The sequence below is a fragment of the Chlamydotis macqueenii genome, chromosome 5, assembly GCF_036417535.1.
Source record: "Chlamydotis macqueenii isolate bChlMac1 chromosome 5, bChlMac1.mat, whole genome shotgun sequence".
Lineage (NCBI taxonomy): Eukaryota > Metazoa > Chordata > Aves > Otidiformes > Otididae > Chlamydotis > Chlamydotis macqueenii.
In genome coordinates, this window is record NC_141560.1 from 8,583,569 (window position 1) to 8,871,926 (window position 288,358).

At 43.3% G+C, this 288,358-nt stretch overlaps 2 protein-coding genes and 1 long non-coding RNA gene across 6 annotated transcripts; 2 read left to right on the top strand and 1 right to left on the bottom strand.

The window, feature by feature from the left end:
* The first annotated feature begins 1,060 nt into the window (after window positions 1-1,060).
* LOC147600481 (uncharacterized) lies at window positions 1,061-1,924 on the top strand. The gene is made up of 2 exons (XR_015258758.1): window positions 1,061-1,411; window positions 1,727-1,924. It is a non-coding gene; the product is annotated as an uncharacterized LOC147600481 (long non-coding RNA).
* A 41,281-nt stretch (window positions 1,925-43,205) lies between these two features.
* On the top strand, window positions 43,206-220,091 carry BRF1 (BRF1 general transcription factor IIIB subunit). Of its 2 annotated transcripts, XM_086749972.1 has the most exons (19): window positions 43,487-43,537; window positions 58,749-58,829; window positions 60,618-60,727; window positions 88,109-88,282; window positions 113,762-113,793; window positions 122,728-122,800; window positions 131,201-131,350; window positions 132,983-133,076; window positions 143,020-143,146; window positions 144,693-144,732; window positions 144,822-144,914; window positions 145,604-145,882; window positions 170,087-170,148; window positions 172,348-172,429; window positions 172,527-172,582; window positions 174,422-174,678; window positions 211,041-211,092; window positions 214,141-214,309; window positions 216,510-220,091. In XM_086749972.1, exons 4-19 carry the CDS (start codon window positions 88,189-88,191, stop codon window positions 216,545-216,547), a joined length of 1,698 nt encoding a protein of 565 aa, XP_086606098.1. In that variant the 5' UTR covers window positions 43,487-43,537; window positions 58,749-58,829; window positions 60,618-60,727; window positions 88,109-88,188; the 3' UTR covers window positions 216,548-220,091. The 2 variants fall into 2 exon arrangements, with proteins under 2 accessions (XP_086606097.1, XP_086606098.1); XM_086749971.1 differs by lacking the exon at window positions 60,618-60,727 and having other exon boundaries at window positions 43,206-43,537.
* Window positions 124,738-128,117, bottom strand: BTBD6 (BTB domain containing 6). 3 transcript variants are annotated; one of them, XM_086749975.1, is made up of 5 exons: window positions 127,589-128,116; window positions 127,036-127,330; window positions 126,745-126,835; window positions 126,357-126,475; window positions 124,738-126,127 (listed from the first exon to the last, which is right to left on the bottom strand). In XM_086749975.1, exons 2-5 carry the CDS (start codon window positions 127,239-127,241, stop codon window positions 125,095-125,097), a joined length of 1,449 nt encoding a protein of 482 aa, XP_086606101.1. In that variant the 5' UTR covers window positions 127,242-127,330; window positions 127,589-128,116; the 3' UTR covers window positions 124,738-125,094. The 3 variants fall into 3 exon arrangements, with proteins under 3 accessions (XP_086606101.1, XP_086606100.1, XP_086606099.1); XM_086749974.1 differs by having other exon boundaries at window positions 127,538-128,116; XM_086749973.1 differs by having other exon boundaries at window positions 127,036-128,117.
* Window positions 220,092-288,358: the final 68,267 nt, after the last annotated feature.

Sequence of the window (288,358 nt, forward strand, 5' to 3'; positions counted from 1 at the left end):
TGAAAGCAGCATTTCTTTTTGCCAGGCTGTATCTAAAAACGTAAACATATTTCTTTCAAAACCACGTTTATTTTTCATTTGGCAGACTCCTTATTTTCCTGCTGCAGACCTGATTCACAACATGTTTGCAGACGTACTGACACAGCCTGCTTCAAGACAACTGATGCCAGGGAGTCCTCAGTCATACCCCCAGGTGGAAGATAACTAAAAATTCTAATAAGCTAAAAAGTCTCTGTGATAAATCGAAAACTAAAAATAAAGTTCTCTGCAATAATTACCTTCAAAGCTCACAGAATTGAATACAGATTGTCTTGTCTATAGTATATCTATATTAAAATTTCACCTTTTTTTTTTTCCTAATTCTATAGCAGGGGGATGGTTATTATATCCTACAGAAGAACTAGAAACTAGGCTATGACATTTTTATTAAGCTTCATAGATTTCTGAGCACCTCAGAATACAGAATCAAAATTTTCAAAATACCTATTGAGCATGAGGGTACATTTAAATACATCTTCCCTTCTGTCAGAGGCATGTTAATAACAAAAGGTTGATTGTTAGGAGCACGAGGCAAATGCCTAGCTCTATGAAAATAGCTGACAACTGCTAATGTTCAATAATCTCATCTGATAAAACCACACAGAGGGAGTCATTGCATGAGGATTTCAGTAAAAGAATGTGCAGCTGGTTTTTCTGGCTTCCCAAATGCAGTGTGGGTTCCCGTAAGCAGTGCTAGGCAATCATTGCCTCCTGATTTCCCTTAGACCTTCGGTCTGGACTCTACCTATCAAACACTTTTAGCCAGTTTGCCTCTGTGGATGTGGTCGCCACTGAACAGGCAGGTAGCAGGGCTACAAGGTTCTGAATCTGGGGCAAGGCTGGTGCTGGTGTCCCAGGAAGATGAAGACATGAGGTGGACATGGTATCTCTCCAGAAGTTACAGTGCAGCTATCTAATTACCCTTTGCTTTGGATGATCCAAGGAATGGGACTGAAATGCAGCAGTGTTGATGTGTGAAAACAGTGCAAATGCTGAAAACAAAGAATTAGGAGCTTCAATTTAGCACAAATGTGAAGTGAAAAACCACACCAGTGCTCACAGTCTTATGCCTAAGGACATAATTTATTCCATTAATATAGCATGATCCTGTTTTTAATGAGCAGGCAGAAGTACTTGGCAGGTAAATGGCGTAGTCATGGACTAAGTATCAGCTACTGTTAAATTGAATTCTGTACTTGTGTGTCTAATACAAACAGTGGTGCGCACAGAGTCTAATATTCCCTGAGGAACCAGGGCTGACATTTAACTGCCCCTGGGAAGAGAGGAGGAAATTAATCCGGTGGATATGGAAGAGAGAGACTTGACACAGCAAGAAGGAACAAGAGGCAGAAAAGAGGTGAATGACTGGATGGTGAGTCAGTGATATTTTTGTTGAGTTTATGCATATGTTTATTTTTTGGGTGTGATATCCAAATTAAATGTTAGATATACCTGAAGCATGAATACATATACGTGCTATTGAGTGTTCCCAGCTACTGGGACGCACATGGACACACAAGCACCACAAGAAACAACATTAGAAGAAGCCTATTAAGGCTGCAAGGTCAGTTTTTTTTCAGAATTATGACCATCAGAGCAAGCCTATTTCTTCTTTCTTTATGCTTATACATCATAACTCAGTTCTTAATTACACAGTAACAGGATTTTTTTTTTTTTTCTTCTGTAGGGCTCCTGCCTCAGTCAGTGCACACAATGGGCAGCATATACTCTTAAGAAGCACAATTTCCCAGTTCAATATATACTTTATTTACTGTGTGCTGTCTAGCCCTAACTCTGGAGAAGAATTATCCCTTAGGATGTTGCCTGTGGATCTCATCACCAGCACATCTTGAGTGCTTCACAAAATTAAACATTACTGAAAACCCCCAAGTTGTGTATAATTCCCACAGAGAGAAGGGGATAAAACAAAACTCCAAAAGCCAAACACCATTTGTCTGTTATGGGATCTTCTACTGGAAATGCCAAGAAACTGTTTTTCTCAGACTGATTAGTATTACACACTTCTTGGACTGTTCAAAGTAGAGTTCCTGTTGGCTTTAGTCACAGGTTTGGGTACCTAGTCCTGCATTTCAGACTTCCATGAAGTCAGGCCGTTCGCTCAGAAAGAAAAGAGCATGCAAATAGTGGTCATAAGGGTTAAATGCGGGCTGCAGTAATTTGCCTTGCATACTGTGACTGAAGCCCATGTGGAAATCACTTTCCCACATAGCCTTCTACTGCTTCAACCATTACACCTTAATTTAACTTCTTGCAATCTTCTGGCTTACTCATTTTATAGCTTCCAACTCTTGCAATAGCTGAAGCAGGGATCCATCAGGCGCTAACCTCCTTTGCTACATAATACCAGCTTCTTTTTTTTTTTTCAGACTGATGTCCATGTGGGCCATCAGTATAGGTGGGATGTTTGGTGCTCACCTCTGTACCCTTAGTTCATGGAATATTTGGTCTGAACTGATCTCCTCCAGCAACCTCTTGGTTAAGGGTGGTACAGTGCTGCATCTGTGTATCCCAAGTCTCCTGCCCTGGTAACTCAGTCAGTCTCGTGGTTCTTTCTAACACTGTTGTCTGTCCTGGCCCCTGTGCTGGGCCAGAGCCAATTCTGTCCCACTCTCCACAAATCCCTTCTAGAATTTTCTTAATTTTCCTCTAGTTCACTTGTCTGCTGCATGGATTCCCAGGCCTTCCCCACCTGCCTAGTCAGCTCTTTCTTCACCTCTCAGTCCCAGTCTTTACATCCACAGTGTTCTGGTTTTGTTTAGCGAGGCGGGGGGGCCTAAGGTGGTAGGAAACTGCTAGAAGTTGCTCCCATTTGTAATTAGTCCCATTAGTGGACTTGGACGGGCCTACGGTGGACCCGCTGCTGGCCAAGGCTGAGCCAATTGGTAGCAGAATGTCCCGTGATAACGTCTCTCTGATAACGTATTTAAGAACGGGAAAACAGAAAAAAAAAGAGAGAAGATGTGAAGCAGCTGAGTGGGGGCAGAGAGGGGGAGGCGCGAGCCTTGTGGGCCTTGCAGGCCTCACCCTCTGGCCTCTCGCCAGGCAGCCGACTGGGCCCAACTCGGCCTGGCCCGGCTGCAAGAAGTGGAGAGGAGATGAGATGTGAATGAGATGTGAAAAGGATCCCGAGAAGCATCTGCCAGCCTGTTGTGACAAACGGCTGCAGACGCCAAGGTCAGTGAAGAAGGAGGGGGAGGAGTGATGCGGCTCCTGGCCAAGATTCCCCTGCAGCCTGTGGTGACAACCATGGTGGAGCGGGTTGTCCCCCTGCAGCCCATGGAGGCCCACGGAGGAGCAGAGATCCACCTGCAGCCCGTGGAGGACCCCACGCCAGAGCAGGTGGAGGCCTGAAGGAGGCTGTGGCCTGTGGAGAGCTCGCACTGGGGCAGCCATTCCAGAGGGACTGCACCCTGTGGAAGAGATGACCCACGCTGGAGCAGTTTCACAAAGGACTGCAGCCCATGGGAGGGACCCCACGCTGGAGCGGGGGAGGAATGCGAGGAGTTCTTCCCCCGACAACGAAGTAGCGGCGTAAAACAACGTGTGATGAACTGACTGTGACCCCCATTCCCTCTTCCCCCCTGTGCCGCTCGGGGGGGGGGAAGGTGGTAGAGAGAATATTAAGCCCGGGAAGAGGGAGGGGTTGGGGGAGATTATCTTGTTCCCTGTCTCATTCTCCTGATAGTTTTAGAAATAATGAATAGTTTTCCCCAAGTCGAGTCTGTTTTGCCCATGATGGTAACTTTAAGGATTTCTCCCTGTCCTTATCTCAAACCTTGAGCCGTTTTTCTTATATCATCTCCCCCTATTCTCTTGGAGGGTGGGGGGAGTGAGAAAGAGACTGCGTAGTCTGGTCCCGATCCAGGCTGAACTATGACACACAGTTATTCTCCCTGTTAGTAGTTCTCACTCTAAGTTTCTTCCCATCTTTCATCTGGGCTTTTTGTGCCAATTTGCTCCCAACTCTAGTACAGCCAAAGGCTTCTCTCCCCTGCCTATCTGCAACATGTCCTTTACTTTTCCGAGTTCTTTTGGCATGACTTTTACTGGAGCCAAGATGGGCTGATGGTCTCCTGAGACTGATGACAGCCCTTCTCTATAAAAACAAGTCGATGAGCCATCAGTTCCATACCTCCCACTTTCCCCTGATGGGGAGCCTATTTCTGTACTGCTGCCCGGCTGCTGTGGGTGAGATCTGAGGTCGTTCCCAAATCTGCTTCTCTCATCCTCTTAAATATGTAACTTGGCTGCCAAGTCATGGGTATGTGCTTGGCAGCCTGCAATAGCAACTGGAAACACAACGTACACAATATGATTGTCAAAAAAAAAAAAAAAAAAAAGATGACTGTAGAGAACAAAGCCAGAGCTGAATTTTCAGGGTGATTTGAGATTCTTGCTTAGCTATCCATGGACTGATTGTGTTTGCATGGATAAACCTTTAAAGACTACCTACAGTAGAAAAGATGCATTGTCTGAACAGCTATGGAAATGGGGAGAAAATAGGGACAGGTTGTTTTATGGAAATGTTCCTTCCCCACATTGCATTGTCCATCTGTTCTTCCATGTGGTCATGAACATCTCAGTGTGCTTTCAGGAGTATTTTCCCTAGTTAGAAACTGTTGCAAAAATGAGTGAGGCCATCTTTAAGAGCTGAAAGTATAGGAAATGTTCCTTCTGTCTTACTGAACTGACCTGTCTGGAAGTCTTAGATCAGGCATTTTCATCTCTTCAAAGTACATACTGACCTAATGCAGCTGTGCTAGCAAAATTACGCTAGATTGTGTCTGGTTTTCATATTGTAACTGACCTGATCTATTGAGAGGTCTGGTCCTCCTCCTGTCCCCTTATCTTTATCTGTATCTCTGCTGGCCTTTCTCTGACTCCACAATGAACTGATGTAAAATGCTAACTCAACAGAAAGCTTCTCATTTATTTTTGCTGGATTTTTTTTTTTTTTTGACAGTTTAGGGAGCTGCCTTCACGTGGGGAACCAAGAAGATATAGAATCAACACAAAGGTAAATGATGTGAACATTTTGATGGGAGCAAGAATGCCTCTTCCATCAACAAGTAGCTATTAGGCTGGATTAGCTGTGATGTGAAACCTCACCCTTTACGGGGACTTGATTTCTGCTGGCAAAAAGTGCTTTTGTCAGTATAACTTGTACAAATTTTGGGTGTGATCTAAGCAGTACCAGTTATACGTGACACTGATCCACTCTGAATGACTAGTATGAGAGATTTTCTGCTTGCAAAAACAATGCTTCACAATATCTCAAAGCTCAAAATCCATCACTCAAAATCATGCCCTTGAGTGACCGGCCTTAACGTATGGGAATTATTTCCAGGGGCAAATAATTGAGCTGACTACTCCTATAGGGACCTAGGTCATGTCACAGGAGACTTGTGACCTGGTAAATACACTTTCAAATCCTGTAAAGTCCCAAGCTAAAGTGTGTTTAACATTCAGAGTGCTGTACAGACATCAGTGCCTGTAACAGAGGAATGGGGTGCAGCTGCCTTCACTGCTGCCAGCTCTGGGCCTGTAACCAGGAAAACCTCTGCAGCTCCCGACCATCAAAGAACGCCGTAAGCCCAAATGAGTGGCAACGGAGATGTTATTGCATGGAAGGCACTTAATTTCCCCATTTGGACTAAAATGTTACCCAGGGAAGCTGCTGAGCAGAGCTGGGAAGGAGCAGAGCACACAGACCATGTGTCTCAGTGCACAGCACAGGCCGCAGGGGAGTTTGTCCGCTGGGCCCTGCAGTTCCTAGGGGACAGCGGGCTGTCACCAGGATACTGCCACAAATAGTGCCTGCCTTAGCTCCATGTCCCTGCCATGTCCCGGGCAAGCACCATGCTGTCTGTGAGTCTCCCTACCTTTCCCAGCTCCATCTTGTTGCTGCAGCAGATCCCAGGACCACGGGAGGCCCTATGGGATGAGCAGGGCAGGGCCATGTCCCACCGTCCCAGCCAGGGACCAGGGTGGCTGGGAACAGTCTCAGCCATTTATATCAGTGACAAGTAGCTGAAATATATTTTGAAGACACAGGAGTGGTATTTTCTCCTTCCTGGGTTGCATTGCTAGGCCTTGCTCTGCCATACTACCACCTTTCCTGTTTTTCTGTCATGGTTCATAATCCCCTGTGTGTAACATAAAGGCATAGCATTTGCATGGCTTTTTTTCTTTTGAGAGTTGTAAACCAGTATTAGAAAGCTGGAACCAAAGAGCAGAACAGACAAGTTGAAATAACCACTTTTTGTCAAAGGATTAGAGCCAGGGTTTCCTAACACTCATCTCTGTGGTCTAACCATCGCATGCGCTGCTGACGTGAAATTATTCCGGTGTCCCGTATCCAGCCCTCTACTAACAAATTAGCTTGAGCAAGAATTTGTGAGAGCCTTGTGGCTGGCTGGCTGAATGGTACCTGGCAAAAAGTCATGGAAAGCCTTGATGTTTCACTTGGTTTAAATTTGTAGGCAGAAGGATTTCAGCAATAAGAGTCATTTTGCTTTAAAGGTGACCTGCAAATAATAGTTAATGGTTTGCAAGTCTCTCTTATTAATTAAGGAAGGACTAATAGATCTTATTTATTTCCAGGACATTTTTTTGTATGGATTTAAAAAAATACATAGGTATTGTTAAAATGCTGTTACTTGTAGTTTTGTCCAGTGTCCCCTGAAGGGTCTATCTGGTGTTTATTTAAAGTTCTCAGAATATCAGGAAAGTGCATAACATATTCCATGTTTAAAGAAAAGCTTCCTTTCTCCTGATACTTAGTGTCTATAATTACATAAATATTATTTAAAAACCCAAATAAAAGCAATGTGTGGCTTCATGGCTCCATGGAGCAATGGAGCAATGCATGGCTCCATTTAATTTCTCAGTCTATTGATTTACTGGCAATCAAAGAACTGATATTCCTTAGCAAACTTTCAATTATTTATTCACAACCCGAAAGACATGAAAAAAACACACATACACATTTTGATTTCTTATGCTGGCAACCTTTAATCTCAGAGAACTTCTGTTCAAATAAATGCACACTTAAACAACATTTGGATGAAAAGCAGACTGAAGAAAAATAGAAAGTAGGCCATATGCACAGTGCTTGCATTGTAAATACTTCGTTGGGCTGAGAACTTGAGCATAGATTTATGACATGTACTCTATGTGCTGTTTTCTTGCAGACGTTAAAACTAACTCTGGGCACATGGTACTGGAAAGATGACACTAATATACTCGAATTTGCAAGGTAAAATAATGATATTTAGTTTCAAATTATGCTGGTTTAGGCCTTGATACAACAGTTCCAAGTCAGGTAAAGTCAGAGTTTAAAATTGTTTTGCCTGAACATCAACTGAACATAATATTTTTTAAATTACTTTTTATTTTTTTAATTGAAACTAGAGCTCCTTAACTGTTGCTCTGCAGCTTTTATCCCACCATGTTAATGGAGAGAATCAGAAATATGCATGTATTCCATACTGCTCTCAAGCTGAACCCACTACAGAGGGATGGCTGAAAGTGGATTAAGACTTCATCATTTAAACTATTGGGGCAAAAAATCCAACACCCCAAACTGTATCCCCCCCTTCTCTCTTCCCAAGTGCAGGGCACGGAGCATGGTGGAGCGTGGCGGCAGTGGGTCAGTCACACGCTGCCCGCTGCTGCCTGCTGCCCTGCTGGGCATTTTCCAAGCCTTTGTCTCACCTCACCTCTCCACTGGTCACACAGCTACTGCAGGTGCCTTTCATGGTCAGTGTCTCAGCAGCTCTGGCCAGCTTCTCCATTGGGCTTGGGAACGCTGCTGACTTGGCCTGGTAGCTTTCCAGGGAGAGGTGTGAGCTCCCTGGTGACCTCTGCCTGTCTGCCCTCAGCAATCTCAAAGAAAAGCTCTGGAACGGAGCAGTTTACATGTAAAAATCTTCCTAAAGCCACTTAAGACACCGATTGCTTGAAGGATTTACATGGTGCAGTGCATGGTGGCAGGAGACGGAGTAGGAGGACCTAGGGAAGCCCCTTTACTCTTTGCTTCTGTGTTCTTGAAAGCAATGTCTCATGCAGACCTCGCCACAACCCAGATATTTTCTTAGTGTCAGTCAGAGGCCAAAATAGATATGCCTTTGTATCATGGGATGTTGATCCCTTTGTACTGCTGCTAGTAATTTAAATTCATACTACTGCATGTTCAGCCTCTATATTTCAGCTCCATTCCAGCAGCTGAGGAAAACCTTAAGGAAGGAAAAAAATACTCACTTTCAGGAAATGCGTGTCAAGACATTAAGGAGGTATTTCAATTTGACTAGGGCCTAACTCAAAAATAAACAAGATAATCTGGGTGGTAGTATTTTCATGAATTGTTTGAGGATCATGTCTGAACAAAACATGTGGAACAGGAAGCCAGCTGTCATTTCAATAGGGCGGATGAGTGGTCTGAACACGAAAACAGTCAGACATGCCTGGTTTTGAATGCTAGCTCAGGCACTAGTCTGGTATGACTTTGGTAAAGTCATTCAGCATCTTTGTTGCTGTTTCCAGATCGCTCAAAAAGAGGTAATAATTCTCATCTACCCTAAAGAGTATTGTGAGATAATTAATTCATCTATGTAAGGCACTTCAAAGATTAAAGTATTATTATTGTTATTATTAATTTTATAAATTCACAACATGGTGTAGCTGACTTGCATCCATTACTTAAAAACCTCTTTGATCTAAATAATATACTTGCAATTTATTATATTAGCAACCAAAAGAGCAACTTCAGACGCAACCTTAGAGGTGAAATGTCCTATTTCTCTCAACATCCCCAGCCTGTTTTGTGGTTATTATAGTTGAAAGATAGTTCAGGATACCTGCCAAACACATTTCACTGCCTGTCCCTTTGAACTGAGTGCAATGAAGACAGGACATACCAGATAGGTAATCTGAATATTCTCAGACTGGAATTAATAGTGTGTCCTTAAATGTTATGTATTGGTCAGCCACTAGCATCTTCCAAGATGATTGCAGTGCAATGCTCCCTGAAAGAAGGCTAGCTGACAAAGAAGGAAAATTACATAGGCTATCAAAGTGGGTAGAACATGAATATGTGACGTTGGATGATGTCAAATGTGAGTAATTGTTGGTATTTCGTACTAGCAAGGCATTGCTCATACAAGTTAGAAAGCTATTTCTACTAACACTAGCAATTTTTTTTAGGAAATACTGTTTTTCTCGTCTGTATGTTTTCAGATGCTACTCTGCTTTTGAAAGAAGCAAATGAGTCACATCACATACTATCATTTGCAGCAAGTATGAGGTATGTCATTTAGAGTTTGTTTCAAGAGTTATGTGTGTGTAGCTGGTAGTGGAGGGACCAGGGTGTATGGGAAGTAGAATATGAGGTATCAGAGGTTTAGAAGCTCTCATCTGTGAGGTTCAGTGGAAAGCAATACCAAATGTGTGTTGTCCTTGACATGTGCAGAGAAATAATTCTATCACATGTTTGAAAGCCTTCCACTCTTTTAGCTAAAGGAAGCCAAGAACTTGAGCCTAAATATCCAAAGGCTGTTGTCCATCTTACCCTAAGTTAAATTCCACAGTAGCCAGTGCAGATGCAACACTGCATGCACCAGGCGTGCTAACATGCTGGGAAACTGGGCTGCCTTCCTGTGCTGCTGCTGGTCCTGTCAGAGCTACAGGACTCATTATTTGCTGCTGTCACTTATCAGTATTACTTCTCTGTAGGCTAAAAGCGAGGAGGCAGCAAGCAGAGCATTATATCTCAAAGGCATAATCCCCTGAGATCACCAGGGCCGTACAGTGGCTGCATTGCCTTTGACATAGGAATGTGTCTGTAGACCTTGTTGAGCCTTAGCCATACTGTCCTTTCTGAAGGGGAGAGGTGCCCAAATTGTCCCCCTTTTCCTTTGAATATGAATGCCCCTCTTCCAGCATGTTCAGTACAGAAAGCATGCTTCTTGGAAGTAGGTCTGGTAATATCCAATTCAATCCACTCTTCAGCGTATTTACTGGACTCCACTAGTGATTCTCTAAAAGCCTTCAAAGTCTCAGTGTGGAGTGGAGTGCTTGCTATGAATACGTCTCAAACATCTAGCTAACATTTGGTATAATGCAGGCCCTGAAGCAGAGACTTTGTTCTTTTTCGTAATGGTCTGGTGGTGTCTATATCTGCACATCTGCAGACTTCACAGTGACCTTTCTATCTTCCATGTAGGAATGAGAAACTAGGTGAGTTCCTCATGGCCCTGCTCTTCTACCTATCTTTTTACCTGGAAAAAAATTGCCCTGGAAAAGAAATGCAGATCCTTGATTTCGTGAGTACAAGAGTTTAGGGGTGTAAGTAGACAAAGCTTCCCCCAGCAAATCTGGAATCACAAGGCAGTCTTTCATGTCAGAATAAGTGGGATTCTGTCTATGAGCAAGGACTGCTTGCTATATTGGCCTGATGTATATATGGAATATTAAGGAGAAAAACCTCTTGGTCTCACCATTTATGTCTCCCGTCCCCTTGTCCTCTGTGCTCTCCGGGACATGGGCTGCTCTGACTATGTAGGAGAGGCAGATTTGCTGGGAGGGTTTGAACCCTGATTCGCCCCAGCCTTGCCCTGAGAGGCATGCACTGCTGCTCATGTGGTGTGGAATAACCGTAGGCTCCCTTTCAAGATGGTGGCTGGATCCAGTCCTGCTGCAATGGGGTCACCAAATAATTTGGGTCCTCAACATAATCCTGCATTTTGAATAAATCATTACTACTGCCACCAACATTAAATTTATATGAGTGCCCTGGATCGAATTGCCGTCCCTTAATGCCATTTCCCAGTAATAACATTAGCATCCAGTAATTTCTGCTTTCAATACAGAGCAGCAAATAGTCGCAACTGAGTCTGCTGGGTGTTAATTTGTGCTGTGGGTCACATCACTTTGAGACTCCATTTCTAAATACTTTGCAAAGCAGGTTCAGATGACTCTTAGGTGCTAGAAGCATGTTACAACATGAGGAATATATGCCAGGAAAGCAGTTCCCAAGTAAGGGTGTGTGACCACACTTGCCACTTTGCAGAGTGAAAGTGGAGGTGCCAGGGAAATAGTTTAGGAACTGCTGTGTTAGAGGGTTGTATACCTTGGGAGAAAGCATTGCAGAGTTACAAACCATGATTGTAAGAAACTTCAGTGATTTTCTGGAGACTATAATTGTCTTTGAGCATTGACTGATCACATTCTTAAAAACACCTAATGATCACTTACTTCACAATTCCTGAAGCCTTGATATAAAGAAGGGTTGATTTCTCTAGATTGAAGAAAAGACTGTTGGAGGACTGCTGGCCTTAAGGAACTGATTTGACCTACATCCACAGACTGCCAGATGTTCCTCTCATTGTGCAAGGAAAAATTCATAGATAAAGAAAACCACCAGTGTAGTTTCATACACAAAGGTCATAGATTCAGTTGAGGTGCTCTGGGCTGCAGTTTACAAAGTGGTCCCCTCACTCTTTGCTGGTAAAGGAGAAGGAGGCCATTCCGTGGGCCATGACATCTCAGAATGGGTCATATCATCTACTGGTGTGGCAAATAAAGAAACAGACTGAAACACAGAGGAGTTTGGACCTATTGTAATATAGAGTTATGTTTCGTGGATCAATGGCGCTCTGATTAGTAGGTGTCAGCTATAAGCACGGGATAAAATTTTCAGTGTGTTCTGGCATGCAGTGCTCCCAAAGTGACTCCTGCCTTTGGGTGGGAAACGTATACCGACTCTCCACTTCTACGATACTGTTTTATTTAGATTAATTACCTCTCCTGAAGGGAAGTGGCTTGCTTGTCAGGATTACCTGCATGCAGTGTAACATCAGAGAAGCTTAAGGAAGAGACACTTACCATGCAGAAGCAGGAATTCAGAATATTGATCTGCTGAAGTATAAGTACAAGGAAGGAAAATAAAATTGCAAAAGGCAATTTTAGATCCTATTTAATGTTGAAATTAATCCTTAATTGTTTTACCATCTTAGCTAACTTGGAGGAGCAGGGAGATATTAATCGCAGTGTGTGAAGAGCTTTTTGATATTGCATCTTCCTTCCCTGTTCAAGACCTCCTATTTCCTCTGTTATGCACTTGATCTAATTCCAAACTTGCTATGTGCTATATTTCAAATCAAATGTAGCAAGGACTGTCTTTTTCCTCCAGTGGAGTAAAGTTCTGGAATGGTCTTCCACTAGGAAGTAGTAGGGGCAGGCAAGAAAGATACTTTTTTTCTGAAGATGAAGCTCCATGAGCTTGTGAAAGAGATTTTGTAACGACATAATAGAATCATAATGACATAAAATTACACTTGTGATAAGAATGCTTGGGTTTGTGATATGCTGCTGTATGTGAGAGAATGTGAAAGGAGATTGCATAGCCATTTGTTTTCCTATATCTACCCCACATAAATCGCATGCTCAGGGCTGTTGCTAGTGGCCTGCTCAGGAAGAAAACTTCCTTCCCCTTCCTCCAAGATATAATTTAGTTTCAGAGGCTTTTTTCCTTTCCTGTGTAGTACTGGCTATGTGCCATAAGTAGAGACAGATTGGAGTCAAGACATGCCAGTACCATTTCATGTTTCTCATTAGTGACACCTGTAATTTACTCCCAGTTAAACTGACAGACAGGTTACTTGGAGACAGGGCTTGGTGACCCACCTAGTCCTGTATCATCCTGACGTTCCTATATGACAGACACATCCAATAGCTGTGCAGTCCTCGAGTTGCTCTTCTTGTAGACCTTGTGCGATAACCTAGTAACAGAGAAAACAACACTGGTTATTCCTGCTCCTAGTTGGTGTGGTTTGGGGTTCCTACCATTTGGGCTGCCTGTGAGAGATGTCTAACTCATCTGTTGGGACTACTCTTGTCCACAGGGAGCCAAGCCTGATGGTCTGAATAGCTCCTCAACTGTCTTGAACCTAGACCATGTAGAAGTATCAGTGCCCATAGTGCCTCAAGAGAACGTCTAAGACCGTCTTGGCTTCAGAAGCCATTCCTTCTGTGCATTAAGCTTTTTTTTTGAGAAAAGAGTATTGGAAAGGCTTGCTATCAGAGAAAGTCAAGATGAATTTGGACATCTTTGACTTGTTGTGACTTTATCTTTTGTTGATGCTGTGCTGATTCTTTGTAAATCCAAGCCTGAGGCTTTTCTGGTTTCTTCTAGGTTCAGGAAGATCTTGTAACTAACTTCAAAAACAATCAACCAGTTTTCCAAAGCAGCGGACATGAGGCATTCCCCCACCAGAGACAGCTTGGGAGTATTCACCTCTGAAATATGTGACTCTAAGAACAAAAACTCCGCAGTGGTGGATGAGACATGAATGGAACAAGGGCTATTATTTCTGTCCTGCATTTTCTTTCGCCTTTATTTTCTGTCTGTTTCTGTTTCCAACCCTTTCATGTCTTTTGAGGAAAATCTGCTGAATTTTATTAGCAATTATCCTTAAGAAGCCCAGAGTAATTGTCCTAATTTATTAAAGTTGGTTGTGTAGGAAGCTTTAGAGCTGGAGGCCATCAGGGATAGGACAGATAAAAAAAACCCAACTCTCCTGAGTGCAAAAAGAGGCTGGTAACTTTTAGGCCGGCAGCGCTCCCAGGCACTGGCAGACAGTCGGGTGGATTACAGGGGAAGCAGAGGAAATAGAAAGCTCTTTGGTTTGGCATTTCCTTAGTGTTTGATGTGAATTGGTTTAAAATACAGGCTTGCGGTGTCAGCCGTTCCTGTTTAGAGGCGGTCCCAAGAAGCGCTTTGTGTGCCTTTTTGAAGAGAAGTAAGTGTTGTCTCTGAACGAGCCAGACCCACTGCTCCAGGCCACCCGGTGACAGAGATATCTAAATGCACCTCCAGGACTTCTATGCAGGCTGTAAAAAGGGTTCATAAGCTGTGCAGGATCAAAGAGGGCAACCTGACGGGCTGTGGGCGTGCAGCTCATAGGTTGTGTGTGGCAAGAGAGACTGTCTGGGCCCAAGCCCCAGCCCCTGTGGCCCCACCGGCATTGCCAAGCTGCGCTGGAAGCGCCTGAGCCCAGCCTTGCTGCAGAGGGGTCCCCCGAGAGTGGTGTCATGCAGCGTGTTGGTTTATGGGCCTGAAAACCATGCTTAATTCTCAGGAATAGTCACTCGTTCTAGCATGCCTTCTGTCCAGAGCACCTTCCCTGAAAACTTTTTTCCCTTTTTGTTTTAAACAGGACTATGATATTTTTAGAGAAGAAAGAAATGGATGATGTGTTGATGGCCAGGATTCACCTTGCCAAGGCGTATTGCAACCTTATCCTCGTACGAGGCATGGCAGAGCAACGCCGCATGTCTAGAGGAAAGTAAGCCAAGGAAAGCTTTCTCTTCTGGGGACCCTCACTATGTCAAGGACCACAGCAGCCCAGGGCCAAGGCCCTTGTTGAGTGACATAAGTGAATGCGCAGGGTAACAAACGTCTCATGAGCCAAGGAGTCAACAGAGGGCCAAGGGACCATGAAACAGGAGTGTCTTGATCTCCCTGCAGCTCTGTCAGCTAACTCAAAAAGGCTTCTGGTGAGCTGTGGCCAACTGATCTGGCCACAATGAGTTGCAGTACAGCTCTGGACACCAGACTAGAAAGCTCTAGCCCTGGTATGCAGAAGCCTCGCTAGATAAAGAGAACAGGAAACTCTGATGGGTTCAACCTGAAGGTCAGCAGGGCAAAAAGCAATGCCAGCCCTGGATCTTACCCCTGCTGCTTCCACTTACTAAATCTTAAAAGCAAATGGTTATGTACCTTCTGGTTGTCACTGATCCCTGCATAAATTTCCTCTTATGCCAAGTCTGAGATAGTGTAAGACTAGTCTAGCAAGTGAAGGAGACCATGTTCCTGAAGGGCAGCAAGTGAAGGGAGTAGAGACAAGGAGAGGTTGCGCTTGGGGATTGGAAGTGTAGGATTCCTACCTCTGAGTGGGGAAGACAGTGCATGGCTTTTTCAGAGTGGTGGAGATCAACTCCTCTTTAAATGCAATGGTCCCAGCGATGAACTGCAAGGGGAGAGAAATCCGTAGTGAGAATTAAAAAGAAATTGAAGAAGGCAGGAGAGGATGGGGGCGGGGGTGTGTGTGTTTGAAAAGACACAGAAACAAAGGGAATGATGAGGATGAGAAAAGGGGAGTTTTAACTGGAGATGAAGTTGTTGTGGCTTAACCCTGGCTGGCAACTAAGCACCACAAAAAATGGTTAGTGGAAAGAGATCATAATGACAGAGAGATCATACACCGTGCTGGTGTTAGGGACTCATTCCTCAGCCACGCATGTTCCTGCACAATGTTTCCTTTCCCTGGCAGTAGAAAGGAGCTGGCAGTCCCCACCCAGCATCCCAGTCACATGGGATCTTCTGAGAGCAGTTTTAGGCAAATTTTTTCAGTCAGTTGATGTGAAACTGCTGCCAGTCCCCCAGAGGAGTCACAAACATTCACCTGCCTTCCTGCAACACAGCTCCGGGCAACCTTGCTCCTGGCTGGGGTGGGGGAACCTGGGTTTCCTTCTAATCAAGAAGGTAACCTGTGAAATGATGGAGTCGAAGGGCAGCTGAAATTGCTGCTCCAACAGGGCTTTCATTTTAGCGTGCCCCATCCTACAAAGGTGCTGGACCCTGAGAATTAAGAATGGGTTCCCTCTGCACCCTGGCACATCGGCATTTCACCCGGCACTTGTGGGAGCAGCCTCCTCTGCCAAATCCCTGTTCCCAGAGTCCTGCTGAGCAGAGGCATCCTCTTAACCTTCTTGCTGGTTGGACAGGGAGGGTCATGACAGCATTTCATTATTTCTTTGGGTGTCCCTAATGTCTGCACTTGGGAAGCTCAGTTGGAGGAACTTATTGCAGAAAGTAACTTGAATCCAAGACCTGGATGCATCTGGATATCACCCTGTCATATACCCAGCAAGTTAGCTCTGCTGCCTCTTCCCTCACTGGTATCGTCTGGTGGCTGGAAATGTGCAGGATTGGGCCAAGCAAGAGGTCTAATGGCAAAAAACCACCAGCATGGGTGGTTCCACAGAGAGGTGGAACAAGAAACTGTGTTCTTTAATATTTCCATCACAGCGGGGATTAGAGGCTGGCAGTGGGTTGGGATGTTGGTGTCCAGGCTGTGAAAACACAAGGGCTGGAAAAGAGCTGCGTCTTAAAGCCTTAATGATGCAAGGTGCTGTATGAAGAGAGACCTCACTGGGTTACTCATAGCAAGGTGATGGTAGCTGACTACAGCTGACTTCAGAATTAGGCTAATGCTGAGCATGTTATAATACATGGCACTTCCCATACATTACTGCAATTATATAAATATAATCTTTTCCAGGCTGACTCAGTTTAGCCTTAAATGTTATCTGGATCCTCCCAGACCATTATATGAAATGCCAAAACCAAGAGCTAAGGAACAGAACTGATTAACACTCTTAATTGTAAAAGATGGTTAGGAATTTTTTGAGCACACCTGTTTTTGGATGGGAGAGGTCCTTTGTTAAAATAGAAACTGTGGGGAGAGTTACCTCTTATGAGTTTTTTTAACTTGAAAAATGTTTAGATTAAAAAGCTGAGAAACTATTGATAACTATTGATATTGTACCACCCTCAGTTTTACTATATTTTCTTATAACACAGCTATGGGTTCATGATGGTGTTGAAGCTTTTGCTTTTCACTCTAATTCACCATAGCAACTTCTGAATGAAATCTTGTACTCTGTGGGGAAACTGCCTTCCCTTCCAGATCTGCCAAATATCTCTGTGTTCATATGAAATTATTGATTCTTCATGTGAAGGTTTCCTCTGAAAGTTTAAAAAGGGTGTCTTCGGTGGAAAACATCTTAATCTTAACAATTTACATGATTTGTAAAATGCAGCATTAAAAATCCAATCTTGATACTATCCCGGACTGGAATTTGAGAGCGCTCCTCCAGACCTGTTATTTGTGTGTGTTAGCATTAGTCCTTTTGTGCCTCCAACGCTGAGGAAGGAATAGGTGTGTCTGGCTTTCTCCTTTTAAGTTGATGGGGATTGTGCAACCTTTTCGCAGTCGTTGTTTCCTTATGGGCATTTGTCATAATGGGAAAAATACAGCCTGTTCCCAAAGCTGCCTGCATCAATGGTGCAAACACAGTAGAGCCAGCCTTTACTGATCCTTGAAGCTGGCCTGATCCGTGGGGCTGTCAGAGTCACGGCTGTGGTGGAGGGAGCTGCTAAGTGGCACAGGAAGCATTTCTTCCCCGTGTGCCCCCGTGCACAACGGTAGTTCTAGATGTCTGAAGCCGCTCTCACCTTGCATCCGAACCCCACGCTTACTGCACTGTCTGCCCTTGGCTGTGCTGTCCTCCTCTTTTATGCATGAACTCACCCCATCCCCCTCACAGCTCTGAGAATGCAATATTACTGTGTTACTAGAGGGCATGATGCTTTTTGCTCACTCTTTCACGTTTCTTACAAGTCCTGTCCTGAAACTTGTTGCAAGTTTGATGTTTTCCTGACCTTTTCTATATTTTCCTATAATTAGCAACTGTGCTCTAGACATGGGAGGTGCCTCCTAGTTCAACACTTATTTTAGGAAACTTTGTGTCGACAGGTTTGTTAGCTTAATACCTCACCTATGGGAAGAAAGCACTGGGAGAAAGAAGGGTGGAGACCCCTGGCCTTCTTTGACTCTAATTATTAGTGTTATTTTCTGTTGCTGGCCTCTACATAGGTTTCTCTGCTAAACTAGGGACTAGGTCTAAGACACTGCATGAGCTGTATAATGTTAAAAGGTGAAGCTGGGTTTCACGTTTAAATTTAAGAAGTCAGGGTCACTTTAGGTTTCTCTGCTGTGGTACTCTGAAGACAGAATACTGAGCTTTACCAGAATTCATATAGAATCAAAAGCATCATTTCCTTTGGCAAATGGCCATGCCATGCTTGCAGAGTCAAGCTTCTTTTCCCTTGCGCAATATGTACAGTGTCAGCGGGATTATGGCTGGTGGGAGCCAGGTAGGGAGATACATGGTCTTCCTGATCAAAAAATCAATAAATAAAAGTCAGAAGACGGTAAATAGAGCTAAAGGACAGAAAGATATTATCTTCGTGGTCTGCTCTGCATTGATTTCTGGGGTGGTGACAGCTGGGGACACCCTAGATGTGTAGAACACTTGATGTTATCAGGAAGATAAGGAACATGTCAGGAGTTGGTGGGTTGACATAGAGAGAGACTTTCCTGTGCAATTGGCCAGATCTTTGGGGATCTGTAGGCTAGCAGGGAAAAATTGTTTTCATTTCTATGAGGGTGAGTTGTGCTGTCTCTGGGAGAACTGAGTGGCTGCTGGGATGTGTGCATCACCCTCTGCTTTAATGGCTGTTTCCATGATGGACAGTCATTTGGATTTGTGTGAGAATCCTCAGGCTCGAGTGGGTGGTGAGAGCATCTCTCAGGCTTCCACTGGGCAAATTGCAGCTTCTTTAACAAATGCCCTTTGTCATTCTTGGGCATGTTTTACAGTTCTTCTTGGAAATACGTCAGGAGTCTTTTGCCTGGTTTTTGAGTTTATTGTCTCAGCATTGGCCTGGCTTTGTGTCTTCAGTAACTGTGCTTGTTGCTCTTCCAGTGATGTCAGGAAGAGGTTTTTTTATTGACTTCAGTGGGAACTGGGTTAGATCAGCACTGACCGTTTTTGAGAGGCCCATGAAGAGAGCTCAGTCTAGATAGCATAGCAGGGGAGCCTTGCCTGCTCATCATATCCAGCTTTGTTCTCTGTCATATTTAATTAACAGAGCCATACAATATTTTGTGAGGCAAGGCAGAAGTCCTGCCTTTCTCTTGGATAGTGCGTCTCCGCATGCTAGTAATGAGGATCTACCAGCAACAACTTTATTGCCCTGGTGAAATGCCAGCTTGGCATAGCCCCATGAGTCATATTCAATGCTCTGTTCAGAGAACTGAAAGGATGACTGCTGCTATTAATTTTGTGTTCTTGTTCACTGCCTTAGGAGAAAAACATCATTGCAGAAAGACTGGAGCTTCTGTGAGGTAAGAAAGACACAAAGATAAACGGAGAGTGTGACTGAGTGTCCACCCCAGAGCACGTCCCTCCCTTGCACATCCAAATGCTCCTTTCCTTCTTCGTTACCCTAGTAGTTTGCTTGTAGGGCAGAACACCTAGAATCAAATTTTACCTTTAGGGCCTAGATGTCCCTTAAAATACCATCTCTTTGCCCTTCAGCCCAAGCTTTTTCCCCTTGGAGCCCTCAGCTGGGGAGTTTCAGTCCCTCTGTGGCTCTCACACCCCAGGCAGTTCCCAGCACAGCCTGAGGTCTCTCTGGGAAGTCTGGTCTATAGGTTTCTTCTCATCATTGGCCTTATAGTTTCATCTCTGTAGGTAAGGAATTTTACAGCCTTCTTTTATTTCCATTTTCCTTGCTGACATTTCTAGATACCAATAAGCTCTTCTGGCCTGCAACATACAGCTCTATCAGCCATTTATGAGATTCACTATAGAGAAGGGCTTCAGCAAATTAATATGAAACAGCTGGGCCCAAATTATCCTTTGCATTTCATAAACTGGGAAGACTTTCCTTGAAAGAGGGGAACTGTGAATTCAATTCCCAGGATACGCAACAGTCCTTCTGATGCCATCTTTTCAAGCATTGACTTTGTAGAGATTCAATTTATTGGGATTTGAATCAGCTTCTGCCAGGGATTACAAATGTTAAATAGGAATGAAAAGCTAGATTTTGTGTTTTTTAATCAGCAGGCAGACATGGGGAGGTGAGATGCGATGAGTTCATATTTGGTAGCAATATTTTCTGTGATCATAATGCTGTCATTCAGGGTGGGGATGATCTTATCTACCTGCAGCTGCCCAGACAATAGCTGTCCAGTCAGACCATGCCCTGCGGCGGCTTTGACAGCCATTGTGGAAAAGAGAAGCTCAGCCAGAGGGTGAATTGTTGCCTCTTGAGACAGATGTGTGCGATAGGAACCCCCACAGAATGATTCATCCCATCAGTCACTTTCCATTGATTATTGAGGGAAACTGGGTGGTGATCTCAGGTTATCTCCTTAGTTTCTAGCAGCAAGACTAAGCCAAACTGGTCAGAGTTGAGCAAGATGAAATCCATCTGAGCTAACTCTGTTTCTAGCCTCATCTGTCTGCATACCTTTAAAAATCCAGTCCTTTCAAATCTTCACTGATGGTAAAGGTTTTTTTGCCAAATGGTTGCTGGCATTTTATTGGAGTCAGGCCAACCTGGACTCTGGGATGCAGTGAGACTCTGGACCTTTTCCCAGTGAAAACGGGATCTGTGTTTTCAATTTAGAGCTTCTACAACCTTTGCAGCTATGTGGCTTGGCTTGTGTTCAGACGGAAGCACTTCCAAGTGATTCGGGAAGAAATCGCTAGGCTGCTTTGCTCCGATGTGTTCAATCCCACCTGAAGAGACAGGAGCAATGCTGACTTGCAGAAAGCAGGAGACCGGACTGCTGCTGCAAATGCAGCGCGATTGCCGTGTCTGAGGTACACACAGGGAACCTGCCCTGTCCAAATACACTGAGGTAACACCTGCATTTGTTTTCTTTCAAGAAAAGTCCATGCCAATCACCCTTCCATAAACAGCATGGTTCACCAGCGCTTGCCAGTGCTCAGCACGCTGCTGCCCTTCCCGAAGGACTGTGCTCAATACCTCTCCCAGAACCACTGCTGTCGGGACAGAGACCCTCAATCTTGCACATGTGACAGCTTGCAGGACTTCTCCTAATTGTTCACTACCAAGTAAGGGGCCATTTCTCTGCATAAATAGATTTGGTAGTGCTATAAGGAAGGATGTGGGACAGCTAGCTCTTCCTCACCGGGAGAGGGGCCATTGGACTGAGGATTTGGTCTACACAGGAGTTAGAGAGGAACAGGAGTGTAGGTCCTGGGAGACCTGAGAGAGCCTGAAATGTGCCGAGGTAGTAATCTTAGTTTACTGATGGCAAAGCAGCTAGTGTCCATCGTAGTGCTTTGTTAAAACTCTTTTTTTTTTTTCTGGGGAAAGGAAATAGGGTTTAACATAAATTTAAACAGAAATTAATCAAAACCTCTCAAAAGCAAAATGGGATGTTTATTTTTTTCCATTTCATGATTCATTCTAATTTCTTATTTCTTCTTGACTTTTAGTTTTTAATAGTGTCCTGATCAGACATTACTGACATACTTTATTTAAAAATGTAATTATGTAACTACATTGTACTTTAAAAATGTAATTTTGATTGTAATAGAAATAGAACCTTTTCTTCTGATTCATCATAAAACCAAAACCTTTCAAGCCTGGGTATGTCATACAAGAGGAATTCCATTTCCCATCCAGCCATGGTTAACAGCAGTATCACTACAATACTTTTTCATGTAATAACTCCTGTAAACAGGACCACTCTAAATCAGTTTTGCTCTGTTGAAGTGTATGGAAGGCTCTCTGTAAGACTCCCTCGTAAGTCATCATCTTCTGCCTGGAAATTAGAATTTGAGAATTGCCTTCATTTGTCTGAATCTTCCAGAGTCCTTGCAATCTAATGAATGCTACAGCACTCTACCTGCAAAATCTTGGGACATACCTACAACACACACTCAACGAGTCCAGTATTTGCTGAGAATGTAACATTTGCTACAAATGCACATGAATTGCTTTTTTGCATGCTTGGGAAGCTGAGTGCATCGTGAGCATCTTGTCTTTATAGCTTATGCACAGTGTAATTCATATGTAAGAGGGCCAGCCTTTCCAGGGAGCGCTTCACTTGGACGTTTGCAATTCATGTTGTGACTCCAGACAGAAACCTGACTTGGTATGCAAGGTGCTGAGGTTTTATGCATGGTTATTTGTTTTTTTAACACCTTGTTTTCTAACAGGGTGGGCATCATTGGAGCTCATTGTAGTGAGTTAAAATCTTTTATAAGCATGCCTGATGGGATGATGGATGAGGAGGAGGAAGAGGAAGAACAAGAAGAAGGAAGAATAAGGAGTGGTTTCTCCATCCTGACAAATGACCTCAGTTTGCCACCTCAGAGAAGCCTCCAAAACAGCTTTAGCAATCAGAGCACTGTGCTCTCAAGAGTAATGGCAAAAGGTGACTGTAATCAGAGCAACTAGCAGAAGTGATATCTATGTTGACTGGCATGGTTTTACATTGCAAAGTAAATAACTTTGAAATTGCAGCTTAAGAAGCCTAACTTATTTGTCAAAGGTGGCGTGGTTTAGCACACAAGGACCTCGACTGCGTGACTGGCGACCTGGATTGTAATTCCTGCTTCTGTCGCTATTTTTCCTGTATCTTAATGCCTTCATTGCACCATTTCTGAGACGAATATTTTACTAAGTTACTTTTGTAAGTAAGTGCTTTGACACCTGCAAATGAGTATGATTACTGATTTTATTGTCAACCCTCTTTTTCTAAAAAAGCAATCAGGAGACATGACTTACTACAGTCTAAAGTTGTTGAAATTTTGCTTTTGAAGAAAATTATTCTGGACTTTTTAATATAATGCATTTAATTCTTTTGGTCTCAGATATAGCTAGCCTAATTTATGACTCATTGTGAAGTAAGTATAGCAAAAAAAAAAGCTGTTATTTAGAATATCTACCAAGTCTTCATTTCATTTTATCTTTTTAATGAGGTATATATATTTATTTTTATCATTGATTTTACATGATTGTTAAGAGGAGTTTGACATGTTAGTGCTGGTTTGGAAGTTTTTCGGCAAAATATATCTATGCTGGATAAAAACAATACAATTTTCCCTTGCAATGTGTGGTTCAGTTTTTAAAAGGATGTAAATTTTAATCACAATTATGATGATAAATTTACTTCTTCTGGAGTAACCCATAGTCCAGGGACTAGATCACTTATGTGGGATGGCCCTGCACCGCCTTAGTGAGACAGACACTTGACCTGCAGATTCACAGCTATTATTTAGTCTCTCCACTTGGACTGGCACAAGTTATATTAATGCCTAAGTAGCATTGTGGCCTCGGCTTGTTTTCCATGTGTCAGGTGAGTCCTTTTACCATTGGATGAGGCTGTTGTGGCCTGCAGTTCCTCTCTCAAGTTTTTCATTAGCCATCTGTTCTGGTACAGAGCAAAAATATTCAAAAATAACCTCTTAGAAATTTTATGGAATGGAAAACACATATTCTCTCCCAAAGGAGAAGAAATAAAAAAGATAGATATTTAGAACTGTGTGTGAGACTGCTATGTCTTCCTCATATACACGATAGGGAGTGGTACACTCTTTATTCACAATTAACTTTTCTGTGTTATACAATTAACACTTCTGCATTCATACATTTGTGTTCATTTGGGGTGGGCAGGTTAGTGCTCATATGGTCTGAAAAATAGTGACAAGACCTTGAGGCGGTGCTTTAGTTGCAGGTTTCCTGAGAGCCTGGCTGGGCCAAAGTACATGCAGCTGCCCTTCCCGGCTGTGTGGGCAACTCCTGGATGGTGCATATCTGGCCGAACACGCAAGAGGCAGTTGTGGTATCATTGCCCGGCAGCAGCATGGTTTCCCTACCAAATGATGCAGCAAGATCCCTGGAGCTGAGGGAGGCTACAGCACAGCTTCTTTTTCGTGGTCTTGGGAGAAACTTTTCAGTTCCTGCATTAGGAGATGTCTGTATCCTAAAGGATGGGATTTATCTCTCTAGCTGTCGCACTCTGATCTGTGGATTGACATCCTAGTACACTAGTCTTTGCAAAAGCACCTTGCTTTGTCACGTCCAGGCAAGCAAGCGTTGTACGGGGCCTTCGAAAGAGTGTGAGGGAAAGGTGTCCTTTGCCATCAGTCCCGCAGGGCAACAAAGTCTGTGGTATGTGCTAATAACTGGGATTTGTGAACAGTCCCAGCAGTGCCTGGGGCAGAGACTTCACAGAGTTGCACGCTTCACCTGTGGTGGGCCTGAGACAACAGAAGAAGACTGAAAGGTGGAGCACAGGCTCACGTAGGCAGCAGAGCTCCTGGATGCAAACGAGTTTTTTGTGCACCATCACTTGCCTGCAAGGTCTGTGTCACTGCAGAGAGGAGCAAGCACTGAGCAGCTACCGGTGTTGCTCAAAAGCGGCTGATGAGTCTGAATGACTGAGAGATGGTGTTCAACATGCTATGTTTGCCCCTCTCCAGATTCAAGGCAGGTTCCTCACAGTCTCCTTAAGTGGAGCAGCCCCACGGGGGTACTTTCTCACCATAAAATACTGAGCAACAAGTGACTGCTTTGGGCGTGCCATTTTCCTTGGACAAAAGGCAGCTCTGGACCAGGCATGGCCTCGGTTACTTCTGTCTGCACCTAGAACATGTTGTCTGGCTCACTCTGCAGGAATTGCCTGGGTAAAATCTGATGGTCCTAGTGAGACCTGGTTTTAAAACACTGTGATCATCAGCCAAGACCTCAGCCATGGCTTTGGGACTAAGTTTTCTGTGGTAATCTAACAACAACCTTGAACTTTCCAGAAGGGATTGAGAAATACCTTGAAGTTCAGATCCTTTAGTCAGCAGAGTCTTTTCCAGGGCTGCCTTCTCAGCGTTCACTGTCTGCTTCTTCTCAGGTAATGTATGTCTAACACAGACAACCCATGCTTGTTTAAGCATGTAAGCAAGACCTGGCAGCCTTTCACACATGATGGTGAGTCATCTTTCCAGCAGGAGAGAGTGAGTCAGAAAGGGCAGTTGACAAGCTTTATTTATCAGTCTCCTGTTATTTGGCCCAGGAGCATTCTACCCTGAAAAACCCACCCTTGTTAATGACAGGCAGAGCTCAGACTTGTATCATACGACTACTGGCTTTTTCCCCATAGGCTTTGCATGCAGTTTCGTATCAGGAAATCATGGCAGGTTGGCCATTTCCATGAATTGTTATTTTTAAAGGGGTTCTGAACGTGCCAGCTATATTGGAATAACTTGCTTGAGCTAAGGTTACCATAAAGACTACAAACTCAAATGCCTCCCAGTGATGAAAATGGCCTGAAGGTTATATGCAACAGCATGTCCAGAGTTGCCATTTACTCTCTTCTCTTAGGCCTGCTTTGCTCAAAGCCTTAACTGAATGCTGCTAGCATGGCCTAGTGTCTTGACTGGCTTTTGATTAGGTTCTGCCACTCATAGGCTCCATGTAGAGTGTGTCAGGCTTTTCAATGTAAGTGTCTATTTTCAGAAGTTATATTGCTCTGTTGTAGAAATCTGTGCCAAGCAAGAAATTTGGCAGGAAACATCGCAACTCAGAAATGGAAAAAGAGACAGAGAAAAAAAAAAAATAATCGGCCTGATGACTAATTAGGGAAACTCTGCCCTTGGGGGTTTCAGGCGTTGCAACGGGGAAAGATGGCGGTGTAGCAAGGGGAGCCATCTGGATGTGGGGTGACCATAATGCGTGCTGGGGTGTCTTGAGGTATGGGAAGAAGCAAAATAAGCTCAAGCCCATTCTACTCATGTTGCAGGTGGGTTTGGAACAGTAACCTATGAAGGTAGCAGCCATGTAGTAGCAGGGCTACAGGGCTCGGCAAGTTCTCTGTGAGCTGGCATGGCAAGACCTGGAGGTCTTGCAGGTTCCTTGTCTCTGGTCCCTCCAGTTCAGTCCTGTTCTTCTTGTCCTTTTAGGGGCCAGTGTCTGATGTACAGGGAAAAGCAAGGCAGTCTGAGCCTACTCATTTTTTATGAGCAAGAGAGACAGGCCAAAAGGAGCATTTAATTAGCAAATAGCTTTTTTTTTTCCCATTTTGGCTTGGACTCATACAGACATTTTAGAGTGTTAAACCCCAGTGAGATGAGGGGACTAACATTCCTATATGCATTCAGGAATGTAGCTCTTTGTTCCTACTAGCCAAGTGGGGACTCACTGGGAGCTGCAGTGGTGAGAGATGCCGTCATGTTTCCTGATCCTGCAAGTGTCCTCTCTCTGCCTGGGGCAGGGAGGAATATTTCCTAGTCCATCTTCTTTCCCCTCTCAGATAGACAAAACACTCCATGAATCCTTGACAGAACTCTGAAGATGCTTCTTATGGCTCCTGTTTGTTCTGCAGCTTGTCTCCCTTTCCCTCTCAAAGCCAAAGCTGCACTTACCAACCAACCATCCTTCCAGCCAAGGAGGACCAGTAGCAGCTCCTTTGTGCAGACAGCTGGCACTATCACCTCACTTGCTCCTCGCCTTGGGACAGCGTGTTGCTTGTGATGCCTTTTTACCCGCAAGCATGCTGGGGGAAAGAGAGCAGCAGTCAAACTGGAAATTGGATCAGGCAGTGATTTGCAGTAGGAAGAGAGGTTGTCAGTCTGGATTTCCTCAAGCAAGGCTTCCAAGTGTTGGTGGTATGTGTTCCTGCTCTGGCTTGGACTAAGGCCTTCATCTTGTAAACAAACTCCACTGGAAGCACCATGGACCAGTTACAGCTCCTGTAGCTCAGACTAAATTCTAAGTGTTTGCAGTGAGATTTTTAGAGCTTGCAGCAAAGAAACTAAACTGTAATTCACAGAATGCGAGGATATTCATACCCCAGTTCTTCCTGCATGTGAGAGAGAGCACTGAAAGGTTCGAAGAACAGGCTGTGAGTATACTGTCACCTGCTACAGCCTTTCTGTTTGGAAGAGGCACTGATATTATAAATGTAGTGTGTTACTGTGTGTGATGGTGTTTATTTACAGAAGAATAAATGGAGCATTTTTTCCTTTCCTTGAATAAAGTAGAAACAAACACAAACAAGTGCTTTCTGGACAGACATTGCCAAGTCTGCTGGTCCTAACAAGATCTGACCTCAAAAGGGTCCTCCTCTATGTGGCTCCCTGTTTTTCTCTCTCCTGTATCAAGCCAACACAAGGATATCAACCATGATCATGTCTGGGTAAGCAGGGAAATCTCTGACTTTGTGAAGTCCTACCATGGAAAATAGATACCTGGGAGAGGACTTCCATTGTTCATCTGCCTTTACTACATTAGAAAAGGATAGTTATTCTTTCTACTCAACCTGGAAGAGTACATATGATATGTTCTGACTATAATGGGATGTGTGGGGATTGTGGATTAAAGACTTGCCCCAAGGCTGTTATTAGCATTTTCCAGTGTAATAATCAAGAGACGAAGGTGCATCCTCTAATTTAGGTGTTCATTGCAAGTCATCTCAAGACAGTGCCCAGATCTCTGTATTGATTGGATTGGGAGACACAGACCTGGATAGACTGACTCACCCATTGCTCCTTTGTACTTAGAAGCTATAAAGCTCCAACAGCTGAAGTGCTGTGGTGGATGGATACTTGCTTTTTAGACAGAGGAAGGTGAGGTGTGCGAGAGGGTTATGCTCTGCACAGAGAGAGCAGCTCAGGGGCATGGAGTTCTGCTACGGACTGTGTGATGGGCTGGTCAGGAGCTTATGGGCCAGGAGCAGAGGGAAGGTCAACACAGGTAACATCGTGGTAGGCATGTGCTATAGATCGCCTGGTCAAGAAGACAAAAGAGATGAAGCCTTCTCTAGACGAGTGGAAGAAGCGTCACTGTTTCAACCGCTGGCTTTTATGGGATATAACAATTGACCTGAAATCTGCTAGGCAGGAAACACAGTAGGGCACAAGCAATCCAGATTTCTGGAGTAGGCCAGGGACAATTTCTTGGCACAGGTGCTGGACAGGGTGAGTAGGGAGATCTGATTGATTTGCTACTCACAAACAAGGAAGAAGTGGTTGGGGTTGTGATGGTTAATGGCAGCTTTGGAGAGACCATGAGGTGGTAGAATTTAAGAAGATGAGAAAACACAGAAAGCTGAGTAGCAGAACAATACCCTGGGTTCAGGAAAGCGAATTTTGGCTCAATCTGGGAACTAGCAAGCACCTTCCCTTGGGATATTGCTGTGAAGAGTAAAGGGACATGGAGGGTTAGGTAATCTTCAAGGACCACCTCAAAGCCCAAGAACGGTCCATACTGTTACGCAGGAGGCTAAGCAGGCAGTGCCTGAGGCCAGCTTGGTTGTACACAGAACTACTGCCTCGACTCAAAAAGAAAACGTGATGGGGGAAGCAGGGATGGGCAATCAAGGAGCAGTGTGGAACTACACAGGCATGCAGAGATGGGATTAAGAAGGCCAAAGTTTAGCTTGATCTGATACTGGTAATTATATGAAGAGCAACAGGATGGGCTTCTACAGGTACATTAGTAGCGAAAGGAATACCAAGAAAAATGCGAGTCTGCTGCTGAATAGGACAGGCGATCTAATGATGAAGGACACACAAAGTCTGAGGTTCTCAGCATTTTCTTTGCCTCAGTCTTTACTGGCAAAATCTGCTCCCAGGCTTCCATGTCTAATGGCAGAGCTTGGTAGAGAGATCACTTAAGTAAACTGGACATACACAAATCCATGAGACCAGGAAGGAAATTCTTCACAGTGAGGCTTGTAAGGCACTAGAGCAGAAAGTGTGTGCCATTTCTGTTCTTGGAGAGGCACTCAAAACCCAGCTAGATGAGGCCTTGAGAAACCTTCTGTTTCATTAAGCAGAAGATTGCATGAGAGTCCTGCAAAAGTCCTTTCCAACCTATTTTTTTTTCTATGATTCTTAGTAGGCATCTGAATATAAACTGAAGATCCCCTGGAAATGTTCTTTAAATTGTGCGACATTGAATGTAGCATGGCCTAAATGCCACACAGCCCCCGAATGGGCCATGAGACGTGGAAATCTAGAGGAGAGGGTAAGTGGTGGTACAGGGACTGCAGCTGCCAACCTCTGGCCATGAGGATTAGTAGGGTTTAAACAGCATGATCTGCTGCTCCACTCTAATCTGTCACCCTTTAGGTATGCTGTCAGTACTCCAGGACTTCCTGTCCTGAACCTCCTAGTGCTCAAGGTGTTGGTGTCACACTCTCCAAAGACTTCATGAGTCCCTAACAGATCTTTCTCCAAGAGCCCTGGGTAGGCTGAGACCTCTCTGTGATTACGTTAATACGAATGTGAACAACGGTGGCAGCTGGGAGCAAATCTGTTCTTGTTTTACCAAGCTGGCAGAGATTACCTTAGCAGTAGAGTGCAGTGAAGGTCTTGCCAGGGTTTAGTCACCAGCAGACAAGCCCTCTGAGATCCCTAGGCACAGATTCAGGCTGCTAGGGTGGGATGGCACCTATGCTACTGTATCTTCACAGGTCTTGGTACCTATGCTAGGAGCTTGTACCATGCATGCCTCAGGTGCACTGTGCAAGTATACCCCAAGAAGACCTTGGTTTTCTTGTTACGCTTTTGCCTTGTCCCTGAATGGCTGCTGCTTCAGATGTTGCACAGCTGCTGGTTCAGCAGGTTCGCACCCACAGAAAGGCTACCGTAAGCACTTCAGGTTTAATTTAGGTTTAATCAGTGTTCTGGACAAGTTAACATTCTTTATTTCAACACTGTTTCAGAAGGGCTGCCTTGGAGGCTACTTAATCCTCTGGAGACTTCTGGTTGGAAGCATAAGCAGATTTTTCCAGGCCTGTAGCAGCAGACTGTGTATCTCCACAAGTGAGACACTCTGTCCCCTGCTGACTGACTATATGGAGCCATGCACGTCCTGGAGTAAAACTCAGAGAGTTTCTGAAGCCTTTCTATGGATGATGAAATCTTGGGGAGCAAAACCCTAAAAGAAGTGAGCTTAACTTTGCAGTAAGGATGCAACTTTAAACAGGACAAAATTGCATGTGCCTATTCACAATTAAATAGACATTTATATAATCTTTGCACAGTCCTTCTTCTTGATGTTGAGTCTGAACTACTGGCTAGTGAAAGTCCAAATGTCAGCCCCATGTATGATCTTTCAGCAGAAGCTGTGTGACTATAGAAGTGTGAGAAACACGGCTGAGAGCATATCTGCATTAAAATAAAAGGTTTCTGTGCAATTCTCAGTGTTTATTTCCAAATAGGGCTTGATTCCTGTGTCATTGTCCACTTGGCATGAGTAGGACTGTATTCTTTTGTAGTTTTAGACCTTCTCTCCACAGTCAGGAACACCTGACTGTTGTGACTAGAGGAGGACATTCTCTTCAAAGAAGGGAAAACTGATGTAGAACACTGAGCAGAAGGTTGCTAGCAAAGCAGGGAAGTCAGGTAAAAATCCAGGAATCTAGCTTTAATATCAAGAGTAATTTACTGCCTAGATGGGCTTACATGTGATACAATAAGCACCACAGGATGAGAATTGTCTCTGAATTTTTTATTATTTTTTTTTTTTTTTAAGCAAAGATTACTGAAAGATTCCTTTCAAAACAAACATCACTGTACCCAGGAGAGCAAAAGAGTTATTGAGTGAGAGCAAACAGACAAATTGGCTCTAAGTTTGGATTTCTCCGTAATGTTCTAATTTAAAACAGAAGAAACAAAGAAAAAAGGAAGCATGGAATAGTAACTTAGTAGCGTAAAAGAACAGAATCCAGCTGCTAAGAGAACATGTACAAACACTGTTATTAATGCGAAAACGTTGTTTTACCTTTCCAGTGAAGATCAGAAACTTGTCTGTGTGTTGTATTTTGGCAGAATACTTTTCTGTGGTTTCACGTTCTCATTTGAGGTATCATCCAAGCCAAGCTTTTCCCTGGTGAATGAATATCAATGGAGTCACATGCCAGGAGTCTGGCCCTTTCAGGACACATCAGTCTAGGATCAAACTGGTATTTAATTGGTTCAGTCTGCAGAACTGACTCCAGGCTCTCACTCAAGCCACCCACTGCAACAAAATGTGGGCATTTTTGACCTGTCACATCCTTCTCTCCTCCCTCTCCCAAGCACCGTGGACTTTCTCACCCAAATTGGTGAGATACATTCAGGCAAAATACGCCACTTTGTATACCCCAAAGCTTTCTGCCATGCGGCTGCTTCTCAACGAGCGCACCCATTGGTATGTTTAGCTCATTTGCACCATCTGTAAACCTCCTCTGGGGGTACAGAGCACAGCATTTGGCATGGCTGAAACTCCCCAAAGGGGACCTGTGAGCTGCTCAAGAGACCCCATGGTGGCAGTGAAGGGCTAGAGAGAGAGAAGAGTCTGTACGGGTGCTCATATTTTGCCTGGGATCTTCATAGTTGGCAGATTTTGGAGACCGAGCACTGTTACTCACCGTGTACTTACAAGGAGGTCCCAGGTTCTCAGAGTCACTGTCTTGGAGGGACAGAGAGGAGCCCCATGACTTTTGAAGTCCCACATACTTTTTGCCTGTCAGGGGAAGACAAGGACCCTGTCAGGTAACAGCAGGTACCCGGCAGCCAGCGGAAGGTACTTGCAGTGCACAGCACGAAGTTATTTTGGTCTCACAAAATTCAGTACCTTTGCTATTATCCTTTTACTAGCACTGTGTTTATTTATACTCACACGACTATAGTGCCCTCCATAACAATGTCAATGATTCTCAGTGCAATGGGATTTGTAGTGGTGAGCAAAACGCAGGAGCCAGCCCCCGTCAGTGGCAGGCTGTCCAGTGCCGACGGCAGTGTATCACAGAGAACTCGGTAATTCTTGGCTTGCTCTCACCTGGAAAAGGAATGGAAATAGGAAGATGGAGCTCAAAAAGGCAAGTTGGAGAGGCATCCCCATCAAGGCTCAGTTGTTTTGCCACAACAATTAAAAATGTTTTTCAAGGAATCCAGTAGGTTCGTAGGAAACGTGGAGATCTATGAGTGTCAAGAGCTTCTCATCCTTACAAGGCAAAGCTGTTAGCTTATAGTTACTTCCTGAGGTATTCCATGCTTAGCAGACTCCTCAGCTCACTCGATTCATGCTCCAGTAATGGTATTCTAGTTTGGCAAAAGGGAAATTAATTGTGTCCAACAACATGCCATTCTACTCTCTTCAGGAAAGAGGTGTTATAGGGAGAGAGCAGATTCAACATACTCCTTAGTTAATGTTTACATCAAAGAAATGAGCTGGTCTTTTTGGCTGACCTCTGAGAAAGGAAGCTTAATTTGTTTGAGCAGGGCATTTAAAGTGTTTTTAAAAAATCCTATTTGATAATATTATGCAATAGCCAAGGCACACACACCATCTGGACCCGCATGCTCTGTTGGTAACTGTGCCTGTCTGTTCAGAGAGACACAAATTTCCTGGCACCGACAAGAGCGATACCTCAGGGTTTATTGAGTATTAAGCCTTGGTTCCCTGTGCTGACATTCTCCGAAAAGGTCAGTTACCCTTTCCTGTGTCCCCTGTCAAACTCACTGACACTGAGCCTCTTTCCTTTGCTAAAGATGATTCAAGCCTTGGAATATGCCCCTGACTAATGAGCTATTTTGGTTTCTGAGCCAGCTGTTTCTCTCGTGCAAATTGGCGTAGCTCTGATTTGAAGTAAAAGGAGACAACTTTGGTTTTGACAACCTTAGCTGCTTTGCCAGTATATCTGTTTTGGCAAACCCTCCGAGCAGAAACACAGCTTATACCCACAAGAGACTGGAGGTCTGCTTCCAGCTCTCCGCATGAAGGGATGTAGAGCAGCAGAGGCTGCTTGGCTGATGTAGCAGTATCAATACGTGGCTTTAGCTCTCATTGCTATGAGCATGATTCTTTTGCAGTCATGATGGCTAGGCTGACAAATCTTTTGAGTGTGGGCCAGGCCTGAGGACCTAGCTGTATATTTAGATGCCTCCTACTGTCATTTTCAGACTCTTTGCTGAAAGATCTGTGGGCCTCTTCATTCATCAGTATCTCCTTGATGTGAGGTCTCTTAAAAATTTCCCCGTTCTCTCCTTGTCCTCTGTGCCTTCCCAGCGTGGCAGGTGCCGTGCCACTGCTAAATCCTGGTGCCTTCCTCCCAGGCAGGTCTTTCCTCCCCACAGTGCTGAGGCTCCTGACAGCTCAACAGTGATCCCTGTCCCACCAGCTTGCCACCATGCCATCTGCATGGATGAAGCCTCTCCTTTGGCCGCCAAGCTTGCCAAACCTGTGCTTTGCTTGTTTCTTGGATCAGATCACATTAATCTTTGAGTGGATTCTTCCACCTCATCCTTCCCTTCCTTCATGGTCCAAGAAATCTCTCTCTTGGTCTATGTCTCTATGTAACAATCTAGGAGAGGCAAACAAACAAAGAATAAGGGGTTTTAAGTATCCTTATCTCCATTTTATAGCTAGATAACTTGGGCCCAGCAATATCTGGTGGATAACCCAAGGTCAAAAAGAAAGTCTGTGTCAGACTCTGCAATTATATCCAGTTTTCCCAAATCCTAGACCCTTGTCTTAGTCATTAGAGCACTCATAACAGCTCTCTTCTACACTTCTCCTTGCATGTACTAATGAATGTTTTTCCTTCCGTATTTAATGATTTATGTCACAAACTCTTTACAGTGTACTCAGATGCAGTCTGACACAACCATGCTTTCCCTGTACTAAAGTGATGGAAGCATATACTTCTGATGAGATTCGGCTTCTTCAGCTAATGGATCAGCAAGGTTTTTCTGTTGCTGAATTTTCCCTAATTCTTGAAATCAGTGCTGAGACAAGCCCATTCGCATGACATTTATCTACTGATAATCAGGATAACGAATATGAAATCCAGACTTTTTATTTCAGGCCAAACATACCAGACATTCTCTAGGTCAGTATTTGGAAAAAGCTATCATGGGGAGCTTATGGGGCAACAGAGGATTTTATACATATGACTTATACTCCAGTTTTAGCATAGGAATATCTGAAGCATGTATCGGTGAGTCATTTGTTGAAATATTGAATCTTTAAACAAGGAAATAATCTTGCTTATTGTGTTTCTGTGCTTTCTAGTATGTGTCATGGAAAAAATTGGCTGTCATGCCAGACTTTGCCTCTGAGGAAGGTCATATTCCTTTAGCACCTGTTGATTAACACAATACCTGAAGCTCCCTTCCCTAACTCTTAATTATTAAGCATGATTGAAACATCTGTGGGTATTTCTAATAGTTGCTGGAATGCTGAGATAGTAGATATTTGCCTGTTACGGCCTGCTGGGCTGGAAGAACCCAGGAGTAGTCATTTGTTTACATTAAGATTCCCACTCTGATGGAGTTTGCCCCAGAAGACTCCACAGCTGGAGGGTGCTATATCTGCTAACATCCTGATGACTGCTACACTGCTTTTCCAGATCTCCTTCAGAACTGGCTAGTTTTGTCACTTTGGTCTCCCAGGCACCTTTTCTAGTACAGAGATAATGCAAAGCCTCTTACCCGCTGGAGGAAATTTCAGCTAGGTGGGATTATGTCACAGTGAAGGGCCAAAGCAGCAGTGCTGTGGATGGTGGGAGACTCTGGTGGGTCATGGGCCTGTGGCAAATAACAGGCTGAAAACAAAGTAGGAGCTACTCAGCGGAACTGCTTGGAGTTAGATGACACCTCCCTAGCCTGGCTTTCTCTCTGAGACCCTGAAGGGCAGAGGCAGCCATCCCGTGGATCACGGTGCAGGAGGGAAGTCATGCAGAGGGAAAGAGGCCGTAGTGCAGTACCACGGGTATGTGCGGTATGAGCTCGTCTGCAGAGGAGTTTGGCTGAGAATGTCTCACCTTCAAGTCACAGGATTTGATGGACTGGATTGGGTTGATGAAGAGATGCAAGGGTCCCTCACCTGCATGTCAGCATCCCCCCATGTCAGTATAGGAAAGCAAGAGCTCTGTTGACGTGGACAATATATATCTGAAGCCAGTTACATCAGCTCTGTCCCAGCTGCCAGGCATGTTGTAGCAGAAACACAGGATTTCAGCAATGCTGTTCAAGGTTCATAGGCTTTTCAAGAGAATTGTCAACCCAGGCTGCTGCTCATTGCATTACAACTGAGTGAAAAATCTTGTGGAGAGAACCTAAATCGGCGGGTTAGGATTTTATTTCTGGACTGGAGAAAGAACATTTGCCTTGTGATTTCCCAGCTCAAAATCTCTATGTGGACATAGCTGATTTTTTTTTTTTAATTATTCCTATAATTTAATAGTGAGATTTATTCTTTGGGAAAAAAACCAAACAAACAAACCAACCCAGACAAAAACAAACACCACAACCTTTCAGTTCTCTCATGCAAAAGAAAATTTGTTAGCAGGATACATGCATTTATTAAATTAGAATACTTATTAATTGCTCATTTATTCTTTAAACTATGACAGGAAGTTTTCTCTTTCTCATTTTTCTCCGCCTGGTTCTGTCTGGGAAAGCTGATAAAATCTCACTTTTTAACTGCAATTTCTCATCCTGTTTTTAGCAGACATGATGGTTGCAAATGAAAGGTGACCACAGAGGGAGTGGCTAAAATGTCATTGTTGTACGTTGTTGTATGGGCTGATGATTATTGCTCACAGTGAATATTGGGAAAGGCTCTTCATAATTTCACATGCCACAGAAATTGTTTGTTTTTGCTCTGAGCCCGCTAAATTGCTGTTTCAGCTGGATATTTGTTGCAGCATGTTTGATTACAAAATCTTTGGTCATCTGGATCGTATTTCTGCAGCATGGGTGAGAAGTCACAGTATTAACTCCAAAGCTTTAATAGGAAAAAAGTTCTACTTTCACTGTTTAGCATGGGAGAGACTACAAAGGGAAGATAGGATATTTGTTAGAAATGCCAAAGCTATAATTTTATTCTTTTTTTGGGCATCCTTTCTACTCATATCTTATACAAAGCCCCTTTCAGTAGGGGCTCTACGTATGTAAAATACCATAGACAAAAAATGTATAGGAACATCTCTAGCTTTCCCTTCCAAAGGAAATCATATAGTTGCAAAGCTTAACATTTTCTGAAATGCTGCGTGCATATGGGTGTGGAACTGAACATGCTTAGAGCTCTCCGGAATGCTTCTTATGCTGTTATTGATAGATACACTTACTAACAACGTGCGTTATTGACAACATTTTTGTCTACTGTACTAATTTAAAAAATAATGGTTTTGTGTCATTCTCAGCAATATGATACAAACATAATTCATGTAATGAAAACTGGTTCAAAAAGGGACTGAAGACCTCTTTGTTCAGTGGAATACATAATCTGCTGACTGCTCTGTTCAATTTGGGCTTCAGACTGTAAACTCCTGGGTCAGGTTTTTTATAATCTTGGTGTGAGCTGATTGATTGAAGCGCAGACAATGGGAGGGCAAGCCAAAGGCTCCAGATCTTACTGGCATATTGTTATATCAGATTCCCAATGTTAATTTACTGGAAAAAAAAAAAAAAGTGTTTATCCCATGGGATGGGGAAGAAGAACTAAAAAATGGCGACAGGTGGTAGTCTGAATCTGCAGCACCTTGAAACAGAGAGGTAAGAGATGTGAACCAGCTGTCCCTCCCAGGGTAGTGCCATGGATCCCTCAGTTGGACCCTCAGGTCCCTGCTCCCATCTAAGAGGGTGGACTGTAAAATGCAGAAGACAGAGATGATCCCAGCCCTTTCTGGGTAAAGCAGAGATCATCATGGCCATAGTTACAGCACTCCCACTTTGCACTACTGCTGTGGCCTTTTTTTTTTTTGTGAGGAAATGGCAAGATTTACTGCTTTGGGGAAGGATCCTGTGTTGCTTACAGACATGTAAAAGAGATTTCCTATCTTTGGGTGAGAGTGAGGATGCAAAAGTGTGGCTTGCGGAGCACTAGAATTTTTCTCTTAACCTATTTTTAATGAAAAAAGATACTGATACACTGAGACCTAAACTGATTATAAATGTCTCATTTTGAAAATTGTGGCAGATTTTACCCTTTTGATAATTTCACATTTAAAGAAAATACTTAAATTATTTAAGTGATTCTCTTTTTTTTTTTTTTTTGTACTTTAGGCTAACTCAAATTATTGGTATGAAATAGTTTGATTTACTCTAATCATTTTTTATGGCTGCCCTCTGAAAAATGTTAGTCATCTAATTTATTCAACTAATTCACACTAGGAAATTTGCTAAATTCTTGAAAATTCTCCAGTGACAGGAAATGATTATACTGTGGCTTCTCTAAAATCTAGTGATGGTTTTATTTAGCCTGCTCATACCTTTAGATAACAGACAACAACTTGTAGTGTTGACTGATGGTTTCTTTAGCACTGGGTTAACTTTGGCATATTTGAGGTACCTGGACTTTCCGCAGAGAAGCAGGCAAAGACACACAGCTCATTGAAAGGATGATTCTTTGATGTCTTTTACGACCCAAACAGGAGAGAACTGGCCTCACCCACAGGCCAACCTGTACCTTTTCCTGGTGCTAACGGGCTGTGTGAAGGAGGACACTGTGTTCCTTACCCTGCTTCCAGCCTTTTTTTTTCCAGGCTGGCAAGGGCAGAGGCTGGTGTGTGGCTGCAGCAATGTTCTCTCTCATCTGCAGGTTTCAGTCTGAAGGGGGTCCCTGATGGCCAAAGGAGTCATGACATTATCATACATAAATACACACTTTTGACTCAATGTTGACACATAGACATTTCATGGTCTGAAATAAAACGTGGCTGGCATCTTCTTCTTTGATGCTAGCACAGTCATTCTGATTATGGCAGATTTCTGCCTATGAAATGCCAATAAAGGAAGTTTAATACCCCCTGGTGACAGCAAGATTTTAAAAATCCTGCTCTAATGTACCTAGTGAACTCCTGTTTAAAAGGCTATCTTTTCTCCTAATCCTATTTATGACTTGTTAGGTATAATTTGTAAATGGCTAACACCATCTTAAGCACTTTACAGACATAGTTTATAGCATTATTTTTTGACTGCATTGAATTTACATTGATGCTAAGCAGATAATCCACTATTGTGCAACTACTTTTCCAAATTTATTCTTCAATACTAAAGGAGATTCGCATTTGATTTACTTTTTGATGTGCTTCTACAGCTTCATACTTGCTGGTCTGAACTTCTGGCTAGTAGTTCCAAATTTGGGGAAAAAAAAAGGAAACTATCAGTAAGATGTGCAGTCTGCTTCTGCATCTGACTGTGCAGATCCATCCAGTGTAATGTCCCTGAGGATTTTTTGCCTTGCACATGAATATTAACATTTAGCGAAAGCCTCGTTTTCAGTATATACAGAAAATGTATTTGCGCCGAAGTATCTACTCAAAGTGTGCACACAAAAATGGCACTTAAAGTCCGGCATTTCCTTGTGTCAGTTCAATTTCTAGGTACACAGACTGTCGCTTAAGTAGGTAACTAGCTGACTGAAATGGTTCTCTGATGGTGAGTGATGAATTCATTAATGTTTGAAGGAACAATTCTCAGAATACAAGAGCTGCAGATAAGCAGAGGTGTGTTTTCACAGGAATATTTGCCTGTGCTTACATCCCCAGATGACAGAGGCCTTCAGTTATTCAGTGCGGAATATAACCAATGCTTCATTAAAAAGGGTTTCCTCTTAAATGACTGCCCTGAGCTGATTATTTTGTGTTCACAGTGTGGCTGATTAGCGTTGCACTACTTATCTGGAGGAAGGGTTGCTCTTGTGAAGTGATTCTGATTGAGGGAAGCTGTAAAACAGGTGTAAAAAAATCCCAACTGACATGAAAGAGGTGCGATGGGAGCAACTATTCACCATTCATTATAGCACAAGAATTTAGGATTAGCAACTGAAATGTTTAGGCCATCTTAAAATGTTTTCACTTGCTACCCAACTAAATTGTGATACACCCCAAACTACCGGATGCTGTGGATCTTGAAAGCATGGTCAAAACCTGATGAAACAAACCGATAAAAAGCCTGCTAGTGCGTATGAGCCTTCAGCTGATGAAATCCTTAAGTTGCAGATTGCTAGAAACTAGGAGGGCATATCTATTTTTACCTTGCTTACATCCTTCCTGAAAGTACGTGCTGATCAGCCGTGTATCTTCAAATAGTGTGCTGGCAGGGGGAGATGTTCAGAGCAGAATAGCTGGGCAGCAGTATCGCTCACAGCTCCCAGCGATTTGCTGATGAGAGACTTCCTCAGCTGGCGGTGGCTTCTGGATCTTTGTACTCAATTCCCTTGGACTTTCCCCCTGCCAACTTCTTGGTGGATTTTCTAAGTCGTGGTATTTGTGTGCTTTCTGCTGTCCTCACATACTGAAAATCGTACCAGGTGCAGATCCTGGGAAGGTAACTGGGAAAGCCATGGGGTTTCTGCCACTTACTCAGGGATCAAGGCTGAGCTGCGAAGTGCTGTCTCTGACCAGAAGGGATGTGACTGCACAGAGATAAGCTCAAGTGTTTGCTAAGCTGGTTTACTACATGATTTAATAGACGCCAACAACCTCTCTTCTCAGAATGTTTTCCCCAAAGATTTTTTAATTACCATTTATTGATGAACGTCATGGAAACAATGTCAGGAAATAATTAGAAAAGACGCAGACTGAAAAAAAAAAACAACAACAACAAAAAAACCCCAAATAAAAAACCAAACCAAAACAAAAAGGAAAACAGATGAGATGGAAAATCAGCCTCACTTGCGGGAGCGTTGCAGCTCCTCCAGGATTTCCTTTTCCTTGGGTGCCCCCTCGTGTTCACCGCTGGTGTAGCCAAATGCATTTGGACTGGAACAGGCGGAAAAAAGTAGCCACTTGCCATCACCTTATAAGGTGAATCCATTTCGAAGCCCTTTGTTCCCCCCTCTATCTACTATCCCTATGACTTCATCTCCAGAGACTCTGTGTGCAAATTTGCAGGTTGAATGCACAGTTCATGCCTTATCTTGGACAGTCCAAAACCAAAGAAGGCTTCCTCTGCTTGCGTTGTGTCCCAAGTGACGTACATATTCAGACTTCTTGAGAGACTTAGCAACACTCGTAGGCCTGATTTTAAGAGAAGCAGATTCCAGCCAAAATGCCAGAGAGTGGAGGATGCTCACAGCAGCTGATCAAATCAAGGCATTAAACTTTGTGCCTCTAACTGAAAATATTTCCCCTACAGGCTGGTACGTTGGGATGCTCAGTATCTAGATGGCTGAGCTACAACCAAAACACCAGAGTCTATGGGGTTTTTTTTTTGTCATAGGAGACTTAAGCATCTGCTTCAATGATTATATTTATAGAAGAGGATCCATCTCCTGTGGAAGTATGGTAGCGTGTCATCAGCTTGCTCTAGTACGTTCCCTGCTGTGCCATTCAGCATCTGCAGGAGCAGAGTGGGATTCCCTCGCACTCCAGTCTGAATTTGTACAGCCGATTTGCATTCTCCCTACTGTTGTATGAGCAGCAGAAAAAGAAATTCTAATTTTCAAGCAAATGAAAGCAGTTCCTCTCTTTGAAACCTCAACAAACGAATGTCAAACACGCGCGCGCACGGGTGGGTTATATTTGGGGTTCCTGGAGACACAGCAGGAAGGAAATCGGTCGGTCTGGGCCAACAGACATCCTGATCGCCACTTTGTCACAGTTAGGAGTGAAAATAGGAGGTAAGAAATATGAGTGCATGTGAACTGGAAAACAAATCCTTGCCTCCTCTTAACTAAAAGGGCAAAATATTGCAGGGAATAGGGTTTTGTCAGTACAATTTTTTAATTGATTAATTCTTACTGTGATTCAGGCTTCAGACAATTTACTGAAAGATTATTTTGTTAGCCTAAGTAACCTGAGTTATGGGTTATTGATTCAGCAGGCTGAATGTTATTGGCGAAAAAAAATTTAGTTAACCCTCTTGGAAACAGAAAGGACAAAGATCTTACAGAAGTTAAAAATTACTTACATTTTGGCTGGTAGAAAATGATCCTCCAGAAATGTTTGAAATATTTAAGGAGTATTGTATAAGAAAGCTTTCATGAGTGGGAGGCAAAGGATTTCGGTCTTCAGGACTGAGGACACATTTTCTTTTTTCAGCACTAACCTCACCTTATAAGAAGATAAAAATTAAACCACGCTTCCTTATTCAGTATAACATTAAATGTGATTTTTTATTTTTTTTTTTGCGCAGCAGCTGTATATTATATTCTCACTAGGGCCCTCTGCTGCTCATAAAGTGACAAACTCCAAAGTTGTTCAGGACTCCAAGAAAAGGCTTATAACGCTTAAAACAATCAAAGCACCAATGATTTTGGAACGGATGTAAGACATAAGCGTTCACGGGTCAGGACTACATTAGTCTTTACCTAAGTGAGTTAAGAAGAAACTTTTTAAATGGAAAGGTATTTCAAAACTCCTTGCTGCAGGAGCAGCGTTCATGCTGGCCGCTGTCAGAGGCACAGTATACGACAAATGAACTGATCTGGTTTGACAGTTGTTAATTAAAGTATTCTGATACTCAAATGACTTTGCTGAGAGAGGAAAATTATTTATTTCATGGGTTTTTCTCTTCCTATTATTGCTAAAAATATTTATCTATCAGGGATATAATTTTCCCCTGGCATTATCTACACGGTGCATAATTTTGTGAGGTCACACTTGGCTGTTGTGGCACTCATTACCTCACAATGAGCAGGAGGAACTTCAGGAAGGAAATAACCTCCAGAAGCAGAAGGAATCTGAAGAAACCAAAAGTTCTTATTTTCACAAATACATCTCTCAGAACAGAATAAAAAGGACAGTAAGAAAGAAGTCAAGCTGTGTATATGATGCACAATCTCCATTACGATATTGCTATTTGCTCCCTGCAAAAGCCCAGAACCTGCAAATTTTTAGGTGTATGATGTCATTTCATGTCTACGAGATGCTCAGCTTTTTGGATGGAACAATACAGCTTTAGTATGTGCCCCAACGTGCCTCTAATTGTGCTACAGCCAGTAATTTTGTACCATCTATCCGGTCAATTCATACAGACCTGTATTTGATACTTGGCTGCATCCGAGTCAGCTGGTGGAAGACAGAGACGGAGAGCTGTGAGTTCGTAAGAAGGTGAAAGTCTCTGCTTCTGCATTAACTATCACCTGTATTTTGAAAACTGAAAGTCTATACAAACACCCAGCTACAGTACCTATTCTGCACAGTTTCCTTCCATCTGTTTCATGCCGCAGTAATTTACTGCGTGCTAAAGTAATAACTTTATTGGACAAAAACTGAGTTCTTTAATTCAGGAACTAATAACTTAAAGAGTTACAAAGCACTAGATTTTAATGTCATGGCACCTTTGTTAGGCAGAACTTAAAGTCCTCTACTGAAGCTGACTCATTATGTCTCACAAAACTTTTACCTATGTATTGCAAAATGATTTAGATTTAATTGAAGAATTAATCAATTTTTAAAGCATAACAAATATTATACTTTTGAAATGCAAATATGAATGGTAGCTCAAATTTTATTCTCGGCAAACACAGGAATTGGCATATAGAAGATGAGAACCCAAGACCCACATTTTTCACTGTATGTCATGTGTTTTTACACAACTTTTAATTAGCATATGCTTTACAAGGTGTCAAAAATAACGTACCACTCAGCTGCAGTGCAAATTTCATTTGTTAGCAATACTTTTTTTCCCCCACAAATCAAAATACCCGAATTGGATGGAAGGACAAAGATTGGCAGAAAGGAAGTGTTAGCATCCTTGTTCTATCATACAGAAACCATGAATTTATTAACTTACATAAGGCTAGGTAAGAAGTCTATGGTGAAATGAATGAATCCTGGGGAAAATTTTAGGGAATCCTCATGTTGTGCCTTAAGCACAAGACACATCGCTTAATCTGAAACACTGCGGGAGCAGTTTTGCAGAGCTGTGAACACCCAAATGCGTTGCCTGGTGCTGGCAGACGCTGATCAGTGGCAGCACAGCACTTTTAAATGGGAGGAACGGAAACATAACGTCCCATTTTGAGAGCGCGGCCCACCGCAGCTCCTTCCAGAGCCAGCCCGGGTTTCCCCGAGATCTGACCCGCGAAGGGTGCCCGCTCCCTCCGCCTCAGCGGGGCCTCGGGAGCCCAGCGCCGTCCCGACAGACGGGCCGCGGTTCGGGCACGGCCATCCTCGCCGGGCCGGAGCTCCCCGTGTGGCCTTCGGTCGCTCCAAGCCGTTGGGCCCCGCTCCGGCGCCGGGTCTGGCCCTGTTAACTGGACTCCCCGCTCCGTCACAGTCACACTCGCAGCGCTGGAGGCCTGGCGTGGCTGGCAGCCGCTTCTCTGGGGATGGCGACGGGAACTCCCGAACCGCAGCGGGGCGCTGGGGTCTCCCGGGCCCCGGCGGAGGAGAACGGGAGAGTGGCCACAGCTCCGTAACAGAGCCAGCAGCCAGGGCGGGCAGACCAAGCCCCGCCGCCGGCGCCGAAGGCGGGGCCGTACCGGAGCGGCAGACGAAGTCTCGCGATAGCGGGCGGGGGCGGCCGCCGCCGCGCTCTTCCCCCTGCCGGTCCCGGCGAGCGAGGCCTGCGCCGAGGCCAGCCTGTGCCGCGCCGGGCGGGTGACGGTAGAGGTAGCGGCGGGGAGGCGGCGGCGGCGGCGGCGGGGCCGGCCGGGGCCCGGCCCGGGAAGAGGTGGGCAAGATGCCGGGCGGCCGGGTGTGCGCTGCCTGCGGCTGCTCGGAGATCGAGGTGGACGCGGCGCGCGGGGACGCGGTGTGCACGGGCTGCGGGTCGGTGCTGGAGGACAACATCATCGTCTCCGAGGTGCAGTTCGTGGAGAACAGCGGCGGCGGCTCCTCCGCCGTGGGGCAGTTCGTGTCGCTGGACGGTGAGCGCCGGCGGGGCGGGGCGCACGTGTACCGGGCCGGGCCGAGCCGGGCTGGGGGAGAGGGGAGGGGGGCGAGGGTGCTGAGGGGACAGTGAAGAGGAGGGGGGAGGGGGAGGGAGTGATGGAGGGACAGGGGACAGTGCGTGGGGAGGGGGTCCTGGGGGAGAGGGAACAGTGCGTGGGGAGGGGGTCCTGGGGGAGAGGGAACAGTGCGTGGGGAGGGGGTCCTGGGGGAGAGGGGATCAGTGCGTGGGGAGGGGGTCCTGGGGGAGAGGGGATCAGTGCGTGGGGAGGGGGTCCTGGGGGAGAGGGGATCAGTGCGTGGGGAGGGGGTCCTGGGGGAGAGGGGATGAGTAGGTGGGGAGGGGGTCCTGGGGGAGAGGGATGAGTAGGTGGGGAAGGGGTCCTGGGGGAGAGGGAACAGTGCGTGGGGAGGGGGTCCTGGGGGAGAGGGAACAGTGCGTGGGGAGGGGGTCCTGGGGGAGAGGGAACAGTGCGTGGGGAGGGGGTCCTGGGGGAGAGGGGATCAGTGCGTGGGGAGGGGGTCCTGGGGGAGAGGGGATGAGTAGGTGGGGAGGGGGTCCTGGGGGAGAGGGATGAGTACGTGGGGAGGGGGTCCTGGGGGAGAGGGATCGGTGCGTGGGGAGGGGGTCCTGGGGGAGAGGGGACAGTGAGTGGAGAGAGGGGACAGTGCATGGGGAGTGGGTGCTGTGGGGAGAGGGGACTGTGTGGGGAGGGGGTCCTGGGGAGACAGTGTGTGGAGTGGCAGTGCTGGAGGGCGAGGGGACAGCGAGTGCGGAGAGGATGCAGGGGGGACAGGACAATGTATGGGGAGGGGCTGCTGGGGGGGAGAGGGCACAGTGTGTGGGGAGGGGGAACAGGGGACGGTGAGTAGGGGGAGCGTGTGGGGAGGCAGGGCAGTGTATGGGGAGGGGGTCCTAAGGGGAGAGGGGACGGTGAGTGGGGGAACAGGGGACTGTGTGTGGAGGGGGTGTAAGGGGAATAAGGAGCAATGTATGGAGAGAGGATGTTTGGGGTACAGGGGAGAGAGCAGTGGGGAAGAAGGGACAGTGTGTGAGGGAGAGGGTGCTGTAGGGGGTATGGAGGAGGTGGGCAGGGCATGGGGGTGAGGGTGCTGTGCTGGGGGGTGAGGTTACGGGGATGGTGCATGGGGGAGTGGGTACTGGGGGGTGAGGACAGTGTATAGGGAACAGGGAGCTGCGCAAAGAGGGTACGGGGTCGGTGTGTGGGGGACAGGGTGCTGTGCAAAGGGATATGGGGGACAGAGTGAGTGGAAAAGTGTTGTGCAAAGGAGGGACGGGGATGGTGCGTGTGGGAGCTAGTGCCGCACAAAGCGGAGGTGGGAGACTGCACAGGGCTGCAGGACAGCGTGCTGTGTGAGGTGAGACAGAGATGCGGTGGGGGGAGGCTGGGGTGAACGGGAAAAAGAGCTGTGCAAAACGGGAGAGATGCTCAGGATGTGACGGGAGGGACTGGAGCTCTGCTTGGTGTGGAGTGGGTGCGTGAGAGAAGGTTTGGGGCTCCATGTGGAAGGACTGGGTGCATGGGGAATGGGGAGGTACAGGACAATATTTGGGGTAGAGGACAGGAGAGTTGGATGTTTGATGGGTAGAGGGAGTACGTGGAGGCACAGAGGCGCAGTATGATGGAGGAGAACGAGGCTGGAAGTGAAGGGTCGAGAGTCTCCTCCTGTAAATAGGTGAGTTGGGGCGTTTGTGTGAATGCCCCAGAGGATAAAGCTGGTCTGCCTGGAAAAGGGCCACGTGAAGAGGACATGGTGCTTGGAAGGGGAGAGAAGGAAAATAGATGCGAGGAACCTGTATAATGAGAAAAAACATAAGCAAGAAGCATGGGAAGGAGCTTAGCAGTGAAACAAGGTGGGCTGATGAGTTGTATGGCTGTGGAGAAGAAAGGAGTTGTGGAGAGGGCAGCACTGCATATTGGAGTCTGGGAGTTTACTGTAGACTAAGATTTGTCTGATGCCATTCCTGTCTTCCAACTCAGGGAGCTGGCATTACTTTTTTTTTATAGCTTATGAGCAGCTCTTGTATCCTGCACATTTTCCTGTAGTGATGTGGAGACTACATTTTTTTAAGGGCTTGTACTGCTTTTTCCCTCCCACCCAAAATTGTGCAGGACAGATGGCATGCAAGCTGGAGCGCGTTTTGAGATGCCTTTATCCTTAAAAAAATATCAAAAGAAAAAGAGAACTGGACCATACTGAGGCTTTTTCTTCTTCTGTATGAACTGCACCATACTTTCCTAAGTTTCTTTAAGGGACCCTTTCCCTTTTATGCAAGTCCTGAGGTGCTGCTGTTGGATAATCTTTTTTTTTTTTTTTTTTTTTTTGATGAATAGTGCATTAATTCCTTGATCTTGTATAGCTAGTTAGTTACCTGTTGTATGTTGCTCTGAAAAAATAATTCTAGCACCCATGAAGACAGATGAGCACCATGAGGATAGGTGGGTGTGTAAAACTGAAAATACAGTGGGAGCACATTCTAGCCTGCTCATGGTGGCTTTATCTGGCCGGCACAGGGTGTGGTGGCAGGGGCTTCACTGTGTGCTCATACTGTGATCTTCTAGCAAGTCCCTGTCTGTAGTATTGTATATATTTTGGTGAAATGTTTGTGGAAACAATAGAACAGGACTTTCAAAACAATGCTATTTGTACATTTGCTAAGCTGCTGGAAGGATGAGTAGGGGCCCTATTTCACGCAACAAGTATTTTAAGGAAATCTGGGTAGGGGTCGTTTATGCTGGTATAATTCTTTATGTTCCAAAACAGATGCTTCTGTTGTGAATAGCCTTTTTTTTTTTTTCTCTTGATGTAAACTGAGTGATACAAGCTAATCTGACAAGATGTATTTGTGCTTCAGTAACAGTGCCTTCATGATATATGCTTGTCTATTATGCTTGTATGACACTGATTTAAGTCCTTGGGAATGGGGAGAAAAATCCTTTCCTGTGTAAGCAAGACAAAATTTGTATCTAAGTGTTGTGCTGGCTGGAGTGTTTCCAATGCAGTATATATTTCTTTTAAGTCAGAAAACATGTACTTGCTGAAAGCAACGTTTTCTGGTAAGCTATAGCTCTTCCAGTTACGTAAGCTGATTTCCATGGAAGTTACCCATTTTTAACACCTTTTCCTGTCATCTTTGTAGCCTCTTTAGGTCTGTGGTTCTTAAGGATTCCCTGTGTGTGAAATGCCTTGGGCTGAGGCTCCTGGGACTGCAGTTTGGTGTTCACAGGCATCCCTAATGTGTGGAGTGCTTGCAGTGTCAGAGGTGCCTGGGCTACTGTTTTTGCGGCCCTCACTCTTGATCAGTAGAGCTGGGTGACTCGGAGACTGTTGTCTGGGTTTTGCAAGGTGTGAGGGCTGTCAGGTTCTCTGTTGCAGAGCTGGGAGTTGTATGGGGCTCTTGATGTCTACAGAGTTCAGAGCTCGTGATTGTGCAACAAGATTCCCCAAACCCTTCCGGGATCTGTGAGGGCTTCTATGTGTGTGCCAATATATGTCAAACAGTTACAGATGCCTTTATTAACAATTTATTTTTCAACTTCATTATGAAGAAGCCAAAGGGAATAGAAAACACTAAGATACTGACGTACCTTTGGTACATCTAGCAAAACCTTTTATTTTGCCATGCTGCATGTTAAGGATTCAGAATCTTGCCTTTGTTTGCTGAAGGGTGTCCTGCACTTGTCTATGTTACTACAAAGTGGCCTGTCTAGATCATGTCAGGTCCTTGCTAGTGAGCCCAGCAACCTCCCTATAAAACACGGGAAATTCCCTCTTTTGTTCTCTTGGGGTTGGAACATGTGAGGTCACGGTTGAGCTTTCCCAGGCACTATTTATATTCAGCTGTCAGTGTGCCTCGTGTAAGAACCCACAGCTGCAGCACTGGTGCCTTTCACAGTGAAGTTTGGTATGGCCAATGGTTTCCATTGCAGGTGTCTGAGTCTGTTTGTTTCCATTGTTTTTTTTTGACAGTTTTAACAACTGAGCATGAGTCTGCTGAGAAAGTGTGGGCTTGTGCTTGAATATGGCTGAAAGATCTCCCTTTGCTACTGTAGCGAGGTTTGGGAAATGAGGCTGGTAAGCCTGTTTGGCAGAAGGGTGAAATAGATGGACGGGCAGGTAAGCACAGGGGAAGAATGCTTGTTGGCAAAGTGAAGGCATGCCTTGGAGGTCTTCTGGAGGTTTCTGAAGAAGTCAGAAAGCGGACAAAGCAGCTTGTTGGATTTGCAAAAGGAGGTCGGGGAGATCCCTCACCAGAAGCTCTTAAAGAATCTGAGGTGTCATGGATAAGGGAAAGTCCTTGCAGAGCAGAGTAACTGCTCAAATGACAAGAACCATAGACTAGAAATAAATAATAAATCTGCCGAAAGATGTGGCAGTTAAGTTGCACGGACATCTGGGCTGATGATCTGGAAAACAGGTGAATGGTGAGTTAGTGAGATTTACTGGCAACACTGAATTATTTGGCATAGTGAAGACTGTAGAAGGACCTGTTGCTCTTAGTAGCTGGGTAGTAGGATAGCAGCTGGGATCCGGAGTTGCAGTGAGAAGTAGGATTGTTCCTTTCTTCCACACGTGGGATGGTAGAATCTGAACTGGCTAGTATAACTTGGGAAGGAGCCCCCTCTTAATGGGTAGCTCTGTAAAAACATTTAGCTCAATGTTCATTCACAGTATTAAAAAAAAAAAATGAGGTGGGGAGGGGAACGTTAGAAATTATCAGGAAAAGCACATGATAGCACGTGTCACTGTTACGTATCCACAGCACTGTCTGCAGCTTAAATACTGTGTGCAGTTCTAGTCTGTTCCTTTATTTTCTTCCCTCTCCTCAAGAAAACCTCTAATAGATCTAGAAAAGATACAGAGAGGAAGATGAGGTGATCAAGAGGAGGGCTTCTTGAAGAGCTTCTCAGTGAGAAGTGGCTGAATAGACTCAACTTCTTCAGACTGGAGAGAAGATGATTGAATGTGGATGTAGTAGAGGTCTGTGAATACAGTGGAATAAAGTGGCAAGGATGAGCCATTGTTCAGTGTCACATAATGCTAAAACTAGGGACTGCTAAAAGAGCTAACATCTAGCTTATTTTACAGGTAGCAAGTAGGAGGTGCAGAAGTATCAGGAGGGTTTGTTTTGTTTTGGTTTTTTTTCAGAAAATAAATTAATTATGGATCTAAACCTGTGGATATTAAAAGTTTACATGGGTTCAAAAATGATTGGACAACCGGAATAAAAACATGTCACAGCAATTAAAGCAAAGATATGACTTCTGGCTCAGGAAGTCTTTGAGCCACAGATCTCTACTTTCTGGGAGATTATGAGAGAAGTATCCTGACAAGCTTTGGTCCTATGTTTTGTGCGCCCTTGTAGGCAAGTACATTAATGGACCTCACAGTCCAGAGGCAGGATACTGTACTAGAAGTCCTTCGGTCTGGCTTGGCATAGCTGTTCTTTCGAGCCTCCAGAGGAAGATCATGTTCTTTTAGGTCTACAAAGATGCTTTTGAGGGTTTTGGCCATTCTTTTAAAACTGGTCCAAGAATCAAGGGGCTATGGTCTTGAAGCATAAAGTGTAGGTGTCCCTAGGTATTAATAATGTTTTTTTTTTTTTTTGTCAATTTGTGTTTTGGGAGTTGGTAAGCACAAAACTCCTCTGACTTTGACACTTATATAGGTGTGTTATCTCTTGAAAATGCTCAGCTCATTCTTAGAATCATAGAATGGTTTGGGTTGGAAGGGACTTTCAAAGGTCATCTAGTCCAACCCCCCTGCAAGGAGCAGGGACATCTCCAACCAGATCAGGTTGCTCAGAGCCTCATCCAACCTGGCCTTGAATGTTTCCAGGGATGGGGCATCCACCACCTCTCTGAGCAACCTGTTCCAGTGTTCTACCACCCTTATTGTAAAAAATTTTTTCCTAATATTTAATCTAAATCTGCCTCCCTCTATTTTGAAACCATTACCATTACCTGTCACAACAGGCCCTACTGAAGACTCTCTCCCCGTCTTTCCTGTAGGCCTCCTTGAGGTACTGGAAGACCACTATGAGGTCTCCCCCGAGCCTCCTCCAGGTGGAACAGCCCCAGCTCTCTCAGCCTGTCCTCATAGGAGAGGTGCTCCAGCCCTCTGATCATCTTTGTGGCCTCCTCTGGACCCTCTCCAACTGATCCATGTCCTTCATATTTTGGGGGCTCCAGAGCTGGATGCAATACTGCAGATAGGGTTTGACTAGAGTGGAGTACAGGGGCAGAATCACCTCCCTCGACCTGCTGGCCACACTCCTCTTGATGCAGCCCAGGATGCGGATGGCCTTCTGGACTGCAAGAGCACATTGCTGGCTCATGTTGAGCTTCTCATCCACCAGTACTCTCAAGTCCTTCTCTTCAGGGCTGCTCTCCATCCATTCTCTGCCCAGCCTGTATTTGTGCCTGGGATTGCCCCAGCCCATGTGCAGGACCTTGCACTTGGCCTGCTTGTACTTTGCACAGGCCCACCTCTCCGGGCTGTCAGGGTCCCTCTGGATGGCATCCCTTCCCTCCAGCATGTCGACGACACCACACAGCTTGGTGTCATTGGCGAATTTGCTGAGGGTGCACTCTATCCCACTGGCCGTTTTGCCGACAAAGATGTTGAACAGGACTGGGCCCAACATGGACTCCCAAGGAACGCCACTCATCACTGGTCTCCACCTGGACACTGAGCCGTTGCCCACCGCTCTCTGAGTGTGGCCATCCAGCCAATTCCTTATGCACCGAGTGGTCCATCCATCAAATGCATGTCTCTCCAGTTTAGAGAGAAGAATGTTGTGTGGAACAGTGTCAAATGCCTTGCATAAGTCCAGGTAGATGACATCAGTTGCTTGTCCCTTGTCCACCGATGCTGTAACCCCATCATAGAAGGCCACCAAATTGGTCAGGCACAATCTGCCCTTCACGAAGCCGTATTGGCTGTCACCAGTCACCTCCTTGCTCTCCATGTGCCTTAGCATGGTTTCCAGGAGAATCTGCTCCATGACCTTGCCAGGCACAGAAGTGAGGCTGACTAAGAATTGTACTAGTTATATTAGTTGTAATTCTTAATTCTGATGCAAGTGGTCACAGTCAGGTGAGAGTCCAGCCTCAACACTTAACCCTGGCCATGTTATTCTTTTGAAGCTTGTGAAGCCCATGTGTTGAGTTTCTGAGCTTGACTGATTTGACTTTGGATATGCCAGATACTGGTGGAGAAGGGTTGTCATGCACATTTTAGCTCTGATGAACTCTGTTAACTACACAGAAAGTGTTTGAGGCATGTGCTTTTCCTAGCTGAGTCTAGTTTTGAAAAATAATTATCCACCTTGTAACTGATAGCCAGTTCAGACTGTCTCAATGTAGACAAAAGAGGTTATTGTCTGTGGCTTCTTGTCAAATTTGGGGAGCAGTTGAATTAAAATTCCTTGTTCTGCTAATTGGAATGAGCACATCTTGCTTTTTTTTTTTTTTTTTTTTTCCTTCATACCTAAGTTCTTAACAGACTCCTATCGATCATAACATTTGAATGCATCCCAGCCTGAACTACAGCAATACAGGTTCTAAGAGTGAGCTACGTTTCTCCGTCTCGGTTATACTGTAATTGCATCCTGGAAGACGGAGCTCCACCGAGCCCTTTGTCACTCTGCATTGGTTTTATGGCAGCTGCTTTTGCAGACAGGCAAGTTGCGAGTCGTGTGCTGTGTTTGAAGGTGGCAAATTCTCTGATCACTCTTTCACTGTGTCTGGGTGGGAGACCCTCATCTTGTGGTAGCTGTTGGGAGAAACTCTTTTCACAAGTGTTTTCCCTGAGGCTGACAGGAGAAAAACTAAGTACAAAGCTGAAGAGAGTGAGGGGAAGAAAGCTCAACACAGAGCAAACATCGATAGTCCAGATGTCTGTTCAGTTTTTTGTTTAAAGAACCGGAGAAAGTGGAACTCGAGGGCTTCTAACGCTAATCGAAGGGGAAGAAAGCAGTCCCACCTGAGAAAGCTGATGTGCAGGCAGAGCAGCAGCAGCAAGCTGTAAGATATAACAGAGAAAATTCAGCACGAAAAAAAGGCACTGCGAGGCGTACTGCGCTTGTGATCCTGACACATATTGTGTCTGGGGAAGCTCTGCTCCTTTTATTACAGAAATTGCCTTTAAATGCTTGGTAGTAAGTTGAGAAAAATAGCATGTGATAAGCTTTCTGGGCACAGACAGGAAGCCTGCCCTTTGGAAATGCTGGGGATCTCTCTGTGTGAGTGGTGCCGGGACAGCTGCCCGCTTTCCCAGGCACTGCTAGCCCTTGCTGTCCCAGACCAGCTTCTTGGGTCTCCCCTCACCGTCTGTGGCCCTGGACCCCATGTTAGACCCCAGGGACATCAGCCCCTGTCCCAGCGATGCCACAGCAGGGCTGATCTCCAGCTCCCCACAGCCCTGCTCAGCCATGGACTCTGCCAAGCTGGGCCCGCGTCCTGCCTGGCCTCAGTCTGTCCCTGGGGTCCTGCCTGGCCATCCCGGGGCTGTGTCTGACCCTGGTTCCCTTTGCTGGGCCTGATCCTGACTCCCATGTACGGGCTGACATCCCGCCTGCCCTCAGCCCATCCCTGGATCAACACAGTTGCCCGACGTCCCATGCTGGGGCTGCCCTTGGCCTGCTACAGAGTTTGGGGTCACATCTCTAGTGAAAATTCGAATCAGAATTATTTTTCTTTTTTAGCTAGCTCTTAGCACGTCTTCCCCAACCAGCTGCCTATTTTTACAAAACTGACAGAAACCGTGTAGTTTTTAGACCTCTCTCCCCCTGTCAGGTTTGTCTGAAAGTGGACAGAGGAAGGAGAGGGGTGGGCAGCGCTGGCGTGTGCGCTGTTTTCCTTGGGGAATACAGGTTAAAACTGAAGATTAGCACAATGAAATGCAGCCTCTGTAGTCTAAAGCAACAGAACTGTGGGATGGAGAAGACAAGTTGGTGGAGCTAGGGGCATTTATCAACTCCAGATAAACCTACAGGATAACTCATCCTCAAGCGCGCGTTGTGGAAAGCCTTGGTAGGAGGGTTATGGAGTGAGTGTAGGCTGGTCACCAGAGTGGCTGACTTCAGACTTCAGCACCGAGTCACAATCATGTAGAGCTCGTGGCTCTTGTACAGCATGCATACAGTAAGACTCTCCATCTACCAATGTACATGAATTTGCAAGATACTAAATTCAGGCTGATGGGAATAACGTTACTTGTGGAAAGTGACCTGCTTGCTTTTGCTTGCAGGGAGAAATGAAAGTTGTGAACTGGTAGCCCTTGACACACCACCAAGAGTTTGTTAAACCACCTGCTGTAGGAGGCTCCACAACACTTGTAAGCAGGCCGTTTCAAATGTTAGAATATCCAGGAAAAGTTTCTTCCTGCTAATACAAATTTTTTGATGCAAGTAAATTATGAGCAACTTACTGCAGTGACCCGTTTCCACTGCCATAAACTCTGCATGTGTACCCTTACTCTGCGGTATCCCCTGACAAATTTAATTTAGCTTAGCCTTCAGTAAAGTTGTGATATGCTCAGTTTTTCAGGTGTGCTGATGGAAGCTGACTGAAAGGTTTTGTATGTACTATTTCATCCTTAAAAACTTTGTGGTGGTTTTCCATCTAGGAGTGTCAGCTACATTGACCTCAAGTGTAGAACTTAACCGGTGTTTGCATTGATCCATGTGTTTCAGTCTTCTGGGATTTGTGGAAATTGAAAGGTACGGTTAGCAAACTGGAAAGAAGAGAGACTAGATATAGGGAGGAAAAGCTTTCTTAAAATTTAAGCTAAGCTTACTAGCCATTCATCTTCTATGCCTTTTTTTTTGTCCTCTGGAACTTTGTAAGATGGACAACTACTGTCACAGTAAGTGCTAGTGAGACAGTTGGTACAGAGGATGAACTCTGTGTTTATATCAGGTTCTGTGTTTTTGTCTGGTCAGTTGCTAAGTACAATACAAGATTCTTCTGTATTTTTCAATATTACAAAAGGGGAAGGAGTAGGGGTTTTGTTTTTAATTGGTAGTTGTTAATTGGTTTCCGTGTAGGATATATTGATAGATCAAATCCTGACATAAAATATTTCTTACAGTGTAGCCTTGAACAGTCCTGAGTGGGTTCTGCCGGTAATACATACACTAAACTTGGAATGAAAACACTGGATACTGAAAAGTGAAAACAATGTTAATATCAGCAAATTCTTTCTTACTTGTGGTTCAGATTTCTAGAAGTGACACTAATTCACAGTTAATTTTAAAGTAGGTAGAGTTGTCATAATGTAATTTGCAACACAGAAGAAAGTATGGATATGCTGGATTTTCAGACCTTTTGGGGAAATCCTGAAGAGTATTTGCCTGTTGTACTTATAGAATCAGAATGGTTTGGGTTGGAAGGGACCTTCAAAGGTCATCTGGTCCAACCCCCCTACAAGGAGCAGGAACATCTCCAACCAGATCAGGTTGCTCAGAGCCTCATCCAACCTGGCGTTGAATGTTTCCAGGGATGGGGCATCCACCACCTCTGTGGGCAACCTGTGCCAGTGTTCTACCACCCTCAGTGTAAAAAAAAATTTCCTAATATCTAATCTAAATCTACCTCCCTCCGTTTTGAAACCATTACCCCTAGTCCTGCTCTAGGTTTTCTCATTGCAAAACTAATTCATAATCATGTTGTGTTGGGAAGGAAGAGGGGAAACTTGCATCTACTTCATGCAAAAAATAATTATCTGCTGCTCATTTTAGAGAGATTAAGAGAGTCAATTTTTGCTTCTCTTCTGAAATCCTCCAGGTGGCAATCTTTCATCAGAGTTAAGGGTATAGTGTTTTTTTCCTGGCCTTGAGTCTCCTATACACTGTCCTTGTGATGGCAACAACTGCTAGCTTGAAGTGCTGCAGAGTATACTGTTGTCAGTTGTGAAAATGCTGAATCTTGCACGTAGCTCGGGCGCAAACTGGTTTCATAGACTTGTGCAGCCCTAAACTCAAGTGTGGTGGACACAATATTTATCTCCTCAGTTGGTAGTTATGAGAGTAAGCCTATAGATAGCTAACTGTGATGGAGTAGATTAAAAGTTTGTCCATGTAAGTTTATTCAGCAGTAGCATTTCAGCAGGCTGAAATGTGGATCTGTTAACTTCCCTGTAAAAATGGTTGAGAAAAGAATCATTTTGGTTACAGATTTTTAGTAGTTTTGTGTGTTCAGAAAACTTTAATTACATCGTTTTGCTGTTGTAGGCCTGAACTGTAATGGAACATTTACTTACTCTCCTTTTGACTTTTATGTCTAACTTAAGTAGGAAGCTCATCAATTTTTTATATTGGATTATCTAGACTGGCCTGATTGTGAAACTGCTGGTGTGATGCTTCTTGCACTCTATACCAGACCCAGATTTTATGCTGAGTCTGTAAATATGTGGGTTTTAAACTGGAGGTTTTTCTCCTACCTTGTGCAGGAGAAAGGGCTGGTGTTTTTCGGTTTTAATTTCACAGGGAAGGATTTTGGTAGGACTGGTCCTATCAAATAGCAGATACACTGCAGTTCAAGTTGCAAGCAGCTTCATTCCCTGTCTTCACTTGCTCATTTATGTAGAGGAAACAAAATCCGTAACACTGGCACTGAATTTGTTTATTCTCCAGGTGCTGAATCTGAAACCCAGCATGTCGCTAGCTCTCAGGAAAGTGCCCTTTCCGCTGCTGATGCCCAAGTGGCTGCTTTTTGTCTCCTCTGTATGGAAAGATGCGTTAAGTGCTGTTCCTGCTATTTGTCTTCATTTTGTTGCTGTTCAGGTTACCACAGACTTCAAGCATTGGTTGCTCCTTTTACTGCTTGAGGAACGTTTTTGTAGAGAAGGCGAGTGATGTGACTTCCTTCGTTAGGGAGTCGGTGGAGCAAAAAGGAAACAGTCGAGGTGCCTGGGTCTGACCCTGCATACAGCAGCTGTGCCGGAGACTGCTGCAAGGAGCAGATATGAGGACGGCTGCTCTTGGCTGCTTGAGGGACAGTCACTGTACTTCAGCCCTCGAGTAATGGGGGGTTATGGGCTGGGTCTGGACCTGTGTAAGCTTTGATCAAGTATCATCAAGCTTTTGAGCTGCCTAACACATCCCTCCACACCTTCTGTTGCCCAAAATTTCATATAAGGGTCCAAAACTATCTTGAAGAGGAGAGGAGGTTTCAGTTACGCAAAGCTGAGAATCTGAGTTAGTTTCTAAAAACGATTAGGAGATGACAACGTACCCTGGGAAGGTGCCGCCTCACGAAAGGGGGTGTTTGAGTTGGCTTAGGGAAACGTTAGTGTTAATGTTGAAGGTTTGGCAGGCTGTACTTGCAGACACCAAATACTTCTCGGATGTATTTTTGTATATCATGAAAGCTGAATGTGAAAACGCAAAAAGCCTGTTTAATTCACTTTTGGAGTTGTGAGAGGGAAAAACGGAAAAGGTCAAGAAATGTGAAAATTTCAGCTAAGCTAGGATGTTAATTTGGTTGTGCCTAGTGATTGCTCTTCCTCTTCTTTGTACTTTTTAAACGACTAGCTTTGTAGAGATTTTTGTCTTTAAATGAATTTGATTTCACAGATTTCTTTTTTTAAAAGTTTATCTTTTCATTACCCAGCTGAACAGTTATGTTAATGAGTTTGGTTTGCATTCTGCTTGTAAAGATTAAAGCTGATGGTGAGACTTGGTAGTCGATGGCGACATTAGTTTGCGGTTCTGAGAATGTGAGTGCTCCACAGCCTAGTTCAGAGCCAAATGCTAATTGGAGATGTGCAGTCTTTCCAGTTAACTCGCTGAGAAATGAACACATCAGTTCTGATGGCAGAATTTGTCTTTCAGATAGCTCTGCTAGTGTCTGCTGCAGACTCTATCACCGAGAAAGAAATGAGTTTTATGTATAATGTTATATCTGGATGCCTAATGAAAAAGGATCTTGAAGAACAAATTTGCTGAAATCTCGGCTTAATTTTATTTTGTTTGTGTTATTTCTGGATTTTAGCTTCTGAGTAAGTTAAATGATTTTGTTAATGGTATTATTTATCGCCACTCTAAGATTGTTTTCTGCGTAAGCGTTTTAGCAGCAACAGGGAAACCTGCGAAAGAGTAATGTAGCTGTTTTGAAAATGATACTCCAATGGAGTTCAGTATTTTTGTGTATTCTAAGACGGAGAGGGCTGAAGTGTTCCGGAGCCATTGTGCACAGGAGGAGGCAATGGCTTGATGGTGCCTTTGGCACAGTGCTGGATGATGCTGCTGCCTCCAGCCTGCCCCGCTGTGCGCCCGCTCCTGCCCTGCGGCTTACGGCCTCCTCCGCTGCACTGGGGCTTGAGGTGTGCTCTCCTGCTGTAAATGGGATAAGTGAGGTAGCCCCTGGTAAAGCAAACCTTAAAACAACAACAAAAAAAAAGGAGGGTAGGAGGCAGAATTTCTGAAGTCAGATCAGTTGCTGAACAGAATGTGCACAAAGCTATTGCCACTGTTAGCCAAGTAAACCATTCTTATTAAATGTACCCCAGAAATGTTACTTGTGCTAGGGAAGTTTGATAACTTCTCTGTTTTGCACCATCAATTTGTTTTGGAGCGTTTGAGGAAATACGAGACTGTTCCTGTAAGGACAGCAAGGAAATGCTGCTGTCTGTAGTGGTCTGGAGCAAACATGGAGTTGGGAGGGTTGCCTTTATGCCCAGCGAGGAGGTCACTATGAAATGTTTTTCATTTCCGATTAGGATGTTGAACTGAAGTACTTAAGCTGTGGGGCATTTACCTGAGAGCCTCTGGGTGGTGTTTGTTGAAAGGATCTGTTATTGAAGGGAAGGCGAAGTCAATTTCTGTTGTGGATAGCACTGGAAACCTGATTTAAAGATTGTATAGAAAATTAAGCTTTGAAAGCTTATAGATAATAATTCTACAGGATTCTAGCTTTTTTTTTTTTTCTCCCACTCCCCCCTCCACCTCGACATAGACATATATTAAATGCAGCTGGGAGGAGACTAGGTCAGAAAGTCTAGTTAGAGTGAACAATTCGGGTCACAGTTTCTCATCACTTCTACCTGCTGTGCAAGTGTCTTTCTCAGGTGTGTAGGAGAAATGTCCTGAACTGCTTTCAAGGGACACTTCCCTCCTCTGTATGCTTCTATCCCAAAGCCATTCTAGTTTGTTCTAGAGAACTGGTGTAAGATGAGAAAACATAGCTACAAGGAGTTGAGGAAAAACTGTAGGCCTCATAGGCAACAAGAGGACTTTTTTTCCCTGTTCTGAAGAGCAGACTACTTGAGTTAAGTGGAAGTCCCATTACTAACAAATTACTTGTTTTCAATCCTGTGCAATTTAGCTTTTTGGTTTCACTTGCTGTTAAGCTGATAGATTTGAATATCCTGCTTAAGGTAGCCTGATTGCTTTTTTTAAAAAAACCTCCTGCTTTAGTGTGAGACTATTTCTGTCCATGGTAGTTTAATTCCCTGTTCTGCAAGATTGCTTTGCATGAGCAGTGCCACTGACTGCCAGCGGACTCTGCGTTCGGGCTCCTCGGCCTCGGCACGGGTGCGCCAGCCACCCTCCAGTCGATGTGAATTTACAGCTCAGGCTTATTTCAGTCTCCAACATTTCAGTTGTAAATGCAGCGGTTCCAGACTTGCAGTTTTTGGAGCCCAAGTGTCACTGTGTGCGCCTAACGTTGAAGTTATTTTACAGCGTGTGCTGTGTCTGTAGTAGCCGACACAGTCATTATTGAATGCTAAACATGTTTTATGTTCTGTAGCGCCAGTAATTACCTATTAAAATTCTGTATTGAATATTCTTCAGACAAAAAATATTAACTAAGCAATTGTTTCTTCATTGACTTTGGGAAATATTTTACGATATTGATTTTCATGTTCTACCTAAAGTACGGGTTGCAGCATTTTTGTATTTTCTTTGGAGCTGAGATTGGGAGGGCTTATAGAACCATGTAATTCTTACCATATCCCAAGGAAGAAATAAATTACACAGGATTTGTACTCAATATCTTAAGCCATTCAAGCACTTCTGTTGCCCTTCTTAATATAATTTGGCATGTTATAAATTATACAGATACTGAATATAGTGGCACAATAAGTTTTATTTTAATATTGTAATGCAGTTATTGCATTTGACGTGTCTGTCTGTTTTTTGTTTTTTTTCTCTAATAGGCGCAGGCAAGACACCAACTTTAGGAGGAGGATTCCATGCCAATCTGGGAAAGGAGTCACGAGCACAAACTCTACAGAATGGTACTTGCAAGCTTTAGTCTGGTTGATATGACTTTTTTTTTAAATTTTTTTATAATACGGTTGATTACAATTAATTTTTAGTTTTGAATGTGGCCTTAGAACTTTGGCAGGCCACTCATTAGTCAGTAGACAAGTCTGCCTAGTGCTGATTTTACACTGTGCTCTCATTTGGTTGTTATACCTGATTTATGAGGTCAGGTAGCTGGCTGGCAAAGGGTAATGGCACCCTGGCACATAATACTATTGTCGCTTAAAAGGACTTTTTCAAGGTTGACATGCCCGTTGCACCTTTTTATTATCTGCTAACCTCAGTTGGCTTTTTATTTTATCAGCTTTCAGGGTTCTTGAAATGATTTATGCATGTTTATTTTGAAGTATAATTTTTCATATGCTGTTGTTTTTATGCAGTGTAAGTGTGAGATAATGCATATATTTATACACACTTCATAGTAATCGTGTGCTTAATATATGACTTGAACAGAGAGGAGAAAAATGGAAAAAAAGATTTTACTGTCCAGAGAATATTGTAATAAATATTCACATTACATGCTTTGTATTTTAATTGAGATCTGCATAACCTACACTCTTTAGAGAGTGGATAAAACCAGCTTTTATTCTAGAAGCAGAATGGTCTTCCGGTTTCATTTGCTGTTACTCATATCAATGGATAGGAGTTGTCATTTTTTAGCTAATTAATACTCTTGTCTCATGACTTTTGGAGACGACAGCTGATGGGCTGTCATATCAAAGGCTCAGAAGCTGACATGTAATTAACCAAGGGACGTGAAGGGGTTTTACTGATATGGTGCTCATTTAGGGGGGATATTTTAGATAAAGATAACGTCCTAAAGTAAGGTCTTATACTTGCAACTCAAACAGAGAAAATCTTGGCTGATATTATGCCTGCGTAGATATACAAAGGGTAAAATTGATCTCATATTATATCTGCATAGGTATAGAAGGATTAAGATTGATCTGTGTAACTGAGATACAGCCAGATTGCTTTACTCAGCGTTATTCAGCTGATTTATATACAGAATGTTTTATTCAGCTCTTTGTAGTGAACAGTGTGGAGCCCTGCTTGTTTGGCAAGGTAAAGCTGGTACTTTATGTGAGCTTGTTTCGGTGTCAAGTTCAAAGGTACTGTCTTCTGAGTTTTAAAAATTCCTGTATAAAGTGTAACCTGTGTAAGCAGTGGAATAAAACCACTATAATACCTTTTACAGTTAGTGAAGTTTGTCTTTGGATGAAGACACTTTAATCAAAACTGTAATTTTGCACAGACATTTTAAAAATAAATTGACTTGTTGTGCATAAGGACTGCCCGGTTCCTTGTCTTTAATTGTAGGAAAGTAAAATGCTGAGGGGAGAAAATGCTGTCCTGTTGCTTCTTGGAGTGTTTGAATCCTTCAAAAGCCCTTTTGGTTATGTTGAAAGATGATTGCAATTAAAGACGGTGTAGGCGTTTTTCTGGAATCTAAACATGGCTTCTTCTTTGGATGAGTGTTTGCTGGGGAATATGCCTGAGCATCTTCCTTCCCCACAGCTTTTGTGCGTGGGGCCCCGTCTGATCACACACAACGATTCTGACTTGGCTAAAGTATGTCAGTATCGTATAAAAGAAATTATAGTTGCTTGAAATAAAATTATCTCCCAAACAGTTTTGAAACAGGAAAATAATTTGACTTCTTACCTATAACTGCCTGAGACTCTTTATGGGTTTTCTTCTCCTTTTTTGTGGCTATCCTTTATATAGTAAAAAACTGTTTGGTCTTTTGGTTTCTGTAGCCAACCTGCATTTGTCATGCTGCCAGTCTGTCTCTGGGAAAGTTCTTTTCAATGAGCTAAGTGATGTTCTTGCTCAGTCCCAGGCCTGACAACAGCAGCTGATATTTCAGGTAGAGCAATTGGTGTTTGAAAGGCTTTTCTTTCTGCTGCTGTATAATAAGCTAGTTGTCTGCTGCATTTAATCACACTTTTTGCTTTACATGGCTTTTAATTGCAAATTGAGCTATGGCAGTGAACTTACAAAATCTTGCCCTGTCGCTGTGTGCCCATGATCATGGCTTTTTTTTTTTCCTGTGGTGAAATTATGTTAATATCCAGTATGTTTAGACTTGAAAGTGTAGCAAGGTAAACGAACTTACTGTATATATTTTAAAGAAAAAGTATAGGGTTGTTCTTTGAGTACAGGTGAAGCACACTGATCGTTGACTATATTAAAAATGAACGGTTATCCTTGGAGCGGTATGCTGTCTGATCAGAAAAAAAAATGCTGAGCTACTTATTTATTTATTTGCTGGTAGTAGTATGTTTGCATTTCCATAGTTAACTGAGTTGCAAATGAACTGCTGAAATTAGCTCCCGTCGGGATGCTGGTGCCGCACAGCTTGTGAGCAAGCTTCAGGAGGCCTGTTCCTGCGACGTGCTGATGGCGCTTACGTCAAGGCTGCGTGCTACCTTCAGTCGCATAAGCACATGGTTTTCTCCTCTCTGTTGCTCCGTACAGGCTATTGTGGAGGGAAGAACCAGACTCTGGAAAGCAGGGATGGGCGGCGGAGCCCGGATTGCTCTGGAGATCATCTGCAGTGTGTGGGAGAGCAGCTGAGAGCGCGTGTGTGTGGTCTGAGAGTGCTGGCAGGTCTCACACTGTGCCTGCTCCGCTTGCCAGCAACCTGCCGGCTTGACATGATGTGGGGAAAAGTCCAGCAATGGAGCAAGGACTTGCTGTTTTTTAAAAACCAGCAACCTCCCCGTGCTTTCCCTTCTCTCCCCCATGCAGTTTGGGCCAAGTTCTTCCTTGCTGTAATGTCTGTCTGTTCAGGGGAGGTGAAAGGGGGGTGATCTGGGCTTGATGTCTCTTATTTAACCACCAGCAAAGTGGCTGGGGCTGGCTGAACACAAGATGCTGCTGGTTTTTGAGGCTTGTAGCTAAAGAACGTTTAGAATCAGATGAAAACCAGTTTTTCATTAGAATACCTAAGGTAATAATTTTACAATTTTTTCTTTTCCTCCATTCTAAAGTGAAGAAATGCAGAAGTTAATTCTCCCAACAACAACTGCTCAAGAGTTCTGGAGTCATCTACAAAATCATTATTTTGTGCATTGGTGTTCTATATGCTCTAAATAAAACCATGGGCAAGCCCTGAAGGTTTTATAGTTTCTAGGTCTGTGTAAGAACGTCTGATACAGAAAACTAGTTTCCCTCGTCACACATGCCTTTGCCCTATGTTTCCTCGCTGTTTGTAATGCGGTGGTGCATGGCAGTCCATAGTCTCTGCCTTTCATTGCCGAACCAGCTGATGTTTGTGGGTGTTTGTTTGGGAATTGACTGCTTATAAAAACTGGAGTCTTGTTTACGCTTTTTAAAATATTTATGCAGGGAAGACCTAATACTGTTGTATTTGTTCATAATCAGTTTGATTTTCAGTGTGCAGTACTATGCTAGTTGAGCGTGCCTAGCTCCACAAGCTCGACAAGCTCAGGTCCACAAAAAGCTTCATATCTGCTCACGTGGAACTTATTTTTGTAGTTAAAACCTGCACATCAATGAGATGATATGAAGAGGTGTTTCAACTTTATTTTAAAGGATTTGACAAAATAGCCAAGCAGTACTGTTTTTGTGAGAAAGAAAAATTATGAATAAAATATTAGCTCAGAGAGGAGCCCTTTGACAGGACTTCTCCTCTGTTGTCTGGGCCTCTTAAAATTGCTACAGTAGTGCTCGACTTTAATGGTTACTTACAAGGCTGAAATGCAGAGTTCTGTCTCTTTAAATCTGATTTTACAGCTCTGCGCTGCATTACATAATCTCTCTAAATAGCTGGTTTATTCTTGTTTCCTTGCAGGCAATCTGCTCTCACTATATCGTGTCAGAGTCGTCCTTAGGAGGGAGTTGTTCTTGACTCCTCATCAGTGGCCAAAAAGAAAAGGGAGAGGGGAAGGAAGGTCAATGGCATGATTATAATTTGAAAGCTTCAGTTGCAGAGATTCAAATTTGGTTTAAACTAAGTTTGAAGATTGCAGTTGCATCTAGCGTGATCCAATTTCTGAACTGTTCTGCTGTGTTTTTAATAGTTTCTTTAAATGAATGTGTGTTTTACCCTCGGTCCTCTTAAATACCAAAACATAGCTAGCACTATTTTAATGCTTAATGGGAAGGCATTTCTGAAGATGTTCTAACGCATTTTTGACTGCTTACATTTAAACTATTTGCTTAATTCATCAACCTTCTTTGTGATCACTAATTTCATAGCTGCTTTATTACAAGTTATTATGGAGGGCTCTGCTTCCTGACAGAACTGTACAGCATGAATTAGACCAGGACGATCTGTTATACACATGAAGAACAGGAGTATCCAAAGAAGAGGGAGAACACATCTTTATTTAACAGAATTAAAACAATAAGGGAGGAGAGGATAGTAGAATCCTAGAATAATTTAGATTGGAAGGAACCTCCAGAGGTCCACAGAGTGGTGGCTTTGAAGTTTCATTAAGTTGCTCAGGGCCTAATGCAGCTGAACTTTGGATATCCCAAAGGAAGGATATGATGCAGTCTCCTTGGACAACCTGTTCGGTAATGCTTGACCACCCTCACTGTGAAGATTTATTTTTCCTTGTATCTAGCCAGAACTTATTTTGATGAAATGTAACTCTTGCCTCTTGTCCTTTTGCTGTGCATCTCTGACAATTCTGGCTCCATCTTCTTTGTAACCTCGCCCTGAGTAGCTGAAGACACCAATGAGACCTGAACTACGACGCTCCCTTAGCGTTCTCCTCTTGAGACTGAGCAAATTCAGCTCTCAGTCTCATGCCATGTGCTCCAGTCTCCTAATCATCTTAGCGGCTCTCTGCTGGACTTGCTCCAATATGCCAATGCCTTTTCTTGTGCAGAGGAGTCCTGAACTGGACAAAGTACTTTAAATATAGTCTCACAAGTGCTGAACAGGGGATAATAACTACTTCCCTTGACCTGATGGCTACAGCTTTAATGATGCAGCTCTGGGATACAGTTAGCCTTCATCACTGCAATTGGGTGCTACTGAGTCATGTCCATCTTCTTGTCCATGAGCAATCTAGATCCTTTTTTGCAAAGCTACTCCCTAGACAAACAGTTCCCAGCCTGTATTGTTGCCCTGCAGTTCTTCAGTCCCAGGTGCAAAAAAAAAAAAAAAAAATTGCATTTGCCTTATTGAACTCTGTGAGGTTTCTGTCAGCTCATTTCTGCAGCATTTTAAGATTCCTCTGAACAGCAGCTCTTCCCATCAGGGTATTGACCACTGTCCCAATGTATGTTGTCTGCAGGTTGGCAAAGGGACCCTCCTGTCCCGTTGTCCATGTTGTTAATGAAGGCATTAAACGTTACTGACATCAGTATCAATCCCACTTGTAAGTCTGATGGTTAAAGTGCTGACCACAACCCTTTGAACCTGGCCAGTTTTTAACCCAACTTGCAAGTCACCTGTCTAGTCTGTATCACCTCAATTTGGCTGCCAGAGTACCAAGGGAGAATGATGAAATGGGATGAGGGAAGAACAGTGGGTACTGCTTACATTGACTGCAATGTGGCTTTTATTGCAGTCAGGCACAATCTGCCCTCATGAAATCCGTGCTGGCAGTTCCTGGTAACTTTCTTTACCTTTTGTGTGTCTGGAAATGATTTCCAGGTAGATCTGTTCCATAGCCTTCCAACAGGCTGAGGGGAGGCTGGCTCATTTCTAGTGTCCTACTTCCCCCTCTGGAAGAAAAGCCTTATGCTTGATGAATGCTTGATAACTTCTAATCATAGAGAACCTCCTCTGATTCCTACAATTTTTTAAAGATGCCTCTCTTTCCCAGCTCCCTGAGCATTCTCAAATGCATCCCAACCAGTCCAATTCACTGAACAGCCCCAACTCTCTCAGCCTGTTGCTTACATGTTTTTTGTGTGTGAGTGTTTTGTTGTTTTTTTGTTTTGTTATTTCAAGTGCAGCCTGCTTTGGTAAACTCAATTTTCAACATGTCTCTTCCATCTAGTCCCATGTCATGACTTGGGCTAGGGTGGGATTCAGCTGGCAAAGTTTAGATGTCTGTGTGAGCTCGTCATCTTGAACTCCTTTCAGGGTCTCTGAATAGAGGCAGACAGATTTAGAATGTGATTAATTTAATCCGAAAGGAAGTCAAATGACTCATTCTCTTTAAGTGTCTGTTTCTCTTCACTCACTGAAAGGAAGTCTAGATTGACTAAGCTCAGATGCTCATCTCTAAAGATAAGGGTGATGAATCCTAAGCTTTTGTGTCTGTGTTTGTGTATCTCCTTGTTGACACAGACTTAACATGGCCAAAACTGAACTACTGAACTGCATCCTACTGCTCTGCCCTTTTGCACGTTAACAAGTTCAAGCTTCCTCCCTTTGAGGCCACTCACAACTCTCCCTCCTCCTGTCCATCGTCTCCAGTGTCTGCTAAAACATGGATGTGTTCTAGCCATAACTCTCACGTACTCACATCTTGCACAAGTGTCTCTTGACTTTCATTGCTCTTCCTTTCTGATCAGGACTTGCTCCAGAGCCAGGAAAGCAGAAAAGTTGTGACCTAGAATGTTAAATCTGTGGTACCTTAACATCTTAATCAAAGAATTTTAAAAGGGATGTTATTTTTCCCAGCCTGTTTGCCCTTTCATGTTTGTGATTGCTGTTACTTACCACACAACAGTTCAACAGGGAACTCTTCTGGTGTTACTAGGCTGTTGTGTTTGTGTTCCAGCTGGCTGGACCTCTCTGCTTCTGAGGCTTGCTTGAGCATCAGTAGGTATGGGCTGTCCTGGTCCTCTGCTTTGACGCAGGCTCTGGTAAGTCACAGAAGCATAAGCCACAGCTCAGATGCTGGAGTCCCTAATGGCTGACCTTCAGGGTATCAACAGCTTACGCACCTTCCTCAGAACTTCACCTTTCAGGGTTTGCAGGCAACTTCACTGATCAGCAAAGACTTGAAGAGACAGACAAACCACTTACTTAAGAAAAACAAAAATACCCCCCTTTAGCCAGCATAGGTTATTCCAAGAATAGTGAATAAGCAACTGAAATCTTTCTCCCTGTCTGTTTCCTTGTTATTCTTGGAGAGCCATGGAGTTTGATTTGGAGGCATTTGAGGAAGCCAGGATCCTTCTGGTACTGTGGCTTCTCCTTCAGCGCATGGAGAATCTCATCTCAGATGGCTGATGAGGCCCTGTGCTTCATGATCTCCAGTTATCTTTGTTTAAAGACCAGTTAAGTTAATCAGCCAATTTGGGACAACCTTGAGTTCAGATTTGAAATTTTTTATTGTCTTAAGCCTTGGCCATCTTTGTGTTTTGGTAAGGAATGATGAATAAAGTCCCTGCCTTAGAGATGCTTTGCTTGTCCTTATGGTCATGATATCAAGGGGGAAGAATCCATGTCTCCTATAATGAGATCTGTTATGTTTCTAACGAAGAGGATAAGTGATCCTTTAAGTAAACAGAGGAAGATCTGCTGGAGGTGACATAATGGTAGGATTTTGCCAAGAGACTGATGGGCAACTTAAAATTTTGAGCACAGCATCCCACCTGGTTGAAACACGCAGGTCAAGCTTTGCTGGTTTTCCTTATTCTGTTCCTACGTCTGCCTAGCCAGAAAAGGGAAACATTAGTAAAAGGCACTTCTAAAATTCCTTGGAGGTGTTGGTTCACTCTGTATGTGGACTCAGGATGATATGTGTTGTTACTTTTTCTTTTAATGATGAAGATTGTCCTTGAAGTTGAAAAAAGAAACAAAGAAAAAAGAATTGAAGTCTTAATCAAATAAGTTAACAGATGACTTCTGTTTTCTTAATAATAACAAAAAAATACTTGTGTGTTCAGCTGCTTTCAATTGGTCTGTTTGTGACTCTGGAGTTAAAGGCATCTTTCAGGATTCCTTTGCTCTGTCTCCTCTCCTGTCTCTACTCTGTCTCTTAGTTTATTAGCTGGCTGTGGGCAAGAAAACCGTTGTGCCAGGGAAGCACAAATCTCTGCTTCGTTCTGACAAAGAAAAGAGGAAGTGCCTTCTAAAATTCTGCAAGCTTGTGAAACTTCTTACTTGTATATTAAAGTTTTGGGCTCTCATATCTTAAAATTTCTCCCTGATAACTTTGACAATTTATATGTGACATAGAGTAGGACAATAGATTTCATGTTTGTGGAATTCTCTGATGGAGATTTATCTCCCTACAGCCTTGTGTAGGTAATTGGAACCTGTCATTTCTCTTGAGAGCAATCCTTTACTTAAAGACAGTTTACCTAGCGGGCTGTTTTTTTTAAACGTTCACTTTTTATAGTACCATTCACAAGAAGATGAACTTGGATATTAATAGGTCTGTCTTCCTTCTTTTACAGTGTGACAGAAAAAAGGCAACTGCCTCTCTCTTCCTTTCTCCCTCTCTAGTAATGTCTATAAAATTCTGTGCTAGTAATCTGCCTCTTCTAACAAGCTTCTGAATTAAACTATTTTAGCTTTGGAAGGCTGTTAGACCAGCTTAAAATACACTTGGTAATACAGGTTTGGTTTAAGTTCCACATAGCTGCTGCTCTCTCTTTTGATGATGGAAAATATGTGTGCCACTTACATGGCATAGGACTGCCTTTTAAATGTTGAGACGTGAGTTTTGAAGTGTTTGTGTCATTTTACAGGCCGAATGGTTCAAAACCTGAGGGGAAAAACGTTCTTGTTGCTTTTTAATGCTGTGTTCTCTGATAGCATCTTGTTCCTTTTTCATGTATTGAAAATGCCTTCTTGTTTTGCTCTGAAATAAACTGGAGAGCTGGTGACGTGACAGTGCAGGGAAGTGTTCCCTAAGCCTGAGGGTCTGCAAGTGTGACTTGCTGGTGGAACTATTCCAGTTTTCTTGGAGGACAGCTTTTCTTAAATAATGGCCACAGCATTAAACTTCTGGACTCTCTATGGGATTAACAAATAACAGAAAAAAATCAGTGCCTGCATACACTGTTTTTCAAAGGAAGACTATGACTTATTTGCTTGCGTTCTGGCAGACCAGCTTGTACTCATTTCACCTGCGCTTTGCAGCTGGACACGAGGTAGCTGAGATCCCAAGCTGCTCTCATCTCGTCGTGGCTGATGGTCTTGGAGGAACCAGCATGAGTCTATTGGTGTGGGATAGAGGTGGCATCATCAAGTATGTCTGTGAAGGCATGAGTAGGCACAATGTATTCCTGTTGTAGGGCTGTAACAACACTGGCTCAGGCACATCTGGCACAGTATCTCACCAGCATCCAGCTGTGGTCGAGGGCAGTGGTATGAGAGCAGTGCACATGGTGATGGTGATGCTTCTCGACAACATTATTACCTCGTTCCTTGTGCGGAAGTGCAAGTATAGCTGTGATCATCCTTGTTGCCTTGCCCGTTCCCAGATGGACAAGCACTGCCATCTCATACAGTATTCAAAAGTCACTCAGGCAAAGACTTTGGCTCCTGCTCAATGCCGTTGCTTACACCAGCCTTTCTCAGGCAAGTCCAGTACACTGGTGCAAATGTAGGTATTAGAAACAAATGAATAGAAACCCTGGAGTTCAGTACCAGCTGTGAAATCTGTGTTCAGTGGGAAGGTCCTATGTCCAGTACAGCCACACGGCCACATGCATCAGCAGACTGACCTATGTCAGCCTCCTGCTTAAAAAAAGAAACCAACAAAAAATTTAGGGGAAAAAAAAAAAAACAAACCTGAACAAAACCCAGTCCCAGCCTGAATCAGAAACAACTCTGTGTGCACATGTAAGTTATTTTTAACCTGTGTGATTGGTGTGCTGGGGTTTGCTGTGCTGCCGGTAGGTAGTTGTGTCGAAGAGCTGATGTGCTGCGGTGTGCGGGTGGGAGCGCGATGTTGTGTGAGGGGTCAGGGACTCCTTCGAGGGGTATTGCATCAGAGGCCTTCATCTTCCAGAGCTGCAGTGCTGGAGTTCAGTTCCACGATAAGCATCTCTAAAGGCAAAGCCAGTTTGATTCCTGCCTTTCCCATCCCTCAGCTGCTCTTCCCCACTCCCCTCTTCCAAATGTGCTGGGCCTTAGCTTGGGCAATGCATCTATTTACTGGGGCAGCGAAAAGATCTGGGTTTCACAAGCAAAATAAAAAAAAAAAATAAAAAGAACGAACTCTGGTTTTTATTTTCATATTTCCCTTTGATCATTTCACTCCTCCACATGTCACCGCAGAGTGGAGGAGGGAATGATGCTGTGGAGATGAGCAGGAGCCTCTTAAACGAGCTTTGCAGCGGGAGAGTCTGAACGCAGGACCACGTTGTGAGCTTCTCTCACGAGTTTTATTTTTTGTTAACTTACATTTATAACCCACTGGCCTGTTACATTCAGTCCTGCGCAGTCAGAGTGAAGGAAGGTGTTTTCTGTTCTTTTGGCTTGACTTAATATGAGTGGGAAGCTTTTTAGAAATGTTCTGTTCATTGACTGCTGCTAGCAGATGGATGCTCTCTGCTTGAAGTGCCTCAGGACTTTGTCTTCTGTTTTCTCCCCCTCCCTCCTCCCAGAACACACCCTGGAGTGCGCAGGCTGTGCTAATTTAGTTGCAACTTAAAAAGGAACGATGAAGAAGAAATGCTCAACTCTAATAGAATTTTTGTCGCTCACAGTGTCTTCAGGGAGTACTTTTTCATTTCAAGATCCCTAAGGATTTTTCCAGCAATGAGTATTAGATGTTCTACGATACTTTGCTAGAACAGCGGTAAAATTCTTAATGCATTAGGACCAAAATGCTAATTCTGTTTATATATTAATCAGTTCAGAATATACAGCATACGTGACATCCAGCTTGTTTTTTTCAAGTGATTTTAATAATCGGGGCTTGGCGGTTTCTAATTCTGAGGCGGCCTTTCCGTCTATATGAACTGTAAACCAAGCCTTTGTTAACCTAGTGTGTTAAAATGTTTGAACCAATTCCTGAATTTTACTAAACTGGCTGTTGCTATGTCAAGCGGTTTTCCCACTTACTGGTGGAAGTTGGCTCCTGCTAGCTTTGAGGAGTTTGATTTGTTTTTTTAATAGAATCACAAAATGTTACTATTTACTGACAAAAATGGCATATATTTTTAACTGAAAAAGTTCTGAACTATACACAACCAGAATGAAAATCTATTCTTCTATGCTGATTACTATCCCTTAACTTAGTGGATGTCTTAAAAATATGGTACAGCTGAGATCACCAGGTGGTGCTGTTCCACACGGTGTAAAACACTTTTTGAAAATAAGTTTCAATTCTGCCATTCTCATAGTTATTCAACTGTAACTTCGTGGGAGGAGCGATGAGAAAGAGAATTTCTGTCTTAAATCGTGTCTTTAAAGTAGAGCGTTTCCTGAAAATTTTGGGTTTGCTCTTCTGCTAGCTGCTCAGAGTGGGATTTCCCACACGTAGTTTGTGATGGTCTCTGATGTAAAAATGGCATGTGGGATAACTGAGGAGGTTGGAAGATGGGTGTGTGGGACCATACCTGGGCTGTAGCCTATGTGATTCCTTCTTGGGGGACAAGTTCATGAAGGCTCTTGTTAAGTCACAAGGGAGGATAACATGCAGGTACTGCATGTTTTATCACAGGTGGAGGATTGAAGAGTGATGTCTCCTCATAAGCTGAACATAACCTGTTTCCTGAATGACATTCATTTACCCTCATGAGTTTTGAAGGTCAAGAACTCCAGCCTACTCTGCAAGGAGACTCCTTAGGAAAAAAGTCCAGGCTCCTAATACACAGCTTCTTTTTAATGTCTTCAATAAATGTAATGCTCTTTCTCTTATTTAGAAAAAACTTTAGAACATAGGTACCAAATAAAGTAATTTATTTCCCTCTGCAGTTGTACAGTAATTAGAGTTGTAGAGAAAGTTGCTGTTTTCCTAAGGCTTTGCAGAACTGGCTATTTATGGATAAACTGTGGAATAAGAAATCGTGAATTTAAAGTTGCAAACTATTCCTCCCCTCCCCGTTGTACTCAAATAATTTAATAATTTTGGACAATAAAGAGAACTAATTACTAGTCTGCTTAGACTAAACCTAAGTCCCATCAACCACGTAGGCAGAAATGAAGGAAGATTGTGGGAGGGGGGAAGAGTTATCAAATGCATGCCTCTCCTGAAGGCAGTATTGTTGATAAAATTTTGGATGTAACTTCCTATATTGAGAATGTAACACTTGAAAATTGAATTGAACTGTTTCCTACATAGTGATTTTTTAAAAAACTGTGTTTTCTAATAGAAATTATAAGTAAATGACACTGATAAAGTAGAGACAGAAGTACAGCGTGGTCTTCTGGAACCCAGGCTCCAGCGTGGGTAAGGGCTGCCAGCCGTGCGGCAAGCAGTTGGGCTCGGCGTGCTTAAACCCGGCTTTGAGCTGTGCTCTTTAGACCTATTCTGGATGTCAGCAGGTGCTGTGTTGGCTTGGCATTATTGTTTGAGATCCCACATATGTACCTGGAAGCCTGGTTTTAATTGCCTAGATTTAAAGCCTTCATGCTGTTACAACAAAGCTGTCCCAAACAAACATGGCATAAATTAAGTGAAAAGGTAATTGATTGCTAAGCTGTTTAAAGTCAGTCCAGAGGATTCCTACATTTTCACCCCAAAGAGGCTTCTCTTAAGTTTGAGTAATAGAAAAATCAAACTGGATCTTTCGTCAAAGAAAGGTCATTAGCAACAAAACAAATGGCTAATTATATTCAAATATGTGACTCTCTAAGAAATTACATTATGCTAATGAGCATATAAATAATTTTTTAAAATAAAATCAATTAGGAAAGAGATTTTTAGAGGAATGCTGTATATTCTTCCCTTATGTGCTCTAAAACCACACAGTTGATTAGTAGTACTTTTGGGTAGAATATTATGAAATACATACCATTAAGAAAGCAGTTTAGAATCCAGTTCCAGTTTCTGGAGGTGTACACAGAGCTGGGTTCATGTACAGGAATGGACACACGTTCTCCTGATTATTGTCATTCATTAGAGAGAACGTATATGAGTAGTGTTTATGTTCTACCTTAGGTGTGCTCTTTGATTGCTTTTATAAATCAATATTCAGGGAAAGCATTCCATGCATTTTTTTTTATGGTAGGAATCATGAATCATGAAGGGAGCTGTGTAAGGTTCGGTAGTTTGTACTTTGCTTTGTAGTCCATTTAGGATGAGTTTCAGAGAATGGGTTGCTCTCCAGACACTGGTTGTTAAGTCTGGTGTGAGGGGTGGGGTTTCAGTGTAGAAAGTCTGAACCCGCAGGTGGCTTCTTTCCTGTCCTTGCAAAATTGATGTATAACACACAACCATCTTCCATGTTCTTCCTTTTTAGAAAGCGTCACACCATCTTGCCTAAAAGGAAGACTTAAATACTGCAGAGTCTCCAGCCACTCTCTCCTGGGTTAGCATGGGTGCTGAAGCGTGGGTGACAAGCCTTCGTTGTCAGCCTGGTGCTTATTTTCAGGGTTTTGCAGAGCCGCTGGATGCAGAAGGGCATTTCTGGTTCCTTTGGGCATGTGTGCAGGCGCAGACAGATGCACAGAAATCCTTTTACGTGGGAAAAGGCGCTGTCTAAATTAGGTTAGGAGATTGATGTCTTTGCTCGTGGAATACATATACTGCCTGTTTTGAGGGAGTACACATCCAGCTGTAAACTACTGCTTGCAAACTCTTTGTAGCTTCTTAAACAAATCAGATGAGTTGCATGTTACTGGATGAACTGCTCTCAAGGCTTGGTGCTGTACTTCTTGCCAGTGCTTGTCTCGCTTCTCTTCCTTGCTGTGGCTGATGCTGGTAGAAAACGGACTGCTTTTTCTTTTTTTCCTTGGTTTGTGGCTCAGCACAAAATGAACAGCGCCAGGCGCTGGTGCAAGGGGTGTTGATGGGATGGATGGGTGGGGGGATGTTGGATTTCTCCTTTCAGCTGTCTCTGGAAGTTTCATCCTCTGATATTTTGCCTGATTTCTTATAAAATAAGAAAGTAGATTTCTTTTAATCACTAAAAAATTAGGACAATGGTTTTACAAAATAAAAATGATGGAAAGTACAGCCCCAGCTGCTCCAGTTGTACCTAGTTTCAGGCTGGTGTTTTTGTGTGTTCTCTCCTGTTTCTTACCCAGGGTTTGCTGCAGAGAGAAGCGAGGAAAGCGGACTTTATATGCAAAAGCCAGTAAATCAGTAATAGCTCCTAATTTATTATTCACTCCTCTCTAACTACTAGCCTCCATTTTAAATGTGAGATGAATCCTCAGTACTTGCTAATCCAAATTCATCCTCATTTCCGAAGGTGAGCACAGCTATCTTCCTATTGTCAGCAAATTGGCATCTGTAAATAAGGGCGGTTTTAGAGGGGTTGCCTTATTATTCTGAGCCCCATGCAGCTTGCCAAATCCAAGCAGGTGTTATATTTGCGTGCTTCCCTGGATGTGAAAGCTCTGTGAGCTCAGGGAAATAGCTAGAAATAAAATTATCAAATGTCAGCTGAAATCTTGTAAGGGATTTCAGAGCAGTACTAATGTGGGTGAATAGCTTTGCAAATATAGTCCTTTTCCACCTTAAAAAAATATTTCTGTATCTAAAGGCTTCTTTCTTTTGGGGGGTAGGAGCTGGGGAAATAATCTGACACTTTTAGCTGCATGAAATCTTTGGTTTTAGGCTTAAATACAAGGGAAATAACTTACAAGGTTGCTTAATAATACTGTGGGAAAATGTGTATCTTGAGACTCCTCAAAATGATTTCAAAGCAGATTTAGAAATTATGTTTCCTAACATGCACTAGAAAAAAAAATACTGCTTCTGGTGCAAGCTGAATCAGTCCTTGAGCGTGTCAAGAAAGAATACCACTTTTCAAGTGATTTTTGGAACACATCCAGGGTGCTTGTGAGGTGACGTTTGTTGTCTGAGTGGTCCGTGTTGTTCCAGCTGGCCCTATACTAAAAGTTAACTCTTGCTTGCTGCCAGCTTCTTTCTTGAGAGCAAATGGGTATCTGTAGCTTTGGTCAAAATAAAGTTGTTAGACATCCTGTGGATCATAAACATACTTCTGTCTCTTTCCATTCTCGGTCCACAGTGAGTCTACCATGCATTGATGGCAGATGGTCTCCTCAAGGGTAGTTTGTGCCCTATTTCAGATCCTGGAGAACTGGGAATAAAAGTAATGTTCCTTCTGAAGGGTTATAGCGGTGCTCACACGCTCTTTTTGCTGTTACCTAGACAGTTTTCCTACTGTATGTGTGGGCAGTTTTGTTTTCCCCCCAACTCTGCTCTTTACTTTTTGATCTGACATATACAAGAAATTTCATTCCAAGATCATTGCAGTGTTTGATAGTAGCTTTAAGAAGAAAAGGAAACTTGACGTTGATCGAGATATTTAACACAGAAAAATAAAGCTTTGAGGTTGTTTTGGATTTCTGAGAAACATTGATTTGTTGTGTCAGGAAAGTCAAGTTGTGAGATTACGGTGACACTGAATATTAAATGCCAAATATAATCCTAAGAAAACCTCAGCAGAAGATAAAGATGAACATAAGGGAGTGCAAGTGGTGACATGGAAACAAAAATCAAGTTCTTCAAAGAGTACATTTGGAGTGGTTTGTCTTGTCTACATCTCACAGCAGAAGTGAAGAACTGCTACCTGCCTCCGTGGTTCAACGTGGAGAATCGTGTGTGGTTTTTCATCTCCTCCAGACATACTTGCTCACTGTTAAGCTAAGAAGAAGGATCCTTATGTCAGATATCCATTCCTGATTTAGCCTGTGGAAAACGTAAAAGGGAGACAACATAGTAACAGCCACTTGAATAGAATGTTGTTGAAGTTTGAGTGCTGTGATTTCAAAATGGTAAGAGGCACAGTTACCAGAAGCTAAAACCACAACTGATTTGGGTCCCTCAGAAATATTTGGTTGTGCCAAGTTCAGCTTCACATCTATAGGAGCATGGCTTTCAATAGGAACTGAATACTTAAAATAATAAAAACTTGATTAAACAAAGCGTCACCCATACTTGTTGTTACATAACGTAGTAGACCATTCAGGTATGTTAACTTCAGTGTGTCCTGTTGCTGTTGTAGCTGCTGGAGCCGTGGATATGTGGACATAAAGTCATATTGTACAAAGCTAGGCGGAATTTCATCTGCCTGTCTAATTTTCTTAACACTCTAGAGTAAAATACAAAAGGTAGGAAGGACCAGATTGTAGATGTTTTGCAGAGGAAAAGCGTGGTGGTCCTTGAGGTTGATTAATGTAGCAGTAGAACTTCTGAGGTTTCGGTGAGGAGCTGTTAGTAGCATAAACAGATCTGAGGCAGGCAGTTGATGGAGGTGTGTGTTTATTGTTGTGGATCTTAAAAGCAGTCAGTAAACAGAATTTACTCTATGGACTCTACCAAAGCAGTATGTTAGTTAGGTTCAAGGTGATGCTGATGTTAAGCGATTCCTTAGGGCACCATCCTTGATTGTAGCTCCACGAGGTCGAAGGGGACAACAGTAAACACTCATTTTGCTGTTTACAGCTCCTGCCCAATTGAAACTCTGAGCCAGGTAGTGTTTTATAGCCAACTTATTTAAAATTTTTCCAAACACTGTCACTAATCAGAAAAATGTTATAAAGTTGAGACCTGTCTGTAGTCAGACAATATTAAACTGAGATAGATCATTGTCACAACTGGTGTAAGAACTATTTCTGGGGTAGGTTGCAATCAATATTCTTCCTCGTGTTGAACATCAGCGTCTGCTCTGTAGGAGCAGTGACGGTATCAGGGGAGAAGAGTCCATGTCTCCTTTAATGAGATCCGTTAGGTCGCTGCATAGCAATCGTCACATAAATCCACTGATTTCTGTTTAAGTCTTTAGTCAGTATGTTCTCTGGTAGCTATTTTTCACCGTGCCATATTACCTAGGGGAAAATGAATTAATAATGCATCTAGTCTTGGATATGTATGTTTAATGGATGATCTCACGTCCTATCTTGGAGTCACACTGCACAGAAGTCGGTTGTAATTGATCTTTGAGGTTTAACATATAAAGAACAGAAAAATGTAATGGTGCTTCCCTGAAATTTTCTTTAACTACTAAGGACTGGCACTCTGGAGGCAAGTGGATCATCTAGGAGGGCAAAGAAAGTCTGGCACAGGTTGCCCAGAGAGGTGGTGGATGCCCCATCCCTGGAAACATTCATGGCCAGGTTGGATGAGGCTCTGAGCAACCTGGTCTAGTTGGAGATGTCCCTGCTCCTTGCAGGGGTTTGGACTGGATGATCTTTAAAGGTCCCTTCCAACCCAAACCATTCTGTTATTCTGTGATTTGATTATGGACAAAATTTCTCAGACTTTGTTGCATGAACAAATGTTGAGTTTTTTTGGTGTGGGTTCTGCCCCCGCCCCTCAAAATGTTAATACAATATTTAATTTAGGAAAACTGGAATGGAGTGGTGACTATGGGGGAAAAAAATTAAGAGGCAGGCTCTGCTGTACAGGTCAGGTTGGGCTGTCGCATCGACACTGGGTCTTTGTTCTTCCGCTGCCAGACCGCGAGCAGGCTGGAAGGCTGTTGTACGGGGTCAGCAGAGATGGCTACTTGGGGAGGAAGGAGTGGGGGGATTTTTCCCCCCTTTTCTGTACGTTCAGAATACAGAATGATTCTGTCATGCAAAGCAGTCGCTCTCTTAAGCTCTACAGTTTTGCAAAGCGTAAGAACTTGCTTTAACCTAGGAAATCACCTTAGCTCATTTTCCCTTATACAAGTTCATTCTGTGTCATGCATTTTCTCTTGTGTTTTGCCCTTCCTGGATTCATAGATTCCAAGCAGTGGGGGTTTCCACCAGTTCCCTTGGGAAACTATTATGAGGTCCAATGAGTTTTGTTGCAAGTTCCCATTAACATGGTGCTTACATTTTCCTTTAATTTTACATTATTAGTCCTTAGACATGAACTCACGCTTATATCTATTCATGGCTTAAACTTATATTATCTAACAGAAATCTAGTGATCTTCTGTGCTTTTCTTAACAAATCGTGTTTGGTGATTTTGTGAAGGCTTTAAGTTCAGTCTCTGGATCTTTGAACACCCACTTCCTATCCCCCCACCGTGCTCTGCATCTCTGATTCTAGGGTGATTAGAGTTCTGGGGAAGGAGGGCAAAATCTAGTGAGAATTCCCTCCTCCTCCCAGAAAAGTTGCTGATGACATCCCGTATGTCAAGAGTAGCTTCCTGTAAATGGAAGGGATCACGGACATACAGGTAAGATATTACTCAATTATGCCAAATTCTAAGAGGACCATGTTGGCTCTGTAGAAATACATAGATGACGTCGTAATTTTAATTCCTTACTGGAACAGTCTGTACATCTGACTTGCATAAATGATCTTGTTTAAAGAAATACAAGGCTGTTCCTGAAATATGTGTGTTCTCCTTTTAAACGTAAATCTCCTTTCAACTCCAAGCCGAAGCAGATATAACAAGAGACTGGCTTGATAAATAGCATCACTGATTCACTACATTGTTTAGCTGAGATTTGTGGCAACCTTCGCTTATTTTTAGTTTTAAAAGAAAGGAAATGCAAAGTTTAGGCAGAAGTGCTGTCCATAACATCTTCCATCATCTGTGGGCAGTACACAGATAAAATGATCGGGGGCAGCTGTAGCTCTGGTCTAAATAGGCCGTTGCAGTGGTAAAGGAGAGCGGCCCCTCAGATTCGTACTCCTTCCTTGCTACCTGTAGCCGATGGACTCAGCTGCCAGGGACAAACTAAGGGCTGAATTTCATTCTTTAGCTGCAGCTTGGATAAAGATTGATGCTCTCTTACCTAACTGCCAGGTTTCTTATCCCTTCTGTATAAAAGGAAGAAGTATTTGACCGCTCTTGTTGGCTTCATATAAAAAGACCTTAAATAACTGTTAAACTAATACAATCTTTCTTGCTTTTGTAACGGTTCTATGCCTTTCCCAGCTTGATTTCAATGCTTCTCTCTTTCTGCTTCCGTTTTTAGATCATGTTTTATCTCTTATCCCTTTGATATCTTTAATAACTGCCGCCTTCTCTTCACCCCCCTCAACTACTTCTCTCTGCATCCTTTTTCCCTTGATGCCTTCTCACCGTATTTCCTTTTTTTTGAGATGACTTAAGAAATTTGCCAATTAGTTGATATTTATGAATTTTTTTTTACTTTGGGAATGACTGTGTCATATGTCTTTTTTTCGACTGTCAATTGGGTAAGGTCTGGATGGTGACAGAGTGCCTCTTGTTAGTTTTGCATGTAGAATTAGAGGGGGAAGGGAGGGAAGAAAAAAAAAAAAAAAAAAAAGAGAACTACCCAAAACCAGAACCCAAACGTAGCTTTGGGCTCACAAGCCTTTTTCAGTCCCGAAGAAGTCGAGTACAGGTTGAGAGCAGAGCGGGTATTAGTTTGTCAGTAAGGTCTTTCCTGCGTGCACAGTCAGGTGATGGAGAGTGGAAATAACTTATACCGATGGGTGTATTTTGACAGAACAACTAGCGTGCCGAGGAGCAGGGCTGAACTCTAGGGGAGGAAAATTGATGTGCGTGTGTCTAGGGACAAGTAAATTCTCAGACATGTTATAGAAGGTAAGGAGTAAAGGTGGTTAAAGAAAGCAGGGAAGGTGCACAGAGATGTGCAGGAGCCACTTGACAGCAAAAGGGAAGGGCTGGTCTGGCTTTTATAGCAGGGAAGGTGGATTAAACAGGAAGATTTTAAAATTTCTTTTTTAATTCAATCTTAGTATGCATGACCTTAGCTAATAGTAGCTGCAGTACAGCTAAGAAATGGTAATTGTTCAATTGCGATAATTCAGTTACTTCTGCTCTTCTCCCTGTCCCGTGGCCGTTCTGGCCAGGGAATACCTTCGGCTCCTGCGTTCTCCTCGGCTCCCAGCGCTTCTGCCTGCTTCCGTGGAGTCCGCAAGACTCTGAAAAATGGCTCCTGTCAGTTTTCAGTCTTCTTTGCCTTGCAAAAGCCCTGATCTGCAGGGAAGGCACTAGAGCTTGCTGTCAGCGAGCAGATAACGTTGCGCTGATTTATATGCTGTTCGCATCAGTAAAGTTTTCCATTGCAGCAATGGATCCTTTTGTGTTGAGTCTTCATTTTTGTTTTCTTTTAAAGATTCTGATAACTTTTACCAGTAGGCCACAGATTATTTTTTTTTCCTATATTGTGCTGCATTATTGAATTTTTCTAGCTGTGTAGATTGATGACAGTTGCTTGTTAGTTAAATGCTTTTTGCTTTGCAGGTATGAAACAAGTTCTGATCTCACTAATAATGCTAGAATTATGGGTTTTTAAAACTTTTAAAAAGTGATCTTTTCAAAACTGTCAGATTATGTCATGAGCAAATTTTTTCTTTTTTTTTTTTCCCTTGTAGTGATGTAGAAATTCTTTTGGATGGTTGAGGGTAGTGCTTGGATCAGCTGTAATGCTATGTGACAGCAGAAATGTTTCATTTCTTGTTGTGACAAGAGTAACAATTGGTAATTGATAACTGTGAGGAAAAAGCTTTACATGTATATAGATGTAGAAGTATCTTTAAGAATAACTGTCATTTAAAATGTAATTTAAAAAAAAAAAAAAATCACTGTCCAAACAAAACAGAGGAAGATTAAAGCAAAGCCTAATTGATGATGCTTTCAGAAGGAAATCTTGCATTCTCAAAAGCTACCAGTGCCTGAAAGTTCTTGGTATCTTAAATTTTTCTTGCTAATACCCTTGATGTCAGATAGGTAAGGACTATGCTACATTAATCATACATGTGCTTACAGTTCTTGCCAGAAGTGTAGCCTGCCAGCTGTTTCAACTTTGAAACAGCTGCAAATCTTATGTGAGTAGAAAACACAGTTTCCAAAACTTTTGGAATTAAAAAAGTGCCTATTTGCTTACTTCCAATCTTAATCTTTAATGACCCGAAGCATTCTAATATACAAACAACTGATGAACATGTTAGCCTTTGTTTAAACTGTGGTAAGTCAGACTTTTGTGTCAGCACACTCGTATCAGGAGAGCGGGGAGGGCTGGGAGCAGTAGCAGGGACGCGGGGGAAGCAGAGGGGTGGTGTGTGCTTTTCTCTTTGACCCATTTAGGCTGCAGTCTCAACATTCGCTTTAAGTTGATTCACGTGTACGCTGCTGCTGACAGCATTTCTCCTCGCCCCAGCCATGTTCTGACGGGCTTGGGAGGCTGCTTGTTGAGTTATATGAGGGAATTGGTCCAAATGAAAATTTAACTTTTTGTTGTTTGGCCTGATTTTCAGCAGAGCAAGTTCCCTCATCTGTACCAACATGCAGCCACGTAAATGTCGTGCCAAAGGTGGGAACGCTGTTTGCAGCAACAACTTGGGCTTTAGCTTGACTTAAAACTGTCATGATCCCATCCCTTCAGATGCTAGTGAATCCCATCCCTTCAGATGCTACCAAAATGTAGCATCCAAAATGTTAGTTTTTTTATTGTTTTTTTTTCTTTTTTTTTTTTTTAATGCCAGCATTGCCTATGGTTTTCCAACTCTTGACACTAGAAGTGAAGTTCAGTAAGGACTTTGTTAGCAAGAAGTTCTTTAGTTGTATTAAAAAAAATTAAGCAAGGATAAGAAGCAAGCAAGCAGCTGTCTAAGGATGGTGGGACAAGATCAGCAATAGGTTAGGTGCAGCCTGTGAATAAACAGTATGGCTTCTAGTCTGTAGTTGTTGAAGCAGGGGTAGCAGTTAGATGGATAATGGGAATGGGATGGCAGCAGTAGAAGGACCTACCACCTGCAAGGGAAGCGGAATTCCAGGAACTGAATGCAAAAACAGGAGCTGCTTACAGTGCCAAGTTTTCAGACTGGGTAAGGCAAATTAATTCAAATGGCAAGTTGCTGTATTTGCAAAGAGGCTGCCCATGTGGGAGTGGTACATATAATCGGGGAATGGAAAAAGTACTTGAGGAGAGGGGTGGGGGAAGCTATGTGGGCGCTTTGCAGGCCTGCTTTGGCGTTAATGGAATACAAGGGCCAGTTCTGAGGGAATGAATACTTAAAGAAGTACAGATAAGTGCTGGGAAGAGATGTTAACAGCAGATTTGCTAGGTGAAAGAAAAGTAGCTTAGTATCAAATATTTAAGAAGGGGTTGGAGTAGTGACCACTATCTATTTTTAAGCCATTAATCTTAAAGATGCATGCTAGTTCTCTTTAGCTGAGTGAATGAATGAACATTTGACATGCAGTGGAAGGGCTTTACCGGGAGGGATGGGGAGCTGCACCTGGTAGTTTGGGGCGCTCTCGTGGGAGGGAAAATGGACGGGTTGGATTGTTGTCTGCAGGCAGAGAAATTGAATACAGGTCTCTGTGCTGAGATAGTCTGGTCCTGGCTCTAAGGAGATAAAGTGGAGGCATCAATCCTTCGGTAAACAGGCCTGGGTTAAGTCTTTTTTTATTTCACAGGGTTATTTTTAATAAGGATCAGTTTACTGTGCATCCCCACAAACAGTTGGGCTGGCGCAGCTGGTGGAACATGGCAGGGAAAGGGCCAGGAACTGTTTTATTCTGCTGAGACAACAGGGACAGAGCCTACCCCCTTGGGCAGTCCCCAAAACAGGTCTGCCAGGTGACACAGGCACAGGGATGCATCAGTCGGAGGGGATCCGAGTGTGCACGGACCCCGGGTTGCTGAGCCCGGGGACTGACGCGTCCCGTGGAGGAACTGGGGAGTTCTCCCGTCGAAGAGCGCGCGTCAGGGGATGTGCGGTGCTCCTGCAATTAGACAGTGGTGAAGTGGGGGTTTGGGGCTAGGCTGAGGTCAGGCAGAGCGTGGGAATGAGGCCAGCGTGTTCACCGCTTTCCTCATGGGCAATTAGGTGTTACTGGGAATAACTCTTAGCTGCCCTTAATAAAATTAAAGTTATTGTTGTGCTGGGTCAGCACTGCTGTCGTGCCCTACTGTGCTGCTACTTTTACTGTTCGTTGGCCTTTTTCATTACGGGCTTGCAGAGATCAAGCTCCGTCCCGCTCACGGTACCGTGCGCGTTGCTGGAAGTGCTGCGTGTGACGGCTGCGCCCGCGGCCTCCCTTTCCTCCCTGCCTCCCCCATTGTTTGGGATTTACATGTTTTCTTGTCTTTGATCATGGGACTCTGCCCTTGATTAGACTTCTGGGACCAGCCTTCCTAAGAGTAGCCCTGCTGATGTTCCTGGACTTTCCCTGTTGTGGCTTTGTTTGTTTGTTTTACTTATTTGTAATACAAATAACATAGGAGCCTGGCACGGAGCAAAGAGCAGGAAATTCATTCAGGCTTGGAGCTGGGACTTGCTGAAACTGAAGGATATGACGAAGCACGCAGGGATGCCCGCACATGAGAACCTGCTCTTTTCCCCTTTTTGGGAGCTCATTTGGGGAGCTTTTTTTCAAATCAATAAAATAAAAGAGGTGAAAAACCAAATGCAGAATAAAATCTGCACATAAAATTCAGTCAGTAAAGTAATTCAAATTCTGGAAATGAATACCCAAGCAAAAACCATCCAAAATGTTTCTTTTAATAGACTCTAGTGTTTGTTACCATAACAATCCTTTTTGCAAAAAAAAAAAAGGATTAGTGCTGTTAACATGATTCCATTGCCCAGTTCAGGTAGTGCTGGTTTCCAGGGCCTCTCAAGTAAATTGCAGAAAGGGGGGGAAATCTGTGTGCCTGGATTTTGATGGTGCAGTTGAGTATCATAATAACAATTCATTTGAGCTCTGGCTGTGTACTGCCTGTTATTTCCCTGCAAATTTATACTTTGTACTGAAAAGCACTACTTTGAAATAGCAGCGTTAGGGTCCCTGTCAGGCTGAGGGGAGGGCTGCGGGTGAGCAGGCAGAAGCCAGAGGAGAGTAATATACCACTGCAGCTGCTCGACAGGACTGACTTTTAAGGGATCCAAAAAAGGTACAATTCCTCTTGAATACGGGAAAAGAACAAGATGTTTCTGTAGTAACAAGATCATAAAAGAAAGAAAATTGCTTGTAAAGAATGGATCTCATTTTCTCCCTTTTTCTATTTTGCTCCTATTATAACTTAAGCTGCAGTTTTGCTACCAGCTGCCTCTTGTGTAAGCATTTAATGTTACCACGGTTTTCTGCAAACCTATTTTTGTGACAGTGATTTCTAGCCTACATATTTTGTTTTGTAATAACCACTGTTTTCTCCATCAAAAGAATAGAAATTGTCTGAAATAAAAGTACAGTGGCATTCAGCAGTCCTATCTGAAGTTGTCAGTTCAGGTCTTGTGCTCCAGTTCAAAGCATTGAGGTTGGCATCGCTTGAGAAGATGATGGTGTTTCTTTCAGCGTGCTGGGAGTAGATGAGTAGAAACACTTTTTTTTTTTTAGTGGGCTTGGAACTAAAAACTGAAAAGGGCCTTTTGTTTTTAGATGCAGATTCAGGAGCGTGATAAACTTTACTACTTGGTAGCCTGGGAACTTGATTTTGTGTGTTGCTTACAGAAGCGCGAGCTTTTCTCTCTCTCTTCTCCCCCTGCTTCCCCCTCCGCCCCGACGGTGTCATGAGCCTTTGAGAAACAGATGGGAACTGCTTGGTGTGCGTCCTGTATGTCAGAAAATTTCTGTAGTTTCTAGACTTTTGTTCTTTTGCTCTTTGAAGGAGAATAATTTTACTGTTTTACTGGTGAGGGAAGGGGGAGGATTTTTGTAACCTTGCTGATGAGCTTGTCTTGCCTTTTTAAAAAGACACTGTTCCTTGTTCTTTTCCCAGAGATACTTAGACACCACTTTAATGCCATCACTGAATTGCCAGGGCAGCATGAAGCGTAAGCTTTGACCTTAAAGGCTCTATTTCTTGTGGTTTCAAAAAAGAATCCCAGGATCTGTCAAAAACCTGTAAGGCCCAAAAGAGGCACCTCGTATTGCAAGTTACAAGATGCGCCTCCTAAGGGATATGTTTTACCTCTGTATATTTTGTCTTCTATGTAATCATTAGGAAAAAAATACAATATTTATTTCTGACTCTTCCACATGATATATTCCTTTATAGTACTGAGACAGTAGTTGTAAGTTTTTAGAGTTGTGTCCCGCTCAAACTTTCAAAAAAATTGTTTTACTGGCTAAAATGGGTAATAAAGGAAGCCGTTACCTTGAGTTTTGTTTTGTAACCCAGAGCACAGCAGGGTTTAAAGGTGTGGCGATTCATTTCTTTTCTTTTCCATCCAGTGGAGCAGTTCAGCTCATTTGATGAGTTGGTAACACTGCGATGTCATCTGGTGAATACCGGGTTGAGCAGATTGCTAATAAATTGCATGGTAATGTTGGGTATTCCCACTGTTTTGGCTGAGATCATAAGGCTCATTGCATTCTTGCAGATAGCTGGACCAGCTCACCGCACACTGGGACCATATGGTCAAACCGGTGGAGAGGGCATTCCCCAGCAGTTCGGGCTGATTGAAACCACGCTGGTAGCCTAGAGCAAACCATAGAGACAGTCAGGAGATAAACAAGAAATGGAAGGCTCTAAAATACCACCCAGCTAGCGAGGAGCAGTGGGAGTGGGAGCACGTTCAAGGGCCGATAGACACAAAGCAGTGTTGTAGGTTTGCTGGAGGGAATTGCTCATCTTCCCAGCCCTGCAGCCGCTCCGCAGTTCCTCCCTGCGCTGGCCGTGTCGCTGGGGGAGCAGCCACCCCTGCGAGAAGGTACCTGAATGCTTGGCAAGGCTTGTGGCTACCGTTGCGCAGTTATCAGGACTCCTCGTGTTGAGGACTGGCGGTACGGCTGGGTATTTGGGTCTCTGTTCATGTTTGTCAACAGTAACTGGAGCATTGGATAGAGAATTTATTTCGGTCGGTTATTTTCTTATGCCCAGTTTCTGTAAGTATGAATATCTGCTCTTCAGATACCAACAGATTAAATCACCCTATTTATAGTTAAATAAAATATTATGGAGATGCATTTTTCAGCTCTGGAAATGTCATATTCGTGAGATTGGCAGAAAAGGTTGAAAATCACAGCATTTACATACTTTTGGTTGTCATCTGGCTGGGATGAGGGCACATACAGCTGTTTGGTGCTGTACTGCAGTGCAGTAGCTGTTTGGCCGATCCCTGCCTTTTCTTGGAGTTCTCTTTTGAATGGAGATGCTTCTTGAAGCTGTGAAGGAACCAGAAGAAGTACAAGATATCTTGTGTTCCCTGTGGAGAAATCTGGAAACGATTGCTAGTGCTAACTTTGCTGGCTTTTTGTGTGTGTGTGTGTGTGTGTGTGTGTGTGTGTGTGTGTGTTAGTGTTATATAAGATACCAGAAAAATAGAATTTTGTTGTCATGTTAAATTCAAGGGGCGGGGGTGGTGGGGGAGCAGCAAAGCTTTTGATCTTTCTTTAGTAAATAGGAGACTGGTTACAGAATGTAAATATTTATCTTAGATGATGCTATAAGCAGTACACTTCTTTCTCTCTCATAATAGATAAGGACAAAACCAAGTTAGTAATCAAGAGGCACATAATTTCTAAGGTACTTCTTGTCCACTGTTATATTTTTCATTTTGGGGATCGGTGACAGTGTAACAGTTGTCTTATTTTTCCACAAACTATATGACTGACATAATACTACAAAGCAGCTTGAGGGAATACTAGCACACAGAATTAAGCCTTCACTGGCCTGCTGAAGACTGCATAAAAAACATTCAAATAAATAACATTTCCTAAGTGGACAAATAGAATCATAGAATGGTTTGGGTTGGAAGGGACCTTTAAAGGCCATCTACTCCAACCCCCTGCAAGGAGCAGGGACATCTCCAACCAGATCAGGTTACTCAGAGCCCCATCCAACCCGGCCTTGAATGTTTCTAGGGATGGGGCAATAGCTTTCTATGCTCTTTGATCTTTTTTGTATTTGTAAGTAGACAATGACTGGTCACCCCTAAAGTAATCACATTTTAAAATATTGATGCTGGATGAAGAGCTCAGCTGAAAAAAACATGTATTACTCAAGCATACTCTTTACCTGGGATAGCTTACAATGAATTATATTTCAGCATTTAAAATTAAGAAAGGGTTAAATACTCAGAGAATATTAATGGTAGCTTGGGGATGGGACCAGCTCAGTGGCAAAAATAGCTTATGAAATAAATCAATTTGAAATGTCTTCCTCAGTGTTATTTTTCTCACTTCTGGTATGTTGTTTTTGAAGTGCCCTCCAAGGTGTGGAGCCCTGAATGAGAGCAGTGTTCTTGGGAGAAGAATTGCCTCATAATGGGGACGGGCCAGGGGCGTGCTGGGGCAGAAGCCTCATGGATGCTTGTCCCGTTCTTAACTCCACATCTCCAGCTCTTTTGGGCTGTTTGCTGGTGTGTGCCCAGGACCACGTCACCTGCTGCCATGCTGGTGGCGTGGGAAGCTTCCTCATCACCCCTCCTTGCTTGGTGGTCTGCACCAAGGCTTGGTGGGCCTTGCAGACCAGTTCCACCATCAGGCCAGGGAGCATTCAGGAGCACGTGTGGCTCTTCCTTGGCATAGCGGCCCCTTTCTCTTTATGTTTTTACAAAAGCTTTACTTAAAAGCAAAATTAAGACAACCCTTAAAACTGCTGAAATTGTTCCTTGTTATCAGCGGCGTTTGTGACTTTGAGACATTGAATTGGCCCGTCTTACTTAAAGGGAATGCTGCACGCTTGCTGCTGCGGTGATTCTGGTCTGGATCTCCCTGCAGCTGAAGGAGAGGTACATGGGCATGTCTTTTTTTTATTAATGGTTGCACATCTGTATCTAGTGAAATAGAATGATATAAAATAGGAAGCTTAGGTGATAGGAAGAGGCAGCTTTCCACAGCCTTGCTGATCCACGCTGACCCCTGAGGTGGGCTTGCTCGGGGACGGGAGCAATTGGGAAAGCTGCTTTGCTGCCACTGCAAAAATTTTAGTTTTAGTACTCAAGGGTAGGTAAATTCCTCCCTCTATCCCCCAAATGAGAACAAACTGATGCTTGCTTTAGAGCATTAGAAGCCTTGAGCCCAATTCAGTGTACGGATTGCGGAGTGTGAAATAAAATTCAGGGGAGGAAGAGCACTAGTTCCCAAAATTAAGACACTAGTCTAATTTTGGGAAGATGCAGTATTTGTATGTGAGAGACTGAGGCTGATGAGCACCAGTCCAGGGTCTGCTGATTGCAGTGGAAAAACTATTCACTTAATGGGCTTTGGATTACTCTTGAGTAGCTTATTGCACCCACACCTCCCGCGGGAGGTGACGTATCCCTCATCTGTTGTTACTGCTTCACCCAAGTGTGGTGCGCCTGGGTGACCAACGTGCCCTAAAGGAGATCTCATCAGCGAGTGCGCCGATTGCCGCTTGTGCAGGAAGGAGAAGTTGGCGCTTTGGGGCAGCTCCTCTTTGGCCAGAGTCCTGCTGACCCTGGCTGCCTGTCTGGAGTCACTTTTTATTAAAGCCGAATTGTAGCAATGTCTTTGGCAGAAGGTTGTTCAAAGGTTAAGCATTAAGCATTTTAACCACGTTATTAGTTTTGATGGTGTAGGGGTTTGCGTAAAATTAAGACATGCAGTCTGCGCAGATGCTGGTGGTGTTTTGGTGAGCGTTCCGTGGTCGCCATCACTTTCTGCGAGCGATAGTGGCTGAGGTGCGTGGAGGGCGTCAAGCCCCCTTTGGCAGAGCTACTTACGACATCTCTGAAGGGAACAGACGAGTGTTTCCTGTAAATACACGTACTGGAAACATCTGCCCGGCACATTGAATTAAAGGATTTTTCTTGATGTGCTGTCTGACCCCGTGTGCTGAGGAACTTCAGTGCTCTGTTTCCTCATGACTTCCCCCATCTTTTTCTTAAGCTGTCCTTTCGGTGCGCTCTTCCGCAGCTGGAGCTGTGAGGACGGACTGGACCTCGCTTCCCGCATCTGTCCCAGCAGCTGTACCACTTCCTGCCATGAATCATCCGAAACACACTTAAAAAAAAAAAATCATTTTCTTTAAGGGTGAAGGCACATTTGTTTTCCTGAAGCCACAGACTGATCTCGGCAGTCTGGCAGTCAAACCTTAAATGAAGGTTCTGGTGCGGAAGTGTTCAGAGGAAGGAAGTGCCTCTGCATCGATGGCGATCATGTGCAAACCCAGAGCACAGCCTCTTTCCTTGAGGGCTTATCTAGTTCCCAAAACTTGAGAGGTTATTGTATTTCACACAGAGATGAAATCCAAAATCTACCCGCTCAATTTTGTCTATAAAAAAAAATCCACCCAAAAAACCCCAACACAAAAGAACATTAACTACAAAATTGTTAAGCACTTTATTTTTCCTTGTTAATTCTTCTAGGGAAACGTCAGATTCACCATTTGGGAAACCAGCTTCAACTCAATCAACATTGCCTGGATACTGCCTTTAATTTTTTCAAGATGGCTGTGAGCAAGCACCTAACCCGGGGGAGAAAGATGACCCACGTAATTGCTGCATGTCTCTACCTGGTGTGCAGGACAGAAGGAACTCCTCGTATCCTTTCACATATAACAAATAAAAATAAATAAATAAGACATTCTTTCAGCAAGTCACTCGTCCCAGTTAGACCTTATTTCTGAATTTGAAAAGGTAAGTGTTCAGGAGCTAACTGTGTCACTGTTGGGCTTTTATAATAAAGTGAAGGCGACTTTTTCCTGTGGTTCAAGTAAATTTTTTCCCTTTCTAAATGTACAGTCCTTAGTATTTACAAGGAACTGTAAATGTCGCTCTGCCTCCCATCAATAACTCAGAATTTCTTCTTTCTCAGCATTTTCTTCTAGTATAAAATTGTACTTTTCCTGTGCTTTGCAAGGGCTTACTTATTTGTTGTGTGGAGTTTTTGTTGTTATTATTTTGGTTTACTTTTTAAAAACAAAGGACAATTGACCCCAAGCCTGCTGCAGTGTCAGCATTAAAGAACAGATCAGAGTTCCAGAGAGTTTTCCATCAAGATATTTGCCTTTCCATCTTTTAATGCCTGTGGGAACGACAGTATAACTCTTGTTTTAGTTTTGGGGGAAAAAGCATTTGATAAATTCTAAAATTTGCTCAAAGATCATCCAGGAAATCAGTGGCTGGAGGTGGGACTGTGCACAGACCAGAGTTGCAAGTGAGTACTCCTTGCCTCTAGACCATCCCTGCTTTTGCATCGTACAACTTAATTCAAATGTAAGCTTTAAATATTGATGGCCATCCAAATGTATTTGTTTTATATTTTTATTTCTTTTATGTTTTGTTTAAGTTGCTGGAGTCCAGTATCAAACAATTTTGTGTTACTTTAGTTCTTTTCTACTTTGAAGCAGTGTGTGCATATCACCAGTATTCTATTTGATTTGGTGCTTTTTCTAGATTGCTGTTTTCGTTATGTATTTTAGCAGCTGAATAGCTTAGCTTTCCTTTTAAGACTGAGATTTTTTTTTAGTTTCAGAAACTACATTCAGTATTCTAAAATTAGTGCTTTATGGTAGTGTTGTGGTCATTGCATTTGCATGTTTTAAAAAATGTGGTTTTGCAGGAATAATGGAATTAAAAGGAAGGCTTGCCTGTCACACTGATCTTTTCTAATGTAAAGTCTCTGTGTGAACTATTGATCTAAAAGCATTGCCAATATTTTTTTATGCCCATGTCACGTTTTTAAAATAATTTATTGACAGTTGTTATTTGATACTACTGAATTATAGCCTTGCCATAATACCAAAATCCATTTTCCCCACTAGTAGTGATAAAAAAAAGCATTCAAAGCAGTATAAACTGTAATAGGCAAGTAGGTACATTGTAAAGTAGCAGCCATCTGTGCAGCAAGTGTGGCTAACTTTTCTCTAGCAAACAAAAAAAAATCCTTTACTTGTTTGACATACCCTTCTTTAAAGTATTTCAGCATGTATCTCAGTTATGTGCAAGATGTACTGGTCTGGTTGACACTTCGTAAATACCTAAAATCATTTCCCAGTTCTTTTTGTTAAATGGAGATAATATCCTGTGTGATACTTCACATAAAATATTAGGACTAAAGTATGAGTAAGGCTACAAAGATGGGCTCTGTCTTTCTATATCAGTATCACAAAGTATTCCATCTTCATTCGCATGGTTACTGTGCCACCTGGGAATCAAGAAGTGTATGGCTCAATTTTGTTAGTGATGATTTAAAAAAAAAAAATCCATTAGATAAACTTAATTTGTAGTTAAGAATTTAACTGTGTTACTTTAGGGGCCTGAGTTCAGCTTCTGCCTGTGTTCTGCTGTTTGGGTTTTTGTTTTGTTTTATCTTTTAGTACTTAAGGTCCAGTGTAGTTTGCAAAATGAACCCCAAATAAATTATGGATTCTGAACGTTGAAATGTAAGTTCCTTTTCTGGTATCTTACCATTTCCTTAGAAAGTTGAAAACGTGAGAGCCACAGGTGCATATTGCTGACCTTTGAAATTAAAATACACCCAAGCCTCCATAAATTAATTATGATGATCCTTATCAGCATTTTATATTTGTTTCCAGCCTAGATCTGGCAACATAGAAATGTGCTACAGGAGGCAGGCATTGTTTCCAGGACCTTTGGTCCAGAGGGACCAAGAGCAGGTGTAGAGGATGGCCATGTGGCAAGGTGCTTTAGCAAGAATGAAGATGCATGTTCAGGGTAATAAACTTGCAGTTGGTGTTGGTCTTCTGGAGAAGCCAACAGAGGATGGCATGGAAAGAGGAGAAATATGCTCTACAAAGTATATACAGTACTTGTAACACTTCAAGATTTATATAACACTGCTAAGTAGATTTACTGAGTTTAAAGTGTTCATTATCATTGCGTTGCTTACAGAACTCTTATCGAGAAATTTAGAAAAGGAAGTTAAAGACTGAAGATTGGTGAATGTATTTTAGAGGAAAGAGATAAGGTGGAAGAAGTAGCGAAGGGCAGCAGCATCATCAGACCTCAGAGACCACACCTTGGTTTTAAGTGGCCCACGTGAACCAGTGGAGTGAACTGGGAGTCGCAGAGGCAAGAGAGATTAGCTGAGAACAGATTGGTCTCTGAAATAGAAGACAGCGTGTTTCTTAAAAAATATTCTGGTAGAAGGAGTGAAGTATGTTATGTGGCCTGGGGAGGTACAGCGGGATGTAGCTGGGGCTGAAGTGGCAAGAAATGTTGTGTTCTCTCCAGTGGCAGAACCAAAGGAGTGGGAAGCATTTGGAGAGAGAAAACAGAATTTAATTGTGTCTGCATTGAATTCAGTTTGAAGGAGTGGAATGTATTTATCTGACATGGATATCTGCTTATTCTTCTTTTTTCGTAATGTACATGTCGCCAGCCAGCCTCTGTGAAAACGTGAGGAGAATCGTAGCCAAGTGCACTGGTGCAGTCTGAATTATGCCTGAATAAACCTCAGCCTGAAACAGGAAAACATTAAGTTCTCCTTCATTCTTATGCATTGTTTAATTAATGCAAAAATGCAAAATACTCCAGTAACACAAATAAACTTTCATGTTCTAGAACTATTTTTTTTCAGATTAAAAAAATGTAGATAAAGTACAGCTTTTATTTATAGTTCTTTAGAAAGTTTAATACATTATTTGAGATCTGAATTGATTTTACATCAGTTTGTTTTTTATTAGCTTATTTGACACAAAACCCCACAATGCAGCAACTTTGACGTAGCTTTTCATTTGATTTGCTTATACGGCTTGTCAGCGTTAATGTTTTAAAGAAGGTGGCTTACTAGCTGTTGGCTGAATTGGGAGGTGTTTCATCCTTTTGATGAGCTACCTATAAAAACTTTAATTAATGATTCTCTTTATAAAATGCGTCTATAATATCTGTGTCAGAAGTAAAGGTATAATGTAAAAAACACATTTGAAGGAGACAGTGATTCTTAAATTCTCAAGTTTGATGGACCCAGTTGTCCCCCTCCCAGGGGCTGAGCGATGCTGAGCGTTTCCAGTGACATCTGACTTCAGCTGGCACTGCCAGCGCTCCTGGCATTTCAGACTCTGGCTCTTAATTTGTTTCTTGGAATAGTAACAGTCCTCAGTTGTTTCCCTTTAATGTTTTGAACAGCTTTTCCACCCCTACATATGTTTGAATGGAAACAAAGGGCTCTTTAGCTGCTCCTGGTTCCCGAGAGAGGGAGAACTTGGGAAGAGCCGGGCAGGGTGTTTCAGTGACTTACGGGTTTGGCTGTAACCTGTGGCTGCCCTAGGGTCACTCGGGAACAATGAGAGCCTGGCCAGGATTTTCCAGGTGCTACATCAGTTTGTTCTAATCAGTTTGTTTCTAATCTAATCATCAGTCAAGTGACTGTCCACTATTTTGTTTGTAATATTTTCCAGTGCTACCACCTGGAGTTTTTTACAGCAACATTTTATATGGTAAATGTCTTTTATCCCACACACATGCACCTTTTTATTTTATTTATTTATTCTTTTCCTTTGAAGCTCTCTGGAAAATGCACCCTTTAGTTGTAAACCAAATCCTGTCTTGTCAGAGCATAGTAAATAAAACCTTTTCCACATGAGAAGAGTCGTCGCAAAGCTCCCTCACCGGCTATCTTGTGCAAATATCCCTCTGTTTGCCTCAGGAGGTAAATTCAAAGCAGGTTTTTCCTCCTCCGGTAAGCCCAATCGGTCTCGCCGAGCCCTTCCCACCAAGTGAGGCTGGGGCAGACTCCGGAGGTCGAGGTTGCCCAGGTTATTTGTGTGGTCTTCAGCGGCTTTGTGTGTAGTCAGAGGAAAGAGGTGAGGTCCTCCTGGGGTCAGTCCAAGGCAGCCAAGTGAGGCCTCTCCTCTGAGTTGTTTGCAGAAGAACCTTTCTGATAAATGTCTGAGAAAAATAACCTCTTCAATTCAAGCATGGGGAGCAGAAGGCTGACAGGAGAAAGTTTGGGGCCTTGGTGGCTTTTACATGTAAACTTGCGCTGGGTCGGAAAGCATAAGGCGCTTTTCCTCCCCTCCTTCCTCTGCCTCTCTTCCCTTTTGTTTGAGGGAAGATCATGAAGGCATCGCAGGATCCCAGCAGGCAAGAGGGATTTGGGAAAAAAAAAACGGGCATCTCCTCCCTGAATGGGGTGGTACTTTGTTATTTCCTATTTGTCTGCAGTACTTGCACTTTATTGCCAAGCTGTTTGAATGCCTTCTCCTTTAATGTGTTTATTTTCATGTCACAGTAAGGGAAGTTGAGAATATTTATCTTCGTTTCCAGGTACAGAACTGAGGCTAAGTGACACATTCGAAGTTACCCAGAAAATCTGTGGTGGAGTCAGGAACTGGTCCTTTAATCCTGGATTAGGCAGCAGCTACTGAGCCTTTCTGCCTTGTTGATCTTTGCAAGAGAAGTGCAGCTAATTTCCTCTCCAGCATTAGCAGGCTCTGCCAGCTTCCATACAGTCTTGGGAAGCTTTGTGTAACCTCGCCATGAGAGCCTTTGATGGATACGTTCTTTGTTTCCCTACTAACACTTCAAGGTCTGTCTTTGCAACGAAAGGGGCAAGACTTCCTTTTTTGTTAGAAATGAAAAATTAGATCTCCAGCAATCTTTTGACCTCTACTAAAACTTCCTGGAGCCAGCAGACCCTAGTGTTCCCAATTAAAAAGTTAACTTTTGAAATTACGCTTTAAACAATAAAATTTTAGAGGTCTAGCTAGGGAAGCTAATAAAACCAGTTTCTAGTTCTCTTTGGTTAAGGACTTTCTTTTTAATAACCGACCTTTTGCTTTTGATTAAATACAGTTGCATTCAAAATGTGTTTTGCTCAAGTGTTGAGTGTGACAAGGACATAAGAGATTAAAAATTGATTTTTAAATTGCACAGTTAAAATACATATAATATTTACAAAAGCACATTACTTCATTTCACTAGATTTTTTGTGTGTGTGTGTGTGGTAAAGGATGCCAAGATCTTCCTTCATGGAAAGTTGAATAGAATAGGATATTTTCAGTTGGAAGGGGCCTACAATGATCACCTAATCCAGCTGCCTGACTGCTTCAGGGCTGACCAGAAGTTCAAGCATGTGTTAAGGACAAATGCCTCTTAAACACTGACAGGCCTGGGGCATCGACTGCCTCTCTAGGAGCCTGTTCCAGTGTTTGACCACACTCTTGGTGAAGAAATGCCTCCTAAGGAAGCACTTGCTTGGACTTGAAGTCTTGGAAAGGCCTTGTCCACCTAATTTCAAAATGAATTTTTAAAGTTGGTGTACTTTTGAGTGGATAGGTTTTAGCTGGGAGAGTTTCAATCTATTAATGAAAAATTGCCATCTTAAATAGAGTGTGGCTGTTGTTGCCCCATGTTATTTGCATCTATTTCCAAATAGTTTGTGTGTTTGGTAACGCTTGGCTTGTGTGATCGTTCCTATTTGGTACCACAGGAGAAAATTCTGGAGATGTAGGGGGGAGAGAAGCCAGGGACAGCAATAGAAATTTAATTTCTGCACCTTAATGTCTCCTTGTCACCCGCTCCTCCAGCCAGCGTTGGAACCGCTGAATTTCAACAGCAGGTCTCATGACCTGAAGCCAGCATAGCCAGTCTCCTTTTCCCTAGAGAGAAGGAGAATCATATGATTTTTCACTTGCAGTGCACCCTTTTTTGCCGTATAGAGATATGTGTAAAGCAAGTATGTTGCTGAGAGAATGAGGTGTTTCATGTTTCCCGTTGGTGGGAGAGTAAAATTTTCCTCTCATGTGCTCATTGATGTTCCATGCTCCATTGTGTGGCTCCATTCTTTTCCCCTCTGCATCCTCTTACTGCAGGGGCTACTCCTGGGTGCTGCCCGGTGCTCATCATGGATGCGTGGCAGTGGGGCAGTGAAGCAGGAGGATTCGGGGCTGTGTCATTCTCGGGGTCTTGCCTGGGCTTCAGCTGTATTGCAGAACAGCCTGTGTTTCCCTAGGTCCTGTGTCATAGAATCATATAATGGTTTGGGTTGGAAGGGACCTTTAAAGGCCATCCAGTCCAACCCCTTTGCAAAAAGCAGGGACATCTTGCACCAGATCAGGTTGCTCAGAGCCCCATCCAACCTGGCCTTGAATGTTTCCAGGGATGGGGCATCCACCACCTCTGTGGGCAACCTGTGCCAGTGTTCCACTACCCTCAGTGTAAAAAATTGTTTCCTAATATCTACTCTGAATCTACCTCCCTCTATTTTGAAACCATTACCCCTCATCCTAACACAACAGGCCCTGCTGAAGAGTTTCTCCCCATCTTTCCTGTAGGCCCCCTTTAGGTACTGGAAGGCCACTATAAGGTCTCCCTGGAGCCTCCTCTTCTCCAGGCTGAACAGCCCCAATTCTCTCAGCCTGTCCTCACCGGAGAGGTGCTCCAGGCCTCTGACCGTCTTCATGGTCCTACTTTGGACCCTCTCCAACTGGTCCATGTCTTTCTTATGTTGGGGGCTCCAGAGCTGGATGCAGTACTGCAGGTGGTGTCTCTCCAGAGCAGAGGGGCAGAATCACCTCCCTCGACCTGCTGGCCACCCTCCTTTTGATGCAGCCCAGCATGCTTTTGGCGTATCTGTCAGTCCCCTATGGATGTCTTTGTAGTATCTGAAATGATGCTGGGTACTTGAATTTTTCCACTTTCATCTGGTGATTTGTCTTTTAAAGAGAACTCCCTCTTGAGAAGAAAATATCCTGAAGCCTTTCAAACTGGTTGTATGGCCCTGCACCCAGGGGACAGGGCTGGGGAGATGGTTAGTGGCCCTCAGGTTCTCCCCTTGTCCTTTGGGAAGGGGAAGCCATAAACCTTACTTGCGCATGACTCAGATGTGGCAGGAAAATAGCGCGTGTGATTGCTGACAGCGTTATCCTGCAGCGTGCCCTGTCGCTGAAAGTCATCGAAGCTTTCCACAGGGAGACTGTAATTTTAATGTGGAGGTTCTATACTTGGGTGATTTTCTTTGTTCCTTGAAGATTGTGAAAGTCTAAATGGGGAAGGGAAGATTGCATTGTGGTGTGTGTCAACTCACCATCTTACTGTTTAAATCCTTGTGCTAAATGCCCATTATGGCTGCTGCAGGGAGGGAGGGGAAACGCTGCTGTAAGTGCAGTAGTGATAATTGACCCACTTAAGAGAGCTGCTCTAATTTTGCATGTTACAGCATCCTGGAAATTCAGATAAGAATGTTGATCTCTCCAGCTAATAGGATTGCTAAATATATCATCCAAAAGAAGCAGGAAGGCTGTAATTTTGCATGTGTGTGTGTTCAGGCTAATGTTTTGTTTAAGAATTGCACACTCTGAAAATCTGCTTTTCTGTTAACTTATTACTAACTCAGGATAAAACAGTATTTGACCTCTGGTGCTCTGGCAAGGGGAGACCCGATCCAGCCCCATTGAATTCGCTGACGAAAATCTCACTAGCTTTTGTGTAGAGGGGTGACCAACTTTTTTCCCCTCAGGATGTTGGTACCCAGCAGGTGGCTGGAATTGTCAACTTTTCCATAATGCAGCATTAAACAAAGTATCTGCAGATAGAGGGGGGGACACAGGGTCACAAGATGGCCTAGCGAGATTACAGATTTTGGCTGGTTTTGGTAGCTTTGTTGTTTGTTTTCCTCGTTTAAGGGAAATTTTGAACAGTAAAGGTCAAAATAACCCTCTTCTGAAATCTGACTTGCAGAAATACTTTTTTTTTGCTTTACAGAGCCAAGTGTTTCAAATCTCTCTCTAGGCAGTTCTTTCTGAAAGGACATTGATGGGTATGACTGCTGAAAACCATGGAGTTTACACTCAATAGAGCTATTGCACCTAGGTTGTTTTAATTTTGGAAATCCTTTGCCCATGCCCATCATGCCTTTCTGTGTTGGGCCAAAACCAGTCATCACAGTCCCTCTTTGAAAGGAAGGAACAGGCTTCACTCTGTGGGCTTCTGGATTAGGACCACTGCAGCCTTTGTCGCTGTGGGCTTGAATTCTGTTACGGGCAGGTAGAAGAGGTGTTTATTGTTTGGCAGTCCTGTGCTCCATGACTATGTCAGGGCCTTGTGTAACACAGAAATACTTACAGCAGAAGCATCTGAGCCAGATATTTAGTGCATGTAATAGTGGTCTGTTATTGCATGCATAGAAATAATAATAAAATCAATTGCATGGTCTGTCCTCTTAGTCATTAGGTTCCAGTTTGGGGTTTCTGAAGTGAGGAGACATTCTTGTAGTAAAGGTCAAACAAGGAAAGAAAGCAGGGAGCAGAAGAGCTTTGAAGGCATCAGTAATACCAGGGTGAAAATACGAGGGAAGCCCTCACTTACCAGCAGCGCTGAGAGGGGGCGATGCTTTGAAACGTGGTGGCAGAGACATGGGGACTAATGAGGGGAACGACGCCAGGACGAGTTCTGGGTGATGGATGAGGGGAGGGAAATGCGATGGCAGAGAGGCCTCCATCCAGTGAAAGAAGTACAAAGGAGAGACGATAAGGAAGGGGATCACACCTCTGATGTCTTTGACCTTCAGTGATCCTTGCATGCTTGTGAAAAGAAATATTTAACGGTCTTCTTAAAGCTTGTTTAAAGGAGGAAATGATTAGGTTGGCTCTCTGCTTAATACAGAAGTTTATCTCTGCATCAGAATCTTGGTGCTTATGTCAGCAAAACCAGCATTATAGCTGGGTGGTGTTTTGACCTGATGGGAGCTAATATGCTGCAAACACCAGCTGAATAAAAAACCAGCGTGGTACAGCCGGTCATTGTGTCGCACATTCTTGCTTTTGTCAGAGGATATGCTGGATGTGGAGGAGACGCTTCCCCTTCCTTCCCTGCACGCCCACCCTCCTTGAGGAAAGGAAAAAAAAAAAGAAGAAGAAGAAGAAAAAAAAGTGTTACTTGATGCTTTGTTTAAATAAATCCTGGTAGCAAACATGATCAATTATGGTCGATGCTTTTTATCCGGTCACTGAAAAGTATTCCTGGTTGCAGCCATCACAAATGTTTTCTGCATTTTAATACTTTAGAAGTCAATTAGAAAATTAAATGCTCTCCTTCATTAAAATAATTTTGAAGATTATGTATTTGCATTTTAATGCAGTAAGAACGATACCTTAGAAGACAAATTCATAGTAATAAATAGTTTAATTAAGATCAGTAATACAAAATAGAGTGAATAGAAGCCAGTGTGTTGAGACCTATAAGCACTCCTGTGCTTGCTATCTGCAAATATTATTTTAGCTTGAGGTCTTCTAAAACTGGGTCCATTGTCATCATATTCTTAAGTCTTTTGCAGCTTTTTTTTTTTTATCTTGCACTTTTTTGATGTTGTAAGAACAAAATGAAAGTATATCAGAGAAACAATATTACCTTTCAAATTTGTTTAGTAAAAACAGGATTCATTCCCATACCGGGCCTGTCCTCATATCTTGGAAGTGGTCTTGATAGTGACTTCTTACATCCTAATAAAGTGTAAGCCTTTCAAGAACTGGTAAAAGTACTTCTCGTGCGCTGTCGTATTTCTTCAGATGCCTCTCACTTGGGTTTTTTTTTGCACGGCCTAGTCTTCATGCACAAACTTCGTCCTGGAAATGCTTCTCAATGAAAGATTTTGAGCATTTTGTAATCTCACGCCAAGTAAAATTGTGAGCTGAGCCTTTTATAACCTTTTCACTGTTAGCCTGTCTTTATGGCAAGTCCATGTCCTTCCTTGAAGGCAAAAGAAAATGTCTTTTAAGTTTCTCTGCCAGACTGGCTCAGTATTGTTGCAAGTACGAATGATGTAATGCCCAATCAGATGGTGGTATGTCTGCTATTTTCCCCCCTTTGAGAGAGAGAATAATCTTTCAATTTTATCCAGTTTCAGCAATTTGGAAAAATAGCAGCCCTAAATGAGACCCAAAACAACCAAAACCTTGATTTCTTCCAGAGCTCTGCTTTTGAAGCCAAATGTTTCCCCATGCCTTCTTTATTTTGACTTGCTAATTGGAAATAAGATGTTGAAGATAACGTCTGCTTTGAAGCTTGTGTATTGTGTATTTTATTTAGATTTGATCCTTTAAACATTTGACAATAAAACATAAATTGCGGAGCTCTCATCTTTAGATCAGCTGTAAGTGAATCATTTAAGTTTTCAACATCCTTCCAGTTTGGGAGAAACACAGTAGTCTCAGTGATGTTTTGACTGTATGTGTTGGTAAAGTGCTATGAGATTTGCTAATCAGTACTTTTAAATGGAGATATATAACCGTTTCTTCAATGAAGGAGCAGCTTGTCTGCCAAAAATAAAGTCTTAGCTTACGCCTTGACAGGGAGTAGAAATCAGAGTGCTCTTCAGATTCCTTTTGTATTGGTAAGCAGGGAGGAACGGTGAACAATATATTTTATGTAATCGTATGTGAACTACTCACGATGGAAGGCAAATTTGAAACAGTGGAAATATATAGACTGAAAAAAAAATCCTTTCAGTGCGGACAAAAAATTGTATCTAACTTATGCTATAATCTTTTTAATATGAAGAGAAAATTGTTCAGTAAAAACGCGCATTCGACAACATGACACGTACTAACTGAAATGAGAAAGTCTCTATTACATAAAAACCAGAACTCCAAACATTGCCTCTGTCTTATTGTCAGGAGAATTTCTCACCTTATCTGTTTTACAGTATTTTTCCTTCTATAATTGGTCCTTTTAACTTCTAATTGTGCTTGTAGAGAGCCTTTTGGCCTTGCAGTTTCCAAGGGGAAACAAAGTTGTTATTGTCCTTTCAGGTACTGTAACGTGCGGCGCAGTTCTAGGACAAACAAAGAGCTGGTGTTTCAAGTTAGACTGCAGAAAATTTGAGAGGTTACCTGAACTTGCCAGTTTCTGAGAAAGCACCACTGTGTCCTTGCTTTGCAATAATTTTGTCCCCTTCTAGCTAACTTGCATTAAAAATACACTTTTTTTTTTTACCCCCTCTCCCTAATGAAGCCATGGCTTCAGAGTAATGAAGTTCTGCCTGTTCAGCTTCAGAGGCTGTGAGATTATAGATGCTTTTCTGTGACTTTTCCTGTTGGGCAAAAGAGCTGGGCTGTCTGCTTTGGGAACATTTCTTTTGAAATTTGCCATTGAAATCACCAGTGGACCATCCTTGATCTCTAGGGAAATGAGGAAAGAAATGTAAAAGAATTGTAAGTCATTACTGAAGAAGTCGTCTTTTAAACAAAGATCTGGAGGTTTCAGCTGCTGTGTCTCAGTTGTACCTGAAGTCAGAGAATGCTCTATTCTGTACTTACCTGGAGTTGAAAGTTTGGTTTTCTCACGTGAGTGCTGGTAACTTCTTCAGAATCTAAGTTGAATTTTCTTCTCTATATGAAAATTTCTGGTCCTTAAAGGATCAGTCTTCTAGAGAATGCAACAGATGGACTGCATCTGTGCTGCTGTCTCTGAGGGACTCCCAAATCACTGCATTCTTGTCACATCTGGAGACCCCAGTACACTGCCAATAATTACTTCCAGCACATATTCAGATTATAGTTTTTCAGTTGAAAAATATTCTTGTCAGTGTTCAGTTTAATATTTATTATCTTCCACCTAGACTTTAAGCTCTTACTGGGGCAGAGGAAAGCAACTCAAGCATTGGTTGCTGCTGTACTCATTCCTCAGTCTTTGAACTGGTGGCTTCAGTGTCTCAGCTGTTTCTCATAGTCATTCAATGATGAAACAAGAGAATGCTCCAGTCCTTGGGTTTTGCTGATAATGCTGGCAGCCCTCCCAGCAGAGCTGTAAATTGGTCACTTTCCTCCTGTTACAACTGGAGAAGTCAGGAGCACCATCGGGAGCCAAGAATGTTGGCTGAGAGGTAGCATCCAGAATGTGAGGATCACATCAAAAAAAGATGCTGCAAAAAAAAAAAAAAAAGTAATTTGACAGAAGTGCTTCATCACAACAGCCCTTCCTACTGACAGGCTGTAGGATGAGAGGAAAGAGAATACAGAGCTTTTTCCACCAGCCCTCCAGCAGTCGGAGAAGGTGTGGTACATACAGGGAAATGGTTATAGGCAATGTGTCTGAAGGTGGTGAAATACAGAGCAGACAATCCAGAAAGCCTGTGCCCTATGTAGGACTGTACAATAATTTAGATTGGAAGGGGCCTCTGGAAGTCATCTCTCCAATTCCCTACTCATGTCCTCAGTAGATTGCTGAAGTCCTACTCTGGTTGGTTGTCTCTAGCAATGGACATGTCATAGTCTCTCTGGGTTTTACTACCTTCATGGCAAAGATTTATTTTTTTTCCCGCCTAATACCTAATCAGATTTTCTCTTGCTACAACTTGCATCTGTTGCCTTTTGCTCTGTCTGTGTGTGTCTGGGAAGACTTTGGCTCCATATTCTCCATACCCCCTCAGTTAGGTAGTTAAGGCAGCATTAGATCTCCCCTAAAGCCTTGTATTCTCCAGGCTGAACAAGCCCAGCTCTTTCAGCTTTTCCTTGTAGATCACGTGCTCCAGCCCTTCAGTCACTCAGTGGCTCTCTACTGAAGTCATTCCAGAGTACTGAAGTTGTACCTCAGAACTCAGACCTGAACATTGCTCTCCAGATGCAGCCTCGTAGGTATTGAATAGAGGGGAGTAACCACTTCCCTTGACTGCTGGCTGCACTTTTGCTAGTACAGCTCTCTATGTGTTTGGCCTTTCTTGATGCCAGAGCATGCTGCTGACTCTGCTCAACTTGTCCAGCTCCGTTTGTGCAAGCTCTTCCTTAGCTGGTCAGTCCCAGACTGTACTGTAGCAAGGGGTTACTCTGTCTCGGGTGTGAGACTTTTCAAGAAGTTCAAAGACAGAGGCAGCTCCTGTCAGCCCAGTTTTCCAACCTTCTAAGATCCCTCTGAATGGCAGCCCCACCTTCTGCTGTATTGACTGCTCCCCTGGCTTGGTGTCACCTCCATACCTGCCTGGGGTGCCTTCTGCCATGCCTTCTCATTGCTAATCCAGACAGCATTGTCCCCAAGGGATCCCTGTAGGACCTGTCTGCTAGTTGGACTTTGCACTATTAATCACAGCCCTTCCAACCTGGCAGTCCAGCCAATTTTCTGCTTACCTTCTAGGCCAGCTCGTCAAACCATGATGTCTCAACAATTTGGCTTTAAGAACAGCATGGCAGACCATGTCTTCAGCTTTGCTGAATTCACCATAACCAGCAATGCAATGCAGTGCCAGTGTCCCCTGCGCCCGTGTTGGTTAGGGTGCCGTGTAAAACGGAGGGGTAGGTGATGCTTTGCTCAGGGGTGCAGCTGAATTGTCTTTCCCCTTGGCAGTTTAAGTGTTTGAGTGGTACTCTGTATGGAGAATTTCTCTTTGCTCAGAGTCCAGAGCGATACGTCTTCTGATGGGCGACACAGCAACAGGTGCTCATTGATTATTATTATTTTTTAAATTATTTTCTTTTAGAGCTGATGACTAACGCCTCTTGCTGACTTGCAGAAAACCCATATTCACTTCTGTAAGAGGAGTTAAAAGCCGAGAGGGTAGTTGGGGCCGAACCTTGCCTGTTCTCCTTTTGAAGCTGTTGTTGCTGTGCAATCTGAAATGCGAGAATTGTGGGGCCGGGAGAAGAGCAAACAAGTGGAAGCTTTTGTAGGTGAATGGCCAGGCTTTGAGAGGGTGTATACCTAGTTCAGCTTCTTTCTCTCAGGTTATTTCTGTGTGATTCTTTATTTTTTTTACTAATGCATTTATTATATGTGCTTATAATGAACTAATATTTAAACAGTTCTAGCAGCAGGATTGTAACTCCAGTTTGCTCCCTCCTAGCTGAGGGTCCTGGTGATGGAGGTGTAGAATCGATAGCATTTTATGGAGAAGGTCAGTATTACTGTCCCCGTCTTCTGGTTGGAGAAACTGAGGTACAGAAGGGAAGCGAATTACTTGCTCATCAGGGCAGTAATGGGATGTTGCTGTGTTTGTGTCCCGTGTGCGTCTGTACGTCATACAGGGGTATGCTGCCTCCCACAATGCAGGAGTCCTGCGTATTACTCTCCTGCTTGATTTTGCTAAGACCCTGGAATATATTTTTCCAAGTATATTGGATAAAACACTTGGAAGTTGTAGCTGAAATCACGAAGAGGAGCAAGTTCTGCAGGCTTACTAGCTGTGGTGTTGTACTGAGCTTGTTATCAAAATCCTAGGCTGAATTTGTAAGTCTCAGTGGTGGGAAAAAAGCTATCATTTCTCTTGAAGGCTTTGCAAATATGACACAATCAGTGAGCAGCTGTAAACACAAGACCCACAATAGCATTCTCTGTTGTTGTTCGGAGCAGAGCTGTATTTTAGGAACTTGCCATCAGCGTGCTGTAGAACGTTATTTGAAATTATGCTGCTTGGTTACAATAAAACTACTGCAAGACTGCGTGAAAGGAGTCTAAGGAGATCTTTCCCAGCATATCACTGGCAGTTTTTATTTTCCCAGAGGCAGATGATACGTACATCATTACTGATTTTTTTTTTCTCTCACGAAGAATTCCAGCAGCTGAGATAAGTTTACAGCTTCTTAAAAACCGATAATGAAAGAGCAGTCTCTGTGCTGTGAGAGACACAAGATAAGCACTTGCCGTTGCTGCCGCATTCAAAAGAAGATAATACAGGGATAAAAGTTTAAAATGACACTTCAAGAAAATATTCCTCATTTTCCATCTTGATTAGCACTATTTAATGAAGCTTGTTAACTTTTAAGAACGTGAGAAATGCCATTTGCAAGTAAATTAACTTCAGTGTGTTCAGTAAGTGATGCTGTGCAACATTGTCTTGTGATGCTTTGGGAGTTCCTACTTCAGTGACAGTAGTGCCAACAGAATTGCAGTGTCTGCGACAAGCAGAGGATTGCGGCAGATTGCTTACTGAAGACCTGAGTTTTTGGTAGGATATTGGTATGTGTGTTCTGGCCCCTTCCTACCCTCCTCGCCCCCAACACACCTCGCCCCAGTAAAGGGCTTTCCTTTTGCTCTTTAAGGATCCCTTCATAAAGATGAGTTGACACTTGCTTTATCTTTTTTTAACACTGAGAATTGGTATGTGTATTGACAACATGATTTTAGAGCAAATTGGTGCAAAATCGAATTAAATCTTAAACTGAATAAAGGAATTCAAAGTTATTATAGGAGCTTCTTAGCTTTTGGATAATAAAGAGATGAAAATTAGGGCTGGCATACTTGAAATGAGGGGCTAAATCTGTGATGTGCATTGCGTCTGTTTTCATTGTAAGGAGCTCAGGATGTCCCTTAGCTCTCAAGCCCTTTTTGCATGTTTTGGACAGGTGGGCATTGCATTAAGACAAGATGTAGCTTGGGTATTTCAAATGCAAGGACATGGTCTGAAAAATTATTATTGACCATAAAGTTAGTTAACTACGAGGAGATGATAGCCGAAGCACACTTGCAAGCTTCTTTCTCTGGCCCTTTGGAGAGACTTGGGAACCTCAGAGTCAAAATGTGTATTATAATAGTGAGATAATCAGATTTCAGAGCATTTTACCAAGGAAGAGAAAGCTAGCTGTTGTCTTAATTATAAAAGCATGCTGAAGAAGGGTGAAATGTTTTTTGCAGGGCAGTGGCCAAAATGGAAACAAAACCCCAGTGTCCTGAGGCACAGCCTAGTGTTAATTTTCCTGGGGAAAACCGATTCCAAAGGACAAGTGCTTATTTCCCACCCTTTTGTGTAGATAAAATAGAAAGTGTATCAAATGCCCACGACTGTATTTTCCCTGCTCAGTAGATCATCTCAAAGATTTATTCTCGTAATTGAACTCTCTGAAAAGTTAGATACCTTAAAATCTCAGATAGGTCATCTTTCTTCCCTGCCACACAAACTCCTCCCTCTACCTGCTGTACTCTATTTGTTCAAGGACCAAATTCAATATTTTTCAAGGGGCAACTTTTCAAGACATAAATCTGTTTTAAATTTAAGATCCAGTATATTATGTCCTTGAAGGGGAATGTGTCATGTTGAGAATGGTATCTATCTCTAAGTATGATGCATCACTTGTCTCTAGCCCTGAAAGGTATTTAAAATTGGTATTTGGTATTTTTGAAGTTAGAAAAGCTCATTGCAGTTCTTTTATTTAGTTCTTCTTGAGCCCTGTTCAGTTGGGCTTTCAGAAGTGAAGGTGTCTTCTTACCCTGTCAGTGACACCTAAAGGTAATCTCTCCTTTGTGCATTGCTGTGAAGTGAAAGCAAATACGTGTTTGTATATTGCATCTTGTCCACAGGTTGGTAAATTTGTACGTGCTCAGCTGCTTGTGTTTGTTACCGTATCCTAAGATACCTGGCTAACTGTCCAAGGAGGTAATGCGAGTTTTCTACTCCTGTACTGCTAAACAAACCTCCCATGAATACTTTTCCAGTGGTACTCTGAAGCGTAGCCTGTGCAAGATGTGTTATTCTACATCAGGTGAAATGCTTTATTAGTAACTCATTTGGGATAAGCTGCTATTTTTGAACCGTAAGGCAAGCCCAGTTTAGAAAATGTAACTCTCAAAAAAAAAAAAAAACAGCTCAGTATACCTCTGTGGTTTTCTGACTTATGTAGGTTTCTGCTACAGTAAACATGTAGAAATTTTTTTTTTTATATTTAGTGTAGGCATTTCTTAAAGTGAAAGCATGGGTTGAGGATTTTTCAACCCACTGATGCCATGCATCAATTTAGCTCCATGTTTTCCTATTTATTTTATTGAAAGTTACTAAACCAGACTACTTTGAGCAGTTCAGCCAGTGTAGAAGTGGCGTGTTGTCCTGACTTCCCAGCACTGCTGCTAAGCTAGTTCTAAGCACCCAGTTTTAGTTCTGTGCTGTGTTTAATTTCTGTAACAAAGACAGGCAAGTGGGGAAGTTATCGTGAATTACTGTAATGCCTTTAATCAAACTTGCTTTGATTACTACAAGACTAGTAATTAACAATTTGGTAGCATTTGCCGGCCACATCCATATGAAGCCCTTATGCCTGGCGTTTTCCGACGGAGTGCTGTCGGTGTGAGGGAGGGTGGGAATGCAGAGAGCTCTCCCACCCACCGAGGTGAAGTTTTCTGATCCATAGGAAAATATCAGTAGTGGAACAGGTATTCCTGTACTGCCCACTTTCTGAATACAAGGGCTCCCTGTGCTGCGTGGCGGCAAGTATCCAGTTCAAATAACGAAAGAGGTTTCTACAGGTATGTGCCCATAGGCATCCGATACAGAAGGGCTTATTCTGTCATTGTGTTACATGACATATGCTGATAGGATTTTCTTAAAGGCCTTTGAGAATGGGAACTTTAACACATTGTTGGCCTTCCCACCAAACGCCGTTAAGGAGTCAGCAGCCTCAGAATGGCAGGGATGCAATTAATTTTTTTTGAAGCTATACTTTTCCTTAAAACAAAGGCTCTAGGCTCTACTGTCAGAAATTTTCTGCTATACAAGTGGCACTATTTTCTGTGTAAGAGATGAGATAATGCTTGTGCACGGATAAGTCAAGTTCACCGATACTGGCAGGAAAGCAGCATCTGAGGTTTTGCGCAAACCCTGCCGTGTCCCGTGCTGGGTGCAGCAGCTGCCGTGCTCCCATCCCAGCAAAGGTCTGTTGAGGTAATTCTCTGAGGAGCACTTAATACCAGCGCATTAGGCTCAGTGCGGGCATGAAAGCGAAGATGTAACGCTTGGCTTCTAGCATGGAAAATGTGAAAAATTCAGTATCTACAGAATTTGGTTTTGTTCTGGTTTAATTGAGCACTGTAGTACTACTTTTCAAAAAGTATAGCTGGGTGTTTACTGTGGGTAAACCAGAGCAGTACTACGATAAACTTTCACACAGGAACTGTGTATGTACTTAAAACAAGGAAGGTGTTATCAGTTTTATAAGATTTTGGTTTACTATAAAGCAGTTACTCTGCAGGCTTTTGCTCCTTACTTGTTTTAAGGTTTCTCTTTCAGGTAAGGTAGGTCTTTGTGTTTTGGAGCGAGCTGGGGAGAACTCTGCAAACAGTGTTACTTTAAAGAGAAATTTGAGAAGGTGGGATGGGTGACTGAGAGATTGTCCCAGGCTCTGGTTTTGATGAATGCTTGAAGCCAGCGTGAGCTGGCGCGGCTTCAGAAGAAGTTATCTCGCTGGGCCCGTGCCTGCTCCGTCCTCCCCCAGTCTGTCCCCTGCCTTCTATCAGGCCAGGTGTTTGTGCAGTTATATGTGAACTGGGGAGTTAATCTGGCTGAAAACAGGCCAAAAAAAAAAAAAACAGTGGGGGAGGGAAAAAAAAAAAATAATTATTTCGGACAGTTCCCTAGGCTGGTTAAACACATTGCTGCACAAATAGCAGCCCAGGGAAGGGGGTGGTGATGGGCCAGAATCAAGCCACTTTGGGGCAGACTGGCTGAGACTATTCTGTTTTGTTGTTTGGTGGGTTTTTTCTTTTTTCTTTTTTTTTAAAAAAATCTTTCCAAACTCTGCCATTTGGAGTCTTCTGAAAAGCAGATTGTCAGGCTCATGACAGTGCTCCTTGTCCTTTGCCACCTCTGAGCAGGCAGTGATTTTTCTCTGCTCCTAGTTTCTGCCACCTCTCTGTCTCAGCCAGCTGCTTCATGTTTCCAAATGTGTGTGTTGCTGCTGTGCTGAATATATTGTCATCTCAGAATAGTTCTTCCAAATCTGCACCTCTGAATTTTAGGTAACTTTTCTTTCACTGTTGGTACAAGACTCAGAACCTTTACAGACGATGTATACAGGAAAAAGAGAGAGAACTGAACTCCTTTATGTTTAATTAAATCTTTACTGTTGCTGTCCTCCTTCCCAGCTGCTTTTTTAATGCCCACTTTATTATGAAATGGTCATTCTGTGCAGATTTCTGGACTGTGCAGTTTCATGCCTGCTTATCTCTTTGAACTCTTTTCAGACATAGGATGTTTTCTGCAGGGATTTGACTATTTACTCTCGTCCCTTTTTCCCTTGCAGCCTGAGCGTTGCTCCTTTCCTGGTGCCCCTCTCCCATTCTTGTCTGCCAGCCTCACTCTTCTTTTAAGTTCTTCCTTAAACCTTGCTTCTCCTAGCAACCTCTCTTGTTTTCCCTCACCAGCGCTTGTTCAATTTACTGTTCAAGGGACGGAGTCTCTTGTTTGGAGACTTTTTGTTGTTTGAATATAGCGGTTATTTATACACGGTCACATCATCCAGGTTGAAGATTAACCTCATGTCTCTCAGAACTTCTAAATTAATATTTACATTTTCATTCTATGTCTAAATTTTCTTTTCACAAAGTAAATATACTAACTAGATTACCTTCCAGTAGCTTAGTATGGATATTATTTGCATATTTTATCCATCTGGTTTCCTGAATAATTGAGAGTTGACTGCACGAGCATTTTGGGACAAGAAATTAATTTTTTTACTTTTTTTTTTTTTAATTGTGCTGTGTTATAAATTTACATGCGACTATGCAAATACTTTGGAATATCCCACAAAGCAGGTTATTTACTTGAAGCCAGTAACACTAGGAATACAGCGTAGCCGGAATCCTTTGAAGACAGTATTCTCTACGGGCAGCGTTTTCAGAAGGGCTGAACGTTCAGTGCGGATTCAGCTGCCTGGCATGCTTTTGAAAGTGTTCCTCTAAACGGGAATGACTCTGAAGACAATTACTAAGAAAAGCTACAGCATTAATTTAGTAAAGACTGAACTGTACAGGCACTGGGGAGTCTGATTAATGCAGCTCGCAGGCGTTGGGTCCACCCAGTCCGAGTGGCTGAGGCGCCAGTAGCAGCCCAGTTGCCCTCAATTTTATCTGCAGACACAGAAGATAGAGGAGGGGAGAACTGGTGTCAGAGGCTAATTCAGGTCTTAGGTGAGCCAGAAAGCTTCACTTCTGACCCTTAATCCTGTGAGATGAGGCCAGCTGAATGCAGCCTGAAATGCCCATCACCTTTTTCATAACCTGCCTAGGTGGTTGTAGGATGCTGGATGACCACCGTTAACTTTGTCTTATCTGCAAAGAGAGGGGTGTTGCATCTGCTGAAAGGGAACGGCTGGAGAAACAACGTGATGGACCTGGGGAAGGAGTCCTTCAGCTGGCGGTTTTAGAATTCAGAATATAGAAAAATACAGTTTTATCAAATACAGATGTGCAGCTGTGTGCAAAGAAAGCAAAAAACCCACAGGCCTAAATGCATTTTTTTTTATCATTCATTAATCCACACATAAATAAAGGTAGCTTTTTATGAAAATTGCATTTGTGCTTGCCAGTTTGATTTGTTAAATGCTATTTTTATTTGTATACTCGAATGCAGCCTGTGCTGTGTGGACTTCTTAGCACAGATGAAATTTGGAAACTTAGGAAACTGGCTCTGTAGGATTTCAGCCTCAAGGCAAAGCTTTTGTTAGAGTTATCAGAAATGAGTTTTCTACAAAAGAATTGGGTTTGGTTATTATTTTCTAATCGTTTTAGCTCAGTATTGTTGGGAAGAGAAATGTTTACCTTAAACAATTAGTGCTGTCAGTCAGTTTTAATTACTTGCTAATTAAAATGGTGAAAGTTTCTAAAGCAGCAGAGAGACAATTGTGATAAGTTATAATCAGAACTCACTTGGTGTATGAAAATATGAAAAGGGAAGTTTGTGAATTGGATGTTGAACTGAAAGATGGAAAACTAGGTTCAGGGCCAGTCAAATGCTGTCACTAGTTTTGCACCCTGGTATCACTCTACGTCCACCCTCCCTTTTGTCTTATCTCCAGGCGTTTGTTATTGTAAGTGCTTCTGGGAAGTTCCCATCTCTACGGTTATACAGAACCGTAACACTGAAATTGCAAATATTTGATTTCATTTAGAACTTGAGAGAAATTTGTTTTAGTAGTCAGAAATTTTTTTTGCTTTTCATTAAGCTTTGCTTTGTTGTACAGAGAGGATGTTATGTTTAAGTATTTCGTATGTTTAATGGATCTGGTTTTAGTTTTTGTTAGAAACAAAGCATTCTAGCTTCAGTTGAAAAAAGGTAGCACTTCATTAGTGGACGGCACTGCTCTTATGGATGTCAGATTTCTGCTGAGTGGCTTGCAGTCACGATTCCTTGGCATTAGTCCTCTTTCTATGGTACGGCTGATATTGTAGTAAGTTTGTAAAAATAACTAAAAAAAACTTCTGAGGGTAACTTATGAAAGCTAACTAACACAAAAACTAGACTCTTTGTCTTCTCTGTGCTGCTCATATGTGCCTGTATCTCCCAGATACAACAGGCTACATAGTGGAAAAATTTTGACACAGTACCATGAAATAATCTGTTTGAAGGCTTCCCGATTATTGTAGCTTGTCAGAAACTGTTTTGTTTTTGTTTGTTTGGTTGTGTTGTTGTTTTTTTGGTTGGTTGTTTTTTGTTTTTTTTTTTTTAGGAGGGTGAACAACTCTATTGTAAATTATAGTTGTTGTTTTTACAGGCTGAGAGAGTTGGGGCTGTTCAGCCTGGAAACGAGAAGGCTCCGGGGAGACCTTATAGCGGCCTTCCAGTACCTAAAGGGGCTTATAGGAAAGATGGGGAGAAACTCATCAGCAGGGCCTGTTGTGTTAGGACGAGAGGTCATGGTTTTTAAATAGAAGGAAGCAGATTCAGACTGGACACAAAGAAAAAAATTTTTACACTGAGGGTGATGGAACACTGGCCCGGGTTGCCCAGAGAGGTGGTGGATGCCCCATCCCTGGAAACATTCAAGGCCAGGTTGGACGGGGCTCTGAGCAACCTGATCTGGTTGGAGATGTCCCTGCTCCTTGCAGGGGGGTTGGACTGGATGACCTTTGAAGGTCCCTTCCAACCCAAACCATTCTATGATTCTATGATTTTTAAAAGCATCTTCCACAATTTATTCCTGCATCTCTATATAGCTTTGGCAAATGGCAGTTTTGCCTCCTGCTAAATATTAATATTGAAAACCAAAGGGATTTCGCTGTGTGTGAGTACTTTAGGATTGCTGGAATATGTAAAAATGTAGGTCTGTCTGAAGGACAAATGAATGCTTGTTTTGGTATTTGGGGTTTTAGGTTTCCGGTACTATTCATTTCATCGTGAACTTTTGTTTCCTCTGGTGCTGAGAATGAGATCATTATTGCTGTGATTCATGGTGCTCTCGCATTATCCGCAGATTACCAGATTACAAAGGCAGAAAGGGAGCGTTCTGCCCACTGGGTCTGACCTCTTGCATCACCTTGGTCAAAGGATTCCCTTTTGAAGTAAAGCCCTTAGACTCATCTCATTTTGATTTAAAAGTTTTCAGTGATGGACAGTCAGTTGCATACCTTCGTGAAATTAGCTTAAAGAATGAACAGCAAAGCAAAAGTAATTGAAACTATTAACACTTTTTAATTTTTATTTTCCTTTTTTTTTTCAGTTGGGTGCATATTTAACCCAAGTCTCCTCGTGTTTATGTCCTGTTATTTTGTATGTGTATATCTACAATTTCAGTAGCTTTCTGTCCCTTTGAGAACTTTTCCATGTGCTAGTAGTCTCCATATGTAAAATTATCATTGTTTTCTTTCCGCTTCAAAGAAAACATTTATCTTACGATTGTATAATTTTTGAAGACATATTAAGTATTATCTGCTGTTTTCAGCTGTTGTGTGTTCTCCTGAACTGTTCCAACTCTGAAAAGCAGTTTGAAAACAACTGCCTGTTTTTACAACTACTTCCTGCTGATAATTGTGCTCACAATATTCACAGTAAAGGCCAGCCCATTGCTACTGCATGACTCAAATTTCCCCTTTGCTTTTGCTTCGCTGTAGCAGCTACACGTCTAATCAGGGAGAGAGATTGCTGGGGGCTACCTTAAATGAAATCCAGAAATGCCACATTTTTACTGTGACCTTTGCTTACAATTTCAGTGGACACTTGAACTAACTTACCTAAGGAGCAAGGCGACTGTGTGTTAAAGCATCCATAGCATAGATCTGAATTGCTGCAGAGCTACCTGAGCCCTGCAAGTGAATTTCTCAGCTTCTTAGCTCTCATCTTTTGTTGTTATAAATGCATGCAATGCTCTCTGTTTCTCTTTACTTGGACAAAAAGGTGGGGTTTTTTTTTTTTCTTATGAGTGCTTGGGCTTTATTACTGCATTATAAAGTTCATGTCTTCCACCAAAGTGTTTTTAGAGGAGGATGAAGAATACTTGGGCGCACAGATTTCATGACTGTAACTGAAATTCCTAGGTTAGAAAAGTCGCTCTCTGGCTCACCTAAGATCTGAATTACCCTCTGGCACTGATGCTCTCTTTCTGTCTCCTCCTCTCTCCAGTGACAGCAGACAGACTCTCCGACCAGGCTGCTCACTTGGGTGCCTCAGTAACCTATGAGCTGCTTTCCTTTTTGTTTTGGTTTTGTTTTGTTTGTTTGTTTTTCCCTAAATTGTGATGAAATCTGTCCGTTATTAGAGATAATTTTAGTTTATCTCAGGGTGGACACAGAGTATCGAGGCACTTCAAGTCAGTAAGGAGCTAGGAACATTTTCAGACCTGGAATATTTCTCAAGCACAAAGTTGGTGCAGTGATTTCTTCCTCGATCTGTGTGATGAGCTGACAATTATTATGGTTCCTTGGCAATTTCATTATTGAAGTCTTTCCATTTTCCCCTTTCTCACTACTTTGACCAAAAAGTTGCATTGAAATCAGTATTGCTCTGTGTCAGTTTCTAAGATCTGTATTTTACAGATTGTTTTTGTTAGCAATTTCCTTTAAGATTACTTTAATGCCTTGCATAATATTATCTATAATGGATTTTGGATTTTTTTCAAAGACATGCTGAGTTTTCAGCTAATCAAATATCCAGCTATGCTGTGTTTTTTAATGCCAAAATTAACTTTCAACAAATAATATTAACATAATGTGTTGAATTTTGTAAAAAATTTGGAGTACTAAATTCATATCATTTCAAATGCAGACTAAGGATAGAAATGCTCAAGGATAAAAATTCTTAGCAAGGCAAATGTTTATGCATAAACTGATTACATTATCTGAATTACTCTCTTTCCACGGCTAATAATATTTAGGAGAGATGTGTACTATATTACTCTGGTATACTTTAAGAACATTCGCTAATACTTGCATTACCACGGGGTACCAAACTATACTGACATCCCTCTGTATTTATTATTATTTTTTTAATACTGGATTTCTTTACACTTTGCTACGTACACCAAGGCACGTACACCAAGGCACGTACACCAAGGCATGTACACAAAGGCACGTACACCCCTGCATGCGTGTTTTCTTTGCCTATCTCTCTCTGTCCTCCTCTCGCACTTTACTTGGACACTCCTTTTAATGGTAAAACCGGAACCCTTTTACGATGGGTAAGCCACACCTGAGTAGCTGATAGGAGATCCAGCCTGTGTTTGTTACTCTGATAGCAGCGAGAAAGCTACCTTTGCCCCTTAAGCTTAGTGGTGTTTGTTTTTTTTTTTCTTTTTAAGACAGTATGTTTATAGGTGTGCTTGCTTTCAGTACAGTCTAATGGAAAGTTCTAGTGGTTTTGGCTGGGATTTAGCTATTATGTGCCCGTAATGAGGAGGAGACAGTGACCTAATATTTTTGCAGTAGCACAGAATATGATGGAGGGAGTAAGAGGTTATTTTCTTGGTCAGAGAAGAGAATAGCCAAAGCGGCTTTCTCTTCCCAGCTCTTTCACAGGTCCTCACAGAAGAGGACAAAATAAACTGACTGCAGTCTTTTAGGTTTGCTCTTCCATCTGTTTTTCTGGGATCCTGGGTTGCTAAGCTGGCACAGGAGACAGATGATGCTTTACGTTCCTAAATAAAGTGTAAGATGTTCTGTCTTATTACTGTTATTTTGTTATTATTGGGCCTTTCTTAGGCTGCAGTATATAGTAAGTATTGTATGTTGGCTTGTTCTTTGAGACCATCACTCCACATAGACAACCTGTGCAGTAAACGCAGCTGCTGCAGGCAGGGTTTTTTGGGGAACTGAACTGTTGCTTGTTTTTTTTGACAGTTAAACTTGGGTTTATTTTTTCCTTGTTTTGGGTTGCTAATGAAATTAAGAAACAGTGTCACATTCAACAAGCATCTATATTCCTTGACTTCTTCACAGACATGTTACTTGACCTCAGTGACCTTCTTCAGGTATTGTATCTTTTTTTATTTGAAATTTTTGTTGAATTGTTAAAATAACATGGGCTATTTGGGATGTTTTAAATTCTCTCTAAAGATTCTGGATTGGAAAATCACTGGGTTTGTATATCAGAGTAATGTTTCAGTTAAATTAAATGTCCAACAGGTTTTTTTTTGCTTTTAATGTTGCAAATAATATATCAAGAGTTAGTGTGACCCTTTCATTGGGATTCAGAGTAACCACAATGGCACAGGGTCAGGCGTTTCATTTTATAAAACACGGCTCTGTACTGCACTAATCCATTCACACGCTGTTACCTACCAAAAAAGTTATTTCTGTCTTGAACAACTGTTGTTTTAAAAATATGTACTTTTAGAGAAGTATGTCCTTGCTCTGTTTGTGGAAACAGAAAGCTCTGCTGACATATGCTGTCTTACCCCCATTCTCCATGTTACAACTGTTTTACATACAATGGGAGTAGGTTAGTTGCATCTATTTTTGTCCTCCCAGCTGTCTTGCTAAATGGCATCCTCTGAAGACTATCTATTGCTTAAAACAATCTGCTGGAATTGCAATAATCAAATGAATCTTTACTTCTTAAAATCCGTAACTTTTTTTTCCTAAACTCTTATTGAATTATTTTGATTACTTATAACCATGTTCTGCGTGTGTAGAATGGGAGGTTTATTTCCTTCTAAGCACAGGAGATTTTTCACAGTGATTGTTATGAAATCCAATGATCACAGTAATATGCAGAATAGTCACACAATGTGAAGAAGAAGAGGTATTGTATCTGTAAAAGAAAAAAAAAATATATTGTCAGTGAGAACAGACAAGAAAGAATGATTTTTTTTTTTCCCCCCTCCCCTCTGTACATTCCAGCCAGAAAAGGTGTTGAGATGGGGCATATAAAGACCAAAAGGTTAAAGAGGGCTAACTGAAAAGATGGGAAGAGCCAGAAATTGATTAGTAAGAGGGACATAATCAACCCCAGAAAGGGAAAAAATGCAAAATTTTAGTGTCAATGTCTGTATTAATGTATTTAACTGTGAAGACTTCAGATGTGCTCTACTTTATAGCTTCTCTAAGGTGAATCTGAGCAAACAGGAATTGTAAATGTTATTGTTACCTGTAGCTAGCCAGGAAGTCCCCTTTAAGAATATACAAATGAGTTTTCAAGATGGTGGCAAAACATTTATGGCTCAGGCAGAAAACTTTAGTACATTCTGCTTTAGATCAGCCTTTGCTCACAGATGATGCGCCTAAAAAAAGAAACACAATTAGTTTATTAGACTGTACTGTTACCTTGAAGTGCGTTTTTCTTTCAAGGACAGCTCTCCCATCCTGAAGTTGGGATGCAAATATTATTAAAGGAAAAGAAAGGTTACTGGTGGTAGTAGTAGTAGTAGTAGCAAAATATTTCCAAAATACTTAACTTGTTTCAGACTCATCCGCACAAAATATGTAATATTGGTCCAGTTAATTGTTTTTCCTGGTGAAATGAGAAAGATGTCAATTTTATATCAGAAGAAAAAAATCACATTTGAAACAAGTTACTGCTGACCTTGCCTAACTCCTGCTTCTGTGCAAGTAGCAAATTTTGAGGTTTTTCGTCAGAATTTCCCACTTGATGCAGCTCTCTTGCTGTGGGAAGTGAAGTGAGCTGCAGGGCTGCTAATCATCTGACTGCAGGAATTTTTTGAAAAGAAATATCCTTATGGAGTGTCTTCACAGAGGCTACTGAGTGAATTACAGAACACCTTGAAATAGGTTTTTAGTGTATTTGAGGGGAGGAAAAAAAAAAGTGTTAACAACCTTTCGTGTATTGCTTCATCTAAAAGCAAAACAAAAGATAAGCCTTGTAACTCCAGCTGCCAGCAAAGAAAGATAAATGAAAGCCTGTGAAAAAGGCCATACGTGCTTCCTTTTACCGTCTTGCAGCTGGAGACAGTATTTGCTGTGCCATTTTCCATCCCACTTATGGCACCCTCCACATCAGTGACCTTCAACCTGTGCCTTACAAGCGCTGGGAGAGCTCACGTCCTCTCTAGCTCACAACATACGAAAGCTGGAGAGCCAGAAATGAGAGTAATATGAAGAAGGTTTAAATATGCTGTTACCTGCAGCTTATCATTTGTTTCATGACCTGCCATATTTGTGTTCTTTCTCTCTTACTCAGTTTTGGTTAAAAAATAATAAATGATGGGAGGAAACCTTAAGCATGGCCTCTTAGGTTGTGGTTTGTACCTCTTGTACGACCTCTCTTCTTGTCTTTACTGAGTTGCTTTGGGATTTGGTCCCCCATTCTCCATGAAAAAAAAAAAAAACAAAACCTATCCCCTATAGTGTAATAGGCTTTTAGCACAGTGTTACGCTGCTAAAACTTAGCAATAAATGGGACTAATTTTGACTGCTGATGGCAGTCTGTTTAAGAAGTCGTACCAGTTTTTCTCTTATGCTGATGACTGAGATGTGGGAGTTTGTCTTGTTTCACTGGAGAACTCTTACATTTCATAATAATTTTTTGAGCTTCAAAATTGCTGTCATCTTGGAAAAAACGAAAAATGTCCTTTCTAATTTTTTTTTTTTTAAATTGGAAAGGCCAGTTTATTTTGTATTTTTTCTCTCATTTTATCTTTAGGTGAAAAACATCCTTTGTCTTGGAAGCCTCCTGTTGAAAATGTTGTCAGATTCAGTATGCCTCTGGTACATTGAGGCTTTCAAGCTTTATCTGAAATGAACTGAAAATGTCCAGACCACTGCTACAAATCAGGCTCCTTCCGAGTGCAGAGCAGAGCCATGCTGCATGTTGATTGAGTTGGAAGTACGATCAGTCATCAGTCTCTGACAGGGAAAGTACTCGCTTATATTTTCAGATACTGCATTTTACTTGCAAATATAGTCTTTAGAGAGGTCTGTAATCAGGCCCTTTGTTTGCTTTTTTGTTAGTCCAATCTAAGCGACAGGCCTTGCTTGTTTAGGAGAGTTGCGAAGCTTGCCTAGCCTTGGCCCAACTTTGGAACAGTTCAGGCTTGCTCATCTGTTTCAGAGCACCTCACTCCTTGCACCTGGAGAACTGTTTGACTCAAGTTTTGATCTCAGTGTGGTGAAATGCTGCCTTTCTCATCTTGGGAAATGGCAATTTCTTTTTTTAGCCTCTTCTAATCTCCAGTGTCGTGGTCTTTGCAACGTAGTCCTAAAAGTCTTTGGGAAGAGGTGTTGGCAGTGCTTTGATCTGCAATTTCAGTCTAGTGGAATATAATTTTTAGTGTGCCTTGTGGTGCATTCTGCTGTTAAATAAGGCTAGTGCTTACTGAAAATATGTTAAGATGGAGCGAGGCTCTTTATAGGAGGATTAGCAGCAACAGACATAATTAAAATTAGATGTTTTGACTTGATAGCGAGAAAAGGTTTTTCACCAGGAGGATGGCCAAGCGTTGGAAAACAAGTTGCTCAGAGAAGTTTTGAAATCTCTGTCCATCACAGGTTTCTAGATCCTGAGCAACCTGGTCTGTTCTTGTAGCCAGCCCTGCTTTGAGCAGGAGGTTGGGCTGGAGACCTGCTGACATCCATTCCAACCTGAACTGTACGACTGTTCTAGATGAGGGTGCTCAAGAAGCGAAAATCTGTAACTACTACTTGCTTGGTCTGTTCCTGCTTTGGTCTCTCTTTCATTTCAAAACGCCACTCTCGTCCCCTATTTCTTCTCTTCAGTTTGGCAAGTAACAGTACTTTCTTGTACAGAAGGATTTTTATTGAGAGTTATTTTTGTATGCATGTTGGTTTTATTTATTTTTTTTGAAAGGCAGCATTGGCCTCTGTGATACCTCTATGCTTGTTGCAAATTACTCTGACTTCTTTGCATAGATGGTATGATAATGGTTTATTGTACTGCTGTGGTGCTGGAGGAACTACTGCATACGTGATCAGCAGAAGTACACTCTCCCTTCAGAGTCCCCAGACTGAAGGCAATACTTTAAAGCATAGTATGAGAGGAAGCTGCTTAATTTTGATTTGTGTCTCTTTCTGACAAGCTGGGTTTGGTACACGTTTGTAGTTTTGTGCATTGTTCTGGTTGCAGTATGGATACAAAAAATAAGTTTCAGTTTACTGTGTGGAGAAGGGTAAAATAGAATATTTTTTTAAAGACTATACTAATTTGCTTCAGTTTTTAATACCCTTTGTTCATTTAAAGTTATTAACATGTTGACTGTATTTGCCTTTATTGCCCCTATGCAAATTGCTATGTTGATTGAGTTAATTTGAACAACCTGGTTGGGACCTTCAGGCACTACTGTACTAGAGATGTTAATAATGAATCAAATAACCACAGGTGCCTCTTCCCCCAGCAACAGACACTCTCCTTAAAAACTCATTTGCTTTTCATGCTTGCTTAATTATTTAGGCAAGCAGCCATGGATGTTTCACAGTGTGAATGCTCCTCGTGTTCCAACTGCCCGGTCTTTGTCTTTCTAAAAGACAGAAAACCTTAACCAGTGTCACCATTTGTAATATTTTTCCAGAATGCCACACCATGGTTCAGAAAGCCTTTTTGGAAATTGCTTGTAGTGAAAGGGTATTGATTTCTAAAATTATGGAACTTCTTGAATGAAAGTTTTCGTTTGCCTGTGGTTGCAGCTTTATTGATTGCTGCTGGCCAGAAGGTAAAGTGACCTGGTAACTGTATGTGTGGGCAATTCCCTGTTTCCCAAAGAGAGTTTAAAATTCTGTAAGGTGTTAGACTGATGAATGGTTGAATTCCTGTGTTACTGGAAAGCAAGTATTTGCTGTTATTTGTAAAAGTGGAAGTATATTGCTATTTGTGAACACATCAGGCATGATGTGAAAGCAAGAGGAAAGTATGAAAGGCTAAAGAGTCCCTGTGGAAGTGCCCCTTTGAAATCAGCATCTGATGACTGACAGATGTGAAATGAAAAGACTGTCTCCAAAAAATACCATGAAGGGCAAAGAGTGTAACAAGTAGATCATCTTTCTGTGAAGATGTAACTGAATAATTGGAAGCCATTCCTTCTCCAAATGCCCCTTTAAACTAATATAAAGTCTTCTGTAAAAGGAGCAGAAAATAACTATTGACAAAGAACAACATCTTACAGACTCTTAAGTTCCCCTGTAAAAACTTAGGGGTAAAAACATTGTGGAGTGGGGGTTTTTTGTTGTTTTGGTTTGGTTTGGTTTTTTGTTTGTTTGTTTTTCCAAGTGCCTTGGTGAGCATGTACGTTTATTCTGAAATATGTCTTCCTGCTGAAGAATCTAAGTTTTTTTTTAAAAAAAAAACAACTCAGTGATGGGTCTATATGTTTGTAAATTTATTCCATTAAATGTGAACTGAACGTTCACACAGCAAAAATTATCAGAGTATGTAGATATTTCAAAATATCCCCGCTGACAGAGGTTCACAACACTCTCTATTAGATATTGATGTTCAAACCTAGTGATTGTTTCAAGTTTAGGAAATGTTAATATCTGATCAAAATACACAAAGAGAGAGCAGAAGTCTTACAAAAGTCTAGAAAACAATTGTTACCCTCTGGCAATTTTGATTTGGGAGAGTTTGGGGAAATACTGTTTTTCAGTATGATCCTTTTAATTAAGAAATGGGAAAAGAGGCCAAAGTCGATGTGGTAAGGTTTAAAGCTGCACCAATTCAAGTCTAAGCCAGAGACATCCTTGTAGAAGGGCATTTTTGTTTATTCACCATTCTAAGGACTCATATAAAATTAGGTTTTATTAATGCAAATGTCATATGCTTCTAAATTTGGAGCATTAAGCTTTTGATGGATTGGAGTATATGAATTTTTATAAGAAGTTCTTAATGAAGAAAGAACTAGAAAATACAGTAGGCCTCTAAATTAATTCTCTTAATTTTCTAAGCTTAATGGAGTGCAAAAAACTCCATGCAAATGATGAGAGTAAAGAAAGACTCTATCTATATATCTATTATATCTTATCTGTCACAGGATGTGTGTGCATGAGAAACAGTTGAAATCAGTGACAGTGGCATAAAATTGTAGCGGAAGGGCCTTCTTCCACTAAAACTAGAACTTCTTAAATATCCAGCAGTTCAATGCCATTGCAGGTTGCTGGGTAAGCTTTATGCCATCTTTAATTTCCCATTTATGAGAAATGCCCCAGAACTTTTGAATTTCTGGTAACTTTTAAAGATCAGAAGCATATTGTTTGAGAGGGCCTGAAGTCTCTTTTCCTATGAATTTGCCAGGAAAACTGGAAGCAATTAAATATTCCTGATTCTTTTTTGTGACTTTACCCTGGCATTAAAAATGTGTGAGCTTCATGAAGAGAACAATATAGAGCATGTAATCCGCTGTATATTATCCTGTCTTTCTAAATTGGTAGTAACCAGAAGCTGCAAAAAAAAAAAAAAGCATTTGTGATCAGAAGAAGCAAACTCACTGATGTATGATTTCTATTTGAATTTATTATTTTGTATAAATACACTGCCTACACCTTGAAGTTGGTCATAAAAGGCTGATGATGTGGGTGAAGTGGAAAAGCAGGTTAGATTTAAGCATGTTACTTCTCAAATAGACCATGGATCCAGAGCCTTTTAGTTAGGCCAAGGACAGGAGGATAAAAAAAACAATAATTGAGCAATTTAACTATACATTTGTCTTTACTTTAGATTTAATTCAGCACCTACTTTGACTGTTAGAACTTCACTAAAAACCCTGCTTCTTTATGCCTCTTCATATTTATTTGTTCTTTGATGATTGCATTTATGGAAAGTTTGCTTGGGAGGAGTTTCTTGGAGAGTGACATAGTTTGAAGGGGACGCACATCAAGTGTTTGGATGTCGCGACCAAAAAAAGCCAGAGGGAGAAATACTTGTCTGAATTTGAGGATTTTTTTCCCTAGACTAAAATGAAAGAACTAGATGAGTTTGTGAAGCCTCTGATGGAAACATCATATGTACTTGGCTCCATTGAAGTAACTTTATTGATTTGTGCAGTGAAGTCATCCTTGCAGAACAAGATCTGAGTGATGAGGATTAAGATTTATAGTAACTTGGTCGGCCAACTTAGAAGGCTGAAACTACAGCCAAACTCCCACTCTTTATGCTAATATTTCATAGACAAAAGGTCAAAACGAGCCATTCCAAGCTTGCAGTGAATCTAGAGCATCTAAAGCCAACTGAAACACTGCAGATATTTTGCTGTAGTAATGTCTGTTCTGTTTCTGTGGCTCATGGAAAGTCACATGCTCTCAAACTCTGGTAGGAATTGCCAGATTCAGTAGGTGCTTATTTTTCTGTATAAAATTCAGTGACTTATTCAATAAGAAGTATCTTTCTTAGGAAAAGGGTATATTTTGCTCACTTCCTTCTCATAGAATAGTATTTCTATGTTGTCTGGTATTTCAGGAAAAAAAGGACAGTAAAATTTAAGACTAGACTTCTGTACCTTCTAGGCCAGTCCAACCATTGGTCAGACAAAGCATGGAAGATGTTCAACACTTTCCACTAAATATGAAATTAATTACCATTGTATCCTGTACGCTTGATTGAGCAGTCACTTTCAGAATACGTGATAATTCTGAGGGTTTCTTTGAAGATCTCATTTTTTTAAATTTGAGAAAAAAATCATGTTAAGAACATTTTCGCATAACAGGAAAATTTTGAAGTGCAAGGCTAGGTGAAAATGTGTCAGTATTTATTTTTGTTGAATAGATTTATTTTTGCTAGCTTGGTAGAAGCATCTATACACTTGGGAGGAAAGCTTGCTTTTAAACTAATGTTGGTGAAACATTTTGTGAAAGAGAATATACTTAGTAACAGGATTTTTTATTTCCGTGGGTTTGTACCATAATCAACAACTGAGTTGTGTAATTGACTGCTTAGTAAACAATTTTACTATCCTGGGTAGGAAAGAGAGGGGCTGTTCTGTTACATAAAAGTAACAGAATATATACTATTCTGAAAACAAAAAAAAACCAAACCTCTTTGTTTGCAATGTAGGAGGATGAAGGTTTTTTTCTACTAACTTTGACCTTTATATGTGCCTTGGGGCAGCAAGGTGTTCATGGAGCTTCGTGGGAACGTTTGGGGCCGATCGGGAACTGAAGATATCCTGCCTTTCTTGCTGACCACAAAAACACATCTTAAGATAGTGAAAGAAAACTTCCTCAGACTTTTAAAATACAAATGTAGTTACCTCTGCTATAAATTGCAAATCAGAGTATGAAGAGTAACTCCTCCCTGCCATTTACATCCTCCTGAGTGCAGCAGTGAAGAAGGGGAGGGGAGCAGGGCTCTGTCCCTGGCTCCTTAGCAGGTTTGGGGTGGTTTAGGCTTTTTCTGAGTTTATTTATCTTTATTTTTTTTAAAGAAGGGTCATCTGGGGCAATGTCCAAACATTAAGAAATGACAAATAACCCTTGGGGCATGTAGCACCACTCCTTGCTTTTGTGGAAAAGGTTGGTGTGTGCTTGTGCAATGCTTAATTATCTCACTTCACATGATCATGCAGAGCTGAAATTTGCACTAACTTGTGAGTATTTGCTCAGGTTTTGTTACGTTACAAGATAAATAGCACTTTATATTTACTGATATTAAATTAAAGTCTACTTAGTGCTTTAAGATGTTAGGTGACAACTGAGAAATTGTCCAAGCACTACAAAGCAACACTGAGCCCACTGAAGAGCATGATGAACAACTTTATAAATAATTTTTCAGTATAAATTCATGCTTTGATTTACAATGCTAATTTGTGCAGCTTTTGCCAAGCACTAGGTATTATTCTGTACCTATGAATATTGCTTGTATTACTTCAATTGAATTTTTTAAAAGCAGGTTGTTTAAGATTTCAAAAGTTGGTTTGTTCTGGGTTTTTTTTTTGCTGTCCATAAAAATGTTTTATTACAAAATTTGTGGTTTAAGATTTAAATAATTTTTTTTTGTCTTTTAATAGGTGAATGTCTATGTGCTGGGAAAAACCTTCCTTCTGTTGGCCAGAGAACTCTGCATAAATGCTCCAGCCATAGGTATTTTTTTTACGAGTTGACTTTTGAGTATTTGGGTGTATTATTTTCTGCATCCTTACTTGACATGAATACATATGTATGTGTGTATATATACATAGTATTGTGTGCTAAATACCAAAGTGGTAACTTAAAAACGAAGCTGGAACCAATCCAGGCAGAAGAGCATTGCTGACTATGAAAGTCTGTTCTCCTTTACATTAAGAGTTTTTTGGGAGCTAGATGCTATTCTACAAATAATTTTGTTGTTGTTTCTGAGCATAGTTTAGGCTAAGACAATGGGCTGATTTATAATAAATTTGTGTGCATCTACAAGCTCGTACAGGCCTGTCACACTTCAGTTCCACAGAGATACAAAATTTGATGAATATTTGCCAAATTCGCTATCTGTCCATCACCTGTAGCTGAGGCGTTCAGTGCTTGAAATAGAAGTGGCTTGATGGAAAATCAGGAACAACTTTTTCCAGGCATGTTAGTAACTTTTTAATTAGCAAGTCATCACTGAAATTTTAACACAGTGATAGGAAGGTGGGTTTTAACCTGTCAAAAGGGTAAAAAAACTATCATCTAGGCTGTAGCTTTTAAGCCAAGGGAATTAATGCCAATTCCAGTTAAAAGAGTGCCTTTAGAGAGGTCTTGTGACTGTTACCCACCTCTCTCTGCAGGAATTTTCTTCCTGTATCTTTACTCACACTCACTCCCACTCTCCTTAATCTGTACTGAGAGAATCAGATACCTTTGCATTCAAGAACAACACACACGCACACCCCATCAAATGTACTCAGCTGGGCACATAACTGCCTGCCTTTGCAGCACGAGAACCAGCAGCTGACATACAGAGCATCGTCATAACAGCATCCAGATAGTATGTGGCAGTGCATAGCTATCAGCCATTGTGGTGTGCTGGCTTCGTTAGCACAGCTTAATGTCTGGTAAAAAGTTACCATTTTCAATAATGCAGTTGCCTTCTTATTTTTCCATTACTTTTTTTTTTTAAGAGAGAACAGGCAGAATTTGTGTTGCAGCTTAGGAAAAGCCAAACAGAAAACCCTTCTAAATTAAATGTAGAGGTACTTCTTAGACATGGAAAAAAAATACTGGTTTAGACTGCTGTTTGAGTATCCTTTCCAAGGTCATTGTGAGAAGAGATATGTATAAAGAACAGTATTTCTCATTGGCTCATCTGCAATGATTGTCTGATACTTGAGGAAAATGTCTACTTTTACCAGGCCTTGAGAAAAGTTAAGTTAAACTATAAAATGACTGCTGATAATGGATGGAAGGGACTACATTTTTAGAAAAAATTGAAGGGTAAGGAAAGATCCATCAGCTGTTCTTTAAGGTGGCTTATTTCTAATTAGTAATTGAGTGAACTTGACCATATTGCAAGTACTTCTCTGATGTCTGCTCCAAAGCATGAGGATAGGATGTATGTTTAGGTAGCAGCTGCCTGTATTACAGCTTTGGGCTAAACCCCTGATAAAGCCTGTCACTGCATTAAGCGTAAGCTGTATGTCTTGACTCTGGCTGTTCAAGGGGGGTGCAGTCTGACTGGTACAAGTGTCAAAGTGTTGCTGTTTGCTGGAGGTTAACGCAGATGATGTGCGTGAACAGGCATTAGAAGCTTTCAACTGTAACCACAGGACCCTTCTGATCAGCTTTGATTACACTCACAGTTTGTCTATCTTCAGCTTTGGCAACATACAAAAACCCCTGAGCTTCCACATGAGTCAGCTCCCTTTTTCCATGAAGGAAAATAAAGGCTACTGAGAGAGCACCTGTTAACAGGCAAGGGAACCTTCATTATTTGTGGCGATAGCCAGTGCCCCATACAGGGCCACACAGGGGACAGATGACAGTATCGTCACCCCTGTTAACTGTACTGAGGACGAATTAACAGACATAAACCACAAGATCAGCAATGATCAAGTACACAGGAGTTAGGGCAAGTAAAAATGTTTTATATTTCACAGATTCATAAACTGCTCTATTTTAGAACATTCTGTTTAAGTCAACTGCAGTCTGCAAGTTAGTTATCTATATACAAAATAAATGCACAGTACGTGCGAAATTTAACATTTTTCTGCTTGTTGCAGTCTTAATAATTAAGTCAAATAGCTTATGAATAAATAAAATAAGATTAAATTCAAGAGCATTCCTTCACTTATTTGTATAGCCTGATGTAGCAGATAGGTAAGTAGCGTAACATTCCATACTGCTGCAGAGTTCAGAGTGAAACTGAGAAATCCCTTAATGTGCATCATCGTAGTACTGGAATACAATCAAGGTGAAATGCATCATGCATAGAAAATGAGCTCAGGTATTTGTCCTCCTTGTACTCCAGTTCCATTAGTACTGTCCGAGGAGCACTGGAACTGGAATGTCACTTTCCCACACTGCACTTCAGTCATTCCCTCTTGCCCAAAGTAACTGAGTTCATTACCGTCGAGAATAGCACTTACATTGTAAAATGTGTCTTGCTCAACCTGCACAGGGTGTTCAAACCACACAGAGAAAGTGTTACTGGAGCCGTCAGAGGTAAATTTTGTCAGGTTTTGAGCAAGGACAACGCCTAAGCGCTTCAGTTCGATTTTGACACTGTATTCAGCTTTGCCACAGCTTGACCCATACAATCCCAGTCCTGCTATAAATATCCGTTTGTCTACGGCAAACTGAATACTGTCACACCGCCCTCGGTACCTCCACTGATTGCTGCGATACGCAGATGACTGAAACCGATGGCATCGCTGAGGTACAAGTCCTTTTCTTTTTGTCAATGGAAACTCTAGTTTGGGTTTATTTGCGGCTGTGTACCATAGGAATATGTTGTGAGTTTCCTCAAGGGTGAGGATGTCAGACTGGGCAGCTCCGTTGGCAAACTCTTCCAAAGTCATGGTCGGAATCCGCACCAAGTACAAAGCTTTTCCTAATACATTCCTCTTGTTGCGTGGCGTAACTGGCAGCCCTTGCCTTTTGCATTCAGCCTCTGCCCAGTTGAGAACAGCCTCGAAAACTACCACTTCCTTGGTGTTGAGCGCCTCCCGGGTTACAATGATCTCTAGTGTTTGTTGATCTATCTCACAGAAGCCCTCTGACTTCAGTGCCATTTCTGCTTGAGCATCAATCACTTCCCAGCAGCGCTGCGTCAGCTCTGGCTCCTCAAAGAGCCTGCTCTGAGACAGCAGGACACAAGCGTTCTTCGCTTCTAAACTGGTCTCCAAAAAATTGACGCAAGCCTTTGCTAGGGCCGGCACGATGTACTTCTTGGCAGCATACAGTGTAGCCAGAACCGTGTCAGCTTCCAGATCTATTTCGTCACTATACATGTATCTAGATGGAGGGGAAAGAAAAAAAAAAAATAGTTTCTTAGGGAAAAAAAAAAAGCGCCATGAAAGATTGATCTATAGTCATCTCTGCTGGCAGCAAATCTGACATTCAGTATTTGTCAGCACATTAATAATAATAAGTGCATATTGCACAAGGCCAATTAGGAAATGTATATTTTATAAGCTACTTTGATTCCGTCCTTGTAATTAGTAGACTTGTAGTGGCCACTTACTTTAATAGGATTAGAAAGGCTGCAGGTTCCACATCTGGTATATGGATTTCAGATTTGACCTCTGCGAGATCGCCATAAAACATAGCGTAGAAGACAGAGCTCCCAACTGCCAAAACATACTGGAAAATAAAGAGAGAGAAGCCTCAGTAATACGTATTGGTAATAGCTGAGCGTGCTGGCTTTCGATAAGAGCTGCACTGAGGGAAAGTTAAAAGCTGCAGAAGACTGCCTTAGACTGTTCCCTTTAATTGCAGCGTACGTGAATTACTTCTGGGATTAGGCAAGAGCCGTAATTAGAAAAAAAACAAAATGGAACTTAGTTGTGAGGCAGGGGAAGAAGGCAATACGCACAGCAGTATGAAAAAAGCCCAAAATTATCCGCACAAACCTTATGGGCAGGAACTTTCTTGGAAGCCCCCGGCGGGCCCACGATGAAGTGAACGTCGGCCATGAGTTCGTTATTGAACATCAGCGCGTTCCTGCAAGCGAGGGGAGCGGGGAGAAGCCCCGTTAGTCGCCGGCAGCCCCTCACCGGGTGCCCCAGCCCCGCCTCCCGTGGGCCCATCCCCTCCCGAGGGTTAGGTTGGGGGGGGCGGGCGGCCCGATCCCTCGGGCGCAAGGCCGGGGAGGGGGGGACACGGGGCCGGGCGCGGAGGGTCCGGCGGGGCCTGGCCCTTACCTCTCCCGCAGGGTGGGGTGGAAGGACTGCCAGTTGGTGCTCTCCAAGTTGTTGTTGTTGAGGTTCTGGAGCTGGGGCGGCGGGGGCGGCTGGGCGCTCTGCTGCAGCTGCAGGGCGTGCTTCTTGCTGGTGGCGGCGGTGGCGGCGGCGGCGTTGCTGTTGGCGATGTTGGTGTTGGTGCTGGCAGGGTAAAGTTCTGCAGCCATCTTCTTCTTCAGGGAGAGGGGCACTATCTCATAGCATCCTGGCACCTTGCCGTTTGACCTCACACTCTTTTTGGACTTCTTTAAGGTCTCTGGAAGCAGAAGAAAAAAAGTCAAACACTTCATGATCCTGCCATTGAGGCAACCATGGGGCAGTGGCATGAGCAAGAAAACTAACAAATCCCAAATGCGAGTCCCACTATCTGGGTGTTTGGTACGCTTCTAGATGCAGGGCGGCTTGCCTTTTTTTTTTTTTTTTAAATAATATTTGGTGTGTGTTGGTTACAAGCCCGACGCACCTTTCCGGAGGGAAAGGGACGGTGCCGTCTCGGATCGGTGCCAGCGCTCACCTTGGCTTGCAGCGGGGGGTCCCAGCCTCCACGGCACTGCCACGATTGCAGTTCCTTCCCCCGAGGAGAGAAAAAAAATTAAACAGTATAGAAAAAAAAAAAAAAAAAAAAGCCAAAATCCAGCAAGACGACCCCACGAATCCGGCCGAGGCGGTGGGTCAGGAGCGAGAGTCAATCCACAAATCCTCCGAGTGCAGCAGCCCGGCGAGGGTGAAGCGCAGCCAGCCGCCCGATCCCCCGCTGCCAGCCACCGCGCTCCGCTCCGTCCTTCCCCGCCCGGCGGGGGCACATCCGCGGCGGCCGGGGCGAGGCGAGACGAGGCGGCGGCTCCCTGCAGTCCCGCTCCCGGGCGGCCCCACTGCCGCCGCCGCTCGCACCAACTTTCCTCCTGTCCCCGCGGCGGCCGCCGCCGCACGGCGCTGCTCCTCCCGCCCGCGTCGGGGGCGTTGCTGGCCGCCCCGGCTCCTCGGCGGCGAGCGGGCGGCGCTGCCCTGGGCGCTCCCCTCCCGGCAGTGGCGGCGGGGCTCGACGCGGCTCTGCCGGGCCCTGCCTCCGCCTCCCGCCCTAATAGCCAGCCGCCGCGCCGCGCGTCACGGCCGCCCGCGCCAATGGGGAGCGCCGGGGCGCGGCGGGGGGAGCCGCCCCCCTCCGGGCCGTGTGTCAGTCTTCCGCGCGGACCGATGTGGCCCTGTCCCGCGCCCGCTCGGGGGCGCTGCGCCCGCGGCACCGATGCGCGCGAACGTGCGCAGCGCCGAGCACCCCCACGCCCGCCCCCCCGCCCCCCCCGCCCCAATCCAGCACCCCGCGGTCCTTCCGCCGCTCAGTGCCCCCGCTCCGGGACGGGCCCCGGGGGCTCCCGTGTCGGGAAGGAGCGGGGCGGGCGGCCCCCGGGTGCGCACCGCCCTTCCAGGCCGGCCCGGGCGGGGGCGCCGCCGCGCCGCGCACCGCCCGGCTCCGCCGCCGCGTAGCCCCGCGGGGGAAGCCGGGCCGCCGCGCTGCCCCGTCGGGGCCGGCGCCTGGGGCGGGTGCGGGCGCTGGGGCCACGGCCCGGGCGGGATTATTTAACTCAAGGGAAGTTGCAGGGTTTTGGGGTTTTTGGGGGCTTTTTTTGCTCTCCCCCATTTTCCGCAGCCCCGAAGCCGCCGCGCCCCCGCTGTGCCGGCCCTCCCGGCCTGGGGTCCCTGCCCGCCTTCTGGGGGGGTTTCAGCGGGGACTGACCCCCCCCCTCCGCGCCCCTCCCAGCGGGCGTGGGCTGGGGCACGGGCCTGCCCTCCCGGTTACCTGTTCTGGTGGGGAAGGCACCTTTTAAACCCTTTCTGAGGAATTTCTCGCTGTTCACGTTGACGACTGTGTGACATCTAGGTAGTTCCAAAAGTCCAAGTTCCAACTCATGAGTGGGACAGAGAATGGAAAGTCTTAAGAAAACCAGATTTACTGTTTTTTTTTTTTTCCTTGCTCTCTGCTTCACAGCCCCCGCAGTCCCCGTTGAGGAAAACCGAGGGGTTTTGCCCCATTTCAGCTTGCTCACTCGTGTGTAAGGGTTTTGGTCCCAGGGGTCCCTGAAGGCAAAGGGGTCTCACCTGGGAGCGGGGCACTCCCAGTGCTTGTTTAGTACCCGTGGAGGGAGTCAAGGTGTTTGTGTTTTGTAACTTCTAAAAAAATTTTTTTTACCTTTATTTTAAATGTTTGCATCCATGCGGGACGTGTTCATGTTAACCTTGGCCCCACGTTTAATTTATGTATCGGTAGTATTACTTTCCAGCCGTTTATGGCCTCTGTAAGGCTTTTGAGTTCAAACCAATCTGTGTATTCATTTTCTGACCGCTTGGTAGCTTCAGAATTTAAATTAACAATGTGCAATGTTTTGTTAAATGACCTGTGGGCATGAATGCCAGCAGAAACGTCTGAACAGCTCCAATGCAAATGTGTGTAAATGCTGCCGAAACTCAGCTGGGAAGGGGAAGCTGTGAATTGCCCAGGCGAAGGAGCTGAAGCTGGGCCCTCTCGGGATGAGGAGAGTTGGGAAAGCAAAGCGGGCACTGCTTTCTAACATCGGATGCGTTCCCGTAGTGTGAAGAGGAAAGTTTAAATGTCTGTTGAACCAGAGTATCACTTTGGTTTTTTTTTTTTGGCTGTATTTTGAAATTGACAATTTCTGTTGAGTACAGTTTTGTAAAATCATACTTTTCCAGAAACTGCTGTGGTATTAATATGTACTTTTACAATAAAGTGTTTGAGGGTGGCTTTTCCTAAGCTATGCTAAATAAGACAATTCATTTGTCACAGGCACCTCAACATGTGTCTGCCAGGTGAATATCAGCTAGCGTGTAACACAGATAATTGGAAATACAGAACAACTACCCTTAGGTATAATAGAGATTGGTTAATCTTTCCTAAACCTTTGGTTTTTAGGGTTATGTTTTGGAGGTGGCTGCAGTCTGGCATTTCTTCAGTTTTGAGGGAGATGTGTTTGGAAGTTCTTGCTTGATAAATGCTTTCGTTTAAATGCTTCTGCAGGGCTGACAGGCATAATCACCTACGGTGTGATCTTGGTAATTACGGATAGCAACAGGGTGTCATTGTTAGAACTTGGTGCTAAATGAAACTGCTTTGATTAATTGTAAATCCTAAGATTGTTCCAGTTTCAAGCTGAATTTTCATCTTTATCAGTTTAAGTGCTCACATAGGGGATCAGCTAAGGAAATTGAGTTGAGTCTAATAGTTAACAATTTACTGTACATCATGGATTTTCGGTCAAGTGATAAAAGGCTGGCAGGAAATGAGAAACTGATACCTCAAATAAGAGTAAACATGTGTTAAGTCTAGCTTTAGAAGGCTGTTTGATAAATTATAAATTGGTTTAGGCAAATCGCAATCCGTGCTGACGTATTTCTGTTAGTTTGAAGCTGATAACACCAACACTTGAAATAAGTTTATACATCTGGAGGCAGATCCGTGGCCGATGTAAATTGTTGTAGCACTGTTGACGTTAATTGGGTTCCAGCAATTTATGCCAATGGAGAGTAAGCCTCAGTATCTGTAATAAACAGCGTTTTGTGTTGGCAGAGTATGAGTCCCAGAAGGAGCTGGAATTAACTTTGAAGGTGTAAGTAGACTTTTGTTAGGGACATGGAATTTTAAGCAAATGAATTTTTTTTTAAGATTAGTTTATAGGTATTGAGACATGCAAGTTACCTCATTTGTTACTTTGCAGAAGATGTTAAAAGTTTTGGGCCTAAGTTACATCCTCATTCTGCAAAAGCGTTTGCAATCGCTTATCTTTGTGTGTAATTTCACTGATACCAGTAACACTGCTCACGTGTCGGAGTCAGCATGTGCAGCCTTGGACCTTGAAAAGCATGTCAGAAAAGCTTTGTGCAGTGCTTTAAAGGTCTCTTGTCTGAAAAGCAAGACAGGATTTTGTTTTAGCGTAACTAAAAAGGTGCTTCTGAAGCTCAGTGATCAGAGGATCTGGCCCAGCAGCACAGTCCCTGTTGTTTGCTGAGACGTAAAGCAAGCCAACCACGACAGCCCCGCGGTACGGCTGCACAAGCACTGTTTTCCTAAATTAAAGGTTAGGATTAGAAATAATTGTATTACTTTTTCTTGCAGATCCGTGTTTATATATTCCTCGTTTTGCACACATGCTTGAGTTTGGGGATAAGAACCACGAGGTGTCCATGACGGCTCTCAGGCTGTTGCAGAGAATGAAGCGGGACTGGATGCACACCGGCCGCCGGCCCTCCGGGCTCTGTGGGGCAGGTATGTCAGGTGCTGGCTGTACCGCTTCCCTCACAGCGGGTTGGGTGGGAGAGTCTGGGAGTTGGGAACAGACGAGGACTTTCTCATTTCTTTGGTGATGCCATATTCTCTGGGGTTTGTGCTGTCAGGCACCTACAGATTATACAGGTCTTCATTGAAATAGCTTCTGAAACTCAAACTTCATTTTTTGCCCTTGCTCCTACATTACTTGCTCAGATCCTTTGTATCTTACGTTTTGGATTTTTTTAACCTCCTTTCTGGTGCTCTTCTTGCCCTCGCTCTCTGCAAGCTCTAGCTGCTAAAAGTTTTTTTTTTTATCAGCTAAAATGACACCATTAGTGTAAGCACTTTGATTTGTGTCTTTACACAGAGTCTTATGCAAGAAATGCCCTCTTTGACCTGTTCTGTGAAATTATTTTTCTCTTCTTCATCTTTTTCCAAGATCCATCGCTGTCACAATGCTTGCAAAAAGCCTACCAGTTTGGGAGGGCTAGGTTAAAAAGTAGTCAGTACCAGCCAGTGAGGTCAGAGTAACGAAGACTGTAGATAGTCACAGAGTTCACATATGCACTGAAAAGTCTTACATGTGCATGCTGGAATGAGAAATAGTACACAAACTATAGGGAACCTAGGACTATGCAATCTTCTTAAAATTTCTAGCTTCTTTTTGTTAATAGTACTCGCTTATTGCGCATTGCTAAAAATTTGAGTATAGGTGCTATGGGAGACCAGCCTGGTCTTTGATTCGCTACGTAGGCTATATCCACACAAGCAAGTAATTTAATTCAACAGACATGGATCAATAGATTGAAGCAGGTGGTGCTGAGTCCCCTACATCCATCCACGCAATATGTCATTTATGTGATGTACTGTGGACTGGGTTTAGTTTGGTTCCCTGGCCCAAATGTCTGTGCCATACGTTGTGTGAAGGACCAGTTGTTAGCCCAGCCTCCGGAGTTCCCATTAGGAACTGGAACACTTTAAACACATACCTGAAGTGGAGCTTGGTTTAGTTTCCTCTGAAAGGAAGCAGTTTTGCATCCTTAAAACTGTTCTGTGCACTGAGCTGCTGCATGATCAGTGGGGCTGATGCTTAAAAATGGAGCTAGTGCTCTGAGTCAACACACTTTGGTAAAAGCAGCCAGTACTAGTTATCTGTCTGGAGGGTCTTGCAGGAGAGCACTTGGGCGCTAGGAAGACACTGATAGTGGTGACAGCAGGGATAACAGCTTAAGTGGATTCAGTGTTTCACTTCTGGCTTTCGGAAGAGTTAATTGCAGATATTTTTATTCAGGACTAGTAAACTCTGCTAAAAAGATGATAACTTTGAAACCATGTGAACAATGAAATGTTCTTGGGCTGTGTTTAAATGGCTCACCATGGCTTCCCAACTGCTAAAGCACAGAATTTTTCAGGGTGCAATTTGCAATCAGCTTAATTTTATAGGGTAGGGAGCAAAGTTTGTAAAGTCAGGTCAATCACCTGTATTCAGGGACTGAGCTGAGCATAAGCATTTACAGCTCTTTAGCTGAAGGCAGGGACAAAGAGAGGAGATAGCTATCTAACTGTTTTCTGCTTTTCTTTGGGAAATTTTCCTCTTTTTGACATTGACTTTCCCTGCTTATTCTCTAGCTTTGCTAGTGGCAGCAAGAATGCATGATTTCCGACGTACTGTTAAAGAGGTCATCAGGGTGGTCAAGGTTTGTGAGTCTACATTAAGGAAAAGGTCAGTGCAGTTTTATTGCTTTTATCTTTCGTTTACAGTACTGAAAAGTGGCATAGTCGAAAATGAATGTATATCAGAGAAAACCATGTTCTTTTCCTTTTCAGAAGTTCTGAGAATAAAATAAGTACAACATGTTTTAGCCGGTCATTTTTAAGTACTAGCACCTGCCTCTTACGTAAGGCCTCAAATGCTTAGCAAAGATGAGAAGGAGCGCTGTGCCCATTTAACAGGTGAAAAGTTTAAGGCAAGAAATGTTGGGTCAGAAAAGTTAACAGCGTTGTCATGTCCTCCGAAGAAATAATTGATTGATTCTCAAAGCTGAGGATGTAGCGTGGGATTTTTTTTTTTCCACTAATCCAGCATATGGTGCTGAAAAGTCTTGTCATTGAGCTGTTATTGAACAGAACTTTTCAGAATACTTTGCTAAAATGTTCATTTTCAATAGTGTTGCACTGCTAATAAATAGAAGACAGCGCAGTGGGTCTAATGGTAAGTTCACTGAAGGGGTCAGAAATGGAATTACCAGCAGAATGTAAGCCTGAAAGTGGGAATTTCTCAAGTACCTTTGGCATGTGGGTTTTTTTTTTTAAGATGCAGTACCATTTTCCATATTTTAATTCATCAAAATGAAACAAACTTCAGTAAGCAGCCACCCAGTTTCCCTCATTTTAGTTTTGAAAAGTTGTAATGTTTTCTTTCCCCATAGGTTCAGTAAAAAAACGACCTAACTGTTGTGAAATATCATGTTTTCTATTGCCCTCAGTTGGAAATTTTTGTACCACCAATAAATTCTGAAGTTTATGCTTCCAAGGTTTGTCTTTAGAAAGATCCTTGGTGTCTCTCTTTCTCTCCACCTCACTGAGACCAGCTTAAGCACATCCGATCAAGTCTAATACTTGTTAATAATATTCAATAATTAACTGTGAAAAAGGTTTTGCCCCAGATCTTCATTTGTGGAACAGGAATGATACTATTTCCCTACCTTGCATGGGTGGTATAGGGATAAATTTAAAGTGTTTGAAGTGCTTTAAGGTACTGCAAAAATAAGGATGGAGCGGTACAAATTCCACTTTTTTCCTCTGGTCAACAGGTCATGTGTTTTAGTGTGCATGTTGTATGATTAACGATTTATGCACCCATAATCTACTTCAGGATGCCTTGGTTAAATAAAGAGTTCATTCTTACTAAGAAAATAAGCATAATAAATTAGAGTTGGAAGGAAAATTAATTTGAGCAATTGTTTCAAGCAAAGAAATCTTACTTCAAAATTCATGCTTTGAAATGTTTACTCAAGTCACACACATCAACTAAAATGACAGCGTTATTTACTTTGACAGGGTAAACGTGACAGCTGAATTATTTTCAGGCAGCTATAATTACAACGGTATTTATCATGAATCTATAAATTTGATTGATGTTTTTCAAATAAGAGCACGTTATATAGTATTTAATGAAGGCAAATAAAAAAATACCTTTGAATAACTCTTTCTGCGCTCCAGTTTTTTTTTCCTCTTCTTTCAAGAATTCCTCTCAAAATGCCAGCAGGTAGAAGTTGTCTAAATTAATAAGCACTTGTTTCATTTTCTGAAAAATTTCTTTGCTTCTCAGTTTGATGTACAGTTTCATTTCCTTTCAATTATTGCTGTAGTTACTCTGGTTTGTAAAGAACTACTGCTGCTTTGTGTGTTGTAAAGGTGTTGAGCGTAGTTGGGTGAACGCTCATAAATGGGCGACGTTGGATGCTGCGCTCACTCCTCATGGCTTTGCCCTGATGGCTCTTGAAGTGAAACCAAATAGGAGTCCAGATAATGCTCAAGAGTCCAACCTGCAGGTTCTGCTGTATGGTTTGATTTCGCTCCCAGTTGCTACATGGCTACTGGGGAAGCACAGACTGTTGGAAGCTGGATTTGCTTTCGGTGACGATGGAATTCCACGGCAGAAATCTGCAAGGGAACGGATGGCACCGACACAAGGTGCCTTCTCCCCCTGCCCCGTGGAGGCTGCCCAGCGGCCTGTGGGGGACAGGGCTGTGTTGATCAGTGGCTTGGCTGAGGATGCAGGAGTGATGCTTTTTAAGCAACCCTACTTGGCTTCCTGTTTCAGGAAGACCCTCAGCAAGGGGTGGCAGCCCTTCCTCAAGAAGGGCACTATTTCTGATTCTGTGCAATGCAGCTGACGTGACTGTGCGAAAGGAGTTTAGTTCACCCTGTTGTCCATCAACTGGAGAGCACCAAGCCCTACGTGCCTGTAGTCTGTCGCCTCTTTCACCGCCATGTACAGAGAAGTAGCTCTTATGAGGAGGTTCACGAAAATGTGACCTTATCTTCAGGTCACCAAAATGAATGACCTGATCGTAAAGGGAATCTGTCTTGGAGGGAAAAAGTGACAAAGCATGGCCCATGGACCCCGTCACTTATCCTCGAGTCAAGAGTTCTTAATTTAACCATCTGTTTGGTTAAAAACCAATCTGTGTTTGTTTTTAATATTAGTGGGGTTTTGGTAGGATCTTGGTAAGAAAACTTTGTAGTTGCTTCGCAGGGCCTTCTAGCTTTATGTTTTGAAGCACACAATTAAAATGTAAAGCTTGTTGCTGTTGTTGAAAGTGAATGTATTAAATATTAATAAGTGCACTGATAATTCTGTCTCATTTCCAGTCTAATTGAAATGATATTAACTTATATATCACTTTATATATTCAAACTACTGTACAAATATTAACTAATTAGTCAAATTGTTATTTTCTGTGTAATCATCTGTGGAGATAGCAGAAATTAACTTTTAGTAAACCCAACTCTTTTATTTAGTTTAATCCCCACATCTGTGCCTGTGTCCAATGCACCTGTCTCCACTGCTACCTTTTTAACCTTTACATACTCTGCCCCTTCAGCTGTTTATTCACCTATTGCATACTTTTGCTGCGTGCTAAGTTCTGCCTTATCTGCAGTGAGAATAATTTTTGTGATATTTGTCCATTGTGCGTTATCTAATACTGTGTGGCCCTGACGCCCGTTTGAAGATCTTAGGCACTTCTACAATAGAAATTAAAAAAAATCAGCTTATCTTTGTTAACACTTGCATTTTACTTCTTTGACTTATTCTCTTTATCTTTAAATTGAGCTGCGTTTTACATTAAAAAAATCTTTCTTCACAGTTCCATAAAGTACTATCTGTTAAAAAACCTCTTTGTGATGAATTTCAGAAGAAGTAAAGCTTCATTTAGGAAGAATTGGAATGAAAGTCCAGAATGGGTTTAAAGGGCTTATTTTTGAGGTGAATTTTTTTTCTCACAACAAAACAGCTTTTCTTGGGAGGGAAGACGAGACTTGTTATGAAGGAGCTCCATTTACCAGGCTGGGTAGAGATGCTGGAGGGACTTTGATAAATGGGGTTTCCTTTGCTGATATCCTGAAGACCCAGCTACAACTCTTTCAATGACTGCATTGGTAATTTTCTGGAAAAATTAAAGATTCATGCATAGAGATAGATGTATTGCCTGCAGCTTTTCTTGTTTTAATTCCTGCAATACATAGCTCATGTAAGCTTCATGTCCAAGCTCCCAGTGCAGTCTCAAGCCTGCAGTCTCAAGGCTTCTGTGAGCGCAGGCAAATTGAGGAGCAGGTTGATGTGTGAGTCCAGAGTCAGGATGGGGAGAGAAGGTAACAGGGACGCGTGTGGCTGCGAGCTGGCTGCAAGGTTACGTTTTCCAAAACATCAAAGCCCAATCAAGGCCAGGACTGAAGGGAAAGGCATGAAGAAGTCTGTGTTTGGCTGTGATCCAAGTAAAGCTGTGCTAAGATTCTGTGAAAGTATCTGATGAATGATGTGAGAGCTATTTACCTGAGGTATTTGTGCACGGAGAAGGGTAGAGGATGCTCAGTACGTCCGGGTTGTATAAGTGCTCTTCGTTGAAGCACGGTATGGAAAGAAGCTTTCAGAAAACTGGGCAAGATATGTAACGTAAAAGAGCTTGTGGTGATGTCTGATCTCGTCTTAGCAGCCGTGGAGCTCCTTTGCTGGCCGCTGTTGGGATAGGCTAAGAAGGTAAATTGAGAAATATTTTATGTCTCCAGTTAAATAATTTCAAGTGGCTTATAAATGATTTCTAGAAATCTTTCTAGTATGGCAAGTAAAATAGAACTTGATCCAGGTGGGTTGGTATTGCATACCTTTGCAAGTTAGATTGTCTGTTTTAATGAAAAAAGGGTTTATTTTTTAGGAATCCAATTTCATAGGCAATGTTCCTTTTTATAAATCCAACTTCTGTACAGCTAGTAAACTAATACATGAATTAGATTCCTGATATATTTTAGTACTTCATACTGATTTTTAAAATGTAGTTTCAAAATTATTTGCTGTCTGTTACTTTTGATACAATAATTAACTTACTAGCATTAACATGGGTTTAGATCTTGTAAACAGTTTTCTCTGTGTTTGACTTTCCTCATCTGAGTGGCAGTTAAGAAATCAAGCAGCGTGTTACTTTTCTTTTCCAGGAGATCATAGAGTGTTCTCGACAGACCACAGTGGAGGAACCATGCTAATAAAACAAAATTTTAAGGAATGCTAAAGCATTTTATTTCATTACCATGGTGTGAACACTTGAATCAAAGGGGGGGAAAAAAAAAAAAAAGAACAAAAAATTCCAGGTGGTTTTGACTGGTGGATTTCTGGGATGGCCAAGGAGATCTGTGGGTGGGATTATTGGTAGGCTGACCATGTGCTCATGTGTTAGCCCAGGTTACCCTCATGTGTAAGGGTTTGTAGAATCTGTGCTTTAAAATTTATGCTAACGAATTTGTCATAATTTAAAATCTCTTTTTTTTTTTTTGGTGTGAGCAAGTAAAAGCAACTAATTTTAAAGGATACTTTTATTTAGTACAATAAATCTTTCAAGGTGCCCATTCTTTAATACTTAGAAAACTGACACAGAGTTGCCAGCGAGTGAGCGCCATAAATTATCAGTCACCGATTAATTTGCAGTAAATGACTGTGTGTGTATGTTCTTAGTCCATTACAAAAAGAGGTGAAATGTATGAATGTAGTACACTGTGGAAGTTGTTTAAGTGAAAACATTTCTCTTTACAGTTGCATTGGGCCGGGAGCACAGACAGACTCATTTAGCACAGCTTAGGTGATAAGTTGTAAGTTGTAAAACCACAGTAACTGGATCACCTTTCATTTTGTCCTTGCCTTTAGTAATAGGCTTTAAAAAAACCTATTTTATATTGCTGCAAGTACATGTAAAATTACATATATGTACAGTGATTACATATAAGGAGATGACACTTTTGTTTATTTATGTACTGGTGGATACTGGAAAGCTTTTTTTTTGATGTAATATAGGAAGCATTTAATAACTATTTCTGATAGTTGTTCTGTATTAAGTATCGCTTTAGGGTATGCGTTTACATACTTCCACGAATAGTTCATACATAAACATTGTATGGCTTGGAAAAAAATGAGGAGCAAAGTATGATGTTAAATTTGTAGTGTAAAAAGTAGCGATGGTTTGCTACGTCAGTGTGAATTCTGAACTTCTTTCCTATGAGTGAGTGCATAGGTGTAGAGTGGTAGGCAGCGCTGAGGAACGTTAAATTAAAGCAGTGGGGAAATACTGCAATATTTTGGTAATTTGCTAAGATTCAAAAGTAAATCCCTTACTTTTCCAGGGTTTGCAAATGTTGGAGTTATCAAATCAGCTGATCTATTACTAGATTATTTGTAATTGATATGTCAGTTAAGATTATGTAAATATCATGTAGGCTATTACTCAGGGTTTTAATTATATTGTTGATTTGGAAAACATCCAGGGAATTTAGTCACCCCCACCGTCTTATCGTGCAATAGTATTTTTCGTGTATTTCTGCTAACAATGTGCCAATATTCAGCTTAGTCCTTTTTGTAATCCATTAATAAAATATTTTAAGTACTTTAAAAAGACCTCTCACAACAGGTAACTTAAAGGCTGACTGCTCCGACTAAATTTCATGTTCACTTTTTAAAAAAACAGTTGTCACTGAAGTTATAATTTGTTTGCCCTTCTGTATAGAGGTCCAGTGGAAGATACCTCTGTTCTTGTGTAGCTGGGTGCTGTTTGTGGATACATAGGAGGACACCGTGGCTTTTCCTAAACGGTCTCTGCTTGGAAGTCCCTCTTGGACTTTGAACTTGGTCTCCTGAAGCGTTTTTGAGTAAGACTCCAGAAGACCTTGTTCTTTTACGTGCTTTGTTGCACTCCACTGCTGCAGAATTTCAATTAAACATTAAAACCAAGCAGCTAGCTGCACACAGGAGTCTTTTTTTTTTTTGCCTTTGCTCTAGACTGGATTCATGAGTCTTCGCCGGACGGTATCCCTGAAACAAAACAAAGTGAAAAAAACATAGCTTGTAACTTCAAAATGACTGACCCATTTTCCTTTATTGGGAGCTAAATTAAGTGTGAACAGAATTGGTTTACTGTTTTGTGCACAAAAGTGCTTTATCAGAAGATGAGGTGTGGTTTTGTCCGTAAACGGATGGAACAAAAGCCGTGGAAATTTTTCTTTGAAAAAAAAGGGTTGGGGTTAGCAGCAGATGACACCAAGCTCTGGAAAAACTTTTCTCCCAAAGGAATTTGCTTGAAAGAGTTTGCTGTGAGAAACTGTAAGAGGAGGGCTTATACTGGAAGTTGAATCTTAGCCTGAGCTGTAGTGGTTGCCTCTGCTTCGACTATAAATAGACAATACTTGTCTGCCAAATCTCAGTTTTTAGAGCCCTTTTGAATTCATGCCAAGGAAGTAATATCTTAATTTGTATATCTGTTTATTTTCCTCCCTCTGTGCGTTAACTTGAAATGGCAACTCTTATTAGATTTTTCTAGATTAACAAAAGTGCAAAATGAACTTGGATATCATTTTTATGTAGAACTTAAAAAACAGCCCGTAGCTATTTTTTTTTTCATGAGGGCACTCCCTTGCCCCTGTAATTATTGTGCTTATAAATAAGATTGTGTCAGTTTTTCTTAGCTGCCAAACTAATGTTACCTTGTTTCATGCGGTGTAGACTGCTGCCTGCATCAGTTTGTTGCCTTGGTGGCATGTGTCCAAACACTGGGTAAAATTAAAGAAATGTTTAAAAATATGTAGACAGGGTATCATCCAATGTAAAATGTTGAGGCAAGCAAGTGGTTGGCAAACGCAGGTATTTATTTATATCAAGTTAAAGGAGCAAATGCTGAGTGAACAGCTCGCTGTCCCACAGAGATGATGCTCAAGCTGTGATCCTGACCATCAAGGGTGATTCTTCATTTCAGGAGGAAGGCTAGAGCCTTGTGGTTAAGACCAGCGAGCAGTGAAGAAATAACGTGCCAATTTAAATTCAAGCTTGCCACCGCGCTGTGCTTACACCGTCACACTGGCAGCCCTCACTGCTGGGTAGTCAGTCCTCACCCCCTTTGGCTTGGATTGGGACTGAGGAAGAGGAGGGCACGGGCACAGGAATGGACGCTAGTGGGTGGGTCAGATGGTGGTAGCACCACCAGCAAACATAACGTAGCTCTTCCCTCTTCTAGTGCAGATGCACTGAAGGTTTTAGGAGAGACCGATGCTGTCGTTTCAGCTCAGGGCTGAAGCTGGCGCTTGAGCCAAAGGTGGTGCCAGCTGCCAGCACGTTGGCTCACCCGTGGGCCGACGGATGCAGGGCATGTGAGGTGAGTCACACAACATGGTGGACAACGAGAGGGACAGGCACAGCCTCAGATGTCTACAAGGAGATGTACACAGGGTTAAGTGCTGAAACCCAAGCATGGTCACCTCATCCCCAATCTTGCTTCATGAGCGACTGGTTTTGCTACTGGTGTTTTCCGTTCTTCTCCTCATGCCTGGAGGTGTTGCTGTTTTGGCTGGGTTCTGGGTCTGGCTGCTCATCTCAACCTTGGAGCAAGTGTGGGGTAAACAAACTGAGTGTCTTTGCCAAAGTGCGTGTTGGCTTTTTGTGGTGGGAGGATAATAACAGTTTAACTGGGTGAGGCTGGTTGGGAGGAAAAGTCTTGCTGAAGTGGGGCTGCCTATGAGTGCATAATTCATACGTGGAGAGATGGATGACTGTAAGTTAATAATGGTGGCTGGGAAGATCCATGCTCCTAAAGTGAGGCATGGATTCGGCATTAAATTAATCCTGAATCAAAATAATAACAGTGCCTAGCCAGGTTTTTGCCCTAGCCTGATAGATGAGGCTCTCTCCTGGAAGGTGGGTAATGCATGCTGGAAGCCTGTTAAAGCTGAGAAAGATTTCTAGGCTGTTAATTAAAAGCTGGGTGCTGCTGCTGCCAACAGCATCCTCCTCTCCTTTCCAATTTGATCTGAAAGAGAGGAGGAGGGAGCTGGTCCGTGGTTCTCTGAGGGAAAGTTTTGGGCTGTCAGTATCTCAAATACATGGCTAATTTGGGGCTTCATGGAGATATCTAAACTCCAAAAGTGAGAATAGATTTCAGAGGTTTTCTTCTCCTCAGCAGCACTAATTCTGGCCAGCCTAGCCGTGCCTGGGCTCGGCGTGCTGCTTGCTGTTGGTTTTACGTAGACCTGCCTGGCTCTCCCCGCGCGTTTCACGGCGTGAGATGCCACGTGTGGCCTGTGGACTGTGCTCCCGGAGCATGATGTCTCCAGGCAAAGCGTCCTGAAGTTACGTCCCTTTGTATGGGCTGTCTTGTCTTGCTCCTCTGTTTATAAAAAAAGAAATACAGGTACTGCTGAGGGTACTGGGAGAGAGTATGGCCTTGTGCTCTCGGCTTTGACCCTGGAGTTGGTTGGAAACTGAATTTCTGTCCTAGAGAAAATTCCTTCTTCAGAAGTTCTCTTGCAATCAGAGGTAAAAGAGAAAACCACGACTGCGTGCTAGGGGAGAGAAATGCTGAAGGGCCCTGTGCTGGGAGTACTGAATCACCGTTTTTAGTTTCCTAGCTTTGCAGATGGAAGCTGTTGTCAGCTTTGCTTCCTCTGGAAGACGGGAATATTCCACTGAAGCAGCTGTGGACCCACTACTGCCGTTTTCCCATGGAAAATGTTGATATTATTGAAAGGGCACTTTCTGTCAGACAAGCATTCTGCCAGACATTTCCTGACCTGGCTTTGCACTTAACCTTTTGCCTCACTTTCTCCATCTGTAAAATGGAAGTGCTCATTCCCAACCACCTGTATAAAATGCTGGAATTTGTGGATGAAGTTATGATGAAATTACGTGATCTTATTTAAGGTTCAGTTCCTTTGAAAGATTCAGCTGCTTTCGTGGCAGTTTCCCATGGAGCTAGCCCTGTCTCTCACATAGGCAGGAACTTTTAAAATGCCAACATTAAACAAATACAAAGTGTATTATTGTAAAATTACGTGCATTCATCTGTTACATCTGTGCAGTGTGCGGTCGAACCCTTTATTTTGCTGCTTCTTCTGTGTGTCCTGGGAAGATTACCTCTCGTCCCTCCTCCAATCTGCTGAAGATATATTACTTTAACATTTGCTTTGCATAAATTAATCATGCTGGCATATCAGGAATATTTTTGAGCATACTCCTAAACTACAATGGGAGATAATTTAGCGTGGGAATCTGTTGTTTTGTTGTTGTTGATAACAAAGCAATGAGACAGGAGGAATAAGCTGCGTTTTCTGTCTTAGTTTTCTCAGTCTATACTTAATTGATTGTAGTGGCTGCAGTATTTGTTCATCAAAAAAAGTGCATGTTACATATTCTAATAAGTGAAAAGATAACTTGTGATATGAAAAGATACTCTTTTTTTTTTTTTTGCAGCAGCAGATGAAACAATTAGTATCACTTCAGTTTTAATGTATTCTGCATCTGAGCCAGAGTTTCCAAGGATGACATGTTTATTCTGTAACTTAGCAGTCTGACAAATTTTGTTACTTTTAAAGATTTTCTTAAAGGTGTTATGGTAACATACTGTATGCTTTGGTAGGTTGACAGAGTTTGAAGATACACCAACAAGTCAGCTAACCATAGATGAGTTTATGAGGATTGACTTGGAAGAAGAATGTGATCCTCCTTCATTTACAGCTGGTCAAAAAAAATTGAAGATACAGCAGGTGAATTCTAAACCAGATGCCCTCTGCATTTCTCTCCTCTCTCCTCCCTCTGGATGTTCCTTTTTGAATCATTTAATACTAAATCCTAACAGGCCAGCCTTTGGTAAGGGTTAGTTACATTTATTTTGAGGTTCTTAAGAGAAAAGTGAGCATTAGTGCATATGATACCCATTAACTAAAGGATTTTTTTTTTGTTTTACTGGCAAAGGGATAGCTTCCCAGTTAAAAAAAAAAAAAGTTTTTCTCATACATAATTTTTGCTCCCTCCTCCAGGGAGACACACTCTTAGATATGTAGCTTCAAATGTGTCTTTAAACATCCCTTGATGAAGGATCGAAGTGTATCTACTGTCGTAGCCAGCCGCTGCGGGAAGTCACTGCTCTTGTTAGTGCAGCTCAGGACGTCCGGGTGGCCGAGTAAAAGAGCGCCAGATGGGCTTCTGTGTTTTGCAGGCTACCAGTGTTTGGTGCTCAGCCCACGATGCTGTATTGTGGATGAGGGCTCAGCACCCTCTGCCCAGATGCTCCCCCATTTGCAAGCTGATGCAGTTGCACTAAGCACTGTTAGCTCCTTTATGCTTGCTTTCCTGCTGCATGTGTGTCTCTCTTCTTGTGCCCTGATCTTTTACTGAAGCATCAAATCTTTTTGTCCTTATAAAAGTGGAGTCTCTCGTGTGACAGGTTAGGCTGAGTTTGTGGCATGGACGTCTTGCGTAGCTGTCCTAACATCTGCACTTCTCTTCTATGTGCTGTATGCACTCTTCAGCCCTGGTTAGCAAGGATCAGGGTTGCAAAGGTGTAAGCTTTGTAATTGGATCAGAAACTGTGTACTTGTTTTAAGGTGATACCCATGGTCAGGAGAAGTATCATTACATATAACTTTTTTTTAAACACATATGAAAACAATAACCCGACTGCTTTAATGAGGCTGCTGGGCTTTTTGGGTGCTGCAGCACCTGCTTCCACAGAGATTAGTTCTCATGTGGCTTAATTTCTTTACAAAGCATAAACTAAAGCTGGCACCAGAGAAGATTTTACTCCCGTCATAGCCAAATCTTACATTATTAGTTTTTCAAGGCTTTTGTTTTTACTGTTCTAAATATGCTATCATTTAAAGCTCTGTCAGCGTGTTTGTGATTTCTCAGGAGCCTGCCAGGTGCTGTAAGTCAGTACTTCGCTTCGCCATCGCCTGTGTGCTGTGTCTGGCCCGGGCACTGCAATTTCAGTGCTGTCCTTGCGCTCACTCACATCCACAGGCACAGTCGTAGTAGAGTCTGACTGCAGAACAGTGGGGCCTTTTATTGCAGCTTGCCAGGGTGAAGGTTGCTTTCGAAGTATAGAGATGGGCGAGATAACGTTTGAAATCGGTCAGTATTTTGAAACTTGTCTGTCTTACCTGTCTGACGCTACAATTTGAGTTGGGATTCAAAACGTGCTTATTGCTTTAAAAATACCCTGCGATTCTGTATCTCTATATACAATTCACAAACGATACAAAATTGGGTTTTTTTAGTAATTTCATGTTTATTTTTTTATTTTCATTTCAGCTTGAGAAGGCGTTATCAAAAAAGCTGGAGGATTTTGAAGGTATAAGTTGTGTTTAGTGTAACCTATCACTCATTTGTTCAAGATTACATGAATGATTGCTGAGTTTTATTTTTATTTCATCACCACAGGTGAAATATCGAGCTATCAAGATGAAATAGAGATTGAATTAGAAAACAGTAGACCGAAAGCAAAAGGCGTATTTGCAAATTTCACTAAAGATGGTAAGTCTGTAAAGTCTTGTGACGACTTAAATATAACGGGTTCAGATCCTGCAGGCAGTCTTAAGAGTATGAACTTTATTGTGATAAATGTGATCATATATATGCTTGAGTAGTACAAGATCTCTATTGCATGGAGGTTCTCTCTGCCAATTAGTTGGTTCAAATATCCATCTTCAAAACAACTACATTGTTCCTTACAGTGCAGTTCATTAATGATGTCAGTTGTTTTTCTTCCCTGCTACATATACGCTTGGCACTGGCACCTGTGTATGTTCCTTTCCATCACTGAAAGTGCACTGGACCGGACCCTTCTGTCACCGAATCCCCCAGTTGACTAAGCGATACGGAAGGGCTTTGTGCAGGTTGAACTGGCTATTTTTTATTTGTAATTTTACCAGTAAGTAGCCAGCTTCTCTCGCAACGCCCTTTTACCTGCCCTAATTTGATAACACAGTACTTCTGTTTTAAATTATGACTATTAATTTTGTACGAAAATACATTTTAGTAGCCAAGATAATTAATTTGAAGATCATCTAGAAACTCCATGTATTCATACATTGTACTAAAATATTGTGTATTTCTTCTACAGATTTTCTCTAAAGATTTTTATTCTTTAAGTGAGTGCCTCTCTATTTAATTTCTGTAACAGATGGTATGCAATGATCTGTTGGGTTTTTTTTCCATTGCAGATTCTATAGAAGATAATACCTCTAGTGTACTTGGAGAGGAGGAGGCAGAAGATGAAGAACTGGAAGCAGCTGCTAATCACTTAAACAAGGACTTTTATAATGAACTTCATGAGAAGGATAGAGTAGAAAGAAATGAAGATGGGGAATGCAAAAATGGAAATGAAGCTCTTGTAAGACCACTCGCATTGGAATCCTTGCTTGGCCCGCTCCCCACTGCAGCTAGTCTTGGTATAACGGAGTCCATAAAAGAGTGCATATCCACTAAGGACCGAGAGCCTGGTGAGTAGGAGATCAGTTCAGCTTGGAGTGGAAACTGGACACATGCAGCCAGTTGTGGGTTTGTTGTATAATTTTCATGTATCTTGATGGTTACTGTGGTAGCAATTCTATGTATCACTGTATTGTCGAGGTACAGAAGCTGTGTGGCTGGATGGGACCAGTGGTCTTGGTTGTTGATGTTGGTTGTTGGCATCTGCTCCTCAGGAAGCTGCAGGAAAATCTGGAGTGCATAGTTATTTTCTGAAGCCTGAGAAAGCATATCTCTTCGTCAAGTAGATTTGCAATCATATGATAGCTGATGGGCATATTTCAAGCCATGGAGTCTCAATTAGGAAATTGGAGGAAGTGGATTCCTGTAAATACGACTGGAAATTAAAACTCAAGTATGAGAATTTTAGATCAAGGCAGACTTTCTCAGGAGACATTTTACTGGAGTCAAGCATGATGCAGTCTGTCTCTCTGATTGAGAATTCTTGCAAATGGCAAATATTTGTAAGAGGAAATAACTGGTTATATGCTTTTTTCTTTGATATGGACTTCGGTGTGTGTTTTGGTGGTTTTGCTCCATTTTTCTTAAAACCCCCAGATCTACCTCTAACATGTAGCTCTGTGTAGTACAGTGGGAGCAGGACTGATCAGCTAAGGAAGCCAGTTTTGCCAGAGACATTAAGGCAGACAGAACTCCAAACAGGCTGTCATCCAGGCAGGTTGGTTTGCTTTTTATTCTGCGTGCTTGCGCTTTATGGAGATGGCATTTTAAAAAAAAATCCTTTTGCATCTTAATAGCTCCAAGAACAGAACATATCTAAAGGGCATTTTATTCTTTTCTTTATCTAGTTAATTTTTCCATCACAAGACACACCTGTCCGAGTCTGTTTTGTCAGCTTACTTGGGAGTCAATGCAGCAGAACATTTTGTTATCCAAACTGTTCTGATGCTAATTTCTGTTCAACAGTACTTACTTATCATAAGGTACTCCCTGCCTGAATAGATGAACTGAGTGCATTCAGATTCTTATTATGTTAGTGTTTGCATCCCAGAAATGTAGGGGGATGATTGCACGTTTATATTTTGTACAAACAAAATCACACAGAAACAGTGGAGTGGTTTTGATTTTGTTTTAATTATGATTAAGAAAATGGGTGGCTCATGGCTTGCCTTTCTCCTGGAAACCGGCGGTTCGTGTTGAAGAGAGGTCAGTAATGGCTAGGAGCTGTTGTTGTCTGGCTAGCCAGTGACCTGTAAAAATGAGTTCCCAGTGACGGATGTTTCTCAGCTGGCCCTGCTATTGACCGTTTTAATGGACAGGCTGAGGTCTGTGTTTAAAGATGAAACAAAGCTGGTATAGCCAGGTATGTTGCTCTGAGTCGGGCTTCAGGCAGGTGGGCAGGAGCTCATGCTATGGCTTGCCTGCATTTGCTGTTTGTTTTCTTTCAAAAGTTGAGGATGCGCCAAATGGACTGAATTTCAAAACTGAGTAGCTTTCAGTCTGTTCGTTCTCATTTAATGCATCTGAGAAATCACTGTGGGTGTTTGAACAGGTACTTATTTTCTTAACATGTTGTGAAGCTCATATGCCAAATTGCCATTTTGATTGTAGATCCTGCCCCAGACTTTTTTTTTCACTGACTCTACTAATGTATTTTAATAATTTAAAAGTTTCATGTTAAGTCAGATTCACTTTGTTTGCGGCAGTACTGCAGGGTGGTCGTGCTGGGGTGTGGTTCCCAGTCTCTGAGCCCTTGCCACCTGGTGCCTGCATGATGTGGGTGCATCATGGTGTGCATCTGTGTACATCATCCCCCTGAGGACCTGGTTTCCTTTGGGAAGTCATCTGGGTTCAGGAGCAGTAACAGAGCCTCAACGTGTTTTGGGTGATCCAGAACCAGGTCTGGCAGACAGGTTGGGAGGTACACCTGGCTTGCAGTTGGTGTGTGATTGCAGAGAATAAAGAAAACCTCTTGTTGAGATGCCTGTTGTCGGTCACCTGTGCATCTTAGCTCTGAACCCCAGTGAAAACCAGTGCAGATGTTTCTGTCACCTCAGGAAATGATGTCTCGAGTTCTGCCTCATAGTTCTGGAAAATCTGTGAAAGATTTGAATGTAGAGGTAATATCTTCTTTTATCAAGCCAACTGGAATAGTTGTTAAAATTAGACAATATCCAGGTTTCTGGGCCCTTCTTCAAGTCTGAAAAAGATGTGGCAGTTTTCAAAACTAAATATACGATGAGAGCCGTTGCTCAGAGTTTAGTTAGAGATGGCACAATTACAGATCATCTTGAAACAAAAGTAGCTGGCACCTGTGGAAGGAGGAAGAAAAGATCATAAATTTTCCTGCATTTATCCTGTTTATTTGAATTCAGTTTAGTGTAATTTATATGGCCATAGGTTTGCTATGGTATTTCACATTCCAACACCTAAGTACGCTGGAGAAGGGAGAGAGTCATCATAACATTGCACCCTTAAGGTGACATTTTGGTCCTTCTCCACAGCTGTAGACGTCCTAAACCAGCAACCTTTCCTTTCCCTCAGCCCTCTCCAACGCTGAGTCATCTTCTGCTGTGTGGACCATCTGGGTCAGATTGGGCTGGAGACCTTAGTTGAGGTGATTTTTTATCTCCTGCTGGCCTCCATGTATTGTTGGATGAGTGTATTACATCTGGTCAGTGCGGTGGTTGGAAGGGGCATGCCTGGTGCCACGTGGTGAGGATTCCCAGCAAACCCTCATGGTGAGACACTGCGTGGTTGGGCAGGTGGTTGTTAAATAGGAGCTCGGCAAGCAGGTGCAGCACGTGCAATGTTTGGCCTCCTCAAACACAGGGTATCTCCTCTCCTCTCTGTAATGATCTCTCTCCCTCAAAAAAACCTCTGCTGTAGGTACCTTCTACAAAGTCTTTTCATTTGGCTTTTGCCTGTGGTAATTCAGTTTATAATTGCCTACATCAGCTGCTTGGGGAAATCTTCCACCTTTGTGCTACCGTGGCTGCAGCAACAGCAGAAGGTTTCTCACAAACTGCTTATGCAGATAAGACTTAAGTGCAGAGCCCAAGTATTAAGAAAAAAATAGTGTATTTTTGCTCCACTCACAATTGGTATTTGAGCAGTGTGAGCTTGTCTATATGGATGTTTTACGGAAAGCATAGTATTTTAGCAAATTTGCATTTCAAAGAGAGCATGTAAGGTACTAGGTTAATGAGTCTGAGGTGGTAAAGCGCTTAGAATAAACACTACATTTGACTGTTTTTTTTACCTACAAAGTGTATTAATTTGCAGACATGTTTAAGCTGAAATCTGTTTGAGTCTTTGCAAACTACTTCTTTCTTATTCTTCAAGATGAAAGTGCTTTATAGCGAGATCTCAGTTGCAGAGATGGAGATCGGGGACAACAGTCTGTCCGTTCTCCCAGCTGTGCAGCATCTCAGCATCCTCTCCACGCTCTGTGCTCTTTCTGATTCTGCAGTTCCTCAAAACAGGGCACCATTTCATTTAGGAGACTATCACAGTCAAATATCCTGGACTTTGTTCTCAAGAAATAACATTCTTTGGTGTAAAATTTCCCTTTGCCATTTGTTTTTATGTCTCTTTTATACCACTTCAAATAATTTATCATCTTTCTTGGTGTTTCTGTCCGTCTGATGTTTGCTGGCTGTCACTCTGTCCTTCCCATGTCACGCTGCTAGGCCGTACACTGCCAGTTCATTTCTGCTTGCCACACAAATCAAAAGTCACAAACCTAATTCTGGCCAGGGCTAAAAGTGAGGAAGGTCTGAAAATAAGACAGATAAAAGTAAAATACAGGGTGTAAGTTGCCGACTGACTTTATATAACTTCCCATTTGTGATCTAGGTAGTGTTTCAGATCTGATTTAGTTTTTGTTTTGAATCAAAATTCACATGCAGTCATTTTGGGCAGTAGTTTCAAATAATGCATGTGAGGTGAGTGGTAACACGCTCCTGCACGTCCTGATGAAAGTCAGCGGCTTTTGCAGTGAGAAATCACCGTGCATGTACCATCTTGTGCTTGGTTAGGCACCCAGCTAACTGCATTCGCTGCTAATTTCACAAAGAATACATGAGAAAGGTTTTCTACTTGTTCATAATTAGTAGTTTGCTCATTTATTGCTCCTTGTATTTATGCCTTCATTACTGCTGCAGGCATAGTCTGACACGGGCTGAGGTCGCAAGATGTTGCCATTGATTTCTGTGGGTGTTAAGGACCCCGTGCAGACAGCGGTCATTGATCGAATAGTTATCGTCCCTGTGTACCAGCGCTTTCCGACTTCTTACTCAAGGAGGATGTGCAAAGTGGCTAAAGATGAAGTTATACGAGACAAGGATGGGCTCATCCTCCAGGATCTTACTCTTTTGCTCCGAATTTCATACCCCACAGCTGCCAGCTCCCACTTCATACTTTGTCCTGCCCCTGGGGCTTGCTGGATCCCTCCGTGAGCAGACTCAGCTCCCTGTCCCAGTCAGGTAAAATACATGTGTGCATGATCCCCCCTTTTTTTTTTTTTGGCAGTGGCAGATGACCGGTGCCAGCAGCACTACAGGCAGGGGAGTCTGTACAAACATGACATTCCTAGCAGGGCCTGAGCCTCCCTGGAGGAATGCTTTAGGGCCTGCAGGCTGAAAACAGTTGGAGAATGGCTGTTGGCAGCCGTGTGTGCCAGGGAGGGTTGTTTGCCCCATCCAGGTTCCCAGCTCAGATGGCTGCGTGGCAGAGGCAGGCTCACTGCTCTCGCAATTGCTGCTCCATCAGCAGATGGGTGTTCACCCCCTCTGTGGGCTGGTTTCTTCTTTGAGCATCCTTCTTTCTTCCTCAGATTTTGTCTGAGTACATCATCGTCAACTGTTTGAAAACACATAAATGTATGCATGCATATGAAAGTATACAACAAGACATAGCCAATGATTAGAGAGAACATTATGAAGCCCTGTTAAATCATAATTACCACAAACATGAGAAATAAAGCTGCTGTGTTTAGCCTAATTGTGTTACATATGCAAAATACACTTGGTCATCAGTGGAGGCATGTCTGTCCCCATCCTCATCACTGCTCCTGTGGCTCTGGCTTTAACGGTGCAGTGCCTTTGTGGTTTTAAGCTCCACTTGTGGAAATGAGCAATGTGCATGACCTGCTTGGTGCCACCTTCTTCATGTGATGCCTCCTGAGCACTTTGAGGGTTTGATCTTCATCTCCATGTGCCATTTGCTCATTGGAAAATGTTTTCTTTGGCAGGACGAGCTCTTTCCCAATTTTGAGATCTAAGCAGTAGAAGCTCTGATACAAGCTGATCTTTCTAATCTAGCCTCTATATGCCTGGGTTTGATAGTCCTGATAGATTGTATCCTTGATTGAGCCTTCATTATGCTGTTAATGAGATGTGAAGAGCTTGCTGCAGCCAGCATGGTAATAGGAGACCACCAGCTGCTTTTTTGATACCTGAAGTCTTGAGTATGCATTACAGATGACATGATGTTCTTACTTGACTATGTATGTCACTCACACGCAACGATTGTGTGTGCATGTGTTACTCCAAAATCTGTGTACACAATTTTTCATGCAGGATCTTTGCATTTAATTAAAGGATAGGAATGCTATAAATTCATTCCATGTTTATGCTGTAACTAGGAAGGTTAAGGGATGAAAACTAATCATGTACGTTGGCTGAAAGATTTCCAGACAATTCTAGAGAGGAGTTTTGGAGAGAAACCTGCAGTTTGTTAGAGCCATCAGGGAGATAAATTTGAGTAAAAGCATAAGCTGAATCATGTGAAAACGTTTTTAGAACATTTGTGGATGTTTTAGGAATTTTCCAAAAGGTTGGTTTATCAATACAGGCACTCCTTATAGGAAAATGTGTGTCTTTTTTTGTCAGAAGTCTTGGTCAAAAAGAACTACCCCAGAGGAATGGACACTGTGGTTTGGAGAAGGTGCCAAATGGAGCAGACCTGTCTATTATACCTTACTTGGCCGTGTCCCATGTGAATGAATGTCCCTGGCTGACCAGCCTGGCTGTCCTGTTACCCAAACTGTTTCAGGGAAGGAAGTCTCTTTAACTCCCAGGTTTTTACCTGTCTGCATGCCCTAGCATCTGAAAAGATGCAGGTTTTCAGTGTGGGAGATGTTTTTGGGAGCACTTATAATTGCTCTTGTCATTCTGGGGGATGATTCTCAAGGAACCTGTGGAAACATAACCATCTCAGAGATCACTGCCCTGCTCCTAAATCTTGGTTGAAGTAGGCTAGGGATTAAAAGAAGACTAGGGCAGGTGGTTTTGGGGGGTGACCACACAGGTGCCTACAGGCATGCTGGAAACCTGGCTAAAAAAATTGAATAACTCCCTGCTAGTATGCAAATGATATGATATTTCCTTTTCTGCACCTGCCAGAATTTGCTGCTCGTCATTATTTGGTTATGTGGCCACTTTGCAGAAGAAACAGATGTTGCTGCCCTGCCCTTCTGTCAAAAAGGAGTGAAAGTCTTTCCCCAAAAAACTCACTGAAAACTGAAATTGTTCATTAGAGAGCTGAGAAAAGTGAAAGAAGTGAAGGCCATGGAGAGGACGTTAAATTCGCATGGAAAGTTATCCACTTAGGAGGATGTTATTTGAGCAATTCATCACGGCATCTGAAATGTCAGGAGTGGAGGCCTGGGCTCAGTTCAGGGAGGCTTCTTGGTCTCAGTTGTTATTGAGAATAAAGACTTATTAACCTAGGTCAAGGAGCCACAAAACATGCCCTTGGAAGAAGGAAATACAGTGCAGAGAGATTTGCAAGGCTTAGCTACTTTGGGTTTAATATGATGGGCAATAAATCCATGTGCAGTGCTCTGGTGGATCCTGACCATTTTGCATTTGTCGTGTATCTTCTGAAAAAGAGAAAATAATCCTCCATTTAGTACTTTATTTTCTTGTGGTACGAGTTTGACTGGTAAAGGCAATACCTGCAAACTGAAAATCCACCCAAGTAAACCCTTTAAATGGAGTGCTGCTTCTGCGAGGTTTTAGGATTTTTCTGTAGCAGTTTGTTGTTTTGCTTTTGTTTGGTAGCTTTGAATTTAGTTTGAAAAATTAATTCCTATATCCTCTTAGGGATTAACTTCATCACACCCCTATACTCTTCATCTGTTCTGCTAGTTGATCTGAAATCTGTGAGACTGTCGTAGTAGTCAAGATAAACGTGTACACACGGGTTGGACTCCGGCTTGTGTGGATGACCCCTGTAATGGGGGGTTTCAGATACGGCACTGCAGACTGCTGATGAAAAGAGTTATGAGTTTAGCCTTGTATAATTGTGGTTTGACATTTTTGGTTTGCTAAATGCTTTCATAACTAAAATGGATGTATTATCCAATAGACGAATAATATTAATGTTGACAATGTTGGCAATTAAAAACAATTTTGGAATCTGAATTTTACTACTCCTGATTGCTTTTGAAATAATTTGTTTTTCAATGTTACTTTAGCATTGGTTCATTTATTAGGTCTTTTTTTCTTGTATGACAATGAGATAATTGCTCTTTATTCTTTATCCCGTAAGCAATTACAATCAAAGCAGCCAAATATAGAGTTTGTTTTGACCTGGAATCAGAGTGACCTGTCAACGTGACACTACTGCAGTCTTCAGCTTTTCAATTTTTTTTAATTTTTTTTCTTATATGTGCTCACCAGAATGTGTTCAGTAGGACTGAAAAAATTGTGTTCAAAGTTTTCGGTGTTCATTAATTACAGTGGTGCAAAGCCATAGAAACTATTAGGTAAGACCAGCTTTGGATTGGATATTAATAACAAAAATCATAATCTTTTATCTAGGATTGTGTGGACTGTGTTGGGTCAGGAGTGTCTGAAGCAGCTGGATGAGGAGATGCTGGGAGGCTGTGTGGGGAGGGGTAGCTGCAAATTAGGGGAGGAATTGCAAAGAGTTGACTCTAGGGATTTTTTGCAGCCAAGTTTTGCTAAAAGGGAGCAGAAAATACCTTTACTTTTAAAGTCAGCAGTTTAAGGTAAGGCCCAGCTTTCCTGTCAAAACGTATGTGTATACCTAAGATTGTAGAAGTTGTTTTCTGTGACAAAAGATGTGAACATTTACAACTGTGTGGCAGAAATAAAGGAATTAATATGAAATGAGAGAGAACAAATCATGCTGTTAAGTAGTATGAGGAAAGAAATTCAGAGCAAGGAACAAAGCTTTTGAGATAGGTGTAAACACGTAAGTCAGAAGTAAACAGCTGTACCGTGGGTGGAAGAATACCATTTTTCCGCAAATTCACTGCCTAACTGCCGTGGTTGATTTAGTTACGGTGGGGAAGCCACCGTGTGCTCACAGATGGAAAGGAAGTAAACCAGTGCTCTGTGACTGAATTGTTAACACTTATACAGGGACAAGGGGAATGACTGATTTTGGAAGTTATGCTTAACGGCCCTTACTAATTTCCTGCTAAAGGTAAAAAATGCAAATCCACATTACCATAGACGTCGTGTATTGAAGTGCATACACACACCAACATACACACCAACATGAAATTGTGTCGCCGGTGGTATTGTGTTCTGACAGTGTTATTCATTAAATAGAAGATAATTCAGTGAGAAGTTGCTTTTCCATAAAGTCTCTCTTTGCACATCAAGCCAGAGTTTTCTGCACATAGTGGGAGTACTGCTTTCCATGCCACCGCCGTGTCTCACGGCTCTGTAGCTGCTGCAGAACTAAAGTGAAGCTCCTGTGCTAAGTTCTTCCCCGACAGCAAAAATAAAATCCCTGGTTTTTTTACTGCACTGGTTGAATTTGGCCACCAGTTTTAACATGGAGCAGGTGTGTCAGGATGTGATGACGTAGGTTAAGAAGTGTCTGGCCTTACTGGCTCGTCCCCCTCCTATCTCCTGGCGTTAGTGGCCATGTCGTTGCCTCCCTCAGCCGGGTCTGTCAAAAATGTCACAGGTTCGTGCAGCCGTTTTTAATAACAGGGTCGTTTTGACAGATGTGTGTCAGGGAGTGATGCCTTGGCCCATACAGCGGCAGGCGGGGAGGGAGGCGGTAGCCACCCAGAGGGAAGGGGCACGGGGCTGAGTCACTGGGGACAGAAACCAGCTCCCCCAGTTCAGCTGGGGATGGAGGAGCGCTTTGGACCACGTCTTTGCAGTGGCAAAGAACGTGTATTTTGGAGGCCGAGCACGGCATTCTTGCCTGCTGGAGAGGTTTTATGATCCATCAATGAAGAGGAACGGGCAATTTCAGATATACTGTTGTCCAAGCTCATTTTATATGCAGGGTCTTTGCTGAGGGTCATTATCTGCAGGGTCTGTGCAGGGTTGATGACTGAAGTACAGCTCCAGAGATACAACACTTAGAAATCTGCGAGCAATGAAGAAGTTTGGTTTAACAAGGTGGGGAAGGAATTCAAAAAAGGTATGCTGAATTCTCTCCTGAAAAAAGCCCTCTTTTAAATTTAAAGTTTACTGCTTTATCTAGACTTTCAGAAAGCTCACATGAAACTTTCTTGCCTTTGAAAGCTTGATAAAAACTCTTGAAGTACTTTGACTGAAACAGAAAATTTAATAGTGAGGCATTTTGAACATGGAACAATGTTTGTGGGCGAGTAATTTAAACAGGTACTAATATGAAACGGTGTTGTACTTGAAAGGCTACGATCGGTATACACACACAAACTGGGTAGAATATCACTGGGAGCAATAAAATGTAGGAATTCTTCATACTGCTTTCATTGCAAACAATTTTTATGGTATGGCCTGTGAAGCAATTGAAATGCAGAGAGCTGGCACATCACTAGATTGATAATTCCTCCTGCTACTTACAACTTATTCTCGGTACAGATGTCCCCAATTCTTTCTTTCCATCACATTAAAGTTTCTTGTCTGCTTCAATTTCATGCCTGCCCTCAAACGTATCATTTTTTGAAATTGTCCCTCCAATTTTTTTTTTCCTCTTTAAAAGTTTATATCAGATGAAATCCAACTGCTGTTTTTTATCCTAAGGTTTACACTTAAACTTTTAACAAGCTCATTTTTAAGAAGAGTCTTTCCTTGAGAGAACACTTGGCTGATCCATCAATAATTATGTAGTAATAAAGTAACTGTGTAAAAATGGTACCTATGTGCTGAGCAGATTGGTTTGCAGAGCCCCTGACAAAGATGAATGTTTATTACATTTTACTACTTTTGGTTCTGCAGATGCAGTACAGCTATTTTCTTTTTGGCATAAGCGTCATGAAAAGTAATTTCCTATTGTGGAATGTTTATGATAACAAGGATATATAACTAGGGAAAGCCCAGACTCACTTTTAAATACCAACATTAGTTTGCAATGCTGGTAATTTAGAAAAAAACAAAGAACATTTTTTATTTTTCTTTGCTTAACAAATTTTTTAAAGAATCACCGATACAGAACAGACAGGGAACCCTACAGTATCATGTAGTTACTCTTCTGAATTAATTGCTACTGTATTAATTGTTGATTTCCTCAAATTTGGCAAGCTTTCTCATTCTCCTTGCTGCATCCAAAGACTTCTACTTTTAATTTTACTACAATATGGAGAAAAATGTAGCATCTAAAAATAACACAAAAGCCTGAAATTGTTGTTCTTGTTTCCTTTCTTTTTTTTTAAATACCAATATAATTAAAGCTGTGATTTAGATGACTTTGTGTTGTTCAAATCTGTCCTCTTCTTTTGGGCAAAATGTGGAATAGTCTGTAGGTTTTTATGGCTGGTAGATATGCAGTCATTTTGGTCAGTCAAGGTGACTGACTGCAGAGATTATATCGTCTCTCGGTAGCGGCAGAGAAACACCTTGAGAATTAAACTTGTGGATGTATCCATTGGGATGCCTTTCTCCGCAGCCCCTGGCATGGCCTCCTGGTACTCCACTGGCTTTCCCTGGCATGATGCTGGTGGGTATGGAAGCCTTGGCACAGCCACCCTGGCTGCCTGTCACAGATGTCCTAGCTATGAGGTGCTTCCATTGGCTTGCAAACGTCTTCTGAGCAAAGGCCAAAAATCACAGGTTCTCTGCCGTGGCTGGCAGAAGTAGTGACTTGGCCTTGTCTTGAGTCTGGTACACCTGGTTGAGAATGAGGGGTGCAGTTGGTCCTGCTCCCAAAAGGCCCTCGGCTGGCATAGCTCCAGCTTCATCCCCGTGGGCCCTGGGGACGATGGCAGGGTTGAGGTCCACGTGCCTGGTTTGTCTTGGCAGGAGGTGAGGAGCTATTCTGCAGACCCATTTGTTGCCACAACCCTGAAGTCTTTGTGGCAACTTGCAGCTACGTCAGCAAACACTTTCAACCCAGATCATTCATTTCAGTTAGCAGTCGTTGACGGTAATGTTCCTTTGCTTGGCTTTATTTTAGCATTTAAAGATTTTTATGTTGATTTTGACGGTGTGAAAGGAATTGCATGGCAGTGTTTTGTCTGGAGTTTAGTATTCTCTGCTTTATCTTGCTAGTAAGATTCAAAATCTTACGCTTTCAGCAGATAGGCCTTTTGCCTGTGCACCTTGCTAGCTCTTCCCTCATCCGTCCCTTCTGTCAGCCCATTATCCTGGGCTTATTTCACTGCACAGTTAATGGTGCTTAAATCTGCTGCGGAAAGAGTTTACCTAGTTAAAACTAGCATAAAGAATAATCGATCCTAGTCTTATCTAAAGAAGTAAAAGAAATAAAATATAAATAAACATCTATTCCATAGGAAAGGACAGTAGGTCTGAATTTGAAATAGTGATCTGATGGGTTGGGTTTCATTTTTTAATGAAATAGTAGAAAGTTATCCAAAGCTTATTTTCAGAAGATAACTTTGATTTAGTTAATTCAAAATAAACTTTACTGATTTCAAATAAATCAGTATTGCATTTAATGCTGAATGTATTTAAATTAATCGGCACACGAAATGCACATCGCTCTCCAAATGGGCTGTGGACACGCAGTCGTGTTTCTGAGGATTGGTGCCATAATACAGTCTGTTATGGTGAACTTGGATTAAGCCTCATGGGAAAGCATTGTTATTCAGTTAATTAAAGAAGAACAACTTTGATACTATGCCATATGCTGTAAAATGAAATGGATGCATGGGAGAAAGAGCCATGAATCCTTTTAGTGCATATGAGACTCAGCCATGATTTGTGACTTTCTTCTTGCCTCTGCAATACTGTGTTAAGTAGAGGCCTAATATATTTAAATAAAGAATTAATTACATGTCACGGCATGCAGGACCTTATCTTTTCCAGTGCTCTCTTTGCAATGTGTTACCGGTCTACCTGGTTATTGAGACTTAAGTAAAATCTTTCCAAACTTTTCGCTTTGCTCTGCATCTAATCGACATTTAAGCAGGGTCTTTTGTGTGCCTGTACCCTGGAGAATGGCAGACTGGTGAGAAACTGTAAAATCAGCAATACGTAACCTAGCTAAGATGACATATTAAATATAGTCCCGTTACTACATAAACTTTATATACAACACTCAGATGTTGAGATAAATCAGAATGACAGGTTGTACAAGCATATGGCTGGCCTTTCTGATAGCCATTAGCTTGAAAGGCCAGCTTTGAAACCGGCTCCATTATTTATAGGTGAATCATGCTGCTGGGCTTTGTCGGGAAAAGGTTATTTCTCCAGCTCCACCAAAACCTCCTGTGCACGGAAGTGCCTTTTTTCCACCGTTCCTGGAGAATAAAGACAAATGATTCTCCAGGAACTTCGCCACAACTTTCTTCTTTTGGAAAGTTGTGGTGTCGGAGGGCATTCCAGCACTGTAGTGATGGATCTCAAGCATATGGAGGACACATGCTAATTATGCTGTGCTTACGGTTCAGTCTATCCAAATGCCAAGACATTGGGGCCTCACAGCTGCTGCAGGCAAAATTGTTAAAATCCTTCACCACTGTCTACTGTGCATCTGGGAAAATGTTTCTGCAGTCCCAAAAATGTCTGGGGAGAGGAGGAGGAACAAATGCATGTCCTCTTGAGGAGTCTGCTGCAGTACATCTGCTGTCTGCAGCAGGATTGTGCTGCAGTTTGGCCGGGTGACCAAGTGAGCTTGCCATGCTCTGCTGTCACCTGGAGCCACCCCAGCAATGCCTGTGGTTGCCTGAATGGGCACAAAAATGCCCTGGTCCCTAGAGCAGGGCTCGTATGTGAGCTTTGTTTGGGTTCAGAGCAAGATAGAGAAGAACTTTACCACCTACCTGTTTCTCAGCCATTAGGCATGGTCAGAGACAAAAAGGTAGCACTTTGTCTAACATGAGACAGCACAACCTCTGTGATTTTTGTTTAAAAGCATGGTCTGTGCTGGCTGCGGCCATCTGTTGCATAACGGACTGATGCTCTTAACATGGATCTGCATTTCTGTAGCTGCTGCCTTTTAAGAATTCAAACCCATGGCTCCTGCTTCCAGGTTTGTAGACCCCAACTGGTGGTCATGATTGCTGAACCGGAGTCAGGATCTTACATGTGTGATCCCTCTCTACTCCACATCTCCGATAGCCCTAGCAACATAAAACACTGCCTGGTAGCTGCTCTGAGTCCAGCCCCTGTCCATCACAGAGGCTTTCTCCTTTGGGCCAAGTTCCCACCTAACTGCTTTGTTTACAAAGCTTTTGCTTTTTGCAGGGGAACTTCTGCTTTTGCCTGTTATTCTACTCTAGTAATAATAATAAATAATAATAATAATAATAATAATAAAAAACTTCTACCTTCTCTTTCCTGTCTCCATCTCTCTAATTCCCTACTTGCTATTTCTCATTAGCAATGAAGGACGGAAGAAGCTGGGTAACAAAATGAGAAATTTCTTACCTGATAATTTTCTTCCAGTTAACAGCTTCTCACCATTCAGCCTGCCTGGATAGCGCAGTAAATGGTCAGGATACAAATTGATTTTTTTTTTTTTTCCCTCTAAATAAAGACTCAGGTATATAATTTCATATGCTATATTGTGATGTTTTCTTAATGCTAGTAATTGCCTGCTGAAGCATTTCTGGAGACTGGGTGGCTTCTGGTGGCTAGTGCTGAGCTTGTTGCCGGATCTACCATAGACCAGCTCTGAACCTCAAAGGAGGGGGTAGAAGTTAGCCCACCTTTGCTGAGAGATGGTAAGGGTGATTAGAATAAAATTTTAAGCTGAAAGTTCAATTTGTTCCTCTTTTTCACTTGTCTGGGTGAGTTATTTTGCTAGGCTATTTTTAACCTGGAGCAGCTCTTTGGTTCAGACCACGGTGCTGGGAGAAGAGGAAGACTGTTTCTTTGATGGAAGAGCTGACATAGGCCAGGTTAACGTGGATGTGAGTCTGTGGCCTTTGGGTGCCCAGCGCTGGCCTGGGTTCCTGTCCCGGAGGTGGAGAGTTGTTGGGTGGGAGTGCAAGGGTAAGTTTGCTAACTCTGACATAGCAAGAGATGTGTCAGAGTTAGCCTGGGCTCTGGTTCGCACTTCCTCATGGCAGTTCAGTCATTTGTACTTCTGCTAAAGAAAATTTACTCTACTTTTTGGACCATCATCTGAGCCAACCGTGACTTTTCAGTGATGTCCTAGGCAAATAAGTTAGCTTTGCTTTTGAGTTCCAGTCAGTCAAATTAATCTGTGAAATGTTGTATGGTGAGTCTCTTCACATTTTCCCTGTGTCTTTGTAGCTTAAAAACTGTGTGTGATGTCCCTGCTCCTTGCAGGGGGGTTGGACTGGATGACCTTTGAAGGTCCCTTCCAACCCTAACCATTCTATGATTCTATGATTCTATGGCTGTAGACATTTAAATTTTCTCCCTAGTGGAACAGAAATTGATTCATGATTTTAAAAAATATAGACAAAAATAATCCAATCAAAATTCTAGGATTTGCTTTTAAGTTCTTTGTAGTGCAGAGCTCCCCATCTCGTTTTATTTGGTGCAGAGAGGGCGGCACATTAGAGGAGTAGATTTACTTCTCAATAAAACATATGTCCTTCTGCTGGGATGGCAGAGTGCCGGCCAGGCATGGATCCTGGGCTTGCAGGGACGACAGCAGAGCGTTTAGCGCCCACAGCAAGACCTGGCTACTTAACCGGCAAGCTGCAGTTGCAAAAATGATGCTTCAGCACTTAAACGTTAAACCAGCTGTTCCCTTTACGGCTGGCTGGGGTGTAAAGTGCTCTTGCTGTTTTACATAGTGGTCTGGCAGCACGGGAAAGCGAGCTGGAGGCTGATCTGAGCCCGGCTGCCTTGACTGTCGGCTCTCCAGGGTGTTGTACAGCCCTCACCCTCTGCAAGAGATACGGTGGGGCTTTGCGCGTGCGGGGTTTGGAGAGAGGAACTGATTAAGATGCTGGTCAGTTCTTCTCCTTGGCCTCTCCCTTTATATAAGCTGTTACTGTTGGATACCCCTGCAGAGATTAAAAAAAAAAAAAAAAATTGCAGAAAATACAGGCCAGAAGACACCAAAAAGAAGGAAGGGTGGGGAAAGGGAAAGGAGAGAAAAGATGCCAAGAACAGCATAAAAGGCAAAGGAGGAAAATACAGCAGGGAATTGGTGATTGGATGGAAAAGAGCAATAAATGGTGGAAATCTGTCTTTATAGTCTCCATTTTAAAAACTTTTGAGTCCAGAACTACTCAGGCAGGAGGGAGTGGGTGTGTGGACAAGTGCTGAGGTGTGAGCGTGTTGCACCTTCCGCAGGAGCACTGTGATGGGTCTTGGCTTCGCTAGATGCGGAAATCACGAGTAGGAGAAGACTTGTGTCTGTGCATGGGAGCTTGTACCATTTTTGGGCTTTGGAGCTGAAAAATGTCATTCATGGTAGCTAATTAGTATGTTTCCGGGTGAGTATTTGTCAAATTGGTCTTTGATGGGTCTTAGTTTCATCAGCAAAAAGTAACTTTTGCATATTGTTGAGAGCAGCCGTCCTCTGAGCACTTGGTCATGGCAGCAGGGTTGTGAGCTTAAAAAAGAACAGGTTGCGTCAAGTAGGTTGCATAAAGGATGCTCTTTTTCACTATTTTCTAAAGGTGTTGGGGGGACATGAACGTTATTCCGAAAGAGGAATATCTGCTGCTGGTTTTGAGGACAGTGTCAAGATGTTCTTCAGTTCAAAAGCTTAACTTTCAGCTGCATGTATTTTCGGAGGTTGAAAGGATTTTTTCTTAAGGGCTTTTTTGTATTGCTATATAGTTCAATAAGCATGAACTTAGCTTTAAAGAAAAACCTTCCAAATGAGAATAGCATTGTTTATTGCTGGTCTATTTTTGTACTACCTGCTTTAAAAAACATATATTGCAGGGGGGATTTTTGGAAAGAATTAGTGATTCACTGTTTTTCTGATGAATTAGTGTTTAAGTTAACAAGTTTTCCATGTGTGTTAGACTGGTGGCATGTGTTGGTTGTTTGTTTGTGTATATGTTTGTTTAGTGAGGCGGGGCTCCGGTGGCAGCTTCTGTAGGAAACTGCTAGAAGTTGCTCTCCTTTGTTCAGTGGACTCGGCCGGGCCTAGGGCGGACCTGCTGCTGGCCAAGGCCGAGCTGATTGGTAGCAGAATGTTCCCTGATAATGCCTCTGGATAACATATTAAAGAAAGGGAAAACAGAAAAAAAAAAATGAGAGAAGATGTGAAAAGCTGAGCAGGGGCAGAGAGGAGGAGGTGCGAGCCTTGTGGGCCTTGCAGGCCTCGCCCTCTGGCCTCCCGCTGGGCGGCCGACTGGGCCCAACTCGGCCCGGCCTGGCTGCAAGAAATGGAGAGGAGAGGAGATGTGAAGAGAACCTGAGAGGTGTCTGCCTGCCTGTTGTGAAGAATTTCTTGTAAGAGGAATGGCTGCAGACACCAAGGTCAGTTCAAGAAGGAGGGGGAGGAGTAATGCAGCTCCTGGCCCAGATTCCCCTGCAGCCTGTGGTGACGACCATGGTGGAGCAGGTTGTCCCCCTGCAGCCCATGGAAGCCCACGGAGGAGCAGAGATCCACCTGCAGCCCGTGGAGGACCCTAGGCCGTGGCAGGTGGATGCCTGAAGGCGGCTGTGGCCCATGGAGGGCCCGCTGGGGCAGCTGTTCTGGAGGGACTGCACCCCGTGGAGGAGATGACCCACGCTGGAGCAGTTTCACGAAGGACTGCAGCCCGTGGGAGGGACCCCACGCTGGAGCAGGGGAGGAATGTGAGGAGTTCTTCCCCTGAGGAGGAAGGAGCAGTGTAAAGCGACATGTGATGAACTGACCATAACCCCCATTCCCTATTCCCCCCTGTGCCTGTTGAGGCGAGAGGAAGGAGGTGGAGATAATTGAAATGAAGTTAAGCCTGCAAGAGGGGAGGGGTGAGGGGAAGTTGTTTTGTTCTCTTCCTCGTTATCCTGCTTTGGTTTTATTAATAAGTAAATAGTTTTCCCCAAGTTGAGACTGTTTTGCCCATAATGGTAACTTGAATGATCTCTTCCTGTCCTTATCTCAAACCTTGAGCCTTTTTGTTATATTATCTCTCCCCCATTCCCTTGGAGAGTGGAGAGAGTGAGTGAGAGACTGCGTAGCTTGGTCCTGAGCAGGGCTAAACTAAGACATGACATAATCTTTAACTAGATATTAAATACATGAAAGTGGTTTGGTTAGATCCTCCATGGACTGCGAGGTGAAACAATAAACAATAGCGTTTGTTTCAGTGTGGATGTGCTGCCAGAAAAGCAGCAGGGTTGGTGGTTTGGGGTTTTTTTGAAATTGAAATTTAGTTTATAAAAACTGAGTTCACTATCTAATAAAACTTCTGTGAGAGATGACTGACTGTAGAAAAAGCTTTTCTTGTAATTCATTCCCATATATAATTAACACACAAATTTGAAATGCCGTTTCTGCAATGGGATAATTGTTCTGCGACCACCATAGGAAGGCTGTTGGATGTCAGTCAGCTGCTGCAGGACAGACATAACACCTGGAGCTTGAATCTCAGTGTGAGCAAATAGAGATGTGGGCACTTAATAAAGATGGGTTTGTATTTCTGCACTGGGTTAAGGCCGAATCTTGTACGAAAACCTCCTTCTGCCTACAGTCGCATGGACAAACCCGATACAGTGACTGCAAGTCAGCTGGGGCTCGTCCGGGCTCTTGTTCCTCTTTCCTCTGTGAGAAGGTGCTATTTTCAGCAGATAGGAGCAGGGAAAGAGCTAATGAGCTTGTACGCCCCTGCTTTTGGACAGGATTGCCTTGCACGGTTGCTCTCTTATGCTTGCCATGGTAAAGTATGTAGCAGGTATGTGGAATTTCTTTGGTTTTATTCGATCGCGTCTTTTCCCTCTTTGCTCTTCATTTGCACCTTTTTGGGCTTTGTTTCTACACTTCTTACAGTCCAAGTGTGAGGAGGTCACTGACGGGCACTTCACAGTGCCAGAGCTGTGTGTCCCGGTGCTGCCAGCAGGCAGCCTGGCGCCGGCGGGCACTGCCTCCCGCCATTCCTTGTCGGCGGGAACAAATGCCTCTGGGAAGAGGGGGACTCACTCTGTGTAGAGCAGTGTGTTTGCCTTCTGTGAAGGCGCTAGCAGGCTGGAAACTTGGCTTCGGCTGGGAAGGACCCCTTAACCTTGCCTTGGCAGAAGGAAATAATAAAGTGACAGACTTCATTTATCTTTACGCAGTGTGCGTGGCCTTGTATGCTCCATACGCTGACAAACCTAAATCCTGGTGTTCAACTGTTCACTTCATAGTGAAGGAGTAAGCTGTAATTTTCAAGGTGGCTTCAGATACAATAAAATAAAAAATGTTCTCACTTAAATATGAGGATACACATCATACATGTGACCTTATTTCGTCAGTAAGTGCCATTAATTTTGATCTGTCCTTACATTTTGTTTTTGTGGCATACTTCTGTTATGAGGGCACACAGTGACATTGCCGAAGGTGACCTGAGGGAAACCAGAGCCCCTGGCAGCCGTGGAGTGCGAGCTGTGGGATGGGGGCACGGCAGGGCCAGCTGAGATTGCACAAGGAGGCGCCTTATCCAGAGCAATGAGATGGCCAGGATAACCTCCCAGCCTCTTCCAGAGGCTCCTAACCCCATAGTAATAAAACTCGCAGCATACCCCACTCATACTTACCTGTGGACTGGCAGGTTCATTTGCACACCCATCGATCCTCATACACTGCACTTCATGCCGCGCTGCCACTACTGCAGCGTTTTCAGATCCATTTCTCTTCCCTACCTGATCGCTATGACACTTTGTCTGCCCTGCGCCGCTGCTGCTCCCCTCCCGATTACCCACGCTTAATGACTGTTCTCTTCATGCCCCTCGGTAAATCAGTTATCTTCCCCTCCAGATGGGTTCTTGTCCCCTCTGATCAGCTAATCAATTATATTCTGGTGTGTTTGTGCAGTGCCTTTTTTGACGCTAAGCTACCACCTTCCCTTCGCGCTCCTTGCAGCTCCCAAAGTGGCACCAGCACCGCTCATCAGATTTAGCAGCAGAAGCGTTTCTGCCCCATCAGGTTCCTCTGACGATCTCCGGGAGCTTTCAGTGCCTCCCTCTGGTTTTAATCCCTCCCTGGAGAGCAACAATCAATCTTACTATTTCTGATGCCCCACACTCCAACCTCAGGTCATTTCATTTGTTGCTTAAGGATTTTTGTTAGCGAAAACACCTCTCCTGGCTATTGTCAGGTTTTGCTATGCTCCAGCCCCGAAGTATTTTGTAAATGCTTGGGGTACTTGGCATCTGGCATTGTGCTGAATAGGTGGAAGGGTGCTTTGTTTAAACTCTGTGACTGCTACTAAACGGTGTGGCGGAGGATGTGTTTGCTGCATGGGACCAAAGCACGAAGTGCCTTCTGTTATATCTGCTCCGGAGGATTTCCTGGGAAGTGTTCAGCCTCCATTTCTGTCTGTAAGGAAATCCTCTTATCTGGGCAGAGCAATAAATAGTGCTGCCTCCTGTAATAGAAACAGAAAAACACATTCTTCACATGGCTGTTTTTAAAAATGTGGGGTTTAAAATACATTGGCTGGAATGATTCTTCTGTAATAAATCCCCATAATAGCGTGCTATGTACACATTTAACTAGCTGCACAGAGGTGGGGAGAGGAGGAGACGGTGTGTTAAGAGAGGGTTTAGCGTGCATTTAGTAATGACAAGAACAGTAAATAATCCTACAGGTTTACAAACCTAATCCCCAGTGTCTGACTGTAGCCCTCGTGTCTACTAGAGTCTGTTGGCAAAGACTTTAAAAGGCTGTAAAGAAGGACTTTTGGGGGTTTTTATTTTTAAATATTGAGGGAGCTGGCTGGCTGGGTGACTGATGGCTTTAAGTGGCGTTAATAGAGTTGATTTGGGACCTTGATGGAAAGCTCTAGAAGTACCCATCCTCCTCCTCTGCTTGCTGCAGAGACGTTAGGTGAGGATGGAGTAGGCTGCTGCTCGCTGCCTGTATGCTCTTCCTGGTGGTACTTTAATTTAAGAACTGGATTTGGCAGGGTGGGGTTGTTGTTTTTAGTGCCCGGCTTATTTTTTGCCTGTGCCCTGCAGGAAAGTGGTTGTTTTTCTTAACGGAAGAAATCCGCCATGTCTAAGAACCCTGCCACGTGATGCCATTGCTTTTAAATAAGGTTTTAAGAGGTTGGACCAGATGTTGGCCACATCTGTGTTTTTATTTCATCGAACATTTCTTTTCAACCCTTCTATTAAAAGAGAAAATGATAATTTAGAAATTGTTTTGAAAAGTTTAGCAGCTGGGAAGATGTTTCTGGTATATAAAAAAGCAAGGGGTTTACTTTCCGTGTCCTGGAGTGAGCCGAGTAACATTGAGCAGACGGATATTTATGGCTGGTAGGGTCGACCGGTGTTGGAAACGATTACTGTGGAAATTTTTTGATCAAAACGGATGTATTCTGTTTTGAATTGGCATTTCGTAACAAAACACGTATTTTTTCTCTCAGTGAAAGCATTAAACTCGGGATTTGAAGGCACTTTTTCTTCTGAAAAGCCCCTTGCTTTAATGAATGCCTGTCGCCTTGACGGGAGAAAGGACGACTTGCAGGCAGAGGGATGTCCTGCAGTTACTCCCTCTACTGCCGTTACGAGGTCCTGAGAAATGCTTATTATGTATAACTTGCTCCTGGATTCTTCTCTGCAATTTACCAGTTGGAGAATGAGTTTTCCATCCCCGTTGCTAATTGATCCAATGAGAAATACTGGCACCTAATTCAGTAACAAGTTATATTTAAAATGACATGTGAAATTGTTCATGGTGCCTGAAATTACATCATTTTCAGTCTGGCATATCAGGTCTGTATAAGGGAACAGACTCCTACTATACTGTGACATATTAAATTTTAAACCTCTGATCCAAAAATATAGCAGGGTATTGGAGGAGCAAGGTGTTTGATGATGGATAAAAGCGGTGGCAGCTTGATTTCAGTGGGATATTTTTATTGTTCTTAAGATACTATGGCAGGTTTTACAACAGATAATTTTGGGATGCAATTTTATGTAAAGTTGAGTGATGACTTGAGTAGTTCTGTCACCACTTCCAAATTTTTATTTTCTAGCTCATGATTTTCAGAACTTACTAGTGATTGTTCAGGTTGGCTCCCTTTTTCTTTGTCCCTCATTCCAAGCCTGTGTATATAGTTGACATTTTAGATTATCTAGTGCAATGAATGTGGAAAAAAAAAAAAGAATCCCTTATTCGTTCAGATAAACCAAATTGGAAGTTGAGGGTTTTTTTTCCCCCCAAGCCTTGAGGAAACAAAAGGTAGATAACACAAAGAAGGGAGAGGCCATTCCCCTTTTTTCCTACAATTTGGTGTTTAAAGCGCTTACTCAGAATATGGGAGATGCTTTTTGAGTCCCATTTCTGCACAAACTCCTTCTGACCTAGAAGACAGTTTATTCTGGCCCGGGGAACACTCTTGCACTCTGCTGTCGAGCTGTTTTATTTTGTGTAATGAAACATTTCTTGGACCCAGGTGGACAATCTCCTGGGAAGGCGTCTCAGACACTACACTACAATATTTACTCCTTGCCTTGGTGAATGAGCATTTTGCTCACTGGAAATTTATATCTTGATTCTACAGGAGGACGTGTAGTGCTGTTTTGCAGAATACCCTGGACTCCCGTGGGTGATGCGGCATACAGTGATTCCTCTCTGTGCTTTGCACTTTTACAGTTTGCTAAAAAAATTCCAGTGAGTTATATAAAAGAGGCAGCAAACACCGGGTTGTATTTTGGCACTCTGCTTTTCCTCTCCAGCCCCAAGCCAGGACGTGCTTTGCTGTATCCGTGGGTCGCATCCCTGCTTGCCTGGTGTGGGGTGCCTGCACGAGAAGCTGGTGGCCCTGATGCAGAAAGTTTTGCTCTTACTGCACTATGGAGAGATGAGGCCAGAAGAAAAGCATGTGTACCAAACAGTTATATAGTTATCATAAAATCTTTTACACTTTTCAAGTATTTTTGTGGAGAAAGGTTGTAAAGTAAATCTGGTGCCTGGGACTAAAGTGCAGTTAATTTCTAAATGCAATGGCCGTGAAAAATGTTCCTTAAGGCTTTTTCAGTCATAGCATCAGAACATCTGAATTGGTAAAGTTAATATTACATTTATGAGACAATCTCAGAAGAAAATCAGGGTGCAGTGTTAGACAGTTTCTCGTGACAGGACATTTTCTTTGGGGTGAAACCTCTTTCACGTGTGACTTGGTATGGAAGGAGTTTAAAACTTTCTGTTTGTTGTTTAAGGTGGATTTTGAAAAGACATTTGTAAGTGGTCAGTGTCTAATACCGGTAAATGTCTGTTGAGTTGAGCAGCCAGATCCTTTGCACCACCTCAAGAAGCGCAGCCTTTATTCCTAACCAGATGTTTTGGTTGGATTCCTGACCCTGTGGTTTCGTGTACTTCAGGCAACTGGTTTAAACACCTGAGTTTTGCCAAGCAGAGCACTGTTCATGTCTTCTGGGAATGTTTATAGTTCCTGCCTTTATTAGTCTTCACCATCTGGTGCTCCTCAAATCTCAAGGCTCCACGTTACCACAACATGCCATTGGGTCAAGGAGCTGCAGCTCCTTCCCTCTCCGCCTGTCCAGTGCCGTGCTGCTTAGGAGCTCTGCTCTGCAAGAAAGCACCGGACTGGGGAATCAAACCATTTAAAGGTCTTGGGTTGTGAGGAGGCACGTCCCCAGGACTGGGGAGCAGGAACTGTGATGATGCCAAGCTGTTCTGCACCATTTTGGTTTTAATTTGTTATTGCAGATTGTTGAAACTTTATTTGTTTATTTTTTCTGCAAGTAAACTGGCTAGGGCATCCTTGTCTAGTCTCTATTAGATATAATGGAGATGACCAAGAAGATTGCTTCATTGTCCAGCATAAGCCTTTGTTAAATAATTTATTTTCTTCTCTACCTGGACTACATTAATACTGTATTATTACTGTACATTAATGTGATATGAAAAATCAGGTTTCACTGCTGTACATCATACCAGTCCCAAATTAGACTGCAGTTCTGTGCTGTTTTGCTTTTTAATGGTAGAATATTAAAAAAATGTGTTTTCAGAAGAAGTCTTAATAAATACAAAACTAGAAAAATTACAGTGAAATTATAATTACAGAAACACATTATAGTTTAACATTTATCTAGACTCTTCCATAGCTTTTAAAAGTTATTTTGAAATTTGGAAATGTTTTAATAATTCCCATTTTACAGAGAAGAACTAAGACATATCTTTTTGCAGAACTGGTAGGAGGTAAGTGGTTCAAATGATGATAGATCAGAATTAAGAGGAAAGCCATGGTATGACTGTCAGCATGATGTGTTATTCACTGGTCCACGCCGCTTCCCTGAAAACAGAAAATATTTTCTAAGTCATAATTTAGAGACGAATCATTGACCTATAGACTCTGACAGAGAAATTCATGTTATGGTGAAAGAAAAATTGTCATCTTCCTAAAATGGTTTCCCCAGCTTCCTGCTGAACATTTGTGGCTGTAAATTAAAATGGGAGGGAAAAAAAAAGAAAAAGAGGCACTGGAAGTGTCTGGCAGATTTTTAGTATTGACAAGGACTGTTCCAATTGCGGCATTTTAAATTAATTCAATGTGGTGAATTTGTGCGTGTTTGTACCCCCGTATTGAAAACACTCAGCAACATGTTAAACCTCCTGGATGAGCACAGAGGATGCAAATCTCTGAAGGACGATCGTTAAGTGTTACTTTACTGTTGAACTTGAATTGCGATTGATTTTGAATAAACATCCACTTAATTAAAATGTGTTCTTTTCTGTAGGTGAAAATACAGGAGACGGTGAATTAGATCTGAGTGGGATTGACGACAGTGAAATAGATCGGGTAAGGTGCCCTCTGATCACAGCTCTCTCTGCATTCAGATATCTGAGAATGAAAAATGGTTCTTGTCTGGTTTATCCTCTCCCCTCTCTGCCTCTTCACTCTGATCTATAGAGGAGTTCAAGTGACTTCAGTGATCTGAGATCAAAACTAAGGTTCACAGAAGCCTGTGAATTCGGTGTTCCTTGCCCATTTTGTATATGTATGGAACTTCTGCTGCTGCTTGCTCTTATAGTTCTGAAATAATTATGTGTTAGAGTGTCTTTTATTCTGAAGAAGGACTTTTAAAAGTTTGGTTGAGCTCTAAGTTCGTTATTTAATTAAGATACATTCAACATAGGAGGCTACCATGGAAACTAAACTGTAAAACCAGTATGTACAGCTTCTCTACTCTTCCAGAGATTTCTGTAACGTTTTCTGGATTTATTATTATTTGTGTGGCAGTGAAAGGTACCCTTTACAGTATAGCCTGAATATGACAGCCAGGGAGCTGTGGAAAACAGCTTGTTGAAGGCTGCATGACAGGTCAACACTTGAACACACAACAGAGTCTGTCTCTCCTGACTCTGAGCCTGATTCCCTCTCCAGTCACCTTGCTGGTTTAAAGTGTAATTTGAACAGATAATGCCAATGTTAAAAACTCCTTTTGGGGTACAAAATCATTAAGAGCAATGAGGTTGTGGAGGCAGGCGATGGGTGAAGGAGCAGGAAAATGCTCAGCTTGACTTCAGCCATGAAGCAGGTTTTACTAGGCTGGGAGTTAGGAGCGGTCTTGTTAATAGAGTGGAGGTGGTGTGGAGGGAGCAGGAAAGCTGAAGGTTTTCAATATATCAGGTCCGTAATTTAAACAATTGTGGGGGAAGAACAAGCACATTTTCTCCTCCTCCTAGGCTCTGTGATGAGGTCATAACTCTGCTTTTATGACCTCATGTTCGTTTCCATGGCAATAGACTGTAATATTGTAAGCCCAAGATTATGAACTCCAGAAAAGCATGAGAAGGATGAATAACTGAGCTGGGAGGAAGTGAGTTTTACTGTTACAGCTCACCTTTAATGGAAGCAGATGAAAGAGTGAAAATATTGATCTGATAAACCAGCACTTGCACAGCTGTTTGCTCGCCTCGTTTGGCCTTGGAGGAAGGACTCCTCCCTGCATTGGTTTCATTTGACTGAAGTTATTTTTCTCATAAAATCCTGTATGTGTGTTTTACTTCAGAGAAAACCTCGAATACTCAAACCTGTAAGATGGAGAAATGGCAAATTGTTTTTCTTGCACTTAAGCATTGTTTTACAAGTCTTGGGTCTGCTCCTTAAAAATAAAGTGCCTTGTACATGAAGGATGACCCAATTTGTTTTCTCCATTCTGCAGAAGTTCTTCACTCCCAAACAGCATTTGCTGTAGAGAGCTTTTGTTTCATGGACAGTTGTGCTAAATACTGGGTTTATTTTTACATTTATGTAGTTGAGGAGGAGATCTATCTGCCAGCCTGTCTCCTACCTACCTGTTTATTTATTTCTGTAATTCATCTGGATACTTCTAGGTGCATTTTACAGCTCCACACCTACTAATGACGTTACTGAGACGAAGTGGATTTAGCTGAAAAAGCCTAGATGTGGTTATTGAACCCAGTTCTCTAAAATCTAAAGGACTAAAACTCCAGCAATCTAACCTGGTTTCATTCACACAAATGTGGCCGTTGAACTAATAATCTCAGTATCTATGCTTAAACCTTTGCAGAAACCTACCCAGAAGACACATGTTTCTGTTTTGGTAGCACAGGGCAATGGTTCCCATACTGTTTTGAATTACAGACCACCACACCACCAACATGCAGAATTACTTGCAGACAACCATGTTTTCATGGTGTTCTCTCATATCATCTGAAAAAGATCATAAACCCAGGATAATTTTAGGTTAATTACAGACCATGTACAATGAGTCCTGGATGGTTTTTGGTCACCCCGTCATAGTTTGGAAACTAAGTACTGTTTTTTGAAAACATGCTGTTGGTTTTTTTTGCCAGCTTTAGAAGTTACTAGAAATGCTTGCTGATTGTCACATCTCGGCCATATTTTCTTTTACTAATGTACAACATTAAAAACAGAATGTGAATTGACCTTTGCAATGTTTTTTCAATCCAGTTTTGCTCTGTGGTTTTCAAGTTGATTTCTGAAAGCAGATAAACTTGTTTTGTCTTTTAGTATATACTTAATGACACAGAAGCGCAGATAAAAGCAGAGCTGTGGATGAAAGAAAATGCAGATTATTTGAAGGAACAAAAAGGCAAGTATATAGGACTGAAATTCTCCTTTTGGCCAATGTTCCTGAAATAAGCAGTCTGTGTAATCTTCATGCTGGTTACCCTTTTGTCATCTTTCAGAAAAGGAAGCAAGAATAGCAAAAGAGAAAGAACTTGGGATATATAAGGAACACAAGGTATTAAACTATTGTGTCTACTTGAAAATGTCTTGGAAATTCATTACGTTTGCTGATCAACTTCATGTAGGATGTATGGGCATAATGGTACAGGTCACCACTTAACAAACAAAAGCTATTCTATCTCTACCTCTTATTGAAATACATGGCTGTATTTTTTCAAGAGGTGAGTAGAACACTTTCTTGCCCAAACTTTTATTTTAAATTACTATTATGAGAAAATTCTGTGCATGGCAAAGCCAGAGCTAGCTCTTTGCATTTATGATTGCTGTTCTAATTGCTTGCTTCTTTAAATACAGGTCTTAAGACATGCCTTTTTTTTTTAAAAAAAAAAAAAGGGTGAATTTGTTTGTACTTGCCATAACTTCAGTAGCTTTCTTTGCTCTTACAATAATGATTTCTTTATGAAGAACTGAACAGATCCTTGTTACAGTCACTTGAAGGAATATTTTGTTCTACCTTCTATAAAGAATGCGACAGTTATGTTAACAAATGGCATGTCCTGTCTCCATGTTTAGCAGTTTAAAGCAGCCTAATTGGCCATGTAGTCACGATTTACAGCATTAGTATTTTGTGTAATTGAGCAAGTGACAAGTCAAATCTTCCACATGCAACTAAAATCCATGTTAGTTTTTAGTGCGTATATCCTCTATCTTTTTTTCCGACTAATGCAAAAGACAGAGTTTCCTACTTCCCTTAGGTATTTCAACAATAAAAACAAAACCAGACAATGAAACACTGTTTTATGCTTCAGAGTTTCTCATTCATCCTGTGCTTACACAGACGTGGCAGTCTACCAGCAATTTTCAAAATTGTATAACTGGTTGGCACCGCCAAGTAGCCTAAACACCCACCTTTTTGTTCGGACAACACAGGAGTTTTTCTCTAACTCTGTATTGTTTCTGACAGCTTGAGTAGAACTTGATTAATATCATGCTTTCCAATTTCAAGGTAGCACTTGACCCATGTAGGTAAACAGAGGGGCTATTATCCATTTAAAAAAATAAATCTCCTGCAGAGCTTGGTGTTAAAACCTTCCTTTGAAAAGAAAAATGCCAAATGAGAAACAGAGGTTCTTTTTTTTTTTTTTTTCTCCATACCTACCCAGGCACGGAACATGGCTAGAAATATTCTCCAGCATCATTTCTCTTTCTCTTGCTCTGCGCGGCAGCAACCTCTGCAGTGTAACACAAGGCTTGGGCTTCAGCATTTGCCTGGGAAGGGCAGTTGCAGGTGACATTGCTGCTGCGCTTGTGCGTCTGCAGCCTCCTGCTTCCTATCTGTCAGTGTTAAAACCAGGCCATGCTTAGAAAGCTGCTGCTAATATTCTTGGCCTTTTTTGGATGTGGAGGAGGTGGGTAGATACTCTCCCACACAGCATTTGGATTTGGTATAAAATACCATTGCACTTTCGATGTGGAGTTGTCAGTGCGGGAGTCGTGACCCAGCTTGACTCTAACTTTAAAGGCAATTTTAGCAGGGGAATTTCTTTATTTCTATGCTGGGTGATGCTATCGGGGTCTCTGTTCCTGTAACAGGAGTTCACTTCATTTTTTTTTAACGCATGAGAAATGGCCCACATTTCTTCTCTGGCAGCATTACGAATACTAAGTAAAGAATTTGTAATAAACTGTGTGGGCATTTGGCAAAAAGTGAACACTTAGCTCTTGGTGAAAAGAGACCTCTCGGTCCCGCTGAGTTGCAGGAGAGGGAGCGCTGGCTTAGACTGCATCCCTGCATCAGCAGCACCTGAGCCAGGACTGCTGAGCTGCAGCTCGCCGTTCTGCTTCACAGAAACTTTGTTTGTATCTACATCACTAATTTTATATTTTAATTAAGCCAAAGAAATCTGCAAAGAAGCGGGAGCCAATTCAAGCCAGCACAGCAGGAGAGGCAATTGAAAAGATGTTAGAACAGAAGAAAATCTCAAGTAAAATTAATTATAATGTGCTAAGGGACCTGAACAGCAAAGGAAGTAACACACCAAAGAAAGAGGATGACAGCACTGATGACAGCACCAACACCAAGAAGCTGTCAAGAAGAAAATCTATTGCCAGTAGGAATATAGCCAACCCTGTAAACAGTGTGGGAAAAAGGTACTGCAATTGTTCATTTATATCTCTGTCTGTGAGACTGTCTATGTATCTTTCTGAGCCAGACAATGTAGGGACTGAAACATTTGTTTGAGGCTAAAGTAATGTCAGGACTCTGGTTTTATTTATTTTGCCTGCAGTGTCGTGGCGGCACCTTATTTATAGTTCACGTATCAGAGGTCTGCTTTGGTGCGAGTTAATCATCCTGAAGCCAAAAAAAAAAATCAATGGAAATTCATAAACAGGAGTCTTTCAGCTGGGGACATCTTTTCTTCATATTCTTCTGACATTTACGTCCTTCCTTTCTAAGTTGTCTGTATCAGCTGACACGATGCTAAATGTTCGAAAGCTTTGGCTTTTTGCTTGATTTGAAATATATAGTTCCCAACTGTTTTGACAGCTAACTGTTTTGATTAGCTTTTCTATTAGTTTTATTCCAAACTTTTATTGTTAATTGATGACACAAATATAAAGCTTTACGGTAAATATGCTTGTCGGTTTTCTGGTCTGCATTTGCAAATGTTTTATAGTGTGATGAAAGCTACTATTCTAATGAGTAAAATATTCATCTTGCCGGGCAGATTTGTGGTGTGCTGTAAAGTGTGTAAGGAGATTGATGCGTCCTATCTGCAACATTCAACTATTTTATTCGTCTTCAGTTTATGAAATCATGTCAGATGATCATTTGAGTCATGGCTATGTATAGTAATTTCTTACTTAGAGGTTGTTTGTTTGTTTATTTATTTATTTACTGCCTAAGAGACGTAGGGTTTTTTTGCTTCCAGAAGTATAGGCCACATGCCACAAGGAAATTTAGGTATTTAATACTGAAATGTAAGATGATGTCTTTGTACTGTAGTTCAGATTTGGACATGTGCTGCAACTGGGCAAAGGACCAGGAAGGGCAGGAGGGCAGCCAGGCACAAGGTGCAAGAAATTATCTATTTGTGCAAGAACAGGAGACGTAGGACACCTGAAAATGTGAAGCTGGGAGGGTTAGTAAGTGCATGTCTCTCAGAAGCTAAGCAAAATAAGGATACCTAGACCCAAACCACTTATTTTGACTTCATTTGACAGGGAGGCCAGCAGCGTGGTTTTCAATTTTGGCTGAGAAGCCAAATGCCAGTGCCAAAGCAAAAGCTTTGGCATTTGTCCTCTCAGCCAGTATTGAAGACCATGCCGCTGGCCCCAATGTCACCAGGATACGGGTTTTTGCAGTGTACCAAGCATCTTTTCTTTCTGTGCTGTTCCTTCTTTATTCTGTATTTTACCAAGATAGCTTCATCCTTGTTCAACTTCTCACTCTTGATATCAACAGCTTTGCTTTCCAGTTCTTGGCTCAGTGTGGCTTTTAATCTCCCCTGTAAGTTGCTACTTGAGGTGATGTCTAATGACCCAAGCGTTTAAGTTTTCCACTAGTGAAGGAAAGTGGAGATGCACTGAGGATTAACTAACAGCATTTAGCCTATGTTTTTGGTTTTTTTTTATTTAACACATATTAATGAGTCATATTTCTGGTATTTCTACTAAAATATAGCTGATTCAGTTGTCTGAAATTAAATGCTGTGATGGGGAGTAAGGGCTGGTCAGGATCTCGGTTGCATTTCAGAGCTCAGCGGTAACATCCATGCTCAACCTGCTTTGCCACATCCAAACCTTATCACTTTCTGAGATTTGCAGAAATATTGGGCACTCAGAGCTCCTGTTGAAGTGAGCGTGTTAAACTCTTAACAGGTGTTAAACTCTTTGGAAAATCATGCCATAAATATTTAATTTAACAGTGGTGCAACTTGAAAAGCTTTCTAAATAAATACAAATCAGTATTTTCCAAAAGCAACTAATAAAAGTGTTTATTTTTCCTCTTGAGAGACTAAAGTACGTCCTTAAGATGCATAACAGAGTTTCCTGATGATGATTAGCAGATCTCGGATACAATGAATTTTGCAGCAGAACACTTCAGAGGTTGGAGATCCATGCAGATATGTGAGTTAAGAGGATTTTGCACTCCCAAAGTAGGCAGTGTTCTTCCTTAAATAACATCAAGGACTTCGCAAACCATTAGTTTGGCTTTTTTTTTTTTCCTTACAATGAAAGATTTATGACATACTTTTGATTATTTTTTTTTTTTGCTAGTAGTGTAAATGCCGTGCCTTTTATATGGCATGCATAAATTTCTGTGTTCTGCGTTGTTCTTATGTGCCATGCATTCATTGCCTTTGTTCAGTATTGTTCCTCTGAGAGGTGAATGGCTAAATACTTTCTGAATGATACAAAAATCATGGTAATTTATATGCAATTAATAATAATAAAACCCCTGAACATTGCCCATTAGAAAATAAATGAAGCACATAATGTATCTATATCCAGGAGGCATTTGCAGAGATCTTGCTGACAGTTTGGTAGTTACACTCCTGCGTGTTTATATGTCTTAAATAGTTAGTGAGCTGCATTTGACTGCAGTAGCACTCTGCGTGACCATGCTTTGATCTGGTCCTTTAGTTCATCTGAGTTACAATCAGATTTTAAAGAGCTACTGATTTAGTCCTGATCTCAAGTAGAAGATAGGAAAGCAGATTTTTCTATAAAATAGTATCTTTATTGCTTTCCCTTTGCAAGCCAAGAGTATACATACCTCACCACCAGACTTGGACAGATTATGGAGCCAAGTTTGTCATGTGTCTCGGGAATCATCGTCATATGCAGTATGTAGCATCCTGGAAATAGGAAGCTGATCTTCATTTCCATCTTTTCTGATTGTCCCTTGCTATAAAGTACTCTGTGGTGTTATTTCTGGATAGAGGGCTTCAAATTATCTCAAAAGAAAATGGTTACCCCAGCAAGACATGGTGCAATCTCTGGTGGTTTTTCTGTTCTTTTTAATATGACATAAACTAGCAGTTACAGTGTTAATGAGTTGAAATATTTTGTTTACTGATGTGATAATGGTAAGTAAATTTTACATTCCTATTAAAAGTTGCTGATTTGCAAGAAATTTATAAAGAGCTAGAATGCTAAGCATGATCCCAGGAGGATCTTAGACTGGATATTGGTGGCCCTTTTAATATAGCTTTGTTGCTACTATAATAACTTAATGGTTACTTGGATTTCAAAGACAATATGGTTTATCTATGTATTAGTTCATTAAAAATCCTAATTTTGAAATCTTGGAAATGTTTGATATTTTCTGAAATTTTGTGAGGAGGGCACTCTCAAAGACTTTTTCCAAAGATCATGCAAGTTCCTGCTTTTTAGATGAGTAGACATTATATACATCAATATTTTCAGAAGCAAACTGGATTTTTGAAAAGATTTCTTTACCGTGAATGCTCTGCAACATTTTAAGTTTCAGAAAAAGACATACTTTTCTCAGACACACGTCCTAGAATTATACTGGGGTTTTACTTACTATATCTGTCAAGATGGTAGAAGACTGGTAATAACAACGTAAGTAATTTTAAGAAATTTTATGTTGTGTAGATCTATTTCATTACATTTCTTAATGCATTTTTGTTCCAGTGAGTATCACAACTGGTGCTTCATACACAAAAGCTGTTTCATTCTCTGTGTGTTAGAGATGTGTCATGGTGGATGTTACCATAATAGATGTTGCAACTTTAATTTCAATTTCCAGTTCCACAGTTTATCTTCACTAATGTCTTCTGTGCATATGAAGCATAAGAATAATATGTTGAACTCCCAGAAAAGAACAATTGCCACTTTGAGCTACTTAAAACCTGAATTCCAGTTAGAGTTGTGCCGTGCAGCCCTCAAAGAGGGTTTTTAGCTCTGGAAACTTCTAGTTAGAAGCTTAAAAATTTATTTTATATTTACTTGAGCTGAATCTTACAACGTTACTTATGAAGTAAAATGTGTTGTACCAAGAAAATGTGGAAACGAGAAAGCTTTCAAGTCACTACTTTTTAAAAATTTTAAGCTCATTTATTGCTATGTGCTTGAAATTGGTAATGATATCAGAAAAGACAGGATATATTATCGAGGGAATAAATGTGTCAGGTTAATCTCCTGAAGAATTTGCCTTGGAAGAAATGAAGCAGGACTGTGAAGCACAGCTGAACCGGTTGTAATGAAACAAGATTGTTCTGAATGGAAGCATATGAATATATAAGAGAAAACCAAATGCTTGCTACGAATATGACAAAAGCCCTTGGTAGAGATCTCAAATTTGATTAGATTTGGAAATTCACCTCCAAATTCTCTCTATGGTCTCACATGTATTTATGAACCATCCATTTTCCTCATACACACTGGCATGTGGCTCCACCTGTGCTTCAGAGCCACGGGATCTGGATATTGTGAACTGTGCATTTGCAGCGCCAGGGACTTGTTCTGCTGTTAAGTGTCTGCCCTGCGATGCACACTTTGAATTAACATCTGCTCCAGTTATATTTTTGTTGGCTTTTCAATGAGTGTCACGATGCCAGAAAAGTCCCCTTTATTATTAGGGAAAATGTATGTAGCATTTTCTACAGCCTAGCGTATGGCATCTCACTTAACATCATAAGTTACTTGGTACTTTCTTGGCTCTAATTGGCATCAGATTGCCCTAGGGGGGTGAACCTAACTTAGGTGCCTTGGAGGATGCCATGCTGCAGAGGGAGCATGGGGGGATGGAGTGGCTGCCCACTGCGAGCCGGTGGGAACACTGTCCCTGGATCCCACAGCTCCGACCCTCGTTTCTTGTTGGCCGTTTCTGGTGTCTGGGATGGGAGAATTACTCTGTAAGGCAGAAGTTAGTTTCAGTCTCATTGGCTTTGCCAGATGATTTTTGGTAAAGTTGTGGGAGGGAGGGAGCATGGGGTGCTCACACCCCATTGATCACACCCAGCCTGAAAACTTTCTCTGCACTTGATACTGCAGATGTCCAGCAGGATCTGTATTTCTTTATCCTGGGGAATAAGGCGAGAAGAAGAACCAAACCACCTGTTTCCCTCACATCCAGGATTACTGATAATGATAATCCCTTTATTTGTAGTTTTATGGTTTCGGGGGGTGGAAGTATTGTGCTGAGTGCTGTGCTGTGTCCTGGCTGGGTGCTCCTAACTCAACTGCAAGTCTGAATGTCCTGAATGCTTATTCTGCATTGGCCATGGCTTATAATTTATTCTTATAAAACCAAAGCAAACAGGTTTTTTTTTTTAAATGCAGAATATTTTTACTTTATTTTAATTTATGAGACTGGTATTTGTGGAGGGGAGGAATGTGAGCTCATGATTTCCAGATTACTTAGATCAATCCAGAACGGTGTGAAGCAAAACTCAGTTTGCATAATCTGAGGGATTCCTGGGTGTACAAAGTCCCCGTGTTTGGCAGATACAAAGCTTTTGATAGTAATTTTTGTGCTAACTTTGGTGGTATGCACTCTCTATACAAATTGGCCCTTCGAGATGGGATCTTAAGAGTGTTTTTATATGCTTTAATTTTTCCACCATATATTTTTATTTTTCAGAATTGCCTTCAGCTCTTTGTCTAATTTACCTTTGATATCCTGTTTTTCTCTCTCTGCTTTGAAGTCTGTTACATGGCTTCGAATTCATGTGTATTTACTCAAAGTGAGATATTAAATTTTATTTCTTGTCTTGTGCTGCTGCAGGCTTTCTTTTTATATGTGACTAACATGCTAGCACCAATTTCCCACCTGGAATAAAATTCCTTACAGAAGATACTGGAAGTACTTGTTGAGATGGTAGTTAGAAGTTTCTTCTATAGCTTAATTATTATTTGGTTGATATTTTTGGTGTTTCCTCTGGAAGCAGTCTCATGTTGCTTACAGGATTAAGTAGGCTGTGATTCCTGGATATGAATGTACATTGGAGCCTTCCCGTTGAACCTGTGGAGTCAGCTTTTGGTTTGACTATTATGCATGTGGTAAATAAATTCTCAAAATGCTTTGACATAACTGTTTTCTTATGTGATCTGCACTTTGAGAATTTCTTTGGAGTGTAATTTTATGTATGTTTGTGCTTTGCTGTGGTATATAATCATTTAAATCAAAGGTTAATCAAAATGATTAGTCATTTTGAACAGGAAAACGGTGACATTTGATAAGTACCTCCACTTAAAATAAATCTTACCAGCATTTTCCAGCCTTGTAACTTTTAGAGGGACAAGCTTATACAAATTATGTTTAGTATTTTATTTACAAAAGCAAAGCCAAGAAAAAATGAATTCAAGACTTCCAAGGTTTTGCTTTTCGTGTCATGCATCTGCCTTATTAAAGTTGTTTGTACAGGGGAGAGCTTTACGAATGACCTTGAAAGGAGCTGACACATGCATTTACTTGTTCACAGTTGATTTGAGGAGTTGATCTAGTAAAGCCTGTAGTAATGTTGTAACCTGGCTAATGCTGCAGGTTACTGCTGTTCGTATGATCTAGGAAGCCTTTTGTAATAAGGAGATAAATCAAAGGCAAGAACTGGAAAGAAACGTATCTGACCCAACATGTTTTAAAAAGAGTGTGTGTTTTTAACTTCTGAGTGCAAAAATGTGATGACCAGCAGCCTTTCTCTCTTCATTAAGTGAGAACACAGGAGGAAAAATGCATTGCTTCTGTGCGTGGCACCATGCTGCTGAGTGGTCGCGGAGTTAAGCAAATGGCACTGAGAGACTGGGGAGGCAAGAAGCAGCACACTGATCGGGGAATGGTGTGGCAGGTTATCCCTTTACCCTCAAATTCATTTCTCTTGACACTGAGATAGGACAGAAGAGTGGGAAAGAATTTTTTCCAAAAAAAAAAAAAGGAAAAAAAAAAAAACAGTTCCCTAAACCCATCCTTCCAGAAACTGGTAAGCGTTTGTCAGGATTTGATGTTTATTCTGATTACTTGGACTGTTTTGAAGATAGATTCCCCCTGATACCAACAACAGCCTTTTTCTTTCACATCTAACGGGCTTGATACCCCTGAAAATACAGCTGCATTAAACTCTGAAACATGTATGGATAGCGTTTCACATGGCTGTGCTCCGCACCGTTGAGAAAGGAGCTCCTCTCCAGCCGTCACCTGGCACAGCTCGCATCCCCGGCCTGCAGGCTCTGGGCACCTTTGGGCTGCTGCTGCAGGAGCTGCTTCTGCCGCTGACTCCCAAGTCGTTTCAGAAGTTATTCCAGCAGCTCCGCACTCTTCTGTCACGCAGTGTCGGTTTGCTAGGGTGAGGGTACCAAAAAGCTCATTCCTTTGTCCTTCATCCCTTCATCCCTTCCCTTCCTGCTGCAGGAGGTGAGTTACAGAATCGTTTCCTCCTTCCGTGCCTCTTGTGCTGAGTTAAGAGAAATGAAGTTAAAGGTTTTCTTTTATGTTGTTAAAATTGAGTGTTTTTCCTAAGAATCCTAGTTTTGGATTCATTAGCTTTTGAGTACTGGAATAAAATGCCAAAGTTTCAGTGTGGCAGCTAACTCATCTGTATTTTCACTCTGTAAAATATAATTGGAGAGAAATGCCCCTGGAGTAGCTTAATGATAGAGAAAAAATGTAAAGAAGCCTTCTCGATGTGAACTGTACCAATTTCTGTAAGTTCAGTGATGCTGCAAATCGTCGCTAGTTGTACATCATTCATTAAGAGCATTCAAATTTTATAGTACAGACATTTAATGTCACAATTTGGTTTAGTGTAAAGATAAGGGAAGATGATCCGCTGGGTCTGCAGAGGAGTGTTCCTGAGCTGTCATTTATTTGGACTTAGGAGAACCTTTGAGAAATATATATAAATAAACCCTTCAAGACTGAGTGAGGACACATCTAGGCTCCAGTGTTTCAGCAATAACGAGTGTCTGCCAAATCCAGTGCTCCGTTCCATTTACCCCAAAATGATTAAAATGCCTTCAATTTAAAACTAAAAAGGCATTGATCTGGCTTGACCCCGTAGCCCAGACCCAGGTCAAGTCTCCTTATTTTTACAGCAGCCTTCTTGTTTGTTTAATATAAATTGGATATTGCTTTTCCGCCTCCCACTCAAGAAAATTGTCTCCTTGTCACATTCCAGGGGAGGTCGGCTGGGCAGCACAAAAATGCAGAGGGGATTTTTTGTGACCGTCTGAAATAATTTCGCCTTGCGTTTTAAGACCAAATAGGAGCAATTTTAGCCCAGAAGATAATTTTGTGTGACAGTTGGATTGCGAGCGCCTTGTTTATCTATGTTCTCATTTTCAGGTTGGTTATAAGAAAATTGTCTGCGAGCTTTTTTTCTTCCAAATTGCACTCAGTGGGGCTAATGGGAGATTTAATATAAATATGTATGTGCAGTCTCTTGAACTCTAATAGCGTGTTAGCAAAAATAGTTACATGTGATGTGGGGAGTGAGGAGAGCGGGAAGAAACAACGAAATAGGAAGCGTTACGGCTCTTGGTATCAAACCCTGGAGGTGCGTGTCCTGCTGTCACGGCTGAGAGTGCTTCAGCTCCTTCTCAGTCTGTAGAGTCTTCTGATTTATTTCTTTGTTTTCGTGGGTGGAAAATAATTGGTTTCTGAATTGATTTTCCTCTGACCCTAGTCCAGTCCAGCAGGGTCTGCTTGTTGATCTTGATAGTGTATATCTGCTCATTTTTTTTTTGGTATAAACCAGGGAAGCGTATGTCTGATGTGTGTTAGATTTGCAAAGGAAGTTGAGTCTTCAGCAAATATTTGTTAAATGTTGAAGGAAATTGAAAGAAACAAACAAAAAATTAACTTTTTATCACTACAATATGGCATGTGTTATTTTACCAAGACTAATACCCAAACTAGGAGAGCAGTCACATTTTGTTCCTTGATGTTTGCACACATTGCCAGACCAGATCGCTGGCAGTCATTATGTGGTTGTGACTGCAGTTCTTTCACCGTGGCTGGGTAAAGTATTGGAAAGTTATAGAGTTTGTTGCAGAACTTGGAAGTACTGTTTGTTCACGTAATATTTAACAGCATCTACATAATTAGTTTTAAATTGGCCAGTGTACTGTAACTTAGGCATTTATGTAAGTGCTGTTCCATTACCCAGTGATGCTTTTGGTGTGCTGACTGATTTCAGTTTTACCTTGCTGCGGTTGTTACTAAATATAGGATGAAACACACTGAGATAACTTCTGAATGTGGTCTTGGAAGATACATGCAGCAAATTTAACTTTTTCTTCTCTTGTTGAATATCCAATTTATTGTGAGTCAGAAATTTCTGCCCGGCATTTTCCCCTTCAGTGCAACACAAAGATAGATTGAACAAACCCGTTGCTGTGTTTAAGATATGCAGGACCCAAGGTGACTTCCCCACCTGCTCTAGAGCAGCCCATCTCCTTCTCTTGTCTCGTAGAGATCCCTTCCTTGTGACCCAGAAAGAGGTAAGGGAGGAAACCACTAGCTTTTACATACATTTTCCTCTCCTGCTGTGTTTTACACTTGAAAAGAAGCCCATGCTGCTACGGAGGTCGGATGGAAGGTACACAGGGCAGTATAGCACGTATGGACCTCAGGTCCTGCAGTCCATCTCCCCGATGAACATGCAAGTGGAGACCCTTTCACCCCAAGTGCTCTGTCAAGGCATCGCCTGGCTCAGCAGTTGTCAAAAACTGTAGATGGTTTGAAATCTTTCCATTCAAGCAAGACTGTGGTAGCTGGCAGGGAGAGGATACAACGAGACTGTTCAGCCTGCAGCGTGTCGTGGTGTGATAGATTTGAAATCTATATTGGTGTTCAGACTTGAGTGCAACCTTGCTGCTTTGGAGCACTAGAAGATGCTTGGGCATTGAGAGTTCCTATACAGAACAGAAGTGTTGGGCACATATTTAATAGTTTGTTGTCTCTTTCTTCAGAAACTATTTTAGATATGGTATTTATGTGAAAGAAATATATACTACTTTACAGCACAGTGTTCTTTTAAGATTTTATCAACATATTTAATCTGAGTGTTTTGAGATCTGAAGTAAGAAGGACATGCATACAAATTTGGAAGCGGAATGAAGTGGCTGGTGTATTTATTTTGTAAGGTTATCTTTGCCTGTCTAGAGTGGTGACATGGTAGTTTTAGTAGAAAAATGGCTTTGTACACTTCTGCAAGGATTTTATCATGCAGTAATAAAGAAACAAAATAATTTAGAGTCCTAACTGAAACTGTTGTTGCTGAAGTTGAGCGAGACAATTGTCAGATTAAAGCTGTAGTTGAATCAATCAGTCATCTGATGAATTAATAACTGAGATTAAAGTCAACAGTGAATCAATGATTAGCTGAAGAGAAGCAAGATAGAAATCAGAGTGGTTTAAAACATAGAACTGGTTATTACAGTAAGTAAGGGCAGTAAGCTGCCAGTGAGCATCGCCTGCTGCCTGGCTCCTGGAGGCAGAGATGAGCCCTTCCAGTTTGTGCTTTAGTAAGCCACGTTAAGGGTTAATTCTGTGCCTAAATGTGCTGCTTGGCTGAAGGTGTGTTAGACAATTGTTCTTTTTCCCATTTCCTGCCAAATGAACTGTATGCAAGCAATATTGGCTTAAAAAATTTGATAAGCAAATATAGCATGTCTTAAACATGTTTGCACTTTATTCATACCTTTTGAAATATTACAGAAAAAAAAGGATGGGAACAGAGTAGAGAAAGGTGAACTCCTTTGTGTAGGCTGTTTGTGGAGCAGGGTGGGTAGGAGAGAGGTTTGGATTGCTCATGTCGCTGATGGATGTCTCCTGTGAGCTTTGGGTATTCCTATGTCAGGCTGTACCTTCTGGAGCCTCTCCTCCTCCTCTGGACAGTGTCTAGGAGATTCGGACCATTAATGGCTGTCAGTGATGCGGCAGTGCAAAAAACTTACCTTTTGCTGCCATGGTTATTTGTGATACCGCCTCTGCCACAGCTCTTCAAATCTTCTAAACTTGTCGGTGAAATAAGAGTTTTATTTGCCTACAACCTGGTCCACTCCTAATCCGATTTTAACCTTTGGGAAATCTGGAATAAAAAAAATTATTGGGCCTTACTGTTGGATTTTATATAACTTATTTTTATTTTAAAAGTCAGAACATATATAATCCGAAAGTGTCAAACAGAAGCTTGCTGAAAAAGCTTCAGTCTTATCATGGGAAAAGTTCAGAGTTACATATATCTTAAATTTCCTTAAATCCCTGTATGAATCGAACTACTTTTTATCCATGAATCCATATGTTCATTTTCCTGTTATTTCTTAAAATGTTCTTGTTCCTTTTTCGTCTTCAAAGGATTGGGGTGATGAAATGATTTGGTTTGGATTAGAAAAGATGTCCTTAAGAAAAACACAGTTGTCTGGAGTAGTATACAAATAACTTAAGATATTATACTAGTACCTTGAGAGTATTCGAGGTCTGTACATAGCAAATGTAAACAAATGGGCTTCCTCATGAGAAAAGTGCTGTAAGTATACACACATTTATTGCTTTATCGAATCCATTTAAAATTGTGTGGATACATCTTCTTTGGTCAGTCTAGTATTGTGCATGAGCCATCTGTAAGCTTTGTTGGTCTTAATGCATAATGTTTAACTTCTGAACCACAAAAATATTTCATCCAGATAAAATATAGTTATCAATTTTGATCTTTATATGACATTTCCTTGCAGTTTTTTTTCCTTCTGAATGCTTCTGATGAGCTACTGATCTACACTGAGATAGATTGTGCCATACATGCATTGCCTGGAGAGGTGGAAGATGGAAACATTTGAGGCCCGGCTCTGGACAGGGCTCTGAGCCACCTGATCTGGTTGGAGATGTCCCTGCTCCTTGCAGGGCGGTTGGACTGGATGGCCTTTAAAGGTCCCTTCCAACCCAAACCATTCTATGATTCTATATAATGAAAATAAACGTAAATACTGATTCATCAACTCTAAAAGCATGAAAGGACAATAATTAATTCTGTTCTACAAAAAAAAAACACAGAGAAGGGGAAGCGTGAAGGGTAGAAAAGGGAAAGAAAGGGCTCATTAAGGATTTAAAGCCAGTGGGTTTTTTTACGACTAGTGAACTGAGTCCAGTGTAAAGTGTGGTGTATGTAAGTCATAAGAAATCATAAATTTTGTATAATGCAAAATAACTTACTAGCAAGTGACTGACTGACTAGCTAGAGAGGTCTGGGTTAGAAGGGAAAGGTTCCTGTAAAAATTAACCTCATCTTGCTGACCTTTGCTAACCCCGGCTGCCTCTCTTTTAACCAAACCTAAAGAGATCAGAAAAACCATCAACGTCAAAAGGAACCGTAGACACCATTGTCTCCCAGAGTCCCATTGTGTTAGGAGTGATTTATCAGGAGGCAGCAGCCTGCCTGCTGCGGAGCCTTCACCCGCTGGCACCAGCAGTGCAGCCGTGGCTGTGGGTCGGGCTGGCGATCTCAAACCCTGCCTTGGACAAACAATGCACGGCTCCCAGCGTGATGGATGGGAAACCCAGTTCTGGGATTCATTTGCCCCGACTTGTTTGGAAGATTTGCTTGTTTTACTGAATCAACATTTTTCAGGTGCTTCCTGTATTTTATCCAGGAGTGGATAAATAACTCATATTTTATTCAACTACAGAAAACATGAATGTAATTAAATCCCATTGAAAGTTTGTCTATTGCACACAGTAATTAATCTTCAGGTTCTGGATTTTTTTTATATTTATGTTTTTTATATATAGGTATGTGTGTGTATATATATAAAACCACAATTTTTTAAAAATGAGTTTTTTAAAAAAGTTTTTTTAATAGCTGTTGGAGGAAAGTGCAGTTTTTATGTATTTATTTCTGTCTCATCAGGAGAATTGACAGAGAACATTTCCAAGATCCGATGATTACTAGGCTGTAGTTTTCTGTTAGCTTTGGGTTGCCATTCAAAATTACTCCTTAAAACATAAGGAAGTCTTAAGTTATGAAGCAGTAGGAAATCCTGAGATCCAAGGCATTGAGTGGGCTTGCAATATAGTGTGTACTCATTATTTTGTTGCTGCTTCAGTAGCTCACAGGTATTAAGCACAGCCTTATATTAACTTTTTGGTGAAGACCAGACACCAGAAAACTCAGGTTTATGGTTCAGCATTTGCTGATAGGATTTGCAACTCAGAGAAGTCCAGATTTAAGATTATTTTTGCAGAGGACTTGTGAGAGGCCAGCCACAGTAACAGAAGCACTTTTGTCTAAAATTACTTTCCCTCTCTTTTCAATTTCAATATCTGCTAATTTAATTTTAAAATCCATTTTAAAGCAAATAAAATAGCTAAGACTTTTTTTCTATCCCAGTAATCAAGAACTTTTAATACCCTGCTTCTCTACAGACCACAGTTTTAAGAGCTGATGTTTGTGGTGCTGTTGCCTGTGCTGGGTGGGGTGCTGGCCGTACACTGTGGGAGACATAGTGAGACTGAGGGTATCCGTATTAGGCTCTAGTTTCAAGAAATGTTAAACGTTGATCAAAATTTTCAGGCTTTTACTCGAAGACTTTTCTTTTCCTGAAGCGCTCTCAACAGCTGAGCTCCTCTCGCCTGTGCACTATGCTCCACATCACAGCTCCAGAGATACCTGGCCAGCTTCCAGTTTAAATTCACTTAATAGGGTAAATCTCAAATCATTTAAACACTCTCCATTTACCACTATAACCAGAGGGTCAAAGGCAGGAGCTGCAGAAGCGCTGATATTCAAAAGAGTTTTTAAAGAGGAATTTAAATGTAGCGGCTTTACAAATGTCATTAAGATGAGATAGGGAATGCTTTCGTTAAGTGATTTCAATCACACAGGTCTTCTATCAGTGGCTCCCCTTAAGATTTTCTGTACGGTTACGTACCTAGGGCTGGATTTTGTCCCACTGATGTCGGTGGACTTTGGTTTGTGCTGTCAAATGGTGGAGCAATGTGTATTTTGGTATGTATGCAGGCACCGCAAAGAATTGTGAGACTCAGTCCAAACGAGGCAGGTCATTGACTGAATGGATGTTCTCAGGCTTTGTGCACGCTTTTGGCAGGAAATGGTAAAACAATCTACTTAAGAACATCTGAATTTTTGCCAATTTCTGCTTCAGTTTTCCCTGATAAGTTACTAAACATATTCTCTATCGCTATTGCTGCAAATATTTTCCTTTCTTTTCTTTTGTGTGATATTTTTTAGGATGGACATCACCCTTGTGTTTAATGATCTTGCTTTTCTTTAGCTCTTATCAAGTGTATCTCAGTGTTATTTATTGTCTTTCTGTCTAACTTAGGCTCTTAGGTACTATTTTGACTGCAGTCTTTCTCAAAATCTGGAACAGGAACCTTTCATTCCGGATGAAAAGCAAAAAAATAGCTGTGTTTTTCTTTGCCTTTGAACTTCAAAAGCACAAAAAAAGATTGAATAGGAAAATGGAGAAAAAATAATTCAAAACCATAGAAAGGTGCTCACTGATTAAACTGTAGGGAACATTCACATATCTGTCATTTGGTCTCCTGAAGATCAATACTATGAGACTAATCTATAATGCTGCAGCAGTCTATTATAACTCTAACATATTATCTTTCAGAGTATTATTACTGGAATAAAAATTGCTGGTTTTAAATTTTGAAGATATTGGGATACTCATCCTGGCATTCATTATTTCATAAAATGGATCAACGGTGTTCTCTGTGTGCACACACAGCTCGATGTTCTTTCAAAATGATATTGAAGGGTGATCCTGCTGTTCCAGTGATCCTGTCCGGCACAGTTACACTTGGATGGATGGCAAAAAAGCAAGCAAAAAAAAAAAAGGCAAGCAAAAAAGCAAACAAAATGTGACTGCTTTGTATCTGATGCTCATCATTCCAAAGGTGTCATCTCGCTCAGTTGGGTGGTGAAGGGAAGGCATCAGCATGGTTTTGCTCAGTGAGAGTTACAAAACCAGCTTGAAAGTTTTTTTTGTGTTGACTTCTTTTCTTTGCAAGTTAGATACTGGGAGTTTGTCATTTGGTGAGGAGGGAGAAGCATCTTTAGTAATATATTTGTTGCTGTACTGATAGACAAGTTATGAAGTTTGGGCTATGTATAATTTCCTGTATCTCCGTAAGTGGATTTGAAATGTCTTGTTTGCTCTTGTGCTGTAGTAACTTTTGTCATTTATTCTTTTTTGTTTCAAGCAACTGAATGCCACATTGCCTCTAAATTGGGAAAATATTAGATTTCCTTAGCCTAATCGTAGAGTCTTGTTTTTGCAATTATATTTCGAAACACTGATGGACAATAGTCGGTGAAAGCAAAAAGACCCAATTCTTACTGAGGGTGGATTTGGAAGCCTCACAATCTGTGCCATGAGCCGTGGAACACTAGCCAAGCCTGGTTTTCTACTGATTGCCATCTTCTTTCCCTTGGTCATTCCCTTCCTCCTCTGGAGCAAGAGCCCCAGCTCTCCTCTGTGAGCCTTTCCTGCAAGCAGAGATGGGATTTCTGGTGCGAGGCACGTAGCTGTTTGCCAGCTGATACCTGGTGGGGTGTGGTCAGCTCTTTCCCCTTTAGTGCGAGAAGTCTTCTGGGTCTCCTCTTCCTACTTCTAATTTTCACAAAGAGAATAGGCACTTGGTTATTTTTGGAACTTCTACCTCTGTTGGATTTTGTGGTCCACGGACATTAGGAGAGGCTGGAGTTGGAGTGAAAGAGAGATGGATGGACTGTCAGCCTGTTGCATAGTTATCCTTTTATAATTATCTTTTCCATACTGTGGAGAGTGCACCTTGTGTGTGTAAGCAAAGATTTGAAAATAAGGAGCGCATTTCTATTACACAGTAGCTGATTTAAGAGGATTTTGGGAGTTTGGGGGGAGGGGGGTTGGTAGCTTATTTTTCCCCACTGAGCTACTATCTAAATAGCTTCTAACATTTAGAAACTATTGTTGTTTTGAGCAATTTTCCAGAGTGAATCCAAAATCACAACATTTCTAGGGAAAGAATAATCTTTAACCCTCAAAAATGCCTACGTTAAGGTTGCCCAGTATTGGCAATTAATATGTGATGCGTTTTATCAGCTTTGCATGTAGTGAACCAAAGGGAGTTTGTCATAACACGAGTTGCTTATTGATGACACGGTTGTCTGTGATTGATTAAAAGTGGCAGATTTATTTCAGCTTCAGCTCTTTCCATTAGCATTCCTATCGACCATCTGGCAGTGGAAAACCTCACTTGTGAGATAGACTAGGATCTTGTTAAAAAAATTACAAGATTTCTTGGGGCCTTTTTTTTCCCCAGTGTCCTGATAAGCTAGGAAGTTGTCACTTCTAGTGACAGTTCTTGTTGCCTGAAAGGGTTGAGACTGATGCTGGGTCAGCCTGTGACTTGTTTTTAATGGATTTTAATTATTGCCTTGATTGCAGCAAACATTTAGTTAATGGTTATGCAAGTATCATTTTGTGGGCTTTGTATCTCTTCCATAGCATTCGGTTGTTGGTTAGAATGAGAAGGAACATGTTGCTTTGTAAGTGGGAGGAACAGAGCAAACAACTTCTTTCAAAATGGTACCTACAGAAAACTAGAACTTTCCCTGAATTACTCAATTATGAAAATGTCATATCGTAATCAAAATCATTAAGATACCCTAAACAAAATCATTTAAAGATCAAGGAGGGATGCTTAAGGGGCAAAAAATGAATTCTAAATCAATTGTGATGTTCTAGAATGTGAAGTTGCCTCTCTGTCCATTAAATGGCAGATATATGCACTGATACGAGAGAAATCTGGAGCTGGCGTACAATGGGTGATGAAACCTTTAGTGCGGCTCCTACAACAGTACTTTGAATTACGTCACAATCTGAAGTGCAGCAGCTGCTCTGGCCCGACTGTCCCCTGATGAGTAATAGTGTATCAGGGCTGTCTTTGGTAAACAGTTTTATGAGGCTTTGCTGCTGCAGCGTTTGGCACTTGGAATTGTAATGCTGTCTCTGGCTTCCCACCTGCAGCATCCGCTGCTCCTCCCAAATGCAGTAATTCAAAATAAAAGCATGAAGTTTTGATGTTAGGACCCCTTACGTCTAGATTTTATAGGGGATATTGTACATATTAATGTTATCTGTGTGTTGCAGAAAGGTGAGTTATGGACAGGGAAAACATTCTATATGAGTTTCTCTGTATCTGCAGGGTTTACTTAAAACAATACTTTTAAATCTTTGTGAATCATACTTTTTTGAACGGGGGAGAATTGCAAGAAATATTTCCATTTCCCAGAGTGTGATAGATTTCTGTCCAGGATCTCCAGGGCTTGACCTTGGTGGCCATAAATATTTTAAATGGTTCCATGGATATTTCGAGCTTGTGGCTTGTTGAGGCGTAATGCACAAGGGACTTCTTCGTAAATGGGCTTCTCGTTGCACTTAGACTCACACAAACATTGCAGCAAGTGAAGGTGTTAAAAAAATATGCATGAAGGTCAAAGTGACAGGTCTTGTTGGGAGATTACTGGCAATAGTTCTCTTGAAGAGTAATCTCCTAACAATTTATTCTCAATTTTGTATTTGATTTTGGAAAATGTGTTGAGGCAGCATTAAGATTACATAGATGGTAGTGACTTGTGCAATATTTAGCATTAGAAAGGAGATGAATCCCTTCTGGTTTTGTTTTTCATCATTAGTAATGTTTGTGCTGGAGGTATGCAATTTCTGAAAATGAAATGTTTTTTGACAGTTAACAGGGATTGTCTGAAACACATACATAATGAATAGTGTAATTCATTTGAAGGTCTCCCATGTTATTCTTTTTTTGGTCTTAAGTAGGATAACATTGGAGTAAAAATTTGGAAGAAATGTATTCAGCCACTTGAATGCATTTTGTGGAGGATTGAGATTTGTTTGGTTTTAAGTGTTCTCAAAAAGTGTTTCTCTTGTCCGCTGTTTTAATTGTGCCATCACAACTGTGAAAGGTCATTATCATATTCTTTTATACGGGCACGTGTCAAAGCAGTACTCACTTCCAACCATCCGTAGACTGACTGATACAAACGCTTCAAAAATAGAGCTGCTAATAGACAAGGCACCATCCTTCTTTCAGAAAGTTTCTTAAATTTCCTCACCTACAGGTTTATTTGTCCTACTTCCTACATTTTCCTTCAGAAACAATGCCTTTTGGCAGCTCCTGCTGTATTCATACCGGTTTTTGGATAACTGGCCAGAATAACGCACAACACCATCTCAGTGTACTCTTCTAGATCCCTTGCCAGTTTTCTGCTTGAACACCATCTGTTCCTGGCAGGAGTTACCTTCAAATACCTAACAAAACAGGTCATGGGAAAAACCAAGATCTTCCAGGAGCTAATGGTGTTAACATAGCCTGCTCCTCTAACATTATTAACGTTTTCCTCGTAACACTTCAGGAAACTTGGACTACTTAGGGCAGATTCTCTTACCCCAAGATCTTTCCTTTGGAGGAGTACCGTGTCTGCCCAAGCAAACAGTGTGGACGGTCCTAACTTGCAAGAAGATATTTTGTGGAAAGCTCCAACAATGTGTGAAATTTAGTCCTGCTTCATAATGAGATGGAGAGTTGTGCTAATGAAATCTGCAGGAGACAATAAAGTGAGTCATACAGCAAAGATGGCTGAAAACAGCCATGCAGAGCAGTGGCACGAAGAAAAAAAATATAACTGAGAGCAGGAAATAAAAAAGAGCATCTTGGAAAAAGTCCAGGCTAATGCATCCAAAGAAATATAATCTGAAATGCAGACATACACAGGAGCAGAAGCTGTAAAAGCCATAAGGCTGAAAGAGATAGAGAGATAGTGGACTGCAAATTAGATGTGAGGCTCTACAAAAGGACCAATTTGGGCTACGTGTTGGAGAAGCAGCACGTGACAGATTAGGGAGGCATTAGGTATGTCTTGGAGAACTTTGCCTTCCGTGGATGAGAGAAATGGAGTCATTAGGGTGATTTCAGCAAGAAACAAAATGCTGATGATCTGGAGGAAATGCTGAAATGCTATCCGTAGTGTGATGGTAGGAGCCTACGCATACGTGAGCATGTGAGTGTTTAGAGCATAGATGAGGGAAACGGCAGCATATGGCATCGCAGAACTAGACTGGAAGTGAGGAAAAGGCTAATTTCAGTGGGACGGCAGAAGGAAAGTCTCCGTGGCAGTAAGGTTGAGTGCCATGTTTGAAGACAAATAGTCAAAATACAGATTGAGGGCCAAATACTGAAGTAACATAAGATCCTTGTCTCATTTTGGAGCTGTATCTGGTTAGATTAAGTCTGAATTTTTTCCTTAAGGCACTCATAGACTTGAAGAAAGAACTAAATGGTGATGGTGAAGCATTTACACACTCCTGTGGGTCCTCGGTAGCTGAACATAAACCATGTCTCAAAGCAGAGGGTCCTGCACGTCCCCATCAGTAATGGGCAAGAGAGGAGGACGCTGGGCTGGCCCAATTTCATCTCCCTGCATGGGAGTCAGCACCCTCAAACCTTTTTTTTTTTCCCCAGCTAATAACACAAGTAGAAGTGTAAAAGGGCTTGAAAAGATCTTACAAGAAGTTTGTAAATCACTGGGGCTGGTTTGTTTCTGCTGCGGGAGTGTGGCTGTCACAGGCTCCTTGGGGTTGGGGGCAGCCGAAAGCTCCCGGCTGTGATTGAGGGGAAATGCTGGTGCGAAGGGGAGTTGTCTTGACCTCTCTCCATCGTTCATTCTGTTGACCCTGTTAAAGTGAGTTTAGTTCTAAAGAAACAAATCTTTAGCTAATTACTTCCCCACTCTGGTTGCTGTTCTTGTAGATGTTTTACCATTTTAAGCAGGAACAGTTACTTTGACTATTTTTTTTTTTTTAGTGCAGCAAGCAGAAGGGGAAACTAAAATCTGATTTACTGTGATCCTTGGATGCAGGTCAGTTGTTCGTGTCAAAAAGGTTATAATAAAACAGGTTACTTGGTAATTTTGAAAGTGGTCCAGCTTGCTGCTTAGTAGGACTGCATTTTGCAGAGCCTCATTATTCAAACTCCTTTTTCTAGTGTTAGCATTAATTCCCATATAGGAGCATTATAAAGTTCCTTATTTCTCAGTCCTTTTAAGTGTGGGAGCCTGTCTATAAGCACAGTAGACAGCTTATCAGCTCAGCAGCCGCTGCTGCTTGCCAATATTGTATGTTTGGTAAATGCTTGCAGTCAACCTTGAGAGTTTACGGACATTGGCTTGCGTTTCTTTCTCTCTGTATTTCACTGCACTGTTTAAAGCGAGAGTATTAAAAATCCTGCTAAATTTAGAGAGAAAAGGGAATCTGCGAATACACCAGCCCTGCCTCCTCCCACAAAAAAATTCATCTCCTGGCCAGCAAGAGCCGGAGCCAGCCAAGGTGCGAGGAGACTCAGGATTTTCGGGGGCTCTGTGGAGCTACCCCTAAACAGCGGTGCTGGGGGTGCAAAGTGAGCCCAAAGCTAGTTTATGACTTTGTCAGAGAAATGGAGAGGGAGTAAAAGAGCCTTCAAAACAGCACTTTTAATAGCTCAGATTGGGATTTTTTTCTCCTTTCAAATGTTTTTCTTTTATTATAGCTGACACTAGTCAAGGAGGGAGGAAGCTCTTTAACCTTAATGCAAATAAAACAGTAGTGCTTTAGGAAAAAAAAAATGTGTTCACTTTATACCTCTAGGCCGATGGTTCTGACAGATCAGACAATTTAAAAATAAAATTACTCATTAGTTGGATTTTGTTCTTAATCTGTTTAGCTGTATCAATCCTTTTGAAGACTGATTTTTGCTTAGGAGGAGTAAAAAATTACCTATAGCAATAAATCCATCTGTCTGTCACGCTGTTTATCTGTCTATCTATCTATCCCCTAAAGACTTTAAAATGTTGTTTTTTATTTCTGTACCGTTGCTGAAAATCAGTTGTGACATTTTCTGTTTAGGCTGCTAAAGGTTTTGGCAGATAGAACATGGATTTTGTCTTTTGATGGTGAATTGAATTCAGCATTTATTGCAAAGTCCTCAAGTGTTTAAACATGTGATGATAGACAACTAAAACTCCTGCTGTGCTAAACTCCTCCAGGTCTCTTCAGTAGTTCTGCTATTCAAAAAGAATTGGGACTTGTTTCATCTGTTTTTAATAAATGCGAGGCTTGCACGCTGTTAGTGTCAGAACTGAAGCCAACTTTGTGTTGCAGAGTCTAACTTTCTAGCTCTTGCTCCTAAAGACACCTACTCAACTAATGATTTTATTATCCTTTTAAAAGCATGAGGGGCTTGCACGTTGTCTTATCTAAACTGTGATGCTGAAATGTGTACATGAAAGGAAAACAAAAGTTAGTCTGCAAAAATGCCGGTCATGCAAGAGAGTACACATCTGGACTTGCCTACTGGCCAAGGTGAATACCTCCAGCTTTTGGAAGCAGTTGGCTTTGGTTGTGTCCCTCATGTTGTTACTAAAGCTGGGGAGAGTCTGATGGAGTACTCTTTTGAATATCAGAAAATTAGAGGAAGATGGAGCCACGTTCAGTGGGTCAGGCGTCAGCACCAGCCTGGCATCTCCTGCATCATCTTGGAGAAATTGTTTAGGTGATGTCTACAGGAAAGGATTTGATGATCCCAAGTTCCTGAGCTTCCTGGGAGCTGTAACACCCTGTCGGCATGATTTTGTGTCCAAACTACTATGCATTAAACACTGTTAACTGTTAATGGGGGCCATGGAGATACCGCAGGGATCAGTGTATGGCAGATGAGGGAGGCCTGGTCCAGCATGATTTTGTCAAACACGCTTGTTGTGACTCCAGGAGGATGGATGGGCCAGGAGCCCAAGGGGCAACTGCTGAGACAGCGCATGCTCAATAACTTCCCCCATGTTTCTTTTGTTGAGAGATGAGAGAAATCTGCTCCAGGGCTCTCTGCGTGGTGCTGCCAGTTGGTAAAAAATACCACATCACTTGTATGCCGTTTCTGAAGTATGTTTTTTCACTTTTGTCCTGAGAGATGGATGGGGAATTTGAATGTTTACACTATGTGCATGGACATCCTAATTCAGTGGGAAGATGCAGAGGCAATAAAAAAGTTTGGTATTAGGTGGATCAACTTTTACCATTATTGGTAGTTGTTTTTAGCAGCTTTGCGTAAAGCCAGTTCATGGTAGAAGCATGTATTTTGTTTTTGAGGAAACCAGAGGTTTATACTGTTTTCTTGTTCATCTTTTAAGATTTTCAAATAAGATATTGATACTCAGAAGCCTAGAGGTAACAGCCTTAGAGGAGCTTCAGACATAATTTCCCCATTGAGGCCAGGCAAAACATGACACTTCTGAACGAATACATTCTTGCTCTAAGAACGACTGTGAAAGTTCACGTCAGAGGGTCCTAAATTGCTACCAAACTCATTTCCAAATGTAAGTCTATCGTGCATGTGTTTAAATTTGATTCAGTTCCTTTAAAACAGTTTACCCTGAAAAGCTTTTTCCATAAAAATATACACAGTAAAAAGTGTTTACATTACAATATGTCACTTACATTGCATTAAAAAAATACTTTATGCATCTATTTATTTGCTGTAACATTTTACTAACCAGCTGAGCAAAGTAACATGGAGATCTGTGGTGTCATGCTAAAACCCCAAGTGTTAGCTTGCCAAGTATTGATGTTCCCACAGTATTTTGCAGACACAAAAAAAACTAAGGCAAACTGGAATGATGCTGCAGTGCTGATAAAGGAAATACAGTGTATGGAGATGGAAGAGCTGAAAGGCAAACGTGTATTACAAGTGAGTCTGTGCAGACTGTTGTCTCACTAGGGCCAAGCACTACTTAGGCATTTGCTGCGTATTTTGGCCAAGTACAGAATGCAGGAAATCTAACTTAACACGTTCAAGGCTATTGTTCCTTAAAAAGAGGAGGAGAGTGTTACTGATTTTTAAATAAGTGTTTTTTTCTTAACTGATGCTTCAGAAATGCCTCTTTGAAGTTAGGGAGCAAAAATGATCATGGTGATGAAAAAGAACAAAAGCAGAGTTGCTTGTTAGCCTTAGTTAAAACCAAGTTGATCATCGATACAAATTTGCATTATTTTCCCAGCATGGCATTCAGTAACAATTTTCCTCGGTGTGCTTTTGTTTCAGTTGACATTTGCGTGAATGGCCAAGCGAGTTGGCAAATTTCGTGCTACTGGTCTTTGAAGTTGTGACTTCAACCCAAACAGCCTTCTCTTTGTGTGCGGTGGGGAGCCCCTTTCCTTTGGAGAGGGATGTGTGCGGCACAAAGCCTGGAAAGGGTCCGTGCGTACCAAGCCTCACTTCTTAGCACTTAACTTTAAGTAGCTCAGGTCTTGTAGGAATATTGGTTTATTTTCTGTGAATTTTTCATGCAAGGAGTTAAAGTTCAAAATTTTTAAAAAAGCAGATTAACCCAAAAGGAGCCTTTTTGCTGATCTTCAAACATAGGTTAGTACTTAGAAGGATTTAAACTACAGTGGGAATTTACTGTCTTCTCTGTTCAATGCAGTTGTTATTTCGTGATGGGGTTCGAGTGCAAGCCCTCCTAGGTACAAAGAAAGAAGTAGGGATTTACTTGAGATGCATGGTGTTTCATGTTTTACTTCTTCTGACTAGATTTGTCCTAAAATCTATCGTACGTCAAAAATTGTCAAAAGAACTTGACAGAATACTGTGACAAAAGATGAATGATAAGATGGGAAGGAGGAATTTTATATAAATACGACAGCGTATAGGTATCTATTGTAGTATTTACACATTTCATGGTCAGTTGAACTCTGTTTACTGTTCACAGTCCATCTCTTAATAATAGTTTTAGGAATGTAGCTCGCACGGCATGTATGTGACTCCTTCTCAGATGGCTTGGTTTCATCCTTAGCTGTACACGTCCAGGGGAGCAGCCCAGTGCTGCAAGGCAGCCGCAACCGTTAGAGCTTTTCCGTATTTCCGTGTCTACAGAGTTGAGGATGTGCATGAGCAATTTTCAGATGGAGCCTTATAGCTGCAATAATTTTGGTTTTAATGCATCTTCTGTAGCCACTGCAGAGTGGAGGAAAGGACATCATTCAGCAATAGGAGTTGCTTGCCTGGCTTTTATGCTGACCTTTCTCAAAAAGCTGGATTTTTGATGGCCGAAGAACTAAGCACCAGGGGCCTCAATTTCTTGGAAGGGATGAGTGAAAAAAAAATGAGGTGGAGTAAGGCATTTTAAATAGATCTTGTCACGTGGGTTTTACTGTGTTTTGCTTTGACGAGAAGTGACTAATTCCCAGTTACAGATGTTTTGGCTATCTGAATGTTTAAAATTGGGGTCAGCCTTCCCCCCGTCCAGGTGAGGGCTCAGTGGGGAGGAGGCGCTGGGAGCCATCTGGACGGGCTGTAAGCCAAGGTCAGGGAAACGTCTTCCCAGCTGAACTCAGCCGCTTCTGACTGTCCCTCAGATCTGCCGGCTGACCTGCTTTTGCAAGTGCCCTTTAACCGATTTCGAAAACTCCAGCAATTTCAAAGGGTAATAGTTAGCAAAGGTCTCTTTAGGCTGACCTGGCTTGTTTTGACTGAGCCAAATTAGGGACTGGTGGCCCGAGCAGAGCTGCACTGTTCACTGGCCCTGTGCAGCGTGGGCTTTGCCTGGAGAGGTTGTCCAATTGATCCAGTTAAACCAGCACGAGAGGCTGCGAGGGGCATCTCCTCTGCAGTTTGAATGAGGTTTCTATTGGTTAATTTGTATCTGTTAACACTAGTATTAAGCTGTATTAAAGCAAACCACTATTAAATAAGTCTGCTTTACATGTAGGATCCCCTACAATAGCTAACCTAACTTAATTACAGACGTGCAACGTGGAGCTTACACAAGACATCGGAGAAGGTGGTGCTGTCTGCTCCCCATATCACAAGTAATGTCCTTTCTTGAACGGAGTTGCACATATTGTACACAGATTTAAAACAGCAGTTAATTTTCCTTCCTAACATTTCCATTTGGAATTTTCTTTCCATAAGAAAGCATGGCTACATTTTCACACTCATCTATTCGTCTGTACCAAAGGCATTGCAAAGGAGATCCGCTTTTTAAAACATGAAGAGCTTCTGCAACGTGATTCAGTGATTCATTGGTACCTAACAGTATGTATGAGCAAGTGCCCATACTCTGTAGCAAGACATCTTTTAAACTTGTGTTTTATTTGATGGTAAATAGCCATTTTCCCAGTGATTTGAATTGGTTTTGCACTTTATTATCCATGCATACTTACAGCCAAGTAGAGATCACCATGCAAGCAGCTCCCAAGGTTGGAATAAGAAGGTACAGTTTGCTTTCTGAACCTTTCTTATGTCAGTAGAGGTTGGATCCAAAGTTGTGAGAGAGCTTGTCGTAGTTCAGCCCCGATCGGACCCGACTACGCAGTCTCTCTCTCACTCCCCCCACACTCTGAGAAAACAGGGAGAGAAAATATAAGGAAAAACGGCTCGAGGTTTGAGATAAGGACAGGGAGAAATCCTTAAAGTTACCGTCACGGGCAAAACAGACTCGACTTGGGGAAAACTATTCATTTATTACTACAAACAGCAGGATAATGAGACAGAGAACAAGATAACCTCCATCCACCCCTCCCTCTTCCCAAGCTTAACATTATCTCTACTACCTTCCCCCCCCCGAGCGGCACATGGGGGAAGAGGGAATGGGGGTTGCAGTCAGTTCATCATATGTTGTTTTACGCCGCTGCTTCATGGTCGGGGGAAGAACTCCTCACATTCCTCCCCTGCTCCAGCGTGGGGTCCCTCCCACGGGCCACAGTCCTTTGTGGAACTGCTCCGGCGTGGGTGATCTCTTCCACGGAGTTCAGTCTCTCCAGAACAGCTGTCCCAGCGGGCCCTCCACGGGCCACAGCTGCCTTCAGGCATCCACCTCCCCCGGTGCGGGGTCCTTCACGGGCTCCAAGTGGATCTCTGCTCCTCCGTGGACCTCCATGGGCTGCAGGGGGACAGCCTGCTCCACCATGGTCGTCACCACAGGCTGCAGGGGAATCTTGGCCAGGAGCCGCATTACTCCTCCCCCTCCTTCTGAACTGACCTTGGTGTCTGCAGCCGTTCCTCACAACAGGCTGGTAGGTGTCTCTCAGGATCTTTTTTACATCTCATTCACTTCTCATCTCCTCTCCACTTCTTGCAGCCGGGCTGGACCGAGTCGGGCCCAGTCGGCTGCCTGGCGAGAGGCCAGAGGGTGAGGCCTGCAAGGCCCATGAGGCCTGCGCCTCCCCCTCTGCGCCTCTGCCCCCGCTCAGCTTCTTCACATCTTCTCTTCTCTCTCTCTCTCTTTTTTTTTTTCCTGTTTTCCCCTTCTTAAATACGTTATTGCAGAGGCGTTATCACGGGACATTCTGCTACCAATCGGCTTGGCCTTGGCCAGCAGCAGGTCCGCCCTAGGCCCGGCCGAGTCCACTGAACAAAGGGGAGCGACTTCTAGCAGTTTCCTACAGAAGCTACCACCTTAGGCCCCCCCTTACTAACAAAACCACGACAGAGCTGTATGAACTTGCACTTTTACAGAAACTTTGACTTGGAGGAATATTCTTCCAGTAGAGCATCCTGTTGGGTTTTTGGGATGGGATGTGGGATTAACTTCATTTTAACTTTGAAAAAGGCTTTACAGATTGATGTATACGTGTTCATAGGTATGCTGACATCTGACCGATTCATGCGCTGGATGCAGTGGGGTCTTATCTGTTGCTGAAATGGTGCGATTTGGGCCCTCTCTATCAGGTTCCCTGGTCCCTTTGCTACAACATCTCCTGGTGAGGTGAGAACAGGTATCCCACAGCGTACTTGGCGGGGAAGCCAGATGCAGGCATGCAGGGCATCACAGCATGTATGGCAGCGAAGCCTGGCTTACCCTGTACGGCAGAGCTGGGAGGAAGACCTGACAGACTGGTCCTTCAGGCTTCATTAGGGAGCCCAGTTTACACAAGACAGAAAGTGCTCAGGTGGCTACACAGCAATCACCTGCCAGCCTGACTTCAGCCGTCAACAGAGCATTGCTATGGTTATTAGCTAAGTATTTCCATAATGTCTGTCTCTACAAGTTATAATTAGAGCCAAGCCTGCCCCTAGCTAATTACAAGCTTACTTAGAAGTATAGTTTATATAAAGCTTTTAAAACTTTATATGGGGAAGATATACATCCACAGGCATAATGGGAATGACGCCTTATTTTCAAAATGAAATGTATAGGCTTTGGTGTCTGTTTCTCACTCCCTTTACAGTTTTGTACAGGCTTTTTTCTTGCATCCTCATCCAAAGTTTTTGCCAGAAATATTGCCCAAGTTTCACCAATATCAAGCTGGTGATTTTTGAGTTTTCTTCTGAGTGTTTCGCTCTCACTGCTGAGAGACTAAACCAGATGTTGAGCTGTCTTTGAGCTTTGTGTTTGGAGATGACTAATAAATAATACTTAGATCTCGTAAAAAGAAGATAAGGAGTCTTGAAAGTGGTGAAACTTTTTGTTGAACGCATTACTACAAGGTCTACATAAATAATGATCCATCTATGGAGGCTTGCCATGTGTTTGCTTAGATGGTGCTGCACCTGTACGTCTTCAGCTTGGTCTTTTAGCAGTAAAGTGACGCTGGCAGCAAAACCCCCTTAGACCCTGAAGCAGCAACATGGGCAAGGTGACAAGACAGGTTGTGAATATGACACAGGGTTGTAAGGTGGGCTGGCGTGGCCGTGGGTCTAACGTGGCATTACACGCACCGGGTGGTTGTGGCAGCACCATGCGCCAAGTATCCTGCTGGCCAAGGCTGCTCTCTGGGATGAGTCTGGGTGACTGTACGGCAAAGGCAAGGCCAGATGGTACTGACATGGTTGCTGCTGTCCTTCCACAGTGTTCTATTTGGATTTTCTTATTTACTTACTGTCTTCCATTCCCCACTTCCAAGTGCTGCTCTCTCAGGAGTGAACAGTCTCTGAAAAGAAAAGGGGGGCCTGCAACAATCGCACCTTTGGCTTTTGATACCTTTGGTACAAGGGGATGCTCATGTAGCCTCCATCACCACCGCTCTTTGGAAAGAAAAAAGTGGGTTGCCTAACCCTCATGTGTGGCTAAGGAAAGGAAACTCATGAGGTAACTCCTGCAGCTGATGATTTCCCTTGCCTTGCCTCTGTCTAACCATTGTTAAATTTGGTATTTAGTTTGATTATTCAGGTCAGATCAGATTTAGGTCAGTTGTGATGGATTTTTTCCAAATCCAGTTCCCTTGATTCCTACTGTAAACGCTTACCAGATGACACAATGTGAAGCTGGAACAGACTTGAGCTGTGTGATGACCGAATAAAATCTCAGTGGGAACCACTTCCACGTTCCTGAGATCAGTTTCTCATGTAATAAATTCTGTATCCAAAATTGTATCAAATACTTTTCTGACAAGAGTGAGCTTTTTTTTTTTTCTAACGGACAAATCCCAGCAGAGCTATTTATAAGAAGCCTCTCTCTTGTGATAACACTCACATGCCTGTTACTCAGACCTATGCTGAAGAACAAACAGAAGTAAAAACTTCTCCGTGTCCTTGCCGGTGCTTTTGGACCCACCCTGTCTTGTCTCGTCTGACATCCTCCACTACATTTCTTTGATATTCTTCTGTTGGTAAGAGTTGCCATAGGAAACCACCATTAAAGCCTTCTCCCAGAAAGAATAATCTGGATTTATTTGGTGACATCTTTTCTTTGCAGATTGTTTCACGGCTTTGTTCTGCCTGATGCTCTCCTGGCCGTGAGGGATGGGGAGGAGGGATCCGGGAGAGTGCCGTCCCTGTGCCGGTTGCCACGCTGTCTGCTAACACCTGCAAAACCTCGTACAGCAGAGAGTAGCCGAGAGGGCGAGCGTCTGGGCAGTGCGTGGTGATGTCCTTTGACTTCAGAGGAGGAGGCCAGTCCATTTCTCAAACGCAAATTCAAGCATGGGAAAAGCTGCTTGAGTTGTTTTTTAAGTATTAAATTTAGAGCTGCGTTCTTTCCCCGTTAGTTCCTAAAATGAAGTTAGAAAATGTCCAGAACTTCTTATTAGACCAACTTACAGCTGTTTCTCCTTTTACAGCCTCTTTATTCGTTTTCTGATACGGTAAAGGGAAGCCTTCAGAGTTCCCTGAGGTGTGTCCTGGCTCACATATCACTACATGTCAATCTCTTCTGGATTAAATCAGACAGATGAGACCTGTGCTTTTGGTTTTGAAAAGTCCTGGTGTACCTGGGGCACAGGGGAGAGCGGGTTCTTCCACATGTGTCTCCTTGGTGGCTGCAAAAGCCACGTTAAATCATTGTTCTGCCATTCGGCTGCTTGATTAGGTGTTCTGTGCGTACCTCAAAATCTGGGATGTTTTAAAGCTAGATTTGCTATTTAAATAAGAGGTTGGTCTTAATTGGCTGTTATAAATTACAAGCAAGAAGGAATGATTTATTGCTTATAATTAGAAATGAATTACGAAGGGGAATGTTGGTAATCATAAAATAAAGCTTGGAATACATTGATTTCCAGATGGCTGCCAGTGAAATTGCTCTTTAATGTATGATAGACCAGACACAAGGAAAAAAAAATCAGTCATCCATCTTTATTCCTGGATGGATTACTTGTGTAAATCTATAGTTACCTGAATTTTGAAATATTAGTTTTGGCTGCATAATCAGATGAGAGAAACTTAATCTGCACAGTGGTCTATGCTATCAGATGTGGTGGAAGAGGCGAGTTAGTATTTTGCCTAGCGTGATTTTTGTCCTTGTAATGTCATCAGGGAAGATCTAACGGTAAATCTGGCATCACCTTTGGGTATAACGATCTCAGTGGATTGTTCTCAGAGACTGCAGGTTACTAAGATGTTTTTCGTTTCATCTTTTGCCTCATTAGCTGTTTTTTGAGGTTGAGATTGATCAAAACACCTGTCCAAAAGCAAGTATCTGTAATCCTCCTTGCTTGAGTCTAGAAAAATATACTTACACCAGAGAGACAGCAGTGCTACTGCTGAGAACTTTTCAATAGTGTAATATTTCTGTTCAGATGATAATATGTTTATTTAACTTTTAAAATTTCATTTCTATTACTGTAGTTCCAAGCATGATTTTAAAATGATTTGTATTTGCCTTATCTGCTAATAATGGTGCTTCTTTCTGCCGTAACAGATGCATTCTGCACTGTTACCATTTGAACCACTGTGCTACAAGACAATTAGACATCTTTGGATTTGGATTGTCACCACATGAGTTGTCTCACGCTCATGTCTCAGAAGGGACACTGCCACTAGACTTGCTTAACTGAGACCATCATGATTACTCATTTGCCTTCATTAAAATGCTTCGTAGCTTCCTTATTTTAAGTAGCTTTTCCCAGCAAGGTGCAAATCTGCCTTACTGCCATCATTTCATCTGGAAAAATTTCCATAGTGAAAAGAATAGTGTATTTTCAACTAATATTTTCCTGACATGTGGAGAGATGAGCTCATCAGTGTCTTTATTGACAAACCCAGGAAGAAGGTGTGTCAACCAGAAGTATTAGATCAGTCAGCCTCTCTTGTCCTGGAGCAATTGTAATTTCCCATGGTCTGCAGCAATTTCCTTTAGGAGCAGATATGTGCAGAGATTGTTTTGGGTCTGCTGCAGTAGCATGATTTCATTTGGTCCCAATGAGGTGGCCTTAGATTTCATTCTTTTCTTTTTTTTCTGTTGAAAATATTTTGGTTTAGTCGGTGGAAAGAATAGCAAGTTGCTATTTTACAGCTTCTAATTGAGGAATGAGTGCTGCAGCTATGCAGAAAAATATTGCCCACTCTGAGTTGGGTTATTGAAAAGAGATATCGTGGCCTCTGCCCCTCTCTGAAAAGCCTGAAATAGGTGTTTAGTTCACTATACATTAGCAAAGTTCTTGCATATCGGTGACTGACGTAGGTGCTTAGTTCCTTGCTGATAAATGTGTCCTTTAGTGAGGGGTTTTTTTGCCAGTTTACTCCTGTGAGCTTTGGTCCCTAGATACTTAAGCCTGGGCATTTGCTAAAAGAGGCCAATCTCATTAGTGCTGGAGATGTTCTCAACGCTGTGTTGTCTGATGCTGCACTGATGAAAGCGAAGCTCCTCTGATCCAGCATGAAAGAGGACTGAGTGGGAATCAGAAGTGGGAACAATTTCTCATTTCACTCTAGTTTTTGTTGTCACATCAGCTTTGCTTTTTTCTGCTTGAAATGGCTCTTTCTGTAGCGTTGCTTGTTCGGAAACGGGAGGAAAACGTTGGCTGTTGGTGTAGTCGGTGGAGTTCACACGGTTGTGTTGGAGTGGAGTTAGAAGTAGCTGGCTCAGGCACTGTTCAACACGTCCTTGTCTTGCTGCCCAGGTGTCTGGTAGGACCTAGCAGGGTTCAGACCCTGCCTGCTGCTCTATCAGTCAAGTTTGTGCAGCTGGGAACACTGGGGTTAGCCAGCTCCAAGAGACCTTGCTATGTGTGAGCTGGGCTCATTGCAATGTGGACATGGTCTTTAGTTGGCATCTTTGGTCGTTGGTTGGGATCTCTGCAGCCCTGTCACTGAAGAGAGCGATTCAGAGAAACTCCCTGGAGCTTTCACACTGATGATGAGCTGGGCTGGGTGAAGGACTGATCAGCCTGGCCTTCTAAAAACTAAAAACAGCTGGCAGCCTCACATTCAGGCAGGCGCGATTTCAAGGTGTGAGCATCAGAAGTACTTTGTCTTTCTACAGAGTGTGATATTGTCCATGGTTGTATCTTCTGGTGTGCCATGGTGCATGCTTACACCTCAGCCCTGTCCTGAAGGCATCAGGCAGCTGTTCATCTGTGTCACAACCAGCCATGGCCTTGGCCACATGCCTTGGTTTCCTCTCTAGAGGAGGGAGTGGCTTTTGTGAGCACCTGGCTCTCAGCCAGAAGGAGATGTAGAAGATGGTGGGATCCACAGCTGGATGTGCGAACCCCGAAGTGCTCCGAGGTCATGGTCGTGATTGCAGTCTCTGTTTCACCGTCTGGAAAAGAGCAGTGGTCCGAGACTGGGAGGGTCACCCCTTTGTCCTGACCTAATGGCAGAGCAGTGGGTCAGTATCTCCTGATGCTGTTGTTTCCAACAAGAGCATTAAATCCTTGCGGAAAGGTAATTCCCAGCTTTCCGGTAAGGATAACATTGACAGTACCTAATTCAAGGGCACTTTTAGCCGGGGTAAACATTTATATTAATTTCCTTCTCACGCAGATGTCTGGTAAACTGACCTCCTGAGACACAGCCATCTGGCCTCAGGTGGGAGGAGGATCTCAGCCAGCGTGGAGAACCTGACCAGTCTCTCACCAAATTATTTCTCGATAGCTTTTTCTGTCACTGAAGTGGCACAGGTATGACGTGCCTGTGCTATGGGTATACAGGTTTTATGGGCATTTGTCTTAGGTGACCTGCGTAATCACACTGCAGGCTTGTGGCTGTGGGCTCCGTTGTATCTCTGCTTTTCATCACGTCTTCTGGGATCATCCATGTATAAAATTAATATGGGCGGTAAGCAGCAATAAGATGTTCCCTACTTGGATGGATTAAATTAAAATTCAGTAAGAAACAGAGCTTTGGGTGAGCTTCCAAATTACTTGCAGGATTGCTCTGAGGAGATTGTTATGGTATCGTAAACCTTTTTGGTGGGCAAAGAGCCTGATGCAAGTGGGGTGGTTTTATTGCCTCACAGTGCTCTGTCTATTTTATGTACTGTGCCATGTAATCTTTTGATACTAAATAATAAGCAAAATAAAAACAGTTGTTTGTCACAGCCAGCTTGTTTTTCAGAGAATTTGCTCACTTTGAAAGTTCAGTCTGTGTGATCTCCAGCCCTGTCAGGAGCTATTATATTGAATCTTCTTTTAAATTGTTAAGCTGGAGGACAAACCTAGATGTTATCACGCACATTTCAGCTGCGAGCGGAGCGGATTCGGCAGGGAGCAGCCTCTGATGCCATGTACCGTGCCATTAGTTTTTGTCGCGAACGTGTCAGGATTATCTGCTTCCAGTGTTCTGTGTGCTGGCTGACATGAGCATTTGTAGATCTGCATAATTTTTGAAGTAGTTTGAAATGTGGATATAACACTTGGGGCTGTGTGAAATTTTTTTTTTTTTTTTTTTTTTTGCTCTTTTATGGATCACATTGCTGTTCAGAAAGTTGCTTGTTGTGTTACTCCCCCCACAAGCTGCTGTATTAATTTGCAAAGTTTGTAACGAAAGTGCCCCAAACTAGAAGTCATCATTGACAGTGAACAACTACTGAACACTTGGGAGGACCAGGAGCCCCATTACTTTCCAGTTGCCACATTACATTTTAAATACAGGCTGTTGTTGCTTTGGCGTATGTGGGATCGTATCTCAGTGCAGTATATTGTTGTTTTTTATGGAACTTGGCAGCCCTGAGTTCAGTCTGGACTTTGATGGACAGGATTTTTCACGTGTAGCGTATATGTGCGTACGTGTACCTTGGTAGCCTTTTCCAGATGAGGTTTGACTCATGCACATTAACAGTGGGGTAAGATACTTCAGTTACTTGGTTTTTCAAGCTGCTTTTTTGATCATTAATACTCAAACCCATCCCAGCCTCGAAAGCAGTCGTACTCTTCCATGAAGACACGTTTTTTCCATCCTCTGTGGTGCAGACAGACAGCAGAAGGAGCCCGTATCTGTAGCCATGGCAGCCAGTAATTTATTGCTCCATATGGCTGGTGTGGCAGCAGCTGCTCTGGTTTAAGGAGGTCAGGGCATTGGGGCATTTAAGAAACAAAACAAAACCCCACTATAAAACCTTCCTAAATGGTTTTGTAATAGTAGGGCTCTCTGTAGGCGTAAGGAGAGCCAAGGGAGAGAAATTAACTTTTCTCTTTATATATTTATAGCTTTTATAGCTTTTTTTTTTCTTTTTATATAATTTCAAAGACATTATTTAAGGGGGGAAATAAGTTTTTCTCTCTCTTTGCAGTGGTTTTACCTTTTACTAGTGTTTGTAGGTAGCACGCAGTGCCGAGGCTCGGCAAGCTGGGCTGTCCAGCCCGCACAGCGAGCGAGCCCTTCACATCCACGCTGCAGCAGGTACCCAACGGCCCGGGCAGGAGCAGAATCCGCCCCACTGCTTTTGGATGCATTAGATGTTATGCTGAGAGAGAAGCTGTATTGCCCAAATTGAATGGCAGCGTTGTATTTCTAGTAAAGAACTGAGGATGTATGCTTTGCGAGCGGCTATCGTGGAACAGAATTACAGCTTTAATTTCAGTTTGGGTGTGAGAATCACTCGCTGCTGAAAAATGGTATAGAAGGGCTCTTGGATTTAGCACTAAAGTTTGCAAATAGGCTTTTCATAAGCATGAATCTTTTTATTTTCACTAGGAGACCATTTTAATTAAAATGAAACTGGAATGTTTACTCTTTCCTTCCTATAGCTGTGATTGTTTTCTTCACTGTGTGAGCACATGTATAATTTGCTCTAAAAGAAGTGTCAGCAGTTTCTGATTACCTTGTGAGTCTTACTCAACAGCTTGATTTTAATTGGGGGGAGGAAAGATTTCAGGGTGCTCCAGGGAGGTCTGATGTCTTTTGGTAGCAGGAGGAAATAGGTGTTATCTTCGGTACAATGTTAATTGCAATAATCACTGGTACTGGTTTAAAATAAAGGTCCTTCATTTCTTACCCTTGTTGGTATTTTTCAGTCATGTCAATGAAATACAACCTGTTTGGTAATTAGCATCCTTCAGCTACATAACCTTTTGACATTGCTGCATTCGTGTGTTTGTAAACATTATAAACATCTAAACAGAGTGGCTTTTGGAAAACAGTGATTGACGGTAGGTAGTCTCAAGTTTTAGGAAATAAGGAAGAAATGTTTTACAATGAGGGTGGTGGAGCACTGGCACAGGTTGCCCCATCCCTGGAAACATTGAAGGCAGGGTTGGACGGGGCTCTGAGCAACCTGATCTGGTTGGAGATGTCCCTGCTCCTTGCAGGGGGGTTGGACTGGATGGGCTTTAAGGGTCCATTCCAACCCAAACCATTCTATGGTTCTGTGAAGACTCTTTATATCAGGTTAGATAAAGGAAAGAGGAGGCCAGGCACATAGGAAGGAGTGTGACTATGCCTTCAGATACATTCTCTATAAGCCCAGAAGTCCACCAGGATTTGTAAGTAATAGGTAGTTTATGTGGGTCAAGAGTATCTCTTGAATTTTTTTTTTGTAATTATGAAATATGACAAGAAGTATCTTTAGTGGAATAATATGTTCTGGATCCTTCAATGGTACAGCTCCTGAAGCATTCCCGTGGCTTCTTTTTGTTTAAATCTACTGTAAGGAGGCACCTTGGACTACTTTGGTTGCCAAAATGGATTTCAGGTCTTGCAAAGCATTTTAGAGATGACCAGCTCTTTTGGAGCTTAGCCAATACCTTGTATTTTCATATTCTCTTCTCCATCAGAGATAATGATCTGAGGCTCCCCTGTTCATTCCCTGGGGTTTTGTTTCCTCCTGCTGCTTATTTGAAATAAATAAATAAGTAGGAAAACAACCAGTATCTGTGTGTTAACAGGGAGGAATGACTAATAGAAAAATGAGAGGAAAGATACTGCTTATCATAAAAGACTGTATCTCTGGAGGCATAAATTGGTATTCATTAAGTTGTTTGCCTAGACTTAGTTAAAAGACGTACTTGAGGAGCTGTCTGAGCAGTGTTTCAGTAGAAAGCAAGTCATCCTCTTCATGACTAGATACATCTAGATGAAGAGAGACCAGAAAGCAGCACTAAATGATGGATTGAGAGCAACCTTCATGGCAGTAAGGAGACAACAGGCTATGAAATGTTTTTCAGAAAGAACAATATTTAACGCTTAGCTGTAGAGTAATACTTCTCCATCTTTTCTCCCCAAATATGCAGATCTCTTTTGTATCTGATGCAGAATTAAAAAAAATGTTTATGTTCAATTTCTGTAATTTCTCATTCAAAGTATGCAGGGTCCCCTTGTTTTTGATGAGGATTTCTGTAGGTGGAGGTTAGAATTTCACCTGTGATGATTATTATATCCTGTGTGCATCATCTTACTGGGATCCTGCGTATATCATCAAATACAGGGAAGCAGTTGCAGAACAATGATGAGTAATTCAGAGTGTGGCTCGGTTTTGCCATGTCTGCATTGTTTAAAAAAAAATCAGTTGACTCTTTTGACTTTTGTAACACGTGACAAACCCCCCTATTTCAAAGCCTGTTGGGCTGTGCTGGAACTGCAGCTTGAGACGAGGTTTTGCTGCTGTGCTTGTTGACAGGCCTCTTTTCTGATTATCTTGAACTGGGGCAGTGCTTACAAGGGAGCGTGTGTATTAATTATTGTGGAGTCTGTGGCTCTCCGCTCTTTATCTTGTATCTTTAAAAGTAGCTGCACAACACAACACTAGCAAAGTGCTTTAACTCTTTGGAGAGTGAATACTCTTGTATCAAACTCTAACTTTTCTGGTATTTACCATTTCTTCTTTCCTTCTTTGCAGATTAAGACCCTTGATTTCAACACTGCCTGCTAAAAAGGCTGCCACTGAAGAGGTATGTAAAGTCCAGCACTTTTCCTGGTGCAACAGTTAGGGTTTGAAAATTCCCACAAGCCTTTCTCAGCCTGACTCTGATTATGTGGTAGATATGGGAAAAAGAAATGAGAGTTTTGTGTCTCTGGTCAGACCAGGAGCTGGTTAGTGCAAACACTGCAAAGCTGAGGTTGCTGTTTTCTAACCGAGATTTGCCCTTACTTACCCATCAGTAACCTTAGCACAGCCTCATAATCCCTGGTTAGACAGCAAGAAAGAAAGAACTCCCTGCAAGCACCTGAAAAGGTGCGTATCACACAAGTGGGGGAGAGGAATAGGAGAATGCAGAGCTTGTGGCTGTTTCTCAGCACTTTGACCGTCCCTGTGGAGGAGGGGGACAGTGCAAAATGCCGCTTCTCTGCAGCCAGCGCTGACCCAAAGGAAGGGCTGGGCTTCTGGTGAGGAAACACAAAGTGACAGCTTACCCTATATAGCATGGCTTACTCTTTGTTTTCTTTGTTTAGTTTGAAAATGTAATAGTGCCATAGAAAAGTTAGTGCTGGTAACTGGCCACTACCAGAAACCCTCCTTGGGTGGCTCTGTGCACTTGCCAAAGGGATCATAGTTATTATCAGAGTCACAGCAAAAACTGCTTTCTTTCATTATTATTTTCACACTGTACGAAGTAGACCTCTGCATTTTGTGTATGATGAAATAACTGTCTCCTGTCTATCTAAAAATTCTGCTCCCAGTATACCAAAGATATTTGTCCTTCTTCTTTTTCCCATGAACGTGTGACACTGACACCCCTTTGAAAGTGAACCAGTTACCTTGGGTCGTTTAACATGCTTTGACAATTGCCTGTCCATACGTAAAGATATGTGCCAAACCCCAGTCCGGGATGTCTGGAAGTGAATTCAGGAAGTTCTATTTAAAGACCTTGTTTGACTGCCTTATTTTTAAAATGACTAAAACCCATGGATTTTCAGAAACAGTTTGATATCCTGCCTGGGGAAATACATTTTCACTTCTTATGCTATGCTCATTAGAAAACTCGGCACATTTTTAGAAGTATAGCAGTCTGGAAGTGGACATGATAATTAGAAGAAGGTCACATTTTAATTAGCATGGTGCAATTTTAAAAAATAATTACTCAATTGTAGCTCCTTTATATTCACCCACTTTTTCAGAGCAGATGGATACTTTTAAGCATATAAATTGATATATATTATGATGTTGATTTGTCTCAAACTTTTGTGTCTATTTCTGCTTCTGAAAACCTAGACGGACTCAATCGGATCACTCTAGAGGCAAAAGTGGTGGTAGGAAATAAAAAATAAACTGGAGGGAAGTTCCTCTAAATAATATGATTAATTTGAGCATTAAAAAGTAATGAAAACCTGTCTTTGAGTGGTTCGAATACCTAAATACTTGATTTTCTATTGAAATTAATGGGTGTCTTTTGGCCTATTAATGAGCTATTGGAGCAAGCCCTTAGGTGACTTTGGAAAACAGGCAGATTCTTTAGGTTGACTGGCATGGTATATGACAAGTTAAGGAACAGCTTTGATGTTTGAATAATTAGACCGTCAACTTTCTGGTACAGGGACTTTCTCTTACGGTGTATCTCTCAAGTGCCTGGAGTTACAGCAGATCTGGGAGTTACTGCATCGCAAGTGAATACATTTATATGTAAATAAATACATAAAAATTACAATGTTGAATGAGAACTTACAGCCAATGGAATTGGAGAAGATGCAGCCGTATAGTTGTTTACTGTGATTTAAAACCTAAAGTGCCGTAGGACTTTTCTCGTGGAGGGGACGAGAGAAGTTGGGGTTTCCTGACCTCCTTTTGGACCATTGGTTGTTAGGAGCACCTTGCCACTGTCCTTCCAGAGGAAGCGATCCCTGTCTTTTCCGCCTTTCCTAGAAGGGGAGATGACAACTCGGTGCTGATAACTGCTGACCAGTGACACGTACTGTTAAGCATTCCCAGTTCTCAAAACTGCTTACATGACAGAGCAGCGTTAACGGTTAATCTTTACTGTTCTTCAAGTTGCTACTACTGGGATGTCCTTTTTGGGCCACAGGCTCTAGTGTACAAACCCCAAATATTCCAAGTACAGAATGGAGGTGAGAAGTGCCCTGTTACAAAGCTGGTGGAGATCAGGCTCCTGTGATGTTTCTTCCCTGGATGAGAGAGGGAGGTGGAGCGCTGGACTGAGCACACCGTGGGAATGAGAGCTCCAGAGAGACCAGAACCCAGACTGTGCTGGGGCAGATCACGTTGCTGGTTCCTGCCCCATTCCCAGATCTGTCATTACCGAACTGAAAACATTAACTTCTCCAAATTCACCTCTGGGTCCTTGCAGTGTTGCCCTTTCTGTTCCTCCCTGCTGTGTCCTGCCTAACCTTGGAGCATCTGGGGAGGTACACGGGTCCTGTCAGTGATCAATTCCCAAGTTAGTGTTTGGGGGTCATTATTCTGATGAATTTCATCGGTAATGTTACAGGTGCTGGCGTGTATTATCAACCTAGCGCTCTGCCATCACATTAAGTGCTGTCTAAAGAGTGCTATTTGCTTCACAGCTCATTGTGCCTCCAAAGAAATCCAAGCAGAGCTGTCAAAACTAATACATGTTGGGTTTTTTTCTGATTTGAAGGGTACATTTTTGCTATCATTAAAGTGTCAATAACGTTGTTATGGTGTAATAGGCCTGATGTGAGTCAAGCCCAGTGAGGAAAAGGTTGTAAGTTTTCCTGCAGAACTCTGCTAAGGAGCCTTCACTCCTAGATTTCTCTTTACCTTGTGCTTGCAAGAGGATCCTTGTTCTGCTGTTACTGTCTCTAGATATTTCACTTACCTGGCTATGAATTATGTGAAACGTGTGGATGTTTGTGCCTGACTTTCATTCAACCAGCATTTCACTGAGCAACTTTCCTGTCACCTGGAAGAGCTAAGCCTCTAACACTGGATGTGGCCTTCCCTGTGTGGAAGCTGCTAAAGTTTTGTACAAATATTGAACACAAGGAAAGGCTGCTCTACTGTCCCCTCTTCTTTTTTGCAGGTGTCCTTTCCAAATGCACAAGCAGAAGCCCCTGACTTAGAAAAATCAGCAGCTGTGCTAGTGGAGAGTGGCCCAGTAACTTATAACCCTGATGAAGAGGTGGAAGAGGAAGAAATAGAAGAAGACGATGATCACTGCATGAGCGCCTTGCAGTTAGTGGGAGGAAATGGTAAGCTGAGATGCTGTCTAAATTACTGCCTATTCATGCGGTGGAGTTTGTTGTTGCAGGGCTGAGGCTGAGTTCCCCAGCTTACGCTGTCCTCCATCAGCTCATCCCCTGCAGAGCTCCTGCTGCCTTTCTAGAATTGCCCGTTCCTGTGGGAAAGCCTGGAGTCATCCTTGTCCGAAACCTGACCTTCTTAGAGGCTTCTCCTGAGAAAACTTTGCATCTCGAGCTTTAGGCTAAGTGGGCTTCTCAGGAACTAACTGATGTTATGCCTTTTTCAGAATTAGGTTTATTAATGTGGATCTGAGGACTTATGGGGTCAGTAACCCCTCTGTCAGCAGTGCTTGGGGCTCGTTGCCTCCCGAGGCGAGCCGCCCTGCTCCTGCTTGTCTCCTCAGATGGGGCTGCAGCGACATCCGGATTGTCCATGGGCCCTGAGGATGTGGCTGTCCAGCTCAAAACAAACAAATCATCACACTCTATTTCTGGGGGAAGTGTTAGAAGGAAAGAGTTCTTCACCAAGTACAGAAATTGCATTGATAGTGTACAAGATGCTGTATGGAACACAGATGTGTGCTAATTTCTTTGGGTTACCCGGCAAAGCCACTCGTTTAATTAGATTTCTCTGCTGGCAGGAAAAGGCAGTATCCTCTCCACTGCGTTTTTTCCTAGCTGGACACATCCACATTTATCCTTTATTAAAAACTTCCCCTTAGAAGTTAAACTTTGAAAATATACAAAAATATTTTTAAAATGAGAGCTGCTAATTATGGGTTGTGGAAAAGCAAGATGGGAATAAGTTTCCTGCTGAAATGTTATTTACTGAAAAAAATCTTTCCAGTACTATTAATTTAGCTCTCACGGACAATATGTATACATTTTACAAAAGTGTCTGTTGCTTTTAAGTTGATTTCTCCACTGGAAAATAATTGCTAAACCGTAGGAGAAACAGTTTGTTGCCTGCATTTATTATTAGAATAATGTTCCCAAGAAAAGGCACTCATGTAGGGGAGGGTGGGTCTATGTTTATTAATAAACCCCCCACAAAAATAGAATAAAGGTCGCTGAGCTTTTTTTTTCTTTCTAAATATTACTATTTTTAAACCATTCTGAGAACATTCCACTACTCCCTGTCTGGTCTGGACAACAGCTGAAAAATCAGAGTTAAAAAAAACAAAAAAAAAAAAAAAGGAAAGGAATATTCTCAGAATTCAAATGCAGGTGTGCAGAGCTACTGAGCTTTAGAGCTGTCTGCCTGGAGCCACTGCAGGAATTACAGATGGTGAACTTCACCCATTCTACACAAAATGTTATCAATTACACTTAATTCTGCTTCCGAGCATTTACTTGACTCTTTGGATGAAATGTTGCACTGTATTGAATTTGAAATAGAAAGGTTAACTTTGCTGAATGCTCATATGTAATAGTTATCCTGAGGTCTGACTTTGCAGCAGAAAGTAGCTGTTTCACTGCATTCGGAAGCACACAGAAGAGAAACGGGTGCATTAGAAACACGCAGACATGCCTTCTGACACACGCACACATCATGCAGTCTTTGCACTCACCATTGGTTAAGAAAACAAAACTGGATAAAAAAATCTGGGCGAAATTTTAAGTTGTTCCTCTAGGAGTAAGTAGATACGGGAGATCTGAGTCAGATGCGTTGGTCAGGATTTGTTGCATGGCTCCTTTGATGTTGGTGGGAACTCTGAGCTATCTCTGAACCCTTGCATTTTCAGCTTATTAATCCATGAATAATATAAACAAGACAGCTTTTTTTTCTTGGTGGCTATGTCTAGTGAGAACTGTGCCTACTTGTAAATATATGCTGCTGTTTATCAGCCACCGTGTTCCAAATTGCTTGTGACAATCAGGCTTGAGCACCTTAACCTCTAAATTAAACCAAGTATTTTACATATCCATGTGCCAAGTGTACCTAAGTGAGGGTCCAGTGACAAGTGAGAAAAGATATTTACACATACATGTTTACAAATAATTTTATTTCACTGAGGAAAGTACATGCAAGAACTTTTAATTTAGCCCTAAGAAAATGGCTGATTTTTTAAAAATACTTACTTGAGGCAAGACTTAACATCTAGTTACATGGCAGGAAAACAACCTGAAAGTAGCAATACTTTTGTTGTATCTTCCATCTGCCTGGAATGTTTGCATTTTTATATGCCTTTGTCTTTTTGTGTTTCAGATTATGGCTGTGATATGGACGATGATGATGGCTACTAGTTTCATTTACTTCCAAAGGACATGGACTGTGGCGTTTTCCCAGCAAATCGTCAGTTTTCAAACTGTATGACTAGTGAAAGAAGCTGTCTGTGGTCAGCAAACGTAATCGAACAAATCCTTACTCTTGTAAAGCAGATTTTAGGTTGGCATTGACTCTGGTCAGTTTATACTGACCCACAACCCAGCAAAAAAGTTTGGGTTAGTACTTGAATTTTTTTTTTTTATTTTGGTGGATCATGGTTTGAGGATGAAATTAATGAGAGTAGTTTCCAGAGAACAAAAGAAAAGAGACAAAACAGACTGTGTATAAAGCATGTGTGGCTGAAAGCAACACATCTCTTATTTATGTGACTGCTTTTAGGCATGCTGTTGAAAGGGAGCAGATAGAAGGACAGGTAAAAATGAGAAGCCTGCCTGTTGATTATTTGAGTACACGAGCATTAGTTGTCTCATAATGCTACAACCAAAAGAAGAAAACATTTCCAACCTGTATTGTAAAAATGACCCTGTGTCATTGTATACAAACTTCCTTACCTGTCAAAAGTTAATGACAAGTTATGTATTTGCAGAGCGGTGTCTGTTTCTCTGAAATGAAGTAAATACTTCTTTAAATTAATCAATTCATAGATTTCTTAAAAGATATGACAATAGAAGGCAATGTTGACAGCAAAGAATCGTCTTCCACTGTAAGTCTGATGCGGTTTATGTGGAAGGAGGGAGAAGTCCTGGGTGAGGCAAGAAGCATAGAAAGCAAGCAGATGACAATGTTGTGCTCGCGTGCCTTGCTGGGTGTCCCTAGGGACAGCCAGGTCTTGTTGCAGCTGATATTCCTGCAGGAGAGTCGCCCTGGCCACCCCTACGGAGCCGCTCTGGTCCGACTGAGCTAGACTGAAGGTCTGCTCCCGAGAACTGCCTGTTTCTAAAACCAGTTGAAAGAAAGAGAAAGCCGAGCTTTTTAATAAATAAGCTAGCATCTGCTTTGGCTGAATTTAATTTAATGTAATTTATTTAACTTTCTATGGGTAAACTAAAGGTCACCATGCAGCAGTCTGACTTTCGTGGCTCAAATCCCACCCTTGAACAGTCGCTGCTGTGTGAATAATGGTGGAGCTCCATCCGTGTGCGCCCCAAAATGTCAATAGGCGAGTCCTTCTTATACGGATACATCAGCTCTTGTGCATCAGTGCCGTGGGAGTGGGGGTCAGGGAGGGAGCCCCTCTTGCCACATCCCACCCAGTTGCCTCTGACCTGCCATTTCCTGGCACTGCTGGGTTCGAGGCTCTTGGCTCAGTGGGAAGTGCACTGGATCGTGGTCTTGATGACTGCAGCTGCAGAAGACAAGGTGTTTTCATCTCTCTCCCATGTCTAGTGACAATCGTGAAAGCTGTAGCACTGCAGACTTGTCTTGCACCAGGAAAAGATGGATATTTATCTTACCAACATGGTTTCTGTTAAGTTGTCTCTCCTGGTCAGCTTGTCCTTACCCATTCTGAGGAGCACTCATCACTAAAGCACCATCCATCCTCCCGCTGTGGAGGGTGGATTGTGGCAGGAAAAGAAGCTTGGGAAGCTGTCTAGCTATTGCCAGCCAGAGTGACAATGATGCTCACACCTCTGGTCATCACCAAAGAGGGGAAGGGCCATATGGCATAGCATACCTCTTCTGTCCCTCTCAATAGCGTGCAGAAGAGGGATCATGTAACTAGAGCAAGAGCAAGTGCTTCTTTAGGAACAGACTTGATATTATTTGGCTGGTAAATGTAATTTGTTGGGTAGGTCATATCTGCTAGATGTTTTTGAGTCCTGTGTAAGACTGTTTCTCCAATGACTTCTTGAAAGCAGAACATGGTAACAAAAATGACATAGTAGGGCTGATGTGAAGATCTCTTCTGAACCAGATTTCAGTTACTTCAGTGGGAAGAAGAGAGTCCGTCTAATTCTTGGGGCAAAAGCTGGCATTTTCACAAAAAAAACTATAGATTTTTTTTCTGATACTTCATAAATACTGCACAGAAAATGATGTTGAGGAGATAAACCTTTCTACCTCTCTTTTATCTACATCGTAAATTCAAAATCATGCTATAAGCAGACAATTTTTCTAAAAGTAGTTTGTTTTATTGAAGTTCATGCTCTGCAAGCCTTTGAGATAGTTGAGTTTGAGCATTTGGGTTTGAATTAATCTGCAAATAGCACTGTTACAAATACCCATACTCCCAGTACGTTCTCAAAGCTTGGGTTTTATTCCAAGGTACACATTATTCTCTATGCAGGAAATAAACATGCATAAATAAACATGTGTCTGACTCATGTAGGTCGAGTGCTTTTCTCAAATGCATGATGTTAGCTCTTAAAGAAACCGCCAAGATGGATTCTTTATTGCTGAGTGTCTTTCCTCCAGTTTTCTGTGTAGGTTTTCATTGGTTTGTTCCCCCAAAGGATACTAAACCTGCTGCCAGTGTAGTGATGTTACGTGAGGGAGCTGAGAGTCCACCCAGATAACTACTGCTAGTAAATTTGAATTTCAGTAGCACATTGCGTTTCTGAGAACATTGTTTCCTGCACTGGAAGCAGAGAATTGCAGTTTTTGAGTGCTCTCATATGAGTTCATTCGGAAAGGGTATCGTACAGTCTGCTAGAAGGGTACTTGGAGAGCTAAAAAAAAAAACAAACCTACAATTCCATGGCATCTCAGTATTGCTGGTGAAGTTAATGGCGTGCTTTCTGTACAGGAGTCCTGAAGGAAAGGCCGTGGTGTTGGAAAGACAGACTTCACTCTGAGCATTGTAAGGCTTCTTAAGCTGTAGTGGTTATGTACATTTTTAATTTATTGGTGACTTACCGGGATTTTTATAATGTTCATTCCTTCTTGATTTAACTAAGCTCAGGAAATGTAAACAGATTAGAACATGCTAGTTTCTGTTTTTATAGCTAGTCATTAAAATGTAAAAAGATTAACACAGCATTAACTCAGTTTACTACTGTGGATGGATCTGGACGATTCTGTTGTGTATGTGCGCCTGAATTCCCTTGGAGTAATTTGGACCCTGTTTTTCTCAGGATTCTGATTATAATGAAGAGAGCTTATAAGGCTTCAACATTTGTTCTTAGATCTTCTTATTTGAACCCACACAAGCTGGATATCCTTGGTTTTGTTGCATAAAGCATGTCTCTTGCTGCAAGTCACTTTGCTTGACAGGCAAAACCCTCCAGCTGTTGCATCCAGCTTGTCTGCCGTGCAACCTTGTAACACTCTTCTATTGTGGGAGTGAAAAATGAAAGAAATAAGGAAAATAATGGGATTCTTCACTGTAGTGAGAGCATTTTCAGTGTCTTAATCATTTATGACGTTTCTTTAAAATCACTGTGTTCAGTACAGCAACTTTTAAATGGTGCCAGACAGCCTTGTCTTGGGGGTTAAACACGTTCGTCGAAAAAGTTCTTGCCATCCTGATGGCTTGTTTGTATTCTTTGGATTGCGTTGAAACTCCAGTCGCAGATGTGTACAGTTAATGTAGAGTTTGCCTAATAAATATTCTGTTTCTTATTTTTGCATTGAATCCTTGCTTTTGGTTCAGTTAGTGCCAAGAAAATTAAACCTGTTTGATGTAAGCATATGTATCATCCTTACACAACCGCAATGTGAGCCATGTTAAGCTTTTTTACATAATATATTTGCTGTAAATAAAAAGTGAAACCCTTGCATAACCCATCTTTTTTGATGCTCTCCTGCTAATTTCTCATTTTTCTCTCTTCATTCTTATGAATGTTCATTTTTGATTGCTGCATGATTGGTTGATAGCGGCCAAAATTTCTAATTCAGAGCTTTCTTTTGTCTCTAAAAGGGAAGACACGTCTAATCAGGCAAGTGTTTTTTACAAGATATTGTTCCACTGATAAATGTAGATACTTTCTGTAAACTGCATAACATTAACAAGGTTTTTCCACTAAACTGTATAATTAACTAACTGTGGGAACAATATATAGTGTGTGTGTTTAGTGGAACTGTTCCAGTGCTCATTTCTGAAAGTTGTATCTTGATAAATAAGGTGTATGCTGAGTGAAAAATCATGTTATTTTAATAACATCTAGTCGCCCCAGTTGGAAGGCCAAAATCCACATCTACCCTTTGTGTGCATGGGTATTCGCTCCTTTTATTTTGTTTCTGGAGCTGGAGCTACTACTGGATCCTCAGGAGTGTCTACCGCAAAGTTTTTGCATGTAGTGGGACAGTTAGGAATAGTTTTGATAAGGTGGTAAGTGTCTGTCATTCCAGCATCGCACTGGGTTCCCATACTCTCGTGTAGTTGGACTTCTGCTGTCATTGATGTCTGGATGCTTTTATCTCAGTTTCTTTTCTGTTCCAAGCCTTTCCACTAGCAATCACGAACTTCTCCAGTAATCTCCATCGCTGTTGCTCTCTCACATATAACATCTAAGCTGTTAAAAAGTACTGGCCACCTTGGCCTTGTATTTTCCGCTCTTCCCAAGCTGTGCAGTTACTGGCTTTGTCCTGTAATTTTTCTCTTCCCTACCACACCAGGCTTTCATAACCAAAACCATTTGGTGTATACGTTTCCTAAAAATGTAAAATGAAATTCCCATCTTGCCATGTGACTCTAGGAGCACAGGATTTAATGACTTTTAGTGTGAATCTTTCTTACATTTGTTGTTGTATCGGTTGGCAGTAAGTGGCATTGTGCTGGCCACTGGAATGGCTGTCATTGTATTATGGGTTTCTATTGCAAAATTGCAACAGGAATGCTTTCTTACTGCTCTTTCTGCTCTCAGTTCTTCAAAACCAGAAAAATACAGCAAATTAAAGGAATTTGAACAAAGCAAAGAAAAGAAACAGCACCAACATGTGCTTACCAGGTCATTTTTCTTCAGTACTCCTCTGTGGGAAATGTAAAAGGTATTTATACACAGAGACTAAGAGGGCCAAAAGCTGAATGTTGGCAGGAACAGAGGTGAGACAGTGTTGTCCATTCTCCCCACAAAAATTCCTGACTCCTCCTGTTTCATAGTATATCCTGCACCATCTTCACCATTTGTAGACTGGGCAATCCGCTGGAGGATATTAAAAGCCATAGGACACGTAGCCAGGTAAGGAAGAGGAGGTGGCGAGATGTTTTTGTTTCACTTGAGTAAAAACAAAGGAGATTAATTATTTAGGGTGGTTTTAAGGGCTGTAGTTTGATGCTAAGGACAAAGCTGCATTTAAAAAAACATCAGAAAGATGAGGAAATACTTCATTGCGGTGAGGTGCCCACAGGCAGTGAGCACAGGAACAATATTATAATCTCTGGAAACCCAACTGGTCTCACAGCTGCGTTAAAAATGGAAGTCTTTGGCCTTGCCACTGTTCCTGACATGCATCTGCTTTTGTCAGGTGTGATTTCTGACAGCCCAACGTTGTCAGCTGCCCCTGTGCTGGTTAATGGATGGCAGCGTTGCCCACCCATGGGCTGGCGGACTTGGTGCCGATGTTTCCTGCCTTGCTGTGGAGCAGTAGCCCGTGTTGGAGGACAGCACTCATGGCTGGTGTAGCCATAGATCCTTGGGCGGCTCAACTGGTAGTGCAGCTGGCAAGTGTTCTCTGATTCTTGTCTTTCTTTTTGATTAAGATGTCTTAAGTCTGTCATTCTTGCAGAGGTGCTAATCCTGCTCTTTGTTAAATACCCTTGGGCACATAAGATTTCAGAGCAAATATTTTTGAGTAAAAGTCCCATGCAAAGAGTGTGATCTGTGCCCTGAGCAGATGTCTGTGGGAAGTGAGGGATCTTAAGTTCCTAAAAATGCAAACCAGTAATAAGCAAGTGATTGTGAAAATATCCATCATAGATGTTCACAGTTGCTGTAGGTTGGTACAGCTCCTGCGACTTCGCGTCAGGCAGCAAGAGCTTTGTTGGTTTACATCAGTTGTGGATCTGTGCCATTAGCACCGGTCTGTAGAGGTGGTGGCAGTAGTGAGGGGAGGGAGGAAAGTGCTCTGGGGTGAAAACATTTTGAGGTACTGTGGTATGTCACCCAAAGCCACTTTGTTTGTCAAGCGCAACCTACTGCCTTGCCTAATTGACCAGCAAAGTGGAGTTACCTATTCTGCTGATTTTAAAATAAATGAGAAAAAGGAACTTCAGCGGTGATAGAGCTGTAGTGTATGGCAGGTAGTGCATCCCTCTCCAGCTCTGCATGGGGATGGCTGTCGCTCTCAAAACTTTCTCTCTCTAGGTGGTCATAGACTCCTCTGGTGTGGATCTGTAATGAAATGATTCCTCAGAGCAGCATCGTGTCTGGGAAACAGGCTAAATCCTTGTATCTACTTTGATTCCTGCCCATACTCAGAGCTTACCAAAGGAGAGTCCACACACACACAGGTACCAGCACAGTTCAAGTAAGATTCATGGGTTGACATGGGGTAAAAAATAGCTAAAGCAAATTATTTCAAAGCTAGTCGCCGTCTTCAAGCAAGCTCTTACACAAGGCCACTGGGAAATTCTTTGATACTGCTGCACGCTGCATTAAATCAGTAGGACCTACTGTAAGCTCTGAGGTCTCCAACAGCAAATCAGTGCGACGTGAATCATCATGTTTTCTTTCTGGACCGTCAGGCACCACAAGGAAGAGTCAGAGTGGATTTTGCTGCCTGCAGTAAGATGAAGGATCTTTCATCTTGTTGATCTTCCCTGTGTATTTTATGTTGGTTCAGAGGAGCTGGCTGCACTGTGTTAATAAAATGCCTTCTAAAACTTTTAGCCAGTGTTCTTGGCGCACATACAAGTGTAGACTTTCTGATCTCCCCTGGCCACTGGGTAAGCAGAAGGTCTCTGTCAGCAGGGGTAGTGCGGACCCTTGTGAAGCTGCCCAGCATAGACCCCAGGTATTGTCTCTGTGGGTGTAGTACTGGTGTGGAAGGGGGCGCATCTCAGGTGAGAGGTGACGGTACATCAATTAGGAGGTTGTATTTGTCCCAGTCTGCTGCACACATGAGTGGGGAGAAGCAGGGGTACTGATAGCACTGTGCAGAGATGTAGGTTGGGGGTCCCAAGGGCTGTGTTCAGCCCACGGGTCAGTCCCATCCGTTTATCCACCTTGACTACTACAGCACGTATGATGCTCAGAAGGGGATAAGCGATTGAAGCCATCTGTGATATGTCAAGTGAAGATCAGAAATAGGCAGAATGAAGACAGAGGTGTTGCAGGACTTAGCTGAGGTTTGGAAGGAAGGCTATGGCTCTTCTAGTGTCACATCAAGCCTGCTTTCCCAGTCAAGCTCAGCTGACATTAAATTCTTAGGTAGATCTTAGGTTGATTGGGGCATAGAGTGGCTTGCCATCCAAGAAAGTTCTTTTGGGGTTTTTTTTTTTTTGAGGAAGGGAGTTGTGTGTGTTTTTAAGTTACTCCCTCTGTTGCCATAAACTGCAAAAACCTTGCTGGGGATTGCAGCTTTCCTTCTAAGCAGAGTCCTCAGTGCCCAGCAGGAGTAAGCAATCACTGCTGAAGAGATGTTAAATGATACAGAAAGGGGGAAAAGCAGCACAGATGGAGAATTGTGGTGAAGCGTGGAGCGTAAAAACATCAGTTGCTCCAGGTGTCAGAGCTGGGGATGTCCCACGTTGGAGGTGGAGGAGCAAGCAGCAAACACAGTGGAGGAGACCTGGTCTGGTAAGCTGTGACCTGAAATTCTTCCTCCTTTCACCTCTGAGACAGGCTCCATGTTTCCTAAAACTGCAAAGGCAGATGGTGAAACTCTCTCAGATGGCTCGCTATGACATCCCTTATTCTTCACCATTAGCTGCTCACATGGGTATGGCGCCTACCTTGCTCTTCTCTGGCTGGTGGTTAGAGCTTGCTCACTGCCGGCTCCTGCCCGGCTCTGTGGCTCAGCAGGTGAAGTGACCGGGACATCACAGCAACAGCTCCTTTCCCTGGAAAGAGAGCCGTGCCATTACTCGGGATTTCACCCGTGCTTTTGCTCTGAGTCTGACTGCCTTTCTGTTTGGTGTGTCTTACCTAGATAATTTCTTGTTTCTTGGGTAATTTCTTGTGGGCAGCTTAAGGAAACGACTGATGGAGCTGAGGGAATTTAGAAAGCACCACGGGCTTTTGGCAAATTGGCATGGGGCTGCTGAGTCCTCTTCACATGTAGACCCTTAGCGCCTATGCTGCCCGCTCCTCTCTGTAACCTACCCATCGCTGGTGTTTTTGGAAGAGAAGGATGTTGTGAAATAGTTCCTGGAAGTGCTGCTCTCACAGTTGCTGTGTGTTAGGCAGTGTGGTAAATATTGTGAGAACAGCGCAGAAACAGCCACAGCCCAGGCTCAGCAGCATCCAGGAGTGCCAAAAGAGAAGCTGTAAAGAAAAGAGTCCTTGTGTCTAAGGGTGCAACACGTGAGAAAGGGCTGAGCTGGGAGCACGGCGCAGCCCAGTGTAGTTTAACTGGAAAGCAGGAGCGACAGTTACTTCCCAACCAACGCTGGAGGAGGGCGTTAGGGACAGGAGTGGGTTTTTCTTCTGGATGGCAGCTCATCAAAACCTTGGGCTGCATCCTCGGCTGGTGCAGCCATCGGTGCTCGGGGAAACTCAGTCTGGTGCCACAGAGTCACCCTTATGGCTGGGGAGAAGTCCTACCTCATGGTCACCCCGTGTACCAGCAAAAAGGGAAAATGTCTCCAGAGGAAGCAAAGCTGCCCACTGGAATCCCTGCAATCTGTAATAAATATTTGAGGTGTAAAAAGCTAACAAAACAGAATGGGGTTGGACATGAAAGCGAAATCTGCCTGTTTAAACTGGAAACCAGTGTGATATCAGCAGTGTTGCAGTGTCTGGGAGCAGTCTGAATAAAAATGTGGATGCATTTAGGAATTACGGTATTTGTACAAGGAATGTTCCAAGGGCTGAAGTCTTCAGTCTCTTTAATTAGTGATGGGAGTGAACATCATTGGCTTTCCGTGAAAGAACAGCAGATTGTTGCTGTTCTGTCTTTCTAAATACATGTCCTGTTTTCCCCATAGTGTATTTCATTATAAAATACAATATTACAGCTTTAAAAAGTCTTTATTAGCCTAGCAGATGGTTTTGCAGGTAGTTTAATGAGATGAAGAAAACTTTAATGGCAGACATTTAAAGTTGTGCTTAGACAGACTACTGCCTTCGGAAAAATCTCGGGAATGTTTTCTCCCTGGTTTTGGCGGATCTTGGCACCAGATTATGTACAAGGGAATAGAAGGGGATGATTTACACCGACTCGTTCCCTCCCCAGAGTGGTTTTACATCAGTGTAACATCGTTGAGTTCCACAGTCACGCCGTGATTTACAGAGGTGCAAAGGGAGAGGGAAATGTCATTAACTTGATGCAGTTCAGGAGAAATATTACATTTCTTGTATACTTGCCTGTTTCCATTGCCGCTGTCAAGAATGTTTTTGGGAAGCTTATAGACAGCCCCCTTGCAGGCAGGGCAGCAGTGTGCCAGCCCCTTCGGGACATCTCTTTCTGGTTATCACCATTGGCAGCAGGTGGGGATAAGGAAAAGGCGATGGTAGAGACAGGAGATCCTGTCCATGCAGGAGGGCCTTGCGTATCTTCGCTTTCTTCTTCACCCCTTGGTAAATTTCCTGGGCTATAAGATCATAGAATCATAGAATGGTTAGAGTTGGAAGGGACCTTCAAAGGTCATCTAGTCCAGTCCCCCTGCAAGGAGCGGGTCCATCCCTGACTAGATCAGGTTGCTCAGAGCCTCATCCAGCCTGGCCTTGAACGTTTCCAGGGATGGGGCTTCCACCACCTCTCTGAGCAACCTGTTCCAGTGTTCTATAACCCTCAATGTAAAAATTTTTTTCCTAATATCCAAGATGCTCATGCTGAAAGCAGGTGGGACCTTGGTTGTTGTCAAAGAAACCTTTCAAGGGCTCGATGGTTCTTCCAGGCCTGTAGTTCTTGCTTGAGCACCCAACATCGTGTTCTTTGGAGGTGCGAGCTGTCTCATAATGCATATACTCACATCTGGAACACGCACTCCACGGCAAGGAGGGTTTATGTCCCTTTAAATATGCGAGTTCTTGTTTGTGGTTTGTTGGTTTTTGTTTTGTTTTTTTTTTTTAATGTAGGCGGATGCTGACATTCAGACCTGCTTCCTCCAAGGGTTTGTTTTGGCTGTACAGGGTCTTGGCCTCACGGGAGCAGGGAGTGGGGAGCGCGTGGTGATTCATTTGCACAGCCAGAGGATTGACTGTCCCTGCGCATATTAAGAGATGAATCATGCTTCACAAAAGCAATAAAAAATGCCTACCAAATGAGTAATTGCCTGGCTACCTTCTTAGTCTGTCCAACCCTTTGTTCCTCTCCTGGACTGCTGACCCTGTTACACCTGGCCAAGCTTCAGCATCAGCTTTTTGCGCTGTTGGAGACCTTTGTCCTTCTAGTTTTTCTATATCTAGCTGATCTAATCTCAAAAGCCATTTCTCAGATTTGTAAAAGCCTTGCAGCTGTATGTGCTACACAGGCCATTAAGGAAAGACTTCCCCTTTCTCTCCAGGTAGAGCGTGGTGGATCACCTACACACCAGCAAGAAATAACATGCTGTCATGTATCTAGGAGCTGTAGTGATGGCCTTGTTAGAAATGCCCTCACCAAGGTATAGAAAGGAAAATAAGAAAGTTTGCGGGGTTATTGGCACTCAGGAGAGGAGAATTTCTCTACTTGCAAACCGTGAGGACCCTAACAGTTGCTCTGAAAAGCCCTGTGAGCTCCAAAGACTTGACATGAAGTCTGTTTCCCTGCCCCGCTGCTCAGGAGGAGCTGGGGCAGGAGGTCAGGGTGAACTTCCCTTCAGGATCCCAATAGCAAAGGAAGTACCAGCTCTTCATCTTCTCCCCTACTTTGCGATAGTAAGTAGCAAACAGGGAGCATCCGTTGTCATTTTGTCACCATGCCTGCAGTCATCTCCATTAGCTCCTGGGCTACTCTTTTGTAATAAAGACCCTTGCCATGTTCTGCTGTTTTCTCTGTCTGCAGGCAGGTGTTTCTGTGGAGGCCTGTCCTGAAAGAAAGTGTTCTTGCTAAGAGAAAAGCATTCCTGCACTTGCCAGGGGCAGATGAGAAGCATCTATGCCCTCAGTGGCAGATGCACTGCGTGATGAGAACATCTCTTCAGCCCTGACACATGCCCTTCCCACAGTCACGAGGCCAATGAGTAGCAAATTGCCATCCACAGTGTTGTGACTCTTGCAGAACGAAAGTCCGCCTGCTCCTGCCAGCTCTGCTGGGCTCATAATTGCAGCGGTTGCAGTACTCAACTCCTCTCAAAATACAACGTTGGCTTGTGTGGTGGCCAAGGGGACAAAGGCGTAAGACAGTCCTCTGTCATTTCAGGTGGGTGAAGAAAGGCCATTGTGGGTGGGCAGGTTTCCAGGCCAGGTTGTTGTGGGAACACACCCACCTCTCATGCGAAAACGTACAGGGTCCACTGATCTTCTTGCTCTGTTTTGACAATTTGACCTTTGCTGCAGCCTATTAATCCCACTGACTCCTGGATTTACCACTCTGCGCTCTGAGGTATAGCTCTACTCTGCACAGCTTTGGACTCTAGGAACATTTTGTTTCATTTAAAGCCATCATCTTTGCTTGGTGACTCTGGGCTGCCTAGTTCTCTCCACTGAATATAAAGGAGCTACTGGTGAGTTGCTGGGACAGAGTGTCTGCTTTGTAGGCACCAGGCATGCGGTGAGGAAATCCCATTCCCATCTCTCTCAGCCTTCATTTAAAGTCTTAATTGTTCTAAGGAGCAAGAGGCTCGAGCGCCTCCCTTCTGCTATTAACCAGCCATCATGTGCCACAGCACAAAGCAAAAGAGCTTTTAATATATAGCTAGGCTGACTAGACGTTGTAAAATGTTGCACCATAAAGATCTTAGATTAATAATTTATTTATTTGCCACTTCACAATAGGCAGGGGGAGTGTTTGTGAGGCTGCTCAGCAAAGCTCATTGCAGCTAAATTTGGCGTTTAAAACATGCTCGTGCGACAGGCATCACAAAAACTTTGTGAGGAATGACGACAATTTGAAATGTCTGAAGCACACACAGAATAAATTGCAGCTGGCCTGTTTGCCCTGCACGTTAATTGCTGCTGCTAGCTTCTTTCCCTGGCATTTCCCACACTGCTGTTTTATTCCTGAAGCTCTGTCGTGTCCCGTTGCATGTGCGTGTTTAATTTGGGCTCTATCAGTGAAATCTGAAGTTCATGTGAGCCAAGTCAAGCCACAACCTGAGTGCTATAAATCTCCTCCTGTCCCTGGCCCACGACTGCAGTGCCTGCATCCGTCTGCTGTGGCTTTGGACTCATCAGAAACCCTCCAGGAATAACCTCCTGGCAGGAATGGGCTGAATTTCTGGGCAAAAGATAAAATTTGTCAGGTCCCCTGGAAGGCTTTAAAGGTGGCCATGGGTGCATGTGGAGGTGGCGTTTTCACCAGCAACTTTCGCCAGAGTTGTGGGGTCGGCCGGCCAGGGTGGCTTGAGGTGTGGGGTCGCCATGTGGCCAGGAGTAAGGGAGGCAGTTCCTGTGCCACCCTAGGGATGCTAGAGGTGAATATTTTTTTATTTAATTTCTCCCTAGCTTTTACAAACACTTGTAATGGTGGTGCCTGTTTTGTAGTCTCTGTGCTGCTTTTGACATTTACCTTCACTAAGCATGGTTTAAGGCACCCCTGTAGCCCTGTGCTGTTCTCTTTCAGGGGCTGGGCAAGCTTGCGAGCAGGGCACTGGGGCACAAATCCCAGTGTGGCACCTTCCCAGTGCCCTGGGCCAGGGGTAAGGGAGAGACCCTGTGGGCTGGGACAGAGCTCTCGCTGCAGCTTTGGGAGAGGCCATCAGCAAAGCCAAGGGAACCAAACAAAAAGAGTTCAATTACTCCCAACGCAGCTCTCTGGAGGAGCGGTACCTGTGATGGTGAGTTCGAGCTGCTGCGTGTCCGTGCCTGCGGAGAGCGGAGGTGGGTGCAAGCTGCCCCGGGATGTGGCAGGGGGGTGCATGGGGGGAGCCCTGGCCATGGCTCGATGAGCAGCATCCACGTTAACCACGGGCAGCATCCTGCCTGCCCTGCCAGCCCCTATGGAACACCTCAAACCCTTCAGTCGCGCAGGAGCTATCATTATCTTGCGCTTTCTTTGTACAGGGCTGTTGGGGTTTGAGACATTTCCCTGTTGTTTGTGAGTGCTCAGTAATGCTCATTTTTTGTAGGGGGCAAAAAGGACTCTGCTCTCTCAGGGAAGACAAACGGCCCCATCCAAGTTGTACAGTGTCTTAATATTTCATTTAAAATTCATGTGTGCTTTTGTGTATGAAGTGAAGGACATGGTTTAGTAGGCACAGTGGTGTTAGGCTGATGGTTGAACTTGATGATCTTGGAGGTCTCTTCCAACCTTAAAGATTCTATGATTCTATGAAGCAAACACGTTAGAGCCTTTTCAAGATTGTCACCTGGGTCTCCCTTAACATGCAGCCCCGCACTTTGTCCCTACAACCAACAACCCTGTTCCCAGCATCCCCTGGCCTCCTTCCTCTCCTCCCCACACCTCCACGGAGGGAACATTTTTCGCCTTCGCTTCCCCCTGGCTATTTAACACACAGTATGCATCGTGCCAGGGTTGACCCTGGGGCTCATCACTGGTGCTGCACACCGGGGGCCGTGGACCTGCTGCTGTGGGGGAAGAAGCCCCAGTTTGCCAACGCAGCTCCTGCCCCGGGAGAGCCGGGCTGGAGAGGCGGCCGGAGAGATGCAGGAGGCCGGGGATATTGCCCGCTGCCGGGTATGAGGGCGTGCAGAGCAGCAGCCATCGTGTTTGCAGCTCCCAGCTAAACTTGTTTGGGTAGATACGGGCTGCGTTTCTGAACAGGCAGTTTTATCCTCTTTTTAACACTAAACTCAGGCCCAGGGCGAAGCTGCAGTAGAAATTCCCATGGGAATTAGTGCAGAGCTGGAATGGGAGAGTCTTAAAGCTCCTTTCACTGTTTTCCAGAGCAGCACTGGAAGAGGATAGTATGTCAGCCTTAAACTGGAATTTCCTGTAATTTGTCAGTTTTCACAATTCTACAATTATTAAAATGAGAATTTTCTCTTTTTTTTTTCCTTTGCATTTGCTGGATGCCGTGAATCAGAAAGTGGCTGGAACAGTTATCTTGCTGCAATGTAATTTGATTCTCTCTCCCCCTCCTTAGTATTTGATGAGAAACCTTTGTATTTTCATGCTTTAATACAATCTGGCACATAATTACAAATGACTCATAGATAATCTTGGTCATGGAGCTCTCTGAAATTAGATGATAATTTAGCCTGGAATTTCTGTAGAAAGAACGAAGGAAAAGACAATTATAATTATTCTAATCAAGATATCTTTTTCTTTGCCTGGGGTATTACTCTGTGAACTGCCAGAGGCCTGGAAGTATTTAGATCATTTCTGCCGCTCACTGTTTCCCAGGCAAACACTGCTGATCACCGCGCAGCTTCATTGCCGTGAAATTCCCGTCAGTGCTACCTGTCGAGGGGAGAAGATCAAGGGCGCAGGGGCAGAACAGCAGAGCTGCATGCTGCCGGGGTGTAAGCAGAGCCGCCACCCAAAAGCGATGGGTCCTGGAGCTTTGCGCAAACCCCCGGGGCTTCCCCCTGGGAGGGACTGAATCCTGCGCAGCAGCAAAAGGATGTTTTGTAATATCCACCATGGATTCGCACACAGCAGATTGAGGCCTTGCAGCTGGCAGGAAGGAGGGCTGGGTGTTCCCGTTCACATCACTGGATCTTGTGCATCTTCCCTTCCTTGGCTTTGATGCTGGTTTAGATGCCTCCAGTCAAATGCTGGGCTGCAGGGAGCTGGGCTGTGGGTACAGTGCCACCTCGCACAACAGAAATTGTGTCCTTGTCCTCACTGTCAGAGATGGTGCTTGGGGTCCATTTGCAGAAGGGATGTCTGGCCCATGGGATGCTGAGCAAGAGAGAGGTCACCATGAGGTATGGCCCTAAAGGGGAAGGAGTTGATTGTGTGAGGCTGTCCCTGGCCTGGTGTGAGTGACTACTAGACCTCATGTCCTGGTCACTCTAATGTGGATGGAAATCATAGAATCATAGAGTGGTTTGGGTTGGAAAGGACATTTAAAGGCCATCTAATCAAACCCCTCTGCAAGGAGCAGGGACATCTCCAACCACATCAGGTTGCTCAGAGCCCCGTCCAACCTGGCCTTAAATGTTTCCAGGGATGGGGCATCCACCACCTCTCTGGGCAACCTGTGCCAGTGTTCCACTACCCTCAGGGTAAAAAAATTTTTTCCTAATATCTAATCTGAACCTTTATTTTAAAACCATTACCTCCCTCTATTTTAAGACCATTACCCCTTGTCCTATCAGGCCCTGATGAAGAGTTTCTCCCCATCTTTCCTGTAGGCCCCCTTGAGGTACTAGAAGGCCGCTATAAGGTCTCCCCAGAGCCTTCTCTTCTCCAGGTGGAACAGCCCCCACTCTCTCAGCCTGTCCTCATAGGAGAGGTGCTCCAGCCCTCTGATCATCTTTGTGGCCTCCTCTGGACCCTCTCCAACTGGACCACATCCTTCTTATGTTGGGGGCTCCAGAGCTGGACACAGTACTGCAGGTGGGGTCTTACGAGAGCAGAGCAGAGGGGCAGAATCACCTCCCTCGACCTGCTGGCCACCCTCCTTTTGATGCAGCTCAGAATGCAGTTGGCTTTCTGGGCTGCAAGTACACATTGTCAGCTCATGTCGGCGTGGATGAGCAAGGAGCTCCTGGACCAACTGAAAGTAAAAAAGGAAGCCTATAGAGGGTGGAAGTGGGGACAGGTAGCCTGGGAGGACTACAAAGAAGCTGCGCGAGTGGCCAGAGATAAGGTAAGGAAGGCCAAAGCCGTGGCAGAACTGAATCTGGCCAGGGATATAAAATGCAACAAGAAGAGCTTTCATAGGTACGTAGGGGACAAAAGAAAGTCCAGGGAAAATGTAGGCCCCCTCCAGAAGGGAACTGGTGTCCTGGTTACCCAGGACATGGAGAAGGCTGAGGTTCTCAATGACTTTTTTGCCTCAGTCTTCACCGACAAGAGTTCCTGTCCTACCACCCAAGCTGTAGAAGGTGCAAGCAGGGACTGCGAGAATGAAGAACCGCCCATTGTACTCGAAGAGCAGGTTTGGGATCATCTGAGGAACCTAAAGGTGCACAAGTCCATGGGACCTGATGAGATCCATCCGCGGGTCCTGAGGGAACTGGCGGATGAAGTTGCCAAGCCACTGGCTATCGTATTTGAGAAGTCGTGGTGGTCTGGTGAGGTCCCCGATGACTGGAAGAGAGGGAACATAACCCCAGTTTTTAAAAAGGGGAATAAGGAAGACCCGGGTAACTACAGGCCGGTCAGCCTCACCTCTGTGCCTGGCAAGGTCATGGAGCAGATTCTGCTGGAAACCATGCTAAGGCACATGGAGAGCAAGGAGGTAGTTGCTGACAGCCAACATGGCTTCACCAAGGGCAGATCGTGCCTGACCAATTTGGTGGCCTTCTATGATGGGGTGATGGCTTTGGTGGACAAGGGATGAGCAACTGACATCATCTACCTGGACTTGTGCAAAGCTTTTGACACTGTCCCGCATGACATCCTTCTCTCTAAACTAGAGAGACATGGGTTTGATGGACGGACCACTCGGTGGATAAGGAGTTGGCTGGATGGCCGCACTCAGAGAGTGGTGGTCAACGGCTCAATGTCTATGTGGAGACCGGTCACAAGTGGCATCCCTCAGGGGTCCGTGCTGGGCCCGGCCCTGTTCAACATCTTTGTCGGCGACATGGACAGTGGGATAGAGTGCACCCTCAGCAAGTTCGCCGATGACACCAAGTTGTGTGGTGCCATCGACACGCTGGAAGGGAGGGAAGCCATCCAGAGGGACCTGGACAGGCTGGAGAGGTGGGCCCGTGCCAACCTCATGAAGTTCAACCAGGCCAAGTGCAAGGTCCTGCACCTGGGTCATGGCAATCCCAGGCACAAATACAGGCTGGGCAGAGAATGGATTGAGAGCAGCCCTGAGGAGAAGGACTTGGGAGTGCTGGTGGATGAGAAGCTTAACATGAGCAGGCAATGCGGCCCAGAAGGCCAACCGCATCCTGGGCTGCATCAAAGAGGAGCGTGGCCAGCAGGTCGAGGGAGGTGATTCTCCCCCTCTACTCTGCCCTGGTGAGACCCCACCTGGAGTACTGTGTCCAGTTCTGGAGCCCCCAACACAAGAAGGACATGGACCAGTTGGAGAAGGTCCAGAGGAGGGCCACGAAGATGATAAAAGGGCTGGAGCACCTCTCTTATGAGGACAGGCTGAGAGAGTTGGGGCTGTTCAGCCGGGAGAGGAGGAGGCTCTGGGGAGACCTTATAGAGGCCTTCCAGTACCTCAAGGGGGCCTACAAGAAAGATGGGGAAAGGCTGCTTAGTAGGGCCTGTTGTGATAGGACGAGGGGTAATGGTTTTAAAATAGAGGGGGGTAGATTTAGATTAGAAATTAGGAAAAATTTTTTTACGATGCGAGTTATAGAACACTGGAACAGGTTGCCCAGAAAGGTGGTGGAGGCCCCATCCCTGGAAACGTTCAAGGCCAGGCTGGATGAGGCTCTGAGCAACCTGATCTAGTCAGGGATGTCCCTGCTCCTTGCAGGGGGGTTGGACTAGATGACCTTTGAAGGTCCCTTCCAACTCTAACCATTCTATGATTCTATGATTCTATGATTCTCATCCACAGGAACTCCCAAGTCCTTCTCCTCAGGGCTGCTCTCCATCCATTCTCCACCCAGCCTGTATTTGTGCTTGGGATTGCCCCAGGCCATGTGCAGGACCTTGCACTTGGCCTGCTTGAACTTCATGAGGTTTGCACAGGCCCACCTCTCTAGCCTGTCAAGGTCCCTGTGGATGGCAGAGATAACAGCATTTTGACAGGAAAACAGACCATTTATCTTTGGAGAGAGTTGAAACAGTGTGGCTTGTCTCACCCAGCAAAGGCAAAGAGGGGATCTGAGTTCAATCTATAAATACTTCAAAGAGGGTAAGCACCAGGGAAAGGAAAAAAACAAAGAAAACAAGGTTGCATAAGAATAAATAAGAATAAATTAATCATAAAATAATGTAGACTGAAAACTAGAAGGTTTGTTGGTATTCTGAGGAGTCTCTCCTGGTTTTATGTTCTGTTTATTCAGGGGAGGGAGATAAAGGCTGCTCACTTCATCCCAGAGGATGAGCCTGAAATGTAATGACCAGCCAGGTCCGTGCCAGCATTGCTGACCGTCCTGCTGCTGATTGCTTCTGGCAGCAGCATAAAACAAATGTGCTTCTGAATGATCCCAAGCCCTTCCCTCCACCCTTGATGGGCAGCATCTTCCTTCCCATCTCACCTCTGGGGCTGCCTGGGGCTGGCTCCTGGCAGTGTCTCGGATAGGGTCAAGCACTGGTGATGCAAAACCTCTCCTGGTTAAAAACCAAGAGATATTAGGCCAATAGAAAAGTCAATTATACAGAACAGAAAAATGTCACGGGAAGAAAGATGGGATGGCGCCGATTTGCATGAACAATGTTGACATTTAATTGAGTAAAATGCAATTTTCAGTCTGTGGTGGGTGCAGGTTTCTCAGCCAGCTGCCCTTGGGTGCAGCAGCATCCGGATGCCACAGGACCCAGTACACCAGGGGAGCGGGACCTGAGATGGCTCCAGCCCACTGGGAGATGAAGGTTGCTGGCACATGGACCCCTTGCAGCAGCCCTGCCGCAGGTTATCCGTGAGCTTTGCCTTGGTTGCCTGCCCAATGGAGGGGTGAGAGCTGGTGAGGTGACCTGTGAATGCAATGAGCATGGCTCCCTCCCCTTGCGCGGTGGGCGCCAAGTGCTGCGTGCACAGATGAAGCTGTGTGTTAACAGCTGAAATCTCACCTCAGGTTTTTTCCCTGCACCTTTATAGCTCCTGGCTTTTCCCCTGCCAGCTGTTTTCCCACTTCCTAGCACACATCATATTGCGGGGTCACACCAATCACTTGGTGAATGTACCCAATGGCAGGGCCATTGGGCAAAAGTCTCCTTAAAAAGCACTTAATTAATTTTGCATTTATTTCTTTTATGCATAAAAACTCCCGCTTGTTTCCCCAGCTCCGGTGGCATTTCCAGTGCGGTGCATGCCGGGATGCCATGTCAGCGGAGCTGGCAAACAAAGGCAAGGTGAGATGCTGCGGCTGGGCGAGGGTGGAAGTCAGGAGCGCTAATGTGCTGCAGAAGCCACTCTGGGGCCAGGGTAGGTGATATCGAGTTCATTCTGTTTGCCAAGCCACCATCCAGTTTTGCAGACATGTCCCCAGCTTTAGTTTAAACCCAGTTCAAGCAGCTACATCCCGGACAGTGGCCTCCCATCCCACGCTGCCGCAGGCTCTGTGAGGGATGAGAGCAAAGGGGGTTTGCTGCAATGAATGAGACAGGAGTTTCCCAGCTTGCATTAAGGGCCTCTGTCTGAAATGGGGTTCTCTGCCTTTCCCAGGAGCTCACGTCTGCGGGTTCTTGGGGATGAGCCCTCCCATCCCCAATCTTGATGCACTGGGGTAGCACCTTCCCACTGCGCCGGCTTGGTTTGTGCTTGCAAAGCAGTTAAGCAGGAGTTGCAGAGTGCGTTGCTGTGGGATTATGCAGGCAGCACTGTTACCCTGATGGAGCTCATCCCTTTCCCCCCAGGAGAGCAGCCAGCAGTGGCTTGGATGGCTGGAGGAGACATCCTTATTTTGCCATGGTGCTGTGCTGCCGGTGAGTGGCACATGCTGGCCTCAGGCTGGGCCAGCACTGAAGCTACAGGAAGCAAAACAGTGGCAGATCCATCTTTCCCCCTTGTATTTATGAATAACACGTGCAGGGCAGGCTAAGAGGACAGGAGGGCGATGGACTCCATCGTACGATTGAGCCGCAGCTCCGGGGCTGTGAATGAGCTAGGCTCACGGCAGGATGCTGCTCTGCCGTGGGGTGGTTCATGGCCCACTTGAGAGCATGGCGAGGCAGGCTGCTGGCAGGGCCGCCGGGCAATGCTGCCATGTCCGCCATGCAAAACAAACACCTTCTCCATCCCTGATGCGAAATAAACACCTTCTGGTAGGAGGAGAAACGCAACAGGGCGGGGGGCCTCCTAAGGGCCGTGGGTCCAGGTTCCCACCCTGTGGCCTCACAAAGCTCAAGGAGTTTGGGGTTTTGTGGAGCAGTTTTCAAGAGGAGCAGGTTCCTGCTTTCAGGGAGATGATGTGCTTCTTTTACGTGCCTGCAAACCCTCACTACCTCAGCGACAGCATGAACAAACCGCTTTGTGGGAGAGAGCAGCTCGAGAGAGGAGGGCCTGCTCTGCCAGGAGTTTCTCAGGGCTGTTCTGCTTCCGAAGCCTGTCAGAGTTGGGTTTTAAGATGCTGTCGAAGTAGCAAGAGACTAAAGCCTCTGATAGATGCAAAAATAGCAAGATCAGAGAGAAACGAGGTGGGATTCGGAGCAGCTACTGGGAAACAGACTCCTTGCATTAAACTGAAATGCTCTTAGCGCTTGATGTTTGTGCGCTACAACAAAAGCGTCTCTGGTACGGTAGGTTTATTTTAACTACAGAGGACAGAACCTGTCAAATGAATGCACAGCCCCTGATTTGATCTGGTTCATTTTCATATGTGTATTTTTTTCTGCTCTTTGGCAGCTCTTGTAGGGCTTGCTGAGGCTGATTGACTCGTGTGGTTGGGAAGGTGGGCTCTATGGGAAGCCACCGCCTCTGGTCCCCCTGCAAGATGCATTATCTGTGAGCTCAGACAGGACGGAAGAATAAGCAGGGCGATGATGGATGCTTAGATTTGCCAGCTGAACTAAAACACTGAAGGGAAAAAAAAGTTGCAGTTCTAAGCACTTTGCTCAATCTAATCCAGATATTGTATTTCACTCCAGATAAACTGTGTGTGTTGTAATATCCATCCACCCCCCCTTAAATGTAAGCTATAGTTAACGTACATTTGCTCTAATATTTACAGAAAGGAGCTGTATGGAAACTCTTGAAACACTGTTTCAAAAAGAAAAGTTAATCTGAAATAATATATATTGCAATCCATCTTTCCCCTATCAGACAATTGTTCAGGCTCCCTTTTGCTTTAACCAATCTGACACGGACCTGTGAGTTCTTTGGGTTCCTCTGAATCTGCATTTTCAATTGCATGAGCTCTGAACAAAGAGATTTCCTTGCTGCACTGGAGAAAGCTGCTCTGCTTCCTCTGCCCCCAGTGCCATCCCCGGCCCCTGCTCCTCTCCTGCCTCCTGTTCTCTGCTGGGAAGCGTTTGCATCGCTCCTTTGGTCCAGTGGCGATTTCAGAGCATAAAATAGGAAAGTGCCGTTCTGTATTGATGCACTTGGCTTTTTCAGGGGTGCAGTCAGGGTCTTATGGTGCTCCTCGCTCCTAGTTGTGCTCTGGTCTCTGCGGGGATCGTTTCTGCCTGTCCTCCTGCTGATTTCTGAAGGAGAAAATTAATAGGCATGAAGCCAACAGCTTTATAGAGGTGGGACTTCGTGACAGAAAGGGACTTTGGCTGTGCTGTGAAAGGGAAATTATTTCTATACAATTTAACATGAATGAATGTCTCTTGAAGATTAAAAAAAAAAAAAAAACAAAACCAAAACAACACCTGAGGAACAAAAAAATAAAATGAATTTGCTTTCAGCACCATGGTGGTTGTGCTGCTCAGTAGTGGATGCTGCAGACTGATGTCTTCCTTGCCTAGGCAGCAAGGACCGCAGGGCTGGGAGCAACTCAGATCTTTGCTGGTGGAGTGATCTCAGCAGGAACAAGGCTAGAAGGGCTTCTGTAGACATGACTGAGGTAGGTGTAAGGCCCACTTGGACCCACAGTGGCTGTCCTGTCCTTGTGTGGTTTGGTTTGAGATACTTTCTAGAGCGCTAACTGCCACAGAGGTGTGGAAAAAGGGGGTAGGCAGTCATCTTGTTCCTCTTTGTCTGAAGGCAGCACCAGGTCTTCTTCAGAAGCCCCAGGAAACCTTGTCCCGTCTGTAACTCTTTCCTCTGTGGCACCTCAGAAAAATGTACGGCAATGTGCATCTGCTCAGCTCACCAACAGGTCTTGGCATGAATTTGGGGGTGAACTTCAGAAGCTTGTTGGTAGGCAGAAAGTTTTGCAACACTATGAACCCAACTACATAATGTGCGGTGGGTAAATTCACCAGGTGTCCATCTTTTTCAGTCCTTCTGACATTATCTCAGATTCCTATAATTAATCAGCTTTTCCTATGAAAAACCTACCCAGAATGTTGCAAGCCAGGACAACAAAGTGATTCCTCATAGATATGTATCTAAATTGCTGAACTGGTACCAACCAAACAACAAATGTGATTTTGACAAATGTTCCTACCACATGCACAAGCTACAACGCTTTGAGGAGCAGAATAACTCAGCCAGCAGGTACCCGACTGCAAAATTAATGTTTGACTCTCGGTTACATATCTATTTTGAGGCGTCGCCTTCATTTTACTTTCCTCTGTAGCAACCTGCTTGGGGATGATTAGGTACAGAGAGCTTGACTCTTAGCACACAAAACCATAACGGATCCTTCAGCATCACCCAAGGACCTCAGGAAGAGCCATAGTGGCACATGGTCCTTGGACCCCAGAACCAGCTGATGAGGGACGAATTTCAGAGGGAAGAGCTCACGGCTGGGCAGATACAGTATTCTCACAGACAGAGAAAGATTTTCTTCTAAATTTGATTTATGATAAGTGGAGAAAGGGCGGGACTTCCCAAAGCAGCTAAGGGAATTAGGTGCCTGATTCCCATTGATTTCCCTCTGACAGAGATTAATGTACTGTTTTCCATTTTGCGATGTGCCCAGATGCGTTGGCAGGGGAGGATAATATATCAATCAGTGAGTAATACGTCTGCTTGCTCACTTCGATGAACGGTAGAAAGATATTTTACATTAGGCTCTGAATCGGGTTTTGGCTGCTTATCATATTTTCGGTTGTGTTGTGTTGTGTTGGTTGTTTTTTTTTTTGGTGATTGCAAGATGTGTTTGCAGGGGTTTATGGGATACTGCACCAAGAGTGGGAGAGGCTGGACCCTGGAGGGTTTTTTTTTTATTTCATGGGGTGAGGCAGCAGCAGGCTTTAGAGAGAGGAAAAACTCTAATTCATTTTCATTTCCCCAAATTCACAAACAAATGCAGGAAGAATAATTTGACTAAATGATATTTTCCAACCACCTTCGGCGTTTTGCTGAGGCTGCATTTGCATGACAGAGCTTTTTATTTTCCACCTTCTGATACTCAGCAGGAGAGGGACATTATTGTCACTAGAATATTCCCGATTCAGTGAAATTGGAGTGGGCTAATTAAATAATGTACAAACCTTGCCAAAGCCCAACAGTTTTGTGTGAAAGGAAACGGCACGGCGTCCCCTCTCTTTATTTAAATGGGAGGAGAGGAAATATGTGAGTCTAATGAACTCTATAAGTTCCTGTGGCTTGTTCTGAGCAAAGCAACCTTTCGCACTATTTGCATTATTAATATCCCAGATGGGCAAACTGGCTGACGCTTGACACCAGATAAAAATCACATGGAAAAACTTTATTAACTTTATTCCTGCTGTCTTCTTGGGGTTCCTCCTCAATCTTGGGGAGCGAACACCACTCCTTGGAAATGTGCTGGAAATGGTGAGCACTTTCTGTCTGCTCTCTGTATTCATTTCATATACTGTTTATTTAAGGACTGGAAGCTTCGGCCTTGGAAGTCAATACCAGGCTCCCATTCGTGACAGTTGACTTTGGACGAGGCACACCTTACTCCAGGTCTTTTTAGAGAGAGATGTGAACTTCCATCTTGGCAGAAGGAAGCAGCCAGACCTCCATTCCCACCAGGGAGCCACACAATTTTGTTTTTAGGGAAATCTAAATGATTTGCACACTCTTTGGTGTCTCTACATCCTCTGCAAACCCTTCTTGCTTACCCTGTGCTGCTGTGGGAATGATGTTCCAACCAGGGTCCCTGGGGGCTCAGCAGCACTCCTGGGTCACATCTAGATGTGAAAGAAACATGGACGTGTCAGGGACAGATCACCATGCCCTTCTCTGCCCCAACGATGGCTAAGGGTGTTGTTCAGTCCCTGAACATTGAACTCATGAAATGATCCAGATTAAAAATACCCTTCTTTGATACATGTCCTTTTAACCACAGGCTAAAATCCAAACCAAAGCTGAGATGATTTAAAATGGTCACATTTGCAAAGGAAGCTGCAGAGTCAGCTGGGGAGGAGAAACTTTGGAAACCAAATTTGCTACCAAATCTGGGTGGTCCTAAATCTTCATACCCTCAGCCGTAGCAGAGCTGCCTCCTCGGCAGAGTGGGTGCAGGAGGCCTGAAACGCGCCTTGTTTGGGGGTCACACCTCAGTCTGTAACCTGCGGATGCTGCTATTCCCATCGCCCATCCTTTATCTGTCCAAGTGACCAAGTTGGTAAACCCAGGGGATGAGGCAGCATTTTTGTTGTATGGTACCACACAAGGTGCCTGCAGACTTGTGCAGGACATCTAGAAACACGGTGTTATGTCCAGGCAGGAACTATATGAGAAACCTCAAGCAAAAACTTGCAGATAGCTAACAGGGATCCCAGACTTTCCAGGAGGCGAGGTGTGGGAGGATCCCACCTCCTGTTGTGTCACACAATCCTATGGAGAAATTATGTCTCTTGCTCTCCAGAGCTTTGGATTAGGAGCCCAACAGGTTAGATTTACACTAGGAAGACGTCTCATAGTTGGGTTTTTTCCCAGTATAACATCTGAGATGAGGTGAGAAGAAATGCTCAGACTGTTTTGTGCCCAGATCGCTGTTACAAGTGAGCGCCTAAGGCTAAATGTTTCCGAACGATTTCACTGTCCGGTCAGGACTGTTGATTCTTCTCCATCAGGTGCTGGCAGCTGGCTGGGTGTGTTAAGAATTGCTGGGCTTTTAAAAAGCTTTTAATATATAGTCTGCCCTTGCCAGTGCTCTGAGAAACTTTGTAAAGTTCCCAAAAGGTCAGACAGACCTTGGAAATGTCCCAAAATGTTTGTCCCAAAATGTTTGCTGGAGCAAGAGCTGCTCTTCTGGTTTTGCTGTCCTGTGCAAGAAGGCCCCGCACTCGCCTGCCAGCCCCTCCGAGGTCCTCAACTGTGAAGCGCATGGGGGCGGGCTCACTCTTAAACAAGTGAATAAAGTTGTTAAAACCAACAAGGTCATTCACGTGCCTGGCGTTTGGTTTGGTTTATGCTCTGCTTTCAGTTAGGGTTTGATGTTTTCTCTCTTAAAGTCATCTCTGCTCCAAGCCCCTGTCCTCGGTGTGGTGGTCCCCTGGGCCAGCTGCAGATCCCTCCCTGTGTCCCTCCCTCACTCCAGCATCAGTCTGGTCCCCCTCTGCCTGCCTCGCTGCAGAACTGTGCAGCACGAGGGAAGAGCGTTACCCCTGTTGTTCCCCAGCTCCAGTCAGTGGCCGCATATTTCAGAGACCAGAGAATGGATGATGCTGCAAATGCAGTCAGGTGGGAGGCAATGAACTGGAGAGCAGCGTTATTAGAGCTGCTGCAGCTGCAGGTTGAGCTGTACATAAAAGTTTGCTGCAGTCCTGCTTCTAGCCACCTTGAAATGGGCCCCTGGGCTGGGCTGCATGAGGTTCTGTGTCCCCAGGCGAGCACAGAGCAGTGGTGGCCACTTGTATGCTGAGGATGGCTACCAGCCTCAGAGCAGGACGCGTGAACCAGCTGTGTGCACCATTTCGTGCTCAAAGGATGAGACTTCACAGGGCTGGGTCTGGCCCTTGGGCTCCACCAAATCATGCCGAGGCCACTGCAGTCTGGAGATGAGCTGCCGTGGTCAAGAGCAAGAGGTGTCACGTTGAGGAGGGATCATGAGATGTCCCTCCATGTGTTACAGATGCTGCTTGGCATCCTGTAGCACCCAAGACTACATTTATTTTTTTTTTTAAGAAAAAGAAAGAAGACCAAATGCAATGGGAAGGGTGCACGGGAGGCTGAGAACATCAGTAAGGCCCAAGTCCCTGCAATAAGGATTTCTTGCATAACTCCCCCTGGGAAGGCGCTGTGCTCCCACGCTACGGAGAGGGCAAGAAAGTCCTTGCAGTCCCTGCCAGCCTGATCACTCGACTCTTGTGACAGGTTTAACTCCAGCATACTTGGAGGCTGAAGGAGAACTTTGTGTCCTAAAGCTGCCTTCTCTGCTGGGCCAGTTCTCATCCTCCCGTTTTCTGTGCTTTCTGCTTTCTATTTTTGTCTGGCACACAGGTTTGCTGAGCAAGAGTGCCCTCAGTCACTCCTCATCAGCTGCCTCCCCAATCATGTCTGGATAAATAGAAGTGTAACATATGCCCCGAACGGCAGCAGAACTGAAAAGCTTTGGTGACTAATCACTGCGACAGGGTGCATCGCAGCCACCAGAGCCATTTCTGCTAAGCTCAGGCTAAAAATCCCAGGGCAGATGCTATTTATGTTGCACAGCACTTCGGAGGCAGCACTGCGAGAAGGCAGATAGACAGAAATGAAGGTCAGTCCAGGCCTTTTAAACACTACATTACTTAAATGGCTTTTCCTGCCTCAGCTGTCTTGCTCTGAGATTAGCCCAACTCCAAATGAGGAGGGTTGTGGTTTTTTTTTTTTCCCTTGCCGCAGTAAATCACACGCGTATTTCTGTGCTAGTTCTGAGGCTGGAGGATATGGAGTGATCCTACGCATTCGCAGACAATTGCCCAAACCGAACTCCTGGCTGGGAGATCCCTTCTGAAATAGTTAACAATTACAGCATCTCCGCAAATTGCATCACACCTTTGATCTGCTTTGTGTTTAAAAAAACCCAGCAACTCATTTTCTAAATTGCTGTCAAGTCTTTAATTTCTTAGATACATAAAGCTGACATGGGAACACAACCATGTCTATAGCATAACCTTGGCTTCTCTGAGTTTATGAGAAGCTTGGCAAATTTTGAATGATTGAGTTACTAAAATAACTTTCGATGTAATTAACATACACTGCCTTTCCAGGTAGCAGGGAAATTGGATAATTGAAGTTCAGGCGACGGAGGTTGGGCGGCTCTTTGCAAAAGCACCGAGTGTCCGCTGTTCCTCTTTGAAGCGACCTCATTAAAATCAATAGAGCAGCACACTAAAACACTGCAGAGTTTATGTTTTGGGAATACTTCTACTCTTCAGCCATCATCTTTTTTCTGGTAGACTGGCTGGAAAACTGGTCGGGTGCTCGTGAGTGAGGGTTGGGTCGTGGAGGATGCTGCGTTCAGCGAGGTCTGGAGATGCTGCAACGACTGCCTCAGATGTTCACGCCTTCTGACACTTTGCAGGGGCAAGGGCCAGACTCTGCATTTTCAAAGCAAGTGTAAATCCAGATTTAGCACCCTATGGGTTACAGATTTAATCCAGTATAACAGAGAGCAGCATGTGGCCCATACTTCAGAGCTATCAGTGGTTCTTGAGTAATAAAGCAGTGGCGCAGATCTGAATGCCTCAGAAACCATCTTTTCCCAACTACGACCCCACCCTGACAACTGCGTGCTGCAAGAATGCCTGTGCCACGGATTAAAATTGCATTTACCAACAGAGAACTTAACTCAGCACTTCTGTAGCGTTTGTAATTTGAGTGGCTTGTAAAGGCCTCTGTGTACCAAAATGAGTATGTCCTTGACCTATTGCTATTTAGGTCTGGAAGACCTGTAAAACAGTGCGGCTGCCTTGCGAACCATCAGCTGAGCGAGGCATCTTGGAGCCCTTTATTCCAGGCTCTCAACAAACTCAAGAAAATATCTCTGCATCAGCTTCACTTGTTCCACGCTTTGTAACTTTTCTTTGGAAACAGAATTTCTAAGGCTTTTTAAGACATTTGAGACATTTACCTGTGCCCAGCTTCCATATCCTGAGAAGAGCTGGGTAAGGTGTGAGGTACCAGTGCTCTCTTTCACCAGGTATCAGAGGAGTGAAATATCTTTTTTGAGTCATAACAAAGCAGAACTCTGCAAATGCTGGATTTCTTTTTTGTTCATTGATCAAACTGAAAAGGAAGCTCAAGTTAAACCAGATTTTTTAAAAAGTATTTTTGCAAGGTGAAATATTAAGCAAAATGTTTTGTTTTACCCAGAACATAAAGTCTAACTGCTCAGATACTTAACTTTGTTATTTTTTCATTATGAAGTTTGAAACAAAGCCATGTATTTCATGCCTGAATTTCCATGAATTCCACTCCCCTGCTTTTTTTTTTTCATTTGAAACATATCCAAGAAGTTCCATCCAAGCTAATAAAATCTGACCTACTTGAAAACTTCATTTTTTAGTAAATTCCTGTTTCACCTTAGTATTTCTGGCTGATTTTCCTACATGGAGCACCCAGTCTGATGACCCCAAGTCTTGCCACTGGCATCGTGCCCCACGTGAAAGCTCTGGGTGAACTGACATTTGTGTTGTCAAGTGTGACTTTGGCTTGTAGAGCAGCGGGTCCTTCAGGACAGTCTTGAGTGACAACTCAGGGCAGCTTCCCAGAGACCAGGAGTTTTCTGAGCAACAGAAAGACTAAAAAATGTAGGGAGGGACAAACTTCTAGGCTCTGATCTACAGAACCGTCGTAGTGAAAAGTCTGTGTGGTGCGTGGCACCTGTATCAGAGTATCTTATTTTGCTAGCTGAGTGTGATATCAGATCCAATTTAAAATAAAAAAATAAAAAGAGCTTAAGCTCTGGGTCAGAAAACAGTTATGAAGTTGATTCAACTCAGCCCTAGCTAGGACAGCACTTAAACGTGTTCCCAGCCTTAAGAGTGTACTAAAACTTTACTTAAATTGGACCTAAGCATACCCTTGAAAATACTTATGTGCTTTCCAGCGCTCCGTTCATCGCCGCCCAAAAGGTCCCTGTGGAAGCTGCTGCCTCCTTGGGTAAAAAGAATGAGCCTAGCGCACAGTTGCCAGAAATATAGAAAGTTTAATTAGATAAAATGGCAATAATCACATTTATCTCATCTAAATATTCTTTGGTGTGAAATCTCCTGTCTGTATGTGGGTGAAAGGATTTCTTTCATCTTTGTATAAAACCCAAGAAGTTTAAAAAGAGAGAAGCTATAAACGCATCCTTCAGCTGCAAGTGTTGTACCGAACTGGCAGTTCTTCTGCAGCTGAAGTGAAAAGATGTTGAATATTACTACATTGTAGCGTGCACATTAGTAGAATATTATACAAAACCAGTGTTCACGCACCTCCATTAAATAGAGCTATATATGCATTTAAATAGGTGCATCATGACTTGGGTTTATCCCACAAATATTTTATTTATTTATTGCAAGCTTATTTTTACTGCTGACAAATATTTTCTGTGTAGTTTGAAATTCAAAAGAAATAGTCGCAAACAGTCATTAATGTTTAAAGTCACAGGTTATTATTTAGTGTAGTGCTAGTTATATTATACATTATGCATTAAATACTTTTCGGTGGTACACTTATTAAATACAAATTGAGGCAAACCAATCCCTCAGTGGGAACAGATCTGCCAAATAACTATTTTCTTTTTACTTTTAGTCTGACATACAAATGAAGATCTTTTGGATTTCAAAGCTGCTGCTATTCCCCCCCCGCCCCAACTCTGCTCTGTTTTCAGTGTGGATTTCCAGGGCTATTGGGACTTGTTAAGGAAAGATCAAACATGCTATATATATGTATTAATGCATGAAACAGATATATTTACCTCACAGGGGCATTGAGAATTAATTAGTCGCTGATTAGAAAGCAGCGGAAAATGAAAACCACTATCTAAGCACTCAATACTATTTTTCCTCTGAATCCATAGCTGAAAATGAAGGCAGTCAGAGACGCCGTTGTGGGATGTGTCTCCACCACTCATGGTCTGGGCTAAGCAGCCTGGCCATGCTCCGTAGAGTTTATCTGACCAAATTTGTGAAGCAGCTTGCTGAGACCGCTCAGGTGTGAATAATTTTAATGAAGTCGGCCCGTGCCTTGAGCGTCTGGCTCTTACGCAGGTGTCCCCAGATGAGCTCGGTGATGGAGCGGCTTCCCCATGGTAAGTCCATGTGTTTGCTTGGTTTGGCTGAGCACAGGAATAGCCCCGGGACCCCACTGGCTGCTGACGTGCCCAGATCCTGGCTACGCAAGTGCTGCTGGAAGAGGGTAAGAGCAGAGTGAATTTGGGATAATGGTTCCTCTCAGCAACTCCCCAGTCCCTACTGGTTTTCAGCTCAGGAACATCCCAAGCCTGATGTGGCGTCCGTATGTTTAACTGTCCCCAGAAGATTCTTTTTCTGTGGACGGGCTTATTCCTTCCTTAAAGCTGGGTAAACCCTCGGCATCCCTGGGGCACTGCTGCATTGAGCTTCCAGAGGTTTTTTTTTTGAGAAAATTCTCTTTTTCACTTTATTTTAACCCACCATTCACTAGTTTGATGCTACCTCATTCTTGTGCTGTGGAAGGCAGTGATACATCATTCCCTGCTCACCTTCTCAGAGTTTATACACCTTTATCAGCCGCTTCTCTCCCAGTGTGAGAAGCAAGGCAAAGCCTGTTTAGCTGTTTCTTGTGCGGGTTAATTTTCCTGCACCCTCCTCTAAGGACAAGTCCCACTGAGCCAGAGCTGGGGGATGGAGGTCTGGGTAAAAATGAGATTACAAACCGTGAGTTTTTCTCCAACGCCTCTGGGAAGGGGAGAGCTCTCATCACGCTGGGAGGGGAAGAGGAGGCTCCAGGAGATGGGCTTAGAAAGGAGATTTTCGTAACTACCTCAGCATGGTGGATTACTGCTCCTGTGTGAATTTTTGTTTCCGAATGCTGCACCAGGCATTAGTATATTCGGATTGTAATTAAGAGGCAGAACAACCAGGGGCTTTCTGTAAGTGTCTGTTGTTATTTAAATCTTCTACATATAGCCAAAGCAAACTCCTGAGCTGCCGGCGCTGGTGGCTCAGCTCACATCTAACCCCAGTGAAACCCATTTAAATTGTGGAGACTGAGTTGGGTCTCCCAGCTGTCACAGCCCCCCTGCTAAAACAGGGGAGGAGAAAAAGCCTCTCTCCCACCTCTGGGTCCGAGTTCAGTGAACATGATTTGGGTTTCCGCATGGGTTGGAGGATCGGAGCACGATGGGTTGGGGGTCATGGGTGTCCAGTGCAGCCCCTGTACACACAGGTCGCATGTCTCAGACTGTCTCTGGAGAGCACAAAATGCTGCAAAAGGTGGAAAAATTCAAACAAATGAAGCAAAACACTTAAAGAAAGAAAAAGAACAGATTGTGACGGTTTTGTGGGATTAGAAACACACTTTTTGGGCAGCCTTTAACTCTTTATTTCACTGCCAGTGCCCCCAGATATCATGCCTGGATGTGAACCGAAAGCAGAGCTTTGAGAAACATGGCAGAGGGGCTGCCCTGTGGTCCCCACCTGCCCGTACGACTTCAGCTGAGACACAGGGATGTTGCATTCAGCCCCTCAGAGCAGCTGTAGCTGAGCAGAATTTTCAGCCCCTGCAGAAGCAGCTGTGTACTGTGGTGGTGGCCAGCCCCAGCCTGGTTTCTTCTTGCTTATGTGCTGAAAACACACTGAAAAGAAATTTTACATGGCCGTGTTGAGGCATGCTCTGAACTCCACCGGAGTTCCTTGACACGACATTTTCCCTTCCCTTGGGCACATGTAAAAGCATCCATCCGCTCCTGCTACATGGGCGGAGGATTGCCTGTCCGTGTGTGTGGCTCCAGGCGCGGGCTGTCAGGGTACTCACATGCTGTCGTTGGCACGGGGGTCCGTATGTTTTAGCTTTGGATGCACGTCTTGCAGCGCACAAGTGGCATCTCCCAACATTGGTCTTTCTGCTTCAGCAGTACACGGATTGAGCAGCCACTAATTCGTGTTTTCTTGAAAGCAGACCGAGCCGCGGTGCCCGAATCTCTCATTAAACAAGTAGAATTACTGCCTTCTGCTTTCCTACAGATTTTGCCTTAGCTTTTTACCCGCTGCACCTCCCACCCTGTCTGCTCCCCATCCGGGGGGCAAATAGCAGCAGACTCAAAACAGATTTACTGGGCGCGGTGCCTGCTGCTGGGTGGGCTGGGGTACGCGTGCAGCATGCCGCCGACCACTGCCTTTAACGGCAAGTGAGGGGCTGAGGCGTAGAAACCATTTTCTCACCTAAAAGGTGTACCTTCAGGTCTTAGGCTAGTTTTAGCCAAATCTTTTAGGGACTTAACATGGCTACATGTAATTAAAAGGCCACGAGAGAGGACAGGCAAGGAACAGGATAGGCAGCAGCAGAGACCAAAGGGGTGACTGCTGAGACAACCAAGATGAAAATAGGAAAAATAGGAAACAATACTAAAAATAGCTCCGATTTTTGGAGTCACAGGTTCCTCTGCAGGCTCTATAGAAACTGAAGGACATTATACCCCTGCAAAGAGGGTAGTAAATCCACTACAACTACTTCCAACTGTATGAAAATAGGGGCAAAAAAGGCACTGTAATGGTTTTGCCCCCCCCTCCCCCCACCGCCATTTCAGCCCCCCATCCAGGGGAAAGGGGCCGGCCGGTGATCGGCCTCTGCCAGACGGTGGGATGAGGTGCTGGGAGGGAGCCCAGGAGAGGTGGGTTTGCTGGGCTGGCTCCCAATTAAAACATTGCCGCTGGTCGCTCCAGCGTTGGCGGGAGCAGCAGCACATCCAGCTGCCCGCAATGGGCTGGGTGGTGGGGCAACAAAGGCAAGGAAGACTGGTGCTGGTTCCTCTCCTGAGAGAGGTCTTGGCAAGGTATGGACAGGGTGGTGGCTCCTCTCTGCTGGCCTGGCAGCTGCCTGCTCTGCCTACAGCCCCTTTTGACCCAGATGGGGAGAGCCAAAATCCCATCTCTGGTTGTCCATCAGGAAGAAACCATGAGAAAACAGCAACGTCGCCAGTCAGAGAAGAGCCTGTTTACATCTTTGGTAGAGTGGATGAAAGCATCCAATTGGCCCTGTTTATTTTAGCAAACGTTTATGGATCATCAGGAATTTTCATTAAAGGGTTATTTTTCATTTTTCATCTCGTCCTTCTGAATCAGGGGAGAGTGCAAAGCCAAGGAGACCCTCCTAAGACCCGGTGTGGAGAGCCTGACAGGGTAATTAGTCCACATTCTCTAAAAAACTCTCCTTCAAGCCTCACAACTTCAAAGAAAAAAAAAAAAAAAACCAACACAGTACGTCTGGCTGCAGGGTGTCCATGTCTTGCTGTCTGACATTTGATGCAAAGGGGTTTCATTCTCCCACATCCAAGCCAAAATTCCCCAGGTACTAATCAGCAATTTCACATTTTCAGCTTGAAATGATTTGTGTGAAAGCCATTAGATGCTAGGAAGTGGGGTGTGTGAGAGATGTTCTCGCTCAGTCTTTCCAAAGAGGAAGTAATTTTTTTATTTGTGTTCCTTGACTGGTCACATTTAAGATGTTTGCCCCCAAATTTTAAGCTGTAGAAGGAACTGGACCACCCTGTGCCTCAGCACTGATAGAAACAAAATCTGGCTGTTGCGTATTTGTGTGTTGTCTTAAACCTGAGCTTCCTTGCTGAGATATCTTCTTTAGTGGAAATTAAATAACATACAGTTGCCCCTGTCTACAGGGCTCATTACTGTCTGTCAGTTCTGACCATTATATCCACTTAAAATACCACAGGGAGAGCTTATTGGGATTCTTCTGATATACTATTCCTCCAAAAGTCAATCAAAAACCAATCTAGTGCACTTAAGGCTTTTACTGCTTTGCTGAAGACAATCTCCCAGTATCGGCTAATCTGCACAGCCTGCTCCGAGAGCGCAATGATTTTTAAGGGCATGTGAGAAGATATTACCTACCTGTTTGTAAATGAGAATAATGGCTCACTTTCAGTGGGTCGTGGGTGGACGATCAGAGGTGACAAAAGCAATTACTCCTCCTTTTCCAACCGGAAGGGGGGAAAAAAAACCCCAAGCGCAACGTGCTTGTTTGGACTGTGTGATAAACTCAGCGGAGAGTTGCTCGGTGGGAGGAAATCATCAGCGGGATCGTTGGTCGGGGAGGTGAACAGCAGGCAATGGAGCTGAGTTACTTCCCCGAGGTGCTGGTATGTGTTGCAGACTCCAGCGTGGGAGGGAAAAGGTTTGTTTTCAGAGCAGCTAATAGTCCCCAAGGGTCTGAGGCCCTGTGCATCGCTTTCTTCTGTGGTACAGGCAGGGCGATGGGGAAACGGAGGCACAGCTGTGCCGTGAGGTTTGTGGAGAAGCACAGCCTGCAAGAGCAGGGGGGCAGGGACAAACTCCCTGAGTAGACTGTGAGCAATGCTTCCTGCAGGTGAGGGGATGGATGGACAGACAGACAGACAGGCACTGTCCAGTTAGGGTGCCAGAAGTGTTAAGAAAATATTGTGTCCCTGAAGAGGGTGTGTGTACCCCTAGAACACTTCTCAGGGGTGGAGCCGCATCCTCCCCATCAGAAAGGTGGGGAAACTGAGGCACAAAACACTTCAGCAATCAGCACAGATGGTTTGCAGTAAACCAAGGAAAAGAGCAGAGATATTCTTGCTCCCTGTCCTGCTTAATGAAAAAGGTGTCTCTTTGCTATGGTGTTCCAAGACACCATTTTTAATATCCAGGGCTTTATCTCCCAGTTTGTGTTTCTCTTTCCCTTAGGTGAAGCTGAAATCACCCTCTGTTGACTCAAGCTGGAGTTTCCCTGCCTAAGGGATTTACCTAGAGGAGGGGAAGGCACAGAACAAATGCAATGCCATCTGAAACTAAAATGCTCCAGACTTGCCTGTGCCCTCCTTCAGAGCCCTTCCTTTGTTGCTTGCAGAGATGAGGCTCGTGAGACCACACAATACTCTGCGACCAGAGAGGGATGAACTCATCTTACCCTCTCCTTGCTTTCCCCAGAGCTTTGTTGACTAATATTTCTTTTTTTTTTATGCTTTAACTGACAGTCTGAACACTGGGCTTCTTGTTTCTCTGATTCCATTCTGGACATACTCCTGTAAAACCTTGTACATCATATTACAAAGATATTAAATGCACAGTCTTTTGTGATATTTACGTGTAATACTATTCTGGAAGCACAAGAAAGAGGTCATTGTACCACAGACGGTTAAATGAGAACTATGGTTCCTAATTTGAATAACATCTTTCAGCCCTTGTGGAGATTTGCACTTACAGGCTGTGCTCTGGGACACACCATCTCAGCACGGCAAGCGCGGGCGAACAGATGCAGCCCAGCCTGCGCTCGCAGTTCATCGCCGGGGCTCTGTTGCCTTCAGTGGAGAAAACAGAGCAACGGCGGTTCCTCCCTTCCTCCCAGCCTGGAGGAAAGAGTCTGTTTCTGAAGCTAGCAGAGGGGGAGACGTAATCACTCCTGTCCTGCTGATTACTCAAAAGCAGAGGCTGACTTTCTAAGCTTGCGATTTTGCATGTCCCTGCACAGACACAGCATCTGGCAGCATGGCAGAGCTTGATGTGTTTATCCTCAGCTCCCTGGGATGCAGAAGAGTGTGTTCCCCTCTTCTCCCTCTGTTTTATGGATGAGGAGTGGAGCAGCGATGCTAAAGCTCAGCCTGACTGTCTTGCCCACAGCTGTCAAAGAAACCCACAGTAGAGAAAGGAGCCCATCACCAAGTATTTCTCCTCCATGCAGAGGAGGTCAGTGGCATGAGCCCCAACTGGGTCTGAGGGAGCATCTCCCTGCCTGGGCAGCCCCACGCTCTGGAGGCAGGGGGATCCCCCTAGCCCAAGTCTGCTCCACAGCCGTGCTTAGAGGTCGCCTGCCTTGAGTTCATGTCCCCATTGCTCCCATCCTGATCCTTCCTTCTGGGATAGGCAATGACCTCGTTACCTCTTTTCTATTGTCTTTAGCATGTGCTCCAGAGGAAGGCCATCCTGCTGCTCTGTGCATGATGAAGCAAACTCCAGATGCTGTAAATGCTTAACTAGACTTAACTGGGTGGTTACATGTTGGGTTTGAACTGCTAAAGCCTGCATTTGCAGTTGAAAACTCAAATAGTGTAAAAATTGTAAAGTGACTCATAAAATGACTAACATGACATCTATACAGACTTCAGCAGACATTTTCTACCCTTTTCATACCCAATCATAGATTAATTCATCAGTTTGATAAAATAAAAAGTAATTAATATATTTCTGTCATGTATCTCCTTGCAGTCAGAATGATAAAATATTCACAAGAGAGGTGGCTTGGAAACATGGATTTGATGAAGATGATTTAAAAAGAAAGAAACTTTAATTAAAGTCTAGAAAGGTCATTGAGTCCTACCATCAGATAATGGTGAAATTATAAAACACGTGGCAAATGTCCCCAAGAAGAGGAGAATTACTGGTCTGGAAAAAAATAAAGAGATACTCTTAACAAAGTAAAACTCCACTTAGCAGAGGCATTGTTCTAACAGCCTGGTGACCAAGGAGAAGTGGTCAGACAATTTGGGCTCGCAGAACTGTACTTTTGGACTACTATTAAAAGAATTAAACTCTTGGAGAAGAATATTGTATAGCTTTATTTTTATAGCTTTATTTTTTCAGGTAAATTGTGGTAGAGGAAGACCCTCTGGTCTTTCCAAAGAAGAGTAAACCTGTGCTGATTTGAAACCTTCCTCTTGAGGCAAGCAAAAGGTGAGGACCAACTGACCCTGCTATTCCTGGGTAACTGTTCAGAGCTGAAACTCGGAGTCAAAAAGTCCTGTTGGCAACAGACATCTGTGTGTCTTTATCCCACTGGCGGAATGAGCTGCGTGTGCTTGGGAAGGGCTGTGGACTGGGCTATGGTACGGTCATCCCAGGGTTAAAGCCCCATTGTATTAGAAGCTGTAAACACACACAGCGCGCTTCTGTGCTCTTGCTACGACCATTCGATCTCGCTCCAACCATTCGATCTCGCTCCAGCTGGAAATGCAAACAGTAAAGACGCAGTGACAGAAGTTTTAAATCAAGCTGGCAATCTGGCTGCGCATTTTGGTGGACCTGCACTGTTTCCTGGTCTAGCCAGTCATGTCATTCCTCATAGGGAAGAGAATAAAAACCAGCAGCATCATTCTGCAATGGTGTCACTGCAAACAGCTATGACCAGACCCACCTCAGAAAAATCACCAATCTAGAAACACTGCAGAGATGAGGGGAGGTTTGGAGTGGCTTTCTTGTGACGCACCCCTGGCTAGAGAGGAGTCTTCAGCTTGGGTGAGGGTTAAGGAAAAATTAATCATTCAGACATTTTTTTCTCTCTAATTTTGTAGAAAAAAAACCTACGAGACTTTGGTAGATAGGTACAGGTTCAAAGTAAACCACAGAGGGTGGTTTGTCACATGGCTCATAGCTTCACTGGAACTCATCACCAGGTGTTTCCAAAAGGGATGGACAAACACTTGGAAGATAGTCCATTGGAGTTTATTAACATCAAAGATGCTGGTTTTGGCTCAGGGATTTTTCAAATCACAAATTTTAGGAGCTAGGAGAGCTTCCTGAGGAGGTAATACTATAATATAATACTATATACTTGCCCTGTCCTCCTACCTAGGTATCTGCTGTTGGCTGACTGATTTTGGAGACATCAGGTGAGATAGATGCATGGTGTAACTCAGTAAGGCTATTCTTATAATCTTATCTTATTGCTATCTTCCATGTTGTAGGACTAGGTGACCATGCAATATTTGCGGGGAGGAATTGTGTAGCATCTGTGGGAACATGGTGCTATGAAGCTCCTGTATCCTTTCAGTCTGTTTTTGAGGAAAACAAGGAGGTTTTGAAAAGAAGCTCTAAAGTATTTTTAGTTGTGATTACTGTCCTGTTCAGTGTGGGCTGTTACATGCTGCTTCCCCAGAAGTCCTACTGCTGCTCACAAAGCATTGTTCAGATCTCAGTGTTAGGGAAGGCCAGGCTCAGGATTGCTCATGCAACCCTAATTTACCGTGATCTCATCTTCACTTATCCTGTCACAGTCTATTTTTTCCACTAAAGCCTGTCTCAGTTAATGCAATGAAGGGATGGTGTTCACTTACTGAGCAGCTATTGGAGACACTTTGCTCCTTACTGTTCAATGAACTGCCCCAGACGTGTGCTATTGTGCTCACTTTAAGCTCTCTTGGGTTTTTGTTGTGCCCGTTGCTGCCAGGTCAGTGAATGGAGGGCTGAAGAGATATTAAGAGCAAAGATTTGCAAGGAGACTGAGTACCTACCTGCAGTGTACCTGATCTGGCGGAGTACTTCACCTCTCACCACATGTCCTATGGCACCGAGGAGCCATAGGAGCCAGCCCTCATCACCAGCAGACCTCCAGGGACTGCGCACACCGTAAGTGGCAGGAGGAGGGGAGTGGTGGGATCACATCGTGATTCCCAGCTAACCCAGAAGGATTTCTCTTCTCTTCCCAGCCTTTATACACCTTTCTGACCTTGCAGACAGAGAAGCAGTAAATGCTCTCCTTTGCTGCCCAGCACTGACTCACACCTCCAGCACATACATTATGGTGAGGAGCGCTGTTGTGGAAGGAGTGTCAAGTGGCTACGTAATGAAACATGCCAACAAAATATATATACACCAAATGATTTTCCATGGTCTCATGCTTCACAAACCAAACAGTAGGGGACTTTGTGAAGGAATCTCATTGATTTCAGCAGAGGATGGGTTTCTCTTATCATCTGAGTCAGTCTTGATGTTGCTGACTATCAAACAGCATCCTTGGCATCTGTCTCAGGTTTTCAGCAGGGATATGTGCGATTTGAAGTGATGGTCTCAGACATTTAAATCACAGATCCTTGTCCCACATTGTAGATAAAAGCAGGTGAAGACAGGCAAAACTAAGCTGTGACACATGCTACCTGGGAGAGTGAGCTGAGGGAGACAAACCAAGTTCTGCCCACAGTTGCCCACAATTGTCCTCTGCTCGGTGTGACCCCTCCTGGGGCTGGACTGGCTGAACAGGGTGCTAGTCCCTGAGCAGCCATACTTCTCAGGAATTTATTAAATACTGGAAAGTATTAACAAAGATAACCAGCAATTTTCAAGGATATAATGGACTGTAAACTGGCAGATGAGCCCTACACCCTGTGCAGGAGTCCTGCTAACTGTGGCTGAGTGGACAGCGCGAGTGGGTAGCTGTGCCTCCACCACTGCAGTGAAATTTGTGTGTGAACCTCAGCTGGGGTCTGGTTCATAAAAGGGTCTTCAAATGTCACCAGCTGAGCTCTGCATTCTCTGACCCAGCACCCGCTCTCCTTTTCTGTCGTCTCTGTGCTTCAACATTGCCCCTTTATCACAGTAAACTCAAAGACCGAGCCAATTTTAATGTGCAGTGTTTTATTTGTATAGCTCGGGTACGAAAGATCAAAGGTGGGCTGCTCTTTTCCCTAACATCTTCAGCATCCCTTTGGCTAGTTGAGATATTAAAGACAAATGACAGCATAGGCCAAACTCTCTTGGTTATCTTTTAGGCACACATTGGATGAACTGAGGCAGACAGAAACCAGATCAACAGGCCTTTTTCTTTTCTCTTTTTGAAGGAAAATCCTGTGCCCAGGGAACAGAGATCTAACACATCAGAGTTTGAAATTTAAGGGGTTTTTTTTGTTTGTTTTCTATAGCAATTAGTTGAGTTTCTTTTGGTTTGTCTTTTATCTGTTATTGCATGTCTACTACGTTTTCCAGAAAGTTTCTGTGATTTACAGTGCATTATAGATTCCAAAGGAAATAACTTCCCTTCCTTTTGACTATTTAAATTGGTTAATGTGTTTATACATTCTCTCCTCCTGCCAAAGGCAGTATAAAAGAAGGGCTTTTGCAGTGGTGTCCTTGGAGCAACTCAATGCTTTCATGTACTTACCCAAGTTTACACAGTTTCCCTCCATCACTTATAACATTCCATCATCAGAAATGGGGTGACTTATGTATGCTTCTTTGCAAAAAAAGAAGTTTGAAGGCTGTTGCTTATAAGGGATCTTTTTGTCATTTTAACCCATGGTTAATTGTCTTAAAAGAAAATAAGCTAAAATTTACTGTTATGTTATTGAAATCTAAAACAAAAAACTTATTTCAGAATTAGAGCTAAGGAGAATCATTGGATCGTTAGGGTTGGAATGGATCTTTAAAGGCCATCTAGTCCGATCTCCCTGCAAGAAGCAAGGACTTGTCCAACCAGATCAGGTTGCTCAGAGCCCCGTCCAACCTGGCCTTCAATGTTTCCAGGGATGGGGCATCCACCACCTCTCTGGGCAACCTGTGCCAGTGTTTCACCCCTCTCATTGTAAAAAAAAAAAAAAAGAATTCCTTATGTTTTGGGATTTTGAGGAAGTAAAGTTGAAAATAAGCACATTTTTGCAAATTGACCCCCTTCATCTGAGGGGAAGAATGGAAACAGTATAATTTGCATGTTTCTGAACACTCCAAGTGGACTTTAACTTTAAAAAAGTTTAAAACATCTGTTTTGCTGTAAATGAATGACAAATGCTGTTTATGGTAGATACCCAAAGAAAATCTAGGGGGGGGCACCCTCCTGCAGGTGTTCACAGCAGCACGTTTCTCGGTGATGTCCCAGTGATCCAACCCCAGCAGAGCAAGAGAACCTGACAGCATTTCTTCCAGGTAGGAGTAGGGGGCATCACTCCCCACAAAGTCCATTTGCATCCTAAAGCAACCGATTTCTGTTGGGTCTGGTCTCAACCAAGAAGCATTTGTGAGCACCCTGCATTCACATATGTGCATGCTTGGAGACAAGAGTGTAATTTGCATGTCGATGTGACAAAAGATGCAGAAAGACTTCACGCTGAGGGCTGCATAGCACCTGCCCAGGTAGAAAAGATCAGCTTACCCTTAGTAGTTGAATGATTTGCTAACGGCTTTCAAGCTCAGGAGATGGCTGCACCTGGCCACCCAACTGCATATTTGCATTTCCAAAGAGAGGAGAGCTCTCCCTAGCCCTGAGGGAAGAGTTGGTGAAATTGCCTCCTGTTGGACGGTGCGTCAATGCATCTTTGATGCAATGACTAAAGGGAGCTTTGAATTTAAGAAGGAGAAGCAACAGGCCACAGCAACCCTGATTTTTTTTTTTTTTTTCTGAGAATGCAGAAAGGGCATCCTAGGAGCAAGCCCCTGCTGAGGTATGTGTCTCCAGAGTGTTGACTCACCACGGTGGAGGAAGTTTCCTGTTGATTTTGACCTTGCCACAACCGTATGAAATGCCTTTTTTTTTCCTTTCTGTCATAGATGTCTTTATGAACCTCTGAAATGTTATGGATTTTTTTTTTTTTTTGGTTAGGCTTTAGTTCAACCAGGCTTGTGTTACGTGGGATTTCAAAGTGATGGCCTAAAATCAGGGTATTCATTTTTGTGGTGTTGTGAACTTTCACATTGCATGAGTCCAGTCTGGCAGTGCTCCAAATCCAACATATTTGGAGAAAGTTGGAGAAGCATGCAGGTGAGCTTTTAGGCAGCAGGAGCAGAACATTTTTGAATCCTAAGGAGTTTGAATAAATCTGTAATGGGTATCCAAACAGAGAAAAATGGATGAAATGTAATCATTGTCACACACCACACATAGCTTATGCCAAATAAATACCAAGGAAATACACTTAGGTCCAGAAACTGTGTAGTGTATTGCCAAAAGCAGCAATGCATGTATATCTGGATATATGGGACGTATAGCAATGTCATTGCAATGTATTTACCACCAGCTGGGTGTGATAGATAACCACATAAGTACATCTTGTTTATTAACTCTTACTTACGGTATAAGGCTGTATAACCACAATGTATTCATAGCCACATAAAATCTCTCCTACTTATCAGCTCATCATCTCACTTCCTATCTCAGCAGAAAATGTCTTCTCTCTTACTGAATCTTCTTGGCTCACGCTTCTTATTTAGAGGGATGATTCTGCTCTTTAACTTCCCAGATGCAATGTGGGGATAGAGCTTGTAGGAAAATGCTTGGCATAAAACAGATCACAGAAAACAAGGCCAGGAGGGTCTTTGTGAAGTGATGTTGTTGATTCCCTGGCTGTGAGCAAGGACTGGCAACACCTGTGTCATAATTGTGGAAATTTCATCACTACTCTGGCAACTGCTCCATAAAAGAAGAGGAGCAGAGCAGAGCTCGCCCAGAGCCATCCCACCACCCTCAGGGAGGGAGCAGGGCAGGCTGGGGGGACAACCCCAATCCCAGGGCATCACTCACCTCTGTGCCTGCAACTGCGGGACAGCAGTGCTGAAGGGTGGATAGCAGTCCATTTCCGTTCTTTATTTTTATGTCTTCTTGCTTCTGGTAGTGCCTAGGGTGCCTAAAGGACAACTTGTCTACACCGGTACGTGAAGATGTACTGAAGTGTTATTTTTTGTTGCAATAGCAAGTCAAGAAAGTGCTAACACTGAAGGCAATGTGACAGCAGGCGATTTGATGTAGTTCACAGCAACCTTTTAATATCAGTTTCTGTTCTGAAGCCCTTTCTGAAGTTGGGTTGAGGCTAATAGCCCCATTTTGTTGTGGGGAAAGTGAGGCACGGCAGCTTGCTAAGGTCTTGGGCCAGGTCCAATAACAGAGTTAGAATTAAGATTTCTGAGTCACTGTACTAGCACATAAACAGCACACAGAAGAGCTGATTCAGGTGAAAGACGCTTGCCTACTTTATTGATTTACACAATCATCTGTGACCCTGATGCTGTAGGACAGATGATGCTATTATCACCTCATAGAAAGGAGATATTACAAAGGCTTTGTCAGGCTCATTTTGGTCTGATCCCTTACTCAGGAGCATTCAAGCCAGCAGTAATTCATAACTTGTTCCTCCTAGGCAAATTACCATTAAAAGCTTTTCATCTTGTTTTATGAAGAGTTGTGGATATGCAGTATATTTCTTAGAAAAGCTATTCTGAAGCATTTTCAGATAATTTAATCCCTTCCATCCCATATTTAACCCACTTTCCTAAAAGAATCAGGCACATAGAATCGCAAGAGCTATCCGCCCGCAGTGCCTCCATCTTCCTCTTGACCTTTAACAAGGATGAGCTCCTCACTTGATTCCAACTGTAGCTGACAGAGAGATAGAGATCTCAAAGATACTCCATTCTTGGGAGTTTTGTGAAACTGGCAACAGGAGGAAGCCCTGGGCCTGGGGAGGTGGTGGTGAGTCCAACATGAGCTTCCCAGGTGTGGGCAGAGCTGAGTGGTAGGTAGGGGAGCACCTGAAGCATTGCAGGAGTGAAGGGGATGTGGCCTGTTGCAAAGGGATGCACTAAAATCCAGGGCACACAAGAAAATCAACCAGCAGTACCTCTGCTCTCTTGGACTACCTTGGTCCCTCTCTGAACCCTCCTGTGGTACCTCTCAGGGAACCGTGAAATCCAGTTGTCTGAGAAAGGGGGTGGGGAATGCCAAGCAAACCAGAAACCTGCTCTAAGTTGCTCGACATCTTCTTGAGACTTTGCTGTGCCACATTGGAGGGATGTGGACATGGATCAAAAACTGCCTGCTCTGGGGACTTGGGATTTTCCTTCCCAGTGATGTCACGTGTCTTCCGTGATGGAAGCCACTGGGAGCTTGCTGACTTCAACAGAGCCGTGCTAGCTCCCTCTGGGTGAGGAAGCCTTCCATCTTCAACCCAGAGGGCTTGTGCGATACCGGCTGTTAATTATTTCACTGATGCAGAACTAATTGCAGCTGCTGGGAAGGGGCTACCTGGAGAAGTGAGATAATGTGACACATACCCCAGCTAAGTGGAGCCATGGTCCCAAACGAGATGCTCTGGTGTGCAAATGCCTATCTTGTCCCACTTGATGTTCATCACCATGCTTTCTTGTGAGACACTGAAGTGTAGCCAGCTCTCGGCACATGCAGGTTATTCACTCCTGGATGGAAATGGACAGTTGCTTGTGGGTCGCACAGCCGCTTGGTTCTGTTTTAAAAACAGGAGAAGCAGCAGGAAAAGTCTCTCTGTCAGACTCTCTGTCCCGTGCGTACGAAGGCAGCTGCCTGTACTAATGACAGCCCTAGATAAGTCTGGAAAAGCTCAGCGCAGCTGAGATGACCTGGGCTGGTAGGGAAACATCGGGGAGCTTGCAGCTCAGCCCGTGGTCGCTACAGCATGCGTGTGGTCCATTACTCACAGTTGAGAAGACAACACTCCTGCAGAGAAGCCGATACATCTGCTGAGCAAAGTTGCAGCACTCTTAGATGGTTGGTAGAGCAGTGAGGTGCTGCTTGAATTACACTGAGTCAGCCTCCCAATTTTGCCCTCTTTTATTTATTTATTTATTTATTTATTTATTACCTAGTCCACTTCCCTGACATGAAAGCACAGTAAGTGACACTCAGCTGCTATCAACTCTGTTTTAATATGGACTTTTCTGAGGGAGGAAAAAAAAGAGAGCTTCTTCCAAGGTCATTAGCTGACAATTGCAGCCTGTTTGAAAATTGCTTGCACTCTGCTAATTGGTCTACCAGACCTGTTCATTTGTTAATTTGATGCCATTAGGTAACTGGCTCATCTCTGCTGCAGACAGAACAAGGCAAGGACTGAGAATGCTCTTTTGGTCTTTTTCCCCTTTGTGAGGACCTGACACAGACCTGCACTGTGCCTGCCAGGGGGGACCATCCTCAGGGGTGGTAGGCCACCGTACAGACACCCTGGGCTTGGTGTCACCCCAGCTGGGTGTGTAAAACCTGGGCTCTGGGGTGAAGGGGAGAGGCTGAATGAATAAATTGCTTTAGGTTGAGTGAATAGTTCAACCTTAAAGCAATTATTGCAATTACGTAGATTGGCCCCAAATTGACTGGGATTGAATTTGCAAAGTGAAAGAAAAAAAGATGTTTCAGGATTAAATGAATGCTTTATTTGAACAAAAATGAGTCCTATAAATAAGAGTGAAATGTTGGACCCACAGAAAGGTACCAATAGCTGCCAGGACCTTCTCTTCTCCTCGGTTCTAAGACCATAACCTGGGATGAGGACTGGGGCCTCAGTCGTTGACCCTCCAGGAGGGTGCCCTGGGCAAGGGCAGCCATCCATCTCCTCCACTGTTTGTGTGAAAAACAAATGGACAGAAGGGAGGAGAGGCAGACTGGCTCTGCTCTCAGTCTGGTGAGGCCAGGCTCAGGAGGGAAACACAGATCCCAGTATGTGGGAATACCTCGCTCTGGCCACCCCTGGACGTGCCCTGAACTTGGATGGCTAGGCTATTTTTGGAGGAGAAAGATCTTGAATTCAACAGGGATGGGATTTGAATTGAAATTAATGCCTGAGATGCTGCAACAGAAGAGACATCAGCTGTGTCTCTCAATCTGTGGAAGGTGCCAAATGCCCTGAAACTATTTATACATTTAAGAGTACCCAGTGAGTGCAACCCAAACTGTTTCAGGTTGGCTGAAACAGGATCTTTTAGCAGCTTCACTGAATGCTTTAAAAAAATTGCTCTTCCCCAATATCAAGTCTACCTCCTCCAGCCCTGTTGCACCACTGTGCCGAGCAGAAATGCAGCCCATCTGCAAACCGGTGTTACTGGTTGATGGTATCTCTGTATTAAGGACCTGTTTTTTCTGGTTGGTTGTTGTGTGTTGTTTTGTTTTGGTTTGGGTTTTTTTGGGCAAATGGCAGACATAATTTCTTTGCTGTGGAGAAGGCAAATTAAGTAGCTCAACCCATGCACAGAACTCCTGGGTCCTGCTGGGAAAGGGCTCAGCTTCAGCTCCCTGTGCTATCCTGAGTGTCTGGAGAACTTGTGTCATAGTCAGAGCGAGGGGTCAGCCAGGACTTTGTCCCCCACTGCCCAGCAGCTCTGCCTCTCTCTGGCACAGACCCCATACCTCTGCTTATAAACAGCCCTAGGACCAAGTACCGTGTTGCTAACTCCATGGGGCCACCCACCTGCACTCTTGGGTCCTTCATCCTCAGTCTTCCCTTGTATTCTTCATCCCAAAGAGAGCAGGAGCATCTCAGACTTAAAACCTACTGCCTTAAAAGCACCTGCCGTTTTCCTAAGAGTGTGTTTGAACCCTGAAGTTTATTGGCACACACGAACTGTTGCTGCCCGTGCTCTGTTGCAGTGGCAGCAGCGTATGGGATGAAGGGTTGCATCCAGAGGCGGGAGTGCAAACCTTTCCTCCTTCACCGCTGTGCAGGGCCTTACTGAGGGCAGTATGAGCAGAAGAGAACGTCTTGTCATCAAAAGCAATGGTAACAACTTAAAAAAAATCTAACTTTAGAGCAGTTTTGTTGCTTTTAAATTAGGTAGAAAGTTATCCTTGCTGTTACAGGTGATTCTCAGAGCCTGGCTCTTGCTGGCTGAATTTTGCTACCTAATACTGGTGCTTTTTTTTACCCCATGCATCTAAGAAAATACAATTTCTGCATGTGGTCTAGGTGTTGGGCAAGGTGATTGAAGCAGCTCCCCAGGAGCACCATGCCAGGGTGAAAAGTGAAGGGGACAGTTGATCCTACCTCGGACCTGCCCTCATGTCAGGGCTAAGCCTGGGTCCATGTTCAGAAAGCTCGGAGTGGGCAACTGGTCGAGCACACCTGGGCAGGATTTGAGTGGGTAACCTGTGTTTTGGTGATGTTGAAGGAAAACAAGCAAAAGCCCATGCAATTTTCTCTAGACTAGGGCTTTCACCAGCCCAGCTATGTTGGTCGCAAATTGCACCTCATCACACCCAACAGTCGCAGCTAGGCTGGAAAAAGCTCGTCATCTCAACCTGGCGTCAGGCGCTGGAGGATTTAGCGGGCTCTTCCTTGCTGCGTTTTGAGAATTTCTTAAGAAAACACTTTCCTTCCGTGGGTGATTTCACAAGTTGGGAGAAAAGCAGCTGTTGGTGGTTCACAGCTCAGATTTCCCTGAGAAGTGTAAAGTCTCAGCTGGACACCCCGATGATAGATTTTATAGATTTCCCCCCCGTCCCACACGCACCAGGCAGCTAAACCCAACAGTAAGCTACAGTGCTTTTCTCCATGTTTAACTTCTTCTTGAGATAATCCATTTGCCTCTGTTCTTTGAAAACTTACTGAATAAGCCACTTGTTTTGCACTGGTGGGGAAATAACACTTTGGGGGCCCCTTTTGTGCCTGTCTTATGTATAACAGAAGCACAGAGTTTCATAAAGTCTAATAAATACCCAGCTCTGCCAGATGTTAGCTTTCCTTTTTTTTTTTCTCCTTTTTTTACTTTCTTTTTTTTTTTCCTACCAGAAAGGAGGTCAGAATTTAAGTCCCAGACTTTAACTGACTGCAAATAAAATGGGACTGTTTCGAAGAGACATGTTGTGACAGTGTAAATTATCACGTTTTAGATGGTGTTAAATATAGAAATGCCACTTAAGAGGGGATGCATTTTGTTCTGTGTCTGATATTTGTCTTGTCAAGACATCCTTGTGAGATGGTGTCTGTTTATTGTCTTCCCACCTTTTTACTCTATTATTCTGCTCTGTCTGCTGACAATGGTTAATGAAGACGTTATTGCCTTTTCTGTGCTTCATGGTGCTGGAGAGAAGAGGGCAGGTCATTGCGTAGCCCATGGGGGCTGACCCCAAATTAGCGTGTGGTGGAGAAATTCCCACTTGCCAGATCTGTCCCTTCCTCCCCAGGAGAAACCTCTGGGTTAAATGCAGAGAGCAGTGGCAGGCGAGACCTGCATAAAAGCTGCACTCATACACAGCCCCATGGCTACAGCCAAGGCAGAGGGGCTGGAGGGTCCGCAGGCAGCAGGCGGAGAGGCTGGAGAGACGGACCCGGCGAGGAGATGTGATACAGCTGCAGTCAGGGAAGCCAGGGTGAGGAAGGAAAAACATTTCCTTTAGGCTGGAACAGACAAAATTCGCTGGAGTGAATGGTTCTGAAGTTTGTTTAGTTATTTTGGCTAAACCCAGCTCATTGATGGCTCTATTTCCTTCTCCCGTTGGAAAAGCATGTGTTTGGTCTCATTTATAAAAATAAAAAGTGTCATTTTCTTTATGGTGTATGCTCTCTGCCGCTTCTCAAGAGTGGTAATTGCATGGAAACTTGCATGGTTTATACCTAAAGGAATCTTAATTTTAATACACACAAAATTACACCTATTTAAGCCTCATTTAGTTAGAAGCAGTGCAGTTTTCCATCAAACACCTCTCCAAACAGAAGCTGGTTTTGCACTTAAAGTGGATTCTCAGCTGTAACTTTATCTTCTCCACCTTGGTCTCAGCTCCATTAAACTTAATCACCATCATATACTATTACCCGTTCAGTTAATGAAAAATAGTTTTCTCCAAAGTTAAAGTGTTATAATTAAGGCCTCTGTATAGCCGCAATAGCTTTTATGCCTTCAACCTTTTTTCTTTTTAAAAATTGGTTAATTCTGTGCAGAGTGAAAGGCCAGAAATGTTTATGAGACAAAATAATTTTGCTCAGATGAGAAAAATAATCATGTAGCATTACATGGCCACAGATAAAATTTTGCAACAGGTTCTTGGCCCTGTCATGGATCATCAGAATCTGAAGTAGGCCAGTGTTGCCCAGTAAGTTAATAGCAGTATTACTTTTATTTGGAATGATACTGGGCTGCTTTTAAAGCAGCAATGAGACTTATGCACGATGGGGCATGTGGTCCGGCCAGGGCGCCCAGCCCCAGGTCCATCCCTCCATCCGCAGGACCTGGGGACATGCCAGCAGTTCAGAGAGGTGACAGTTCAGGCCCAACTGAACTAAAGTGAAATAATTTGTTTGAATATTCACAATATCAGTTTGTTTTGTCAAAATTACTTTTTTTTTTTTTTTTTTTTTTTTTTTTTTTGCCTAGGCACTGAATTCATTTTGTATTCTGTTCCTCATCCCCTAAATTAAAAAAGTCCTGCATGGAAAATTCCTGATCTGTGCTAATAAAAATATGTGCTTGTGTATGTTCTTATGATGCACATCCAGTTATGTAAATATAGATGATTTGTAGCTGTACACAAATAAAGCGGGATTTTCAAAAGCAGTCTAACTACTCCCAGCCTAAAATACTTGAAGTAAAAGCAGGGAGAGTTTATAATTAAATTCACTGGGAGCTGTGCTAGCCCCCTGCTGAGTGCTTTTAAACATTCCTCTCCTCAGACTCTACTGGGAGAGAAGTATACTGTATTTATAGCCATCTTGTTTCAATATAAACATGTCAAACTGTAAATCTCAGACAGAGAGATGGGCTCAAGCTGAAAAATTCAAATCCAGATTTCTGACGTTCTCTATTTCAGATTAGCTCCATTGTGGGCTTTGGGTTTGAGGATCTGGGACTGGTTTCTCATTCAGGTCCAGCTTCCTTCCTCACATTTGGAGAGGGTTGGCTCTCGGACCCCACGTGCCACCGTGCTCCAGTTGTACTGCGTGTGCTGAATTAGCTCCTGACTTCTGTCAACTCCAAGGTGCTTTCTCGGAGTGAAACGCCCTTTGTGCTTCAGCACCTATGTCCCTCTCGTACCTTGCTCCCATTCAGAAGACAATTTTGCATTTCCTCTATAATAGGAGCAATGTGTACCTCTCTGCCTTCACTTTTTTGTTCTGCATGTCCCGGTGTCTTTCCTTCCACGACCTGTGCAGAAAAGAGCCTAATAATACAACAGCAGCAACAAAAATAGCATCGTGGTTATTATTAGCACCAGACAGGCTTCTTGCTGGGAACAGATCCATCTGTGCAATGGGCCATGTGCCGAAGGACGGGGTGCTTCTCCTGCCTCCTTGGGCTCCTCTGATGGGAGGCAGAGGTTGGAGAGAGACACCAAGCAAAATCCAACGAACTTTGGCTAATTTGGGAAATGACAGCAGCAATCGGTGTGTTGACAGTCCCAAGCTTGTTTAAGCAGTAGATCTGAGTGAGAAAGGGGGGGAAAAGAAAATGTTTCCATAACGACTGACACGTGAACGCTGTTAACGTTCCCGTGAGGTGCTGGCGTGTGTTCACGGCACATGCATCTCCTAAAAAGGTGTGTATGCTCTGCAGATGTTTTCTCGGAGCGGGAGATGTCCTAATAAGCAGGTACATTGTTCCACATGTTTAATCATGAGCGGCAGTGAACGGCTGCTTCAATTCGCCTGACCCTTTTTTCTTCCCTCTTGACCTTTTCCTTTCCTAGCCTGTCACAAATGAGGAACGATTATTAACAGAAATTAAAAAAAAATAAAAGAAAAAAGAAAAGAAGAAAGTAAGAAGATTATGCTTGAGGGAGAAGGGGGACTTGGGAACATAAAGGAGAGTGGAAGTGTGTTGTGTAGCATTTGTTTTTTCTGCTGCCATTTTATTGCTTTTCTGGGAGCCCTGCCAGAAAAATGGCGAGTAGCACTTTAATTAAAGAAGGCTCTGTGTGCTCTCCAGCTGTTCCTCATGTGACTGGCCTGTCTACGGCTAAAGCAAAGGATGCTCCCGCCAGCTCGCCCAAATCAATGTGAACCTCATTCCCGGCCACACACTGCCAAACCTTCGTGCAAACTTGCAGCGTTCAGGGCACTGCCTGTGAGCCAGACGCTCGGCGCCCTGTCCCGCTCCCGGTACCCTCATGTGTCTGAAGGCAGAATCTGGCAGCGGGATTGCTGGGGGTGCATGAGCGCGTGGAGGGACGTGGGGCTTCACTTCAAACATTTTTTCTGCCTACGGCAATGTTCATTACCCATAAACAGGCCATGCAGCCTGGAAGGAAGGGCATTTTGGGGTTGATGCTGGAAGGTTGGGCCCCCACCGAAGTTTCTGGGGAAGCACAAACTGGCTGTGAATGAGTATGAGTAATTTTTCAGCAGTAACCTAGATCTGAGATGCCCTAGGCTCAGGGAAGACCAGTTCGTTGGTTTGGGTTTTTTTTTTTTTTTTTGCTGGCTGTGGAGAAAAAATAAATCAGTTTGAAAAGAAGCAGCCAGCTATGCCAATGCACCTAAGCTGGAAATCCAGCTGCACATCTGGAAGGTGCTGTATGCAGGCAACAGCAATGTTAAGAAAATACTAATAAAGCAAAGCTGCTTAACAGAATGGAATATTTTGTGAGGACCTTATAAGAAAACTGACACAGGATCTTATAGTTTTTACATATTAAAATCATGTTTCTTACAAAACTGTCCTCTGAACCTAGTTTCTTGTGGAAGAAAATGTTTACTGCACTGATGTAGGCTGTGCAGTACCTTAAGATAATAGTTTGGACCAAGTGCTTCTTTATGCTACAGGGCCCCCTTGCAGCCCTCTGCTAGTGTGACGGGCACAAAGATGAATGTGACGCTGTTTGTGCCCACTGTAAGGCCATTCTTCAGTGCCAGACAGGCATAAAGGGGTCTCTCTGGAAGCGGGAGTGTCGTAAAACCCCATGTAACAAAACCCTGTGCTTTTGTTGCAGCAGCTCGGTGGCATTACTACCATCGTGAATGTCCTCCTGACATACTAATTTAGGTGCGACATGAAACGTCCAAGTGTAACCTAAAGTGTCCCACAGATGAAGCATTTTATTGTACTTTCACACACCTCAAGTAACATGAAGCTGCTTCCTCCCACAGCGGTATGGAGCCAAGCCTCCCATATTGACCTGCATGAGACCTTTTTTGGGAGCTTTCCAACCCTTTTCCTTTCATAGCCTGAGAACTGTTCCTTCTGTATTTGTCTGTCTCCCCGCACACCTAGGTCTATTCACACGGTTGACGGCAGTGGAGATGAATTGATATAATACACTGAGGAGATTCAAGACTGAGCTATTGTATTTCTGAAAGTCAGCTTCAGAGTAGTGGGGGCAGGCTGGATTTCATCCCCCTTCCAGCAAAAACGAGAAAAAGAGGCAAAACCCGGTAAAGCGGAGACATTATCTGGATGTGGCAGAAGCGCAGAGGCTTGGTGTGCAGGTGGGAGGTTAGAGCTCTACCTTGCTTGATTTGTCCAGCCTTAATGTGTTTGCAGAAAGCCTCATGGTAGCTGAACAACTGTTGATGCATGTTGATAACATTTAAAAAAGTGTCAGCTCAGCCCTTTCTGGTGGAGAAGCCATGGTGCCAGCTGTGGATAGTTTCTGAGCAGCAGCTGGAGGCTCTGGCGGCTTTTGTGTGATGTTCCCTTTGTGCGTTTACTGTGGAAACCAAGTGATGCTCTGTGCCCTCTCTTTGCACACCTGCCAAGTTGTCGTTGTCACATTTTGGGTTCCATCAAATATAGGAGTGTGTTTTCCTCAGATATGGAGATATACGTGTGTGCTGCACGTATGCATGCCCTGCTGTTAGTGGCCCAGAGTCTGGCCATGGTCATCTCCTCTGCTTGTGAGCTGGCTGCCTGCTCTCCTCGTGGCTGGAAATATGAGGAGTGCAGGGATTTTTTTCTTTCACACTCAAATGCCAGTCTCCTTTTACTAACTCCATCTGTTCATCTGCACCCCAACTCATTTCTATAAAGTGATTTATCTGTTTTCTGCAGTCCAGTTTTTCTTTGGGTGACACTGTTATGGAAGTCTTTAACTTCTCTGGTGTTGCTTTTCAGCTCAATACCAGATTGTTTCCTCCATGCATGCAAGTGTCTTTTACAAGAAAACTCATAAATTATTTTCCTTTGCCTAGACTTTGTTTTGTGGCTTGCTAGGCAGTTTACCTTCTCTTCACGTACACCTGAATGAACTTTGTTTGTCCTGGCTGCTTTGAAGTACAGGCTCAGAAGCAGCAAAAACTTCAGAACTAAAAATGATCTGGGCAGAGTTGGTGCTTATGTAGGAAGCCTTTTGCTGTTCTGTGCACCAGGTGCTGGGGGACGATACAACAAAGACTCTTTTCTTGTATAATGACATGGGTTCCTTATTAGCAGAATAATTTCCAAAATGTACCTGGAGATAGCATTTGTACTGCCCTGGTTTACTTCTGATACTTCTCACAAGTTTTTTTCCCTTCTGCAACTTGGATACGTCTCTCCCGGTTACAGGCAGGCTACTGTGTCTTCTGGTACATACATTTATTTATTTGTTTGTTGATTTGCTGGAGCCAGTTGCCGGCCACCCTAAGGGCTTGGCTCTTGCTGTCATTCTGTTGTGGTCTAGCAGGCGCCCTTCTCCCTCGGGCATGCTGGGTTTTGAACTAGGGCTGTGTCATCTTTGCGTCATCATTATTGGCAGGAGATCCGCTCCCGGTGTCTGACTGCTGCCATTGGGTGAGGTTGTCTCACGATGGTCCTCCTTTGACTCCCCAACATCTAGACAGCAGCAACTTGGTCCAAGCCCTGCTCCTGTTGCCATCCTTGTGGACTTCGCCTGCTACTCTGCAGTTATTGACAGTCCCATCTCCATTCTGCCCTGGGTTGTAACTAATTTGTGTGATATGTATTTCCCACCCCAAACTGGGCTGCGGCCTTTTGCCATTTTTTCATATAGCATTTGATGACCAGATGCAGACGTGCCCATCTAAGCACAGCAGTCTCTGGCCTGTGGTATTTATTGTAGCTGGCTGCTTGGTTTGGCATGCTTTTAACATCTTTAACCCAACAGAAGATTAAGGAAAGGCAAACTACCCAGCATAGAAAACACAAACTTGGTTTTTGGACTTGTAAATCAATTTTCCATGCCTGGATGTTTTTCTGGTGGAAACATGGGTGTTGCAGGAAGTTGGATAAATAGGTTTCGTTTCAATACAATGTCAAGATGTGGTCAAGGTACGTACCGAGGCTGGCAGCTTCAGCACTCCCCATCCTGCTCAAAAATAACTATGGTTTGTCCACACTTTGTGTCTCTCCAAGCTGATTGTGGCCATCATGTTTCATGTGCCTTGTGAAGAATGAGAGCATGAAACGATCCAGGTCTGTAAACTTGGATTAGTTCAGTATTGATATTGACAAACCTAGAAATGCTGCAGCCTAAAAAAATGCTTCAGCAGTGTACAAACAGTCCTGGAATTGAGAGAATAAAGTGGTTTACGGTATGGTCAGACATCTTGGAAACATCAGGCTGAGGCACAGAGGAGAGCTCAGGAGTAGGTAAGGGCATGCTACATGGTGAATTACTCACCACAGGCAGGGAGAAAGGGATGGTTTTTGGGACTGAGGTAGAGAGAAGAAGGGCATTTGTGGGGAGGGGGGGGCAGGGAAGATGAGGCAGAGGTGACCCAAATTCCACTCTGCTTGTCTGTCTGATGACATTTAAAGCCCTTCCAGGCAGGATTATGGCTGTAGCTGGCTGAGGGCATGTCTACATCAGATGAACAGAGCTCACCCAGGTGCCTCTGAGCAGGATGGCATGGTTCTTCAGCACAGGGATGCCCAGTGACAATAGTCTGGTCCTGGAAGTGGGATAACTGGGTCACGCTGAGGGCCAGGACCCAGTCAGCAGGGGAAATGTTCTGCCTGGTGCAGCTCTGTAGTGCTGTACCTGCTGGTTTGTTCCCATGGGGAGCAGGGATCTCAGCACAGGGCTGCACTCCACTGCACAGTGTAGCCCTAACACACATCCCACTGATCCTCCTGACCAGCTCCTACCACTGTGGGTCCTACAGAGACCAAACTGGCAATGTCTGATGATGAGTGTATAGAGCAGGAACCTGATGGGCTGACCACGTAAAACAGAAGGAGCAGCTACCTCTGGTCTTCCTGGGTCCAAAATGAGAGACAGCCACTGGCCAACAATGGCCTTGAACAGGCTGGCAAAATCAAAGTTGGATCTATTGCCAGCACTAAACAAGGTCAGTTTAGACCTTGGTGTCTGCTCAATTTTGTGTGCAATGAAACATGCCTGACATGATGGTACTAACGCACTATGCATCACTAATGTTAGTAGCACTGTTTTGGACACAGCCTAAAGCAGCTGCTGAGTGACTTTCTGCTCTGGAATGGCGATGCTGCAAGCACGGTGAAGTGGCTCGTAAAACCCCACGCACGGCACACCATCAAAGCCCATAAAACGTTACTTTAGCTGCAGGATGAGAATACCTTTCTGAAGCCGGACGAGGCAGCTGGCTGGGTTCCCATGTACAAACTGTCGCGGATGCTGCACTGGGACGAGAGCAATGGGGAACCGTCGTTTGTTCAGGCTGAGGTGCTTTAGGGAGTGGATGGCCCTGCTCCACAGAGTTTGCAGTCTAAATACAGGATTAGCAACAGCAGGCAGGTACAGACAGATGGGGCTGCATGAGGAAGCAGTGCCATGATGCCAGCCAGCAGTGTAGGTTGTGGTGGTACCTTAGCAGAAGCTTATGAAGGATCCAGGTTTTTGGAGGTGTTGCAAAGGGGAATTTGAAGGATCAGTTCAGCTTGCAGAGCAAGACGTGGAAAGCATCAGGGTGCATCTGAATGTGTGGCTGTGGAAAATTGCATCACAGGCTGAGCTCTTAGAGGTGGCCTCTTGGCCCAGAGATAATAGGCAGTGGGGAGAATGGGTGGAAAAGAAAAGGAAGTTGCCTGTGTTGGAGTCAGTGCTCTAGGGGGAGTTTTGAGGGGCGTATAGGTGCAAATTGTGAGCAGGGGGTCTCTGCAGCAGCATTCAGAGCAGCTCTGAAGGGGTGAGGATTGTATTTGTGAGTGACAGAAGAGATGATGCTGCAGTAACTGAGAAATTGTGTTCAAAAATGTGTAGACATGGCACTTCAGGACATGGTTTAGTGGACATGGTGGCATTAGGTTGATGGTCGTGATGATCTTGGAGGTCTTTCCAACCTTAAAGATTCTATGATTCTATGTTTGAGTAGTGGTTTTTGGACCAAACCTGGAAGGTTTAACTTGGAGGTGCTGATCTTGGGGAAGGCTACAGCTGGAAATGGCCTCTGGAAGGGTGATCTTGATCTGGCTTGGAAAGAAGAGGGAGGCTAGAGTCTGTCTCGGGGATTTGGTCTAGGCTCACAGTTGAGGGACAGTGAAAGGCTTTGTTTGAGCAGGTCTGGAGTTGAGATTGAACCTGGAGCCACCCACATGGAAGGAACAGCTGCACTTGTCTGGGATGGGGGTGGTCTTGGAGGCAGGGAGAGAAGGCAGCATGGAGAGCAGAACTCAGCAGGGTCCTCTCATCAGAGGACAAAGGGAAGTGAGGAGGATCTTCAGAGAGATTGTGAGGGAGGTATGAGTAGAAATAGGACAGAATAGTATCATGGAAGCCAAAAGAAAATAAATCCTCAGGAAGGTGAGATATCTGAGTGAGGACGTGGGGAGTGTGAGAAGGCTGGAGGTAGAAAGCTGGATCTGAGATCGTGAAGACAGTTGTCTGGAAACCAGGCAGTGTGTTTGGCGAGAAATTTTGCTTTCTGCATGTCTGCTTTTGATCTCACTATGCACGTAAGTAAAATATTTCCAGTTTTCTGGCAAAGTGGATGTCCCTAGACCACGCAGCTGCTCGGTGAAAGCAGCTTTGTTATCAGGATGGTGGCCAACATTGCAATGACATTATACAGCTGTTTGGGGCCCTGCGATCTTGCCTGCATTCATCACCTGCCTTCGAACTGGTCCCAGCTCTCATTGCTGACCCACTGGAAACCTCTGCCTTGCACCAAGCTGATGTTTATCAGACTTGAGAGGCTTTGAATATAATAATTCCTGTTCCAGGGGACTTGGATGTTTTGACAAAACTTTGGTCTCCTCATGAAATCTCCAAGCGGCTCCAGCCATCGATGACTTTGACATCTGTGATCTGAGCTGAGCACAAGGAGAAGACGCAGTATTTCTTTAGTTGGTGCCAAGCTATTGTGATGGCTGATGCAATGTTTTGGCGGCCAAGCTGTAGCAATGAAGGTTGATGTCGTAGGCCCCAGTTGTAACAGGAGTTTTAAGGCCTTAATCTTTAAAGAAAAAAAAAAACAACAAACCTCACTGAATTGGCAAACAGCCAAAGCACAGTACATAACCTCTGAGCACTCCAGGAGTTTTTTTCTGTAGCAGCTGGATGAGGAATGAGTTGATAGAGACAGAGCAGGGGGAGTTCAAAGTGTAGCTCTTCTGATGATTTTTCACCGCGCTGGATTGTCCCTGCGCTCCCTCGGCAAGGAACCCAAACCGTGCTGCACCCCCTCTCTTCGGCCACCTCCGCAGTGGAGCTGCTGGTCTCCGCATGCCGGGGTGCAAGGGAGAAGTGTTTACGCTTTTCGCCCAGAGGGAAAGCAGGGAGCGCAAGCGCAGACACTTCAGGCTGTAATACGACAACAGCTTTGCCCCCATCACTCACTTCTGCTGCTACTAATAGAGCTAGAGAGGGAAATTCCTCAGGCACGTGGGATCTCTCGGCTGTGGAAGAAACTGCCGTCCTGGTCTTCCCCACTGCTTTATCCAAGTCAGCGGCTGAGCCACTGCTCCTAATGCAGACTAACGCTATGGAGCTAACAGGAAAAAAAAAGGAGGGTACACCAAATATCGCAGATCCAGGTTTCCCAGGGAGGTTAAAAAGATCCTACATTTCTGGCAGTCAAGAGACTTATTTTCACAGTTTTCAGATTTGGCTTTGGGAGGACAGATGGTGCTACAGTGGCCTGGCAGAGAGGTGAGCCGAGTGATGGGCTTGGAAGATGTGATTGTGTGGTACCTTCCTCCTCACTAAACCTACTGCCAGAGGAATCTCCTGAACCAGTCAGTTCATGCAAGCACCTGTCCTTATAGGTGCTACAACCAGTTTTTGGTCTTGGAGAGGCCTGAAGGCCCCAGCTGAGGTCAGGCACAGCTTCCAGCAAGGCGTTGTAAACCCACAGCCCCGCTGCTTTGGGCTGGGTTGGAGGAGGCTGGAAATAGGAGTGACTTAAGACAAGTTGTTCGGTACATCGGTGCTGGAGCCACTGCAGAATGCAGTTGTCCCCAGGTGCCTCCATGTCCTCTGCTTGCCCACGCCAGCTCCTGTACCTGACTTTGTCAGATGCAGATGTTCCAGTTATGTTCCAGTTTGTCATCCAAAAGCTTTGAGATCTTCTTGCTCTTCTGAGGTCAGCAGACAGGGATAGCAGTTGAAGAATTTTGCTGGCCACTTTGGCCATGTGAAGTTACTTGGGAGGGTCTCTCCGTGCTGTAAAAATTCCTCATGATTTCCCCTTGTTCTTTCTAGGTTTTTGGTCCCATTGACACGCTCAAAGGACTACTTTGGTGGGCTGGGGAGATGTTACTGTGCTGGGGAGGTGAAGCAGGAGATGCGGTCTGACATGGAGAAACAGAGATCGCTCATTTTGGTGAGCCCTATTTTCCTGTGTGCCTGGGTGTCCATGAAGCTCCCCAAACTAGCTCATCTGGGCGTGGGGGCCATGCTGGGAGGGGGAGACGCCCCTCTGTGGGACTTTTGGCTGCAGTGCCCCAGGGATCAGTGCTGAATAAATGTGCATGTCTGCATGTGTGTCCCCTTCAATCACTCTTAAAATGTGCATCTCCTCTCCTTCCTAGCAAAGTATTTTAAGAGTAAAGAGGTGCCTCCAATTCCCCTTTTCCTCCTGCAAAACCTCTTCGTATCCTCCCTCGTGCCTGAGAAACCACTGCAGAAGTGACTTTCCTTCTTTCACTCTCTTTTTCACTTTGTAATGAGAAGAACAATCTTTCATTGCTAGCTTTTAAAATAATCCTCTTCCATCAGAGTCTGACTCCTACATCAAGCAGCGCTGGCTGGGCTGTCCCAGAAAAACTGTGCTAAGGAAGGTGATGCATGTCCGACTGCCCATTGCTTTTCCTCTTATTTTCCCAGGAACCGCTGCAAAGCCGTTCCCTACTGCTGTGGTCAGTAGGGTCGTGTAAAGGAAGGGGCTGGCTCCAAGGTCACTGAATGGTGTGCAGTCCTCAAACTATGGAGGATTTTGGACAAAGTCTTAAAGGAAAAGGCTCGGGAGGGATTTTTAGGGAAGAGTCTGCCGCCAAGGGGAGCGGCAGCAGCCCGAAGCCGGGGCTGTCCCCCAGCCCTTTGTTCCTCCGGGTGGTCGGCTTCCTCCGCCTGACGCGGCACAAAGAGGCTTTGGGAGCTGACCCAAAACTGAGGAGTGGCAAAATGCAGTTAGTTCCCCTGCTTTTATAAAAGGCATGTCTGGCTGCCAAGGGAAGTTTCCGTATCCTGCTGCCTTCTGTTCGCTGGGGCTCAGCCGGGACCTGCTGTGCTCCTGAGTCCTCAGGCTGCGACCGGAGTCTGGGAGCTTTGCTCCTTCCTTTGTACACGGGTGGAGAAAACAGTCAAGTGTTTTCAGCTTTTCTGACTGAGTCGTGCTTGTTACAAAGCTGGCTGCCTGGACCAGTTTCCTGACGTGCGTTGGGTGACCTGGGGACATTTGCTTTGCTTCTGCCGGGGCTGAGCTTCTTCTAGAGACAGAGGGACTGGTCAGAAACTTGGGAAAGATATTGAAAAGATGGCTGTGGGCTTGAGAGAGGGTCTTTCTCCAAGAAAGACCTCCAGCTGTGGGCAGGAGGTCTGTGAGCTTTCTTGCTCAGAAAGCAAATATAGCCTGAGGAAACCACCAACTCCTGAAGACACAAGAGACAACTGTCTCCCTCAGTGCACTATGGCTTGAATAAATCGTGAAGGTTGCCAATAAATGAGCTTTTTATTAGACGAGATGAGTTCTTTGGCCCAGATTCTTTTCTTGTGGTTAATCTTGTGGTGAAGAGGGAGTTTTGCCAACATACAGGATGCAGTACTGGGACAAATCATAGCACGGGCTTTGTAAAAGGGAACTAAAGAAAAAGACTTGAGACACAGGAGATAAAATGACAGTGTTTGCCAGGAATTACTGTCATGTGGAGAAACTTCGCAGTGATTGGTGCAACTAGCTGATATCAAGATGGTGTTTAAGTTGTAAAAAGCATCCATAATGGTGCGATGGGCAGAGGATGGTGAGGATGGAAGCAGACTGTCATTAAAATCAAGATGCAATTACAAGCAATGATTTAATTTGAGTTTGTACAGTGTGACAGTTTGGAGAGAAAAGTTTCCTACTTTGGGAAAAGTTGAGGCTTTTGCTTTTGTTAATTTTCAGATAAGATAGGGTCTCTGGTGTGAGTACTTGTACTGGAGCACCATAGTCTGTGGGCTGTCTTCTATAAACACACATTTCAGGCCATGCAGGCAGGGCTTGGGTCCATTAGACTGCAGCAGCTGCAGACAGTGATCGTACTGGATCAGCCAAAGATATCACCAAACATACTTCATCTTGCATGCGTGCATAATATGAAAATAGGAATAAGTGAAAAATCTGCCATTTGTTTGACAAGAGCATCCTCCAGTCTGGGGAGCACTCCGCTCAACGGCCACATTTCCTGCAGAAGAGAAGCCAGTGCATGCAGAGAAACTCTGAAATGTGTTATATGTTTGATATGAAAAGCATACGAGACTTTTTCCATTTTCTGTGGGGAATTAATATAATAGAGCTGTCACCCTTCATCAGTCAAACTTGGTGGCAGCTAAGCTCAGGGGTGGCAGCGGAGAGGAGGGCGTGCGAGAGGGGTGGAGAGAGCTGGAATTTGCATCGCAGAGAGGAAGGGATTTTTCTGTGTGTCTCCAGGAGAAGTGAAAGGCTATTCTTTGGGATTTGCTTCTGTCAGAGATCCTGACAGATTTTGGGCTGGGCTGAGCCTGCTGGGGTGGGCACAGAAAGCATCTGGGTGTGAAGCAGAAGTTGCTGCCAAAGGAAACCAAATCCTTTTTTTGGAAAGTACGTCAGGGTTATTTAGAGGTAGGTTTAAAAAGTACTGCTGTTTTCCCTGCAGTGAGGAATACATCTCTCTGAACCCTTCTTGGAGGACAGGCTACACCGCTGAGCAGCAGGGAAACATCCGTTCCTGAGCTTGCGTCTGAGTATGTCTGAAACGCAGCAGACCTGACACGGCTCAGCCATCTAAGGGGCACTCTAGTGCAGAATTTGGTATTCTATACATTTAATGTCCTATATAAAATTTTACAACCTATATATTCAGCATTTTGTATGAAATATGTGTATGTACAGTTTCTAGTGCACTAACGTTTGCTCTCACTTGCTGCAGAGTCGTAATTTTGCCAGACACTGCATGCCCCTGCCCTTGCTAGCCCAAGTCTTTCTTGACCTTACCAGTGTACAAGAACCTCCTGGGCAGGGATGAATACCATGAGGTCTCACAAGGGGCCATACAGGTAAAAGCCTCTCAGCAGCTCACCAGAGATTACACATTCTCAGGGCCTGGCCATGGCACTGCCTGGCAGTCCCAGCAGAGCATTTGGAGGGATGGTGCCGGGGATTTTGGGCTTGGTCCCTGCCCTACTTACCCCTGCAGAGCTGATGGCACTGGAGCTGCTGCTCTGAGATACGTTTCTCTTGGACAGATTTTACATTGGCTCAGTTTTGGCATCTTCCGGGGTGGAACTGCCACAGCTTGCCGCAGGCAGAAACCTGTGGTCCCCCTAATTGCTGCCCTCAAGGTTTTCAGCTTGGCAACGTGGAAACTGCCTGCAGCTCTCAGGATACATCAGGCATCTTTTTGTCCCTTTACACGAGCCTCTCTTGCCCACGCAGTAGCAGAGCTGCGCGACCTCAGAAGAGCGTGAGACTGATTGGAATTAACAAGAAGGTGGAGAGAGCAAGTGTACTGTTTTCTTCCTGAATTTTTGGGGAGATGTCTGAAACATTGGGACGTTCCCCCAGTGAATGATACAATTAACAAGAGGTGAGCTCAGCTCTTGTTATCAGTACATGTGTTGAGATGAAGGAGCTGTGTGCAATCCTATTAAAGCTGCACAACTGCAGATGGGGCTTAAGGCGGAGAACTGGATCTGCCCACCTGTAGGTGCCACAGGTTTCTGTCATCCCTGGGACACATCCTGAGGCCCTTGTTTTTTTGGCTTTTATTTTGGTTTTTTTTTTGTTTTTTTTTTTTTTTTTTTTTAGGAAGGATTTACCTACACTGCATCTCAAGTGTTTTCCAGAGGAGCTTGTACAGGACTGAAATTCGGGTGCAGACCTGGGGATCTGTTTTCTCTGTCCCAAGCACCTTGACTGATATGATGGGGAAAGGGTCTCTGTCAGCCTTAGGCAGGCTAACTGGTGTCACCCAGCATGCGGGGCTGAAGAAGGGAGAAAGGTGGGCAATAAGGGTTTTGGTGTGGGGGTGGGTGGATGGAGTGGTCTCACTCCTGACAGGAAACCTGAAGATGCTTACCTGTTTCTGCCTTTCCCTCCTTTTCCCCACTTGCTTCCCTTAATTAAGCGTCTTAAATGCTCTGCATGTTGTTTGGGGTATGGGCACAGACAGAAAGCAGTGTCTATTTTTTTTTGCTGTTGAATCCCTTGGCCCTGCATTTTTGACTGTTCATTTGCTTGGACAGTATAAAAAAGAGAAGAGGCTCCCGTTCCCCCCGGCTCCCGCAGCAAAGCATCGTCTGCAAAGTGAGGAGCACTGCAATAACTTAACTTCCCACCTCTAAACCAACCAGTTGTGACTGAGCATTTGCTTGGCACTTACACACTGAGCAAGAAAATGCCGTGGTGTGGAAGCTGCTTGTTTGAGCAAACCGCCTCATAAGCAAGGGGCAGGCGCTGGGTCTGAGACCACAGCTTGGAATTCTTCTGGTGGAAAATCGCCTTGCTTTAGTGAAAAAGATAAACTATGGGGATCTTTTTATTTGAAGCATAGCATCATCCCATCCTTCCACCCATTGCAACCTTCAGCTGAGATAAGCGAAGTCTCTGGAGCATATTATGTTCAGAGTGACCTTCAGTAATCTCGCGTTGTGACCTTAGCACTGTGCCCGAAACAGATCTCTCTGCGCCTGCCAGCGTGACCAGGAGTCTGTTATGCAGAACAGAAGGTGTTGCTTCTTGGTGGACCTGGTAATTGGCTTGAAACCTCCTGTTCAGTTTGAACTTCAATCTGGCGCTGAATATCGTTTTTACCCGGTTTCTACATGGATAATGTGCTTCAGTTTCTTATTTTGTCTGGTGGGCATTTTTACACAGCGTACATTTGCGAAGACTGGCTTTCTTATAGATTGGCCTTATCCTGCCATCTCATCACCACAGTTACTGCAGGCCTAGCAGGTATTTTTTTTTGTCTTGGTGATTCCGTTAAAAAATGTATCTTTTTCAGGGCAGGATACTGGCAAAACCTGTGTCATGATTTGTAAGGTTAAGGTGAAGCATTTGATGGTCTCTTAGTTATTCAACCTGAAAAAGGTGTCAAGCCTGTCCTCCCACCACTGCACATGACGTAAATGAAAAACTGGGGAAAAACCAGCTATCGATCCACTCTTCTGCAGATGGCTAATGTACATAAAAAGAATTTTGTATTATGTATTTGCATAAATAAAGGAAAGGCAGCATTACTGGTAGGTAGTACCTGGCTGGCATTTACATCTGTCAAGCCTAAATGAGAGCAGGGTGTTTATGAAGTGGAATGATTTAACATGCCAGTCTTCTCTCAGCTGTCATCTATTTCAGGGATTTCAAATCTCTCTAAATTAAGCTTATTTTTCTTTCTTGCCTGCCTCCAGAGTGGGAAAAACTTTACTGGAATAAACAAATAATTTATTTTAGTTAAATCATGTTGATGGTAGGGGGGAAAAGGCGAAGGCAGAATGGAGTAACTACTTTAACTCAATAAAATATTGACATGGATAAGTGAAAGAGGGAATAAAAGGGAGGTAGAACATGTGATTATCCAGCATCCCAAATGTGCAGTGTAAACAAAATTTTTGTGGTGAGGGATGGCTCGGCATGACAGGATGAAGCGCAATTGCTCAGCCTGCTGGGAAGCCTCATTGCTCAGGTGATGGAGCGAGTATTCTGTATTTATTCAACAGCCTTGCTGTGAGCCAGGCAATCGAGTCCTGGTGTCAGGCTTGGACAGGGAGGCTGGCAAGTTATCTCTCTTAATCGGGAAAGAAAGTTTCTTCCAACAGCTGATCCTGCATGGTGGAAGGCAGGGTGAGTGCTTCCCTTACACATGGTCACGTTATCATATGCTTCTCAGGAGGGAATTGCAACTCCCAGACAGTTGGAAGAACTGTCTTGTGACTATTCCAGATTTTTTCCCTCTCACATCTAGCTTTTATCAGTTCCCAATACTCTCCACTTGTTTTCTCCTTGTCTTCCTTCCCTTCTCCGCCTTGTCCTGGATTAGATCTTCCTCCATGTCACGGCTGACTGCTGCTGGCATAGGTTCTTTCTCCAGGGAAACTGGATGCACCTGGTAAGATAAATTCTGTTGCTAAAAGCTGTGAACAGTGAACATTAAGCAGCAATTAGTGTGACCCGAGCTCTTTGCAGTGGCGCAATACCAGGAAACCAGATAGCGTGCAATTCCCCGTGGTGGATTTGTCAGTGAAGTCACTTGGTGTGGGCAAGAGGAGAATGAAAGCGAGCTGTTGGTGACTAACTGTACTTCCTCAAGGGCCTGGACTTTTCTTGGAGGTCTTTCTCAATGCTGTATTTCTCCAAGGAGCTCGTGATAGTTTCCGGCCAGCTCACCTGTCTGGCTTCTTATCAGCCTGCTGAGCCATGAATCCCCCATGGGCGTTTAAGCACCCGAGGCACCCAACAGCTTGCACCAAAGTTCACAAGACGTTGGTTCACACTTGCGTACTGAAATGTACTTTTTGGAGGTGCAGGCCTTTGAAGCAGCAGCAACAATGGATTTTAAATGTTTTTCAAGGAATAGGTGAGAGAGAAACCATGCCAGTTTTAATCTGAAGCGGCTACGGTTTCATAGTTGTGTGCCAGACTAGCAGCTGGAGAATGCTGGGGAGCATGTTGTGCTTTGATGTTTCCAAAACGTGGTCCTCGGGGGATTTCAGTGCAACGAAAAATGTTTGAAGTGCTGGCCTCTTGCCACAGTTTGGGATGAAGAATGTTTCTGAAAACCTTTGCAGTTCTCTGTGGAACGGGAGTGCGTTTTTTCCCATGCAGCCCCAGGCGGGACCCGGACAGATGTACTGTGGAATTGTCTTACTGTCTTACGGCACCTCTAATTCATAACCCCAGGGCAACAGCAAAAGCTAAGGACCAGATTTTTCAGGACTTAACTCTGACTCAAGATCTCATTATCTTGGAGAAAAGGAATATCCAGTAGTTCACATTCCTTAAGTGCAATGTGATTTCTGATCCCTAGATTTTTATAAAGTGGAAGAGTGATATTAAGTTCGATTTGTGTATGTACATCTCTACTTCTATTCATGTAAAAAACCCCAAAGAAAGCAATGTTTTGTTTTTTTTTTTTTTAAAAATAAGGCAGTAATATATCTCCTCAGTTGAAGTGGCTGTAAAAGCTAAAATACAGAATGTAAGCCATTAGATTAATTGTATAAGCAAGTTTCTAATTCTGGCCTGAAAGGAACTAGTGTCACAGCCAAGGGAAAACCAACTGTGCTGTTTTGTTGTTCTTCAGTGAAAATTCAAATATAAATTACTCACTTATCCATTAGAAAAATGTGAGTTCTGGAACTCATAAAATATTAGCAGAGAAGGGACTTTTTCATTCATTGGCGTTAGAGTGGCCTTAATGAGGGCTCAGTGGGACCTTGTCCATGTATTTTATAAAGAAGATCTACGAATGAAGGACTTTTCCCTCTCTCTTCACATCCCCTGGCTGTGCTTTTCCTTCTCACCTTCCTTTTAGATCTATGCTTGCATTTGGCTTGCTGAGCTCTCACAGAAGTCACTGAGAAGCTTTCGGTCAAGAAATGGGTTAAAGAGTCACCCTCGCAGTAGACAATTAGTCTCTTCTGGCAATATCCTAATTAATCCTGTTATTAGGCTTTGCCACTAATTTCTGTAGGTGAGATCTGACCCTAATAAAAGCCACCTCCTTTGGTATGGTGCCTCCACTGTGCCACGACCCTGGTGACGGAGCGGCAGACGCTCTGGATGGAGTTACGAGAGCAGGAATTTGCCTTTGCACTGCTTCACTGGCCACCACCGCAGATGGCAGCCTGCAAGGAGTAACGTAGCGCGAAGCCTCCTTCCTGGATGTCTGGGCACTGTGAATCAAGGGCTGGTACTGCACCATATTTGCTCAGTGGGGCATCCCAGTCTTCAGGTGCACAATGTGCCACTGCAGCCTGCTGTCGATAAAAGGTGTTAGATTAAAAGCCTTGATCACCTCCCGTTAATGCTTCACACCGGTGGTGCTTTTAAAAGATTGTCTCTGATAAAATGAGTGACCTTCACATCCAAGGGTTTCAGAAGGGCCAGCTATGCCCTCCCATTAGATTATTATTACTGGTTATACTGTCGTGCTATAAATTGCATTAAGCCTGGGTGTAGCCTTTAGACAGTCCCCAGACTCCATCTCACTGGAAGTGTGTTTCTCTTTGTGCTCACTGCGCAACAGTTTTACCACCTTCACAGTTTCCTGCACTTCACCCTGAATTTTGCTCCTCAGCAATTTTTAAGCTGGGTAGAGTGCTTCATCCTCCAAAGCAGCTTCAATTTCCATGATAAAAGCAACTGCTGGCCTCATGTAGGTGGTGTCAGGTGCTTTTGGCCCATCAGCCAGATGCGGAGCAGTTTTCCCTGATGCTGCAAAAAATGGGAGAGCATTCTCTAAACAAGGGTGGGAGGAGGGAAGAGAACAAACTCAAAATAAGTGACTGTAACAGTGCTTTTGTATTTCAAAGGGCCCTTGCATGCCAAACAGGAACCTCTTGTTTTTCAGGCGCTGCATGCGCTTGAATTGGCTGATGCTTACCTCTCGTGCTGAGTCCTTAAAGCCGCTTCCTGCTGAATCGCGCAGCCTCACCTCGCTCTGCCCGTGTGTATAACGCAGCGGGGAGGGACAGTGCAGGGTTCAGGAGAGGCTCTGAAATTTTAATGAAACACCTCCAAACTAAGCAGAGTTTGTGCACCAGGCTCGTTTGAAAAGCCTGTTTGCTGCTTATGTTATGGTTTGAAAGAACCACCAGCATTTCTGTCCTGGGTAGTCATTCATTCTTCCCTTCCTGGCCATTCTGTACAAGCTTTGGAGTATTTTTGCTGCCATTCAGTCACCTACCAGAGCCTGCTTCTGCAGACCTTCCTCAGTTGGGCATGTCTGATTTGGTGGGTGCTGCAGCTTCTGCTACCAATTGACTTGGCCCTGGCCAGCAGCGGGTCCATCCTAGGCCCAACCGAGTCCACCGGACAAAGGGGAACAACTTCTAGCAGCTTCTTATGGAAGCTGCCACCGTAGTCACCCTCACTAAATAAAACCAGGGCAACATGATACAAAGAGCAGAGGTTAATCCCGTGTGATGCAAAATAACAAATGCCTACAAGGCATCTTCTTACTTCTCCAGAGATGTGCTCCTTTAGACACGATGAAGGTGCCAGTGGACATTAACAGGATCGATACAGAGAGGGTGAAAATCCTCCCAAAAATGGCTTTTCAGTCCAAAGACGTAACTCTTCCATTCCTACTCAGTGGATTAACACCATGTTGGTGGGGACCCTACAGACGAGGGAGAGGAACCTGCTGTGAAATTACTCCAGACATAAGGCTGACAGGGTTCAGTTCAGCTTCCATAACCCATCTCTTTGCTGGCCTTTGCAAGCTCACCTTTCTGGCCATGTTTACGGCTGAGCTTTATGAGTTTTCAGAATGAGTTCTGGAGCTCTTTCTGATCAATACGCAGTAGCAGTCCCTCTCTGGAGGGCATGTTCTGACATGATATTATCCTGCCATCCATTCTCTTCTTGGTTTATAGCTCTCCTTAATATTTAAATAGGCTTCTTGCTGCAGTTCTTGTGCCCCGTTTACCCAAATAATCTATAACTCAATGACTTCTAAATCCACTTCACAAGTTGTTATATTCATTATAAATGAGTTGTAGTGCAACCTGCATCACAAGTAGATACTCTCATCTGGAGGTCTGTGCTGAGATCCAGCACGAGCAGCGAATATATTAAACCCGTAAAACCCCCAAGACATACCATACCATACCAAATGAGCTCTAACTACATGTTTTATTCCTCCTTATCACTTACATTCAGCATCTATTCAATGAAAACGTGCTACACAGACACACCAGGCAGCTGCTCACACAGCCACAGCACCTTGTACAGCGCCTACCGAGGTTTTGCAAGCGGCTGGCGCTCCTGGGAGTTTGGAGATGGCTGGGACTGCAGATCTCTGCAATTAACCACGTGAGTCTAACTGCTTGTGCAGGAGCGGCCCGATCCAGCAGTGTCCTGGGCCCTGCAGAGCAAGGTGGACTGACATCCTGTGCTCAGTTTCAAGCCTGTGACTGGTCTCACTGGTTTCAGTGGCACCAGGCTCACTGGCTGCTTTTTGAAAGTTGGTACTGAATGGCCAGAGGATTCAAGGGCCAAGGATTTAGATATGACTCTGTGTCTTTGGGGGCTTTATTACTGTCACAGTCAGCTTCATCCGCCTAAGGGCTTTGTCTGGGAGGATCTTAGCTACTTTTTAATCTCAAATCCTGGCTGATTGCAGTGCTAAAGCCAGCTTCACAAGTGCTTCACTCCCCAAACACTACGTACCTGAGAATCTCCTATAGATGTTGCTTTTGAGATTTAACTTCAACTCTCCTTTTTTTTTTTTTTATTTTTTTTTTATTTTTTTTTTTTATCACTGTGGTTTAGTAGCTTTAAAAGGGATTTGAAAAAAAAGGAAATCTGGAGTTTGGAAGAGACTCCTTACTCCATTCTGACAATGAATGCAGGAGAAATATTAGAACTTGGCAATATTCCTTTGCTTGTAAAATTTGATAGATTTAGATTTGACTGGTTTGCCTTGGATTGAGTAGGAATGTTATTAGTGCATGAAATTCAATGAGCTCTAATGCTATTTAAAAAGCCCTAATGAGAAGGGTGCTTTTGTGTCAAATTCTATTGTTTTTTTTTTTCTTCCTTTTCTGCTTTCCATATTTGAAGAGCTCTAAAAATATTTTTAACAGCTAAGGAGGGAAACAGACTTTTGTCTGAAGGACCTGGGGGAGGAGGGGAGTCTGGGGGAAGGAGCGCGAATTGATTTGGTTGGTAGCTTTTACTGTATGTATGTGTTCTCCTGTGAACCATTAAATTGGGGAGTTCATTTGGGTTACAGCTGGTGCTAATTGTGATCTGAGTTTACTGACTGGCCTCCTTGTCTTTCCAATCAAGATTCATTGTCTTTCCTGTCTGTTGAGATTTTTGTGTGACTTATGGGAAAGTATCAGCTTAAAGGACAAAGAATCGAGATGATCAGGTTTTACAGTGCAATTCTTTTAAAAAATGATATTTTGATTAAATGTGATATTCCTGTCCATAAGACCTGGTAAGGAATTGTGCACTTTGATTGTTTTTGGTGGGATACACAGTTTCTACAAAATTTAGTATAAACTTTTTATTTATTTTTAAGACATCCATGAAATGAAAAATAAATCTAATTTTTTTTTTTTTTATCTGAGTAAAAATATTTCATTTGTTGAACCAAATTGAAGCGTCTTGTTTTGAATCAGCTCATTGTTAAACTGGGTCTGTCCCTGTCTTAAAAGTGCTGTCCACTGCACAGACCTGGCTCCTTTACTGTTATTTCTGCTTTGATTGGGCTTTGTGGTGCATTATGGAAGTTGTTTCTATAAAGGCATCATTCTGGGTGGGAAGTCCAACCCATAAAAAGGATAAGAGCAATGCACTTGCAAACACCCACTTGCAGTAGGCACCAAGGACCATAGGCTGATGCAGTAACTGCCAAATAGCCTTGAAGCAAGCTGTTTCTAACAACACATTAAAATAAGATCTTTCACAGTTTAAATAATCTTTGAACTTAAATTCTGAAAAGGACTTTGATATTTTAGCTTTTTGTCCAGCTTGGAGAGAAAAACAAACAACAAATGATCAGAATTTACTGTGGAATATTAAAACTGATTTTTTTTTCTTTGTTCTAGTACACGCAAGCAAAATTGATCAAAACCTCTTGCTTCCCATTTACATCTTATACCTTTTTATGCCTCTTTGAAAAATATTTTAAAACCTTTCCGCTCCAAAAGCTTGACAGGTCCCTGCACAGAAAGCCCGAGGACAAGGAACCCCAAATATACCGTTTCCTTTTTCCTCTCTAGGCTTTTAAAACAAAGTCCTCATTTTATGCCTACAGACAGAACACCCTTTTTCTAACTGCAATAAATCTGATGACAATTTACTTTATATGAAGTCTTATGTAATGCGCAGTTTGTCTCCCGGGTAGGGTTTCTTTTTGGCTTCTGACTTAGCTGGAAGTACAAACAATTACTCCCGCAGCCAGGAAAGCTGCCCCTTCTGCAAGTGCTCCCAGCCCGGTGTTTGCATGTCTCGCTGCTGCTGCACTGTGTGGATGGGAGAGAACAGTAGTTTGCAAAAACTCCTACGTCAACCAAAAGTTGAGGTTTATGGTGGATTTTGCTTGCCAGACCCCGTGTGCAGATTCAGCCAAATCACCCAGAAGACTGGAAGTATTCCAGTTTGCACCTTCACAAAGGCTGGCTGTCCCAGGGCGAGGAGATCAGCTGCTCCAACGTGTAGCTGAAAACTGTCTTCACCTTGTGGCCCTGAAGCTGTTTGCTCAGCTAAATCTTTTCTAGAATAAAGAAAAAAAATGGGTCCTTGTACAGAACTCAGTTAGGTCACTGGTGGGGCTGGTCTGGCAAGGTGCCGGCAATGGTCCTTTCCTGTTATCTCCAGAAGAAATGAAGGAAGCTCAGCATCTTGCAGGATGCAGCCATTATGAAATCTCCTGTGACATCGTGCAAAGTGTCAGAGATTAGCAAATAATTATTACTAATTATGTCCAATAGTGGTTTCAAATCCATTCCTTATTTTCTGTTTTCAGATGTTCTGCTCTGGTTGCCCAAAGAAGTCCTAAAACACCTTGCAAAAGGCAGATCTTGCAGTACAGTGTCATCTCCTCTTTGAAGAGAATAAAGTCCCATAAATCACACACAAGAGCTTTGCAATCATCTAGTCCAGGCTACAGATCTAAGAGAAAAAATAATCATCTCAGTCTGTGGATGTCTCATTCCCAAAATTAATTGTTCAGGTTTTCATTATTATCTCTTGGCTCTTTTGCAGATATTTTTTTCCAAGTTAATTTAAGAGAAAGCTAGAAAAAGGTTTCATTGTATTATTAAACATATTTCTGTATACATGAAAAAATTCCTCTCTCTATAGTTCAAGGATCTATTATTGTTCTATTAACCGTGTGACATCTGCATACTGGCACAGAGTTTCATGCCCTGGTCATTCTCGAGGGACTGTACCACTGTTACATTGCTGGCACAGCCATTTTTCCAGGGTAACTGGTGCACAAGGGCAGTGCTATATTAGGTGCAACATATGCTAGAAATCAGAAATGGAAATGCCTCATCATTGCAGCAAGAGCACTAAGCCAAGGCTTAGTTAGCAGCTGGGACACAATATAAAAATAGTAAACCTGACTGAGAAGGGCTCATAGGACAAAAATGCAATAAAAGAAGCAGGAACTTCAAGTTTTCATTTTCAAAACTGACTGGGGAAAACATTCTTGCACAGATTTTTCATCAACATAGAAACAATGAACCCCCAAAACGAGTCTGTTGAAATCGTCAGTGAAAAATCTCAAGGGTTTTGGCTGAATACTCTTGTTCTCTTCTGAAGTGGTTGTTCTTTTTCAGTTAAAAATGGAAAATTTCAAGGAAAGAAGATGCTTCTTTTTAAAATCTGCCTTTCATCAAAATCTCAAGTACAAGCAGAAAAGGGAAAACTTCTGAGATAAAACTTCTAAACATTTCAAATTTTTTTTTACACATTTATTTGTAGAGAATATTACTAATACTTTTGGCTTTTTTTTTTTTTTTGGCTGAGTGAAAAGGGTAAATATATTCCAGAAGAATCTCTTGTTATAAATCTGTGTCACATCACAAAACCATCTTCAGTGGCCCTGAAATAACTGTAGATACTCAG

Bases quoted from the DNA above. Each gene is read 5' to 3' on its own strand.
- BRF1 (XM_086749971.1), top strand. From the start codon at position 43,351: ATGCCGGGCGGCCGGGTGTGCGCTGCCTGCGGCTGCTCGGAGATCGAG. The intron at 144,915-145,603 runs GTAAGTCTGTAA...TTTCCATTGCAG, and splicing joins TGCAAATTTCACTAAAGATG to ATTCTATAGAAGATAATACC. The intron at 172,430-172,526 runs GCAAGTATATAG...GTCATCTTTCAG, and splicing joins TTATTTGAAGGAACAAAAAG to AAAAGGAAGCAAGAATAGCA.
- BTBD6 (XM_086749973.1), bottom strand. From the start codon at position 127,400: ATGCCACTGCCCCATGGTTGCCTCAATGGCAGGATCATGAAGTGTTTG. The intron at 126,836-127,035 runs GTAAGGGCCAGG...CCTCGCTTGCAG, and splicing joins CACCCCACCCTGCGGGAGAG to GAACGCGCTGATGTTCAATA. The intron at 126,128-126,356 runs GTAAGTGGCCAC...CCCTCCATCTAG, and splicing joins GCCTTTCTAATCCTATTAAA to ATACATGTATAGTGACGAAA.